Source organism: Panthera uncia, chromosome C2 (genome assembly GCF_023721935.1).
Source record: "Panthera uncia isolate 11264 chromosome C2, Puncia_PCG_1.0, whole genome shotgun sequence".
NCBI lineage: Eukaryota > Metazoa > Chordata > Mammalia > Carnivora > Felidae > Panthera > Panthera uncia.
Genome location: NC_064810.1, coordinates 118771347 through 119059704, shown reverse-complemented (window position 1 = coordinate 119059704; position 288358 = coordinate 118771347). Strand labels below are relative to the sequence as shown.

General features: G+C 38.6%; 3 protein-coding genes, 1 non-coding gene and 1 pseudogene across 15 annotated transcripts; 2 read left to right on the top strand and 3 right to left on the bottom strand.

Moving 5' to 3' along the window:
- Positions 1 to 190: 190 nt before the first annotated feature.
- On the bottom strand, positions 191 to 4408 carry LOC125921978 (heterogeneous nuclear ribonucleoprotein A1-like; annotated as a pseudogene).
- Positions 4409 to 8407: 3999 nt separating this feature from the next.
- On the top strand, positions 8408 to 53842 carry ATP1B3 (ATPase Na+/K+ transporting subunit beta 3). Its single transcript, XM_049629777.1, has 7 exons — positions 8408 to 8754; positions 35574 to 35702; positions 40780 to 40887; positions 45255 to 45439; positions 47596 to 47646; positions 51335 to 51421; positions 53169 to 53842. The coding sequence occupies exons 1-7, from the start codon at positions 8646 to 8648 to the stop codon at positions 53340 to 53342; spliced, it is 843 nt and encodes a 280-aa protein (XP_049485734.1). The 5' UTR covers positions 8408 to 8645; the 3' UTR covers positions 53343 to 53842.
- A 43303-nt stretch (positions 53843 to 97145) lies between these two features.
- TFDP2 (transcription factor Dp-2) lies at positions 97146 to 286565 on the bottom strand. Of its 12 annotated transcripts, XM_049629776.1 has the most exons (17): positions 286255 to 286565; positions 229142 to 229257; positions 225943 to 226014; positions 221465 to 221531; positions 176355 to 176435; positions 175780 to 175860; positions 164531 to 164565; positions 159721 to 159824; positions 152617 to 152738; positions 151160 to 151207; positions 133061 to 133223; positions 129025 to 129168; positions 125684 to 125752; positions 113210 to 113361; positions 109718 to 109884; positions 105054 to 105159; positions 97982 to 104842 (listed from the first exon to the last, which is right to left on the bottom strand). In XM_049629776.1, exons 3-17 carry the CDS (start codon positions 225971 to 225973, stop codon positions 104659 to 104661), a joined length of 1554 nt encoding a protein of 517 aa, XP_049485733.1. In that variant the 5' UTR covers positions 225974 to 226014; positions 229142 to 229257; positions 286255 to 286565; the 3' UTR covers positions 97982 to 104658. The 12 variants fall into 12 exon arrangements, with proteins under 12 accessions (XP_049485727.1, XP_049485733.1, XP_049485726.1 ...); XM_049629769.1 differs by lacking the exons at positions 164531 to 164565; positions 175780 to 175860 and having other exon boundaries at positions 129025 to 129171; positions 176351 to 176435; XM_049629767.1 differs by lacking the exons at positions 164531 to 164565; positions 175780 to 175860; positions 225943 to 226014 and adding an exon at positions 223736 to 223812 and having other exon boundaries at positions 129025 to 129171; positions 176351 to 176435.
- LOC125921975 (ATP synthase subunit s, mitochondrial-like) lies at positions 114699 to 115507 on the top strand. The gene has a single exon (XM_049629780.1). The coding sequence runs from the start codon at positions 114886 to 114888 to the stop codon at positions 115408 to 115410; it is 525 nt and encodes a 174-aa protein (XP_049485737.1). The 5' UTR covers positions 114699 to 114885; the 3' UTR covers positions 115411 to 115507.
- Positions 215816 to 215888, bottom strand: TRNAN-GUU (transfer RNA asparagine (anticodon GUU)). The gene has a single exon. It is a non-coding gene; the product is annotated as a tRNA-Asn (tRNA).
- Positions 286566 to 288358: the final 1793 nt, after the last annotated feature.

Below are 288358 nucleotides of genomic sequence, written 5' to 3'. Positions count from 1 at the left end.
AGCCCACATGAATGGGGTTAGTGCCCTCATAAAAGAGGCCCCAGCTCCCTCCCTGCTTGACCATGTGAGGATACAACTAGAAGTTTACAACCCGGAAGAGAACTTTCACTCAATACTGGCATTCTGATCTTGGACTTCCAACATCCAGAACTATGAGAAATAAATTTCTGTTGTTTATAAACCACCCAGTCTATGGTATCTTGTTATAGCAGCCCAAATGGTTAAGAGAGCCACTGTCTCCTTAGCTCTAAATTACATGCTTATATACCTATTCTTTTTGGTCAGTTTTAAACACTGTTAACTCCCTGGAGAGGAAGATGATAAATGAGCTATTTATGTATTAAATCCTACTTCATCCTCCATCTCATATTTTGTTAGTTGAAGCATTATTTTAGTATTGAAAATACACAGCATTTACTTTTTTACTTCTAATTTTTGAAAAATTTACTATTGGGGCACCTGGGTGGCTCAGTCGGTTAAGCGTCCAACTTCAGCTCAGGTCAGGATCTCACGGTTCATGAGTTTTAGCCCAGTGCTGGCTCTGTGCTGACAGCTCGGAGCCTGGAGCCTGCTTTGGATTCTGTGTCTCCCTCTCTCTCTGTCCCTTCCCCGCTCATGCTCTGCCTGTCTCTCAAAAAAAATAAACACTAAAAAAATTTTTTTTAATTTAGTATTTATTTTTTCTACTGGTTATATATTTACAACTTTAAAGAATATATTTATATTTTCACTTTCAGCTCTACCATCTTTAAACTCTTAACATCTCTCTCTCTCTCTCAATCTCTCTTTTTTAAAAAGACACATTTATTCAGTGTCATGACCAGACTATTACATTTAGCAATCAACAGCAAGTGTTCCAAAAGAGAAAGGAAGAAAGAAAAAAAGAAAGAAAGAAAGGGAGGAAAGAAAGAAAATCTACATTAAAACTTTGTTGGAAAAGCGACATTAAAGGTTTGTTGGAAAGCTTTACGCTTTCCGTAGAATAGAAACTAAAATAACCTGTTATACAATTAGTCACAAATACAGTCGTTGAGTTTTTTGCCCATACACATGAGTAGTGCCTAAAACATGTCTTCTTTGTTGCAGCAAGGCCCTGCCACCACTTGGCTGTTGTGGCCTGTAGCTTTCCTTGTCACTTTTCTGGCTTTTCTCTCCTGCTAAATTAAGTAGAAATGTTTCCTGGCAGTAATTAAAACCTTCTGCCACTGCCATAGCTGCTGCTGCTGCTGCTGCTGCTGCTGCTGCTGGAACCACCATAGCCACCTTGGTTTCATGGTTTGGCAAAGTATTGGCCTCCACCACCACAGGGGCCAGAGCTTCTGCCTCCAAAATTTTCTCCTTTCATAGGTCCAAAATGTGAAGATTGATTGTTGTAATTGCCAAAGTCATTATAGCTTCTGTCATCTCCAAAATTGCTTCAACCATTACCAAATCTGTTATAGCTGTCCCCATCGCCACTATATCCACCACCACCTTGACTTCCACCAAAGCCACCTCATCAGTGAACTTTCCTTCACGATCAAAGTCGTAGTTCCCACTAAAACCACTTCCATGACCACCACCAGAGTTTCCAGAATCACTTCGACATCTTTAGCTGGATGAAGCACTAGCCGTCTCTTGCTTAGATAGGGCTTTCCTTACTTCACAGTTGTGGTCATTCACAGCATGGTATTTTTTTAAATTTGTTTATTATTTTGAGAGAGAGTACATGCAGGGAAGGGGCAGAGAGAGAGAGAGAGGGCTGGGGGGAGAGAGAGAGAATCCCAAGAAGGCTCTCACAAACAATGAGATCATGACCTGAGCCAAAATCAGAGTCAAACGCTCAACTGACTGAGCCACCCAAGAGCCCCCAGTATGGTATTTTTGAATGACAATCTTGTCCACAGAGTCATGGTCATCAAATGTTACAAAAGTAAAGCCTCTCTTCCTGCCACTGCCTCAGTCAGTCATGATTTCAATTACTTCCATTTTCCCATAATGTTCAAAATAATCTCTTAGATGATGTTCTTTAGTGTCTAATGCCACCAACAAAAACCTTTTTCACAGCTAAGTGGGCACCAGGTCTTTGAGAATCTCCTCTTGAGACAGCCCTCTTTGGTACCACAACTCTTCCATCCACCTTGTGTGGCCTTGCACTCATGGCTGCATCCACCTCTTCCACAGTGGCATACGTGACAAACCCAAAGCCTCTGGAGTGCTTGGTGTTTGGATCTCTCATTAACACACAGTCTGTGAGTGTTGCCCATTGCTCAAAATGGCTCCTCAGACTCTCATTGGTTGTTTCAAAGCTCAAACCTCCCATGAAGATCTACCTCAGCTGTTCAGGCTCTTTGAGAGATTCTGACTTAGACATGTTGGTAGTGGCAGGGGAGACTTTAATAATACTTGTTAGCATCCACGGGCAGAAAGCAACTCTTAACATCTCTTACCTTATTATTTATTATGTAAGAGAAAGAACACATCTACATTTCCCTTCAACTTTCTTCCTTCAACTCTCTCTCCATAGAAATCTCTTTTTACAATTTTTCTAAAGTTTATTTATTTTGAGAGAGAGAGAGCGAGCGAGCTTGGAGGAGGGGCAGAGAGAGAGAGAGAGAGAGAGAGAATCCAAGGCAGGCTCTGTGATGTCAGCATAGAACTGTAAGATCATGACCTGAACGGAAACCAAGAGTTGGACATTTAACTGACTGAACCACCCAGGCACTGCCCCCTCCATAGAACTCTTGACTTCTGTCAACTCCACCATTACTTTCATATTGTTAGAATTTATAACATTTACATCTTGTTCTGTGAATGGCCATTCAATTGACACTAATTATTGAAAGTCAATAAACTGTAATTATACTATTTTGCTTATGTAAATAGCATTCGCTGTAGAACAAAAGGCATTAGTTAGGATAGAAAAGGCAAATCTATATCGCTAGCCCGTGACACTAGGAGGGATTCTTCAAACATCAGGATTATATAATTAGATTTTCAAATACTCCATGAGAAGGACCAAATAATAGCACATTTTAGTTTGCTTTATATTTGTTCATATTTCTGCTAGTTTTAATTGCTTTCCATTTTTCCTCTTAACAAAGGAAGCACGTGCCTTCACCATATGATTAAATTTGTCTAGGATCTTAATCCCAGTCTTTGTAGCATGGAATCCACTTTCTGCCTGAGGACAGACATTCTTCTCCAGTTCAGTATCAGTTGCTCTGTTAGCCTGCTGTACAGCTATCCTTCTAGGCCTTCCTTTCATTGGGTTAGGGATTAGTGTTTCTTGGGTCTCAAGTTTTTCTTATTTGTGAATTCCTTTCTCTTTGTACTGATTGATCCTTAATTGATTTTTTCAGAAAGAATTTTTGAAAGGTGAGCTTTCTGAGTTCTTCATGTCTTCATTTTATCCTTTCAGCTGAATGATAGCTTAGCTGGTTATGATATTCAGATCCTCACAACTCTGAAAGCCATGCTCCACTGTCTTCTGGCACTGAGTGTTTTTGATGGGAAAACTATGAGTACCGATTGTCTTTATTCGTTATAATTGACCTGTTGCTTGTTCTCTGGAAGCTTTTAGAATCTTCTCTTGGTATTTAATGTACTATAAACTCACAAGTTTATAGTGAAGTATGGGTTTATTTTCATTTATTTTGCTTGGCACTCAGTAAGCCCTTTTACTCTGAAGACTCCTATCTTAACTCTAAGAAATAGTCTTCTAATATTGCTCTCGTTATTTTTTCCCCTGCATTTTCTTGTCTCCTTCTGAAACTATTAGTTGGCTATTACCCTCCTGGATTTGACCCTGTATAGTCTTCGGGCTTTTAAAAATATTTCTTCCCCTCTGTATTTTTGCTTTACACTTTGGGAGATTCCACCAACCTTTTCTTTCAGCCCTTATGTTGATTTTTTTTAATTGAAGGACTTTGGGATGTCTGGGTAGCTCAGTCGGTTAAGCATCCGACTTCAGCTCAGGTCATGATCTTATGGCTTGTGAGTTTGAGCCCCGTGTAAGGCAGCTCAGAGCCTAGAGCCTGCTGTGGATTCTGTGTCTCCCTCTCTCTGCTCCTCCCCTGCTCGCGGTCTCTCAAAAACAAATATTAAAGAATTTTTTAAAAGGAATTAATTATATTTTAAATTTCCAACAATTCTTTTCTTTTCTTTTCTTTTCTTTTCTTTTCTTTTTTGTCTCTGATTGCTCCATATACATAAACTTGTTTTATGGATACACAGGCTTCTCAAATTTTCCTGAGGTCACTAATGAGAATACAAAAAAAATAAAGTAATTATCTATTTCCTCTGAAGTCAGCTTCTTTTTAAATAGTTCTTTTGAAAATATTAAAATTATACCTCCTTGTGGTTATTTTTCAATTAAGCGAACCAGAAAAATGTATATCAGGAAAATTGCCTAAACTTTTCTCGGTTAAAAAAAACAAGTTCTAGGGGCGCCTGGGTGGCGCAGTCGGTTAAGCGTCCGACTTCAGCCAGGTCACGATCTCGCGGTCCGTGAGTTCGAGCCCCGCGTCGGGCTCTGGGCTGATGGCTCGGAGCCTGGAGCCTGTTTCCGATTCTGTGTCTCCCTCTCTCTCTCTGCCCCTCCCCCGTTCATGCTCTGTCTCTCTCTGTCCCAAAAATAAAAATAAAAAACGTTGAAAAAAAAATTAAAAAAAAAAAAAACAAAAAAAAAACAAGTTCTATTTTGGAAAATTTCAATCATATACAAAGTAGACAAAATATAATGAACTCCAGTACTCATCACCCAGCTTCAATAAATATAAACATTCTGCCATTCTTGTTTCACCTGTACCTTCCCCTTCTCCTATATATTTTTATAACCAAATTATTAATTGATCTTCCACATTGAGTTAGTCATTTGAATTTATTTTTCATTTAGTAAACTATCCTGTTATATCGTATCATACATTTTTTCATAAGTCACCTAATATAGTGAATGACAGTATTAAAAATTATAACAAAACTCCCTCCCATTTAACAGAGCACTTTCTATGCTATATACTGTGCTCACGCTTTAAAAAAAACACTGGTTCATTTAATTTAAGATGATTAATAATGTAGGTGTTGCCCTTTAATCTGCAAAGGATGTAGAGATGTTGTTTGTTAAAGGATTAATCAAAAATTAAAATTGAAACTGATGTTTCCATAAAGAGAATTGTGTGTTCATGACTGTGTTTCTCAGGTATAATAAAATGCCAACACAATTGGAGATGCTGTTTGTAAGGAAGGACTAATTCTAAAGAAATCTTTTTTTAAATGTTTTATTTATTTATTTTTGAGAGAGAGAGAGCGCACATGTGAGTGCAAGCAGGGAAGGGCAGAGAGAGAGAGGGAGGCAGAGAATCCAAAGCAGGTTCCAGCCATCAGCACAGAGCTAGACGCGGGGCTCGAACCCATGAACTGTGAGATCATGCCCTGAGCTGAAATCAAAACTCAGACACTTAACTGACTGAGTCATCCAGGTGCCCCTCTAAGAAAATCGTAATATCTATTGTCTAAGGAACAAATAATGGCCTTTCAGTGATTTAGTACCATATTAGCATCAGTTATAATACCAAATTATAAATAAGATGCTATAAGAACTGAAATACTTTTTTACTGTGTACATACTTCTAAAATTCAAGAATAAACCAAGAGTTTTAGCAAATTAAGAGCCAAAATATCTTGTTTATGCCCATAGAAGGCAGAAAATGGATTCTGCTGAGGGGGGAAAATATTTAACTAAGTGCCTCACAACCGTTTCTCTCATTCTCTCTCATTCTGTCTCGTTTAGCTTTATGAAGTTTCCCCAGAGCTCTGCCATCATTCACTGGTGAACCAGTACTGGGTAGTTGAGGGAAGATGGGGATTTGAATCAATATACTGTTTTTTGATAGCTTTTTGACTATGGGCAAGTTACTTAATTTCTCTAAACCTCAGTTTCCTCATTTACAAAATTAGGAAAACAATACCTCCCTTAGAGTGTTTGTAAAGATTAAGAAATACACCACACTAAGCAAGTAGTACAGGGCCTAAGACTTAAATATGTATAAATGATCATTATTATTCCTGTGGGATTCATAGGATGCTCTATGCTACAGGCAGGGTAGCCAGATTTGGCAAATAAAAATACAGGATATCCAGGTAAATTTGAATTCCAGGTAGATAATAATTTTTTATTATATCTAAATATATCGCAAATATTGCATGGAATATACTTATACTAAAAACATTATCCATTGTCTATCTGAAATTCAAATTTGAGTGGGCATCCTGGCAAAATAGCTTCTCTTTTAAAAGGGCAACTTTTAAAACAAACTTATAGGAATAAAGCTGTGATTAAATTTGATATTTCATCTGCTCATACTTGGTACCGTCTCCTTCCTCCAATACACTCAGTATTTTCTCTTCCGGGTAATGCTCAAGCATCATATATCAGAGAAACAAACAGTGCCCGTATTTTGGAGCAGAATGTCGACTTTTCCCCCAAATTGAAATCTGTTGGATCGGTTACTATCCTAAACTAGGCATGGGTTTTAAAACTACTTACTGAATTATATTTGTATTTAAATCTTTATTTGGAAAACCATAAAGCACTACATAGGAAAGTCATATTGAGGACCACTAAAAAATATACAAACTACAAATCCCTGACAGCGCTCAATATCTCTGAAACACTATTTCAAATGTTCTCGTTTTCTTTGTGTGCACCATGTTTTCTTTGTGTGCACGAGGTTAATTATTTTTCAAACTGTGCTTGTGACTAGCACGGAGACACACAAGATAAAGCAGATGGGTTTTACATTTTATTCCAACCAGACCGTACAGCTTAACCTCTTAGCTAGACTAAAAAGCCTGTTATCCTACCGGTATTTTGGCTAATTTGTAGTTAGATTTTTTAATGAGATAAAATATGGCTTTCCTAAACGCAGGGGTTGGGAATTACTTTGTGGTAATATATTCTTCTATCTCTTTTCCACTTGTGGGACATGTAATCCATAATTCCTTGCTTCAACAAGCAACGTGAGGAAATGAGAGACGCCGGAATGTCTTCATCCATTTACTCCTTAAAAGCATTTGCAGGGGCGCCTGGGTGGCTCAGTCGGTTAACCGTCTGACTTCGGCTCAGGTCATGATCTAGCGGTCCGTGAGTTCCAGCCCCGGGTCCGTGAGTTCGAGCCCCGCGACCGTGAGTTCGAGCCCCGCGTCGGGCTCTGTGCTGACAGCTCAGAGCCTGGAGCCTGTTTCAGATTCTGTGTCTCCCTCTCTCTGACACTCCCTCATTCATGCTCGGTCTCTCTCTGTCTCAAAAATAAATAAATGTTAAAAAAAATTAAAAAAAAAAAGCATTTGCAGGCTGTGTTTAAACTTCAGGTAGATTATAATGCAATTATTCCAAACGGTACTATATGTGCCACATTTATTTCCTCATTCATAATTTATTTGCCAGTACACTAGAAGCAGTGCTCCATTTGTTTTTCCTTAAAAACACGCACCTTCTGCTCAAACTCCCTATTTCTTTTCCTCCTGTCGCCAACAGTCGCAGGGCGCTGTACTCTTCAGCTCCATCTCGTGTAGAAAAATGTCGACTGCACCCTCAGCCCGGACCAAGGGGCGCATCCACTAGTGGAAAAGATGGAAAAGCCGGGAACTTTACTTAGGCGTCACCACTAAACGAAGAAATGATTTCCTTTTAGATGCTGTCTCAGAAAAAAGCAGGTCTTTAGAGCTGACAGGAACCTCAGGAAAGCATATATATTGATTTCCTTGATAAATTCAACCGAATCTGGAGAAAAGCATACTCCGTTTCGTTAGTACTGAAGTAGTTAGAGTGAAATTTCCATCGAGCTGCGGTTCCTGGCGAAATCCTTCCGAAGAGCCAAGTAAGGGCATTCTCTGAGCGGCAGTACGTACTACGCTGGATGCCTCACGGGATCCTACAGCAGAGTTTACGCACGTCAGAGAGCCCAAAGGAGAACGCCTCGAGGCGGTTTGGGAGGCCGGTCGGCGAGAGGGTGGTGAAGTCCTCTGCTCGGTGAAGACGACTCGAGCAGACAGGAGTCGTTTCCGCGTTTTGGCCCCACGCTGCCGCAGGCAAGGAGCCGAGGGGCCGCCGGGCCCCGGTTGCCCACAGCATCTCCCCAGAGTTCTCCTCCTGAGAAACCTGCGGGTCACGGACGCCCACCTTTTGCTTGTTAATGTAAATGTGCTTATGAAGCCCTCGTGATTTTTAAAGTTGCCATGTGTGGTTTTTGCTTCCTCGGACCAGGGCAGAGGGAGCCCCGAGCGTCCCTAAGCCTGGCGGGGAGGCGCGGGGCGAGGGGGGCGGGGCGAGGCGGGGCCGGGGCCTGGGGCGGGGCGTCCTCTCCGAAACCGGCCGCTCCGGGCGGCGGCGGCGGCGGCGGCGGCGGCGGCGGCGGCGGCGCGGATCGAGCGGCGCGCGGATTGGTTGCGGCGGGCGGAGACGTCAGGCTCCCGCGGCCCGAGCGGCCGCCGGGCTAGCGCGGCGCAGTAGGTTCGAGTGCGTACCGCAGCGCGGAGGTGTCCTTTGCCGTCCCGCTTTCCGCCGCCGTCGCCGGGCTGTGCCGCTTGAAGCGGGACGCGCCTCCGCGCTCCTCGCCGCCTCCACCCGCGCGGCCGCCGCTCCCCTCGTCGTAGGCACACGCACCATGACGAAGAAAGAGAAGAAGTCCTTCAACCAGAGCCTAGCCGAGTGGAAGCTCTTCATCTACAACCCCACCACCGGAGAGTTCCTGGGGCGCACCGCCAAGAGCTGGGGTGAGCGGGCGGCGGTTGGGCGCCGGGACCGGCAGCGGTCCGGGGGACGCCGGGCGGGGTGGGGTGGGAAAGGAAAGGCGGGAGGCGGCTCCCCGCGCGGGGGCCCCCAGAGCAGCCACAGCCTCCGCCGCCCACAGCGGTGTTCGTCCCGGGCCGCCAGACTGTCGTACGGGCGGTGGCGGAGGAGGGGCAGCGCGGCCCCATTCATTTCTAGCGTGGCGGGCGGGCCGCCGCTCGCTCCCGAGGCAGCCGGGCCCGCGGGCAGCCCCGGCCGGGCCGCGCCGCGCCGCGCCGGTTTCTTCCTCCCAGTCGGGAGCGGGGCGCACGTGCTGTGCTGCCCAGGCCTCCGGCCCCGAGCGGCGCCGGAGGCTGGGGACCCCTGCCCGGAGCCGAGTCCCGAGCGTGCGGCAGCCGAGAGCCCGGGCCTCCTTTGTACGGAGCGCGCGGTCCGGGAGAGGCCCTGGCTGAGGCGGCCGGTGGCGCCGAGCGGTTCGGGGAAGCCAGACCCTGCCCCACGCCCGGGGAGAGGAAATTTCCACTCTCGCCGCTATCTTGTGACTCGTCCACGCTGCCACCCCGGTCGGAAGAGTGTGAGTGAGTGTTAAGTGTGTGGGTTGCATCTTTGTGCCGCGGTTAGTTAATCACACAAGTACTTGGTACACGAAAATGCACTTGAATTCGGACAGTGAGAAGACCATTAAAAGGGTTGGTTCCTGCCTAATTCCTTTTTAATTAGAGACGTTTTCTTCCTGGCAGAGAGGCTTCTTTTGGGGAAAGTAAATCCCAGGGGGAACAGTTTTTGTGCCTTCAAAACATGTGATGGTTGTGTATGTTAGCAGTTTTTCTGTGTATGAGTTCTTTGTTTTAAAAGACCTATTTAAGCCATCCACCAGTGGAGTGCTGCTTTAGGGTGCGTTTTTGCTTTCCGAAAATTTATATTAATTTATAATTTATATTGAATAAGGACTAGTGTTTTGTTTTGTTTTTGCCTTTTAAAGAACACCTTGTTAGTAGGTCTTGACCTTTTTTTTCCGAGTGAGAATAAATTTCTAGAGTTGAGAACTATTTGGGCACGACATTTTTAAGAGAAACAGGGAGAGGGTAAATTAGCTATGACTCAAAAAATAAACTGTTGCTTTTGACTGAAATTGGCTCCTCCAGAGTGGAAAGGAGGCTTAAAGTCCTATCACAAGCTGAAAGAGGCCTTGGAGGTTTTTTAGCCCAACCCCCAGTTTAGAGATGAGAAAAATGAGATCTAGAGAGGTTGTGATTTTGCTTTGTGTAAAATTACATATTCCACAGAGCCAAGAAAAGAACCCAGTTGTCCTTTAATCCTAGTCCAGCAGTTTTATTATTTTACAGATGCCTTGCCTAACTAACACTCACGATTTTTATTTAGATAGCTGTCTTTTGGGAACCCACTAATGTGAAGAGGAAATAAATCTTGCATCCGGAGTTAAATGGGGGGAAAGTGGTGAACAATTATTGCTTCTAGAATGTGCTACCATTTTGCTGAAGGAATTTTTGAGTGGTGGAGAGGGATTAACTTTGTAGACTACTTCCCTCAGTGCCTTATTTCCAGTAATAAGTACCTTCATTTTATGTTAGAATGACATTTCTTAATGCAGGTAGTACTTCTTACCTAACCTTTGTATTTATATGATGTTGAAGTTGAAATTTTATTGAGTATATGCATTTAAGTAAATAATAGGCACAAACTGTCAAAGTGTAAAGGCATATAAGAGTTCTAGTACTACAGGTAAAGTTGGGATTAGTTTTAGAAGGATTAAAGGAGACTTATTCAAAATTGAAAATAAGGGTTATTCTTTTTTTTTTTTTTAACATTTATTTATTATTGAGAGACAGAGAGACACACAGCATGAGCAGGGGAGGGGAAGAGAGAGGGGGAGACACAGAATCTGAAGCAGCTCCAGGCTCTGAGCTGTCAGCACAGAGCCCGACGCGGGGCTCGAACTCACCAACTGTGAGATCATGACCTGAGCCGAAGTCAGTCACCCAACCAATTGAGCCACTCAGACGCTCCAAAATAAGTGTTATTCTTATCAACAAATAATACATTTCCGCGTTTATTGGAGTAATAGTAAACCAGTGCAAAATGGCATAAATTGCCATCCATAATCCTATCCCAACATAAGGGCATCTCTCTAAGGATATATGTAGATGTGGTGTGTAGAGGCTGAAGTCCATACTCCACTCTCCAGGCTGTGTACCCTTGAGCGTGGGGAGTCTGCCTAGAGAAAAGAGTATCTTGTTCCAGTTCTAATTCTTAGAAAGGCACTGTATGGGCTAGCTGCCTGATCTCATCACCACAGAGATACCCACTGTTAATATTTTTGATACATATCTGGGCAGACTTAAATGGGTATAATGTCAATTTTTTTTTTTTTTTTTAACAAAAAGAGATCCTACAACAAGTGTTGCTTTATAGTGTTTGGAATATATTGTGGGCACCTTCCCATGTTAATAAAAATCTGTATCATTTTTAATAGCTCACTAATGTTCTATTATATAGGTCCGTGTACTACCATGATTTTTTAAAACAAACATGTTGATTAACATGTATATCTTATGTATGCATGGGAGATACCCAGGGAAATATGAATAACTCCTGATTTTTTTTTAACCAGTACTTTATCGTATGTACTGGTCTCTCCTCTGCCCATTCCCTCCAGCCTTGCATGTACATTTCTGCAAATTTATTTCTTGATATATGTTTCTACTAGTGCAATTTCTAGGTTATATTTAATATGTGTACCCTTTACGTTTTGGAAATAAGTTACTTTTTTTTTTTTTTAAAGAAACTCATTTGCAAATTTTTTCTAGTTGCTTTTGAATTTCAGTGTAGGTGTAGCGGGGAGATGGTTATGTGTTTGTTTTTTGGGTTGACTTTGGTAAAGTTGCAGTGTCTGCTGGCCTATAGAAAAAAGCCTTCTCTACCTCAAAGATTTTTTTTTTTTAATGTTTATTTATTTGTGAGAGAGACAGAGACAGAATGCAAGTGGGTTGGGGCAGAGAGAGGGAGGCACAGAATCTGAAGCAGGCTCCAGGCTCCGAGCTGTCAGCACAGAGCCTGAAGCGGGGCTTGAACTCACGAGTTATGAGATCATGACCTGAGCCGAAGTTGGACGCTCAACCGACTGAGCCACCCAGGCGCCCCTACCTCAAAGATTTTATAAAGACATTCATTTAACATATTTCCTAATTTTATTTTTTACATTGAAGTCTTTAGTACATTTATCCCGTCTAATTTGAGGTTCTTCAATGCGTGGGATATATTAAAAGCACGCATTTAAAGAGCAATTTTAGCATTTATACTTGGGATAGAGAAAATAGTGGAGGTTATACCATATTGTCTTACTTTATAGTATTTTTAAAAATTTTATTCATTTGTGAGAGAGACACAGCGTGAGTGGGAGAGGGGCAGAGAGACCAGGAGAGAGAATCTCAAGCAGGCTCTGTACTGTCAGCACAGAGCCCGATGTGGGGCTCAAACTCACAAAACTGTGAGATCATGACCTGAACCAAAACTAAGAGTTGGACGCTTAACTGACTGAGATACCCATGCACCCCACATTGTCTTATTTTAAATGACCATATAAAAGATTTTTTTTTAAGATTTTATTTTTTTTAAGTAATCTCTATACCCAATGTGGGGCTCAAACCCATGACCCCAAGATCAAGAGTTGTGTATGCTGTACTGACTGAGCCAGCCAGGTGCTCCTATATGAAAGATTTTGAGTTGCTTCTTGTATGTTTGGCAGTTTCAAAATACTCGCAGATATAAAATCACTTCAGTTGATTTTCACAACAACCTTCTAAAATAAAGTGCACTATGTAGATGATCAAAGTATACCTAGAGCTGGTTTCTTATGCTGAACAGTAATGACACATCAGGAATTAGTAGTTGCCATGTATGAAAATAGGACAAAAAAATAGCATCTTGTGGCTTATGTTGCAAATACTAAAACTAAATGCATTAAATACAATTAGAGTGAAAGATAGCTTAGAAATCATCTATTATTTAAACTGTAACAGACCATGTGTTGCAATTAACATTTTTAAGAATAATGAAATAGAGGGGCACCTGGGTGGCTCAGTTGGTTGTGCATCCAACTTCCACTCAGGTCATGATCTCGTGGTTTGTGAGTTCGAGCCCCGTGTCGGTCTCTGTGCTGATAGCTGGGAGCCTGGAGCCTGCTTCAGATTCTGTGTCTCCCTCTCTCTCTGCCCCTACCTTGCTTGTGCTCTGTCTGCCTCTCTCTCTCAAAAATGAATAAACGTAAAAAAAAAAATTTAAGAATAGTGAAATAGAATAGTAAAAATACCAGTTTATTCTGCCTGATAAGTTTATTCTAAGGAAACATGTTCCATGAAACTTTTCTGTACTTTATATATACAGGTACCTTGAGTAAAATGTATTTCTTATTGTGGCTCACAGTCAAAAAAGCTTGAAAGCCACTAATGTAGCCCTATGTCCTCATTTCATAGGTGAGAAAGTTGAACTCGTAGATCTGATTTGTCAAAATTTACTCAGCGATAGAATCCTTGGCCTTTAAACTACCTCCAAGGCCAGAGGCTTTTTTTTTTTTTTTTTTCTTAAAACTATGCTGTGACTTGATGTCATTTAATGACATCTGCTGTGGGCTTCTTTGGAGTTCATTATCTGAGGGCTGTCAGTAGATGCTCTATATTAATATTAACTTAAAACTTGAGTTACTGATTTCCAAGCATACTCGGGATTCTGGACCAAAACTATTAACATCTACATTTTGTTCATGTACCTTTTCTTTTATTATAGATCCACGAAGTGCCATTTTCTCAGTCACCTGCTCCCATTCTGGGTCATGCCTCAGTAAATGCTCTGCTTTGGAGATCAGACTCCATCCCATCTTGGGTGTCTGACTGTAGGGGAGAAGGCAAGTGTGTTTATTTTCCCAGTATCACATAGTTTTGTAAGATGTTGTTCTTTGTCCTGTGGAGTGTGACATACTAAAGAAACTTTACAAAAATGTGCACTGTTGGGAAAGTAACAGGACTTGCCTTACCCTGTGTGCAGGCTATAAATGAAGGTCAGTGGTGGGTGTGGCAGCGGCAGCAGCAGAGGCATAATGAGCCATCACCCAGCAGGAGACAGCACTTCCTGGACTGGTAGTGGAAGGGAGGGGACGGGGTAAGTTTGTGTGTTATGTTCTAGATGTTGTAATTACAGTAGTATGTGCTTTACTATTGTTAAAGACCAACCTTCCTCTACCCCCAAAATTTGATTCTTTGAAATTGACTTTTGAATTTATATCTGTAGAATTAAATTAATTATATTAAAAGAAGTTTAAAAATCTTTCTATCTTTAGTCACAATATTTCCATGATTTGTCGTGTTTAAGGACCAATCGTGTAATGGAAAGAGAAACATTTAACGTTGAAAGATAAGTTTATTATTTTCTAATTATGCATTTATTGCATTAATTTTGAAGTAAAATTAATCTGTAATCTTTAACCACTTAGAATAAGCACTATTAACATTTTAATAGTCTGTTTCTTTTTTGTAAATAATTTTTTTTATGTATAAGTAAAAATTTAAGTATACACTTAGATAGCTAGTTTTATCTTAATTTTTGATGTTTGAGGGGATGGTTTTTACTCCTCTGCCACCTTGGGGGCATAACCTTGGGGTTATGTGTTGGGGATAACCTTGCCCCACTCCATCACCTCTGTGGGAAATGTTCACACTTCCTCTTAGAATTTATGTATTCTGGTGTCTTCAGTTATTCTATGTTGAGACTTCCAAATCTACATCTCTAGTTTGTATGGTTTTTTTTATATTAATATAACCAACTGCCTGTCGGAAATCTTCAATTGGATGTTTCATAGGACTGTGGAATGTTCAGTACACTTCTTGTAAATAAATCTCCATTGTCCTCAGGGGCTCCTTAGTATGACACACACACTATAATCTTGCTGACTTATTTCTCTGTCTGCCATTCTCTACCCCTTCTGGGCCTGTTTCCTAGCTTCTGAATCTCTCTCTTTGACCTTGGCTTGGGTATTCAGATGTCAGCTTTGATAGCCTGATCTCTGGTACACATCTTTGAATGCCTATTTGCCTTAAGACTGCATCAAGTGCCTGTGTATCCCACAATATTTTTTTCTGTTATAGCATTTATGACTTTATGTAGTAGTGTTGCCTGTTTACTAGACTATACATTCTTACTTACTCGTCTTTGATTCCCTAACATTGAGCCTTTTGCCCAGCACTTAGTAGGAAGGTAATAAAAATAAGTTGAATGAGTGAGCTCTATTATGAAGTGTTCCCATGTAATTAGTCTTTTACAACATTTTAAAAACTGTTTTGGTATTGGTGTATCATAGTATAAAGGTTCCCGCATGTTTGGGCATCCCACTACCCCCCCCCCCCCGTTTTGTTTATTTGTTTGTTTGTGTGTTTTAACATAGGCTTCATGCCTAGTGTGGGGCCCGAACCCATGGCCCTGGGATCAAGACCTGAGCTTAGATCAAGAGTTGAATGGGGTGCCTGGGTGGCTCAGTCAGTTAAGCGGCCGACTTCGGCTCAGGTCACGATCTCATGGTCCGTGAGTTTGAGCCCCGCATTGGGCTCTGTGCTGACAGCTCAGAGCCTGGAGCCTGTTTCGGATTCTGTGTCTCCCTCTCTCTGACCCTCCCCTGTTCATGCTCTGTCTCTCTCTCTCTCAAAAATAAATAAACGTTAAAAAAAATTTTTTTTTAAATAAATAAATAAAGAGTTGAATGCCCAACTGACTGAGCCAGCCAGGTGCCCCTACCACCCCCACCTTTTTAATAGCATTGTGAGTTTTCATAGAAGTTCAGAGGAAGCATCCACTTAACTTTCTTGTTGAAGATTCAGCTGAGTTTGTGACTGCCTGAGTGGTGCATCTGATTAGGATAACAGAAACGAGGTGATTATCCAGGTCTCCTGCTTCCTGCTTTATTGCTCTATTTAGCTTTTTATACTGCTCTTATGAGACCTGCATAAAGGACCTGTGTGTGTGTGTGTGTGTGTGTGTGTGTGTGTGTGTGTGTGTGTGTTTTAACTTTTCTCAGATTTAATGGGCATTTATTTAACAGTAATGTCCTGCGTCCTGCAGGGTGCTTTACAAATAATATTTCTGAAAATAATCCTTTAACTTAGCAGCCTCCCACGTATCTGTTTAAACTTTGTTACTGATTGTGGACTGGCTCTTATTTGTGACTTCTTAGTATTTTGCTGATGTCATAGTAAGGTATGACTCACCCTCATCCAAAGGTACTTTTCTTTAAAAAAAAAATTTTTTTTAAGTTAATTTATTTTGAGAGAGACAGAGAGCTAGTGGGGGAAGGGCAGAGGGAGAGAGAATCCCAAGCAGTCTCTGGGCTGCCAGTGCTGAGCTCGATGTTGGGCTCGAACCCACAAAACCGTGAGATCATGACCTGTGCAAGAGTCTGACGCTTAATGGGGCACCACCCAGGTGCCCCAGCATAAGGTACATTTCTGTTGGTAGATTCTGGCCCATAAATAGTTGCCCTTTGTGTGCCCTTACCACCCCCCTCCCCCAGTATCTCTCATAATCATTTTCCTGATTCGCTCCAGTCTGTTCTACCTTGTTTCCTAAACGTGTATTTCTCAGGTGCTGTCTTTGGCCTTGTTTTTTCTTCATCTTCTTCCCTGGCAGTCTCATAAAACAACTGCAAAGATCACTCACACATTTTACTTACTGGTTAACATCTCTCTCAGATTCAGTTGCATCCTGCATATCCCATAAACCTTGAGAGAGAGAGGCTTAGATATCTTGACTAACTCTGTAACTAAATTACCTTATATGTCACCTTGCAAACAGAGCTCTTTTTTCCTTCCTCTACTGAAGTTCTGAGTTGCTCCTGTATTTGCAATTTTTGAAAAGAAGGTCACTATCTTTTTTGTCATTTGGGCTCTAAACCTGTCCAAGTCATGCCAGTTCTATAATGTCTCTTAAATCTGTGACCCACATCCTCATTGCCACTACTACAGTTAATTCAGGAATTAATTTACTCTACCCTATTCCTCTCCCATGCCCATATCTTACGAAAACCCACATTCAGAGGGGGTGCAGGGTGCTCGTTTTTCATAGCTTCATAATACTAACCACCTGTTTCAAATTTTGTAGTCCTTAACACTTGCATCAACCCTGTCTCCCCTGTATCAGGGTCTGGTAGTGCCTTTTCTTATAAATTCCCTGATGAAGGCACCTGGGTAGCTCAGTCGGTTAAGTATCTGGCTCTTGTGATTTCGGTTAGGTTATGATCTTGTGGTGGGATTGAGCTCCGCATTGGGATTCTCTCTCTTTACCTCTGTCTCTCTCTCTCTCTCTCTCTCTCTCTCAAATAAACATTAAAAAAACTATTAAAAAAATAAAACTTAAAGCACCAGATGAAGAGCTTTCATAACTTTTCCAAAGTTGTTCCAAGTTCAAATAGACCATTGGCTTTCCAGCTTCTACCTGCTTCTTAAAACAAAAAAAGCTATAGTGTTATTGACTTTGGGGAAGCTCATAACTTCTGATGCATCTCCAGAAAAACCCAAGGAATCATTTGGAATCATTGTGACCTAAACCACTGCAACTTCACTGCTGTCAGGTTATTTTTAAGGCTACAGCTTTGATCATGCTACTTCCCATACCCTAAAATTGTATTTGGATCCCCACTGTTTTCAGAAAGTTTAAATAATTTCCAGACAGCCTGGCATTCCGGGCTTATTACATACTGGGTTAGAACTAAGTTTCCAACCTTATAACCTGTCATTTCCCACCGTACTCTACATATACCACATGTCATAGCCCAAATGGGTGGATCTGAGGGCCCTTGGTCTGGAATGCTCTGCTCATTCCCTCCCCCATGCCCTTTCATCTCTGCATCGAAAATTCTTTCCTACTTCACAGATCTAGCTTGAGTATCAGCTGTCATAAGCTTTCTCTGATGTGCCCAGATGAAAGTAATACCACATTTATCTCCTGTAACACCTAAAACTTTGTATCCTGGATTATAGTTGTTTATGTACATTGCTCTTACTAACTAGATGTTCTCACACATCAGGATTTCATTTGCACATCCCTGTAGCATCTGGCACATAGTAATAGTAAGCACTTACCTTTTTTTTTTTTTTATGCACAAATTGTCATTTAATCAGTTTCATCTTGAGATTCATCTATTCCTTGGGCTAAAGTTGAAAGTATTGTTGGGCTAGTATGGCTACACACTGTGAAAGTCTTATTCGTGGAGATACTTGTACATAAAGGCATAATTCCCCATAACTTACCATGATTCTGCCCCACTAAAGTAATTCATTTTGAAGTTTCCACATAGGGCACTGTAGTAAAAGTGAGCCTGTGGGCATGTATATTTTTTTACTTCATGAACCTTAGAAGTATATCAGTATTCTGAGGTGACCAAACTAGGACTCAGAATATAGACCTAATTTTTGGTTCCACACATCCAGCTAAGCTTAGATAACCCATTTAAAATCTCTTGCTTTTAATTCTGTAGGAGAAAAGTTGAATGAGAGAGTTTCAAATGTCACTTTGAAATGAAAAAAAAAAAATGTAAATGCTTTAGAACAAGAGGTGGCCAATTTTTCCTTTAAGGGACCAGGTAGTACTTTAGCCTTTGCCAGCCCACTGGTGTCTGTTGCAACTACTCAACTCTATTGTAGCTTGAAAGTAGCTATAGACAATGTATAAACTAATGGACCTAGCTATGTTTCAATATTTGATTTATAAAAACAGCACCTGTGGTTTGCTGACCTCTTTAGAAGTTAGTGTCAGTGTAGGCTAACTCAAGAAGTCTGGACTAGTATTAGATGTAGACTCTTGGCTTTGTTCTTTTTATATAATGAAAGTAACCCTATTGGTTGAATTTTTACAATACAGATGTGAATAATCAGTAAGTCCACTGTCTTCTTCAGCTTCTTTCTTGGGTAACCACTGTTAACAGCAATGATTTTTAAAATGTAATACATGGTATATCCACTTTGGATAAAGGTCTGGTAGTTTTTTATAAAAGTAAATACACATCTACTCCATGACCCAGCAGTTCTACTCCTAGGTGTTTACCCAAGAGAAATGAAAACATAAGTTCACAAAAATACTTGTACAAGAGTATTCATAGTAGCTCCAAACTGGAAACACTCCAGGCGTCCATCAGCAGGAGAGTAGGTAAACAAACTGGTATGTCCAAACAGCAGAATACTATCCAACGATAAAAAGGAACCAACTATGGATACACAAAACATGGATGAGTTTCACAGTCAGGCTGAGCAGGAAAGAAGCTTTGCCTAAGAGAACACATATTATATGATTTCATTTATGTGAATTCTAAAACAAGCAACACTTATCAATTGCTGGAAAAAAGCCCAGAATGGTGTTTACCTCTAAGGTGGTGGTTGTGGGGATTGGGAGGGGGCACAAGAGAACTTGATAGTATGGTGGTAATGTTCTGTATCTTACTAGGGACTTGGATCATACAGAATGTAGTTGTCAAACAACCCCCCCCTTTTTTAAATTTTTTAAAAATTTAGTTAACATACAGTATATTAGTTGTAGGTGTACAATATAGTGATTCATCAGTTCCATACAACACCAAGTGCTCATAACAAGTGCATTCCTTAATCCCCATCACTTGTTTCACCAGTCCCTCTACCCACCTCACTTCTGGTAACCATCAGTTTGTTCCCTGTAGTTAAGAGTCTTTTGTCTGTCTCTCTGTCTCTGTCTGTCTCTCTTTTTCCTTTGCTCATTTGTTTCTTAAATTCCACACATGAGTGAGATCATATGGTATTTGTCTTTCTCTGACTGCCTTATTTAACTTAGCATTGTATTCTCTAGCTCCATCCATGTTGCAAATAGCAAGACTTCATTCTTTTTTATGGCTGAGTAATATTCTGGTGTGTGTGTGTGTGTGTGTGTGTGTACACACGCGCACACACACACACACACTACTTTATCCATTCATCAATTGGAGGACACTTGGGCTATTTCCATAACTTGGCTATTGTGTATAATACTGTAAGCATTCTGGTGCATGTATCCCTTTGAATTAGTATTTTTGTATTCTTTGGGTGAATACCTAGTAGCGCAATTCTGGATTGTACGGTAGTTCTTCTTTTTCTTTTTCTTTCTTTTTTTTTTTTTTTTTTAAGATTTTACTTTTAAGTGATCTCTACACCCAGTGTGGGGCTTGAACTCACAACCCCGAGATCAAGAGTTGCATGCTCTACCGACTGAGCCAGCCAAGCACCCCAGTAGTTCTATTTTCAACTTTTTGTGGAACCTTCATACTGTTTTCAGAGTGGCTGCACCAGTTTACATTCCCACCAACAGTGCAAGAGGGTGGTTCTTTCTCCACATCCTTGCCAACACCTGTTGTTTCTTGTGTTGTTGATTTTAGCCATTCTGGTAGGTGTGAGGTGATATATCACTGTAGTTTTGATTTGCATTTCCCGGGTAAGTGATGTTGAGCATCTTTTCATGTCTTTTGGCCATCTGTATGTCTTCTTTAGAAAAAATGTCTATTCATGTCTTCTGCCCCTTTTTGGATTATTTGTTCTTTGGCTGTGATGGTCAAAACCTGTGTAATGGCACATTAGAGACTTGTGTATTTCATTAAGTGTAATTTTTCCCCTCTGTTTTAGTTATTATGCATGATGAAGTGTTTAGGAGTGAAGTGTACATACTGACATCTAGAACTTGAAATGCGTTTAAAAAATAAGTGGTGAATAGATACAAGATATAGTAGAATGTTAACGGTAGAATCTAGGTGAATTTCTGGATGTTCATTGACATTTGACCTTACTGTGTATGTATAAACAATGCTAATAAATACTAAAGAAAAAAATATATGCATACATTTATGTGTTTCTCCTGACTGCTTTCCACCAGTTGTGGAGTCTCTCCTATAGAGAATGATTAGTGATTGTTTTATCAGTTTTCCTACTAGTCCTGTTTCAGTGCATTTAGATATATGTTTATAACTATTTGTGTATGTGTATATATATGGAATATGTAGGAATAAGTAATTTTCCACTTTTACATGAGTAATAGGAAGAATGTATGTTTTTAAACTTGCTTTCTCCCTTCCCCTGTCACTTAATGTGATTTGACTGTGTTTCCATGTCAGTATTTATTTCATTCCTTTGAATCATTGTATAATCCATAGTGGAGAGATATATATCCAAGACATATATTTTTTGTTATGAATATTGAGATTGTTTCCAGTATTTCTCTTAAAAATTGCTGCTCTGCATGTGTGCCACAATTTATCTAGGCTAGATACTGAATATGGCACTTTATGGTAGTGGAATTACCACTTTATAGTATATGCTTTTTTTTCTTTTTTAACTCGAGAGAGCACAAGTGTGGGAGAGGGGCAGAGGGAGATAATGAGAGAGCATCTTAAGCAGGCTCCTTGCTGAGCCTGGTGTGGGGCTTGATCCCACAACTCTGGGATTATGACCTGAGCCGAAATGGAGTTGGACACTCAACTGACTGAGCCACCCAGGTGCCCTAGTATATGCTTATTTTTATATTAACATTTACTGTCCTCCAAAAAAGCTGTACCAATTTATACTTCCACCAGCAGTGGATGAATGGACCAGTTTCCCTTCAACTTTCTGAGCACTGGATATTATTACTCTTTAAAAAAATTTTTTTGCCAGTTTGATGGGAAGGTAACATCTGGTTGGTTTATTTTGCAATCTCTCTGATAACTACACCTGAGCATATTTTTGTTTGCCCAGTTTCCTTTTTTTTTTTTTTTTTTTTTACAGTCCCTCATCTCTTTGCTCCCTTTTGTCTAATTAAATAATTAATTTTGATGCAGAGACAGTGCAGGTGGGGAAGGGGCAGAGACAGAATCATAAGCAGGCTCCCAGCTGCCAGCCCAGAGCCCAGGGGAGGACTTGAACTTGGGAAACTGTGAGATCATGACCTGAGCCCAAACCAAGAATCAGAGGCCTAACCAACTGAGCCACCAGGTGCCTCTCTTAATTTGTTTATTTAAAAATACTTGTTTTTCATTAACATTATCACAGATTTAACATTTTTTTATAATTTATTTAGTTTATTCACTTTGGGAGAGAGCACCTACGCAAGTTTGGGGAGGGGCAGAGGGAGAGAGAATGAATACCAAGCAGGCTCTGCACCATCAGCGCAAAGCCTGGTGTGGGGCTTGAACTCACAAACTGCAAGATCGTGATCTGAGCCAAAGTCGGTCGCTTAACTGACTGAGCCACCAGAAGTTTAATAGTCTTAATGGGCTCTTCCTAATCACTTACCCAAAATATGTTGAATAATCCATCATTTCCTCACTGATCTGAATTGCCAACTTTCTTACATACAAAACTTCGTCTTACGGATCGTTTCTTGGATTTTGTTGATTTGTGTCTCTGTTCCTGTGTCCTTATCACACTGTAGTATGTAAGCTGTATGTGAGCGTTTGTAAAGTAAAATACATGTGTGAGGCATGCCTCCTCGGTGGCGCAATCAGTTGAGCATCCGACTCTTGATTCTTGAGATTCTCTCACTTCCTGTCCCTCTGCCTCTCTCCTCATGCACATGCATTCTCTGTCTCTAAAATAAAAAATAAAGTGGTGAAATTTGTGTGGATACTGAGTGTCCAGTTTTGGTATCACATAGGCTGGCCTTAAAGTAGGGGTGCCTGGGTGGCTCAGTCGCTTAAGTATCTGACTCTTGATCTCAGCTCAGGTCTTGATCTCAGGGTGGTGAGTTCAAGCTGTGTGTTGGGCTCCACGCTGGGCATGAAGCCTAGTTTAAAAAACAACAACAAAACACTTAGGTAACTTACAGGGCATACTAAAAATATAGTTTATCTGTAGAAAGATCCTATTCTCTGAAAATTGGGAGAACAGTTAAAGCCATTTGGATGTGTATGTGTTTTAGGGGTAGAGCTCTGTTTATTTTTCTTAAAAACTTCTGATTTGGAAATGTTTATTTCCTAAAAAAATCATATTTCATTTATTCTCAAGTTTGCTAATTAAAACTGGTTTTACTGATCAAGTTAAATATTTTTGCATTTCTATTTTCATCTTTATTCTTCCCTTTCCTTGAATTTATTTTAGTCTTGAATTAAAAACCTGGCTTGTTGTTGTTGTTAATCTTGTGTTTTAGTGAATGAACATAAGGATTTTTGTTTGCTTTCTGCTCTGAATATATTATTGTTTTGAATTTTGAATATTTCAGGTTTCATTGTCTTTTTTCTTAATTTTTTAAATGTTTTATTTATTTTTGAGACAGAGAAAGAGAGACGGAGTACTAGCAGGGGAAGGGCAGAGAGAGAGAGAGAGAGAGAGAGAGAGAGAGAGAGAGAGAGAGAATGAATCCAAAGCAGGCTCCAGGCTCTGAGCTGTCAGTGCAGAGCCTGACGCGGAGCTAGAACTCATGAACCATGAGATCATGCCCTGAGCCATAGTTGGAAGGTTTAACTGACTGAGCCACCCAGGCATTCTTTTTCTTTTTTTTTCTTTTAACGTTTATTCATCTTTGATGATGGAGAGAGACAGAGCGTGTCAGGGGGAGGGGCAGAGATAGAGGGAGACACAGAATCCGAAGCAGGCTCCAGGCTCCGAGCTGTCGGGACAGAGCCTGATGCAGGGTTGGAACCCCCAGACGGTGAGATCATGACATGAGCTTAAGTCAGATGCTTAACTGACTGAGCCACCCAGGCATCCCAGATTTGTCTTTTTAATCCAAGGACTAAATAGAAATCCATTTTCTAAATTTTTGTTTTAATTTCTAATATATTTACTTAAATTTTAAAGAATGTGGCTTTGATTTTTTTTTTAAGTTTATAAATTTGGGTTTTTTTGTGTTTTGTAACTTGTCATGATCCCTTTTAGGGACAGTGTTGCAAGTTTGTAAAGAGTTTATTTTCTGGTGGCTACAAAAGTTCTGCATATATTAGGTAACTATTAGTTGTGTTTTAAAAATAGTTACTGTCCTTTTTGTTATTACTTACTTCATGTGTGGATTTTTGGGAGAGCTATGTTAATAGGATTGAGGTAATTTTGTAATTTTGCCTTTGCTTTACGTATTTTAAGCGATTTAGCATCACAAAGGCTCATGGTTGTTATGCTGCATCTTCTTGATGTGTTTGTATTTTTATTAATAAGAAACATGTTTGTACTGTTCATGCTTTTTGACTTGAATTCTAGTTTGCTTAGAGTCATAATGTTACATCTAGATTTCTTTTTGTTAGGCAAGACCTACTTTGTTTTCAACCATTAGGTGGTATAATTTTAGGTTTTCTTCCATAATAGCATTCAGTGGATTTTTTTAACTCACTTTAAGAATGTTTTTTAGGGGCGCCTGGGTGGCTCAGTTGGTTAAGCGGCCCGGGTCATGATCTCGTGGTTTGTGAGTTTGAGCCCCGGGTCGGGCTCTGTGCTGACAGCTCAGAGCCTGGAGCCTGCTTCCCACTCTGTGTCTCCTTCTCTCTCTGCCCCTCCCCCACTTGTGCTCTGTCTCTCTCTATCAAAAATAAATAAAATGTAAAAAAAAAAAAAAAAATTAAAGAATTTTTATTATTTGACTTAATTTTTTTGTCATATTATTTTTGGATTTTGTTATTAAATTTAAACAAATTAAAATTTTTAACTTTATATAAAATATTAATGAATATAGTGACAAAAGGAGATCATTGCTTACCTGGCAAATGATGTGTGGATTGCAGAGGGGCACAAGGGCTCTTTGGAAGTGATAGAAATGTTCTGTATCTTTCGTGGTAGTTTCACAGATTATGCAACTGTCAAAACTCATTGGGATTATACAGTTAAAATTGATAAAAGTTATTCTATCTAAATTATTCCTCAAACCTGAAAAGGAAAAGAAATTAAAATCAACACTTAGATTTTGCCAGTAAGTCTTACTGGTTGCTTTGCTCACCATTGTTTTATGTATTCTTCCTCTTAGATTTTTAAAGAAAACTTTAAAAAATGGAAATACGCAATTATATTAACTTATTTTGGAATTCAGTCTATGATCTTTGTCCTCTTTTTGTGAAGTTAGATATTATGTAAATAAATTGTTTTTCAAAAAAAGAAAAGAATGATGGTGTGCTAGAACTCAAATCCTCCTTGGCTACATCCCCAGTCCCAATCCTGAACCCTTCTTCCCTTATTCAGAGGTCATTGCTGTTTATGAATTTGATTTGCAAGTTTCTGTTCCATTAACAAAGACTCTATTTTATGTATATTTATAGAAATATAATTCTTCTGAGTGTTTTAAATTTAAGTATGTGGTATATATCATCTTGAGATTTTTTTCCACTTGGAGTTTTTGAAATCTGTTTCATTCCTTTTTTAATAACTGTTTATAGTTCTCCATTGTGTATTATGTTTTATTTCTTTGCTTTGTTTGAGGACACTTGCATTGCTAGCAGTTTTTTTGCTATTGCCCTTCAGTTTTTTGTATTGCATAACCAATTCTTACAGTTAGGATATGAGGTTAGTAAATTTTCTGAGTCTTTGTATGTCTGGAGATGTCCTTTTGTTTATTTAGTTGGTTGATCTTTTAGTTTACAATCATTCTTCCTCAGTTTGGAATATATCTCATTTTTGGCCAAGAAGATTCAATTACAGTTCTCTGTCTTAGGTACAGCCTGTTTTATTTTTTTAGAAGCATTAAGAAATTTCCTCTTGTTGGTATTCTGAAATGTTTCTAGGTATTGGATGTTTTCCAGCATTTTTCAGTCTTTTCCAGTCTAGACTCAAAATTTGTTACTTCTTTGAGCATTCTTTCACTTCTCTTTTCTGATGGAATTCCTATTAGATTTGTTGATGATATTCTGGTTCTGTCCCCCATATCTCAACAATTTCCATACATTCCCTCCCTCCTTTTGGGGATTGTTGTAGAAAATCTTGGCTTGATCTTTTAGCTCATTGAATTTTTCCTTAGCTGGCCAATTCACTAGGTTAGTCTTCTGTTTTTGTTATTTATTTATTTATTTGTTTTTGGGAATAATTTTTGTTAAGTTTTTATTTATTTATTTTGAGAGAGAATGAATGCAATTGAGAGTGGGAGAGGGGCAGAGAGAAAGAGAATCCCAGGTAAGCTCCACACTGTCAGAGCAGAGCCTGATGCTGGGCTTGAATCCATGAACTGTGGGATCATGACCTGAGCTGAAACCAAGAGTCGGATGCTTAACTAACTGAGCCACCCAGGGCCCCCTCCTGTATTTGTTTTTTTAAACAGCTTTATTGAAGTATAATTGACATATAGTAAGCTGTACATATTTAAAGTGTACAACTTGAGTTTTGACATACACTGGCATATATGTGTATATAATAGTGTACTCATGAAACTATGACTAAACAAGATAACAACCATAATCATTACCCCCAAATTTCCTATTGCCCATTTGTAATTGATCCTCTCTCCCTACCTCCCAAGTCTCCAGGCAAAAATAGATCTGCTTTTGACACTTCAGTTTGTCTTTTCTGAAAAATTTTTTTAAATTAATTTGTTTTTTTTTAATTTTTTTTAACGTTTATTTATTTTTGAGACAGAGAGAGACAGAGCATGAACGGGGGAGGGTCAGAGAGAGGGAGACACAGAATCTGAAACAGGCTCCAGGCTCTGAGCTGTCAGCACAGAGCCCGACGCGGGGCTCGAACTCACGGACCGTGAGATCATGACCTGAGCCGAAGTCCGACGCTTAACCGACCGAGCCACCCAGGCGCCCCTGTATTTTCTGAAATTTTAAAAACATGGAATGTAGTTTATACTCTGTGTGTGCAAGAAGGGGATGACTTCTTTCATTTAGTATGATTATTTTGAGAAATAGTTTAAGAATAGTATTCCATTGTATGGATATACCAGAATTTACTTATTAATTTATTCGTTGATGTGCATATGGATTGCTTGTACTTTTTAATAATTACAAATAAAGCATCTATGAATATCCTTATACCTTACTTTCCGAACATGTGCTTTTTATTTTTCTTGGTTAAATATCTAGGAACGGATTAGCTGGATCCTATCATAGATGTATGTTGCTAATTTCAAAAAATTGTCAAACTGTTTTTCCAAAATAGGGCTTTTATTTCTTGTATACTCCTACTAGCAGTGTGCAAGAGTTCAGTTGCTCCACTCCTGAGCCACCACTTGGTACTGTCAGTCTTAAAGTTTCCAGCATTTTTGGTGGGCATGAGCTAGTGGTGTTGGTTTGCCCTTCCTTGATGACTAGTGATGTTGAGCACCTTTTCTTGAGCTTATTTTTTGCAATCCTTACATCTTTGATGAAGTTTTGTTTCAAAACTCTTGTGCATTAAAAAAAAATTTGTTGTAAGAGTTCTTTGCTAATTCTAGGGGCAAGGAAGTCCTTTGTTGGTTACATGTTTTGTAAAAGTTTTCTCCCAGTCTCTGGTTTGCTGTTTTATTTTCTTAGGTGTCTGGATTTTTCTTTAGAGTTTAACTCTTCTCCAGGTCAGCTTATCTAATGAGCTTTTTATTTTAATAATCAGAATATGAAATCTGATTTTTAAAAATTGTCCTTTCACCTTCTGTATTTTAAATTCACTATTTTTTCCCTTTTGTTTTATTTGCACCCACTTCTTCTGGGTATTACTTTTCTTTGTTGAGCTTGGTACTTTATCAGATTAGCTTTTTCTGAAATCTTTGGTACTTATTGGGTGTGTACTCCTGCTCTTTGTATTTAGACTTTCCTCTCTCGAGAAACGGAACTGTAGGTAGCAAATGTTAGCCGAGAGCTGGTCTAGATATGGGAACTCTCTACTCCGTTAGGTTTTCACCAATCCTTCCAGACATTGCCAAGTTTTTCAGCCCAAGCATCCATACTCCCTGCTCCCACTCTGGAGTAGATGTTATTGCTACTATTAGTAGTTGCTTGACACTGGGAGCAAGTGTGTATTGGGGGGTAGGAGCAAAGTTGCACCCAATCTGGCTGTGCCTCCTATGGAGTCCGCTAGTCCTCTGGTCTTTGACTCAGAGCTCACTCCTCTTCTTCATCTTTGGTGAGCCAACTCACTTATTCCTGGAGGCCTTCTCTGATGAAATCCTTTTCTTTCCTCTCCCTGCTAGAGACAGTTCTTTCTTTCTTTCTTTCTCTCTCTCTCTCTCTCTCTCCCTCTCCCTCTTTCTCTTTTTTCTTCTAGCCCTTGATGTCTATAATTTTTTGCTTATAGGTCTGTCACTTGTGATAACTGAACTCTTGGAGAGAAGGAACAGATCTTACTCTTTGTAAATTTCTATCACCTGGAGCAACACAGAATGCTTGAAAGATAGATTTTTCAGACATTGGGAGTTGTGATTATGAAAGGTAACAACTTGGAGCATGTGGCTGGCTCAGTCAGTAGAGCTTGTGCCTTTTGATCTCACGGTTGTAAGTTCACGCTCCACGTTGGGTGTAGAGATTACTTAAAAATAAAATCTTGGGGTACCTGGATAGTTCAGTCATTTAGGTGTCTGACTCTTGACTGGTTCAGGTCATGATCTCATGGTTGTGAGATCTAGTCCCGCATTGGGCTCTGTGCCGAGTGCTGAGCCTGCTTGGGATTCTCTCTCCCCTTCTCTGTCTGCTCCTTCCCCACTCACGCTCTGTCTCTTTCTGTCTCTCTCTCAAATATGAGTAAACGTTAAAAACATTTTTTTAAATTAAAATCTTAAAAAAGTTAACAACTTGAGGCCCGCCAGGAAGAGCAGACCAGGTAAAGGTACCACATGGAGAGGTACTGCTCTGAATGTTTCTCTTATGGTAGGTTAATCTTCAGCAGGTTATTTAATCTTATTTAGTTATTTTATGCTACCATGATTTTAATAAATTATAAAATATGAGTGCAAGTGTACATATACATTTTTTTATTATAAAGATAGTATATGCCCATTGGTTTAAGAAAACTTTTTTAGTGGGAACAAATGTTTTGTGTGTGTGTTTTTTTTTAAGATTTTTAAGTAATCTCCACACCCAATGTCGGGCTCAGATTTAACAGCCCTGAGATCAAGAGTCACATGCTCCACCGACTGAGCCAGCCAGGCACCCTGGAACAAATAATTTTTTGAACAAGTGGTACTGGGAAAACTGGATATCCACATGCAAAACAATGAAATTGAACCCCTTCGTTATACCTTATACAAAAATGAACTGAAAATAGATCAAAGACCCAAACCTAAGAGCTAAAAAATCTTAGAAGAAAACATAGATGCGTGTCTTCATAACTTTGGATTAGGCAGTGGTATCTTTTTTTTTTTCTTCATTCTTTTTTTTTTTTTTAACGTTTATTTATTTTTGAGACAGAGACAGAGCATGAACAGGGGAGGGTCAGAGAGAGAGGGAGACACAGAATCGGAAATAGGCTCCAGGCTCTGAGCTGTCAGCACAGAGCCTGACGCAGGGCTCGAACTCATGGACTGTGAGATCATGACCTGAGCCGAAGTCGGACGCTTAACCGACTGAGCCACCCAGGCGCCCGTAGGCAGTGGTGTCTTAAATATGACACCAAAAACACAAACAACCAAGAAAAAAATAGATGAATTAGACTAGTCAAGATTAAGAACTTTTCCAGGGTGCATGGGTGGTTCAGTCGGTTAAGCATCTAACTCTTGATTTTGGCTCAGGTCATCATGATTTCACCAACATTGAGCAGTGGAGAGCCTGCTTGGGATTCTCTCTGCACTCCCCCCCCCCCACCTCCAACTTCACTTGCTTGCGATAATACATAAATATATGTATTTATATACATATAAATAACATTTCTAAGTTTTAAAAAATTTAAGAACTTTTCTGCTGTTTTTTTTTTTTTTTTAATATTTATTTATTTGTGAGAGAGAAAGACACAGTGCAAGTTGGGGAGGGGCAGAGAGAGGGAGACACAGAACATGAAGCAGGCTCCAGGCTCTGAGCTGTCAGCACAGGGCCAGTTGCGGGGCTCAAACCCACGAGACGTAGGATCATGACCCGAGCCGAAGTCGGACGCTTAACTGACTGAGCCACCCAGGCACCCCTAGAACTTTTCTGCTTTTTAAAAAAAGTTTCTAAAATGTTTATTTTTGAGAGAGAGAGAGACAGAGCACAAGTGGGGGAGGGGCGGAGAGAAGGGGAGACAGAGAGTCTGAAGCAGGCTCCAGCCTCCAAGCTGTCAGCACAGAGCTGGTCATGGGGCTCAAACCCATGAATTGTGAGATCATGACCTGAGCCAAAGTCAGACGCTTAACCAACTGAGGCACCCCAACAATTTTTCTGCTTTAAAGGACACTATCGTGAAAGCGAGAAGCAACCCATAGAATTGGAGTCAACAGATATCTGATTAGAGGCTTGTATCTGTACTATATATAAAGAACCTTAGAACTCAAATAAAAAGATAACCCAATTTAAAAATGGGTGTAATACAGGATGTAAATACACAGTTCTCCAAAGAACATACCAATGGCTGATAAGCTCATGAAAAGATACTCAACATCATTAGCCATTAGAGAAATGCCAGTTAAGCCCACAATGAGATACCACTTCACACCTACTAGTATGGCTGTATAAAAAGACAAGAAGTGCTGAGGAGAATGAGGACAAATTGGAACCCTGCTGGTGAGAATGTAGAATGGTACAGCTGCCTTGGAAAACAGTCTGGTACTTAATCTAAGTTACTATAAAACCTAACAATTCCAGTCACAGGTGAATGGACTGTGAATTATACCTCAATAAAAAGCCACTTTTAAAAATTCAAATATACAGGGGCGCCTGGGTGGCTCAGTCGGTTAAGCGTCCAACTTCGGCTCAGGTCATGATCTCGCAGTTCATGAGTTCAAGCCCCGCATCAGGCCCCTGTGCTGACAGCTCAGAGCCTGGAGCCTGTTTCAGATTCTGTGTCTCCCTCTCTCTGACCCTCCCCCATTCATGCTCTATCTCTCTCTGTCTCAAAAATAAATAAACGTTAAAAAAAATAATAAAAAAATTCAAATATACAAAAGATTTTGAACTTGCACTTTTCTATGCCATTGTGTTTTTTTATTATTATTATACTTGCCTCTCTTTAAAAAAATTTTAACTGTGAACAGAATGCTAATTTATTTACAAAGAGGAAGTAGTTTCTAGCCATCAGAACTCTGAGGAGAGGAGTCTTTGTAGTACCTAGGTACCATCAGGTAACTAGGAAGTTTGCAGAAGTTAGGGAATCAGATCACATGGTCTTAAAGTGTGTTGAGAGGATATGTATGTTCGGGCCTTGATAAAGCCTAGTAACTCCATTGTGCCCAGGTTATGTGTGCTGGTATTGTGGAATAAAGAATTTTTATGGTCTTTTCCCAGGTGCCTCAAGTTTTGAAAAACCCTTGGAATTTCCAGACTGGAGTGTCTGTGTTATGCTAGCAGAGTGACTCCTGGTGGGCCCCTTAGTAGCTTCCCTGGAGGCTGGTCCTTTGAAAGACCAACCCTATGATTAGAGGGCTGGGACTTTGAGCTAACCTGACTGAAGGGAGGGAAGAAGAGGGGGCTGGAGATTGGGTTTAATTACATGGCCAGTGATTTAATCACACTCACATAATAAAACCCCGGTAAAAACTCTAGACCCTGAAGCTTAGTGGAGCTTCCAGGTTTGGGAGCAGATTAATGTGTTGGGAGGGTGATTCCCAGAACATTCCTGGAAGACTGGGTGTCAGAGACTGCATTCCATCCCAGACCCCTCTCTGTTTGTGTGGGTGTCCTTTATAACTATTCTTAAGTAGAGCCCTTTCTGGGTTCTGAGTCATTGTAGCCAATTCTGAAATCTGAGGGAGCATTGCGGATCTCCTAGATTGGTAGCCAGTTGGTTAGAAGTTCAGGTGGCATCTGAAGTAAGGGCATTCTTGTGGAGGGCCATGCCCTAAGCTAGTGGAGTCTGTGCTACCCTGGGTGGTTAGTGCTGGAACTGGATTGTTGAACACCCGTCAGGGTTGAAACAAAGTGGCCGGTCAGGACCTATTTCTCCTTCCCTTGGGTGATACAGAATAAACCTTGGCCAGATTTTTTGCTGTTTAGTTTTCTTTTATAGAATCCACATTAATCTCATTTATGAAAACATTTTTTTAGAGTAAAATGCAATTGATTAAGTTAAGACTTAAACCTTAAATTTAGCCTTAAAGCCTAGTTGCAGTATCATTCCAAAAATATTTCTAGTTTTGTTGTTGGCCTTTTTCCCCCGTGAAGTTTGCTTTTGTCAAATATCTGGACTTTTACTTGCCTTTCTATAATGTGAATAATTAGATAGGTACAACCGTCACCCCTTTTTTTCGTATGGGAGTAGATACTTGCCCAGGGTCACAGCAGAAAAGTGGTCAGGCCAGGATTTGAGCCTAAGTCTGACTCTAGCATAGCCTGTGCATATACCCACCCTGCTCCATAACCTCCTGCTGCATCTGTCCTGTCACCCTTCCCCTAAACAAAATTAAAATGAGAGAGAAGAAAGGGATTTAAAAGTTGGGGCTTCTCAAGGAACAGAAATGAGAGCAGAGGAAAGTCGGTTCCTGTGTTAGAGAAGGGTAGAAGTTTAGTCATTGACAGTTCTGTAATGTGCCCTTAGATCTAAGAGTGTAAGTACAGAAGTAGCATTTGTTGTGCTTCTATATATGCCGTTAGAACAATGTGATAATATAAAAATACCAATTACAACATGAAGCTTTTTGGTATTTGATATTTATTTAAAATTTTTTTTAACATTTATTCAGTTTTGAGAGACAGACATAGACCGTGAGCAGGAGAGGAGAAGAGAGAGAGAGGGAGACACAGAACCTCTGTGCTGACAGCTCAGAGCCTGACACAGGGCTCGAACTCAAACTGTGAGATGATGACCTAAGCTGAAGTCGGAGGTTTAACTGACTGAGCCACCCAGGTGCCCTGATATTTATTTGGAATAAACCTCTTTGATTATAATTCTGTTGACCTCAGACTATTTAAAATGCTGATGTTTCTTCAGAATTTAGTGCATGCCAATTTCTTTTGTTCCTTAATGACTTAAGGAAATTCTTGAAGGATTTTAAGCTGGGAAATATCAGTAGTATAATAAGCACTATTTAGGCTTCATTTGCTGTTTCCTACTTACATTAAGTAAAACTGAGGCAGACGTGGCACACTGAACAGATTATGTCAGCACCATCCATTACTGACTAGGGTGCCTCCAATTTGATCCCCATCAGTATGTTTGCTAAGCCTATCAGCAAACTGCCTCTAAGGAACTATATATAAGAGCGGTAATTGACAACTTGTGTTTTTCTGGTATTTTTCTTAGTAGGAGAAAAGAGGTTAAAAGTTGATAAAGGTAGGGGTACCTGGGTGGTTCAGTTGGTTAAGTGTCAGACTTGGTTTCGGCTAAGGTCACGATCTCACAGTTCGGGAGACCAAGCCCCATGTCAGGCTCTGTGCTGACAGTGTGGATCCTGCTTCGGATTCTCTCTTTCCCTGTCTCTCTGCCCCTCTGCCACTCATACTCTCTCTCAAAATAAATAAATAAACATTAAAAAAAAAAGTTGATGAAGTATTGCTACCCTTGGGAGTGATCCTTCATATATGATATTCGTAAGAGATTAATTTTAAATATTAGGTGTGGGTCTTGGCAAAAGGAATAGATTCAAGTAGAGAAAACTCATTTTAGTGCTGGAAATCACGTCTATATTCTTGTTTCTACACTCCCTACATTCAAAATTGACTTAATAGCCACTAGTATATGGCATCAGATTTGGGACATGGTTATTAATTTGTGTATTTTAAGAACATAACTCTTAATAGGAACTTTCAACACTCTTTTTCATTGTGTAGTGGTTCTTTCGAAAGCCTGTTTGGGTATAGCTTGTTCATGTCTGTTTTATGTTTATTTGCTTTGTAACTTTTTATAAATTTCATTTACATTATTTTTCCTGGAAATTGAAAATCAGATTTTGAAAATGGTATAATATTTTGGGATGACTTAAAAACACAGCTAAATAATTAAACTCTTACCACTTTTGTTTTAAACTTCTCCAGTTTCATACTTACTGCATCAGTCAACATACTAGTATGGCCTCATTCCACCTGTTTTTGTAGTTTTATTGAGTGTGGAACAGTCTACACTTGTTACCTTTTATATATTTTTAAAATATTTTTATATAGTATTTTATATATTATTTTATAATGTATAAATATGTATATGTAAATATATATATTTATATAAATATAAATAACATAACCCTGGTCTGTTGAATGCAGGATTTTATCTGTTCCTATAAACATCGAGATCTGAAAGAATCCTTTCTCCTATATCTCATTAAATTAGCTTTTGGACTCTGCATGTGTTTCATTTCCCTGTATAGTAAATTGAGCACTACTTTGATATTGGTCTTCCTTTTCTTTTTCTGCAACAGGATTGCTGTATGTGGTAGGATAGTGATGCTATCTGAAGGTCCTCCTGCTGTCCTATCTTCCTTCTGTTCTCTCGCTCCCTATTTTGGCCTGCTGGTAATTGGGGCAAGGGAGGATGGGTGGATTAAGATGAAATTGCTTTATTTCCCCTTTACTTGAAGGGAGGGGGGCAGTCTCCTGCCCACATTTAAGAAATAAAAATTATCTAGTTTTTGGCACAATCTGTTTTGGGGTTGTGGAGTCTTTTAAAAATCAGAAAAACATTGTAGAGCATTTTTCCGGGAGGAGGAAAATGGATATATTAAGAAATATATTATTATAAGAATCTCAAACTCTGAAGGTAATCCTTGCCTGGGGGTGGTGGGAGTCCATAAATTATAGGTCAGGAACCTCTGCTGTAGCCCCTTTGCTGGTGATAGAGTCAGGCAAACAAACAAGTAGATTATTAAGACTGGGAAGTAAAGCTGATGTTAATTCAACTCTGGGGAATTAGTGTTTCTCACTATTGCTGTATCTGGGGATTTATTATCCTTTGATCAATTTTTAAACACTTAAATGTAAATGTGTGGCTTTAACAACATATCCTAATATGTAATCTTCATGGTGAACTCTTCTGATGTTGGAACTTTGAATGTGGACATTTGAGAAAAGTAATTGATTTTAGATGTTCCTAAAATAAATCACTGGCTTAGGATAGATCTGTTTTAGTGTTTCCAGATTTTGAAGTAACAAAAGACTAAGCCCTTGATGTTGAAACTTGGGTATGCCAACTCTTGCTTTGTGCTTAGCAGTAGAAGTGTGAAGTCCCATTGGTTGGGTCACTTGTCCTATCATTGCTTTTGCATGAGCCTTCCACTTGACTAGTGTTTCCTAAACATCATTTATTGAATACCATCTTCATGATTTGCTTTCTGTGCACATTTCCTGGCTGTTAAGTCCATTCACTTTAAAAAACCTTAAACTTATGCAAATAATTATTGTGAAATATGGGATTGAAGTGCTAATTCCTTTCTGTTTGCCACTTAAAGGAATATGTGCATATAGGGGTTTTATTCCACCTGAAATCATCTTTTATCTTCCTAGAGGACAGCAAGTCCATCTTGGGAGACATTCCTCATGTGCTAGAATTTTAAAGCTCTGACCTTGAACCAGAGTATGATCTGTAGAAGCTATCTGTACTTGAAAGTATCAGTGGAGATGAGGGGTCATGGGATGGGTGGGTCCTGCCTGCTGAAATATCCTTTGCTTGGGCAAATGTGTATTGTTCTGAATATGGAGATATTTGGCTGTGTGCATGGCAAAGCTTGGAATCCTAGCTTTACAACAGTTGGTTTGTTTCTTTAACGTGTCTGCCCTCCCATTACCCCCACACATATGCACTGTGTGTGTGTATCTAAATTTCCTAAGTTTTATTTTCTTTTGCAGGTTTGATCTTGCTCTTCTACCTAGTCTTTTATGGGTTCCTGGCTGCACTCTTCTCATTTACAATGTGGGCTATGCTTCAGACTCTGAATGATGAGGTTCCAAAATACCGTGACCAGATTCCTAGTCCAGGTAATTATATTGCAGTTATTGTGGCTTTTAACAAAATTTGGTTATATTTTTTCTTGACTGTAAATTTTTTACATAGGTAAAAAGTTAAGCCTTAGGGTTAGGTAATGTGAAAATTTTGATTTTTGTTGTTAAGTATTTACATACTGATAAAAAGACCTTTTATATTTACATACTGATTTGAAAACCTATTCTATTTACGTAGTGATATAAAGACCTGAGCTGATAAATCTTGAGTCCTTTGCCAGGAATAAGCAGAAATGAATATTGACAATTATAGTGAAGCCAAATTTGATCAGTATGGTCAATGGATGGCTTTTGCGAATATTGTATAGCATTTTCACTTGGCCTTGAGTAATTTACTTACAAAGTAAACATTTTAGCTCTAGCTTGGGCTAGAGCATCAGTCTTACAAAGCTTCATAGTTTTAATTGCTTAATATGGAAGTGGTAAGAAATATTAAATAATGATACATCAGAGAATAAAATGAGTATACTGTTACTGTGTTCAATTCTTCTCTGTTGTCTTAAGGAAAAAATATTCTCCAGGGTTGTCCACTACAGAAGAAAATCTCAACTGAAACACTAATTTGAATGCCAGCTTTACCTTCGTTATTGGACGTGGCCGTTCAAGGTGCTGGCACTTTCTATAGAGGAAGATAACAGTGTGCAGAACTCCAGTATAAATAATTCCCAAAAATATGAACAACCTTTAGAGATGCTAGAGAAGGGCAGGCTTCTCATGGAGGACTGGGATTTGGACAGCAGGCAGGGTGGGCAGGCAGGCCAGTGAAGGGACGAGTGTAGTAGAATGTTTCCTTTTGGAGCAGTGGTTCTCATCCATCAGTGATTTGCTCCCCAAGGGCCTTGTGGTTGTATCTGAAGACAGTTTGTATTGTTACACCTCAAGAGATGCTGCTAATGAGCAGAGGTCAGGGATGTTGCTTAACATCCTACAAGGCACAGGACAGCCCCCTGCAACAAAGAGTTGTCCAGCCCAAAAGGTCAGTAGTGCTAAGGTTGACGAACCCTGAACTAGATCTTGGCTCATTGTATGGATTTATGAGCCATATCAACAGCCAGACTACACCACTTTCCCCAGCCATCTTTTCTTAAACATTTTGTTCTAATGACTTTTCCTTGGTTTGCTGTTAACATTTGTGTAAACACCAGGAATCACTCTTTTCTCTTTTTTAGTTTATTTGACCAAGTATCAGAGACTAACTCCATACTCATTTTTCCCTAACCTCTCATTGTAGCGTTTTCTTCTACCTAGACTAATTCTAAGATAACTATTTTTCTTGCTAAGTTATGTGACTTTATTACCAGTGAACATGATCTGATCTATTTCAGAAATAAACTGTTTACAATTGCATGAATAATATAAGCAATAAGATGTGTTCCATATATTCAAGTTTCAAACCAAGTTCCTTAAAATTATTTACAAGTATATTATAGTACTTAAAGTCTTATCATTACCTTAAATAAATATATATGTACACACATACATATGTATATATAACACTGGATGAATATACATTAGTTTGTTAAAATATTCTCTTTACAAAGGGATTAAGGATAATATTTTTTCTTCCTACTTGTACGTTCTGCATTATATGCAGTATTTAATATACTGGTTTTTTTGCATTGACCATATTTTATTTTTATTTAAAAAAATTTTTTTTAACGTTTATTTATTATTGAGAGACAGACAGAGACAGAGTGTGAGCATGGGAGGGGCAGAGAGAGGAGGAGACACAGAATCGGAAGCAGGCTCCAGGCTCTGAGCTGTCAACACAGAGCCCAACGCAGGGCTCGAACTCAAAAACCGCAAGACCACGACCTGAGCCGAAGTCGGATGCCCAACTGACTGAGCCACCCAGGCGCTCCTTAATTTTATTTTTAAATAACATTATTTCCATAATATTGTTTCTACCTGGTAAAATAAATGCTGGTTTGAAATTGGTACATAAAATATACATACATATAACATAAACCCTGCCCATCACACCCCAACAAACATGCACATTGTATGCACACATTCTCATATTCCAGTGGTTTAAATTGTAAGGTGATAGAGGAGTTATTATAGTTTTTGCATTCCATTGATGATCTTCATTTTGAGTAAGATAAGACTTTATTTGGAGGACTTTAGCATACCGTGTAGAAAATCCACCTGTACTGTACATGCCTGCTTTGGTTTTTTACTTAAGAGTTTCAAACACGTTGTTAAATAGCAAGTTACTAGGGCTCCAAGAGCATTGTTAGGCAAGGTCTAAGAAGTAATGGGTATCAGAAGTTCAGTTTTAGGGGCACCTAGCTGGCTCAGTTGGTAGAATATGTGAGTCTTCATTTTGGGGTTGTAAGGTCAAGCCCCACTTTGGGTGTAGAAATTACTTAAAAAAAATAAAATCTTGGGGCACCTGGGTGGCTCAGTCCGTTGAGCATCCGACTTCGGCTCAGGTCATGATCTCACAGTTCATGAGTTCGAGCCCCACATCAGGCTTTGTGCTGACAGCTCACAGCCTGGAGCCTGCTTTGGATTCTGTCTCCCTCTCTCTCTGCCCCTTCCTGGCTCATGCTCTGTGTCTCTCTCTCTCCTTCAAAAATAAACATTAAAAAAAAATTTGCTGGAGAGAGTGTTTAAAAAAATAATAAAATAAAAATATTTTTTAAAAATTCAGTTTTAGACTTTCATGTCTTAAAGTTTTTGCAAACTGAATCATTGAAAAATCCCTTAGGAGCACCTGGGTGGCTTAGCCATTAAGCGTTTGACTCTTGATTTTCGACTTAGGTTATGATCTCATGGTTCATGAGATCAAGCCCAAACATTGGGCTCCCTGCTGAACAGCACAGGGCCTGCTTGGGATTTTCTCTCTCCCCTCTCTCAAAATAAATACAATCAGTCAGGTAGGGCTGCCTGGTTGGCTCAGTCAGTGGAGCATCCAGGCTCTTGATTTTGGCTCAGGTCATGATCCCAGGGTGGTGGGATCGAGCTCTGTTGGGCTCTGCACCAAGTGTGGCACCTACTTAAGATTCCCTCTTTCTCTCTTTTCCTCTGCGCCTCTTCCTTGCTCATGTGCGTGCTCTCTCTCACTATCAAAAAAAAACCATTAGTCATGTAAAGGAATGTAATCTTTTGTATAAAACACAGATATCTTCATGTGTTTCTTTAAAATTTCTTTAGTTTAGGGACATCTGGGTGGCTTCAGTCAGTTAAGCATCCAACTCTTGATTTTGGCTCAGGCCATGATCTCACGGTTTGTGAGTTCGAGCTCCATGTGGGGCTCTGCCCTGACTGTGGAGCCTGCTTGGGATTCTCTCTCTCTCCCTTTCTACCCCTTTCTCACTTGTGCTCTCTGTCTCTCCAAATAAACTTTAAAATAAATACTTAAAAAATTAAAGTAAAATTTCTTTAGCAATCTGAATATTTTATGTTGGGTTTTTCTTAAAATTAGGGGTTTTTAATACATTTATTTGCAAGCTGCCTTGATTCTCTTGCTTTTTTACTTGCAGGATATTATATCCTATTCCTGCTATAAAACCTTAAAAATAAAAGCAAACAATTTCAGACATATACAGATGGTCATTTAATATACTGGACTGTAAGATGTATTATTCATTAAATACTTTTATAAGAAGTCATAAAGTTTTTGCCCAGAGATTTTGCAGTGGATGGAAAATCAGGCATAGGGGATTATCTAAATCCAAGTGATCTCTGGTTTGTTTATGTAAGTGAATAGGGAGTTTAATTGGGAGGTCTTTTGTGTTGAATATATTAAGATTTGCTCTGCTATTTAGGAACATTGTTTCATCATATTTGGGTAGCATTGCATCTAGTTTAACTCAAGATCAATGCAAACCAATACAGGCAAGGATTTAAAAGAAACTGGATCTGGGGCACCTGGGTGGCTTAGTCGGTTAAGCGTCTGACTTCGGCTCAGGTCACAATCTCACAGTTCGTGAGTTTGAGCCCCGCGTCGGGCTCTGTGCTGACCGCTCAGAGCCTGGAGCCTGCTTCACATTCTGTGTCTCCCTCTCTCTCTGCCCCTTCCCTGCTCATGCTGTGTCCCTCTCTGTCTCAAAAATAAAAATAAAACATTAAAAAAAAATTTTTTTTAATTAAAAAAATAAAAAAAAAAGAAACGATCTGATCTAAAATGTTAACACTATTTAAAAAAAACAAAAAATAACAAAAAAAGAACTAGATCTGTGAGCAGCAGTTTTAATGGAAATTAAAACAACCCTTGTCATTTGTATATTTTCAGATTCAGTGAAAGGCATAGCATCTCTAATAACTTTGATATGAGAAATGTTTAGAGACCAGTGAAAATGTTAGGATTGTTCTTAAGCCTGGGTGCAAGGCTGAATTAATCTAGATTGGATGCTTTTAAAACAAAGAAAGCGTACATTAAAGTTGGAAGCCTGATTATGTTTCCTTAAATATAAATATGCTTACATTTTCTTTTCATAAACTCATGCAACATGTTCTGTATACATGGGTGTTGACTTAATATGAAATTGTTGGTTATATGCCAAATTCAATATGTGAAAACCACATCTGAATTATAGAGCAGTGTTTATTATTGAAGGAAGCATATTCAACCATAGAGTTAAAATTTTATAGGCCTCTTCCATTGAAAAAGTTTTATGTATGTTTCCATACAGTTGTAATTTGAATGACTAAAGTGCTGAGACTGATTTGCTAAAACTTTTCTAATTAATAGCAAATTGACAAAACCTAAAAATATTTGATAGAAAAATGAGTGTAGGAAGTAAAAAGTAAAATTTGCATCTTTTAAAATCAGGAACAGAGCAATTATAATTTAACTGTAGATTATCAGATTTCGGGGAGGTTTTTAATTGGTAATGCCTGAGATGATTTTGCAGATTTCCAATTCTCTTCATTTTAGATGTCTGTACCTTCATAATCAACTGAGAAGTTCTTGATAATTTCAGCATACCTGTGAACACATTTTTCCATGTAATTTACTGAGATCTGCCCCTCAGGTATAAGAATAAGCAGAAAGAAGGGAATTTGCTGCAGTTAATCTTCCCCCTTTTCTTTTATCTCTGTATAGGACTTATGGTTTTTCCAAAACCAGTAACTGCATTGGAATATTCATTCAGTGCGTCTGATCCAGAGTCCTATCAAAGGTACACTGAAGACCTTAGGAACTTTCTAAAACGTAAGTATATTTTCTTAGAGTGAGGTAAAAGATTTTAGGTACTGAGAAACTGGTACCAAATAATGATTACTTTTAGAAACCTCTTTCTTAGAGTCTGTTTTACCTTTTGTTTTTCTCTTAAACTCAGTCAACTGAGAGGACTGGCAAGTACATTTTATAATTAGTCATGAGAATATTCTAACTTATGGAAAGACATAGGGGTCTAAGCTCAATGGGCAGTTGAATTTGACTTTTCTGTATTAAGTATATGAATAAATCTATTGAGACATGACATTTATATCTGCATTAAAAAGCATTTGACTAATAAAGCAAACTGAATTATACAAAATAATGCCTCTAAGCATTTGGATGTTTTGAATCCAATGTAGTACTTACTTGTGGAGGGAACAAGGAATGATGTTTGTTATTTAAAAACAAAACAAAACCAGGGGTGCCTGCATCGCTTAATTGGTTAAGCATCCAATTCTTGATTTTGGCTAAGGTCATGATCTCCCGGTTTGTGGGTTCAAGTCCTGTGCTAACTGCACTGAGCCTGCTTAGGATTCTCTGTCTCTCTCTCACACACACAAAAATAAATAAGTAAACGTAAAAACAGAACAAAACCAGGGGTGCCTGGGTGGCTCAGTCGGTTGAGCATCCAAATCATTATTTTGTCTCAGGTCATGATCCCAGGGTTCTGGGATTGAGCCCCAGGGCACTGTGGAGCCTACTAGGATTCTCTCTCTCTCTTCTCTTGCCTCTCTCCCCAACTCATGTTCTAATTTAAAATAAATAAATAAATAGGCGTGCCTGGGTGGTTCAGTCGCTTGAGCATCCGACTTCAGCTCAGGTCATGATGCCACAGCTGGTGGATTCGAGCCCCGCGTCGGGCTCTGTGCTGACAGCTCAGAGCCCGGAGCCTGCTTCAGATTCTTTGCTTCCCTCTCTCTCTCTGTCCCTAACCCACTCACATTCTGTCTCTGTCTCTCTCAAAAATAAACATTTTTTTAAAAAATGAAAATAAATAACCCATCCAAATACATATCTGCTGTGGGTTTTGGAGTTGCCAGTCTGTAATGCTTTCTAATAGTTGTCGTAGCCCAGTTTTCCTCCTGTTTGGTTTAGCCTACCTCATGTGGTGTTACCATTCACATGAATAATCATCACATGCCCTGGCCTGTTGGTTCATGATCACCTCACCTCTTCCAGATCTACATTCATTCCTTAGAACACGTAGGACCCTATTGCCAAAATCACTGAGGCTTTCCTGACACAACCGTGTAGTTTAATTGTTTAACTTTCCCTCACTATTCTACCTCATTGGGACTTCCACTTCACTGACCCTTTTATTTTGTCCCATCCTCTTCTCCCTAACTTCCCTTTTTACTAAGCTTACTAATTCCATGGTTTTTCATTTCACTTTCAGTTTTGCCAGTACTCTAAAATCCTTTGCCTGTCATTCTGTCATAAAATGCACATGGATGAAGCCACATAGTTCTCCTAGATGAAACCATATAATTCCTGAATGAAGGCCCTTCCTTTGAGCCTGCCCCGAGCAGGCTGCTGAAGGCTTTCCATGGGACTATTTAGCACTGTGAATACTTGACCACCTCCCTCAAATAGAACTGCTCTATTTCCTGGCAATCCTGCTGAATTTCTCTGGATAATTCTTAGAGGATTATTTCCAATTTCTATTCAAACCTCTAACCCTTTTCCTCTATATAGAACTCACTTCATATAACTTGCTTCCCTACTTCAAAAAGTAATGGAAGGACTCAGATGGGAACTCCTGCAGTTTCCTCATTACTAGAAAAGCCAACCTACAGTTACAGCCATTTTGTGTGTGATATTTCTCCTGCTCTGAGGCCCTTCCTTGCATAGGCCACCTGTACCAGTCCTGCTTTGGATCTCTTCCTCTTCCATGGTCTTGGAAGCATTGTTTACTCTCCTTTTCCTGTATATTTAGCCTCTCTCTATTGGATCCTTCTTGTCAGCATGCAGAATTCCTCAACTTCCTCTTATCTTAAAAACCTCAATCCTACACCATGCACTTGACTTTCTAAATCTTTCCTTGATAGTTCTTTAAGGATGTTTTTGTGAGCGTATAATCCATGGCTTAAAAATCAAATAGTAAAGAAAGTTCTGTAATGAAAACAGTTTCCTGCCCTACTCTTTTCTAGCTGCAGTCCTTTTAATTTCCTCGACAAATATTTTTTCAAGGCTGTCTTTATGTCACGCACTCTTTGAAGTTTAATCAGTGAACACAGGAAAAAAATGTGTGTTCATGGAGCTTGTAGTCCAGTGGTGCACAGGAAGGTGATGAGTGCTGGGGAGAAACATGAGGCAGAGAACGGAGATGGGAAGGGTTGTAGTTTTGAACAGGGAGGTCCAGGAGGCCTCATGGAAGGGGGCCCTTAAGGAGGATATCAAGATGAGGGAACTGACCTGAAGCTTATTTATAATGCCCAGCACATTCAGGGTTTATCAGGAAAGCTGGAGGAGCTGGATGGAGTAAGCCAGGGCAAGAGTTTTAGGAGGTTAGGGAAGTAAAGGATGGGTTGTGTGGGTCCTTAGAGGCCATCACTAAGTTCTTTGGTTTTTACACTGACCAAGTGGGAGGTTTTTAAGCAGGGAATAACATCATCTCACTCCCAACTTTTAAAGGATCACTCAGGCTGCTTTTTTGAGACTGTGGGTTGAAGGGTACAGGGAAGCTAGTCAGGAGGCCATTACACTAACCAGATGAGTAGAATGGTGGCTTGGCAAGAAAGGAAGCAATGGAGGCTGTAAATGTTTTTTTTAACCTTTATTTATTTTTAAGACACAGAGAGCATGAGCAGGAGAGGGGCAGAGAGAGAGACAGACAGAATTGGAAGTAGGCTTCAGGCTCTGAGCTGTCACCACAGAGCCCAACTCAGGGCTCGAACTCACCAATTGTGAGATCATGACCTGAGCTGAAGTCGGACTCTCAACCGACTGAGCCACCCAGGCCCCCCTCCCCCCCTTTTTTTTTTAAACCTTTATAGGTTGTGAGTAATTTGATTCTGGATACATGTTCAACAGGAAAGAACTTCATGCTCTTGAAATTTCTCTTATGGTATTTTTTTCTGTATTTCTGTTATACTTTCCTTCTAGCTGTTGATTTATCACTTTTATATATTGTCTTTACTTCCTGCCATGACAGATGAGCATTTACTTCACATGCCTCAGACACTCCACCCTACAACCCAGTTTAGTAATTATTATTTTTAGTTTTGCTATTGGTTGCCTTTCTATACTTAATCTTTATGTCTTATTCCATCATCTGTAGACACTCTTCTGGCTCCCTTATTTGCACACTGATTTGAGGTATCCTCTTAAGTCCTTTTTTTTTTTTCCTGGAAAACTCTTTAGAGCTTTTCCCTTCCTGCCATAGTCTGTACTAATAACTGTTTAGAACTTTACTATCCAGCTGTCATTTTGGGACTCTTTTTTTTTTTTTTTTTTTTAATCACTTTAGCTGGATCCACTGTTTCTTGGCTCCTGCCTTTTTTCTTAATTTACTGCCTAGTTTTGGTGGAGTATATTTATTCTCAAATAACTTCATAAGAAAAGATACATGAAATGTAAATTTTGAGTCCTTTCATTTCTGAAAATGACCTCAATCTGCATTTATAGGTGGTAGTTTAGCTGCATCTAGAATTTTAGTTACTTTGTATTGCCTTTTTCTCCTCCACAAGGCTGGATTTTTACTTTGTTTTTATATGTGTTTCCTTGGGGTTCTAAAATTTACTTTAGTTTCAGTCTTTAAAATACCACTTTACTGGGGGGCACCTGGGGTGGCTCAGTGTTAAACATCTGACTCTGGATTTCACTATCTCACAGTTCATGGGTTTGAGCCCTACATCTGGCTGTGTGCTGACAGTGTGGAGCCTGCTTGGGATTCTCTGTCTCCCTCTCTCTAAACTTAAAAAATAAAATAGAACTTTACTGGGAACTTGATGGAGATCTTTCAGGATGAAGGCTTAGGTTAATAAATTATTACCTTTCAATAATAATTTCACAGAAATTACCTTCTATTAATTACTTTGATCATTTCCACAACTCAGTTTTCTGGTTCTTTCTAGAACTGTTCTCTTAGTTGGCTCTTAGATCTCTTGTTTTTCTCTCATTTTCTACTTTTTCAGTTGTCATTGCTGAGTTTTAGGAAAGCCTTTCTCCTGTTAAAGTGTACCATCTCTGGTTAAAAGATACATTGTCTTCTCTTTGTTCTAATAGATACTGCTTACACAGTAATTAGCATGTTCTTTTTGTTTTTGAAGAGTGTTGTCCAAAGGATGATGTGTTCCTAGTTGTATTTAAGATCTATTTCTAGCTGATCGATATACGCATATATGTTTTCTTTTTAGCATATGATTTAGAAGAACAGAAGAATCTCACAGCTTGTCCTGACCGAACGCTTTTTGTACAGAAGGGTCCAATTTATCATGCATGTCAGTTTCCTGTTGCCTTACTTGAAGCATGCAGTGGTGTGGATGATCCAGAGTTTGGCTACTCCAGAGGAAATCCTTGTATTCTTGTGAAAATGAACAGAGTATGTACCTATATTGCCGCTGCTGCTTTTTTTCTAATATCCTCTTATTGAGTAGCTTGGAACTGTTTTTTTCTCATTTAGGGGTAACTTGCATAAAAGGTTAGCAGTGATATTAATTGACCTTTAGAAAGTGAATACAGCAAAAACCAAGACTGGTTTATTAAATCAATCATGGATTAGGGAAGTAAAACAACTTACGCTTTTCCCTTTTTAGTTACATGCATTTAGGCATAGGTTAATGCTTCAAGGGGCAGGTATTCTGGTTGTCATACATAAAGCATGGTTTTATTAACGTGCAGTGCTCATCTTTGAATCATCTTTGAATTCGGTTATAAATTTAAAATTCCATTGAGAATCTATTAGGCTTTAGTTTAAACTTTGAATATTTAGTAGCAAAGCATAGTTTTATAGTGTATGTACATATAATTAAAAAGTAGAGATACAAATAAAATTGCATTATAATGAACTCAGTGGGGTGTTACAGTTGTAACCAAAGTGGTAGCATTTTGCTTTGGTGTCCAGAAGATGTTCCTGAATTATTTTGAAGCTCATTAGCTTCTCTGTGTGTTAGTAAGTATGACCTGGGAGTCATTGTGCAAAAGAAGATGCTTTTCTTATGTAATAAGTGATCTCTAACCCCTGTACCTTTCTGCTCTATAAATATTGTATTGCAGAGCTGTGTTCTGACACAGTTACCCTATTGAGGCCTGCAAGGTCTCCTTTGAAGAATGAGGTTATTCCTGATCATTTACTCCAAGAAAAGGCAGTTTCTTAAACAGGTGGAGACCTCTCAAGATCATGAGTTTATCACTAAAGTTACCCTTGATAAGCAAATTGCTACCATCTCTTGGCACTGCTAAATAAAGAGTTTCCCTATAGGAAGAGCCAGCTAGACCCCGACGTACCCAGACTGACACCCCTCCAGTCTCTCCTCCTTTCCCCACATGGACAATGAGAAGTTCCTAATTATCCCATCGTACTCTAGAGATCGTTCTGAAACATTGCCTGACACATAGTAGGTACTCAAGAATAATTATAGTCGGATGTTTCAGCAAGACTTCATTAAATTAAAGTTAACCAAATAAGCCAAGAGTAATGGGAAACTTGACAGTCTAGCTTGTAAGATGAAGTAAATGTATTTACCTTAACAGAAATGCCTTTTAGAATCCCAGCCTTCCAGAAGCGAATATCTTCATAAAGTCTAGATTTCTGGAAAATCTATTCCCAGTATAAAGCCAAGAGAAGTTCCAGTTCCTTCTCCTACAGGACCAACCTTCGAAGCTTGTTTTTCTCTTTCAGTATGTCCTCTTTGAATGCAGAGGGTCTGAGATTATATTCGGCTGATGGGACATGGCTTTACAGGGCATGACAAGATGACAACATCAAGCTCAAGTATGGATCATTCATGAGCTATGCATGCTGAGTGTAGCAGGGGATTTAATCCCAGTAGAGTTTGTTCCAAAGTCCTCACATAGGCAACGATAGTTAAAGATGTTGATATTATTTAGGTTCCATAATACTTACCTCTTGGGAGGAATATTTACATTTACAGGCATTCGCATGTAAAATGAGTATAAATTCAAAACATAAAAAGATCCTCCCACAAAATAAATATCTATTGCCATTCAGAGTTAGTTATGTCAGCTACATACATGGAAGTAGCTTTATTACGTAGAACTGAATGGTACTGTGTCTTAAAATGGGATTCATCCCAGTGTATGCATTTTTGTGGAATAGATCGATGGGAAATACGGTAAGGCTCCATGCAGGCTTTATGGAAACAAATGTTGAGGGTTTGACCTAATACAGTTTCGTGAAAAACAGTTTTATTGTGCTTCTGCAATTCTTAACGTTTGCCTTAAAAGTTTCTGTTTGCTTCTTGGTTTAAGGGTAGCAAAGTGCAATACTGTATTTTATTCAGGAACGGATTTATTTTCTGCACTGCCCCAATACAATAAGATAGCAAATTGGTAAGATTATTATATTAAAAAGTCCATTGTAATCCTCTACACAAGAGTAAAAGGCAGATGTAATAGGGTTTTAATACCTAGAGTCGATATGCATCTCAACCCTTCCATCTCTGGGTCCCTAGCAACAACGCAGGAGGTTCTTTCATATACATTTGTGATGTTTCAATTAGTTTTTCTTTTCCTTAGATAATTGGATTAAAGCCTCAAGGAGAACCAAGGATAGAATGTATTTCAAAGGTTAGTATTCAAAAAGCTTTAGTATATCTGAATATTTTAAAAGTCTGTGAGTCTTAGTCATTGTTTTTTCTTCCTGTCCCTTTTTGAAAGTCCTCTGTAGTGCCAATCTTAGAAGAATAAAATTCCACCGAACTTTGGGTGTAGAGCCCTTCTCTACTTGCAAATGATAATTCCTAAAGACGTGCTTTCCATGAGCATTGATTTCACAGACACTGCCTTTGCATATACCATCTTTCATTGATTCTGAGATCACTTTTTTCTAGCTTATTAACACTGAAATTGGGGATGGCCTTATAGTTAATGGCATCTTAATACTGTATCATAAGAGTTTTTTCTATCTTAATAGTACATAAATTGGTGTACATCAATGGCATCTGAGATTTCAGGAAACAGGATACATTTTCCTTAAGCTGGAGGCAGTATTTTTCTCTCCTACCCCTACTTTATTTTCTTCCAGAGTGCTGTGAAGTTTTCATCTCATAACTTCTTTTGTTTTCTCTCCATGCTGCAAGTGCAACTAAGACAAATATGTAAATTGATGGGTAAGAGTTCTAAGGAGAAAGTAAAGTTCTACATTTAATTTTATTGTTGTGCAAAATATTAGCATTCCAGCTCTAAATCTATGTCAAAGGTATTTTACTTGAAATGTTACTTTGAAATCACTTCTCAAGTTGTTTGTGAAGAAAATTATATTCCTTTTCGCCTTGAATGGATTTCTTATGTGGGCAGAAATCTCTTGCTCCGTGGTTCTCAAATTCATTCATGCATCAGAATCACTTGGAGGACATTTTGGGTCCCATTCCCAAAGTTTCTGACTCCCTAGTTTTGGGGTGAGGCCCAAACTTGGCATTTCTAACTCAAGTTTCCAGGTGATGGTGAGGCCGATGGTCTGGGGCTCATGCTTTGAGAATTTCTGCTTTAGAGTATCCTTACTTCTTTTGAGTATTCACTATTTAGAATAAAAAGCCAGAAAGTTTGTGGGTTCTCATCTGGGTTGAAGTATAAGTGTGTGAATCCTCGGCAGTTCCCTTTACCTCCTTATACTAACATAGCTCAGTCAGTATGCTGCTTACAACCAGGTGCTACATCTAAGCTGAGCTTTTCTTGATAAATCCTGCTGAAAATGAAGTAAGCATATGCTAGTATCTCTTAAGATGAAAAGGAAGCATTATGGCTATGAGATACATTTAGAGAAAGCAACTATTCTGTTCTTGCTTGCAAGCTTTCCAAGTAGGAAGTTTCTGAGGCTCAGGTGCTAGGCTCCGGCCAGGTTAGATGTGCTACTTTCGTGACCACATAGGACTGTGTATCTGGACGCAGGAGCTTTTGCCTTTGTGTGTGAGTGGACCACACTGATAAGCTTGGAGTAGGGGCTCTACGGGGCCAACGCTACTAAGAAAGGAAAGCGCATTTTGGCCAGAAGGCCAAAAGCTTTAGTAAACTTCTTTCCTAAGATTTCAATTTTGTGAACCTTTGGGCAGTATAAACAACTCCGTGTAACTGTTCCCTTAGGGTTTAAACTGGACTTCTATCTATTGGATATCCTTTGCTTCTAGAATAGTTGGTGGAAATGTTAATGAAAAATCCTGGTCTAATGACTCAGATTTCAGTTTGGTGTCCCTTTTGCTTTCAAGAGTTATGTGTAAAGTACATAAACTAGATGGGGATTTTGTTAATTGAGTTGTGGAATATTTTTGTTTTTAGAAAGTTTGTAAAATTTTGCCTAGTACTCCTAGGTTAGTCACAAAGGAATAATAGGTGGGGTGCGTACATTTTAGAGGTGGTTCTGTAGGGCAGATGGCCGCATTTATTGCACATCATCATAGTTGCTGTTTTCCATTACATTTGTCTTGTATCTTGTACTCTTAAATTTGATCTGCTTTAATTGCGTTTATGTAAGAGTTCTGAAAATACTGAAATATTGAGGACAACATGCTCTTGAGCATTTAAAAGATGGTTCCTACAAAAGATGGAATATTCATTTTGTCATTTTTTCATTTTTTTCTATAAAAATAAATCCTATTAATATAGAAAAATGCAGAAGAAAAAGGTAAATGCCTACCCATTTCCAATTTGTGTTCTTCAAGTCTTTTAAGGGTGGTGACTGTATAAAAAAATGTGATTTTAAAACTTTGTTTTCAGTGGAACTTAGTGACTGTCAGTTGCTCCTAGTTTCCAATATGATGTTGTCATTCATATACTTAGAAAACTGTGACATGTATGCTTCACCCTAAAGTATCTCAGTATTCAGATATGCATAATTTCGAAATGTTTATTTTAACAGAAGGTATAAAAAGTACAAGTTTAAGTAAAAGCCTGCCAATGTTACGTTTTTGGTACAAACCAAGAGAACAATGAAGAGTTACCCTGGGTGATCTTGGGCATGTCCTCTTAACTGAGCCTCAGTTCCCCTCTTTGTAACTGATCCTGCCCACTTAAGGGTGTTGGACCTAAATGAGGTCAGTGTAAGTTAAGTGTGGTGTCTGGCTGGAATTTCCAGCTCAGTAAACTATAACCCAAAGAAAACCTCCTTTATGTGTTGGGGAACATCTCTGTTTCTGTGAAATAGGCTCATGTATTAAGAGATAGGTTAAACAAAAGCAATTAGTACAGAAGGGCACTCATCACAGTGATTATTTTTTAATTATAGAGTACAAATGTAGGGTGGTGACTGAACATGGTTTTTACTGTTTCTCTTAGCCTTGTCAGCTTCTGTGGGGTAGCATCACTCTGTGCTTTGTGCCGTCTTGCTTTGTCACTTGTTCCTCACACGTGCTACTCGTGATAGAGAAGCAGAGTAGGACTTCTCCTTAGAGGAGATTCTTAGTTTTGCTATAGTGTTTCCTGTGTGCTTTACAAAATAGAAATTAGGATGCAAGCATTTTCTAATATTTTAATTAGTGCTTAGTAAACTTCCACTGATTTTAGTCCATGTAATCTACTCATTGTGTGTTAAAGTTACTCATTAAAATTAGTCCTATTCAGAATGTGTTACTTGAGAATTCTCTGTCAAGAAGAGATGATAATAGAGATATCATCATGATTTGGATTGTGAAGGATTAACTTGTATATTTGTCATGTTTATTAGTTTAAGTACATGGAATATAATTCCAGTAATTTCAGTACTTTGATTTACACGTGCTCATAAATTCAAAGGTATTTAAATTGGTTGAGAAGACTTTTGCTTGGAGTACCTTAATTTTTCCTAATAGCTTTTGTCACTTGCATCATAGTTTACCCTTCTGGTTACCATTACTAAGCACAGAAAACTTTCGGACCTGCTGCCTCCTAGGCCAGCCACACATTCTACAGTGTGGAAGCACAGTATCTTAAGTCATTTCAGGAATACATTGGTCCATACAGACTGGTGCATTCCTGCTGTCAGTAGTTAGAGGCAGATAAGATTTTAAGACAGTGTATGAATAGATGTTGGGCTATGAGTTAGAAGGGACTCTCATGGAACAGCATGTAGGGTCTATCAGGAAATGTAAAAAGAATCAGGATAGTTTATGTCCAAGGATTTAAATCAAGATTAGCACATCTGTTCTCAAAAATACACTTGTAATTAATGCAGTTGGGATAGCATTGTAACATCATCATACTGTTTATAATTGATAATTGATATTGCCTTAATATACATTTTGTTTTTTATGACCTAAAAAGGGGTTTCTTTTGTTTTCTGCTTTAGAGTGAAAACACAGCAGCTCTATCAACTTATCCTCCCAATGGAGCTATAGATTTAAAATATTTTCCATATTATGGGAAAAAACTGCATGTAAGTACTTAGAAGTTCATAAGTGGTTGTGACTCTTGGGAAATTGGTACATCTGTACTAAAATATCACTTGTCGGCAGACACATGTTCTGTGTAATTTGTGTATCTTCTATTCTGGTCTTCAAATGGTGATGACAAGTAGAGGTTCCCCACTGCCCACCCAATCTACAGTTCAAAACATAAGACTTACGATAAATTTTCAAAATACCATTTTCTCTTTCGTTAAGAATTTGCTTAGAGAGTATACAGAGGTGAAAAAACAAAATGGATAGAATAGTACAAAGAATTTCTGTAGACCGTTTACCTAGATTTCCCAGGTGTTAGTATTTTACCTCATTTGTCTTTCCAGTCTCTGTAATTTTTTTCCTAAACCATTTGGGACTAATGAAACATGTGCCCCTTGCCCTAAATGCTTAAGTTTTATTTTCCTAAAGACATTTTATATAACCATAATATAGTTATAAAAGGAAATTAGCGTTGATAAGAGGACTGTCATCCAATCTACAGACCTAGTCAATATTTTACTAGTTGTTCCAGTAGTGTCCTTTATTGCAAAAGAAAAAATGTTTTCCCAGTGCAGGATATCTCACTGTTACATTTTTGGTCACCTGTAACCTGGAACAGTTCCTCAGTCTGTTTCATGCCCTTGTACTCTTAAATGAACACAGGCCTTTTGGGGCCTGTTTTGTTTACATTCCTCAACTTGAGTTTATCTGATGTTTTTCATGATTAAATGTCAGTTTACATCAAAATGTAAAATGTACATTTTTTTTGCAAGAATGCCTCAGAAGAAATGTTTTTGGAATTAGCATATCAGGAGGGATGTGGTATTGATTGGTCACATTAGTGGTGATGGTACTCTTAAACACTAACTTGATTAAGGTGTTATCAGCCAGGTGTTTTTTTGCTTTTTTTTTTTTGTAATCAGTAAATATTATGTGGAGAGAATAATTGGAGAGTCTACACAGTTCTGTTTCTCCCTTCACTTGAAGCATGTATTGATTCTTCCTGGGTTGTTCCCAGATGTTTTCTAATTCCATCTTTTCCTTTCTCCATTTACAGGGTGGCATTCTGTTCTGAGAAAGAGCTTTGCCTTCTTGCCACCATTTATTTCCATCTGTATATTGTCATGGACTCATTATCTGTTCTATTTATTTTGATGCTAAAATTGTCCCAGATTTGGCCGATGAGAGACCTTCAGGCTGGTTCCTATGTCCTTTAGACATGCTTCCATGATTCTTTCTAGCACTGTAAGACATTCCAGATTCATCTTGTAGTTTCTCTGCCCCAGTCCTGAAATCAGCCCCCTAGTTCCTTTTAGTGAAGAAATGTATCTAGAAACCACAGTGATGGTAATATAGTTAGGAATATATTTGCATCAGATTATACAGCAACCATAGTAAGGATATAGGAGATCTAAGTAAGGATATAGGAGATCTAAGTAATCAGTAGAGTAGTCCTTGGGTGAAAGAGGAAACTCAAACCAAGATTATAGAGAATGTCTAAAAAATGATCATGGTTGACACAACCAAATTACAACCTATGGGATACATCTAAAGCAGTGCTTGCAGGAACACTCATGGCCATATGAACACTTTTATCCATAAAAATTAAAGTGAAAATAAATGAATATCCAGTTTAAAAGAAAGAAATAATTTTACAGAGTAAACCAACTCCTGATAAAAGGCACAGAAGGTACGTGAAGTTACTGTAGCATTTGAATTAATGTGTTTTCCTTTATTTGCCAGGTGAGTTATCTGCAGCCATTAGTTGCTGTCCAGGTGTCCTTTAATGCTAGCAGCAGTGCTGTAAAAGAAGTAACAGTCGAATGCAAGATTGATGGATCACCCAACCTAAAAAACCAGGATGATCGTGACAAGTTTTTAGGACGAGTTGTGTTCAAAATCACAGCACGTGCATAGTAGGAGTTAGGATCTCCACAGAGTAAATGTTGTGTTGTCTGTCTTCGTTTTGTATCAGCTGGACCTGCCATTCTAGAATTATGAGACCACCTTGGAGAAAGGTGGGGTGGTGCATGACACTGGGGTAACATCATAACATGCTTCCAGATCATAGTGTTCGGTGTCCTCTGAAGTAACTGCCTGTTGCCTCTGCTGCCTCTTGAACCAGTGTACAGTCGCCAGATAGGGACCATGAACACCGATTCTGAACATGTAGTACAGGGGGCTTATTTTTATGTGGTTTAATTGCCAAGTGTCTAAAGCTTAATGTGCTGTGCTATGTAAATATTTTATAGATTTAACACTGGTTAACTTCCTATTTTGATGCCAGCAAAGTTGTAGGGATAAAATGGTACCTGAACAACATCAAGTGACTTTCATAGCTGCAAGAAATGTGGTGTGAGGAGAACTTCTGTATGTGAGGAGGAAAAAAGAAAATAAAAGTGGATTTGAAAGGTTGACTTGGATGTTTTGTAAAATTATTTTTTACATGCTGAATTAGTCTGTGGATCTTTTTGATTAAGAGCACAAACTTTCTGTTGTAAAACATGTAAAAAAATATATATACTGATGGGTTTATTTTTAGTGCTGGAACTAAAATCTCTTATCAAGTATTGTAGACCATAGATGAAACAGCATTTTTAAGTTAGCCACTATGAATATGCACCTAATTTTTTATGGAGTTAAATTCATATGATTTAAATTGTACAATAGTTTGTGAAATATATTGTGACTGCTTTTATTTAGCAGACTGTGGACTCTAATAAAAAATATAAATTGTGAATTTAAAAACTTGGAACTTATTCAAAGCTTCAAACCAGCTTTATTTCAGCATGCTTTAGTGTCGTGAAGTATCTTCTCCTTCAGTCAATGTTTGTAATGGTATGATTGTCATAATGTGAGCTATTTTCTCCTCTGTTGAAAGGTATGCTTCCTGTATAATCTCTGGGTTTTGTTGTTTTTTTTTTTTTTAAGCCAGTTTTGATTTTTATCCTTAATGCTAAAGCTGATAATCTTGAGGTTTTCTTTGTGTTGGTACAAGCCAGAATGACACTGGTTTGTGACACAACCCAGCTGGTTCAGGAACAGCTATCTGGAGAAAACATCAATGCTCCAAGTGGTCTTGGCTAGCCAAATGGGCATTGGTGACCCAGTGGCAGCCTCTCTGCCACTAAGATCTTCGTGATAACAGATTTTTGTTTTAGAAGTCTTCTTTGCAACTAAAGAAAATGATTCTTGGAGCTGTTAATGACGGAAACAACTTCTGGGCTTTGATTTTCCATTCTGCCCTCTTTTAAGAGTGGAAAACAATTTCAAAAACGCTACAGTGCTAAAGCAATGTCATGGGCTACAGCTAGAGCATCACTTTAGCTGGTCCAGTGTGAACAGGTCTTCAGTTGTTGGTTGTGGAATTTGTATTATTATGTATTCAGTTAAATTTGTATTTTTGTGTCTTTGGAGTATAACACAGATTGAAGTTGTGTTCTAATGAGCTTAGATAAAAACAAACTAGTTCTCAGAACATGAAACAAGAATGGAGATAACCAAAATGGGGAAGTGGGTTTTGTAGAGAATACAAATAGGATATTCACAGAAGTGACTAAATCATATTTGTGCCTCCCTGGTTCAGGAGTTTGGGCATGGCTCAGCCCCTGATTGCTGCATGAGTTCAGCTGACCTCCCCAACTCTTCCTAGCTCTCTTCTACTGAAATTAGGGGTTTTTAACAATGATCACAGGCCTGCTCTGTGCCAGGTTACTGATGTGCCAGACTGAGGATATAGAGATGAAGACATGGTCTGGAAAATGAGAGGGAAATAGAACAGGCCCTGGGACAAGATGTGGCATAATTACAGTAATGGCAATTATGTGCAAGGGTCCAAGGAGGTGGGGTATGACTCCTCTACAAAGGTCCCTCTAGAGATGTGTTTTGTGGAGGGGAGGGTTGGAAGGAGCTGGGCCTATATGATGAAGATGAAGAGTTTGGGAATGAAAGGGACTCTGGACACCATCTGAGTCTGCATTTCTGCTTCATTTCACGTTTTCCTCAGAACTTCACCAGACCTCTTACATGCAGATTGATTCCATAAGAGACTCTATATGCAACAATTTCTTAAGTCATGGCTATTCTGCTTATTCATAGATCACAGTTTGAATAACAAGGGACCAAAGGAATAAAGACAACCAGATTTACATCCTTGGTGATTGGATCCAGCACTGGTTTGACTAGTGGATGGAGAAAAATTCAACTGTCAGCTGACTTTAGCTAATACTTAAAAATCCAGCAGGTTAGGGGCTCAGGGTCCAAGATGGCAAGGTAAAAAGACCCTGAACTCCCCTCCATGGACACAACCAAATTTATACCTATTTATAGAGCAATTTCTCCTGAAGACAGCTAACTGAATAGCTGTAGAACAAGACAGACCACATAGAGAATGGTAAGAGGGACAAGACTGTAACAAAGGGAAACCCCAACCCTGATGCTTGCCATGGGGTGGAATAGTACTACAAGACTGAACACGTATGTCTGAGGGCACAGAAAAAAAAAAAAAAAAACAAAACAAAACAGAAAGCTGTGATTTAAAAGGGCTATGAGAGTATAAAAATTAACAGCACTAGAACTCTACCAAATGGATGGGACCTGTTGGAACTCTCAGGGTTGGAGGGACTGGTGATTGCTACCATCTGCATTCACCCTTCACCTTGATATCAGATGGGAGCAGGGTCCAGGCACTGTAATCAGCCTACTGTCAGCCCGACTACTTGGCACCTCTTAGCCCAAGGCAGCCCGATGTGGTGCACACCAGAACACTCCTGATCAATGCTCACTACAGCACCTGTCTGAACAAGGTGACCAGTCTGAAGCATCCTCGAACACTCTAGACCCACACCACTTAGGCTCCAGACAGCTTGCTAGGACACTCCAGTGGAGAGTCCCAGGACCTCCATGCTCCTGCTCATTTTGGTCCCTGCCACCCCATAAATGTGCCCCTAGCCCATGGCACACAATGGCTCCAAGCTCCCCACCAGGACACCCTGGTGTGCACTCACTTTAGCTCTAGCTGTCCTGCCAGGGTGCCTTCTAGAGAGTCTCAGGACTGCCATGGCCTGTGCCAACATCAGCTGTCAGGACACTCTGGATGGAAACTCACAGGACCACCCCACCCTGTGCCCACTTCAGCTTCAACATCCCAAGGGCAACCCCATCATGGAATACCCCCAAGAACCCAGCCCATGCCACCACAATTCTAGACAAACAACCAAAGTTGCCAGAAATTCAGCCTGCACAAGGGGACAAGTATACACGAGACCAGTCCTTCAGTCCTTCAAATTTAGGAGAAGTAGCTATTCTAATTCAGAGAAAAACAAAGTCAACCAAAATGATAGGAATATGCTCCATATTAAAGAGCAAGACAAAACCAGAGGGAGAAAATGAAATCAAAAGGAGATAACCAGTCTACCTAATACAGTGTTCAAAGTAATGGCCATAAAGATGCTCACTGGACTGGAGAGAAGAATGGACATGACATATTCACAATTTCAAAAAGAGTATTAAAAAGAGCCAATCACGGTTGAAGAAGAAAATGAGAAATGCACTAGAAGGAATCAACAGATTAGAGGATACAGAAGAATGGACTAGTGATCTGGAGAACAATCAAAAGTAAACACCCCTCAAAATAAGAAAAAGGGGGAGGAGTTAAGATGATAGAGTAGTAGAGGGACCCTATACTTGCCTCATTCCTCAAACACAGCTAGAGAAGTACCAAATTCTTATCCAAGAAATCGATCTGAGGACTAAAAGACAAACTGCATAACCAGAGAGAAAAAATAGGCCACATCATGTAAGATAGGAGATGTGGAGACAGGACTTGGGAGAGAAAAGAATTTCAAGTACTGTGGGCAGGAAGGAGCCCTGACCATGGAGAGCAGAGAGCAAGCGAGCCCAGCATGCAGGGCACTGCACGCAAAAGACAATTCCCCAAAACCATTGACAGGGAAAATTAGAGGGGCTGATTATCAAATTTTTACAAGCAGCAGAAAAGTCTGAAGTTATAGAAGTCTGCACCATTGCTGGGGTATAGCCTGATTGGCATAGCACTGCTCCTGTAGAGAAGGAGGGCAGAGGCCCAAGAGCAGACAGTGTGGTCTGAGGATCCCCTGGGTCACACTTGGAGAGACCATTCCCCTTGGAGTGCTTTTGGAAGAGATAGCACTGGTTCTTGGGACAAAAGAGGTGGTGGATGCCACTGAGCTGCCCTGTTCATTCATGTATGAGTAGAGGTACCTACTGAGGGCAGTGAACCTGGGCACCTGCTTTTTGCTGCACTTTACCATAAACTCTAAGCCCCTGTGCATTCCTGCAACTACCTTTCTAAGACAAACCAGCACCAGCCACAGCATAGCAAGACCCTTTCCCAGAGGATCAATGCTGGTGTGCACCATGCCAGGTCCTAAATTTGACTTTTGAAACCCAGCCAGTGTGCCTAAGATGAAACACAGGAGCACTGTGCTGCTGGGTGGGCAGATGGCTCAGATGCAGACAGGGTGAAGGCAGCGATCTGAGGGATGCCTGGGACACATGAGGGAAGATTGTTCACTCTTCTGTGAGCACTTCCTGAATAGTAGAGAGCACAAAATCCCCTCTAGGGCGCCAGAGAGCCAGCTGACACCATTTTTACCCCTGCCCATCAACATGGACTGACTTTAGTGAGCAGCACAGCATCTACAGTGGAAGCTTGAGTCACTTACACAAACGTTCCCCTGAACTCTACTGGTTCTTCTGGACTAGGGCAAGTGTACCTGAGAATCTGAGCAGCAGCAGGCCTCTCCCCCAAGAAGACCAGCACAAACTGCCCCCCAAACCCTCACATGCACCAAGTCCACTGACCACAGAGTGCTCAGCTCTAGGGGATATAGGATCTAGTTTCTTGTAACAAACAGACCAAAATACACCTAGCTAAAACTTCCTACACAGTGGACAACCTTCAAACAGTCCCCACTGCAGGCAAGAAGCTCTGCAGAAGACTGATCTGAGAGAAAGAGTAGTGAAAACCTAACAGCCAAGTGCACACAGCATACACCAGAGACACTTCTGATGCGTCAGCCCCTGGACAGTATATGACTTTTTTTTTTTTTTAATGTATTTTAGTGTTTATTTTTGAGAGAGAGAAAGAGAAAGGGAAAGCAGGGCATAGAGAGAGGGAGATAGAGATCCAAAGCAGGCTCCAGGTTCTGGGCTGTCAGCACAGAGCCGAACACGGGGCTCAAACTCACAAACCATGAGATCATGACCTGAGCCGAAGTCAGATGCTTAACTGACTGAGCCACCGAGGCGCCCTGACTTTTTCTTAATGTATTTTTGTATTTCATTATTCTCAGGAGCAGGAAACATAACTGGCATTCCTAACACACAAGAGACAGAGACCTAGATAAAATGCCAAGATGGAGGAATTCATTCCAAAAGAAAGAACAAGAGGTCTTGGCCAGGGCTCTAATCAAAACAGATATAATATGCCTGAACCAAAATTTAAAATGACAATCATACGGATACTAGCTGGGTTTGAGAAAAGCATAGAAGACACCAGGGAGTCCCTTACCACAGAGATAAAAGACCTAAAAACTAGTCAAGCCAAAATAAGAAAATGTTGTAACTGAGATGCAAAACCAACTGGATATACTAACCACAAGGATGGAAGAAGCAGACGAACAGACAAGTGATAGACAAGATAAAATTATGGAAAATAATAAACTGAAAACAAGAGGGAAAGAAAAATAATTGGATCACAAATGTAGACTGGGAACCCAGCAACTCCATAAAGCATAGTAACATTCCTATCATAGGAGTCCTAGAAGAAGAGAGGAGAAAAAGGGACAGAAGGTTTCTTTTAGCAAATTACAGCTGAAAACTTCCCTAATCTGGGGAAGGAAACAGACATCCAAATCCAGGAGGCACAGAGAACACCCATGAAAATCAACAAAAGCAGGCCAACACCAAGACGTATCATAGTAAAATTTGAAAAATACAGAAATAATGAAAGAATGCTGAAAGCATCAAGGGAAAAGAAATCCCTAACTTACAAAGGAAGAAAAGGTTAGCAGCCAATCTCTCCACAGAAACTTGGCAGGCCAGAAGGGAGTGGCATGGTATTTTCAACATGCTGAAGTGGAAAAATATGCAGCCAAGAATACTGTATCTAGAAAGGCTGTAATTCACAATAGAAAGAGAGATAAAGAATTTCCCAAACAAAAACTAAAGGAGTTTGTGACCATTAAACCAGCCCTGAAAGATATATTAAAGGGGACTCTTTAAATGGGAAAGAAAGAACAAAAGCAACCAAGATTAGATGGGAACAAAGAAAATCTATGGAAACACTGACTTTACAGGTACTACAATGGCACTAAATGTGTATCTATCAATAATTTTTCTGAATGCAAATAGACTAAATGCTCCAATCAAAAGACATAGGGTATAGAATGGTTAAAAAAAAAAATCTATATGCTGCTGCCTACAAGAGATTCATTTTAGACCTAAAAACACCTCCAGATTGAAAGTGAGGGGATGGAGAACCATTTATTATGCTAATGGACATCAAAAGAAAGCCAGAGTAACCACACTAATGTCAGACAACTAGATTTTAAAACAAAGACTGTAACAAGAGATGAAGAAGGGGCACTATATCATAATAAAGGGATCTATTCAATAAAAAGATCTAACAAGTGTAAATATTTATGTCCCTACCTGCAGGGAACCCAAATATATAAATCAATAACAAATATAAACTCATAGATAACAATACAGTAATAGCAGGGGACTTTAACACACCACTTACAACAATGGACAGATCATCTAAGCAGAAAATCAACAAGGAAACAATGGCTTTGAATGACACACTGGACCAGATGGACTTAACAGATCTATTCAGACAATTTCATCCTAAAACAGAATACACATTCTTTTTTGGGTGCACATGCAACATTCTCCAGAACAGATCACATACTGGGTCACACATCAGGCCTCAACAAGTACAAAAAGATTGGTATCATACCACGTATATTTTCAGACCACAACACTATGAAACTTGAAGACAACTACAAGAAAAAATTAGCAAAGGCTGCAAATATATGGAGGTTAAAGAACATCTGACTAAAGAATGAATAGGTTAACCAGGAAATTAAAGAAGAAATAAAAAATATACAAGGAAGCAAATGAAAATGAAAACATGACAATTCAAAACCTTCGGGAGACAGCAAAAGTGCTAAGAGGGAAATATGGAGCAATACAAGCCTACCTCAAAACCAAGAAAATTCTCAAATACACAACCTAACTTTACACCTAAAAGAGCTAGAAAAGGAACAGCAAATAAAGCCAAGAGCCAGCAGCAGAAAAGAAATAAAGATTAGAGCAAAAATAAATGATATAGAAACAACAACAAAACCAGTAAAACAGATCAATGAAACTAGGAGCTGGTTCTTTGAAGAATTAATAAAATTGATAAACCTCTAGCCAGGCTTATCAAAAAGAAAAAAGAAAGGACCAAATTAAATCACAAACGAAAGAGGAGAGATCACAACCAACAGCTCAGAAATACAATTATAAGAGATTATGAAAAATATGCCAACAAATTGGGCAATCTGCAATTAATCAATTCCTAGAAACATATAACTACCAAAACTGAAACAGGAAAAAAACAGAACATTTGAACAGATCCATAGCCAGCAAAGAAATTGAATCAGTCATCAAAAATCTCCCAAGAAACAAAAGTCCAGGGCCAGATGCTTCCCAGAGAAATTCTCCCAAACACTTAAAGCAGAGTTAATACCTGCTCTTCTTAAACTGTTCCAAAAATAGAAATGTAAAGAAAACTTCAAAACTCATTATACGAGGCCAGCATTACCTTAATTCCAAAACCAAAGACCCCACTAAAAAGGAGAATTATAGGTCAATGTCCCTGATGAATATGGATGCAAAAATTATCCACAAAGTACAAGCAAATCAAATCCAACAGTACATTAGAAGAGTTATTCACCATAATCAAATTGGATTTATTCCTGGGTTGCAAGAGTGGTTCAATATCTGCAAATCAATGTGATACACCAAATTAAAAAAAAAAAAAAAAAGGAAGAAACACATGATCCTAATAGATGCAGAAAAAGCATTTGTATTTGACAAAATACAGCATCTATTCTTGATAAAAGCCCTCAAGAAAGTAGGGATAGAGGGAATATACTTCCACATCATAGAGGCTATATATGAAAGATCCACAGCTAATACCAACCTCAGTGGGGAAAAACTGAGAGCTTTTCCTCTATGGTCAGGAACAAAACAGGGATGTCCACTCTCACCACTGTTATTTAACATAGTACTTGAAGTCCTAGCCGCAGAAATCAGACAAGAAAGAAATAAAAGGTATCCAAATTGGCAAGGAAGAAGTCAAACTTTCACTATTCTCAGGTGACATGATACTCTATGTTAAAAAACAAAACAAAACAAAACAAAACAAAGACTCCACCAAAAAATTGCTAGAACTGATACGCAAATTCAGCAAAGCCACAGGATACAAAAATCAATGTACAGAAATCTTGCATTTCTATACACCAATAATGAAGCAGAAGAAAGAGAAATCAAGGAGTCAATCCCATTTACAATTGCACCAAAACCATGCAAGATACCTAGGAATAAACCTAATCGAAGAGGTAAAAGATCTGTACTCTGAAAACTATAGAACACTTATGAAAGAAACTGAAGATGACACAGAAATGGAAAACCATTCCATGCTCATGGATTGGAAGAATAAATATTGTTAAAATGTCTCTACTACCCAAAGCAATCTACACATTTAATGCCATCCCTATCAAAATACCAACAGTATTTTTCACAGAGCTAAAACAAATAATCCTAACATTTGTATGGAACCACAAAAGACCCTGAATAGGCAAAGCAATCCTGAAAAAGAAAAGCAAAGCTGGAGGCTTAATTCCAGATTTCAAGCTGTATTATACAAAGTTGTAGTCATCAAGACAGTATGGTAGTGGCACAAAAACAAGACACATAGATCAATGGAACAGAATAGAAAACCCAGAAATGGACCCACAACTTTGTGGTCAACTAATCTTTGACAAAGCAGGAAAGAACATCCAATGGAAAGTCTCTTCAGCAAATGGCGCTGGGAAAACTTGACAGTAAAATGCAGAATGAAACTTGACCACTTTCTTACACCATACACAAAAATAACTTCAAAATGTATGAAAGACCTAAATGTGAGACAGGAAACCATCAAAATCTTAGAACTAACATAGGCAGCCACCTCTTCAAAAAATTTTTTAATGTTTATTTTTGAGATATAGAGAGACAGAGCATGAGTGGTAGAGGGGCAGAGAGGGAGACACAGAATCTGAAGCAGGCTCCAGGCTCTGAGCTTCAGCACAGAGCCCTGTGCAGGGCTCCAACTCATGAGCTATGAGATCATGACCTGAGCTGAAGTCAGACGCTTAACCAACTGAGCCACCCAGGCACCCCATGGCAGCAACCTCTTTGACCTTGGTCATAGCAACTTCTTACCAGACACATCTTTGGAGACAAGGAAAACTAAAACAAAAATGAACTATTGGGATTTCACTACGATAAAAAGCTTCTGAACAGCAAAGGAAACAATGAAAAAAACTAAAAGGCAACCTACAGAATGGGAGAAGATATTGGCAAATGATATAGCTGATAAAGGGTTAGTATCCAAAATCTATAAAGAACTTATCAATCTCAACACCCAAAAAACCAAATAATCCAGTGAAGAAACGGGCAAGACATGAATAGACATTTTTCCGAAGAAGACATACAGATGGCTAACAGATACATGAAAAGATGCTCAATATTACTTATCATCAGGGAAATATAAAAACCATGATGAGATACTACCTCACATCTGTCAGAATGGCTAAAATGAACAACACAAGAAACAACAGATGGGGAGGAGCTTGAAAAGTCAGCTGACTCAGCACTGGGCTAGCCAGGAAGTCCAGTGATAGCTTGACTGCTGCCCTTAAAGAGATAGCAACCTGCACAGAGGGGCAACATAAAAACAGCAGTTTACCCAATGTCAGGCGCAAATGAGAGGTCTGTTCATTCTGATTTTGGAGTGTGTTGGGGGACTGCTTTGAAAACAGGGGAGCTGGCATCCACCATTTCCTCCCCTGCCTCTCAGCTTCAATACAACCACCTGTGGGAGGTGGGGCTGCACAGACACTTGTAGCCTAGGCCCAGGGCTCAGGGAAAATTTCGTTAAAGCTGCACATGCACCATGTCAAGACACTGGCTGCACAGCCATTTCTGCACAACAGGTCCAGCTGCACCCAGCCAGTGCATCGCATCCAGCCATGTGCCCGCAGCCACCATGGTGCACTGGGTCTAGCTACACCCAGCCTCATAGACCCCAGAAACTGCTCTACTTTGCGGGATTCAGCATACGACTAGTGGCCCAATGCAGATTTTGCTAACACTGCTGCACAGCTCCCAAATTATCCGACAGGCACACACCCTCAGCACTGGCCTAAGTCCCACTACCACCAAAGAGAGGAAGCACAACCCAAAACAGGCAGAAAGGAAAAGTGACTCAGACTCAACAGCAGGGTAAAAGCAACACACATAGAATATTCTCCTAAAGCACCAGGTTCTGGTGTGAACAGAGGATACTTCACTGCAGGGCACTCCAGGACTTCCTCTTCATACAGTCACTACTTTCTAGAATGAAGACACAGCTAACTTTCTTAACAAATGGAAACAGACACAGAGAGGCAGAGACAGATTTATCCCAAGTGAAAGTACAGGACGAGGTCACATCCAGAGATCTAAGCAAAACAGATCGAAGTAACATGCCTGATAGAGAATTTAAAGCAATGAGCATAAGCATATTCACTGCACTTGAGAAAGGAGTGGAAGACACAAGTGAGATCCTTAACACAGAGATAAGGAATAATACAGCAGACATAAAGGGATCAATAAACAAAATAAGAAACACACCTGATGGAATGAATAGCAGATGGAAGAATCAGAGAAATGAATGAGTGACCTAGAAGACAGAGTAAAAGAAAGTAAGCTGAGCAAAAAAAGAATTGCAGAAAACGAGAAGAGACTTAGGCAACTCAGTGACTCCGTCAAATATAATAACAAACATATTATAGGAGGAGGAGAAGAAGAAGAAAGAAGGAAGAAGGAAGGAAGAAGAAGAAAGAAGAAGAAAGAAGGAAGGAAGAAGAAATCAGGAAGAAGAAGAAGAAATCAGGAAGAAGAAGAAGAAATCAGGAAGAAGCAGGAAGAAGGAAGGAGGAGGAAGGAGGAGGAAGGAGGAAGAAGAAAGAAGGAGGAGGAGGAAGAAAGAAGAAGCAAAAAGAAAGAAGAAAGGAAGAAGAAAGAAGAAGGACCAAGGAAGGAGGAAGAAAGAAAAAGAAAGAAAAGAAAGAAGGAAGAAAGAAGAAGGAAGAAAGAAGAATAAAGAAGGAAGAAGAAAAAAGAAAGAAGGAACAAGGAAGAAGAAGGAAGAAGAAGAAAGAAGAAGAAGAAGAAAGAAGAAGAAAAAACTAGAAAGAAGAAGAAAAAACTAGAAAGAAGAAGAGAGAAGGAAGAAGAAAAAGAGAGAAAGGGGGGAAGAAAATTTACTTGAAGAAATAATAGCTCAAAACTTCCCTAATCTGGGGAAGGAAACAGACATCCAGATGCAGGAGGCACAGAGAACTCTCATCAAAATCAACAAAGCAGACCCCCACACCAAGACATACTGTAATTAAACTTACAAAATATAGTGATAATAAAAAAATCTTAAAACACAAGAAGAAGTCATTAACTTACAAGGGAAAACCCTTAAGGCTAGGAGATTTGTTGACAGAAACTTTGAATATATCATGCTACTCCCTTCTGGCTTGCAAAGTGCTGAAAGGGGAAAATCTGTAGCTAAGAATCCTTTATCCAGCAAGGTTGTTATTCAGAATAGAAGAGATAAACAGTTTCCCAGGCAAAAACTAAAGGAGTTTGTGACCACTAAACCAGCCCTGCAAGAAATGTTATTAAAGGGTCCCCTTTGACTGGAAAGGAGAGACCCAAAGTGACAGTATACAGGTAGAAAACACAAAAGCAGTAAAAATTAATATTTCTGAAAAAAAAATCGGTCAAGGAATTCACCAAAAAAGAATATAAAATAACATACCAAAAATGTGAAGAAACAAAGGATTCAAACTTAAATGCTCATCAACTTATTATAGACTGCTACATGTACAAGGGGTTATAAACAAACCTAAAGGCAACCATATGTCAACAACTAATCAAAATGCAAAGAATAAAGAGAAAGAAATCCAAATATATCACTAAAGAAAATCAGCAAAACATGAAAAAGAGAGAGACAAACCAAGAAACAGGCGCTTAACTATAGAGAACTGATGGTTACCATAGGGGAGGTGGTAGGGAGATGGGTGAAATAGGTGATGGGGGTTAAGGAGTGCATGCACTTAGTGATGAGCACTAGATGATGTACAGAAATGTTGAATCATTATATTATACACTTGAAACAAACACTAAAAAAATAAAATTAAAAAAAAAAAGAATTTTTAAAATTAGGATATGGTAGGTTAAGCCATCACTTTGACAACATTCAGGTTATATAGGACCCAAAAGGAGAAGACCAAGAGAACGGTAAGAGTATTTATTTGAAGAAATGACAACTGAAAATGTCCTTAACCTGGGGAAGGAAACACACATCAAGTTTCAAAAAGCACAAAGAGTTCCAAAAAAGATAAACCCAAGGACATCCACACATGACACATAATAAAATGTTAAAGATTGAAGATAAGAGAATTTTTAATGCAGCAAAAGAGAAGGAACTTGTGATGTAATTTAAAAAAAAACAAAAAACAAAATGGCTAAGGTGGTGGAGGGGCAGCCAGCCCACCTAGCAAGACAGAGCCCCTGAATCTGGCTTGCAAAAGCAGAGGGGCCGGTCGGAGTGTGTTCCAACAGCCAGCGGGACTTAACATCTGGAATGTTATAAGTCAACAGTTCTGCTAGGAGAGCAGGAAGGAGAGTTGTTGAGCCCCAGAGGACAGAGCTCAGCTTGGCAGGGAACAAAGGTGCTGGGAAGCGCCATCTCCCTTGCCCATCCCTCCAGCCAAAATCCCAAAGGGAATTAGTTGCTGTCCTGGAACTTGCTTGCACAGCACAAACACCCAACGTTGTGCTTCTGAGGATCCATCCCTCTGACGAGTCTGCCTCCCTCCTGGCACCACAGGGCCCCTCCCGAAGCAGACCACCGAAGGCAAAGCGAGCTGAGTCTGCCCCTCCCGCCCCCGTGCACTTTGCGGATCCACCCCAGCTAATACGCCAGATCCCATTGAAGCAGCAACACAAGCCTGGCAGTGTGCAAGTAGCCCAGACAGGGGCCACACCACTGCACAGTGAGTCCTGCCCCTGGGAGAGGGGAAGATAAGGTACACACCAGTCTGACTGTGGCCCCAGCGGTGGACTGGGGGCAGACATTTGGTCTGACCGCGCCCTGCCCACCAACACAAGTTACTCAGGACAGCACAGGAGAAGTGCCCTGTAGTTTGGAGCCACCACAGGGACTACCCAAAATGACAAAACGGAAGAACTCTCCTCAAAAGAAACTCCAGGAAGTAGCGACAGCTAACGAACTGATCAAAAACGATTTAAACAATATAGCAGAGAATGAATTTAAAATAATAGTCATAAAATTAATTGCTGGGCTTGAAAAAAGTATAGAGGACAGCAGAGAATCTATTGCTACAGAGATCAAGGGTCTAAGAAACAGTCAGGAGGAGCTAAAAAATGCTATAAATGAGCTGCAAAATAAAATGGAGGTGACCACAGCTCAGATTGAAGAGGCAGAGGAGAGAATAGGTGAACTAGAAGATAAAATTATGGAAAAAGAGGAAGCTGAGAAAAAGAGATATAAAAAAATCCAGGAGTATGAGGGGAGACTTAAGGAACTGACATAATTAAATGAGATAATATATGCATAATTGGGATTCCAGAGGAGGAAGAGAGAGGGAAAGGTGCAAAAGGTGTACTTGAAGAAATCATAGCTGAAAACTTCCCTGAAATGGGGAAGGAAAAAGGCATTGCAATCCAAGAGGCACAAAGAACTCCCTTTGGACGTAACTTGAATCGATCTTCTGCACAACATATCATAGTGAAACTGGCAAAATACAAGGATAAAGAGAGAATTCTGAAAGCAGCTAGGGATAAACATGCTCTAACATATAAAGGGAGACCAATAAGACTCGTGACGGATCTGTCTACTGAAACTTGGCAGGCTAGAAAGGAATGGCAGGAAATCTTCCATGTGATGAACAGAAAAAAATGCAGCCAAGAATCCTTCATCCAGCAAGTCTGTCATTTAGAGTAGGACAGATAAAGGTCTTCCCAAACAAAAACTAAAGGAATTCATCACCAATAAACCAGCCCTACAAGAGATCCTAAGGGGGATCCTGTGAGACCAAGTACCAGAGACATCACTGCAACCATGAAACCTACAGACATCACAATGACTCTAAACCCATATCTTTCTATAATAACACTGAATGTAAATGGACTAAATGCTCCAACCAAAAGACATAGGGTATCAGAATGGATAAAAAAAACAAGACCCATCTATTTGCTGTCTATAAGAGACTCATTTTAGACCCAAGGACACCTTCAGATTGAAAGTGAGGGGATGGAGAACTATCTATCATGCTACTGGAAGTCAAAAGAAATCTGGGGTAGCCATACTTATATGAGACAAACTAGACTTTAAATTAAAGGCTGTAACAAGAGATGAATAAGGTCATTGTATAATAATTACAGGGTCTATCCATCAGGAAGAGCTCACAATTATAAATGTCTATGCGCTGAATACGTGAGCCCCCAAATATATAAAACAATTACTCACAAACATAAGCAACCTTATTGATAAAAATGTGGTAATTGCAGGGGACTTTAATGCTCCACTTCTAGCATTGGATAGATCATCTAGACACAGGATCAATAAAGAAACAAGGGCCCTGAATGATACACTGGATCAGATGGACTTGACAGATATATTTAGAACTCTGCATCCCAAAGCAACAGAATATACTTTCTTCTAGAGTGCACATGGAACATTCTCCAAGATAGATCACATACAGGGTCACAAAAGAGACCTTCATAAGTATACAAGAATTGAAATCATACCATGCATACTTTCAGACCACCATGCGATGAAGCTTGAAATCAACCACAAGAAAAAGTCTGGAAAACCTCCAAAAGCATGGAGGTTAAAGAACACCCTACTAAAGAATTAATGGGTCAACCAGGCAATTAGAGAATAAATTAAGAAATATATGGAAACAAATGAAAATGAAAATACAACAATCCAAACGCTTTGGGATGCAGCAAAGGCAGTCCTGAGAGGAAAATACATTGCAATCCAGGCCTATCTCAAGAAACAAGAAAAATCCCAAATACAAAATCTAACAGCACACCTAAAGGAACTAGAAGCAGAACAGCAAAGACACCCCAAACCCAGCAGAAGAAGACAAATAATAAAGATCAGAGAAGAAATAAGCAATATAGAATCTAAAAAAACTGTAGAGCAGATCAACGAGACCAAAAGTTGGTTTTTTGAAAAAATAAACAAAATTGATAAACCTCTAGCCAGGCTTCTCAAAAAGAAAAGGGAGATGACCCAAATAGATAAAATCATGAATGAAAATGGAATTATTACAACCAGTCCCTCAGAAATACAAGCAATTATTAGGGAATACTATGAAAAATTATATGCCAACAAACTGGACAACCTGGAAGAAATGGACAAATTCCTAAACACCCACACTCTTCCAAAACTCAATCAGGAGGAAATAGAAAGCTTGAACAGACCCATAACCAGCAAAGCAATTCAATCAGTTATCAAAAATCTCCCAACAAATAAGAGCCCAGGACCAGATGGCTTCCCAGGGGAGTTCTACCAGACGTTTAAAGCAGAGATAATACCTATCCTTCTCAAGCTATTCCAAAAAAATAGAAAGGGCAGGAAAACTTCCAGACTCATTCTATGAAGCCAGCATTACTTTGATTTCTAAACCAGACAGAGGCTCAGTAAAAAAAGAGAACTACAGGCCAATATCCCCGATGAATATGGATGCAAAAATTCTCAATAAGATACTAGCAAATCGAATTCAACAGCATATAAAAAGAATTATTCACCATGATCAAGTGGGATTCATTCCTGGGCTGCAGGGCTGGTTCGACATTCGCAAATCAATCAACATGATACATCACATTAATAAAAGAAAAGATAAGAACCATACGATCCTGTCAATCGATACAGAAAAAGCATTTGACAAAATTCAGCATCCTTTCTTAATAAAAATCCTCAAGAAAGTTGGGATAGAAGAAACATACTTAAACATCATAAAAGCCATTTATGAAAAGCCCACAGCTAATATCATCCTCAATGGGGAAAAACTGAGAGCTCTCTCCCTGAGATCAGGAACATGACAGGGAGGTCCACTCTCACTGCTGTTGTTTAACATAGTGTTGAAGGTTCTAGCACCAGCAATCAGACAAGAAAAGGAAATCAAAGGCATCAAAATTGGCAAATATGAAGTTAAGCTTTCACTTTTTGCAGATGACACAATATTATACATGGAAAACCTGATAGACTCCACCAAAAGTCTGCTAGAACTGATACATGAATTCAGCAAAGTCGCAGGATACAAAATCAATGTACACAAATCAATTGCATTCTTATACACTAATAATGAAGCAAAAGAAAGACAAAGAAGCTGATCCCATTCACAATTGCACCAAGAAGCATAAAATACCTAGGGATAAATCTAACCAAAGATGTAAAAGATCTGTATGCTGAAAACTATAGAAAGCTTATGAAGGAAACTGAAGAAGATATAAAGAAATGGAAAAACATTCCGTGCTCATGGATTGGAAGAAGAAATATTGTCAAAATGTCAATACTACCCAAAGCTATCTACACATTCAATGCAATCCCAGTCAAAATGGCACCAGCATTCTTCTCGAAGCTACAACAAGCAATCCTAAAATTCATATGGAACCACAAAAGGCCCGAATAGCCAAAGTAATTTTGAAGAAGAAGACCAAAGCAGGAGGCATCACAATCCCAGATTTTAGTCTCTACTACAAAGCTGTAATCATCAAGACAGTATGGTATTGGCACAAAAACAGACACATAGACCAATGGAATAGAATAGAAACCCCAGAACTAGATCCACAAACATATGGCCAACTCATCTTTCACAAAGCAGGAAAGAATATCCAATGGAAAAAAGACAGTCTCTTTAACAAATGGTGCCGGGAGAACTGGACAGCAACACGCAGAAGAATGAAACTAGACCACTTTCTTATACCATTCACAAAAACAAACTCAAAATGGAAAAAGGACTGAATGTGAGACAGGAAACCATCAAAACCCTAGAGGAGAAAGCAGGAAAAAAACCTCTCTGACCTCAGCTGCAGCAATTTCTTACTTGACACATCCCCAAAGGCAAGGGAATTAAAAGCAAAAATGAACTACTGGGACCTCATGAAGATAAAAAGCTTATGCACAGCAAAGGAAACAATCAACAAAACTAAAAGACAACCAACGGAATGGGAAAAGATATTTGTAGATCACATATCGGACAAAGGGCTAGTATCCAAAATCTATAAAGAGCTCACCAAACTCCACACCCGAAAAACAAATAACCCAGTGAAGAAATGGGCAGAAAACAGGAATCGACACTTCTCTAAAGAAGACATCCAGATGGCCAGCAGGCACATGAAAAGATGCTCAACATCGCTCCTCATCAGGGAAATACAAATCAAAACCACACTCAGATATCACCTCATGTCAGTCCGAGTGGCTAAAATGAACAAAACGAGACTATAGATGCTGGAGAGGATGTGGAGAAATGGGAACTCCCTTGCACTGTTGGTGGCAATGCAAACTGGTGCAGCCACTCTGGAAAACAGTGTGGAAGTTCCTCAAAAAATTAAGAATAGACCTACCCTATGACCCAGCAGTAGCACTGCTAGGAATTTACCCAAGGGATACGGGAGTACTGATGCACAGGGGCACTTGTACCCCAATGTTTATAGCAGCACTCTCAACAATAGCTAAATTATGGAAAGAGCCTAAAAGTCCATCAACTGACGACGGATAAAGAAATTGTGGTTTATATACACAATGGAGTACTACGTGGCGATGAGAAAGAACGATATATGGCCTTTGTAGCAACATGGATGGAACTGGAGAGTGTTATGCTAAGTGAAATAAGTCATACAGAGAAGGACAGATTCCATATGTTTTCACTCTTATGTGGACCCTGAGAAACTTAACAGAAGACCATGGGGGAGGGGAAGGAAAAAAAAAAGTTAGGGAGGGAGCCAAAACATAAAAGACTCCTAAAAACTGAGAACAAACTGAGGGTTTATGGGGTGTGGGAGGGAGGGGAGGGTGGGTGATGGTATTGAGGAGGGCACCTTTTGGGATGAGCACTGGGTTTTGTATGGAAACCAATTTGACGATAAATTTCATAAAAAACAAAACAAAACAAAAAACCCAATACGGTCAGGGGTGCACCCAGGTGGTTCAGTTGGTTGAGTGTCCAACTTCATCTCAGGTCATGATCTTGCAGTTCGTGGGTTTGAGCCCCACGTCGGGCTTTGTACTGATAGCACAGAGCCTGCTTTAGATTCTCTGTCTCCCTCTCTCCCTCAAAAATAAACAAACATTAAAAAAAATTTTTTTAGACAACAAGGCTGACAACAGATTTTTTAAAAAAGAAACACTGCATACCAGCGGGAGTGCCATGGTGTATTCAAAGTGAAGAAAGGAAAAAAACTAAAACTAAGAATACCCACTCAGAAGGGTAATTGTTCAGAATTGAAAAAGAGTTTCTCAGAAAAACACAAGTTAAAAAAATATATCATTACTAAAAGAGCCTTACAACAAGTTTTCAAGAAACAAAAAGTAAAAGATAAAGGGACATAACCATAAGTAAGAAAATTAGAAAAAGACAAAATTTTGTGAGTAAAAGCATATAGCAAAGTTACTAGATAAATAACATAAAAGCATTTACAAAGGTTTAAAAAAAGTACCAAAATCAATTATATCTTAAAAATTAGCTATGGATCTCAAGATATAAGAAATATAAAATAGGACATGTAAATAAATTGAGTATGGGGGAGTGAAAATGAAGTTGACTGAAAATATATTCAAACTTAAGTGACCATCAACTTAGTATGTATGGCAAATATGCTTAGGATGATATATATAAACCTCACATTATTCACAAAATAAAAAGCTATTATACACACACACTATATGTATATATATATATACATATATGTATTATATATACATATATGTATATATATACATATATATATGTATATATATACATATATATGTATATGTATATATATATACACACACACACACACACGTGTGTGTGCATGCAAGCATGACATGAGTCACTAATAACAATCAGAGGAAGAAATGAACTATAAAAATAATTTTTTACCAAATTAGCAAAAAGCAATCGAGTATCAATAATTACATAGAGTGTAAATGGTCTAAATATTCCTGTCAAAACCATAAAATAATTCAACAGATTTAAAAAAAATCTGTATGAAGCCAACAAGAAATTCACTTCATACCTAAAATCATATACACATTAAAAGTAAAGAAATGGAAAATATCCTATGGCATGGATGGAAAAAAAAAAGAAAAACCAATACTTATACTAGATAGTGAGGGTTTTAAAAGAAAACAAATATAAAAAGAGACACTGATGAACAATACATAATCATAAACCCAAAAAAAAGCCCTTAAAATATTACAGAGACACACTGAAAAATGTTCAAAAGTAGGAGGAACGCTTATAGCAAAAAAGAGTTAACCCATAAAGCAACAACAACAACAACAAAAATTCAACCCATCCAACATTATGCTGAAAATTACAAAGAGAAGAATGAACAAAGCCCCAAGTCAGCAGAAAGAAGGAAATCATAAAGATCTGAGCAGAAATAAAGAAAACAGACAGAAAAAAAAAAGAAGAACAGAAAAGATCAGTGAAACCAAGAGCTGGTTCTTTGTAGAGATAAACTAAAAAGATAAATTCTTTGGCCAGACTCATCAAGAAAACAAGAGGGAGGACCCAAATAAAATCTGAAATGCAACAGAAGTGACAACTGACACCACAGAAATAGAAAGGATTAGAAGAAATTACTATGAAAAATTATATGCCAACAAACTGGAAAAGCTAAAAGAAATGGGTCAATTCCTAGAAGTATACAGTTTCAACTGAATCAAGAAGAAACTGAATCAACATACAGAATCAACTGAATCATACAGTTATCAACTGAATCAACAGACCATTTGGTAACAAAACTGATTCAGCAATCAAAAAACTACCAACAAACCAAAGTCCAGGACCAGATGGATTCACAGCTGAATTCTACCATATACTAAAAGAAGAGTCCGTGCCCTTTCCCCTCAAACTATTCCAAAAAATACAAGAGGAAGGAAAGCTCCCAGATATATTCTAATGAGACCAGCATTAACCTGATACCAAAACCAAAGACACTTCAAAAGAAAAAAAAAAACAAAAACAGGACTAAGAAGAAGAGGAAGAAGAGAATGAAAAGGAGGAACAAAGGTAGGAAGGAAGGGAGGAAGGCAGCAAGAAGGAAGAAAGAAAACTACAGGCCAATATCACTGATGAACGTAGATGCAGAACCCCTCCACAAAATATCAGCAACCCTCATTCAACAATACACTTAAAGGATCATTCACCACCATCAGGTGGAATTTATTCCAGGGATGCATGGATAGTTCAGTACCCACAAATCAGTCAATGTGATACAGCACTTAACGAAAAGGAAGGATAAAAATCGTATGATCATCTCAACAGACAGAAAAGACATTTCACAAAACATCTGTTCATGACAGAAAACCTCAGCGAAGTGGATTTAGAAGGAACACACCTCAACACAATAAGGGCCACCCAAAACAAAACCCACAGCTAACATCGTACTTAGTGGTGAGAAAACTGAGAGGTTTTCCTCTAACATCAGAATGGGAGAAGAATGTCTAATCTCACCACTTGTATTCAACACAATGCTGGAAGTCCTAGCCATAGCAATGTGACAAGGTAAAGAATTGAAAGGCATCCAAACTGGTAATGAAGGAGTAAAACTATTTGTACATGCCATGATACTATACATAAAAAATCCTGAAGATGCCACCAAACAGCTAAGGAAACTCATACATGATATCAGTTACGTTGCAGTACACAAAATTAGCATACAGAAACCTACTGCCTTTCCACACACTAAGAATAAAGCAGCAGAAAGAGAAATTAAGGAAACATTTGTGATTACACAAAAAGAATAAAATACCTGGGGACAAACCAAGCCAAGGAGGTGAAAGACCTGTGCTTTGTAAACTTCAAACATTGATGAAGGAAATCGAAGATAACACAAAACAGCAAGATGTAGAATGCATGCCCATGCTTTGGAAGAATATTATGAACATGCCCATACTACCCAAGGAAATCTACAGATTCATCACACTCCCTGTCAAAATACCAAAAGCATTTTTCATGAACTAGCGCAAATAATCCTAAAATGTATATGGAACCACAAAAGACCCTGGCTAGCCAAAGCAGTCTTGAGAAGGAAGAACAAAGCTGGAGGTATCACAACCCGAGATTTCAAGGTATACTACAAAGAATCAAATAGTAGGGCATGGATGCAGAGGTAGACACACAGGTCAATGGGACAGAACAGAGAGCCCAGAAACAAACCCAGGCAGATATGATCAATGAGGTGAGAATAAACAATGGGGGGGGGGGGAAAGACAGTGTCTTCCACAAATGGTGCTGGGAAACCTGGACAGCTTCATGCAAAAGAATGAAACTGGACCACTTTCTTACACACTATACACAAAAATAAACCCCAAATAGTTTAAGGACCTAACTGTGAGGCCAGAAACCATAAAACTCCCAAGCACAAAGGTCTTTGACAATGGCCTTAGCAACATTTCTCTAGAGATGTCTACTCAGGCAAGGCAAACAAAAGCAGCAATGAAACTATCAGAACTGCACAAAAATAAGGACTTTTTGTGCAGACTAAACGAAGAGGCAACCTACCAAAAGGGAGACAATGTTTGCAAATGATATATCCAAGAAGGGGTTAATATCCAAAATATATAAAGAACTTATTCAACTCAACACTATAGAAACAAATAGTCTGATTAACAAATGAGCAAGGGAACTGAATAAACATTTTTCCAAAGACATGCAGAGAGCCAGCAGACACAAGAGGGAATGCTCAACATCACTAATGGTCAGGGAAATGCAAATCAAAACCATCATGAAATATCACCTCACACCTGTCTGACTAGCTTGAATCAAAAAGACAAGAAGTGACAAGTGTTTGCTAGGACATGGATAAAAAGGAGCCCTTGTGCACTGTTGGTAGGGATGTAAATTGATGCAGCCATTGTGGAAAACAGTATGGAGATGATTCTTCAAAAAATTATAAAGCACACCTATGCTTACTACAGCATTATTTACAATAGCCAAGACGTGGAAGCAACCTAAATGCCCATCGAGAGAGGAAGAGACAAAGTAGAAGTTTATACACTCCAATGCATACGCACACGCACACACACAATGGAATATCACTGAGCCATATAAAGAATGGATTCTTACATTAGCAACAACACGGATGGACTTACTGGGTATTATGCCTAACAAAATAAGAGAAAAAGACAAATACCGTACGACTTCACTCATATATGGAATCTAAAGTATAAAACACACAAACCATAGAATTAGGTCCATAAATACAGAAAACCAACTGAGAATTTTCAGAGGGGAGGGGCATGAGGAATTAGGCAAAGTAGATGAGAGGTGCAGGCTTACAGTTATGGAATGAATAATTCATGACGATGAAAGGTACAACACAGGCAACACAGTCAATGGCACTATAATAGTGTTCGATGGTGACAGATGGCAGCTACCCTTGGGGCTGAGGTTAGCATAACTAACAGAGTTGTGGCATCATTATGTTGTAGACTTGAATCTAATGTAACGATGTTTCTCAATTATACCTCAATAAAAAATAGAAATTGTTTAATAAAATTCATTAAGTATATTTTATTTCTAGTTCAAGGATAATTGTGCATTAATTGCTTTAGATATCCATGCTGGTTTATACTTGGAAGTTTTTTATACTCTCTTTAATTTTGATCACTTTCGTGGGTGACAAATAACAAATACAGTATGGTTTATTTGGTCCCATTTTGTATATATAGGCATTCACTCTTACACCGTGTTTAGTGCCTCTTTTAGGTTTTTCTGTAAAAGATATTCTTTAAGTAGGTTTTCTGTAGTTTGTCCTGTACCTTAAGCTCTGTTGTCCTTTCTCAGTGTGAATTTTCCCCATGTGTGCAGTGGTGAGAGGAGAAAAGCTTGTTTGCCCTCTTTGCATAATTCAAATAGAATAGGACTGCCTGTCACTGCAGTCTGTGCAGAAGGTACAGTCTGTGAGGAGGTGTTCCCAGGTTCCCTACAGAGTCTGCTGGAAGAGATCACTTCAGCTTGAATCCATGATCACTCATCTTGGAGAAAGAGGAAAGTAGTCTTGGTTTTAATTCACATTTACAGGGGCGCCTGGGTGGCTGTTGGCTAAACATCCAACTCTTGATTTTGGCTCAGGTCATGATTTCACAGTTGGTGAGATCGAGTCCCACACCAGGCTGTGTGTTGACATTACAGAGCCTGCTTGGGATCTCTCGCTCTCTCGCTCTCGCTCTCACTGTCTCTGTCCCTCCCGTGCTTGTGCACACTCTCTTAAAATAAACAAACTTAAAAAAATTCACATTTACATTAGATCACTTAGAAATGTGAGGCAGATTATTTAACTTCTGCTCTGCAGTTCTTTAATGGTAAAATGAGTGTAATGCCATCTTTCAGGGCTGAGCAGATTAAATGAGGAAATATATACATGGTGCTATCGTGTAGAAGTTTACAATTGTTAGTTTCCAAGGGCTCACCCTCCTTGAGTTTACAGATTTGTCAGGAGTGTTTCTTTTCTGATAACTGGAAACAGTGTGCACCACTGCACTGTTGATGTGGAGTGATTGTTTATCATGCACACAAAGTGGTGAAAACGGAGTTGGAAGTCTTCTCTGCCTGCCTACAGCTTTGTGCAGAAGATATGTAAGACAGGAGGGGGTCACAAATATGGGAACCTGAAAGTTACTCCATATGGAATGTTTAATTTCACTTGCTTTTCTTGCTTTAGTAAAGTTGTCAGTTTGGAATTTAAAGAAGACTTAAAGAGAGTTTGCTAAATGGTTTTCCAGATCCATTAGTTCCCACACGGAAGGAGCTGTGTTTTGAGCAGTGTATCTGCATGTGATCCTCAATGAGATTAGCCTGAGTATGTGCTAGTGCTTCAGGAAGGGAGAATCTGCCCACTGGATGCCTCTGTTCATGCTGTTGGTTGCAAAGGTAGATCAGAAATGACTAGAAAGCAGTGTGTTTGCTCTCTGAACAATTTCCTCAAATCCCAGTGACTACTGTCCTTCAAATAAGCTTCTTTAGACCAATTACGCTATCATGTTTCAAACTTAAAAACATTTTAGGAATGGAGGCGCCTGGCTGGCTCAGTCAGTGGAGTGTGTGACTCTCGATCTCAGGGTTGTGAGTTTGACCCCCATGCGGTATGTAGAGACTAGTTAAAACATTTTAAATCCTTTAAAAAAATCATTTTAGGAATGATATTTGGATTTCCTTTCAGGAGCCTGGAGCACAGTCTTTGACCATTGTCAGAGGTGGCAGGATTTGATGGGCTTGCTTTTTAGAAACAATCAAAAATATGGGGTGCCCAGGTGCCTCAGTTGGTTAAGCATCAGACTCTTGATTTCAGCTCAGATCATGATCACACAGTTCATGAGATGGAGCCCCATGTCAGGCTCTGTGTTCAAAGTATGTAGCCTGCTTGACATTCTCTCTCTCCCTCGCTCTCTGCCCCTCCCGAACCCACGCATGTGCTCTCTCAAAATAAATATTAAAAAATAAAGAAACAATCAAAAATCACTTGGGAGTCAAGACTGGTAAGGGTTGGTATTTAAGCATGAAAAACAGAAAACAAAGTAATTGATAAGAAAGTGTCCCCTAAATCAGTCTTTTCAAATTATTTGTGTGGTCTTGAGGTAACTCTTAAGGGCCTTCATGAGAACAAATTGGATGTGACTGGTGACCAACCAGCTAGTGATAGACTATTAGCTTTGGATTTGTTTGAAGACATGACCAGTCTATCCATTCAAACATGTGTCTCTCTGGAATTTGAAGAATTTACAATCCTGTTAATGGCAAGAGACCTCAAGAAAACCAGGAGGCTAGGCTGCCTGTTCAGGTGAACTGGGGTGGTGCAGAGCTCCTGGAGGCCTCCTGATGACCCTTATGCTTCCAGTCTCCTTCTGTCCTTCTGTCACATCACAGTCCCAGGTCTCTAATGCAGGGGACCAACGGTGAGTGAAATGGCAGGCATGGGTTGCCACATTTTTTGAGACTTTTTCCTTGTGATTCTTCCTCTGGGTGGCTGAGAACAGCTAGGAGTGGTGTGGCAGGGGATGGACTATGCAGAATTATGTGTACCCTCAAATAAGAGCTCTCCTGGGGTGGAAGAGAATCGAGATATGTTGAAAGACACTATATGGCAGAGTGGAGGGTGGGCAATGGCTAACTGGAGTGAAACTGAGAGCCAAGGAAGAAGAAACAAATGGGGTATGGCAGGTAGAGAAGTGGACAGAGACGACCAAAGACTCAGAGCCTTTGGGAGTACCTTTTGAGATGATTAATCTCAACTGGACGTATTGCTGATGATCATTGTGCTAGGCAGAATTTTGGCCCACATGACCTTCATCTTCGGATGTCATGCCTGTGGTTATGTTATATCACCTAGCAAGAGGGAAATTAAAGTTATAATCAGCTGATCTTACAGAGATTATCCTGGATTATCCAGGGAAACCAATGTAATCATGGGAGCCTGAAGCAGAAGTCATATCCAAAGCATGAGAAGTTGCTGTCTTGAAGATGAAGGGGGCCACACACAAAACAGGATAGGGAAATCAATCCCAGAAGCTTAATACTCCTCAAGCCTTCAGAGGAGAGCCCAGCCCATCCAACACTGTGCCAACAGCCTTTTGACACCGAGCATAGAACCCAGAAGAGGTACACTGGGCCCAGAATGCTAAACACACAAATGGGAGAGATAATAAGTGAGTACTGTCTGAAGCCACTAAATTTGTCGTCATTTGTCGTGGCAGCGAATAGAAAGCTAGTACAATCATTTTCTCAACGAAGATTATATACTCCATCCTAGTACTTCTCAAACCTAGTGTGCATGTGATTCATCAAGAGATCCTGTTTAGGGCTGAACAGCATGGAAGTGTTTTTTGCATCTCTTGTCCCCAAAATGCAGCCAGATCAACAGTAAACCATCTTGCACACCCAGAAAACTGATTTGAGGATTAACACAACAATCTGCACAACCTGAACCACAGAACTCAGCAGGTACGTGGCATAGAGAAGTGAACTGGGGGAGAGAGAAGCCACCCAGGGCAGGGAGCTGTTTTTGCTTGTGGAGAGAGGACGGAGACAGGGTGAGAGTACAGGAAAGCACCACCCCTTGCCCGAAAGCAGCTGGAGAGAGAAGGTAGTACACAAGGGACTGAACAAAAAAAGGGAGAAAGGAGAGGGTTTAAATTCCATTAAGACTCTATACACAGGAGGAATGCAGAGTCTGAAACTCTGCAGCTTGATAGCTGGTGGTGCTCTGGCAGGAAGGGTGAATCCCCAAAAGCAGAGAGTGTGGTCCTCAGGCCACACAGGGAGAGGCAGTTCCCCTGCTAGGGGGACATTTGGTAAAGGTTGTGCGGTCTCTCCAGAGACCAAAGTCCCAGTGAACCCTGGAGAACAACCACATTAACTGGTGTTGGAACAAGGACATTAAGGGAGAAGCCTGGTGCCAGAGGCATGTTGCAATTTACCATAATTGAAACACTGCTGCTACACCATTGCGTGAACTTCTTCTGGGGCAGGCTGGCACCCAGCGTCAGCCTCCAGGTATCAACAGCAGTGTGGTCTCACAAATGTCACCGGCAGTGGGTACCCAGTCAGTGCTCAATGAGAGCCTCCCCCAGAGAGTCAGAACGGGTCAAAGCTGCAGTCCCTCAGAAGTGAGGGGTTAGGAAACACAGTCGCATCTGAGATAAAATTCAGGAGGGAGGTGCTGCCTAGCAGCCTGATGGCTTAGTCATGAACAGTGTAGAAGCAGGGAGTGGACAGAAGCTGGAGACAGAGGAGGGGTGCTAGATTGCCTGTCGGGGAGAACAGATTTCCCAGACTAGAGACTGGGTAGTTGGGTGATGCCATTTTCACCCCTCCCATGCATGCGCATACATGCGCCACAACAATCCACCCCAGTAAGCTGAGCAGTGCCATCTAGTGGAGAATGGAGCCATTAAACTAAGCCCCACCCTACTGGGCCAACAGAACTCTTGACAAGCCTCTCTGTCTGCTTAGTTTATGGACTATTAAGTGCTTCATAGTTTGACTTCTAGGGGAAACTGATGTAATTTCAATCGTATTTCAGTCTGTTCGCTGATATATCTATTCAATGAATACAGAAAGAAAATATTTTTATTTTTATTTTCCATTTTTATTAAAAAGATTTTTAATTTTTTCTACTGTATTTTTTTACTTTTTGGTAAATTTTTAAAATTCTATTTTACTTCCATCATTGCATTTTATTGTATTAATTTTTTCAAATTTTCAAATGTTTTCCCTCTTTTTGCTTATCTTTATTTTTTTTCTCTCATCTACCAAGCTCCTTTCAACAACCAGACCAAAACACACCTAGACTCTAGCATCCTTTGCTTTTTTGTCTGTTGTTTTAAAATTTTTAATATTTTTTACTTTATTAATTCCTTTTATTCCTTCATAATGACAAAACAAAGGAATTAACACCCCCCCACCCCAAAAAAAAAAGGAACAGGAAGAAATGACAGCCAGGGACTTAACACAGATACAAGCAAGATGTCTGAACCAGAATTTAGACACACAATAATAAGAATACTAGCTGGGGTTGAAAATAGATTAGAATCCTTTTCTGCAGAGATAAAAGAAGTAAAATCTAGTCAGGATGAAATTAAAAATCCTGTAACTGAGCTGCAATCTCGAATGGATGCCATGGTGGCAAGAATGAATGAAGCAGAGCAGCGAATTGGTGACATGGAGGACAAACTTATGGAGAACAATGAAGCAGAAAAAAAAGAGGGAGACTAAGGCAAAAGAGCACAATTTAAGAATTAGAGAACTCAGTGACTCATTAAAAGGAATCATAGGGGTCACAGAAATGAAGACAGAGAAAAAGGGGTAGAAGGTTTATGTGAGCAAATCATAGCAGAAAACTTTCCTAACCTGGGGAAAGACACAGACATCAAAATCCAGGAAGCACAGAGGACCCCCATTATTCAACAAAAATGGACCATCAACAAGGCATATCATAGTCAAATTCACAAAATACTCAGGCAAGGAAAGAATCATGAAAGCAGCAAAAGAAAAAAGTCCTTAACCTACAAGGGAAGACAGATCAGATTTGCAGCAGACCTATCCACAGAAACTTGGCAGGCCAGAAAGAAGTGGCAGGATATATTCAATGTGCTGAATCAGAAAAATATGCAGTCAAGAATTCTTTATCCAGCAAGGCTGTCATTCAAAATAGGAGAGCTAAACAGTTTCCCAAACAAAAACTAAAGGACTTTGTGACCACTAAACCAGCCCTGCAAGAAGTTTTAAGGGGGACTCTCTGAGGGGAGAAAAGATGGGGGGGAAAAAAGAAACAAAAGCAACAAATACTAGAAAGGACCAGAGAACACCACCAGAAACTCCAACTCCACAGGCAACATAATGGCAATAAATTCATATCTTTCAGTCTTCACTCTAAATGTCAATGGACTAAATGCTCCAATCAAAAGACATAGGCTAACAGAATGAATAAGAAAACAAGAACCATATATATGCTGTTTACAAAAGATCCACTTTAGACACCTTCAGATTGAAAGTAAGGGGATGGAGAACCATCTATCGTTCTAATGGTCACCAAAAGAAAGCCAGGGTAGCCATACTTATATCAGACAATCTAGACTTTAAAATAAAGACTGTAACAAGAGATGAAGAAGGGCATTATATCATAATTAAGGGGTCTATCCATCAAGAAGATCTAACAATTGTAAACATTTATGCTCCAAACTTGGCCACCAAGAAGATGTAACAGTTGTAAACATTTATGCTCCAAACTTGGCCACCAAGAAGATGTAACAGTTGTAAACATTTATGCTCCAAACATGAAACAACCAAATATATCAATTATTCATAAACATAAAGAATCTCATTGATAATAATACCACAATAGCAGGGGACTTAAACACCCCACTTGACAGCAATGAACAGATCATCTAAAGAGAAAATCAACATGGAAACAATGGCTTTGAATGACACATTGGACCGGATGGATTTAACAGACATAGTCACAACATTTCATCTTAAAGCAGCAGAATACACATTTTTCTCCAGTGCACATTCAACATTCTCCAGAATAGATCACATATTGGGACACAAATCAGCCCTCAACAAGTACAAAAAGATCAAGATCATACCGTGCATATTATCAGACCACAATGCTATGAAACTTGAAATCAACCACAAGAAAAAATTTGGAAAGGTAACAAATACTTGGAGACTAAAGAACATCCTACTAAAGAATGAATGGGGTAACCAAAAGTTAAAGAGGAAATTACAAAGTTCATGGAAGCCAATGAAAATGGTAACACCACAACCCAAAACCTCTGGGATGCAGGAAAGGTGATCATAAGAGGAAAGTATATAGCAATCCAGGCCTTCCTAAAGAAGGAAGACAGGTCTCAGATACACAACCTAACCTTACACTTTAAAGAGCCGGAAAAAGAACAGCAAATAAAACCCAAAACAAGCAAAGGACAGCAAACAAAAAGTCAAGCAGAAATTAGTGCTATCAAAACCAAAAAACAAACAAACAAAAAAACAAACAAACAAAAAACAGTTGAACAGATCAATGAAACAAGAAGCTGGTTCTTTGAAAGAATTAACAAAATTGACAAATCCCTAGCCAGTTTGATCAAAAACAATAAGGATCCAAATAAATAAAATCAAGAATGAAAGAAGAGAGATCACAACCAACACAGCAGAAATACAAACAACAATAAGAGAGTATTATGAGCAATTATATGCCAAAATGGGCAATCTGGAAGAAACAGACAAATTTCTAGAAAGATACGAACTACCAAAACTGAAACAGGAAGAAATAGAAAATTTAAACAGACCCATAACCAGTACAGAAGTTGAATTAGTAATCAAAAATCTCCCAAAAAACAAGAGTCCAGGGCCAGATGGCTTTCCAGGGGAATTCTACCAAACACTTAAACAAGATTTAACACCTATTCTTTTGAAGCTGTTCCAAAAAATAGAAATGGAAGGAAAACTTCCAAATTCATTTTATGAAGCCAGCATTACCTTAATTCCAAAACCAAAGATGCCACTAAAAAGGAGAACTACAGACCAATTTCCGTGATTAACATGGATGCAAAAATCCTCAACAAGATACTAGTCAACCAGATCCAACAATACATTAAAAGAATTATTCACCATGACCAAGGGGGATTTATACCTGGGATGGTTCAATATCTGCAAAACAACCAATGTGATATCACATCAATAAAAAAAAGGACAAGAACCACATGATCCTCTCAATAGATTCAGAGATAGCACTTGACAAAATACAACATCCTTTCTTGTTAAAAACGCTCAAGTAGGGATAGAAGGATCATACCTCAAGATCATAAAAGCCATATATGAAAGACCGACCGCTAATATCCTCAACGGGGAAAAATTGAGAGCCTTCCCCCTAAGGTCAGGAACAAGACAGGGATGTCCACTCTCACCACTGTTATTCAAGATAGTATTAGAAGCCTTAGCCTCTGCAATCAGACCACACAAAGGAATAAAAGGCATCCAAATTGACCAGGAGGAAGTCAAAGTTTCACTCTTCACAGATGACATGATTCTCTATACAGAAAACCCAAAAGATTCCACGAAAAACTGCTAGAACTGATCAATGAATTCAGCAAAGTTGCAGGATATAAAATCAACACACAGAAATCGGTTGCATTCCTATACACCAATAATAAAGCAACAGAAAGAGAAATCAAGTAATCAACCCCATTTACAATTGCACCAACAACCATAAAATACCTAGTAGTAAATCTAACCAAAGAGGTGAAAAATCTATACACTGAAAACTATAGAAAGCTTATGAAAGAAAATGAAGAAGACACACACACAAAAAAAAAAAAAAAAGGAAAAAGATTCCGTGCTCCTGGATAGGAAGAAGAAATATTGTTAAAATGTCGATACTGCCCAAAGCAATCTACATATTTGATGCAATCCCTATCAAAGTAACACCAGCATTCTTCACAGAGCTAGAAGAAATAATCCTAAAAGTTGTATGGGCCAGAAGAGACCCCAAATAGCCAAAGCAATCTTGAAAAAGAAAACCAAAGCAGGAGGCATCACCATCCTGGACTTCAAGGTATACTACAAAGCTGTAATCATCAAGACAGTATGGTACTGGCACAAGAACAGACACTCAGATCAATGGAATAGAATAGAGAACCCAGAAATGGACCCACAAACGTATGGCCAACTAATCTTTGACAAAGCAGGAAAGAATATCCAATGGAATAAAGACAGTCTCTTCAGCAAGTGGTGCTGGGAAAACTGGACAGCGACATGCCGAAGAATGAACCTGGACCACTTTCTTACACCATACACAAAAATAAACTCAAAATGGATGAAAGACCTCAATGTAAGACAGGAAGCCATCAAAATCCTTGAGGAGAAAGCAGGCAAAAACCTCTTTAATTTCAGCCACAGCAACTTCTTACTCAACATGTCTCTAGAGGCAAGGGAAACAAAGCAAAAATGAACTATTGGGACCTCATCAAAATAAAAAGTCTTCTGCACAGCAAAGGAAACGATCAGCAAAACTAAAAGCCAACAGAATGGGAGAAGATATTCTCAAACAACGTATCAGATAATGGGTTAGTATCCAAAATCTATAAAGAACTTATCAAACTCAACACCCAAAAAACAACCCAGTGAAGAAATGAGCAAAAGACATGAATAGACACTTCTCCAAAGAAGACATCCAGATGGCCAACCGACCCATGAAAAAATGCTCAGCATCACTCATCAGGAAAATACAAATCAAAACCACAGTGAGCTACCATCTCACACCTGTCAGAATGGCTAGCATGAGCAACTCAGGTAACAACAGATGTTGGCAAGGATGCAGAAAAAGAGCATCTCTTTTGCGCTGCTGGTGGGAATGCAAGCTGGTGCAGCCACTCTGGGAAACAGTATGGAGGTTCCTCAAAAAATTAAAAATAGAACTACACTCTGAGCCAGCAATTGTACTACTAGGTATTCATCCAAGGGATACAGGTGTGCTATTTCAAAGGGGCACATGCACCCTAATGTTTATAGCAGTGCTATCAACAATAGCCAAAGTATAAGAAAGAGCCCAAATGTCCATCGATGGATGAACAGGTAAAGAGATGTGGTATATATATATACAACAGAGTATTACACGGCAATCAAAAGGATTGAAATCTTGCCATTTGCCACTATGTGGATGGAACTAGAGGGTATTATGCTAAGTGAAATTAGTCAGAGAAAGACAAAAATCATATGACTTCACTCATATGAGGACTTTAAGATACAAAACATGAACATAAGGGAAGGAAAGCAAAAATATAAAAGGGGGGGGAGGACAAAACATAAGAGACTTGTAAATATAGAGAACAAACAGAGGGTTACTGGAGGAGTTGTGGGAGGGGGGATGGACTAAACGGGTAAGAGGCATTAACAAATTTACTCCTGAAGTCATTATTGCACTATATGCTAACTTGGATGTAAATTAAAAAATAAATTAATTTTTTAAAAGAGAGAGAGAGAGATTGGTCCTGTTTAAAATGCACATGCTGAGGCGCCTGGGTGGCTCAGTTGGTTGGGCATCTGACTTTGGCTCAGGTCATGATCTCACAGTTCGTGAGTTTGAGCCCCGCATCAGGCTCTGTGCTGACAGCTCGGAGCCTGGAGCCTGCTTCAGATTCTGTGCCTCCCTCTCTCTATGTTCCTCCCCTGCTCTGTCTCTCTCTCTCTTTCAAAAATAAATAAAAACATTTAGAAAATTAAAAAAATAATAAAATGCACATGCTGATTCTGCACAATCTGGAGTGAAGCCTGAGATCTGCACTCTGCTGTTGCTCTGAGGAGCGCATTTGAGCACAAGGCTCCTGTGTACCGCCATGGCCAGTGCAGTGCCTGGAAATTCAGAGCCAGGAAAATGAGAGAGAAAATGGGAATCGAGGGAAGAAATGCCTGGGATAGCAAGTGTTAAGCTGTGAAATAACATTCACGAGGGGTGAGAAGGAGAGGTGCCCTGGGTTGGTGGGCCCCTGGCTTTTGCATCTTTAGGTCCTTGGCCTACAGCACTGTTACCCTGGTCTGTTCAGCCTAGCAGACAGGGCTTGGCTGTGGATGGGGCATTTTCATGTCCTTCACTCTTTTCTGTGTCCCTTTGTAGGGACAAGGGCCTGTAGGTATGGGGCCAACTTCCTAAGGATAGCATGATGTATACTTCACCGTTAACAAGGTCTTTGCCAGCACCCCTTTTCTCCCAACTGAATAGGAGGTAAGCTTCTGGAGGCTACCAACTGGGAGATGAAGAGAACTCCCCTCACTGACCAAGAAAACTGTGTGAAGTTGCAATCAGTCTTGCAATCAGAGAAGGAATAGACACACTCATGAGCAACAACTAAGTTTAGGGAGCACCCAGTGTCTGTCAGTACCATACCATGAGCTTGGGACATGCCGGGGATTAAAACAAGATTCCCACCTTCATGGAGCTGACAGTCTAGCAATTACAGCCCGGTGACACTACTTCTGGTAAGCTGAGTAGGGTCCTCTCCGCTCTTACAGGAGGGTGATGGTCTCTGGAAGCTACAAGCTGAGGCCAGAGTAAGCTTGAGATGCTTGCCCTCATGCTGTGCTCACCTCCTGTCACCAGGTAGGCTGATCTGGCCCTCAGCCAGCACTGAGTAGGTCTGTGGAGCCTCTTACTGAAAAAAATGTGTTGAAATGGATTTTAAATGCCTTTAAGGTTCATTTATTTTTGAGAGAGCAAGCATGAGGTGGGGAGGGGCAGAGAGAGAGGGAAACACAGAATCCAAAGCACAGAGCCCAACACTGGGCTTGAACTCACAAACCGTGAGATCATGACCTGAGTTAGACACTTAACCAGCTGAGCCACCCAGGCTCCCCTAAATGCCTTTAAATCCAGGACCACCCAGAGGGATGGCAATAACCATACCAACATACCCATGATCTCCGGGATGCCTGACTTTTACTTTAAAGGTAAGTTTTACTCTAAAACAATAAAAGACTATAGAAGATTCTATCAGATCCTTAACAAATAACTGCAACGGACAAAGTTAGCCTATGCAGCAAGCAGAATTTTAAGCTCCTATGAATTAGAAAAGAATATGCTGTGTTGTTGGTTCATAGTCTCAGGAGCTTCCTGGGTGAAATCTGAAATCGGTCCCCGTATGCAGAGGGCAAGGAGAGGCGGGAGAAAGAAGCAGCTCACTCCAGGTTGGTAGGTGGCAGTTTTGGTAAGCAAAGGGAGCTTAAATTTAAGGCTCATCCTGGGTGGTGGCAAGATGAGTGAATCCCCACACCTGTGTGCCAAATCTTGAAGTATGGAAAGGCCTTAACTAGGATCAGCCGTGTATACCGTGCAGGTGTTCTCGACAGCACATCATTATCTTAAGGCTATGCCCTGCAGCAGCCTCTGGGAGCAGAAAAGGCAAATGGAACCCTTACATTTCAGGGACAGGGGAGGGGGCGAGGAGCCCAGGCCCAGCTCATGGGCCAACTGGTGGTCATGTCTTTTCAGTGAGCTTCCCCAACATGTTTACAGGTATGTTGCAAATATACGAAACCAAGACGTTATGGTTTAAAAGGAGCGCAAGGGCTCTTTGAAAACCTCATATATGATACTTCGACTATCATCAAAGGACTAGCATTCTTCAGAGAAATAGCTACTTTAAAGAGGGGCTGTCCCAGAATCTATCCAAGGGAGTTTGTTAATAAGCTATCTGAAGTAAGGTGGTCCCATAACATAGAACCCCCCAAGCATCAGCCAGATTCCGGGAGCCTTGGGCTTCTGTGGCAGCCTCACTAGAGGAACCCCAAATGGTGGTTTCCTCCTGTGGTGAAGAAACTGCAGATGCAAACAGTAGCCACTGGCTCATGTTCTCTTCATCTGAATGAGTTTTCTTGGATGTCTTTTCCTCAGTGAACCTTCTGATTAGGGGTGGCCGGGTGGTGGAGGAGATGGTCACAGTCTGTGCTCTGAGCTCTCACAGGGGCCGAGTGCAGACACACCCAATCCAGTCTTTTAGATGATGTCTTGGCACCCTTTTAACTTCTCCAAGTACTAACTTGCCATCTTTTGTGGATCTCTCATAGTTACAGGGTCCCAGAAATGAGCGGTCTTTTCTGACGGAGCGCCCCATGTCCACCATGTCTGCTGGGGCTGCGGCCCGGACTGCCCCCTGCCTTCTAGCAACGTGGCTCTCTCTCCACCGTGCTGCCCTGCCCCGGGGACGTGGCTCAAAGCTCATCCACGCTGTTCCAAGGCCTGCCTAGTGCAGGTGGTGGCCCTTTGCTGATAGGTGTTTCTTTGTTGAGTTCAGACTTGACCATTCCTGCTACTTTGTGACGTCAAATCCTAAGTCTTCAAAGTATTTTTCCTTTCCTGTGACTGTCAAACCCCTCAAGGGCAGAAACCTGCACTCTAGTGGTCTTTGTTCTCCCCTCACAGAGGATGCCAACTATAACATCCAGCATCTAACGCACTCCAGGCACATGCACTTGTCACCTGTTGTACTGACTTCCGGCCATATTAGCTTGGCCCTAGTTCTTAGGGATTTTCCTCAGAATTCAACATTGCACTATAGCACCAACTACTTTCACCTGAAATGCATGTGAGGCAAGGAGGCAGAGTCGAGGCTGCCCTTCTACAAGGGTGGAAACTGAAGCCAGCAAAATGATGTAACAGCCCAGGGCCCTCTCTGGCTTTTTACTGGAGCCCACACTGGAAATTCTGGTCTTAGCTCCAGACCTACTGTCCCATGAATTCCAGCATTTCGATTTGATATTAGAAAGTATGCATATCTTTATAAGCACCTCCCTGCCCCTGTGCACTCCACTGTTTAACTTCCTGTTTTTTTTATCCTGTGCAACTGTCCAAACCGCACAGATCTTTGGATTGGACTTGACTCCTTCAAGACCCAGAGAACTGACCACCTCCCACCACTACCACCAACTCTTTGCCAAATGACAGACAACCCGTTTGACCTGGATTTTTTTTTTTTTTTTTTTTTTTTTTTTTGTATAAAACATAAGCAGTACACTTACCATATTTGAAGACTGCCTTGGAGGTGCTTGGAGTACAATCCTTAAGAGCACAATTTGGAGTGGGGCGCCTGGGTGGCTCGGTTGGTTGAGCATCCAACTTCCGCTCAGGTCATGAGCTCTCAGTCCCTGAGTTCCAGCCCCACATAGGGCTCTGGGCTAACAGCATAGACCTTGGAGCCTGCTTCAGATTCTGTCTCTCTCTCTTGCTGCTCCTCCCCCACTCATGCTCCATCTCTGTCTCTCTCTCTCAAAAATAAATATTAAAAATTAAAAAAAAAAGCGCACAACCTAGAGCTAGATGGAATTAACCTTAAACATAAAACTGCCAGTTACTTTATTAGCAAAAACGGGTTTATTCCGGGGCACCTGGGTGGCTCAGTTGGTTAAGCATCTGACTCTGGATTTCAGCTCAGGTCATGATCTTGAAGTTAGTGGGTTTGAGCCCCATGTCAGGCTCTGTGCTGCTAACATGCAGCTTGCTTGGGATTCTCTCTCTCTCTCTCTCTCTGCCTCTCCCCTGCTCCTGCTCTCCCTCAAAATAAATAAACATTAAAAAGGGGGGACTTATTTGGAAATAGCAAAGAATTGCAACCCAGAACAGGCAAGGGCAAAACCACAGAGAAGTTCAGAGGACAACACAGAGGAAAGCTCTTTTACAGAGGAAAGAGGGCAGCTGGGAGAGGCTGTTATAAAACAAAGTCAAATGGAGTAAAATGGGAGCTCACAGTATCGTGGCTTTTCATTGGCTGAATTGTGACAGTCTCTCATTGGCTGTTGCCAGGGGGAGGAGGAAACCTTTCTTTAAAGGTTTTTAAAGGATAGTAAAGTGGTATCCCCTTGCAAGGAGCTTCTCTTCCTGTTGGGGCTGCAATACCCGGCAGTGGTAGGGCATGAGAACTGCCTCTCCTGGTCTCCCAACTCCATTCTAAATGAGTTGCCTTTTTATTAATTTTCATAACTGCTTAGGTTTAAATCCTTTCTCAGCCCCTTGCTCAAGCTGTTTCTCAGAGTTTGGGTTTGTAAAATAAAGCTAAGTGCTCGGAACAGTGCCTGGCAATTAATGCTATAGGTGTTAGCTATCTATTATTGTTGTTAAAGTTTCGTTATTTGGGAAACTGTTTCTCCCCTCCTGTGCTTCGTGCTCTGGCCACAGGAGCCTTCAGTTTGGCTAGGCACATTCCCTACACTCATCACCATCAGCCATTTGGCTCCAGTGCCAGCTCTTCAGCTTAGGAGACTTGCTCGGGGTGTGTGGGAGTTCCCTGGGGAGTGGAGAAGCACTCAACCAGTCAGATTAGTCACTAATTCAATTTACAAACTAGTGGCTACAAGAGTTTCTCCCTAAGAGAAGTATATCTCTGGCCTATTTTTTTGTTTATTTATTTTGAAAGAGTCCAAAGGATGGAGAGAGAGAGAGAGAGAGAGAGAGAGAGAGAATCCCAGGCAGGCTCTGCACCATCAGCTCAGAGGCTCGAACTCACGAAACATGAGATCATGGCCTGAGCTGAAACGAAGAGTCCGATGCTTAACTGAGCCACCCAGGTACTCCTATCTCTGGCCTATTAAGACACCCATGGGTGCAGAGGATAGGAGGAAAACAGGCTGTATGTGACTCAGGAGGCCTTTTAAAATGGGCATCTGACTGATATCTCTGGATTCAGTTGAAATTTTAAGCCGGGGATCTAAACGGGACTGCCTTTGAACTTAAGGATGGAAGTGGGGTGAATGTTTGACAAACCTCTCAGAACTCAGGCTTGGAGCAGTAGCCTGATGCCTTGTGTTGGCCATTCTAGTGTAAGGCTTTTCCCCCTCCCTGGATGCAAAGATTGGGTGTGGAGACCTCTCTACCTGCAACTCCAGGGTTGAGATCCTCTCTCTCCAAGTGATTTGGTCTCTTCATGAACCTTGGGATGGTCATACACCTTTTCTACTACTAGAACTTCTCTTGGGAAGCTATTACAGATAAGCTCACATGGAAACCAGCTGGGAGGTATTACGGACTTTTGGATGTAGTTCTTAGTCATCTGTTTTGAATATATAAGAAGCTCATTCCCTCCCATGCGCTCTTCTGTAGGCAAGTGTTCTCTTGTTAGCAGCTGCCCACACTTAGGCATGGAAAAATCCAGTGGCTGCCGGTTAGAACAAGTGTGTTAATGGCAGCAAGCGGACAACTAGCTGGTAAAGGACTGGGGGAGGGGAATGAAGCAGCTGTTTCAGTTTTGAAACGTGGACCATACTGGCTTGGGACTTATCGAAGATCTGCAGCCCTCATACTTCCATAGTTTTTTCTTGGCTCATAGCAAATAAACGACTGACCTTTCCAGGCAGGAGAGAAAAAGAGTACAGTGTGTAGGGGCCTGGGTCAGTCGGAAAAGCAGCTGGGTTGGTAGGCTAGTGCTAGAAAAGATGAGGCAGTCTCTTAGGAAGCAGAAGCGGGGTGACCGAGGTCCTGTGCCTCCTCACATTTCCTCCCTAGGAGTCAGGGTATTTTTTCTGCTTAGATCAGCTTATTTGCTACTGCTACCCACTTGCTTCCAGAGCCAGGCAAATGCCTCACCTTTGCAACTTTTCACTCTTTTCTCTGTCCTCTCTCGACTCAATCCAGCAGAAGTAAGAACACAGGGTGGTAAGGGGCCAATTGTTCAAACCTACCCAGGTTTTGGCCAGACCATCTGTGCTGAAGGGGAGATATTTGTTTATTCAAAACTAACCAAAAGGTGAACATACTTTGAAAGAGTGTATAGGTCACTTTTTTCTTCATTCATGCATTCAGTAAAGACCAAGAACCTATCGTTATATATCAGCTGCTGGACCAGACCCTGAATTTACAAAGATGAAAGTCCATGTATAACAAACAACTTCATGATTATAGGTTACTGTTAGAGAATTTCTAACTTCCAAGGAAAAAGATTTTCACTGGTTTCCCTCACGTTGACAAGTGAAGCTTGAGTATTCCCGAGTGGGATGGGCACTGGCTTATGATTCCTGAGCTTATGAGCAGCAGTGACCTTTCCCCACTCCTCTTCCAAGCAAGTGTTCCTGCCATGGAGGACCTTCACACATCCCCAACCACCCACAATGTGTGCATGTGGAGAGAGGGCCACATGCACGCAGATATGCACAGTACCTCGTAGGAAGGAGGAAGGCCGGCTAGGGTGTGTAAAGTGTACTCCCTACTTTCCCCTACTGAAGGGTGTCTCTGCACTTAAAACTATACCAAGAAAGTTAACAGACTGTCAATCGCAGGGTGTGTTCTAACACCCCTTACTGAACATGACAAAATCCTATAGAAAATTCGGAATTTGGTTATAGGATTATGCATTATTTTATGGGATTTGGAATTTATGTACATCTATGCAAAGAAATGTCACCAAAATTTCTAAAATGGCAGCCCATGCAAGAGCATCAAATGAGTAGATTGTGTTAATGGCTGGTCTTGTCAATTCATTAATTTACACTCAGCAGGACTTTAATTCAATCAGGGACTCCTAGTGCAGCAACTGGTGTCATTGAGTCTTGCAACAACCTAAAGAAAACACAACAACACAAAGGGGATTGTGCTCCTGTTTACCAACCGCTGCAGCTGGTGATGGTTGTCATCACCTGCCCACCTGAAGAAAGAAAGAGCTGCTGGTTGTTGATGGGCCATTGCCCTCCAGCACCTCTCTATCTGCATGGCTGGCGATATATGGGTGTTGCAACCTTTAATTCCTATGCTTATTCTGCTATGGTGGTCAGCTGAGGAAGGTCATCGAAAAGACATGGCCACCAGTTGAGCCATGAGTTGGACCCTGGCATTCAGAGGCTCCTTACTCCCTCCCCTGTCCTTGGAATGGGGGTTCCACTTGCCTTTTCCACTCCCAGAGGCTGCTCCAAGGACACAGCCTCGATCTAGTTGGGAACACCTGCACAGTGTGCGTGACTAAACCCAGTTAAGCCCCTTTATATGACCTTCTAAGATTTGGTGAGTGGCCGTGTGATCCATTCATCTTGCTGCCACCCAAGACAAGCCTTAAATGTAGGTCCCCTTTGCTTATTAAAACTGCCACCTACCAACCTGGAGTGGGCTGCCTCTTTCTTCAGCCTCTCCCGGCCCTCCAGCTATGAGAGCCAGTTTCTGATTCCATCTGGGAAGCCCCAGGGGTTGTGAACCAACAATATCTCCCCAAACTTTTTCTCCCATCAGTCTGTGTCTGTCCTTTGTCATGATGACGGGGAGCGGTCACAGCCTGCTGTAGCAGGCACCTACATCCCTGGCCAAACCCCAACTCAGCAACTTGCTTATGTTTTTGCCCTCCCGGCTCTGAGAAATCTTTCAGAAGGGATTCAGGATGGGGAAGAGATGGGAGGGAGGAACTCTCCTTAGCAGGAGAGTTTGGCCAGGCCTGTCTTTAACCTGTACAATCAATGTATAGACAAGTTTTCTGGCACAGGCCCAACAGGGAGGTAATGGCTGCCCTTGGGATAGTGATCCTTAACCAAGAGGTTTTAGAAATGTTTTCTTGAGAAACCGTCTCTGGAAGCCCTGGGATGGGTGTTGTCCGTTAACACGCACTGTCTGTCTCTGAAGACTCCTCAATAGGGGTTTGCATCCTTGAATCCAAGGTGAGGAAGCCAGAGGCCTGGGACCTTTCAAGCTGCCTGCCTTCCCCACCCTGCTGCCAGGGTCTGAGTCAACACCACAGTGAAAGTAGCAGGCAGTGTCTCACACTCTGCCCTGGCTTGTCCGCCTGAAGAAGGTAGAAGAATGACAGGAACATGGAGACCCCAGTAGGAAAAGTGGTTTGATGACCTGCGTCTTTTTACATGCCTTTAATCTGACTTTCAAGAGGGCCTACTGTGCTCATGTTTGGTTCTTGTTCTTAAAAATAATCTTCAAAAGTATTCGTTAAAATAACAATCTGTCAGGGGCACCTGGGTGGCTCAGTGGGTTGGGCATCCGACTTCAGCTCAAGTCATGATCTCGTGGTTTGTGAGTTCAAGCCCCGCGTCAGGCTCTGTGCTGACAGCTTGGAGCCTGGAGCCTGCTTCGGATTCTGTGTCTCCCTCTCTCTATGCTCCTCCCCCACTCACTCTCTCTCAAAAATAAACATTAAAAAAATTAAAAAAAATAATCTTGTCATTCTCATTCACATCTTTAACTGTGAATAGTGATTTATAAACTGAATTTTGATAAAACTTGAGCAACCTGTCCATCTTTTAGATGATGACAGGCAGGCTAGAGCCCTTCATGAAGGACAGCTGGCCACTGCTCTGTGGGGAAAGGCCTTGGCTCTATTTTAGGGACACACTACAAAAAGCAGACATTACCTAGATGTTTTAAAAACACATCCTGATGGGGTATCTGGGTGGCTCAGTCAGTTGAGCATCCAACTTGGTTTTGGCTCAGGTCATGGCCCCAAGGTCATGGGATTGAGCCCCACAACAGGCTGAGCACGGAGCCTGCTTAAGATTCTTTCTCCTTCCTTCTACCCCTTCAGCCAGCTCAAACTTTCCCTCTGTAAACAAAAACAAAAACCATCCTATAAAGTCACTTTTTGTTGTGTCCAAATTGAAGATCCATTACAAATCTGCATCTACTGGAGGCTTAAAAATAAGTCTATTTATTAGCAGAACTTGAGAATGATTCCCCAAAAGATTGCATCTTTCAGGATCCTCATTTTCTTTCTTTCTTTCTTTTCTTTTCTTTTTCTTTCTTTCCTTTTCTTTCTTTGTTTTTTTTTTAATGTTAATTTATTTATTTTGAGAGAGAGAAAGGGAGGGGCAAAGAGAGAGGGAGGGAGAATCTCAAAGCAGGCTCACAGCTGTCAGTGCAGAGCCCAATGTGGGGCTCAATCTCATGAATCATGAGATCATGACCTGAGTAGAGATCAAGAGTCAGACACTTAACTGGCTGAGCCACCCAGGTGGCCTAGAGAGCATGATCTCATTTTCAAACCTGAGTGCAATTCTTCTCAAAATTTCTAATTGAGTCCTGGCTTTTAGGAGCCATGGCCAAGTGCTAGGGCATGAGAGAAGAAAACAAATCTCCTGGACTTAGTGTGGTTGGCCTCTTGAGCAAGGCAGGAGATAAGCAAGCGAGAAGGAAATGATTGGGAGATAGTCACTGTACCTGGTGGCAAAAATGTCATAACATGATTTGCATGAAAGTGAGAAAGTGGTTATGACTAATTCTACTTTGCATTAAGTGGGATTGGTTTCACCCCCCTCTGATACAGTTCTTCACCACGGTACATTATATACTCTGAGAAGATTTCCTGAAACAAGTTTAAGCAAGGAGCTGGAAAGGTCTCTCAGCAGGAAGGTGGAGTTGGCAGTATTCACGAAGCTCCTGGGCATTTGGCAATTGTCCACAGCAAGAACAACAGATGAAGACCTCCTGACAGGCAAGAAAGCTGGGAATGTTGGTGGTGTCTTTGGGCGTAAGCATTAGTAAGCAGAGCTAGTGCTCAAATAAAGGTGCAGAAATGGAAGAGGTATGGAGCTACAGAAGTAGTTCATCTGTCAGAAGGAATGGAGAAAAAACAGCTTCTATGAACAGGAATCTAAAAAGACCCATTGATTGTCAGATGGGTTCGGACTCTGGAAGGAGACTCTCTCAGTTGAGGCTGTCTTCACTCTGATGATTGCCTGATGATTGCAGGCAAGCCCACCTCATCAAAAGCTGGTTTTGAAGGGAACCAACTCCTGGGCTCTGCAGACATCTTCCCTGGTCAGCGCTGTGTCTGGCGGCTGTGTTGATGGCTACCAACAACACTCCCAGCAGTCCTTCTCAACATCCCCCACATGGCCACAACAGCTAAAGCACTTTCTCATGGTCAAAGAATCCAGTAGTTACTCCCATAGGTCCTTGGACACATTAACCAAATGGCTCCAAGAAGTGGCTACTAGGGGATGGATAGAAGGAGCAGAGGGCATACCAGCTCTGGTTTACCACTCCAGGAAATCCCTGGGACAGGAAGTGGGCATTGGCTCCCCATTTCAACACTAGGTGTTCCACACCATCACTTACTTGGTCTACTGAACTCAGGTGAGTCTTTACAGGAAGATACCTTCCTTTCTGGGCATTAACATTCAAGTGAGTGCTTCCTCAGCCATTTCCTAATGTCTCAAGACCTGGCCCCATTGTATGGTCCCCAAATTGCTCTGAACCCTTCTGTACCTTCTTCCTATCCATGTGCCGACCATGTACTCTGCTTAGCCTGTTGGAATAAAGGAGATAGACATTACTGAGAGCTCCTGCCTCTCCCTGAAGCAAGCAGACTGCTTGAACAGGTGCCGAGGGGCTATTATGGTTCCTGAGGCCCGGAACCTTGACATTCCGTTTGAGGCCTGGGAGCATCGCATTTTGTACTCATCACTGCAGTTCTCACTGATCCTGGTTTGGTGTAAAGAGAAGTTAAGAAAGCATCTTCCCCCTCTGCCCCCCCCCCCCCCCCAATGTATTCAGGCCAATAATTTTTTGCACTTTGAAGACATTATTCTTTGTGCTACAATCTTCTCAAATGACCTTAAAAAGATGTACAATCATAGAAAAACCTTTAAAATATCTGACACATTTCCATCACAGGTGGGACAGGTGGTGTCCATGTACCGAAGAGTGCTCCTGGGAACACCACCTGCAGAGTGGGGAAGCAGGAAGCTGAACCATGATGCAGTTGTTGGAGGAACTGCCCAGCTCCATGAGGAATTCTGTAGTTGGGAGGGTGCTTCAGATACCCCAAACTGGGGCAAGGAGGCTAGGCTTTAATACCCTCACTGGCTGCATGTGGGCATAGCTTTGGGAAGGGTAGCTCTCTCCTGAGGGCACTTCCTGGGGGACTGAAAGGGAGTGTCGTGGTCTAAAGGGAGCTGGGCAGCAAACAATATCCACTAACCCCCCATGGGCCCACTAATAACAAGAGACCAACATCATTTAAATGATTTATTTTTTCTATAGTACATCTCATTCAAATCATAGGATAGTCTGACCCATCTTTTTTTTTTTTCTCAAGCACAACTTACACTCATCTCAGATGTTTTTTCTTTCTTTCCTTTTTTAAATCTTACAGGATGGATAAAGATACACTTTAATGGACAAAAACCATCACTCAGAGTTTTTAAAAATACAGTTTCCCAGGGTCCACTCCCAGAGCTTCAGTGTCCGGGGTGGGTCCTAGGGAGGCAAAATCTTAAAACTCTCCCCATTAATTCTGCTGCAGGTGGTCCTTGAACCATCCTTAGAGGAAAACTGCCTAGGACCTGTCTGTTATCTGTTGGAAGCAATTTCAGGAAAAGGAATAATTAAGTATACAGAAATAGCTCTTCTATAAAATTTCCATATAAAAATAATAGTATTTATTTACAAAGTTTGAGATGCTATAAAATAATACATCATATTAGGTTAGGTACTTCAATCTAATAAAGTCTACATTAGACAAGTCAGATGTGGTGTCTGCATTTTCCCCTTACTTCTCTTGTTTAAACTGCTTAAAGCATGTGGCACCACAGTGTTTCCTTCATGCAGAAAAAAAAGCAGACCAATACTTTCTGGAAATAAAACCCAACAGCACATGATCAGAGTAAAGCATCTCCAAACGAAAAGTTGAACCAACTTGTGATTTGGGCTCACAGCCTCTTTTTTTTGTGTGTAAGTCAGGTGTGGTGGTGATAAACCAGATACCTCAGGGAACTCAGTGCTGAATCATGGTCCTCAGAGCTCAGGCCTACCTACCAAGCAGCCAGCACAGCTGGCTGGTTGCGAGTTCTGCTTTCAGGACACTGAAAGGCTGAACCTGCCATGGTACTATGAGGAGAAAGAGAACTACAGTGTGCTCAGAGAAGTCTTTTAGCAGAAAAGTATCTGGGTCCTCTACATTTTAGTACAAAAAAAAAAAAAAAAAAACCTTTGAACTCAGTCATGAACGAGCAAAATAAAGAATCAGGCCATTTGTTATTAGGTGGTGCCTGGAACGCTGAAGATGATGCATGGTAAGTGCCAACATGGTGAGTTTGAAGCGATAAGGGGTTTTAAAACCCAAACATGATCTGGGGAAGTTTCCTGGTCATGCTGAGACACATAGACAGAAACAAGCTAACGTGGTACAGAAGGGTCCACTGATAACCCAACCTCTCAAGCCTCCTACCAATGACCATCATGCAGGATGGTCTTTGCTCGTGAGGAATGAATTTCTTCCCAGGTGTGAGGTCTAAGCCTGGGGTCTTCCAAGTTGAGAGAGGCCCAAAGCTGACACCATTGCCTCATGCTGGGGACTTGTGGGTGGAGTCCCACTTCTCCTCAGCTGTTTAGCACTTGGTGTGACAGAGGACTGGTGCTAATCCAAAGGCTGTTTGGAAGGACCGTGGTGAGGGTGTGGTTTTCAGGAGGCCGTGTGGCCCTCAGCGGAGGAAGACATTCTGGGTTGTGGTACAGACTCTGCCAGATAAGCTGAGGGATGTTAGGCAAGTCAAGCTCTCAGATTGTTTCTATGAGTGGGGTGGAAGAGATGTTCTCTTCCATTCTGAGACCCTTAGTGGAGAATGGGGGAGTCCGGGTCCTCTGTTTCATCTACACTGGCTTCCAATGCAGCTATAAGCTGGGAGGCCCAAAGTCCAATCTGCTGCATTAGCAAGGGGTGAAGACAGCATGGACTTCTACAGCCCTTTATGTAAAGCAAAGGCTGCGTGAGAATGATACAAGATTTCACCTTGACTGAGAGAACAGCTGCACAGAATGCACATAAGAAACGAAGATACTTTCTGCTGTCTTAGTCCTATCACGAATGGACACCTGCTGCCATCTAAGTTTCCGTACTTGTCAGAGGTCCCCAAGGCATAATGGGAGGGTCAAAGTTTTGTGCCCCCCACCTTTTCTTCTTTAGCATGGAGTGAATGTAGATGTGTGGGGGGAAATCTCAAAGGTTATGGGAGTGTAACTTTTCAGAGATACCTTGGAGGGGCTAGTTCCTGAGAAAGATTATAATGTATGTGGGTATTCAGTTTGAAGTTTTCTTAAAAAGGTAAGATCTTAATCAAACATCAGACTTTCCCCTTTGGAGTAATAGCGTGGCTTGAATGAAGTTAAACTAACTGAACGCTGTATCGACTGTGATTTAGAAGGCAGGGAGGCACGTTTCTGAGGGTCAGACATCATGGTGCAGGCCCCTGACACACACTCCGTGGGTCTTTGATAAATACACATTTATGGCCATCAGTGCCTGGGACCAGTGCCTTGGGTCATGAAAATGGGGAACCTATTTGTGAAAACATCCTCAGGGAGTCTGTGGCTCCACTAAAGCCAATCCACATGCAGAGTAAAAGATTACCTTTTGCGTATCTAATATAAAAAGAAGACCTTTACGTATCCAACAGCTTGAAAAACTAGAAGAAAACACCTAGAGAAATGATTGCTTTTTTACGGTATAGGTTCCATTGCCAGCTATGGAGCTAATAATGAAAACGTCCTGGATTAGTTAGAATCTTCTCTTGGTCTATGGATACTGTTGGTAGCTAAGTTTGGTTTTCTTTTAAATCTTAAAAATTCCTTAACAAACTCCAAAACGTATGCTTCAACCTGGAATGGTGTGACTTTGGAATTCGGTAGGGATTCCAAGTACATGTATGGGACAGAGTGGTGTGGTAAGAACATACAGAGACGTCAGTCTTTTCAATTGTCTGACTCAGGACAAACGTCACTTTCTCAGGGGGGCCTTCCCTGGCCACCCCCAGGCAAAGTGGCCTTTCCCCCACTGTCTCATTACCCGGTCATATTTTCCCTTAGCACTAATCATTCTCAAATGTTTTCTGTTCTGTCTTCACTCAAATACCTACTGGAGGATTCAATCTTGCCACTCACTGTCCCAACTCCCACCCAGTACTCCCAGCTAAGGAGGCACAATCTTAACGTTCACATCAGATTTGTTGGGTAGAGACCCTTCTTCCATAGGCCTGTGGATAGGGAGCCGGAGAGGTATTTAAAGGGCCCTTCCAGTGAATCCCTGATAAAGTTAAACAGGCTTCTCTCTGAGTGTGGTTATGAGAGAAACAGCTCTGGCAGCTCCCTTCCTTTGTAACTGCCCCCAGGAACAGGCACTGCTGCTGCGTTCTGACTCCCCGGGGCCGAAGTGATACCTGTACTTGCAGCAACACTGTTGTCTTTTAAAAAGAGTCATGGCAGGGGCGCCTGGGGGGCTCAGTCGGTTAAGCGCTGAATTCCGCCCAGGTCATGATCCTGCACTTTGCGCGTTCAAGCCCCACGTCGGGCTCTGTGCTGACAGCTCGGAGCCTGGAGCCTGCTTCAGATTCTGTGTCTCCCTCTCTCTCTGCCCCTCCCCTGCTTGCACTCTGTCTCTGTCTTCCCAAAATAAATAAACATTAAAACATAAATAAAAAAGTAAAAAAGTCGTGGCTTAGCAAACAGCCGAGTGATAGATGGCTAAAGTGGGCCACGTCTTTGTGAAATACCTCCATTTTAATTTTCTGATAGGAGCTCGTTTGCATTTGAGGACTGACCGTGGCTTTATTTTTCAAGTATGGCAGGGTTATGATTACAACTGTTAAATTTTGCGAATGAGCGGAGTTATCCTCTTTCATCCTGGTAAGATAGCAGACATGTCGTACATCTATAAAGAATTAAACTGAAGGAAACAAAAACTGTGGACATGATCTGTGAAGTCTTCCAGGGACAGTGCACATCACTGAGGTGAGGAATCACTGTGTTAGCACCTCCATTCCTGCCCCCTCCCTGACACCCGCTCTGATCATAAGGCACAATTCACATCAGCACTTACTAAAGCTGTTTTCATCACATGCAAAGATTAAGTGGATGAGACAAATTCTTAGTGGGTAGGGTGAAGGGAGGCTTGGGCAGGTACCCGGGTGCCTTCAGCACTGCCGTGGACTCTGGCAGCGTGGCCTTCCCACACAAGGGTCAGATGTGGCAGGTCTGGTGACCCCTGTACAAGTGCTGAAGGAAACAGGAATTTACTGACTGAATGCTACTATGCACTTGAAAGGGTTAATAGCTGAACTGACCCTTGAGGAGGAAAAGGCCTCTTAAACTCCCCAAAGAGTAGAGTATGACCAGCACCTTCGGGAGGGGTGTGTGAGTGCGTGTGTGTGTGTGTGTGTGTGTGCGCGTGCAACCCCCAAGTGCTACTCCTATAGAGAATCCTGGATATGGTAACAATCATTTCCTAACATTTTGTTACTTTGCTTTCTAAATGGAATTGTGATTAAGTGCTGACTTTTTCAAAAATCTGTTTGTGGGAGACACAGAAGAATAACAGAAGTTATCTTTCTAAACATGTCAACCTACTTTTCTGCTCAGGCAAGGCTTTACGCCAACATGTACTGGAGACCACGGTGCGGTGCCAACAGATGTCCTCCGTGGTAACCGAAACACATTATCGAGGGACGGAGATCACCTCCCACCAAAGAGCACACACTTATGGCCAGCGATGGGACACTAATAATGTTAAGAGTCTTTGGTTGCTTAAAAAAAACAAACAAACCTGTATTTTATCAGTTTAAAACACTACTGCAGCAGAGACAGAGAAAGAGAATAGAGAAGGGGGTGGTACCCCAAGAACTCCAGCAAGGACTTTGCTATTTGGTGGAGGAATGATTAGTGTACCTATCACAAACACTGATGTACAGGCCTTGGGACCTGTACACCATATTTTGAAGACTGAAGAGCTGGCTGTGGCCCTTTGCTCAGGGCTCCCTCAAGTATAGGGATGCGGGTACTAAAGGGTCAGTAAAGGAGGCGGCAGTTTGGAAGGAAACTTGGCTTTACCCGCCCGTGTAGCTGATGGTCTTCAAGTCAGAAGTATCTTGGAGGCCCTCGGGGACCTGCTGCAGCCTCTGCAGTATTTCGGACCCCTCCCATCCACCCAGACTGAGATGCCCCAGAACTCAGACTGAGACACAATTCTCTAAAAGCTGCCTCAATCTCTCTGCGCCCTTGACCCCTCTTGAGTTTGCACTATGGCTTATTTCTGACAGAATGAGTGCTGTCTCAAAGAACTTCAGTTAAAGCTGCAGGTCCTTGTGTATTAATTTTCATGGCCTTAGTAACAAAATTTTAGGTCAGCCAAATCTTTCACCGCTGGCTCACTCTAAGCAGAGTGGCAGAACTTTAAGAAGGCATCTGTACTTCCCCCATGGATTTAGAAAAGAACTGATTTGGGATGGGCTTGGTGCTGGGCCCAAAGGTGTTAGATGCATAATCCAGAGGCATATCCAAATGAGTTGAGTCGAAGTTATTTTCCATTATTATTTGCTCTTCTCAAGGCCTTAGTGTGAAATTAAATCGAGGTTAGGCCATGCTGGCGGAATATTCACTCCCCTGAATATTCAGAGGGGCAGGAACTGTGAACACACCAGTGCAGTATGCCCAGCGGCATCTTTGGCTATGAAATAACAAACTGTATACCGCACTGCTATAAATCCAATCGTTTGGAGTGATCAACATTTGTCGGTGTCCCTGTGAAACGGTGAATTATCGGGTTAATGTGAAATGCAATTTACCCAGGAATAAACCCGATAAGGTAATTTTGATGAATGAAAATGTACAAACGGTGACATGTACAGGAGAACGTTGCTGTTCATATTCTTGAAACAGACTTTAAAGACAAGTAATGACGTTTGGTTCATGTTCACAAACTGCACATCGAGTGGAATCATACAAGTACTGCAGGGAACTAGAAGCAAGCAATTCGGTCACAGGAATCCGTCTGTTTTGTTTTAAATGAAAAAGCTATATGAAATGCACAGCTTTGATTAAAACTATAGGTACAATTTCCTTCTCTGTAAAACTCCAGATTTAGAATGCTGGCAAAGGCAGTGCTGGCAAAGTATTTAATGCACGTGGAAATGCTATTCTATTTTGGCTTCCAGAAGTAGCCCTAAAAAATTCTATGCACCAATGCATTGGCTAATAATGATCATTTCCGTTTTACTATAAATTATTCTACATGTCACTTAAGTACTTAAGAATCAGCGCTTGCTCCTTTCTAGAAGCCGTCTAAGGCAGCTGATGCGTAAAGCACATCAACCAGACTTTCAGCTGGCTCAGCGGTTCAACCTGTGCTCCTCACACCACGAGGACTGCCACCTCCGCCCTGCGCTGTCCCGCTCACCCACACTGGGATCTTCTCACGTTCATTTCTGCTTGTAAAAGGCAGCCCAGGCAAGGAAGAGAAACACGACAAACATGATGTCAAGGACTGTTCATTACAGCAATCCTGATTCTAAGGAGGGTTACGTGGGTGTGGGGGGAACACAAAGACCCCACCTCGTGGAAGATAAACGAGCTTCATTCATGCTGCCAATTCCTTAGGGACTGTCCCCTCTATCACCTCAGAAAACCGCTTTGTCTGCGGTGTGATCTATTGCTCTGTTGCTTAAAGTTCTCGTTCACGCTATGTTAGCTTTTTTCATCTCAATCCTCTCAGCCTTCACAGAATTTGCTTATTGTGTTTCCCTAGTTTTCACTGAACACACAGTGCAAACAAAGGCAAAGACTGAAGCAATCATTTCAAAAACAAGAGCTCACACTAAAAACACACATGAGCATCAACTAGTAAAACGTGGGTTTTCTCCTGGCTTTATTCTGGGGAGGAGGAATCCTCCTCGTCATCTTCCTCGTCTTCGTCATTGAAGGAACAGGGGGTCTCGCCTCGGGACTCAGAGCAGTGAGAGGCCGCACTGCTGGACTGGTGACTGTTTGGGGCAAGGAACTGCCCGGTTGCTAAGGCCACTTCAGCATCCAAGCACAACCCTTGGTTTACGCTAGCAAATGATTAAAAACACAGAAGCTCATTAATGTGGCAAATGTTTTAAGCACTGTAAAATGTAGGAATCAAAACATGGGAAAGGAGGTGCCACTGGGGAGTTCTGCCAAAAGCTGCTCGAGACCTGGGACGGCAGTGACACCTGCTCTCCCCCACGGGGAGGGTCAGGGCCGCGTGGCTTCTCTTCCTAACCCTGAAAAAATACGTACCTTGATTGGGACAAGGTGGCACCAGTGGTCAGGTCTAAATTTGAAACTGATTGGGTAGAGTTCAAAAGTAGTCCCTGATTTAACCAAGAAGGTCCTGTGGAGATATCTACAGGAAAAAACAAAAACAGAAGATGTAGGCACGCTGAGAGCTCTGTGGCTGCTGCTGTTACAGTCTTTTTTTTTTTTTTTCAACGTTTTTTATTTATTTTTGGGACAGAGAGAGACAGAGCATGAACGGGGGAGGGGCAGAGAGAGAGGGAGACACAGAATCGGAAACAGGCTCCAGGCTCTGAGCCATCAGCCCAGAGCCTGACGCGGGGCTCGAACTCACGGACCGCGAGATCGTGACCTGGCTGAAGTCGGACGCTTAACCGACTGCGCCACCCAGGCGCCCCTGTTACAGTCTTAAAGAAGCACAGACAAGTAAGGAGACGAGCCTGATTTAAATCACAGCTAGGTAAGTCTCCTGCCCCGGGGAGAACCTAGGTTTCTTCAGAGTGGAAAAAAAGAAATTTCTAGGACATAAGAACAGGAAGAAAATACAGGAAGGCAGACTACAGTGAGGAAGAATTCAAATTAAACCAATCACAGACACCCATTCTTTTTTCTTAAATAACACCTGGAGAGGGTAGCTCAGAGTACAGTGATTGCTGAACTATTCCTGGACACCTACTGGCCTCACCACCAAAGACTCTGGTGTTAAAAGTCAAGCCAGGAGCGGGTAAAAAGGAAGTCAAATCAGAAACAGGTAAAGAAGGACACACACACACATGTTTGCTAAAACCCCACTGTACCATCTTTTCACATGTCCCTGAGTGAACTCAGGGCTATTACTCATCAATGATCCATTCTTTATCCTGGTATCCTTGGCTTTATAACTCAAACAAGCCTTTATTTTATTTTTTTAACATTTATTTATTTATTTTGAGAGAGAGCGAGAGAGTGTGCGAGCAAGCAGGGGAGGGGCAAAGAGAGAGAGAAGCCCAAGTAGGCTCCAGGCTCAGTGTGGAGCCTGACACGTGGCTCAGTCTCATCAACCACGAGATGATGACCTGAGATGAAATCAAGAGTCGGACACTCAACTGACTGAGCAACCCAGGTGGCCCAAACCAGCCCTGCGTTAAAAGCCCTTATGTTACGCAGTCACATTTTTAACGAGGGTGAGACAGGCAATACTGTTTTAGTCTGCAGAAAAGTATATCCTTGCAATCTTATTTTCTGTGCATATACCATATTTCTCCAATCACAACCGTGATAAATTCTTATTGTAATTTTATTTAATACTTGTCACATTATCCAGAACATTAGCTCAAAGAAGGCAGTGACTGGAACATGTAAGATCTAAATGTTACTGAAGGCATGACATGAGTATAGTCTCTTCCAACAGTAAGTTTACAAAAGAGGTGGAAGAAATAATAAAAAATGTATTCCTAAAAAGAAATTCTTTGACTTACATGACATTACAAAATAAGACTGAATGTATACTCAGAAAGTATAACTTAGTAATGAACGTTTATTAGAGTTAATTGAAATTGTTTGGTAATTAATTATTGTGCAAAAACAACAACAAAGCAAAACAAAAAAGCCCCCCACCACTCTGTGGACTGGGATTAGGAACCCTGCTATCCTTGTACTGTCTGACCAAGTGAGAGGCTTCCTATGTAGGAAAAAAGGATACTGAATGATTAATTTTAGAATGGCTGTGTGAACCTTTTCTTTAGAGGCTAAGGCAGCTGTGGAAAAAAAAAAATTCAATTCTAAGAGGAATAGCAGACTTTAAATATATTAAATAAGAACAAGCCTGTGCAAGATGAAATTAAAGCCAGAATCCTGTGGTGAATATTAATTAGTATATATGGAAACTTTGTGTCAGAAGACAGCTATTTACTTGTTTCCAAGTGCATACCACATTAAATTTTTCTTTTTCACAATGGCTTTGAAAAGCCTACATTTCTTTCACATTATCATAAGATCCACACAATAGTTCTCACAATCTTACTCAAGAGCCATTCTGTCCCTTTGCACACTAAAGGCACACATTTCTTCTTTTAAAGTAACCAGAAAGTCTACATCCCGGTCTGCAAATGAGGTCACAAAGAGATCAAAACCACAGAGCCCGCCTAATTGCCCTGTGCCTTTTCACTGAGAATAAGTTAAAATAAAGTTCTGGTGATTTATTGAGTAAGCTCTTTCTTCAGACCCTGCTGGACTGCCAGTATGACTGGGCTGCTAATAAAACAGCAGGGCCTACTCTGGGGTTGGGGGGGGAGGAGAAAGGAGCATGGGGGGGGGGGTGAAGATATGGAGCAAGTTGACTGAGGGGCAAAAGAAGGGGTCACACTTGCAGCAGGTGGATGGTGCCAGTTTTAAGAACCAAATCCAACAGAAGCCAAATCTCAATCAACAAACTCTTGTGTTTTGACCAAAGGGCCAAAACCATAAAACAAAATAAGAATGATGGGCACCTGGCTGGCTCAGGTGGTAGATCATGCAATTCTCGATCTCGGAGTTGTGAGTTTGAGTCCCACACTGGGTATAGAGATTACTTAAAAATAAACTCTTTAAAAAAAATAAGAACTACCTCTTTGCTTATATTTGATTTAATATACCTTAGAGCTAATATTACAATGCCTTCAGAAAATGATGTGACATTCTAGGTGGTAATACTGAAGGAAACTAGCAAAAAGCAAAGGCAGAAAGCATTGTTTATGCATCCAAATTATATGTGCAGAATATACCACAGTCTTAAGAATTACAACAATCATAAAGATTTCTGAATCAGTGAAAAAAAATATGAATTATAGAACACGCAAAACATACCGTTTTTGTTTTCTAGTACACTCGGTACACTCTTTTTATTATTATTTTTTTAATGTTGATTTATTTTTTGTTTTTTTTTTTTTAAATTTTTTTTTTTTAGCATCTTTTTTTTTTTTTTGTGGGAGAGAGAGACGGAGCATGAGCACGGGAGGGGCAGAGAGAGATGGAGACATAGAATCCGAAGCAGGCTCCAGGCTCCGAGCTGTCAGCACAGAGACCGACGCAGAGCTCAAACACATGAACCATGAGATCATGACCTGAGTCGAAGTCGGATGCTCAACTGACTGAGCCACCTAGGTGCCCTTACTCAGTACACTCTTAAAGCTCATAATAATAATAATAATAAAAAAAACCTGATGCAAAAATGGGCAAAAGATCTGAATAGACACTTCTGCAAGGAAGATACACAAAGGGCCAATAAGCACACAAAAAAGGTGCTCGACACCATTAGTAATCAGGAAAATGCAAAATAAACCCACAGTAAAATACTACCTTTTGTCTACAAGGACAGCCATAATAAAAAAGATGGACGATAACATCTAAATGAAAAGTATGTGGGCAACATGGAACCCTCATACACTGCTGGTAGGCTTATAAAATGGTACAACTGCTTTTGGAAAATAGTTTGGCAGTAACTCAAAATGTTAAATATAGAGTTACCATATGACCCAGCAATTCCACTCCTAGGTATACAACCAACAGAAGTGAAAATTTATGATCACACAAAAACTTGTACAAGAATGTTTATAGCAGCATCATTCATAACAGCCCCAAGGTGGGAACAATCCAAATGAATACCAATTAGTGAATGGATAAACGAAACACGCTCTTATTCATAGAATGGCAATAAAAGGGGGGTGAAGTACTAACACATGCTACAGCATGGATGAACTTTCAAAACATAATACTATGTCAAAGAAGTCCATCACAAAGCCTACATATTTATGAGCCCATCTATATGAAATATCCAGAATGGACAAATCCGTAGTGACAAAGTAGATTAGTGGTTGCTAGGGCTGGGAGGAGTGGGGAGTGTGCTAATGTGTGTGGGGTTTCCTTCTGAAGTGACAAAAATGTTTCAGAATTAGTGATGACTACACAACCTTGTGAATATACGAAATACCACTGAACTGCACGTACCATTGAATGGTGAATTTTATGGTAGGTGAACTAAGCCTCAATTAAAAAAAATTAGGATACCATTTCACATCCACCTGATTGGGAAATCAGAACACTTCCATTCTGTAGGTGAGAATGTAACTTGTGAAATCAAGCTAATAAGGCTCTGGCATCATCTGGTACAGCTGAAGCTGCAGGTGCCTCTGACCCAGCAATCGGACGCTACACGCGGGCATGCGTGCACTAGGTTATCGCTAGAGGAAGGTTCAAAGCAGCACTGCTTCGGAACACCAACAAATTGGAAACAAAACTAAAGGCTTATCACCAGTAAAATGAACAAATCAATCATGGTATAGTCATAGAATAGAATTCTACAGACCAGTAAAAATCTATGAATTACAGCTACATGAAATCATGTGGACGGATGAAAAGAACATGATGTGGAGTGGAAAAAACCCCTATCTCTAAAGAATGCATCACTATGATCCCATTTACATAAAGGGGAGAAATAGGTAAAACTGAACAATAAATGGTTTCCAATTTATTATATGTTTGTATCTCTAAAAAAAGCAAGTGATGATAAAAAAGAAATTTAAGAGAATGGTTACATTTAAAGGGGCAGGGAAGGACACAGAATGGGCTTTAATTTTCTATGAGGAAGGTTTTAACAGGTCGGGGTTTGGCATTTAATCAGGGACAACATGTGAAAGTGTTAATTAACATACCTGTGATATAACCTTCTAACGCCTTCGGCACCAGTGATTTAGCAAGTTTCAGATCCTCTAGAGAGCATTTGCCTGACTCCAGGCCAAAGGACATTCCCATCCGCTTCAGTACTTCTATGTCATCATGGATCTCAAAGGTGTTGTCAAAATTAAAAAGATATTCAAACCTGCATCAGAAAACAAAGTTAGAATGTGTTTCAGTGGCATAGAGGACATCTGCACAGTGCTGTACTCTGTACATTATATAAAAGAATGAGGGCCTAAATTCATCCTCAGTACTCGAAACTTATCGTTCAGAGCAGTAAGAGTCATTCTGCTGTGTTCAGGGGAATGACATCTCAAATACACCACTTGCCCAATTAAAACAACTTTCTTATGATAGACAATAGGAGTCCATAACCTTCAGCTCTCATTAAGCTGCTGCAAACAGGGGTCAGAAACTTTGGTCTAAATCTAGCACTATTCAAAGTTGCCTTCAGCTTTTTCAAAAAGGTAAAATAGTAAGAAAGCCTTTCCAGTTTAATATAAGACATCCCTACTATGAATTGGCCTATATTCGGTTTGAGAAAGAAAACCATTTTGAATGCTTACTTCATGTTCACGAATCAAGTGTTAGCTGTACCATACTTTAGACAAGTAATAAATGGAAGACTTTTAACAAACGAACCCAAACTCAAATCCTGTCTTAAGAGCCTAAGAAGTGAAATATCTTAAGGAAAAAGTACCACATAAATATATAGCACATTTCCCCAAATGTTCTTGAAAATTACCAAATCAGGAGGCCCGGCTACCTGATACATGCTTAAAAAAAAAAAAAAAAAGGTTAATGTAGGAGAACACAGTCCTTTTGACTCCTGGGCTTGGCCCAAGGGCACCTTCACCTACAGGCCTCAACCCTACAGGGACAGAGTGCAGATGAAATGTTTTGGGACAATGGTGGGTTTATGCTGTCATAAAATTCTTAATTAAAATCATATGAAGGTAAAAATTATTTATGCTAGATTTTAGATCAGGGCAAAAATTACAATTGAAAGTAAAATGCCATGTTTAAATAATCTGAAGTATATAAAGCTGAATAAAGGACATTAACAAATTTTCATAAAAAAACCACAAAACACAGAAAGTCTTAAGTGTGTGCCTGTCATAGGGATGACCCTTGGCATAGGTTAAAAACAAATGGCTTTGTAAATTTAATCCCCTACATGAAAAAGCCTCCAGGCTAATTAAGGGGGAAAGACTGCATCATCAAAGTAACTGAAAGACAAGGCTTTAGGGACCTACCTTGAATAACAAGTTTCTACAAGCAGCTCAGAGCCTCTTCCCCTTACTCAGGGAAGGGCTGGGCAAAGGCAGGAGTCAGTAACCACCCACGGATGGAAATCTTACCAGGCCCTAGCCTGGGGTGAACAGAATCTATAATTCCCTGAGACCAATGGTTCCCAGATATTCCTGCTACCCTTTTTAGACTTAGAAGACTAAATGATGAAGAGAATTTAATAATCCCTCACAAAACAAGAGGTAACTGGAGAGAGGAAGTAGAATTCTAAGTTTGTTTCTCCTAAAAATATGTTAAACATTCTTTAGGAATCTCAGTTTTATGAGAATATGTTAACACAGTCCCTTTAGATGTAGGTTTTTGTGAAGATTTACAAGTGTGTGAATAACACCATCATGCACCATTTACTGAGCAGTGGGCTAGGTCCTTTAAGACTTTATCTACAACTTTTGAAAATCAGCAAGTTAAATACTGTAATTCTTACTTTTGTGGAAGAAGCACCAGATCTCAGAGAGTTTAAAAAACTGTAGCTAGAGGAAAGACTGAAAAATGGAGATTCTGACTTCATAGCCTACTGGGTGCCTATTTCTAATGGGGTCTAGGGTCTTAACTATCAAATACTTTTGAAATCCCTGCTCACTGTTTTTCTTCTTTTTCTTTTTGGTACCTTCTTATTTAAGTGACCTAGAATCTCTGTACACCATCAAGATAAACAGGGAAGCAACACTGCCCTAGAAAAGAGTGGTAAAGACAAGGCCAAGCCCAAGGGCAATGCTGTAGCTCAGAAGAGACCAGAGGTCCCAGTCTCCGCGGACAGTTTTGGGCCATGCCCCTGGTACTGATGTAATTACTGAGCCCTCTTTCGCTTTCAGATGAATCCCAATTTGGTCAATAAGTTACATACTGACTCCTTGTAACAGCAGCTAATATTTATAAAGGGCTTGCCTTGGGTCAGATCCTTTATAGACAACAAGGCCATCATGTGATAGAGGCCTTGGAATCATCCCCTTTAGTTCTTCAGAAAACTGCTCGGAAGCAGCTAAGTGGGGGGAGCCACAATCCACACTTGGATCTATCGCCCTCTACACCCTATTCCCTTCACTATCTCAGGACCCCGGTTGCAGCCTAAAGTCCACTACTTTTTCATGAAGGGTAAAATAAATTACAAACTAATTCTTAGCAGTACTTTCTAAAACTGCTACTTCTCACTTGCTATGGTAAGTATCATCAATCTTAGTTAAAATGTAAAAACATTACAAATAGAACTACCATACGATCCAGCAATTCCACTTCTGGGTATATATCTGAAGGAAATAAAATCACTTTTTCACAAAGACATCTGCACCCCCATGTTCACTGCAGAATTATTTACAATAGCCAAGAGACACAAACAACCTGACTGTCCACTGACATACGAATAGATAGAGAAAATGTGGTGCATGCGGTGTGGCGGTGTATACATGGAATATTTGGCCATAAAAAAGAAGGAAATTCTACCATTTGCAACAATGTGGATGGACCTTGAGGCATTATGCTGACTGAAATAAGTCAGACAAAGAAAGACTGATACTGTATGATTTCACTTATGTATGGAATCTAAAAAACAAAAATGAACTCATAGATGCAGAGAACAGATTGGTGGTTGCCAGAGGCGGGGGTGGGAAGTGTGTGAAATAGCTGAAGGTGGTCAAAAGGTATAAACTTCTAGTTATAAAATAAATAAGAAAAAAAGAAAGCAGAGAATGCATCTAGCATTTTCATGTCCATTAATTAATAAACAGAAGCACACTCAACTACGATACAGCAAAACAAAGAAACAATTGCTTTAATGCCGCACGCTCATGTACAGTATTTCTACAATAAACGAGGAAAGTGAATCACCAGTGACCTTACCTTGTCCCAGGCCCTCACGCATGGTCTACTTTCAGGCAGTTACTTGCCCAGAGTTAGCACATAAGCGTACATATGTGCACATCTTGCCTGGGCTCCAGGCTCTATTATGTATCTAGCATGGGCAGAACGGTGCCAGGCACATGAAAGGGCTGCAGAGAGTGAGTGAGGAAGAATGCTCCATGTCTGCAAAGGTGTTTCTCGTGCCCCAGGAAGTCAGCCTTGGAGGCCTCACATTAGGAAGTACACCCTTCTTTATGTTGCAAATGATGGGAATACATTACCAGGAGGCCGGCCCTACTCTCTTCCCCTAGTTCTCCACTCACTTGTCACTGGAGATGCTGCAATCTATGACTGTTTTCCTGCTTGTATTGATGATTATAAATGGCAGCTGAATGGTGGAGTTCAGAGCTGGAGGGCCCTGGTTCTGCTGTTCATTTTGCCGATTTCTCTGAACCAGGTTTTTGAAAGCGATTTGCTGTAATGATCAATAAAAAGAATATGGTCATTTGATGTGGATAAATGAGTTAGAACTAAGTGAATTAAAATAAATGCATTTAAGAAATAGTTTAAAATTAGAGTATTTAATAAGGCCTTCCACCTATGAGTTCATTAAAATTAAATATTTAGGAAAGAAGATTAGAATGATCTAACTCAGATACATTTCAAGGGAAAATTACGTTTAAATGATGGTGAACATCATCCTAATGTAAATAATGGGGCCCATGGTTTCCACCATCCACAGAAACAGGATCTTACAAATCTGGGAGAGCCCCATAGCGCCTCCAACTCAGAGTGACGCAGAGAGAATGACGCTAAGTTGAACTTACATCTTCCATTTATCTAACACAGACTCTTGGGAGTTTAGGGTTCAATACAGCTTTTAGACAGTCTAGCTCAGGGATAAAGCCAACTATATAAAGCCACAGCATCCTTTCTTCACACGAAATCTATGGGACACCCACTATATAAAACCCACTATATAAAAGTAGCATTGCTCTGGCTGGTGCAGTGGGGCAGGGAGTCCAGAACTCAGCTGATCTCTGCCCCCGCTCACCCTTTAGGTTCCTAGGGTACCTCCACAGACTCCACATCCTCAGGGCACAGCTGGAATCTGGGTCAACCAGCTCCCCACCTGACATCTTCCAGATGAGAAACTGAGGCTTAGCACTTATAAGATATATCAAGGCCTGAACCTTTATACTGAATCTTACTGCCACTTTTAATATAAGCATTACTTGCAAGTCAAAGAAATGAATGTCCATCCCACTCCCTTTTAATAAGGCAAATGTATCATAGAATTCCACAGCTAGAAAGACCACGCAATTCAACTTTTCCGTCTGATTGTGAAACAGAGTGGTTTTAAATGCTCCTAAAGTCAGATCCATTCATTCCATCAGTGTGTCCCATCTTCTCACCCAGTAGGGATGAATTTAAGGTACTTTCTATGTTTCAGCAATCTTATCCTAGGATTGTTGATCTTAGGTTTAGAGCCTTAACAAAAGTTTGATTAAGATTATTTTTATCTTAGGGGTGCCTGGGTGGCTCAGTCGGTTAAGCCTCTGACTTCGGCTCAGGCCACAATCTCATGGTTCCTGAGTTCGAGCCCCACGTCAGGCTCTGTGCGGACAGCTCAGAGCCTGGAGCCCGCTTCAGATTCTGTGTCTCCCTCTCTCTCTCTGCCCCTCCCCTGCTCATGCTCTGTCTCTCTCTCCCTCAAAAATAAATACACATTAAAATATTAAAAAAAAAGAAAGGGAACATTTACTCTTAAAATGCACAAAACAGATGGGACACCAATTTATTCTAGCCCCAACAGTGTGTCCAAAAATCACTATCAATATCAACCACTATCAAAAAACTATCACTGTCAATACTATCAAATGTTACTTCGGTCATACCCCATTATTTTCTGCTGAAGAATGAGGGCTGTTTTGTATTTATTGCTTAATTTACTTAATGTTGAAAAGAATATGCTATTACTGTAAACCTGAGAAAAAGAATGAAATGTCTGCCCTTCCTCCAATGCCATCAAATGATGCTGTTTGGAAAAATTTCCCAGCAGTTGTGTGGCTTAAAGAAACTCCCATGGTCATGTGACTGCAGATACTTCTGGGGCTGGTTGAATGCAGTGTTTCATAAAGTGGATTATGAACGCATCAGGGATGTGGGACCCGATAGGGCAGCATCGGAGTGGCTGCTGCGCTGTGGGGCCATGGTGCGCTACCACAACCAGGAGAGGTGGCAGAAGGACTACAACCACCTCCCCACAGGACCTCTGGACAAGTACAAGGTTCAGGCAATTGATGCCACCGACTCTTGTATCATGAGCATTGGATTTGATTACATGGAGGGCCTACACCATGTTGAAAGAATAAGGCTACGCAAGTGTCATTATATCAAGGATGACTATTTGGAGAAACTTGGTAAACTTGAAAATTTACAAAAGAGCGTATTGGAAATGGAAATAATTTCATGTGTGAATGTCACAAAGGCATCATTGCTTTATATCACTCAAGAAACCTGAAATATTTACTGTTAAGTGATCTTCCTGGAGTAAGAAAAAAAGAAAACCTTATCCGAGCCTTTAAGACAGCACTGCCTTCTCTGGAACTAAAATTAGACTTGAAGTAAAATAATCATATTCAAGAAGTATCGTATTTCAATATAAAGTATCATTTGAAATTGTTGATCCTAAACATCATAAATACTCTATAATCATCAACAGACCCTAAGGATATCCAATCATGACATTTCAGAAGCAGAGTCCATCATGTAGAAAATAAATATTCAGACATGACTCACTGAAGTTACTAAGTCGGAAGTAAAAATATATGTACATTAAATCCTTTTAGGAAAAATGGAAACAAGGTAGCAGTTTAATTCTAATATGTTCCTCATTTTATATAGAAATCAGTACAGTATGTAGATACTGACAGAGTTCTTTAAAGTGATTTAAATGTGCAACACAGATATTCTTTATTGTATTTTATCAGTAATTTATGTTAATGTTACATTTTACTTTAAAGCTATTGAAGCATGTTACTATAAATGTATATTTATGAAAAACTGAAAGCTAAGTTTCAGATTCATTGATGGATTATGAAAGGCAGTCATTGGTTGCTGAGGCATCCATATTGCTTCCCAGGATTTGCATTCATTTCTCATGATCCTACATTCCTTTGTTCTTTATAACCTACACCTTTCTCTGAACGAATAGTTTCTAATTTGTCTATTTTGTAAGCTTAGTCGGGTGTTTTATTAAAACTAGACATAAATATCTGGCTGAATTCAAATAGTTTTGCCAACTGCAGTAGAACAAAGGAAATAGTCATGAAGACCATACTTTTTGCTTAAATTAAAATATTGATTTAAACCAAAAATTTTGACATGCCAATTAGAAACTAATTTAAATTTCCCCATATATGTTGGGTACTGTTTCCTATGACTTCAAGGGACATCAAAAAGAAGTATAAACACAAAATTCAATTTATATCTAGAAAGCAGTGATAAAGAATATCACAAATAGGTAAAAACAGATCTTTATTTTCACCTGTCTGAAATGGCCCTGGTTCTATTATTGTTAATTATAGGCCAACTTGTCTGTAGATTTCTGTATGTCTGGTTCTTGAATATAAACTATAAGGTCTTGAATAGAACCTTAGCTGGAAACAATTTTAAAATAAACACTGTATGATGCAGAAAAAAAACAAAGAATGAAATGTTTGAATACTTCTGCCTAGATTTTCTTCCCTTCTACTAGAAAAAGCATCTCAGGAGATTCTCTCATACTTTGCCTAGCTTTGTGGCCCTAGTGCCACGGGAGGATCTCAGTATAGGAGAGAATACAAACAGTAAGAAATAAGAGTTATTATGTATTTATCACTCACTGTTCATTGTTATGTACACTGAACAGCATCAGAGATTTTTCAGGTGAAGAGAGCAGTAATAACATACACAATGTTACTTTGATAGAAAAAAGAAGAATCAACTCCCATTTGTTTTGGACTGATTTCCTTATTTGTTGCCCTTTGATTGATTTCCTTCAGCCTTTTGTTCTTTTCCAGGCTCATTAACAGCAATTTCAGAGGCTGAACAGTTTCAGGTGTGTTCAGACATTCATTTTGTTGTGCACTATTACCAGGTCCTGGAAAAGGTTTCAGGGCTGGTAAGGACAATTGTATGGATGAGAGCAGGATATCTGGATTACTTATAGGTGTAATTTACTCAGGCCATTCCTCTCCTACACTTCCAAGGATAAATGAGAGGTGGTGGCAGGTAAGTAGAACTTACCTGTGTCACGTGAGGTCAGTGAAGTGTGACATTAACTTCTTAAAAATCAAGCTAGCTTTGCCATGGCAAATTATTAATGTTCAGGCATGTGTTTAATTTACTTTCTATGACAACTTCATGAATGTTATTTGATGAAGGAGAGAAAAACAAAACACTAGCAGGAAATAAGCTGTATGTCTGTCTACCAGAAGACCAGATAGTACTTTTTCACTTGGGCACCTGGGTGGCTCAGTTGGTTAAGCGTCCGACTTCAGCTCAGGTCATGATCTCGTGGTCCGTGAGTTCAAGCCCCGCATCGGGCTCTGTGCTGACAGCTCAGAGCCTGGAGCCTGTTTCTGATTCTGTGACTCCCTCTCTCTCTGCTCCTTCCCCCACTCACATTCTGTCTCTCTCTCAAAAATAAATAAACATTAAAAATAATAGTGTTCACTGTACAAAGATAGGCAGACGAAAAAATATTCAATTTGATTCTTTTTATTTTTTTTTAAGTTTATTTATTTATTTTGAGAGAGAGACAACAAGCAGGGGAGGGCCAGAGAGAGAGTTCGGGGCTCAAACTCACAAACTGTGAGATCATGACCTGAGAGTAAGTCAGATTCCTAACCAACTGAGCCACCGAGGCACCCCTCAACTTCATTCTTTATGAAGGCTATCTAGGGATGTAAACGTCCCACATACCTGAGGGTGATTGTGCCTAGTACCATTCTTACTGATAAATAGATAATTACAGGCATACTAAAAAAAAAGGTTTTTTTAGTAACATTATGTCAAAAAGCAAGCTCCAAAATGTTCCATGAAGGTTTTGAGGAAATCTAAAGAAGACATGGCACAGAGGTGAGAGACTGTGAGCTAGTGGGAAACAGTGCAGCGACAGGGACAGCACAGGCAGTTGGGGAGAGAAAGTGACAGTGTGGGTTAGAAGCCAGTGCCTGGCAGGCCAGATCTCAGAAGGCAGAATGCCACAAGGAGGAGCACAGGAATAAACCGTCAGCTTTCAAGTTTGTTTTTTATTTTCTTTTAAGCTGTAGAACACTCTCTTCAAATTTTTTTTTCAATATATGAAATTTATTGTCAAATTGGTTTCCATACAACACCCAGTGCTCATCCCAAAAGGTGCCCTCCTCAATACCCATCACCCACCCTCCCCTCCCTCTCACCCCCCCCATCAACCCTCAGTTTGTTCTCAGTTTTTAAGAGTCTCTTATGCTTTGGCTCTCTCCCACTCTAACCTCTTTTTTTTTTTTTTCCTTCCCCTCCCCCATGAGTTTCTGTTAAGTTTCTCAGGATCCACATAAGAGTGAAAACATGGTATCTGTCTTTCTCTGTATGGCTTATTTCACTTAGCGTAACACTCTCCAGTTCCATCCACGTTGCTACAAAGGCCATATTTCATTCTTTCTCATGGCCACGTAGTACTCCATTGTGTATATAAACCACAATTTCTTTATCCATTCATCAGTGGATGGACATTTAGGCTCTTTCCATAATTTAGCTATTGTTGAGAGTGCTGCTATAAACATCGGGGTACAAGTGACCCTATGCATCAGTACTCCTGTATCCCTTGGGTAAATTCCTAGCAGTGCTATTGCTGGGTCATAGGGTAGGTCTATTTTAATTTTTTGAGGAATCTCCACACTGTTTTCCAGAGCGGCTGCACCAGTTTGCATTCCCACCAACTGTGCAAGAGGGTTCCCGTTTCTCCACATCCTCTCCAGCATCTATAGTCTCCTGATTTGTTCTTTTTGGCCACTCTGACTGGCGTGAGGTGATATCTGAGTGTGGTTTTGATTTGTATTTCCCTGATGAGGAGCGACGTTGAGCATCTTTTCATGTGCCTGTTGGCCATCCGGATGTCTTCTTTAGAGAAGTGTCGATTCCTGTTTTCTGCCCATTTCTTCACTGGGTTATTTGTTTTTCGGGTGTGGAGTTTGGTGAGCTCTTTATAGATTTTGGATATTAGCCCTTTGTCCGATATGTCATCTGCAAATATCTTTTCCCATTCCGTTGGTTGCCTTTTAGTTTTGTTGGTTGTTTCCTTTGCAGTGCAGAAGCTTTTTATCTTCATAAGGTCCAAGTAGTTCATTTTTGCCGTTAATTCCCTTGCCTTTGGGGATGTGTCGAGTAAGAAATTGCTACGGCTGAGGTCAGAGAGGTCTTTTCCTGCTTTCTCCTCTAGGGTTTTGATCGTTTCCTGCCTCATATTCAGGTCCTTTATCCATGTTGAGTTTATTTTTGTGAATGGTATAAGAAAGTGGTCTAGTTTCAATCTTCTGCATGTTGCTGTTCAGTTCTCCCAGCACCATTTGTTAAAGAGACTGTCTTTTTTCCATTGGGTGTTCTTTCCTGCTTTGTCAAAGATTAGTTGGCCATATGTTTGTTGGTCTAGTTCTAGGGTTTCTATTCTATTCTATTGGTCTATGTGTCTGTTTTTGTGCCAATACCATGCTGTCTTGATGATTACAGCTTTGTAGCAGAGGCTAAAATCTGGGATTGTGATGCCTCCTGCTTTGGTCTTCTTCTTCAAAATTACTTTGGCTATTCGGGGCCTTTTGTGGTTCCATATGAATTTTAGGATTGCTTGTTGTAGCTTCAAGAAGAATGCTGGTGCCATTTTGATTGGGATTGCATTGAATGTGTAGATAGCTTTGGGTAGTATTGACATTTTGACAATATTTCTTCTTCCAATCCATGAGCACGGAATGTTTTTCCATTTCTTTATATCTTCTTCAATTTCCTTCATAAGCTTTCTATAGTTTTCAGCATACAGATCTTTTACATCTTTGGTTAGATTTATCCCTAGGTATTTTATACTTCTTGGTGCAACTGTGAATGGGATCAGTTTCTTTATTTGTCTTTCTGTTGCTTCATTATTAGTGTATAAGAATGCAACTGATTTCTGTACATTGATTTTGTATCCTGCAACTTTGCAAAATTCATGTATCAGTTCTAGCAGACTTTTGGTGGAGTCTATTGGATTTTCCATGTATAATATCGTGTCATCTGCAAAAAGTGAAAGCTTGACTTCATCTTTGCCAATTTTGATGCCTTTGATTTCCTTTTGTTGTCTGATTGCTAATGCTAGAACTTCCAACACTATGTTAAACAACAGCGATGAGAGTGGACCTCCCTGTCGTGTTCCTGATCTCAGGGAAAAAGCTCTCAGTTTTTCCCCATTGAGGATGATGTTAGCTGTGGGCTTTTCATAAATGGCTTTTATGATGTTTAAGTATGTTCCTTCTATCCCGAACTTCTCGAGGGTTTTTATTAAGAAACGTTGCTGAATTTTGTCAAATGCCTTTTCTGCATCGATTGCCAGGATCATATGGTTCTTATCTTTTCTTTTATTAATGTGATGTATCATGTTGATTGATTTGCGAATGTTGAACTAGCCCTGCAGCCCAGGAATGAATCCCACTTGATCATGGTGAATAATTCTTTTTATATGCTGTTGAATTCGATTTGCTAGTATCTTATTGAGAATTTTTGCATCCATATTCATCAGGGATATTGGCCTGTAGTTCTCTTTTTTTAATGGGTCTCTGTCTGATTTAGGAATCAAAGTAATACTGGCTTCATAGAATGAGTCTGGAAGTTTTTCTTCCCTTTCTATTTTTTGGAATAGCTTGAGAAGGATAGGTATTATCTCTGCTTTAAACGTCTGGTAGAACTCCCCTGGGAAGCCATCTGGTCCTGGATTCTTATTTGTTGGGAGATTTTTGATGACTGATTCAATTTCTTCGCTGGTTATGGGTCTGTTCAAGCTTTCTATTTCCTCCTGATTGAGTTTTGGAAGTGTGTGGGTGTTTAGGAATTTGTCCATTTCTTCCAGGTTGTCCAGTTTGTTGGCATATAATTTTTCATAGTATTCCCTAATAATTGCTTGTATTTCTGAGGGACTGGTTGTAATAATTCCATTTTCATTCATGATTTTATCTATTTGGGTCATCTCCCTTTTCTTTTTGAGAAGCCTGGCTAGAGGTTTGTCAATTTTATTTTTTCAAAAAACCAACTGTTGGTCTCGTTGATCTGCTCTACGGTTTTTTTAGATTCTATATTGTTTATTTCTTCTCTGATCTTTATTATTTCTCTTCTTCTGCTGGGTTTGGAGTGTCTTTGCTGTTCTGCTTCTAGTTCCTTTAGGTGTGCTGTTAGATTTTGTATTTGGGATTTTTCTTGTTTCTTGAGATAGGCCTGGATTGCAATGTATTTTCCTCTCAGGACTGCCTTCGCTGCATCCCAAAGCGTTTGGATTGTTGTATTTTCATTTTCATTTGTTTCCATATATTTCTTAATTTATTCTCTAATTGCCTGGTTGACCCACTCATTCTTTAGTAGGGTGTTCTTTAACCTCCATGCTTTTGGAGGTTTTCCAGACTTTTTCCTGTGGTTGATTTCAAGCTTCATAGCATTGTGGTCTGAAAGTATGCATGGTATAATTTCAATTCTTGTATACTTATGAAGGGCTGTTTTGTGACCCAGTATGTGATCTATCTTGGAGAAGGTTCCATGTGCACTCTAGAAGAAAGTATATTCTGTTGCTTTGGGATGCAGAGTTCTAAATGTATCTGTCAAGTCCATGTGATCCAATATATCATTCAGGGCCCTTGTTTCTTTATTGACTGTGTGTCTAGATGATCTATCCATTTCTGTAAGTGGAGTGTTAAAGTCCCCTGCAATTACCAAATTCTTATCAATAAGGTTGCTTATGTTTGTGAGTAATTGTTTATATTTGGGGGCTCCTGTATTTGGTGCATAGACATTTATAATTGTTAGCTCTTCCTGATGGATAGACCTTGTGATTATTATATAATGCCCTTCTTCATCTCTTGTTACAGCCTTTAATTTAAAGTCTAGTTTCTCTGATATAAGTATGGCTACTCCAGCTTTCTTTTGACTTCCAGTGGCATGATAAATAGTTCTCCATCCCCTCACTCTCAATCTGAAGGTGTCCTCAGGTCTAAAATGAGTCTCTTGTAGACAGCAAATAGATGGGTCTTGTTTTTTTATCCATTCTGATACCCTATGTCTTTTGGTTGGCGCATTCAGTCCATTTACATTCAGTGTTATTATAGAAAGATATGGGTTTAGAGCCATTGTGATGTCCGTAGGTTTCATGCTTGTAGCAATGTCTCTGGTACTTTGTCTCACAGGGTCCCCCTTAGGATCTCTTGTAGGGCTGGTTTAGTGGTGACGAGTTCCTTCAGTTTTTGTTTGTTTGGGAAGACCTTTATCTCTCCTTCTATTCTAAATGACAGACTTGTTGGATAAAGGATTCTCGGCTGCATATTTTTTCTGTTCATCACATGGAAGATTTCCTGCCATTCCTTTCTGGCCTGCCAAGTGTCAGCAGAGAGATCGGTCACGAGTCTTATAGATCTCCCTTTATATGTTAGAGCACGTTTATCCCTAGCTGCTCTCAGAATTTTCTCTTTATCCTTGTATTTTGCCAGTTTCACTATGATATTGTCGTGCAGAAGATAGATTCAAGTTACGTCTGAAGGGATTTCTTTGTGCCTCTTGGATTTCAATGCCTTTTTCCTTCCCCAGATCAGGGAAGTTCTCAGCTATTATTTCTTCAAGTACACCTTCAGCACCTTTCCCTCTCTCTTCCTTCTCTGGAATCCCAATTATGCATAGATTATTTCTCTTTAGTGCATCACTTAGTTCTCTAATTTTCCCCTCATACTCCTGGATTTTTTTATCTTTTTCTCAGCTTCTTCTTTTTCCATAATTTTATCTTCTAGTTCACCTATTCTCTCCTCTGCCTCTTCAATCCGAGCCGTGGTTGTCTCCATTTTATTTTGCAGATCATTAATAGCATTTTTTTAGCTCCTCCTGGCTGTTCCTTAGTCCCTTAATCTCTGTAGCAATAGAATCTCTGCTGTCCTTTATACTGTTTTCAAGCCCAGTGATTAATTTTATGACTATTATTCTAAATTCACTTTCTGTTATATTGTTTAAATCCTTTTTGATCAGTTCATTAGCTGTCGTTATTTCCAGGATTTTTTTTGAGGAGAATTCTTCTGTTTTGTCATTTTGGATAGTCCCTGGAGTGGTGCAGGACTGTGGGGCACTTCCCCTGTGCTGTCTTGAATAACTTCCATTGGTGGGCGGGGCCACAGTCAGACCTAATGTCTGCCCACAGCCCACCGCTGGGGCCACAGTCAGACTGGTGTGTGCCTTCTCTTCCCCTCTCCTAGGGGCGGGATTCACTGTGGGGTAGCGTGGCCCATCTGGGCTACTTGCACACTGCCAGGTTTGTGGTGCTGGGGATCTGGCATATTAGCTGGGGTGGATCGGCAAGGTGCACAGGGGTGGGAGGGGCAGGCTCAGCTGGCTTTTCCTTAGGTGATCCGCTTTGGGAGGGGCCCTGCGGCACAGGGAGGGAGTCAGACCCGCCGCTGGAGGGATGGATCCGCAGAAGCACAGCTTCTGTGTTCGGTGTTTGTGCAGTGCAAGCAAGTTCCCTGGCAGGAACTGGTTCCCTTGGGATTTTGGCTGGGGGATGGGCGAGGGAGGTGGCGCTGGCGAACGCCTTTGTTCCCCACCAAGCTGCACTTTGTCATCCGGGGCTCAACAACTCTCCCTCCCATTGTCCTCCAGCCCTCCTGTTCTCTGAGCAGAGCTGTTAACTTATAACCTTCCAGATGTTAAGTCCCACTTGTCAGAACACACTCCATCCGGCCCCTCCGCCTTTGCAGGCCAGACTCGGGGGCTCTGCTTGGCTGGCGGGCTGCCCCTCCGTCCCGGCTCCCTCCTGCCAGTCCGTGGAGCGCACACCGCCTCTCGGCCCTTCCTACCCTCTTCCGTGGACTCTCGTCTACGCTTGCCTCCAGAGAATCCGTTCTGCTAGTCTTCTGGCAATTTTCTGGGTTATTTAGGCAGGTGTGGGTGGAATCTAAGTGATCCGCAGGACGCAGTGAGCTCAGCGTCCTCCTATGCTGCCATCTTCCCAGAAGCCTCAAATTTTTTTTTAATGTTTGTTTATTTTTGAGAGAAAGAGAGAGAGTGTGAGCGGGGGAGGGGCGGAGAGAGAGGGAGACAGAATCTGAAGCAGGCTCCAGGCTGTGAGCTGTCAGCACAGAGCCTGATGCAGGGCTCAAACTCACGAACTGTGAGATCCTGACCTGAGTGAAATCGGGCACTTAACCGACTGAGCCACCCAGGCGCTCCCAGAATACACTCTTCAAATACAACCTTATTTGGAAATCCCGTACGAAAAATACATAAAATGCTTGCTCCAGCACTAGCTCCTCAGGTAGGTCCAATGGGGTTCGGTGTGAAAAGCAGACAAGGAACAATAAGGAAGAAAGAAATGGCCTAATCAGGGTGGAAACATCACCTCCGGGGCTTGCTGTGTTTGGGCAATCTCTGCTCTGTCTGGGGCTATTCCTCTCCCGGACCTACTTCCTTTCCTATTTCCTTCTCAGATTACACATAGGCCCCTGCAAGGGCTCAACGGTCTTCTCTTGCTGCTCTCGTGTATCATGAACGTGAAACAAATGAACAAATATTAGCATCTAGAAAGTGAAAAACAAAAATGTGGAGTATTTAAAAATACCTAACCATATTCTGTCCATTAGACAAAGGGAGTGCTTTAGAAAAAAAACCTGCTACGATATTTGGTAACTTGTTACCTTTATTTCTGAAAAGTGGATTACATCAAAAATTAAATAGGATCTAACCGTTGTCAAATCAAAGTGGATTTTATGAGTGGTTGAAAACTCTTCATATACAGACAATTTGCTGATAAAAAAAAAAAAGCATAAAGACCCTCTGGGTCATTTTAAAAAGGGTTTCTGATTGCACTGAAAATGACCCCAGTGTACTACTCAAAGTGAATTTTCATAGCAACTGCAATTACCAAAAATAAAATTAAAAAAAATTACATGTGATTCTACTTCACATGACTTTATACATTGGCTCTATTATATTGAAAAAAATTTCAAATTCCAGGCAATTATCCAAAACAGTATAAATATAGGGATCCTTATTACACTATAAAAGTTAACTTTCTTAAAAGAAAGGCATTTTAGCTTTTGGTATTTCTACGAAGCTTACTGAATCATTACATGTTATTCTATTATTTACAGATAATAAGTATGACAGGTGGATTTGATTATTTTACTCAAAGTGCCTGAAGTGTAAGCAGTCTTACTTCTTGACATTCCAAATCAGGGCTAACATGATAAACACACAGGAAAGGACTCCTGATACGGTTTCTGTTCAGAGTAAGAATAAGTATCAAAAGTAAACTGTTGCATATATAAGTCACACACAGGGCAGGTGAGCTGCCAGGGAGCCATGATGATGGTGAGAGGTGGAACCTTCATAAAGCTAGACCATGGAGATGGTGGTGAGCTCAGATGTGGAGGGGTTGCCCTAATGTGGTACCATCAGACACTACTCAAGGCACCCAAAGTATTAAACACTGACTCTAAAAGCAAGTAAGCAGAGCAGCAGAATACAGGCAGGGAAGAGAATGAAAACTATCCCGACATTTTTACCTGCAGCAGAAGTTCTTGCAGCTGGGCCCGCTTCTGCTTTATCCGTTCTATCCGCCTCTGCTTCTCGATCTTTAAAACATGGGTTATGAAAGAACATGAGCATACGTGGAGTATAAAGTACTGCCTACCTTTCAGTTATCTGAGTTATCAAGAATTTTCCTTCAACCTCCATCCATTTTAACTAGCAATATCATTACTGAGGAGCAGGGTTAGGGTTAGGGTAAGCAAGTAGGCATGATAGCAGAATTGTGGCAACTATTATCTATAATGACATCCATCCACTTAACGAATACTTGGCATGCAGTACTTGTCGCTATTTGTTACTCAAGTTCTAATCAGAGTAATAGCTAACATTTAGTGAATACTTACTCTAGGTGCCAGCAACTCAACCAAGCACTTTACACACATTATCTTAATTCATCTTCACAAAACCCTATGAAGTAAGAAGTACTGCGTTTTGCATGTAAAGAAACGGAGGTGTCGAGGGTTAAGGAACTGCCAAAGGTCACGTAATTATTAAGTGGAAAGAGGCAGGATTTGAACCTAAGCCACCTGGTTCCAGAGACTCTATTAATTACTTTGCTACATTAGCCCCCAACCTAAAGAATCAGGGAAGATCTCATTTAAGATCACAGTTTAACTGACTTTTAAGTGGGCATAGCTTCTAATACAGTTAGCCTGCATATTCAATACACAATTCCAACCTGTAGTAAGGAACATGCTTATGGGGCAAATTTCCCAGCTTCACACAACCATTATTTTCCTCACTCTTTCTGAATTTTCTCTCAGATGACTTCCTCACTGTGTCTTTGGGCAAAAGTCAATGACATCAAATATAACATTTTTCTTGTCTATTCCAACCATGTTTCCTTTTAAAAAAAAATTTATTTTTGAGAGAGAGAGAATGAATGAATGGGGGAGGGGCAGAGAGAGAGAGAGAGAGAGAGAGAGAGAAAGGATCTGAAGTGGGCTCTGAGCTGACAGCAGAGAGCCCGACACAGGGCTCAAACTCCCAAAATGTGAGGTCATGTCCTGAGCCAAAGTTGGGTGCTCAATTGACTGAGCCACCCAGGTGCTCCCCACCTCCTCTTTTTTTTAATGACAAGCTTGTTTCTTATTTGCTCTGTATCTACTCTAGTATGCACCGGGAGCATCCTCTCATCTAACCACTATACCACTTTCATCCTAAATTACTTAACATTCACTCGAAAATCTGTGTGGCTTTCCATATCTGAAAAGATGTTGTAGGACTTTGTATCTGTATCTACAGCTGGGACAGGCCAGGCCAAGCCACTACCTGCCTCTCATGCCCCCCATCTAACACCAGGCCAAGATGTATCGATTCTACCTCTAAAACATTTCTCCAACTTCAGGCCACTGACTTGACTCAAAACATCTCCAATCCACCCCCTCAGTTTCCCTCCTCATCTTCCATCAGTTCAACTTCCATCAGTTCAACCCACCAGCAGGGTGATGCCTTAGAATGTGTCCTATCAGCCTTCTTTATAATTCTTCCCACTGCTTACAGGATCAAGTCCCAAAGCCTCACACTTAGAAAGCTATCTCCTTTAGCCCTGCCTGCACTCTGCTCACACCCAGCTGTGAACAGCCCATGCGGGGCCTCTGGAAGGCCCTCCCTGCCCTAAGCCTCTGGGCAAACACCTACATCTCCCTCATAACTGAGCCCGGCGATTTTCTTCTTTCCTTGAAAAGCCCTCCATTATCTCCCTTTCCAGAGCATCTGTACATATATGTCTTTCACAGGAGTAATCAATCAGTTTTGGTAACTCCTTTTGACTATTATTCCTTTTATCAGAATGAAAGCTCCTGGGGTCAGAGATTTTGTCTCATATAATCTTTGGGTAAACATGCAAGAACTGCTAAAAGATTTTTGCTTATTGAGTCTTTGTTATCAGCTTAATATTACTGGTAATAAAAATGATCCTCAGATTCCACTGCATGAGAAAGAGAAAGAGAGGTCATTTCCACTGTAGTGTATGTATAACATCCCATAACTTTTGATGAATGTCTAATTTCTCCATCTACAAGTATAATAATACCAAATAAGTTGATTTGCTGAGGGGAAAAAGGGATGGAGAAAAACATGAAACTGACCATATTTATTTCCAGAAACTATAGGTAACCTCAATTTATGGCCATGATAGTACAATTATGTCAAACCAATTTAAAATCAGTAGGTTGGGGCACATGCTCATATAGGACAGATTTTCTATAATGATTAAAGTTAATGGAATAAAAATGTTTCTGCAAACATCATCCCAAAATTCATGCAAGCTGAACATTGTATCCTTTGTGATAAAGATACCAATGAAATACCATCTGGTTGTTACTGATTCTAGGGTCAAAGATAAAAGTTTATTTATTTATTTATTTTTCTTACTTTTTTTTTTTTTTTTAATATATGAAATTTATTGTCAAATTGGTTTCCATACAACACCCAGTGCTCATCCCAAAAGGTGCCCTCTTCAATACTCATCACCCCCCCTCCCCTCCCTCCCACCCCCCATCAGCCCTCAGTTTGCTCTCATTTTTTAAGAGTCTCTTATGCTTTGGCTCTCTCCCACTCTAACCTCTCTCTTTTTTTTTTTCCTTCCCCTCCCCCATGGGTTCCTGTTAAGTTTCTCAGGATCCACATAAGAGCGAAACCATATGGTATCTGTCTTTCTCTGTATGGCTTATTTCACTTAGTGTAACACTCTCCAGTTCCATATACGTTGCTACAAAGGGCCATATTTCATTCTTTCTCATTGCCACATAGTACTCCATTGGGTATATAAACCACAATTTCTTTATCCATTCATCAGTTGATGGACATTTAGGCTCTTTCCATCATTTGGCTATTGTTGAGAGTGCTGCTATAAACATTGAGGTACAAGTGCCCCTATGCATCAAAGATAAAAGTTTAAACACAAGAAGTAAACAGCCAGTTTGATCCTATTTATTTTGGGGAGGGGGATCTATATAGCAAGCATTTCATCAAATATTATCTCTATTCATGAATTATCAAAAATCTATTGTATAGAGTGCTCAGAATTAAACTATAATAAAGTAAGTATCTTCTCTAAGAAACAGTAAAAATCAAGTCATTTAATTTCTATGTCCCTCAGTTTTATCAGGAATTCAGTCAAACTATACATCTTTCTAAATCTCCTTCTAGTTCTAAAATCCTGCACAGAAGAGTCTGCTTAAAAAGAAAAGGAAAAAAAAGGCATAGTATACATGTACAATTAGAAATATTTTAATATTATATGTATTTCTAAATTAAAATGCCTTGTAAAATAAAGCAAACTACTATCTATAAACAGATTTTGCTCACTTACCTCAAGATTTTGACATTCCTGAGCAGAATTGGTAGGCAGACCAATCCACTTGATTTCTTTCTTTTCCTTTGAAATTATGTTCATTGCCATTAGCACATTTAAAGCATCATAAACTCTTCTCCTAATATTCTTCTGGTCATAGGCCTGCTAAAAAATAATTTTTAATGAGTGATAAACTCCAAGGGTTAAGATATAGTCACAGGATATTAAGATATTTAACTAATATTATTATTATTATTGTATCTTTAGAGTGCTTAAAGAATTCCATAGCCAGTAAAATACCCTTCAAAAGTAGAGATAAAGATACTTCCTAACAATCTAAAACATAAAACAATCTAAAAAATAAAGATTATGACACCTACAGATCTAAATTAAGAAACACTAAAGGGCCTTCTTTAAGCAGAATAAAGATGGATGGGATCTAAGATGGGAGTTTGGAGACACAGTATGGAATGAAGACCACTTGAAAGGTAAATCTGTGGGTATATCTCAATTAACCTCATTGTATAAAACAATACATCTTGTGGAATCAAGAATATATATAGAACTAACATACATGACAACAGTATGTATATCAGAGGGGTAATGTTAAAGTGGGCTGAAACCCTGCATTGTCTGGGAGGATATTAGACTCTGAAAAGAATGCATGTTTCAAGCTCTAGGTGAACAGTGCTTTCAAGTATGTGGTCCAAGGACTAGTACCGATCTGCAAACTGTTACTAGTCTACAATGAAAATAGGGAACTTGCACAAAACATCATTACGTAGAGCACTAAAACACACTGTTTACTTCAGCTGATTTTTTGTTTTGTTTTTAATGGCAGCAAGATTTTCTCAGTGAAAGAGACTTTTTCAACTTAGATTGTGGAAAAAGTCCATTTTATTGTGGACAAGCAGTTCCTAAGAACAAAATCCAATCAAATGCCATGATAATAAAGGATGCTGGAGTATACTGAATCCGTTTAAGTACAGAACTAAACTTATATAAATAGGAGATTTAAGTTATAGAACTGAGTGTAAATATTAGAATTCCTGACACTGTAGGGGCACCTGGGTGGCTCAGTCACTTAAGCATTTGACTCTCGATTTCAGCTCAGGTCATGATCTCATGGACTGTGAGTTTGAGTCCCATGTTGGGCTCTGTGCTGACAGCGTATAGCCAGCTCGGAATTCTGTCTCTCTTTCTGCCCCTTCCCAGCTTGTGCGCGCACTCTCTCTCTCTCTCTCTCAAAATAAATAAATAAACTTAAAAAAACCCTGAAATTCTGACACTTTAGAAATAACAATAATATTGGGGCGCCCGGGTGGCTCAGTCGGTTAGGCATCCGGCTTCAGCTCAGGTCATGATCTCGCGGTCCGTGAGTTCAAGCCCTGCGTCAGGCTCTGTGCTGACAACTCAGAGCCTGGGGCCTGTTTCAGATTCTGTGTCTCCCTCTCTCTCTGACCCTCCCCCGTTCATGCTCTGTCTCTCTCTGTCTCAAAAATAAATAAACATTAAAAAAAAAATTAAAAAAAAAATAACAATAATATAGTTAAAAATATGAGGAAGAGGCAACAAATTAAGTCTGCTTATGTTCTCCTTGATATTTTAAAGGGTTTGGGATTCAACACAGATGAACTATTCAGACAGATGAACTAACTAATAATAGAGGTTTGGCACAATATATTCATTTAAAGTCATAATAACAACCATAATAATATTATTCTTTTAACAATTATCACGAATATAGTCAATCTGAATCCTGTGGTAGAGAGGAAAAATAGGAGATATAAGTACATATAAATATATTAACTTTTTCCTCTCTATAATCAACATACTGGTACAGGTGATAACAAACAAAAGAAATCAAATATTGAAGTTACTTAAAGTTATAAAGATAATCAACTAAAGAACTAAAGACTACAAATCTTCCAAATTATCAAAAAAAATAATGCAGAAGGGAATAGAAAAAAACCCAACCCTTGCTTCTATTCAGGGGTGAGGATAGGGATGGTTAGTAAAAATGTATGTTGGATGATGAAACATGTTAAGAAAAAATGCCTCCGGACAGTGACATCTGAGTGAAAACTGGAGGAGAAAAACCATATGGCTCCTTAGCAAAGAGACTCAGACAAAGGAAATAGCTAGTGTAATAGTCTCATAAGGAGCATATCTGGCATAGTCACCCCAAAACAAAAAAATAAAAAACCCACCAATCTCATTCATGACCAGTGTAAAACTCCTAAATTTTCAGGAAATTATACAGAATTTGATTGAATTCAATATCCATTTCTGATTTTTTTTAATTAAGAAAAATGAAAGAGGGGCGCCTGGGTGGCTCAGTCGGTTAAGACTTTGACTTCAGCTCAGGTCATGATCTCGCAGTCCGTGAGTTCAAGCCTCACGTCGGGCCCTGTGCTGACAGCTCAGAGCCTAGAGCCTGCTTCAGATTCTGTGTCTCCCTCTCTCTCTGTTCCTTCCCCGCTCATGATCTGTCTGTCTGTCTCTCTCTCTCTCTCAAAAATGAATAAATGTTAAAAAAAAAAGTTTGGAGAAAAATGAAAGAAATGTTATGTATGCTATTGTGTAGTAACTGAGATAGTGCATAGTAGCAGATGAGATCAGAGAGGTAATGGGCCAGGTCACATAGGGTCTTGTAGAACATTTTGAGAACTTTCACTTTCACTCAGAATCAGAATGCCATATATCTTCTCTACAGATGCCAGAGAAAAGAAACATCTAATGGCTCACAAGAAAAATCTCAAAGTGATCCAAAAAATATAAATAGTTCCACTCACAGTCTCTGAACACAGGTAATAAAAGTGAAAATTCAGACAAACAAACAAAATTCCCTATCACCTGGAACTATAAAAATTCTAATGCCATTCTTAGGTCAGAGAGGAAATTAAAACCAAAGTTGCAGAATATCTAAAGTAGAACATTATATCAGAATCAATGGGATATGGCTAAAGCAGCGCACAAGAGGAAAAGTCACAGCCATAAAGATTTTCATTACTAAACAAAAATAATAAAAGTAAATAAAGTATACATCAGAGTCTATAGGGTAGAAAAGTAACAAAAGTAACTTCAGGAAAGACAAGAGAATATTAAATGAAGATTAAAAAAAGAAATTAACTGCAAAAGAGGAGGGTCAGTACAAATTCAAGAGATGGTTTGTTGGGAAAAATAACTGCAAATAATTTTTGAAAATTTTTTAAAAAATTAATGTTTATTTACTTTTGAGAGAGTGAGACACAGCATGAACCAGGGAGGGGGAGAGAGAGAGGGAGATACAACTGAACTCACAAACCTCAAGATCATGACCTGAGGTGAAGTCGGAAGCTTAAGTGACTGAGCCACCCAGGTGCCCCTGCAAATAATTTTGAGAACACGAATGAAATGGAAGATTTCCTAAGAATATATAAAACACCAAACTGAATCTAAGAGAGAAAGAAATTTTTTTAATGCTTATTTCTTTTTGAGAGAGACAAAGTGTGAGTGGGGGAGTGTAGGAAGAGAGGGAGACAGAGAATCTGAATCAGGCACCAGGCTCTGAGCTGTCAGCACAGATCCCGATGTGGAGCTGGAACTCACAAACTGTGAGATCATGACCTGAGCCGAAGTTGGAAGCTTAACTTACTGAGCCACCCAGGCGCCCACAACTGAGTTTTTAATAGACATGTTCATCTATTATTTTTTCAATGAAAAACAAGACAAAATTTTCTAATTGACTTGGACATAGAAGAAACACTAAAGGACTCAGAAACATCTCCAAAGTCATTCAAATATAAATATTCCTTTTGTAACCCCCAAAACTATGTTTTAAAAATACATGTTCATCTTTATGTTTAAATATATAATAAAAGAATCCTTTCTAAAACAAAACAAACAAAAAGTCAACAACAAAAGAACTCCCCAGAAGACAATATGAAACCTTCAAGTAAAGGAGTTGGGGATTCCCTAGCTTGTCTGAGTCCTTAAATCAAGGACACAGTCACCCCAGAGATACACTGTTCCATCACTCATCACATCAACATCAAGGGAATGATCTACCTACCGAATCAGCTGCCAAATGGTTATTTGAATTGGTGAACTCTGATACCAGCTCATCAGCCACTTCATTATATGATGTTGTACCTTTCCGCTGAACTTTCTCACACACTTTCATGGAAAAATGTCTCAAGCCTTTTCCATTTTTATCTCCTTTTTTGCTTCGTTTACTAAAAGAAAAAAATATATTTATACACGAGACTTCCTTTACAAAAAAATAATGTGAGAATATAATTTGATTTTTGTTTCAAGTGGTAAATTTTAAAGAATTAAAAAAAAATTTTTTTTTGTTTATTTATTTTTGAGAAAGAAAGACACAACGTGAATTGGGGAGGGGCAGGGACAGAAAGAGACACAGAATCCAAAGCAGGCTCCAGGCTCTGAACTGTCAGCGTAGAGCCCGATGTGAGGCTTGAACTTGTGAACTGCGAGGTCATGACCTGAGACGAAGTCGGACGTTTAACCAACTGAGCCACTCAGGTGCCCCTCAAGTGGTAAATTTTAAACTGAATTAGAAATGAAGAAACGTTTTTGAACTTACAATGTTATATATAAACTTATAATGCTTTTGCCTTACAAGCTTAATAAAGTATGAAGTTAGAGTGCTTTTCTACACACATCATTCATTTATTCAACAAGTATTTACTGACCAGTAACTTACTATTATGTGCCAGGTACTGTTCTACACACTAGGAATAAATCCATGAAAGGAACCGACAAAAACACTGCCTAGCCTAGTAGAGTTTACATGCTTACCTTTTGGTATTCTATGTATGCTACAGTTCTATTTCACCTAAAATTAAAAGTACCACTTTCATCAGTTTCATTTATCTACTAAATTTTCAAACAGAGGTCATACTATTAATAACGGATCTAAGTCTTCAATTATTTTAAGTTTGGTTAATGCCTAGGCCCAAACTTTGATAACTTACTAACATTTTCAGGGGTTCAATTTAATTCTACTAATTTCTGAGTGCCAACTATATGCCAAGAACTGGAACAAGGACTAGAGCACACAAACGACAATTGAGGCAAAATCCTTTCTCTCAGTACTGAGTCTTGGCAGACGGGAGAAAGACAAAACAGACCTAAAAGGACAGAGAATTCCAATATAGTAAGGTAAGTGCCACGTCAGTTATTTACAATATTCATGGGAATTAGGAAGAGGGACATCTCATTTAACCTAGAGGAGGAAGACTTGCTGGGGTAAAAGCCAAATGAAAGCAATAAACAAAATGAAAAGGCAACGTATGGAATGGGAGAAAATATTTACAAACCCTTTATCTGATAGGGGGTCAATATCCAAAATATCTAAAAAATTCCAACAATTCGTTAACAAAAAAACCCACACATCCAAATTAAAAAATGGGCAAAAGACATGAATAGAAACTTCTCTGAAGAAAACACACAAATGGCCAACAGCTATATGAAAAGGTGCTCAACATTGCTAATCATCAGAGAGCTGTAAATCAAAACCACAATGAAGTATTACCTCACACCTGTTAGGATGGCTATGTTTAAAAATTGACAGAAACAAAAGGTAGGTGTTGGTGAAAATATGGAGAAATTAGAACCCTTTTACAAATGGAAAATGGTACAGTTGCTATGAAAAAAGTATGAAGGTTCCTCAAAATATTTAAAATAGAATTTCCATATGATCCAGAAATCCCACTTCTGGGTATATATCCAAAAGAATTGAAATCAGGATCTCAAGGAGGCATTTGCTCTCTCCTATTCACTGCAGCATGATTCACAATAGCCAAGATATGGAACCAACCTCAATGTCCATAGGTAGATAAATGGACTAAAAAATATGGTTTATACATACAGTGGAATATTATTTGGCCTCAAAAGAGAATGAAAGCCTGCCATATGCAGTAAACAAGGATGAACCTGGAGGACATTATGCTAAGCCAGTCACAGAAGGACAAATAATGCATGATTCCACTTGTATAAGGTGTCCCACACAGTCAAACACATAGAGGCAAAGAGCAGAATGGTGCTTGCTGGAAGGAAAGGGGAAATAGGGAATTGCTCAACAGGTATAAAGTTTCATTTACGCAAAATGAGCAAGTTCTAGAGATCTGCTGATACAACCTAGTGTCGGTAGTCAATGATAATGTACACTTAAAAATTTGTTAGTGGTAAATCTCATGTTAAGTGTTCTTAACACCAGCACCAGCACCAGCACCAGCAGCATCACCACAAAGATAAACATGCACTTGATCACGTTCCACCAGTATAATTATATTCATTTATAAATTATTTACATGTTCTGTGTTACATACCTTAAGAAATAGACTAAATGTATTTTTTAAAAGAATGAAGTAAGGATATCTACTTTCTTTTTCCCAAATTCCCAAAGAATCACGTGGCCATTCACTGTGGTCAGACTACTGCTGAAATACTGGGAAGACATTAAAGGTGTTAAGTGGGGGAGTGACACAGTGAGATTTTTAGTTAGGCAGAGATTCTGGCTGCAAAGTAGAAGATGTACTTACGAGGGGCAAGAGCAGAGACAGGAAGAACAGCTGAGAGGCAAGCCAGGCAAGAAATATCAAGTCCTGAAACTGGGGCAACTGGTAGGGTTGGATAAGAAGAGACGGCTTTGCATAAATTTTAAAGATAAAAATCAGTAGAAGGAAGTGACTGATGTGAACGGTGAGAAAGAGGGAAATAAGAGAATGACCCTCAGGAAGAGGCATCATTTACTGAGATCAAGGAGACATGAACAAGTTCATGAGTTCCATTTTAAACCTGCTCATCTGCACAGTCCAATACCTAGGTATACTCACACGCAGCTACTGAGCACTTGAAATCTGGGAAGTCTGAATTGAGATATGTTTTAAGTATCAAATACACACTGAGTTTCAAAGCTTGTATGAGAAATCAATGTAAAATATCTGAGTAACCTTTACATTAATTACATGTTGAAATATAATATTTTATTTGTTTTTTAAGGTTTATTTTGAGGGAGAGAGAGATTGTGGGTGAGTGGGGGAGGGAGGGAGGGAGAGGGAGGGAGGGAGGGAGGGAGGGAGGGAGAGAGAGAGAGAGAAGAGAGAGAGAGAGAGAGAGAATATGCCAAGTAGGCTCTTCACGGTCAGCACGGAGCCTGACATGGGGCTCAAACTCATGAACCATGAGATCATAGCCTGCGCCAAAATCAAGAATCAGACACTTAACTGACTGAGCCATCCAGGTGCCCCTGAAATATAATATTTTAGATACACTGGATTAAATAAGAGATATAAAAATTAACTTCAGGGGTGCCTGGCTGGCTCAGTTGGTAGAGCACACAACTTTTGATCTTGGGTTTGTGAATTCAAGCCCCATGTTGGGTGTAGAGATTAAAAATAAAATCTTACCCTGAGATCATTATTACCCTATATATTAACTAACTTGGATTAAAAAAAAAGAAATATCCAGACACTAAAAATAAATAAATAAAATCTTTAAAAAATTAATTTCATATTTTTTATTTTTTTAATTATTATAAAATTAAAAGTCACATGTGGCTCCTATTACATTTCTATTGTGGGGCACCTGAGTGGCTCAGCTGGTTAAGCGTCCGACTTTCACTAAGGTCATGATCTCACAGTTCATGAGTTCGAGTCCTGCATCAGGCTCTTCTGTGCTAGCAGCTCAGAGCCTGGGACATGCTGCGGATTCTGTGTGTGTTTCTCTCTGTCCCTCCCCTGCTAGTGCTCTGTCTCTCTCTCAAAAATAGTAAACATTAAAAAAAAATCACATTTCTATTGGTCAGCAATGATACAGAGTCTGACATGTCAATAGAATTTCCCAATCAATATATTCAATAGATAATTAAATATGTAAGTCTCACTTTGTAAGTGAGCTTATAGGTCACTTACAAACTTATCAGCATGTGTACCATGCCAACCTTCTTCCTATCAGTCTCAAAGGATTAGGTATTCCTCTTTGTTTTTAAATCTAACCTCCTTTTTTTTTTTTTTTTTTTTTATTTTTATTTTTTCAATGTTTTTTTATTTATTTTTGGGACAGAGAGAGACAAAGCATGAACGGGGGAGGGGCAGAGAGAGAGGGAGACACAGAATCGGAAACAGGCTCCAGGCTCCGAGCCATCAGCCCAGAGCCCGACGCGGGGCTCGAACTCACGGATCGCGAGATCGTGACCTGGCTGAAGTCGGACGCTTAACCGACTGCGCCACCCAGACGCCCCCTAACCTCCTTTTTTAAAGATAACAGCTTTATTGAAATATAATTCACATACCATAAATTCCATTTTTTAAAGTATACAATTCAGTGGTTTTTAAGAATTATGCAACCATCACCACAATCTAATTTCTTCACCCTAAAAAGAAATGCTGTACCCACTGACAGTCATACCTCACTCCCTAGCCCCTACTATTCTACTCTCTGTTGCTATGGATTTGCCTATTTGCCAAAGTCAACTTTTCAACTTGAGTTTTTCACTCCAGTGCTTCTGTTTCTGTATTTGCTCTCCTTTCAGCTGTTCTATCCAGTGTTTGTTCTTAATATATAACTTTATTGTGAAACTGGAATCTGATAAAGACTTCAGATCCAACTGCCACTTTAAAGGTAATACCAAGGACAGAAGAACATGTTAAATTACACTACAGGAATGCAATAAGCAAACTTTTTTTTAAAGTGTATTTATTTTGAGAGAGAGAGAGAGAGAGAGTACACATGAGTGTGAGCAGGAAATAGGGCAGAGAAGGAGGGAGAGAGAATCCCAATCTGTTTAGCATGGAGTCTGACGTGAGGGGCTCATCTCAGGAACTGTGAGATAATGACCTCAACCGAAACCAAGAGTCAGATGTTTAACCAACTGAGCCACCCAGGTGCCCCAGTAAGCAAACTCTTTAGGCTTTCTCTTTAGGATACATAAAGTGGTTTCTTCAATTAAAAATCTGTAAGGGAAAAAAAGAGGGAGGGAGGGAGAGAGAAGGGGAGTTAGGGGGGAGGATAGATACAGAAGGGGAATCTACAGATTTTATAAGACATATAAATTTATTTCAAATAGACTATAACACACACACACACACACCAGTTATAGGGGACTCTGGGAAAACAGCAATAGCAGTATAGTTTTCAAACTCTCCAAATCCCCATATAAAAAGAGAACAACTAGACAGCAAAACCAAAACTCCATGATAACACTTACAACAAAAGGAAAGGGGTCAAGCAGTTATCCTGCTTTCTTATAGTAACTGTACCTGCAGGTAAATAAATAGTAAAAGAGGGAAAGTGTCTTTATATAAAAATAGTGCCAGTAGTTAGAATAACACTAACTGCAACTCACAAGAAATTAAGAGTTATAACCATTAAACACTGGTTGTGTTACCATAATTAAAAAAAAAGAGACAATGGAAGAACACACATTATCTATAGTCTTGCCAAGGATCAAACACCAGTCTACAAAGCCACTGAATCCTATTGCCAAACTACACGAAACACCGAAAACAGGAAGATACTGAGATGCACATGAGTATGAAATCAAGAAGATCTAGACTGTGGGAAACTGCAGAGGACAAATAGCCTAGTTGCAACAACTAAAGTATAAGGAAAATAAGGGGACAGAAGGGAAATCTATATATAAAAGACAACTTTTTTTTTAAGATAACTGTTTTTTTAAACTTTATTTATTTTTGAGAGACAGAGAGACAGAGCATGAGCAGGGGAAGGGCAGACAGAGAGGGAGACAAAGAATCCGAAGCAGGCTCCAGGCTCTGAGCTGTCAGCACAGAACCCGACACAGGGCTCGAACCCACGAACTGTGAGATCACGACCTCAGCCAAAGTCGGGCACCCAACTGACTGAGCCACCCAGGCATCCCTCAACTTTTTAAAAAAATGGACAAGACTAAAATGTGCCAAAGGATGCACATTTAGGTAATAAAACTATTTAAAAATGCAAGGAAGTGATTACTATAAAAATAGGGATAATGGTTAATTATAGAGGAGAGAGGGTATAGTTATTTGCATGGGACATGGCTTCTGGGTTATACTTCTTGATCTGGCGATGGTTATAAGACTGTTTGCCTTAAAGTAATTCATTAGTCATACATTTGCTTTTTCTGTAACTGGTATTTATTTATTTTTTAATTTATTTATTGTTTAATTTACATCCAAGTTAGTTAGCATATGGTGGTGCCACAATGATTTCAGGAGTAGATTCCTTAATGCCCCTTACCCATTTACACCATCCCCTCTCCCACAACCCCTCCAGCAACCCTCTGTTTGTTCTCTATATTTAAGAGACTTTCATGTTTTGTTCCCCTCCCCATTTTCATATTATTTTTGCTTCCTTTCCCTTATATTCTTCTGTTTTGTATCTTAAATTCTTCATGAGTGAAGTCGTATGGTATTTGTCTTTCTCTGATTTCACTTAGCATAATACCTTGTAGTTCCATCCACGCAGTTGCAAATGGCAAGATTTCATTCTGATTACTGAGTAATACTCCATTGTATGTATGTATGTATGTGTGTATATATATATATATGTATGTATATACATATACATATATCACATATATGTATATACATATACATATATCACACACCACATCTTCTTTATCCATTTATCCACTGATGGACATTTGGGCTCTTTCCATACTCTGGTTATTGTCGATAGCACTGCTATAAATACTGGGGTGCTCATAGGCCTCTTCAAAACAGTATACCAGGTATCCCTTGGATAAATACCTAGTAATGCAATCGCTAGGTCAGAGGATAGTTCTATTTGTAATTTTTTGAGGAACCTCCATACTGTTTTCCAGAGTGGTTGCACCAGTTTGCATTCCCACCAGCAGTGCAAGAGATCCTCTTTCTCTGCATCCTCGCCAATATCTGTTGTTGCCTGAGTTGTTAATATTGGCATTCTGACAGGTGTGAGGTGGTAACTCACTGTGGTTTTGATTTATATTTCCCTGATGATGAGGGATGCTGTGCATTTTTTCATGTGTCAGGTGGCCATCTGGATGTCTTCTTTGGAGAAGTGTCTATTCATGTCTTTTGCCCATTTCTTCACTGGATTATTTGTTTTCTGGGTGTTGAGTTTGGTAAGTTCTTTATAGATTTTGGATACTAACCCTTTATTTGATATGTCGTTTGCAAATATCTTCTCCCATTCCGTCAGTTGCCTTTTAGTTTTGCTGATCGTTTCCTTCGCTGTGCAGCTTTTTATTTTGCTGAGGTCCCAATAGTTCATTTTTGCTTTGTTTCTCTTGCCTCCAGAGACATGTTGAGTAAGAAGTTGCTGCGGCCAAGATCAAAGAAGTTTTTGCCTGCTTTCTCGAGGATTTTGATGGCTTCCTGTCTTACATTGAGGTCTTTCATCCATTTTGAGTTTATTTTTGTGTATGGTGTAAGAAAGTGGTCCAGGTTCATTCTTCTGCACGTCACTGTCCAGTTTTCCCAGCACTACTTGCTGAAGAGACTGTCTTTATTCCACTGGATAGTCTTTCCTGCTCTGTCAAAGATTAGTTGGCCATAGGTTTCTGGGTCCATTTCTGTGTTCTCTATTCTGTTCCACTGATCTGAGCATCTGTTTTTGTGCCAGTATGTAACTGAATTATATTTTACAAAAAAAACCCCAGCAAACAAAACATGACATTTGAAACAGATAGAAATTTGAATACTACATATTTGATATTAAGGAATTATCATTAATTTTCCTAGGTATAACAATGATATTGTAGATATATTTAAAAAGGAGTTAAGATACCAATACAGAGATTTATGATGAAAATGATAGGATGCCAGGGATTTGCTTTACAATACAGGAGGGAGTATATACAAAATGAGATATGCCATGAATTGATTGTTGTTGAAGTTCAGAGATGTGCACACACAGGAGGTTCATGATACCAGTCATCTACTTCTGCATTTTAAATTCTCTAAATTAAATAGTCTTTTAAAGAGAGAGAAAAAAGAATGGTTTGAGCATATCTTTGATTATTTATAATGGTTTAGTCCTATCCTCAGTTTCCTATACTCAGCTCAGCTTTCTCAGGAAGGGGTGTTTAAACATCACAATACCCTATTAATATAAAGGACAACTCAACATACACAATATGTAACTCTGGATCCTACTGCAGTTCTCATCTAGATGAGTGACAGAACCATCCACCCAATCACCCTAACCAAAAACCAGATTCATCCTACGTTCTTCTAATTCCTTTTCTAATGAATCAATCTAATTGTATCAAATCTAATCTACTTCAAGGCCTAACTAGCTTTTGAATTTCACTTCTCTAAGTTCTCACTGCCCTAGGTTCAGGCCCTCATCATCTCTCTAAGAATATCACTAGAGCCTTATAAGGGTTCTCCTTTGTGCTGTCTAGAGGCATTCCAATCCCTCCTCCATAAGGCCATTATGGTGATCTTTCTACGTAAACTGGATCACGGCCTATTCAGTTTAAAATCAGTGGTAATGGCAAATAGTAAATACTTACTGAATGCTACGTATGTGCTAGTTACTGTTCTAAGTAATTTCATTTTTGAAAAAGAATCTACCAATTCCCATTTGCTACATATATTTTCACACAAAGCCCCTCTCTATGCTGATTTGCCCTCAGTGTTTGGGGTATTTAGGATACAAATGGCTAGCCATATGTAAATATGTATAATTAGTACAAGGTAGGCAAAAAAAGTAAATAAGAACTGTTAAAAATAGTGCATGAGTTATTTCTGAAAGAAATATGTTGTGTATGGGGTTTTATATTTATGCTAAGAAGTGGATAATGGTTTAAGTAAATAAAATTCTCAACTCCATGTTTATAAACTTTTTAAAAGCCAGGGATGGAGCAGGTTGTTGTTTTTCATGTAATTCTAGGTCTTTTTTAAAAAGGGAGCAATAAGAGGCGCCTGGGTGGCTCAGTTGGTTAAGCGTCCGACTTTGGCTTAGGTCATGATCTCACAGTTCATGGGTTCAAGCCCTGCATTGGGCTCTGTGCCAACAGCTCAGAACCTGGAGCCTGACACAGATTCTGTGTGTGTGTGTGTCTCTCTCTGCCCCTCCCCGACTTGTGCTCTCTCAAAAACAAATAAACATTTTTAAAAAAAATAAAAAGGGAGCAATAAGATAATCATAGCATAGTGTAGGGCGATCACCTGACAAATTTGCCTTCTATTGTCAGACATGGATAATATTTAAAGGAAGAAACTAAACACAGTCCTTAAATAGGAAAAACTAGAAACTAGACTTTCAATAGCTGATGAACATGACCTTGAAACAAATACAAGACCATATATAAGAATTTTATAAGATTAGTTCAGTTAATGAAATAAGATTTAATTATAAAATATAAATAGAAAATAAAATAATTTTATAAGATTTTTTAGGATTTTATAAAAATATATTTTTATATATTTTATAAAAATATAAAGGTAAAATAATTTTATACAATCAGTTCATGAACTTGAAGAAAACTGGTTAAATACCAACATTGGTAAACTATTTATTAGCTATGTATTTTGAACAGTTTACTTCATTTAGCTCTGACCCATGATACTCCTCTGCCTGAAAAACAGAAATACAAGTGCCTGTCTCACAAGGCTGCTATGAGGAAGGATTAAACTCTTCATGAGTTACCAGAATTTTCATGAGCAATACAAAACTGAAGGATACTACTCAGCCCTGGCTGAATCAAGAAATTAAACTTGGCCAATAAACACATAAAAAGACGCTTAACATCAATAACCATTAGGGAAATGCAAACAAAACCCCAATGAGATTAGGATGGCTATTATCAAAAACAAAAAGAAGTGTTGTGAGAATGTGGAGGAACTGGAACCTTTGTACATTGCTGGTGACAATGTAAATGGTGCAGTAGCTATAAAAAATACTACAATGGTTCCTCAAACACTTAAACATAGAATTACCATCTGATCCAGTAATTTTACTTTGTGTTATTACAGCTAAAGAAATTAAAAATAGGGACTCCAACAGATACTTATTATACCCACCTTCACAGCAACAATATTCACAACAGTCAAAAGGTGAAAACAACCCAAATGTCCATCAACATATAAATAAACAAAATGTAGTACATGCATATAATGGAACATTATTTAGCTGTAACAAAGAATGAAATCCTGATACATGCTCTAACATTAATAAACCTTAAAGACATGGTAAGTAAAATAAGTCAGAGATGAAAGAGTAAATACTATATGATTCCTCCCACATGAAATAGAAATAGTCAAGTTCATAGAGACAGAGTAAAACTATGGTTACTGGAGCTGGGGGAGGGGGAAGTGGGGAGTTATTGTTTACTGGGTACAGGATTTCAGTATGGGATGGTGAAAAAGTTCTGGAGATGGATAGTGGTGATAGGTGAATAATAGTTTATTATTTATTTACTCAGTGGTTCTTTTGGTTTTAAACTTCTTTATGTTTTGTTGTCTTTTATGCTTAAGTGTTGATGGTGTGTCATGGCTTCATTAGCCAGTATATTTTTGTAAAATAAGATGCCATGGTTTTAGCATTTCATCATTAGTTATGGCTAAAAACCCAAATTCAATATACAAAGGATCATGCCTCTCAGTAAAACATTTACAAATTCTATTGTTCTTCATTCTTTAAATCACTCCCACTTCAAATCTGGTTTACTACTATCATGGTCACATTCAGAAAAGGTCTGCCTTTTCTTGAGAAAATAGTTCAGGAATGCTCATTTCACCATCATAAAATGAGAGTTAAAGACAAAATAGTATAAAGTTTGCTTTCTAATGTAGTTAGTAATTTTATTTTATTTTATTTTTTTTAAGTATATTTTTGACAGAGAGAGAGCGTGCGCGCGTGCGCATGAGTGGGGGCGGCGCAGAGAGAGGGAGACACAGAATCTGAAGCAGGCTCCAGGCTCTGAGCTGTCAGCATAGAGCCGGATGTAGAGCCGGGGCTCGAACTCACGGACCGTGAGATCATGACCTGAGCCGAAGTGCGATGCTCAACCGACTGAGCCACCCAGGCGCCCCTGTGGTTAATAATTTTAAATAATAAACTTAAAACTAAGCCTATTTAAAAATTTTACATAATTGTGAAATGCTATAAAAATAAATGCCAAAAAAGTATATATTTCACATGTATTCTGTGTGATTTTCAGTTATATTACACAAATTAACCTTAAAGAGTAACTCAAATTAGGTCAAACACCTAAATGTAGGAGCAAAAACTATAAAACTCTTAGAAGAAAACACAGGCTAAGGCTTCATGATTTTGGCTTTTTCAACTGTTTTTTAAAGATGACACCAAAAGCATAAGCAATACAAGAATCAAAAAACATATATTAAACCCAACCAAAATTAAAAACTTTGTATTTCAAAGGACACCATCAAGTAGGTGAAAAGATAACTGAGACAGAATAAGACATTTTTTTTGCAAATCATATATCTGATAAGGATCTTGCCTCTATAATACATATAGAACTCTTACAACTCAATAATTAAAGACCAAAGGATTTAGAAAGACTTTTTCAAAGACGATATATAAAGGTCCTATAAGCACATGAAAAGATGCTCAACAGCATTAGCCATTAGGGAAATGCAAATCAAAACCATGATGAAATATCATTTCACATCCACAAGGATGGCTCTATAAAAAAGACAAATAATAAGTGTTGGATAGATGTGGAGAAATTGGAAGCTGTTGCTGGTGGGAATGTAAAATGGTACAGCTACTCCAGAAGACAGCCTGTCAGTTACTCAAAAGGCTAAAGAATTACCATATGACCTTGCAATTCCATTCCCAGGTATATATATAAAAAGAAAAATGAAAACTTGTTCACAAATGTTCAAAGCAGCATCATTCATAATAGCCAAAAAGCAGAAACGACTCAAATATCCAACTTTAATGAACAAATACACAAAATGTGGTATATCCACACCATGGAATAAAAAGGAATAACATACTAATATATGCCACAACATGGATGAATCTTGAAAATATGCTAAATAAGGGGAGCCTGGGTGGCTCAATCGGTTAAGCATCTGACTTCAGCTCAGGTCATGATCTTACAACTCGTGGGCTCAAGCCCCATGTCAGGCTCTGTGCTGACAACTCAGAGCCTGGAGCCTGCTTCAGATTTTGTGCCTCCCTCTCTCTGCCCATCTTCTGCTCATGCTTTCTTTCTCTCTCAAAAATAAATAAACATTAAAAAAAAAAAAAAAGAAAATATGCTAAATGAAAGAAGTCAATTACAAGCTTAACCAAGGCAAAGAGTCCTATTTCCTTGATATCAATTCTGTTAAGTTTCAGCCCTGGGGAAGAAATGTCTTTGGTGTAATATCTATGTGTATGGAGATGAAATGGGAGGTACAAAGGGATCTGGAAGATTGGCAAGCTTCAACTTGCTAGGTGCTCCTTGGATAATCTTCATTTCAGTGCCCTCATTACCTCCCTAATTCATTCTCGCTTTTTTAAAATTAAAAAAAAATTTTTTAATGTTTATTTTTGAAAGAGACAAGTGCGAGTAGGGGAGGGGCAGAGAGAGAGGGAGACACAGAATACAAAGCAGGCTCTGCACTGCCAGCACAGAGCCCGATGTGGGCCAGAACCCAGGAATCGTGAGATCATGACCCAAGCCGAAGTCAGATGATCAACTGACTGAGCCACCCAGCTGCCCTATTCTTGCTTTTTATACTTGTTACCTCTAAGCCTAGAGCCTCTCCATTTCAGTCAGTATAGGGAATAATGGTTTCCATTTCCAATTCTGACTTCTCCAATGCATATTTTGGGATGTGAATTTCTCTACTACCACTTGTCCTTTATTGTAATCACAATGGCTTTCATCTAATTGGAAAATCTATATCTTTACCACTTTTTATAGCACTTTTAGAGATATACTTCCTTTTATTATTTTTTACATGAAAATTTCGATAGGATTTTAGGGTTTGGGGTATAAACATGATGTTCAGTCTATCATCTTAAATTGGAAGCTCACTATCTTTTTTTTTTTTTTTTTTTAAGTAGGCTTCACGCCCAGTGCAGGACTCAACGCAAGGCTTGAACTCTCAACCCTGAGATCAAGACCTAAGCTGAGATCAAGAGTCCGATGCTTAGGGGTGCTTGGGTGGCTCAGCTGGTTGAACATCCAACTTCAGCTCAGGTCATGATCTCATAGTTCATGGGTTTGAGCTCTGCATCAGGCTCTGTGCTAACAGCTCAGAGCCTGGGGCCTGCATCAGATTCTGTGTCTCCCTTTCTCTCTGCCCCTCCCCTGCTTGCGCTCTGTCTCCCTCAAAAATAAATAAACCTTAAAAAAAATTAAAAAAAAAAAAGAGTCTGACATTTAACCAACTGAGCCACCCAGGTGTCCAACTCACTATCTGAATCTTAGAGTTTACTTTACTTAAGTTTTCTCAGAATCGAGCTATTTGGAACACCAGGACCCTCTTTCCAAATAACACCAAAATATGGCTACAGGGTATAAACACTATGATCTCTATTAGTTTATTAATATAATAAAGAAACCAGTAGGAAGTGTTCTTTACCAAATAAAGCCAAATTGAGAAAAAAAAAAGGAAAATAAATAGAAAACAAAACTACTAATATGGTATAGTTTGAAATGCATGTTAACTTTTATAACTTCGTTTGAAGTATTCAGATGAATTATATCCAAAGAATATTATCTTTCCAGGTGCTTAACTAGAACCTATAACCACTGTCTTTTTATATTTTCCCAATAATGATTTATTTTTATTTACAAAAGTAATAAAAACTTCATTTCCCACTTAAATGAGCCAACAAGAATACGTAAATCAGCAAAATAATTTCATGTGGTAATTTAGTAAAACAATTTAGAAAAAACTCTTTACTTTCCTGGAAGTATGTATCCATTGTGTTGGGTATGGGTGGAAGAGGAGGTGTGATAATGGGAAATAAATATTTATTCCTTATGGATCTTCATTCTCTCCCTCCTTGGGTTATATCATTTAGGCTTGCGACCACTTATGTGCTAATGATACTACTTATATACTAATGATATCATCACTTAGATAACTAATAAACTTATTGAACTTCATTATGTCTAAAACAAAATTCTTCCCAAACCTACTCCTAAATACACTAAATGTAAATGGCATCAATATTCACCTAGCTGTTCATGTAAAACAACCAAAGCTATCCTTTATTTCTCCTCTTCCTTCCTTTAATCTATCAATAAATTTTGTTGGTTCTATGTCTATCATTTATCCATTTTTTTTTCCCATCTCCACTGCCAGGCCACTGTCCTCTGCAATAGTCTTCTGATTTTCCTGCTTTTGTCCTTGTCTCCTTAGAATCCATTTACCCCTCAGTAGCCAGTGACTTAAATCATGCCATTTCCCTGCTGAAAATCCTCCTTAGAACAGAAACCAAACTCCCTACCAGGACCTGCAAAGGTCTTTCATCATGATCTGAACCCTGCCTACCTCTCCACCCTCATGTCATATCACTCTGCTTTTCAAACTATCTCCAGGCCACTGTGCTTCCCCAAATACATCAACCTGGTTCCTCAGTTGGGAGCTTTACATTTGCCACTCCCTCTGCCCAGAATCCCTGTCTCCCCCACCTCACCTAATCTATTTAGCAGCCTGACTCCTTTGCATTCAAATATCACCTCCCTTGTGAGGCTTTCTCCAAGGTAGCCACAATCACTTTTCTTATTTTTTTTGTATACCACTTACTGTAATCTAAAAATAATCTGGGGTGCCTGGGTGGCTCAGTTGGTTAAGCATCTGACTTTGGCTCAGGTTATGATCTCACGGCTGTGAGTCTGACCCCACGTCGGGCTCTGTGCTGACAGCTCAGAGCCTGGAGCCTGCTTCAGATTCTGTGTCCCTCTCTTTCTCTCTACACCTGCCCTGCTCACATTCTGTCTCTCTCAAAAATAAACATTAAACAAAATTAAAAAAAAAATAAAAATAAAAATAATCGTATTTGCTTATTATACTCCCTCCCCCCCCATATAAGCTCTCTAAGGGCAGACTTACCTGTCTTGTTTATTATTCTCTCCAATGCTTAGAACATAAGCTAGTAGATATTAAAAATGTTTGCTAAATGAACAATTTCATAAACATCATTGAAGCTGTACACATATTAACTATACTGATTTTGATTACTATTAGCTTATTACAGTTTACATTAGTTAATTATAAATTATTAGTTTATTATAAATAAGTGGAATTCTAACTTTTCCACCAACAAAAAGATATTGAGATTACATGAGCCTACAGGAAGAATACAACACTAGCGTGCCAAATCTTCATTTAAGACAAGAACAAAAAAAAACACCCACAAGCTGCCATTGCCACCTGTGGGGCACCCAGGACCTTCTGAATCCCTCAGCAGAGGTCCAAATGGAAAATTAGATCTGGAAGAGATGCATGTAGAAGACACCATCAGATTCTGTCCAAAGGAAGAAAGAGAGAGTGAACAAACATCTTTCAGGATTAAACCCCCAGACAAGAACAGAAAGGGGATTTTCACATCTTCTTCTACGAGCTCTCTGAAAAGAAGTCCAGTGGATCAGAATACAGGGAAAAAACTAATGAGAATCCCTCAAAGGATCCTTTACCTACCAAACAAGATTTCTTCAGAAACTGACTTGCTCTCACAAATGACCTTGACAAAGGAACAGCTGTGTAAGACATACTTAAAGTTGCACTGTCAAGTGGTAAGATGAGGATAAAAACATTGAACGTATCTCTATATACTGATATATAAATCCCTGAAGAAAACAAATACAAATACTTACAGATATAATACTAAATCAACATACAAAACATTGAAGAGATAAAGACTAGTCTATGGTTGAGAGCTGGCTTTTTGAACCTCAACTCTGGGAGAAGGGAAACAAAGATGTTTCACAGCGTTACAGAAGAACACAATGCATTTGGAGGAAAATAAACATTTGTAAGAAAAACAATAGGGGTGCCTGGGTGGCTCAGTCAGTTAAGTGTCTGACTCTTGATTTCAGCTCAGGTCATGATCTCATGGTTCCTGATGAAGCCCTTGTTGGGCTCTGCACAGACAGCATGGAGCCTACTTGGAATTCTTTCTCTCCTCTCTCTCTGCCCCTCCCTTGCTTGCATTCTCTCTTTCTCCCTCTCTATAAATATAAATAAATAAACATTAAAAAAAATCACATGCAGTAATCTTCGTGACTTGATTGTGGGGGTGGGGGGGGGATTCATTGTAGAAAAGTTACATTAAAAAATAAAAAGAATAAAAATCACTAGAAAAAAAGGTCACTGAATCATATGCAAAAAGGAAAAGTTGAATCAGTGTTTATACCAACAAACTCAATCTGGCACTTTTATATGTGATCTTTAGAGGTCTTTCTTATGAAGGAGTGTAAATAGAATCATGTTTTTTATATTGTTGGCAGTACATAAGGGCCACCAATCATAACTAATGAAAAGTACTATAAAAGGCCTTATGCATTGCTGAATACATCATAAGAACTTGTACTGCTGCCCTTTCTAGGGATAAACACAAAGACCAGCAGGAGCTAGAAAGAGGAATTTCCATTAGGTAGGAAGAAAAGAATATATTTCCCCATATATTTCTATATGATATAGCAGTTCCTCAGACATTATTTTATCTGTTCAAAACAATTAAGAACCAAGAAGCAAGCAACAAATGCCACAAAGGAACAGAAGTACAGCCAGTCCCAATGCAAGAAAACACACATTTTAAAAAATACATATCGCCTCAAGGTCCTCACTCAGAGTCTTCTCATTTTTATTTTAGACTGAATGTTAACGCATTTGGCTACCTAGTTTCTCAGGGCACAGCAAATCAGAGGTGGCAAACTAGAAAAGAGATAAGACAGAAAACTATTTATTATCCTGAGAGCAAATGACCTAACTAAAGAACAGAGATTAAAACACCACTGGAAAAAGGAGTTAAAAGATCTTAGAATCAAAAATCAAAAATTAAATTTAGAAAGCATAGCTGGGGAAGTTTTATTTAAGATAGTAAGTAACAACCTTAGAGAACTCCTGCCTCGAAGACAACAGGTCTTATTTTAATATAGTGCCACACTGGGGCACTATAGAGCCCCTCGTGGCTCTTATATAGAGCCACCTGGGTGGCTCAGTTGGTTAAGCATTCAACTCTTGATTTTGGCTCAGGTCATGATCTCAGGGTTAGTGAGATTGAGCCCCACACTGGGCTCTGTGTTTACAGTGCAGAGCCTGCTTGGGATTCTCTCTCTCCCTCTCTCTCTGCCCTTCCCTGCCTTGTGTTCTCTCTCTCTCTCTCAAAAATAAATAAACTTAAAAAAAAAAACCAGCACAACATTAATATGGTACCTCATGTAGTGGCTTTCATGGCATACTGAACTTTAATGACCCTACATGATCGTTTTTATTCTTGGAGTTTCTCACTTGGTGGACATTCATACTGCATTCAATACTCCACAGGTGATTCTTTTTTTTTTCTAATTTTTTTTTAACGTTTTATTTATTTTTGAGACAAAGAGAGACAGAGCATGAACAGGGGAGGGGCAGAGAGAGAGGGAGACACAGAATCGGAAGCAGGCTCCAGGCTCTGAGCCATCAGCCCAGAGCCCGATGTGGGGCTCGAACTCACGGACCGCGAGATCGTGACCTGAGCTGAAGTCAGACGCTTAACCGACTGAGCCACCCAGGCGCCCCTCCACAGGTGATTCTGATGCACACTGAGAAACACTGTCCTAATAGTCTAAGGAAATGTTATATTGTACTCGACTTATTAGTTAAGAAAGAAGTGAGAATTTACTACAATCTTTAAATGTGTTCAATAAAACTTCTTTTTAAAAAATCTGGGCATGTTGAGGTAACGTCGAATATTCACTTTGGTAGGACACTTCATCCTCCAAAAGGAGGGAGAGGGCTAAATAATACACTACCAACAGCCAATCTACTAACAGGATGATTTCTTTTGAACCTATGTAAATATAATGAATTTATGTAATGACAAATGAAATACAACACTCACTGAGGTATAAAATAATGGCAGAAACTCAATTAAGTCCTGTGAAGAAAAACATCTCTAATTAAACTAGAATCGTCCAGACATCAAACTCCTCTCTACACAGTAGCATCTCTCAAACAAAACACTTAACGCTTATACTCACCTTTCTGAAAAATCAGAATCTATAAATTCTCTAGCTCGTTTTCTATCACTAAAAAGAAAAAAAAAAAAGATAGCATAAAAAGAACAGGTATTTAAACACAACTTTATTTTATGAATAATTTACTGTAACTTGTCTAGTTTCACAGCAAATATATCAAAACACAAAACCTAACAAACATGAAAGATATGTCCATAAAATAAAAACTATAATTTTATCATAGGAGTAAGAGATCACAACATAATAAAATTTATCATAGGATCAAAAAGACCACAATATAATACTGTAGGCTGAAATGAGCTCGAGGAATATGGGAAGAAATGTTGCAGACTTAGAAAGGCACAGAAAGTATGACTCATTCCAGAACAACAGAGCAATCATTCCACCCCTAATATGAAACACAGCTGGGCTGAAAATACCCAAACCCTGGCCATCTCCAAAGCAGGCCAACACGACTGGCACAGGCATGGCTTTCATGTTATAATCTCTCAAGGCTGTGCAGAAATCCAAGGTAACTTCTAGGTCCTCATGTATTAAGGACTGAATAGAGGCCATGGGATTACAGGTGATGGTGTCGTTTCATCTCATTTGATAGTGGAAAAGGATGTACTCATATGAAACTATTCTGTCTCTAATGTGTGTTTGTATGTGTATACACATGAAGATGTATATGGCTTAAAACACTTTGCCAGAATTATTTAACATCCTGGGAACAAGCAAGCTCTTACACAACCAAAATTTACTGTCTGCTAACTCACAATTGTAAGTCAAACAGAACTACGAGTACAGTATGTCACCATGAAAATAACTTCTAAAGTGACAAAATGAAGTTTTGAGTCCTTTATCTTAAGATTTTTTTCTTTTACAGGACGATTAAATGGTAAAATGATAAGGAGCAGAGAAAGGCTGGGTAAGGGTATCTACAGGCAGAGATGAAACATGTAAAAGTTTAATACTAAAAGTGGTAAATGAATAACGCAAGGGATATTGATTTAACTGTCCAGTGTTTTAAAAGGATCAAGAAAAAACTCAATAAAAATTTTAATGTATTTGGCTTCTTTTCCCTAGTTCCTTTTCTGGTTTTTAAGGAAATAAAAAGTTACAGGAAATTCGGAGGATAGCCAACACTTAATATAAAACTCTTTTCTTATGTTTATTAAAACAATATAGTTCGTGCATCTCCAAAGCAGCTAAATGTGATAATCATAAAAACAGTACTTTTTGAGAGGTGAAAAAGTCAGAAGACACAGGTACAAATTATTGTATTTAAAAATGATTGCTCCATAAATGATTCATATCTGAGATATAAAGTGAAATAAAACAGGTGATTTTAAAGGCCACACATTAGTTTTTAAGGACTAGACTAACATGAAACAAGAACAGAACACAAGAGAGTGAGAGGAAAAGATCACAGCTTAAAAAAAGTTTTAAAAATGGTTAACTTGCAACAACAGTCTTACCCTGGGACCCAGCCAGTAGCTTCTGCTATGTGTGTCTGAGTAACCATTGCTGGTGCAGGGGTATATGGACTCCCAATCAGAACACTTCCTGAACTGGTTAGTCTCTGTGGTGTGCTTATAATCTATAAGGTTAGGACACAGAAAATAATATTCTTAATTATAAAGAAAAGCATACATGTAGAAAATCATGTTGATTGCTAAGCTACATATAAGGAGGAAATCTCACTGCCTAAAATGTACTTAATATCCATCATCTAAATCATAAACTTTGATTTGCTTATATTCTAGGAACTTAAAGCACAAGTATCTTGAATAGTGATATGGTTTCAGGTTTCAGCAAGTGAACAGCAATTTGGAAGGATTAAGTTGGTAACTAACAATGTTTTAAAAATGAGAAAAGCAAGAAGCTTTCTTTGAAATTACAGAACCTAACTGCAGTTGAACTTGATGTATTCAAACTAGGGCAACAGTAAATTGGATCTTCATGTCCAAATATACACAAAGGCATTATGCAACTTAGCTTGTTATTATTATATTTATTTAAAAAAAATTTTTAAATTTATTCATTTTTGAGACACAGACAGAGTGTGAGTGGGAGAAGGGCAGAGAGAGAGGGAGACAGAATCTGAAGCAGGCTCCAGGCTCTGAGCTGTTAGTACAGAGCCCAATGTAGGGCTCCAACTCATGGACTGCAGGATCATGACCTGAACTGAAGTTGGACTCTTAACTGACTGAGCCACCCAAGTGCCCCATGTTTTAAATGTTTTTTATTTTTGAGAGAGAGCATGTATGTGCACATGGGAGAGTGGGGCAGGGTGGGGGGAAAGAGAGGGAGACAGAGGATCTGAAGGGGCTCTGCGTTGACAGCAGAGAGCCCCATGTGGGGCCTGAACTCACAAACCAGGAGATCCTGATCTGAGCTGAAGTTAGAAGCTTAACTGAGCCACCCAGGCTCCCCACAATTTGGATTATTATACAGACGCAATTTTATCTTCTTTTTCAAGAGCGTTTCCTCATGTCATTAAATATTCTTTGAAGACATTGTATTTGTTACTAATTTTTTTTTTAATTTGAGAGGGAGTGTGAGGGAGAGCCTGAGTTGGGGAGAGAGAGAGAGAGAGAGAGAGAGAGAGAGAGAGAGACACACAGAGAGAGAGAGAATTCTAAACAGGCTCCACACTCAGCTTGGAGCCCGAGGCAGGGCTCAATCCCACGACCCGGTGATCACAACCCGAGTCGAAATCAAGAGTCAAACACTCAACTGACAGAGCCACCCAGATGCTCCTCTTCAAACACATTTTAATGGTAAAACATTTGAAATACTGTTCCCTACTGTTAGATACATATGGATGTTCAATTATCCAATAGTATAAACAATACTGTGATGAACATTTTTGTACAATGATCTTAGTCTTAATTTCTATTTCCTAAGGACAGACTCCAGAAAGGTAACTAATGGAACTAAGGATACAGACATTTAAAAAAAGTTCTTTGATATATGTTACCAAAACGCTTCTTAGACTTCACTGGTAAATAGACCATGTTTCTTTCCAAAAATGTTTATAATAATTAATACAAAACACAATTTAGTATTTTAGTAATATCTTTAAAAGTATTTTTGTCAAAAAATTAAGGGCATGCTCCAGTGAATGGGGATGTTAATGAAACAATATTGGCCCCATGTGAATAACCGTCAAAGAATGAGCTGCTGGGCACAAAGGGATGCTCTTTTTTTTTTTCATTCCAACCCAGAGGCACGGGACTGTCCCTACCTGGGCAACCCCAGATCTTTGGATTTTCTAAGGGAAGAGATTCTATTTTTGTATACTTTTGAAAATTTCCACAATAGTAAGGTTCTGTTTAAGTCCCAATTAAGAGAGAAAAGCATCTATGTAACACATAATTTTTAAATGACAGATCTTAAAAGAAATAATTCTACTTCTACTGCCTTATGTAGGTCAAAATATTAATTAATTTTTGTCTCCCTGATCAAATGACACCTGTTTCTGCAAGCTGGGTGTAAGTCTAGTCATTAAGTTAGTTGCTAATGTGCTCCGTAAAGAACAAAGAGAAGGATCCATTTGTATTTCAAGTTCAGTTCAGACTTGGTTTTTAAATGTTTATTTATTTTTGAGATAGAGTACACGCAGGGGCATAAGCAGTGGAGAGGCAAAGTGAGAGGGAGAGAGAGAATCCCAAGAAGGCTCTGCACTGTTAGCACAGAGCCGACCTGGGGCTCAGGCCCATCAACCACAAAATCATGAGCTGAGCAGAAATCAAGAGTGTGGGGTTTAACCAACTGAGCCACCCAGAGGCCTGCAGACTTGGTTTTTAAAGTCTCGTCAGGGTGCCTGGGTGGCTCAGTTGGTTGAGGGTCTGACTCTGGCTCAGGTCATGATCTCACGGTTTGTGGGCTGGAGCCCTGTATCAGGCTCTCTGTGGTCAGTGTGGAGCCTGCTTTGGATCCTTTCTCTCTCTCTGCCCCTGTCCTCGTTTGCTCACACATGCACGCGCTCTCTCTCCCTCAAAAACATTAAAAAAAAGAAGAACTTATTAAAAAAAATAAAGTCTTGCCAACATTTATTCATTTGCTAAATATTTAAGAACTTTAGTTACCTCTGTTTGTGTGTATTTTGTGAATTTGGGGCTAGGGAGATATTACTATATACAAATGTCTAGGAAATAATTTTAGTAAGTTAATTCTATAGATAAGAAAATAAAAACAAAAGACAAGAAACACTGATAGGTATCTGGGGAATTCTGATTCTCTACTATATTCCAAGGACTATTAAATGAGGAATGCAGAAGTTTACCTCATAAAAAAATATGAATACTGGACAATGTGTTTGTACCTCCTACCCCCTCTACACATTCCACCTCACCTCCGCACCTCCATTTCAGTGTACCATCTTTAAGGGTAGAGTGAATGTTTGCAGAGCCTCATACACTGCTAGGAGATATTCACAGAAAAGGCACAGCAAATACTTAATGAACTAAAACCGAAGACTTAGCTCTTAAAATGAAAATAAAGGAGCTTCTTTATTCACTGGTATGCCAAAGGTCCACATAAAATCCAGTAAGGAAATACTCTACAATATAAAGGATATCATTCTCAACAATCACTACATCACACGTTCAAATGTCCTATATCATGCCGACCTTGAGTGTGAAGCTTAAGAAGGAAAATTTGAGTATTTGATGAGTCTTTGTCTACTCTATTTCTAGAACAGGAGACAAAACGAATCTAAGCATTCCAATTTACCCTTGAAATAGACTGCATAATTTGTGCAGTATTATTTTTTTTATTTCAGAGAACGTGCAAGTGGGGGGAGGGGGCAGGGGGAGGGGGGGGGAGAGAGAGAAAGAGCATCTTTTTTTTTTTTAATGTTTATTTATTTTTGAGAGAGACAGAGAGACAGAGCTCGAGCATGGGAGGGGCAGAGAGAGAGGGAACCCGAAGCAGGCTCCAGGCTCCGAGCTGTCAACACAGAACCCAACGTGGGGCTTGAACTCACGAACTGCAAGATCATGACCTGAGCCAAAGTCAGACGCTTAACCAATTGAGCCACCCAGGAGCTTAGACTTTTAAGAAGACTCTACGCTCACCATGGAACCTGATGCGGGGCTTGATCCCACGACTCTGGGATCATGACCTGAGCTAAAATCAAGAGTTGGATGTTCAACTGACTGAGCCAACCAGGGGCCCCTGTGCAATATTATTACTAAATTCTTTTTCTATATCTGTTATCGGTAGCCTACAGGCTCAGTTTACCCAATTTAAAGGGCTTTGTAGAAAAGTAAAGATGAAGAGAGGATGAAGGAAAATAGGACATAGAAAAAAACTACTTATCATTACTGAGAAGGGCTTTGTAAATGAATTGCTATGTTCTGGCTTATTCTTTTCTTCCTCAATGTTAAACTGTCAGCTGATATTCTTTGCTGATCTGAGAGTGATTAACAATACTCTATTCCTTTCTCTCAGCACAGTGCCTGGTGTGTCCTTAATAATAGAAATCCTTAGGGGCGCCTGGGTGGCTTGGTGGGTTAAGCGTCCGACTTCAGCCAGGTCACGATCTCGCGGTCCGTGGGTTCGAGCCCCGCGTCAGGCTCTGGGCTGATGGCTTGGAGCCTGGAGCCTGTTTCCGATTCTGTGTCTCCCTCTCTCTCTGCCCCTCTCCCGTTCATGCTCTGTCTCTCTCTGTCCCAAAAATAAATAAAAAACGTTGAAAAAAAAAATAATAGAAATCCTTAGTAAACATTTCCTGAATGAACAAATTGGAGGAATGATGGACTTGAACTAAAATGACAATTTAGAAGTTCGTGTGAGATGCAATGAGTTCCTAAATTAGGACAATGACAGTGAAACTTAAGAAACAAAATCAAAGAAAAGTCAACAGAACTTGATCAACCACTGAACGCAGGAAAATTACATAGGTGATGGTCCAGATATGCTTTATTAAAACTGAACCATAATTGTGAAATCCCAAGTTGAAATTAGAGGTAATTACTTCCTATATTCTGTTGATCTAATAAGGAAAATGAACACTTATTTTAAATTTAAGTGCCCACCTCTCCCCATGCCCAAAGACATCCTTAATTTAAATGTAATTATGTGGTTTTTTTGACAATAGATTACAGTTGGGTTATGAAAATCATACAGCAACTGAACCTCATTCGGAAGATTTTCTGCCTTTAATCAATATATCTTACGTACTACTGCCATCTACAGTAAGAGCCAAGAGACTGTAGTAGCCTTGTACTGTAGCTACACTGGTGGGGAACAGCATAAAGTATGGACTTGTCCAATCACTACATTGTACACCTGAAATTAATGTAATATTGTGTGTCAATGATACTTCAATTTAAAAAAAGAAAAACAGACTAAGGGAATATCTGTATTCTGAAGGGAAAAAATCTATATAATTATAAGGGATTATAATAAAGGATTTCATTATTTCACAAAACTTTAGTTTTCACTATAAGAAACATGTACTTAAAAATTTTTTTTTAATGTTTATTTATTTTTGAGAGAGAGACAGAGCACAAGTGGGGGAGGGGCGAGAGAGAGGAAGACACAGAATCTGAAACAGGCTCCACGCTCTGAGCGGTAAGCACAGAGCCTGACGCGGGGCTCGAACCCACGGACTGAGAGATCATGACCTGAGCCAAAGTCGTATGCTTAACTGACTGAGCCACCCAGGCTCCCCAAGAAACATGTACTTTTTAACCATGTTAAAATACAGTTATGAGATTATCATACATATGCTGTGTGTGTGTGTGTGTGTGTGTGTGTGTGTGTATAAAACAGGATACCTTTAAGTAGAGGGCAAGTATCCCAAACTAACACAGTTATTGCTAAACTAGTTTCTATTAACACAGAAAACTACTCTCTTCTTGGGGCTATTTGAAATTTCTATCTACCATTAAGACTTGGCTTGCAAGGAGACATGTGAAATTTAAAGGGCAAGTGGAGAAAGACAACTGTAAGAAGCAAATGGGTGAGGTTTAGTCAAGAATTTTTCAACTTAAAAAAATGCTTTTTTAATCACAGATGAGAGATTGAGGGTGAAGGGACAATATTCGGAAGAGACAAGCAACAGAAGAGAGAAATGGCACTAAGTGGGATTCTACAACAATTAGGAGGTCAAAAAGAAAGCTCTCATTCCTGTCTAAGAACTAAGAACTGTAAAAAGCACCTCAGAATTAAGGAGACAAATTAAGGCCTGGCTTAAAGAGCCCCAATCTCCTTCCCTTCTTCTGACCTTTGTTTTGCTGACTCTCAGGTTTGTAGTAATGGAGTAAGACCACCTATCATCGTCAAAACTGAAGTATAAAGTTAGTTCCATACACATTAGTTCAAATGGACAATGGAAAGAAAAACTGTCACCAAAAGAGGAATTCAAATTTGAGCCATGGCAGTATCACTAAAATACTGACAGGAAACAGTTTCTCAAAACAGAGGAGTACTGTAAGGATGAAACTCGTAAGAGTTTGGGCATGTTTATTTAATTTTCGTGTTTATATAAAAGCCTTTCAAAATACAGACTTTAAAGTCAGGTGCCTTATCTCATTTGCACCCACTGCAGGGGCTGGTGAGAAGCAAAAGCTCAGTAATGTCTGAAACATACCCTGAACTACCTACAAATGGGGACACTTACCTGAGCTTAAGTCTCCATGTGGTTTGGAGCTAGATAACATTCTTCACATACTTAGAGTAAATTGTGTAAGATCTTTGGCTTGAATTTTTTAGATAATTAACAGTCCTCAAGTGATCAAGAAAAATGTCATTTCTAGAATGTCTTAAAATCTCAAAGATTTGCTGAAGTCACTAAGTATGTTAAAATATATTTTTGCCTGAATAATGTTGCACTCAACAGAGTCCACAATAGTGAGTATTATGGGCAAAATGTATCCTTATTGCTCTGTAGATGAGAACATATGCAAGCGCTGACAATGAAGGTTTACTATTCAAGTGTTTACATGCTTTTGCTAAAGGTGGGTGAGACCATTACAGTAAGTAGTTTTTAGAGAAATTGCATGCAACTTTGTTTATAAATAAAGCTTTCTAAAAGTGCTGTATAGTTCAAGCTCTTGCATAATTAAATAATTAATGGAATACCTTCAGAGTAACAGTTAAACATTTTTCATTTTTCATTCATTATTTCTACTGCCGAAGATTAATAGCTCTCAATATAGATGAACTGCTGGGTCATATTCAATTTATAGGAGAGTACGCAGTTTAGGGCAATAAAAGTTATTTTATAAGAAAAAAGAGAACATAAAACATAACAGATTTGAACCAATTTAATCAAACAATTTAAAAACAAGAGAATCCTCACACAGGGAGCCAAAAAACCTTGATATTACACATCCAGAAATCACATATTCAAATACATGAAAATTAAACACTGAAGAGCACAGTGGCTTTCTTTTTCTCAAGATTTAACCAGTTATATTCAGATGAAAACAAAATTTTTTCAAAAAGTGACTGAGTTAAGAAATGAACGGGAATTTTTTACCTACAGCTTTAAATTTTAAACTTTAATTTTAAATTAGTCTTGCCCACGCAAAATTTCCAATTCTAAGATTTGATGATTTTCTTACCATTTGGGGTCCAACATTCACATTTATTGGTCCTAAGGTTTTTGGTAAAATCTTTGTTGGTGAGTTGGTGCTGGAAACTGGAAACGCAACAAATGAAATGTTACCTGAAATGATACCAAATATGAGGTTAATGTCTGCAATATCAAGGCCACCTTCTATCTATACATTCATGCTCCTAACCCCAGTTTTGCTTTAGTAATTATAATTATCTTAATAATTTAAGTTATATATAAGAAGCCTTACTGAAAAGCCATACTAATGATTGCTTTCTTGTAGTGAATACAATTACTTCTGAATAGGAAAACTATAAAATAAATAGTTCAGTCTGCCTGACAGACTTTTAGTGGGTTTTTTGAGGAAAAAACATAATGCAATACATAATGCAAATCACAGTTTGTATCACAGTTGAGAAATCCAGTTAGGTCTTTATTAGGTATCATAGAATAAAAAGAAGTATGAAGTAGAATATGAAGTAAAATATCCATTAGAATTTATTTATATTTATAGTATAATAGAAAATAGTTATACTAAAAATTAACATGTTTTCAAAATGAGACGGTAGTTTTTTGAGGTTTTATACTAGAGAAAAAAAAATATGATGCTACCTAGTTAGTGATATCAGAAACTATGGGATGTGCACAGTGTTTTCAAGTGATTTCAACACTTTAAATCAAAAAAAATTTTTTTAATGTATGTTTATTTTTGAGAAAAAGAGAAGGAGCATGAGCAGGGTTGGGCCAGAGACAGAAGGAGACACAGAATCCAAAGCAGGCTCCAGGCTCTGAGCTATCAGCACAGAGCCCAAAGCAGGACTCAAACTCACAGATGGAGAGATCATGATCGGAGCCGAAGTCAGATGCTTAACAGACTGAGCCACCCAGGCGCCCCTCTTTGAATTTCAAATTAAGGCAGCCAAGTGCTACTCCTGAGATGAAAAACTAACCTATAATTTTCTGAACTGTATCAATTATTAACTCCTCTGGACAAACTTCAGTTTATCAATGTTTTTCTTAGTAACCTAATATAACAAAAGAGATTACCCAAGAAAGTATCTGAAAGAGGTTCAATATTGAAACTCTGGGGGAAAAAAATGACAATTAAGGAAACCAGGCCATCAGGCTATATTATAGCTTCTCTTCCTGGACCTGTGAACCTATCTGCACCCTCACATATTTTTACTTCTTTCTGAGTGGAAATTCTCAAATTACTTTAGTGTCTCTGCACGTCCTGTCTTCTCAGGGGTCTCACTCATCAGTTATTTACTCTGTCTCCTGAGTTTTTGACTGCACCATTGGCTTCTCCCCTTCAGTTTCTTTCTCTGTCCATTTATCCTCTATCATTTTCCCTCAATACCCACATTTAAAAATAAAATTCCTTATCTTCTTCACGCCCACTCAGCAAGGTCTAATACACAAACCTGCTTTGCCTTCATGTCCTCAGTCTTGGTGTATGACTGAGTCTTGGTAATACGATCAAAATCATCCCAGTGACCCAATCCAGAAATAACCAACCCCACCTCATTCAACTGACCACTGTATCCTACTTGTTATCTTCTTACTCTGGTTCCTTTATGCTGCTAGCACTTGTTTAATTTGCAACTTTATTAAATCTGATTCGAATTACATATACCCGCTAACTCAGTGATTCACCACGGTGCCTGTGTAATGGAATTATCTGGGACTCAATAAAAAATACCAAGGCCTCAGTCCCACCCCCAGAGCTGCTGATAAAACTGACTGGGAGTGAACCTGGGCATCAGACTGTTGAAAGTTCTCCAGATGGCTTCAGCATTGCAGCCAGGGCTGAGCACTACCACTCCACCTGGAAATGCTACTTCAGACAGCTTTCCTAGCCCCTCCACACATCTGTAACAAACCCGTTTTTCAACTGGGGAAACTGCTCTGGACACTCTCCTACTTTAGGCCTTTAAAGATTCCAAACATGTCCAATGCCTCTCAGACTCCTCAACATGGCACAACAGCTCTTATCTGGAGATCTCACCCCTGCCTCCCTTCGCAGCTTCATCTTCGGCTACTTCCTCCACTCTAATCAGGTTAAATATTTTGCAGTTCCAGAAAGGCTCCAGCTCAACCACTCCAGCTTTGGCACAATCCTTTCCTTCTGCTTGAAGTCTCTCTCTGCTGGGACAACTTCTACCTCCCAGCACTTCAAAATGGCATGCCATACTATTTTCTAAGTCATTATTGTGTGCCAGAGTCTGCTCCAGAGGCTTCCTATACATATGTGTGTGTGTGTGTGTGTGTGTGTGTGTGTATATCATTATATGTTATATACATATATACGTATATATATTATATACGTATATATGTATATATGTTATATACATATATACGTATATATATAAATATAATAAATTATATAATATATTATATACGTATATATGTATATATTATATATATTACGTACATACATATACGTATATATGTATGTATGTATATATATGTATATGTATATATGTACACACATATATATGTATATGTGTATATTATATACATATATACGTATATATATATTATATACATATATATATCATTAACACTTAGGACAACAGTGTAAAATGTATTATTAGAGACTCCGTTTTACACATGAAGTAATGGAGACAGAGTGAGGACAAATAATTTCTACAAGGTGGCTATAGCTCCACCTCCCAAGCCTCTGCTCTGTGTGTCACCTCCTCCTTAAAAGCTGTCCCCAGCCTCTGTGGTCTAGTTCCTGGATGCCCTTCTGACTTTTCACAAAACCTATGATAGTTGCTTGTTCTAGCTACCATTTATATAGTTCTAAGTGGGCTATGTCTCTAAGCTTTGTAATCCTAGCACCTGGTTTAGTCCCTGGCACAAAACAGATGCACAAAGCTATATAACCACTTGATTAGCATAGACTGGAGCTATCTATCACCTTTTCTAATCTGGATACCATATTTCCTATAATATAGCCTAAGCTGCATTTTTTTTGTGACTTTTAGTAGGTGCCATTACTTATACTGGGTTTGAAATAAGTTAAAATGCTAGGTCCTTTGTTTATTATTTTGAACTGGTATATCAAATAAAGTTTCCTTGCTCTGTAACCATGAAACTGATTTTTGTTTTTTATATAAGATGCATATCTTACCAATTGCTAAAGATTAAGGTTATATCAAACATCCTAAATATAGTTGTTCACCACTTTAGAATTCACCCTAACTGGATAATAATAACCTATGATTCTATGGGGAGGAACAGCTATGGAATTGATAGACCTGTGCCATAAACTCAGTCCCAGGTAGGACAGGCATATGAGGAAGAGCACAACACTGAAAAGTCTGATTCTCAGATTTATTATTATTATTTTTTAATGTTTACTTATTTTTGAGAGAGAGAGAGAAAGAGTGAGGGAGGGAGGGAGGGGCAGAGAGAGAGGCAAACAACAGAATTCAGAATTTGAAGCAGGCTCCAGGCTCTGAGCTGTCAGCAGAGAGCCTGACGTGGGGCTCAAACTCACAAAGTGAGATGAACTGAACCGATGTCAGACGCTTAACCAACTAAGCCACCCAGGTGCCCCTCACATTTATTTTTTTAATTAAAGTATGGCTGACACACAATATTACACAGTTTTAGGTGTACAACATAATGATTTGACAATTACACATATTACAAAATGCTTACCATGATGGGTGCAGTTACCATCTGTCACCATACAACATTACTACAATACTATTGACTACATTCCCCACTTTACAACCCTGTGGACTTACTTATTTTATAACTGGAAGTTTGTACTTCTTTTGTTTTTTTAATGTTTATTCATTTTTGAAAGACAGAAAAAGTGTGAGCAGGGGTGGGGCAGAGAAAGAGGGAGACACAGAATCCGAAGCAGGCTGCAGACTCTGAGCTGTCATAACAGAGCCTGACGCAGGGCCCGAACCCACAAAGTGCAAGATCATGACCTGAGCCAAAGTTGGACGCTTCACTGACTGAGCCACCCAGGTGTCCCTGGAAGTTTGCACCTCTTAATCCTTTTCACCTGCTTCATCTATCCCCCACCCTGTTCCCCTCTGGCAACTATCAGTTTTGTTCTCTGTATTTATGAGTCTGTTTCTGCTTTTGTTTGTTCGTTTATTTTTTAGATTCCACATGTAAGTTAAATCATGTGGTATTTGTCTTCTCAGATGATTTTAAAAATTGACCTCAGTGCTGTTGAATGTTTAAAATGAGATCATCACTGACATACTGGTAGAAACAAAAGTCAAAAACTTGCAAAAACCAGTGGAACAAGAAACACAAAAAGACAATTAAGGTTAGGGAACAAATTGACTCCAATTTTAAACCTAACACTAAAGAAGAATTAAGAGTATAGAACTTTGGTCAAAACAAAATGAAAAACATCACTAAAGCCAGATCTGTTATGTCAGTTAATACCAAAAGAATTTAGAGGGAACTTCATAAATTTGACAAATTGATTCTAAAGTGCATCTGGAAGACAAAGAGAACAGCCAAGAAAACTAAAAAAAGGAATAACAGGGAAGAGGGGAACTTCAGCCTACCAGATTTCAAAATTATTACACAGTTGAAGTGATTGAAATGTGCTATTGCTAAGAAGCAGATAGAAAAACCTTGACAAAACAGAAATTAAAGTCCAGAAATTATTGCATGTATACATGAAAATTTTATATATGGCAAAGGTAGCATTTTCAAATCAGTGGGGAAAGGGTGGATTACTTAAAAAATGTTTTTGCTTGCACATCCTTGAAAACTAATGTAACATTGTATGCCAACTATACTTCAATTTAAAACAAAATAAAGACACACACCTGAAAGAAATATTTCTGAGACAAGAAGTGTCCACCTGGATAAAAGAAACCTTAGATTTCAATTTCTTATCTTGTACAAAAATCAATTCCAGAAAGATCAAATACTTAAACATAAAAATTAAAGCCACAAAAGTATTTAAAGAAATATAATAATAGTTTTTTATAATTTGGGAATGAAGAAGGTCCTTCTGATCATGTTACAGAATTTAGAAATCTGTAAGTTTATTTACTTTTGAGAGAGAGAGAGAGAGAGAGACAGAGCATGAGCAGGGGAGGGGCAGATAGAGAGGGACACGCACAGAATCCGAAGCCGGCTCCAGGCTCTGAGCTGTCAGCACAGAGCCCAAAGCCGGGCTCAAACTCACAAACTGTGAGATCATGACCTAAGCTGAAATCAAGACACTTAAGTGACTGAGCCACTTAGGTGCCCCAGAATTTAGAAATCTTAACTGAAAACAGACTGACAGACATGACTACCTAAAAATAAATATTTTTCTAAATAGCAAAAGACCTAATATACTTAAAAGACAAATCTCAGACTTGGTAAACAAATTTGCAACACATAGGTCATCCTTAAAAACTATCCTTAAAAACTTTTATTTACTTAACTTCCCACTTATATGTCTACAACAATAAAACAGTACCTCAATACAAAAATAAGCTGAGTACATAAAGAAACCCAAATTATCTAGGATATGAAAAGATTCTTGATTTTAATGAAAAATTTAACACTTTTTAAAAAAAGAAACCTTTTCAGGGCGCCTGGGTGGCTCAGTTGGTAAGCGTCCAACTTTGGCTCAGGTCATGATCTCGTGGTTTGAGTTCGAGCCCCGCGTCAGGTTCTGTGCTGACAGCTCAGAGCCTGGAGCCTGCTTCGGATTCTGTGTCTCTCTCTCTCTCTGCTCCTCCCTGACTTACACTCTGTCTCTCTCTCACAAATAAATAAACATTAAAAAAAAAAAAAAAAAAAGAAACCTTTCACCTGCCAGATTGATAAAGATGAGTAAGTTTGATAATGCCCTGAGTTGGTAAAAATGTGGCAAAATGGGTGCATTTAAAAAATATTTACTTGGCACCTACTATATGTTAAGTACTTATGCCAAGCATTATGGATATTCAGTGCAAATGACACCATCCCCTGTGCTCAAGGGGCTAACACCCTAGTGGTGGAGGGGGTATTAAAGAGTCTTTCTGGAGGACACTAATTAGAGAGGAATAATGAGTCTGTGAATTAGAGTACAAAATTTTAAATAAGCCCTTTAAAAACAATTATATACATTTTAAAGCTTCTTTCCACTTCAACAAATGTCCTTTCAACTGCCCTCCATTGCCTAAGTGGCAAGCTGACCCTTGGCCTCTTCATCCACATCACAATTAATAATGGGAACATCCTGTGACCAGCAATTCCTCTGCTGGGTATATATCCTAATAAACTAAGCCGATAAAAACAATTATACATGTCCTAGGATTGCGGCATTATAGATACAGGCAAAAACCTAAAAACAATTTAAATGTATAAACATCTTTTGGTACATGTATATGATGGAATATTATACAGTCCCTAAAACAAAATTACAAGTATATGTTTGCCATGGAAAACGTTCTCATTATAAGAGATTATGATTAGTAGGATTCCATTTACCTAACTACATATACACCTAAGTTTATATAAGCATATAAGGTATGGCAAGGTAAACAACAAATGTAAGAGAGGTTATGGTGAGGAGAAAGGTTTTACTTGGTTTACACTTTTTTATTACTTGAAAAAACATTTTATGAACATGCATGTACTTGTTTTATAATTTAAAAAGCCACTGCCATTCTGGAGGGAAAAGATAGAGGGGAGGGAGGAAGGGAAAGCACGTGAGAATCAGTCATAGATGTTGAAACAACATAAAGATCTAGAAATGAGGTATCTGTGTTTTATAATTAGTTAAAATGAAATCTGCTTTGGAAGTAGTTAAAGGCGCCCCACTGAGATTTCAGTAATTGTAATATTCAGAAATAAAAGCCATGTATTCAGACGTTGTTCACTTTCATCAAATCAATTAGGTTCAGCAGCAGAACGAAAATGTTTAAAATTCTGACTCAAGGGGTGCCTGAGTGGCTGAGTCGGTTAAGTGTCCGACTTCAGTTCAGGTCATGATCTCACAGTCTGTGAGTTCGAGCCCCGCATCAGGCTCTGTGCTGACAGCTCAGAGGCTGCAACCTCCTTCAGATTCTGTCTCTGTCTCTCTCTGCCCCTCCCCCACTCACACTCTGTCTCTGTCTCTCTCTCTCCAAATATAAATAAACATTAAACAAATTTTTCTTGAAGATTAAAAAATTGTGTGACTCAAAAGGGTGTATTTAAATAGGATATAAACATCCAATATCCCCAAATTTCAGTCAGGTCAAGAGAAGTAAACCAAAGCAGGTCTAAAGAATTTTTCCTAAGTACCTGGCCTTAATTCACAGCTCCTTGGCAACAGGGGCCTGACACTGTCCAGAAGCCAATTTCTGGCAGTTGGTGTATTTATTAAAAACAAAAATTTAAAGGCCTTCCTGGATTTTGGTTCTGGCAATTCCCTGAATTAACTAAATAAGATCAATCACCTAGGGAAGTGGCTTGGAAAAACAGCTGAAAACTTATGCCAAATCTTGGCACAGGCACACAATTTTGGCTCAAAATTTTATTTCAATTTTCTAAGTAATTACAGTCTTTCTGTTTTCCATTAGAATTGTCTAGACACCAAAGATTTCTTTCACTCATAATTCTTTACAGGGTTCCAGTTACAGTTAGTCACCTTCAATATTCAATTAGAATGAAAAATTCAGTGAAATAACTGTGGTTTGTCTACATGATGCCAGTATAAGTTATTTTTTCACAGTACTGACTCTCTGGGGAAAAAATTTTTTTTGGCTTGAATTGATTTTTGGAAAAACCTTCACCTAAGCCTATATCACATCCTTTCTAGAAGAACCAAATTAGAAAGTTACCATAAAAAAGAATATGGCTATTTTATGGGTTTATAAATACCTCAAATCAGAAGTAGTGGTATATCCCATACACATACACAGGGTCCAACTTCAGCTCTAAATAGTTAGAAAATGACCTAGCTTGTGGTGGTGTAGGTGTTCATCCAAGTTGTACAACTCCAGGCTAAAAGGACTAGGATTTGTTCCATGCAAATTATACCTTACTAATAAAAATGATGGGAAAAAAGTGACTTAGGCAATTTCATATTCATTAGTAAGAGGCTAATTATAGATTATGCAATCCTTTTGCTTTCTTCCCTCAGATAATTACTTGCCTTATTCCCTAGCTTTATTCTAGTCTCTGGTTGGTCATCATTTCAGAGATGCCTGACCACTCTATACAAGTACTTCCTAATTTACTATGGTTTTTCACTGGAGTACTTATCTCTATATGATATATTGCTTATTAATATTTACTTGCTGTGGTGGTTATTATCTGCCTGCCCACTCCCAGAATTTAAGTTCCATAAGGACAGGGGCTTCATTATCTCATCCACTGCTCTATCTCCAGCACCTAGCACATGGTGCCTGACAACATAGTAGAGTTCAACAGATATTGCTACATGAATGAATGAATACATGAATGTTTGGATGGAAGCATAGGATACAGATTCAGGAGACGCGTAAGTCTCGTCCCATCCCCAACCACCACCTAACCATTCCCTTTCCCAGTGATAGCTACTGGTGCCAAGTTGTATATAACCTTCCAGAAGGATTCTAAGCATATACAAACATATATGCACAACATTCTTTTTTCCTTCCCATATAGTTGTTCCCATATATCAGTTTGCATGTGCTTTCTTCCCCACTTAATAACTGTATCTTAGATGTCCTTCCAAACCCATATATATATTTTTGCCTCAATATTTACTTTGCTAGCTACACAGTATTACTTTTTATGGTTCTAGAAGTTTATTGATCAATCCCTTAGTAATGGAAAATATTTTAGTATTACAAACATTATTAACAAAATCTTTTATTACTGCAAATAATAATGCAATGACTATATGTGTCTTTACACACACTGGTTGTATGACTGCAGCAATTCACCCTCCATACAGAAATATATAAAAATGTTCATTTCCACATATCCTTACCATCTCAGTGTGTTAAACTTTGTCAACTTTTAAATTGAAAACAGCCTCTCATTTTATTTTGATTTTAATTTATTATTATGAGTAAGGCTGACATGTTTTAAGTCATCTAAATTTTCCTTCCTGAAGATTTCCATCTTTCTATTGGCTGTTGGTGATTTCTTTTATCGGCAGACCCTCTTTAAATATTAAAAAAGAAAAAGTATACTTTGTTATATCTGATGCAAATATTTTTCCCAATTTGACATTTGCCTTTTGCTTTTACGTATGATTTTCTAAGCACATTTTTAAAGAAGGTGGTCAATTTTATAGTAATTCTTTCCTTTTGTGACTTTTGTGTCATACGTAAAAAGGCCTGTAAGTATGTTTAAATATAATAATGAAGGTCAGAGCAAAGTTTATTTATCTTTATTCTCCTCCTTGGAGGTGCACATTATACATAGACATACTACATTCTACTTATCTTACAGGCTTGGTATTTCCAGTTGGCTATGCTGTTCTTTGAAATTAGCTATCATTAAGATTGTATTAAACACACCCCATGTTTTCTTATACTTTAATGCCTTCATTTAAAATTTTACATCCTTGCCTCATCTGGAGTTTATTCAATGTGAGAAGTAAAAGATCCACTCCCCCCCCCCCCAGATGGTTACTTTTAATAATCTACTTTCCCTCCCTTATGCTGATATGAAACGTTACTTTGATTGTTTACTCATTTGGGTCAATTTATTAGCTTTCTATTCTGCTCCACAGATCTGCCTATTTATGTGACAGTATCACATGCTTTTATTTCATTCATGATTAACATTTCCACCAGAGAGTAAGCAGAGTCAGAAATGGAAAGTGTCAAGCATTTCTTTCTTTCCTGCACTAACCTTTTAGCTATTTGTTAATAAGTGTTATAAAGAACTATCAATTGGTTTCAAATACAGTACTAATGAGGTCAAGTCACAGGTTGATTCTAGAATAGGCCAATTCATTTTGCAAACAGAAAAGATTCCACACCTTAAGACTGTAGCTCTAATTTCAGCCAGCCATCTAGAAAGCCATATACATCACTGAAGAGTGGACTAGAGAGAAACAATACGGATGGCTTAGAGGATATCTATCACTTTTATTTGACAAGTAACTCAGGCTCAATAGTTCCACACACTATCTTCATAAATAAAACACATTAATAACTCATAGTTATTTGAAAAGACAGCATATCCAACTGGAAACACCAAAACTGTAAGATAAGTAAAATAGAGCATATCTACACAACCATAACCACAACATTGCTGCAAATGGGAGGTATGAGAAACAGAAGATAAATTTCCTAGTATCTCCAAAGTTTAATAGTTAAAGTGGCCTCTAGAATCTCCCCCTCTGTACTTGGTTCTAAAATGGAATTCGTATTCTATAGTGCAGAGATAAGGACAGAAGATCTGAAATGCACATTCCTACAGACCATAGGCAGGGAAGAAAAGCCTCAATGTTTTTGCAGCTGTTAGAACACAGAACTTGTAGGATTCCCCCAAATGGACCATCTAACCAAAATCTTTCCTGGATCCAAAGAAAGAACCCTTGAAATGGCCCTAACAAGAAACAGGCTCTTGGCCCTAAGGGCATGCTCCTAAATGGGTCAATAAATCTTTCTGTCAGTCTTTCCTACATACTTTGCCTAAAGGATCAAATCTGTTCTCTTGGCTTTGATAAGCATTTTTACATGGAGGACACCTTTGAAAATGATTTGCTGTTTCTCTGGTATCTAAAACCATAAATGCCCTGGATTCTTCACTTTCAAAGGAGAAAAGAATTTCTTCCTTCACCTTCCCATATGCCAGGATTTAAACAATGCCTCTTCATTTCTTGAATGAACTTAATTCAAGCTCTGATATCTGGAATATTATAGTTGTTTTCATTTAGTTCTTCAAACCTAAAACATCTTCGAACTCATTTAATCCATTCTCACTAGGTTTTCTTTGTAGGACCTTTTCCTTTCCTAAAATATACATATTTTCCTTTCCTTTCCTTAAATATATATTTCCTTAAAATATATATTTTTTTCTTTTCCTTTCCTTAAAATATATATATTTTAAGTTTACTTATTTATGTGGAGGGAGAGGCAGAGAGACAGGACCCCAAGCAGGCTCCACAGTTAATAGAGCCTGACGTGGAGCTTGTACTCATGAACCATGAGATCATGACCTGAGCCAAAATCAAGAGTTGGACACTTAACTGACTGAGCCACCCAGGTGCTCCCTTTTCAACATATTTTAAATGTCTATTTGAAAATATTGGTCTCAGGGCGCCTGGGTGGCTCGGTCGGTTAAGCGTCCGACTTCGGCTCAGGTCATGATCTCACGGTCCGTGGGTTCGAGCCCTGCGTCGGGCTCTGGGCTGACAGCTCAGAGCCTGGAGCCTGTTTCAGATTCTGTGTCTCCCTCTCTCTGTGACCCTCTCCCATTCATGCTCTGTCTCTCTCTGTCTCAAAAATAAATAAACGTTAAAAAAAAAAATTAAAAAAAAAAAAAAGAAAATATTGGTCTCATCTATAGGTTTGATCCTATTGCTTTTTTCACTGGCTTCTTTATCTTTAGTTAAAACATGTCATTTTGTCCTTTTTCTATGATCTTGCTCACTAAAGGAAACCTTTAAGTCTTAATTTTCTCATTTCTTTTTACATGCTTAATTAGAATTTTCCATTTTTTGGACAATATATCTTCTGATTAATACTTGAATAAGTTTACCATATGGCCTCAGACAGCTTGGCTCTTCCAATCTTTCATAGCAATTCTTCCCAAATGTGCCTGGTCATAAGATGCAAAGGGGGTGGAGGGGGCTAGTGTGCTTCTTATTCAAAATGCACATTCCTGGGCTCCACTCAACATCTAAAGAATCAGAAACTGGGTGGGAATGCATATTTCTAACAAATATGGGAAAGACTGCTTCAAGGTTCCTTTTTCTCTTTGTTCAAATTAAGGAAGTAATAGAGTATAAATAGACTCTCTATTACACTTATCTCTGTTTAAACTTAAAAAAAAAGAAAGGTGAATGACCCTTTCTTTAGTCTCTCCTTCTTAAATGTTACAACTTTTCAATGTTTAGCATACATTTAACCACTACTTCCAGCACCATCACCACAGCCAATACACCCACCAGATGGCACACGGGCACTGCGTGCATGCCTAGTAAAAGAGTGAGAGGAAGAGAGCACATTTTATCTTACACCAACAGCCACTGAATGGCTAGAGTAGATCAAGGCAGCTGTGTGCAACCACAAGGATCAGAATTTACAAGGATTAGAATATACAAGCACTCTTAATCATCCTCATGAAGAAGCTCACAACCCCTTTAAGATGGTAACCTGCCCCAGACCATGTTAACAAATGAAATCATTTAAAATTCACAGTCAAGAGAGATATTATCCTGATTTTATAAAAGATGGCAATGACTACAGATGGACCTACAACTTAAAAGTTGCATTCTTAAATTTAAAACTTTAGGACACTTAAACTCAAAAAGACCAAAGACCACCCACGAATTAGAGTTTTTCAAAGCAGTTCTGTTCCCTAGCAAATTAAAAAGGGCATCAATGTATTCCATAATACAATACTGAAAATTGCAATGATCAATATTACTTTACCGATACGTTCCATTTGAGAGCTATTATCGAAGCTACATCTAAATCGTATTTTGAAGAGCAAAAACATCTTAAAGTCAGACATCAATATCAACAATAATCCTTTAATCAAAATCTTATTCATTAAAACATTAAAAAAAAAAAGATTTTGCAAATTTTTATAAATAAGTTCCCTGGGTCTACTTGACACACAGTAAGCGCTCGGTTAGCAGTCTCTTCATTTTTCTGCCAGACAAACTGCCAAAAGAGTGACAAACTTTGCACCATAAGTGAGCAAAATGTCCAAAACAAAGGCCCCTACTGATGGTCTTTAGCTTCAGAGTCAAGATCCAAAAGTTTATTTGCAAACTACTTGCTTGAAACTTGGTAGAAAGAAGCAATGCTACCATTACAGGATAGGTTCCTGGATCCATCCACAAGAGTTAACTTGTAATATACTTGAAGCACAATATCCATACTATTTTATCTGCTCCTAAACAACGATGTAAAAGATTTTCTTTTTCGAAAAATGCAGGGATCAGGCAAATCTTCCCTCTGCCCTCCACCTCAGAAAAAAGGAGATTTCCAGGTTGCTGTTGTTTCTAATTGCACACATATATGTAAGGCAGAAAGAATGTCTACACCAGTCACTCTCTGGGTATTCCAACTTGGAAAACAATGCAATAGGTAAGGCTCAGAATCCCCCAGGCCTCAGGTTTGTCCTAAAGAGTTCAAATATACAAGGCAAGAACCACAGATAACTCACTCTAGAAGTCTGCTTTCAGTGTATTGCTCTTTTTTTTTTTTTTTAATTTTTTTTTTCAACATTTTTTATTTATTTTTGGGACAGAGAGAGACAGAGCATGAACGGGGGAGGGGCAGAGAGAGAGGGAGACACAGAATCAGAAACAGGCTCCAGGCTCCGAGCCATCAGCCCAGAGCCTGACGCGGGGCTCGAACTCACGGACCGCGAGATCGTGACCTGGCTGAAGTCGGACGCCTAACCGACTGCGCCACCCAGGCGCCCCTCAGTGTATTGCTCTTAATTTGAAGGGTTAACAGTCTCAGAGATTTGTGTTGTTGTTGCTAATGCTGCTAAGTAATCTACTGCCATGCCTACACTTATAAGCACAAGTGATGCACATTTTTGATAACTACAGTCTACAAATTTTGATAACTGTATCACATGTGGGGCCGTCAATATTTTTTTAGGGCTATTTCATCAAACTTACCTATTACTTTGGTCACAATTGTAAAAGTTCTTACTTTAGTCATACTGTATAGTTTGTAAATCCATTTTAAACTCCTTAAGTTATTTTACTTACCCTACAGAGAAAAACACGCCTCAACTGCTACCTACTGCTATTCCTTACAAAAGCAAAATATATGAAGATCAATTTGAGAATTGATATAAGTATAATCTTAATTAAAACAATGATGTGAAAAGCTTCAAAATCTCTACATTCTGTCATCATTTGAAACAAAGAAAACCTTCAGGGACACCAACAGATCCCAGCTAAGAGCAAGGGAAATTTTTAATAATCTCCTTGAATGTTGATATCTTTTCCTGTCTTCTCTTTATACCAATTAAACATTCAGAACACCACTCAATATTTGCTCCTTACACAAATTCTGAACTGTGGTTCACAGAATTTTTTGGCTATTATCTATTCTTATACTGTAATTTTACAGTGTAGGGCATGGCAAAGTTTTACTAAGTGCCTAATTTGTGAAAGATCTGGTGCTCAGTCCTGGTTTTTCAAGAGCTAACTTTAAGAAATGCATCAAGTTGTAATGTGTATAAATGCACACTACACAATAGCACAGAACTTCTCTTTGTTACTTGCAAAGGGAAAGGTTTTTACTCATTATGAATTCCACAAATTCAAAAACTTTTTTTTTTATTTTGACTGCTTTCATTACATGCATATTGCTTCCAAGCTCTTCCTTTGCTGCTTTTTTTTTTTTAAGCAAATAAACATTCTTCTCTGTCCATTAACAACCAATCTAAGCTTATCTTTCTTTTTAGAGGCTGATTTTAATTAAACTTAAAATGTTTCTCCCGCATTTCTTATTCAAAGATCTTTTTTGGAATAAGTCTCATGCTTCTCACTGAAGATAAAAGTCTCTCTCACTGTATGTAAATAATGTTTCATAATGAAATTTCATTTTGAGCCTCAGTACCTATTGTGCAATTACAAACTTTTGCAACCTAAGTATTCCTTATATATTTTATAATACTAAGTTTTTTTCCAAATATTCTTTAGCATTTAATGATGAATTTTTTCCATAACTTAAGTGCACTAAAGTTAACTTTCTCATATTTCCATTAATTACACATTAATTTTTTTAAGATTAAAAAAAGCCTCTCCAAAAGGTATGCTACTCAGAATAAGTTACTCTACTGATTCTCAAATTCTAAGTATAAAAGAATAAATTTTAAATGACTAAGTTCTATTTATCCCCTGATTAAGTCAGATTTATGATCTCCCCTCCCCATTCCAGCTACTGTGAATTTTGAATAAAATAACCTCAATTGTAACAGAAGAAACATCTGTTGCTTTTTTCTTCATAAGGGCTTTCCTAACTGAAAGAAAGGCTCTCTGCCTGACCTCCTCTTCCACTCCCCCTTCCCACCCACACTAAGTTCCTTAAAACTCTTTAAGTAAATGTATTATTTAAAATTTTACTGTATCTACTTAAAATGTCATCATTTATCCAGAAACATTCACTTCCTTATTAAAATTCAAAAAATGAGTATGTTATATACATCAAAAAATAAGAGATGTGACTGGTAGAATATTAATTGTAACTGAAACGCAGACTTTCGAGAGGATACTTGAAGTGATCAACTCAATCAAGTTGTCACACATTCCGGGCTCACTCAGTATTGTTTAGGGTTAAGATTTTCTTCATATGGGATCTTGCATGCTATATTTTCTTTGCCAATCTAACGCTAACATAATGGCAGTCACTACCCCAAGAGGCAGACACCAAATGGTGCCACCCACACTCTCACACTGTGCCTCATAATAAACCATAAAGCAGTGGAATGCACCGGCCCCTTTATGAGCAAACAATGCCTGAGCTTCATTAGAATACAGCTGACATTTTCAAAGCACAAATACTTTTAAGAAAAAAGTACTAGGAAAGAAAGGAATGAAACAGCTATAAAAGCTGAAATATTTTTTTTTAAGTGTCAGGTTTATTTCAAAGATCCCGAGGAAGCATATTTTGCTGTTGACAATGTAAAAGTTTTCATAAATAAAAAAATGTAGAGTTAAGGTCAAAGCTTATTTTATTAACTACTGGAAAGAAATGAAAGTAAAAACTATCATTTGAATTGCAGTCACAAGTAATAACTATAAAGTACCTTCAGAATTATTCATTTCCTCAAATGCTTTCTTAGTTCTTGAACGAGGAAAAGTGAGCTCCAAAATTATTTTCACATTTTAATTGATTTATATAAGTAACTGAGTGATAAACTAAGCTTAATCTACCCCTCCCCCCCCCACCCAACCCAACCCCCATACCCTGTAGTTTTCCTGTCTGCAACAAGCAAGGACGTCTTGAATTCAGCGTGCTCCTGGCTGTTTATCAACTTAATATTGCTGCTGTTGGAAGAATATAAAATAAACGCGGTAAAAACTCACCCAGCACTAAGAAACAAAATGATCTCTCTTACCTGGTCTAAAGAAGCATGCCTCTCACTGCAGTACCAACAACACTCTACAGTCTTTGTTACCATTCAGTGGAAACTTGAGACTGTGTCAGACATAAGCAATCGAGCGCAGAAAAGCTCAATTTAAAATACTCAATAAAACTAAAAAGATGCTCAAGAAAACTGTTTAGGTAACTGACTTTCAAAAGACATATGAGAACTGTCTAATGCAACAAAGATCATTCAAAAGAAACTGGAAGTGTAAGTCTAAAGACACAAAGGGGCTTTTTATGTGCAGAATCTTACTTTCTCATTAATTAAAGGTTGTTTTAAAAATATGCTTAAAATAAAAGTGGTAAAACGATAAAATGGCTAACTTCAAGCTAACATATTTTAAAATATCATTTGAACTTTAACTAGCTAAAAAATAAGATTAAACTTACTCACGAAATCTGCATAATTCGAACTGTGCATGTCAGGGTATTTGCTGGCTCCAAAGCAGTCACAAAGCAGGAGACCTTAATGCATCTTGAAAGCAGAGCAAAACCACCATAAGTATGGGGGGGGGGGGGGGGGGGGGGGGGGGGGGGGGGGGGGGGGAAACCCTGGAAAAAAGGGGGGGGGGTTTTCAACCTGTAACAACTGTCTGCCTCCTCTGGGAGGGAAAAAAAAAAAAAAAAAGTCCTGGTCCTGCCCCCTGAGATAGGAGGCTATGTTTCAATGCCAAAATGAATGACAGGCCCATTTCTGATATCAACAAAGAGCAGCTTAGTTGTGCTCCATTTTTTTTCACTTTCCCACACAGTTAGAAGTTCCAAATTTTTCAGGTTAGTATCTTTATATCTAGGGTTAAGTACCTTTGTCCATTTTCTCAAGAGAACCCAATTATGTTGTCCTAGTTTTAAAAATGATTAATTAAAAATATATACCTAATCATCTTAACTCGGTTTTTCCTAGGCAGGAAGCTAAACAAAAGATGACCTCTGAAGTTCCTTTCTAAATCTACCCTTTGCAATATAAGATCATCGTATGACTATTAATATTAATAAGCTTTTTCTGCATCCTGACATGTGGGCACAAGGGGAAACTAAAAGTAGATAACAAACATAGAAATAAAGTAACTGAGATAAAATTTTCAGTTAGCTAGATGTAAAAATCATTTACTAAAGTACATGTGTATGATTATACAAATTGAAATCAATAAACACTTTGAACAATGACATATATTTACTTAATGCCTATTATGAGCCAAGTACTACTTGGGGCTCTGAGGATATAGCAGTGAACACAACAGACAAAAGCCAAACAAAAATCCTTATCTTCAGTGAGCTTATTAGTTTATATTTCAGTTCCCTGAATGTACAACTCTCCTAGATAGACTAAGATAGCTCTCTGCTTCTTTGATTAGTTCCCATCTAATCTGAAATAGTCCCCTCTGAAAGTATGTCTTGACAACAGCTTCAGGAAGGGCAAGGATTCTGTGCTTTCTTCAGTGTTACATCCTTAGTGTCTGAAACACTGCCTATTAGACCTTCAAACAGATATACAGTAAATGAAATAGATCAAAAAGAGCTTTTCCTTAGTCCATCTCTGCAGACTATGCACCATGTATTATTACACTTACATGCACGAGGGTATTAACTTGGGTTGCAATTACATAATAGCTTAAAACTGAAAACACAACCTATATGGCCCTGTACCTTTTCAGAGTCTAAAATCTGTTTTTGCGGGGCACCTGGGTGGCTCAGTTGGTTAAGCGTCAGACTTCGGCTCAGGTCATGATCTCGTGGTTCATGGGTTGGAGCCCTGCGTCAGGCTCTGAGCTGACAGCTCAGTGCCGGGACCCTGCTTCAGATTCTGTGTCGCCCTCTCTCTCTCTGCCTCTCCCCCACTTGCTCGCTCTCTCTCTCTCTCTCTCTCAAAAAGTTTAAAAGATAAATAAATAAAAATAATAATAAAATAAAACCTGTTTTTGCTATCAAATGTGAGGTCACTGTATTTGAGTAAAAGAATCATTCAAAAAATTCTATACACTAACTTTTTGTGGATTACCAGATTTTAGAGCAGTCTGAATAAAAAAAGAATCTTGGAAATTACAATAGCATCCCATCAGTTTTGTGTGTGTGGAATAACTTTAAACTCTCCTTCTCATCATTCTTGATTGTCTTACTGTAAACCAGTGAGACACAGAAAATAAGTGTACACGTCTACCCTGTCAAATCAGCCAGAAGTCTTGTACATGTCACTCAAGGCCAGGATATTCAAGGGCTACATACCGTCACACCTATTCTGGTATAGTCTTAAAACAAAAGGAAATTAAACTTCTCAGCACTCAGATACGCTCATCATACTTCCAAATAGAGTATTCCTCCCTCCCTCTATCCCACCTCTAGAGATGGACGATGATTTAAAGTTCAAATATAAACTACCTGGAATATTCACATACTTAGCATGTGTTCTAACAATAAATCTAACAGCACCCCAAGGTCAGGAAGACATGCGATGACAGAGGTCAAGTCATGGGTGAGATAAGGTGGAGCCAAAGCAGGATTTCGTCCGGAATGGCTCCTGCAGAAGCGATTTTTCTTTTCCCTAACCATCACTCATTCTTTCCTTCAAGAAGTACTTATTAAGTACCTATTATATATCAGGCACTGAGCTAGGCAACAAACTGATCTGCTCCCTAGAACCCCCATATCTACTTCATAGATGTGACCTTAAGCCTATTCCTATTCCTCCATGTTTCTTCTCCCTATTTGCCTTCATTGCCAGTGCCCCTTCTTTATCCAGTCCCCAGAACTTCACTTACACTGCCCTTTGATCTACTCCCAAGCCTTTAGGCAGGCAGCACGATTAGTAGCTTCTGTGTTCCCTTATGACTGTATCACACACTGGGGGGGAATAAGGAGTCTTCCTACCAGCATAAGAAAATGCATCTTGTGTGGGTCGTCTCAAACAATTTCTCCTTAATCTTACTTAGAAAATCCACTTAAGCATTGTATTATTTATAACTACTAAATATCTAGAAAACACCAAATGGGGGTAGGGATTCCTTCCCTCACGTTTATAAGCTAATTTATTCAGACTAGAGTTTGCTATGCTTATTGGTAACTTGACGAAATATCAACCACATTTTACAGATCCCTTTCTGATTCTATAAGCAGAAATGATACTATGATAGCACAATAATAGTTTTTATTTGCCTATTCCTGCTAAAATAACTACCTATCAGATCCATACTGTGAGGGAATGGAAATCACCTATGCTAATTTCTTATACTCAATCACCTTTTGAAATAAAATGTCTAATCTTCCTGATGAGAACTACATCTAATGCAAAGGGTTCCTGCTACCTCTTGCAGAGATAAGTGATAGTTGCTTAAAAACACCTTGCGGTAAAGTAACTTCACCTTCACTTGGTCCTCTTCCTCTTCCCACCTTTTAAATACAGATTTTTTTCAAGGACCTATTCTTGATGCTTGTTTCTTTAAGATTTACATTCCCTCTTTAAAGGGTATTAGCTATTTCTCTGGCTTTATCACCATTCTGTAGATGACAATGAAAATTTATACTTCTACCTCTAGGCTTTCCTATTCTGCTCTGCTCTAAACTCTTATTTATAACTGCCTACTGGACATCTCTGTCTCTATGTCCCACACTCTCAAGTCAATTTCTGCAGTAATGAACGCCATGTCTACCTTCCCAAATCAGCTCATCCTCCTGTGTTCCCCATTCTCATTAAAGGCATATTCATCCAAAATAGAAAGTGATTTTCTATTCTTGTCTCTTCCTCACCATTCAAATGCCCACATTGTTTCCAGTGTTTTTCCTAAACCACACATCATTTTCCTGGTTTAAAAATGAAAAGAAATAAGAAATACAACTGATGACCTCCTGATTACTCTATCAAAAATAGTGGTAGCCTTAAGCCACATGTGGCTATTTAAATTTAAATTGATTAAAGTTAAATAAAATGCAAAACTCAATTTGTCAGTTGCACTATACACATGTTGGGTCCTCAACAGCCACATGTGGCTAACGGCTTGCAGATACAGAACATTTCCATCATCATGGAAAGTTCTATTAAACATCTCTGGTCTAGACAATAACAGCAAACTACTTAAGACAGTAATCTAAATTTCCCTTGATTTGGCCCATTATCTTCTATCTTAGAAGGTATCAAACCTTATCTTCTACCTAAAACTTAACCACAACAAAAAACCAAACAACCTGATTCAAAAATGGACAAAGGACTTAAATAACCATTTTTCCAAAGAAAATATACAAATAGCCAATATGCACATGAAAAGATTTCAGTATCTCTAATCTTTAGGGAAATGCAAATTAAAATTATAATGAGGTATCACCTCATAAGCATTAGGATGGCTACTATCAAAACAACAGAAAATAAGTGTTGATGAGGATGTGCGGAAATTGGATTCTTTGAGCACTGTTGATGCAATGTAAAATGTACAGCTACTATGGAAATCAGAATGTTGACACCTCAAGAAATTAAAAACAGGATTACCATATGATTCCACTGGGTCAACTCCACCTCCCGGTATATAGTCAAAAGAATTGAAAGCAGGGCCTAATAGAGACATTTGTACTTCCATGTTCTTAGCAGCATTATTCATAATGGCTAAAACACAGAAGAACCCCATGTGTCCACTGATGCACGAACGATAAGCATAATGTAGTAAATACATACAATAGAATATTACTCAGCCTTAAAAAGGAAGAAAATTCGGGGTGCCTGGGTGGCTCAGTCTGTTAAGTATCCATCCTACTTCAGCTCAGGTCATGATCTTGCACTTCGCGAGTTCGAGCCCATTGGGCTCTCTGCTATCAGCATGGAGCCCACTTTGGGATTCTCTGACCCCCTCTCTCTCTCTGCCCCTCCCCACTTGTGCTCTTTGTCCCAAAATTAAATAAACATTAAAAAAAAAGGAAGAAAATTCTGAGACATGCTACAACACAGATGAACCTTAAGGACAGTACACTATGTCACATAGAGACATATTGTAGGATTCTACTTACATGACTACTTAGCGTTGTCAAAATCATAGAGACATAAAGCAGAATTGTGGCTGTCAGGGGCTTAGGGAGGGGAGAATGGAGAGTTACTATTTAATGGGTAAAGAGTTCAGTTTTGCAAGATGAAAAATTATGGAAACGGATGGTATGATGGTGGCACAACACTATGAATGCATTCGGTACCACTGAATGGAATCTTTAAAAATGGCTAAGAGGATAAGTTTTATATTATGTCTATTTTACTCTAATAAAAACATTAAAAAAAAAACAAGGGGCGCTGGGTGGCTCAGTTGGTCAAGTGACTCTTGATTTTGGCTTAAGTCATGATTTCACAGTTTGTGAGACTGAGCTCTGTGTTGGGCTTTGGCTCCACACTGTCAGCACGGAGGCTGCTTGGGATTCTCTCTCTCCCTCTCTCCCCCCACCCTCGACTTGTGTGCACACTCTCTCAAAATAAATAAGTATTTTTTAAAAATTAAAAAAAAAATGTAGGAACAGGAGCAGAGGGCATATGGGAAATCTGCACCTTCCCCTTAATTTTACTATGAACCTAAAACTTTGCTGATAAAATAAAGTCTACTTTTTAAAAAACACATACAACAGTCTTGTGAAAATGTCTTTTCTCCTCTGCTTTACTTCTTCAGTCCACCCACTCCTCTGCATCCATTAGTAGTTCCACCTCTATTATAAGAGCATCTTTTACTTCTTGAGTCTAACCCAACCTCCTACCTCTATATTCAACATTAAATACATTAAAATATCAAGACCAGGACAGCTAAGATCAATGTGTTATAAAAATAATTTTGGTACAATCTACCTTATAATAACAAATTACATGACGATTCTGGGTTTTTTTTAATTTATTTATTTTGAGAGAGAAAGAGAGAGAGTGAGCTGGGGAGGGGCAGAGAGAGAGAGAGAGAGAGAAAGAGAGAGAAAGAAAGAGAGAGGGAGAGAGGGAATCCTAAGCAGGCTCTACACTGTCAGTGCAGAGGCTGATGCGAGGTTCAAACATGATCATGACCTGAGCCTAAATTAAGTGTTAGACGCTGAATGAACTGAGCCACCCAGGTGCCCCAAATTACGTGATAAATTCTTGATGAGATGTAAAATTAAGTCAGTTCATTCAATCTATGCATATTTACTAACTGTTCACTAACTGTTACGCCAGCCTTAAACAGGGGATCTAAAAATACACCGGAGAAGGAAAAAAATATAATCCTTAGCCTCAGGAAGTTACAGTTTAATGGAGGAAACACTATACACAAGCAAGCAAATATAAAAATGCCAACTACATCCATTACTAGGAAAGAAACTAGTGGTATCAGAGAGCTGGGAAGTGATATTCCACGTGTGTTCTTTAGACAAAGTGTTCTAGGAAGGTCTCTCTGAAGGAGGTGATATTTAAGCTGCAACCTGGAGGATGAGGAGGTGTCAACATGGTAAAATCAGGGAGAGGAGCATTTCAGGCAGCACAGAACCGTGAAAAGGCTCACATAACACTTATAATCTTAAAAGTAAACCAAATAAACTGAGGAAACCAAATAAAATCCACATGAGGGATTGGCTCTAGGAGAAAAGTAACTGACTAATTTTTATCTTTTGCACAAAATAGTAGAAGGAAACTATTTCTTATTTTCTTGTCTGAGGCTACAGCAAAGAACATGGGGAATGAATCAGGATTATGGATGCCATTCTGAGAAGTCTAAAAAGGAACACAAGGATTATCAGACCTCAACAAATATTCTCTAAACACATCATGAATGTACAATATTCCACTGTGCAGATGTGTCATATTTTATTTCCCTATAAGTGGATATTTACACAGTCCCTATATTTTGCCATTATACATAATTATGTAGTAAACACTTCTACACTCAAATCTCTTACTTTTTATTTTATTTTTTTGTATTATTTTATTTTTATTTGAGAGAGAGAGACAGAGAGAGAGAGACAGAGAGACTGTGTGTGTGAGCAAGGGAGAGAGGCAGAAGAATAGAGGGAGAGAATCTTCAGCAGACTCCACACCCAGCATGGAGCCTGACATGGGGCTCGATCCCATGACCGTGAGATCACAACCTGAGCCAAGATTAAGAGTCAGACGCTCAACTGGCTGAGTCACCCAGGTGCCCCTCAAATCTTTAATTTTTTTCTAATGACAAACTCCCAGAAGGGTTTTTACTAGGTGAAAGCATATCAACTGTTTTCAGGAGTTTGATGTGTATTACCAATTTGCTTCTCGGAGGACTTATACTGACTGACACTCCTAACAGAAGTAGATATGAAGAATAAGAAACAGATAAGAAGATGAGAATAAATACAAGTAGACTAAGAAGTGGATAAGAAGAGGTGTCTGGGTGGCTCAGTCAATTAAACATCCAATTTTGGCTCAGGTCATGATATTGCAGTTCGTGACTTCAAGTCCCATGTCGGGCTCTGTGCTCACATCTTAGAGCCTGGAGCCTGCTTTGGATTCTGTGTCTCCCTCTCTCTCTCTCTCTCTCTGCCCCTCCCCTGCTTGTGCTCTGTCTCTCTCTCAAAAATAAATAAACATTAAAAAAAAAAAAGAAGTGGATATGATATGAAGATACCAATTTCCCACACTTTTGCCAACAAGGTCAAAATTTTAAAGAAACTTTTGTTAATTTCACAGAGGAAAAAAGATTTTTTTGAAATAACTTTTTACATGATGTTCAAAATATTGCACATGCACATTGCAGAAAAACATAAAATACGTAATTAAAACACCCAGAAATAATTATAATTAATGTTTTACATACATATATCAAGTCTTTTCCTATGCTACATATTTTTCTTTTTCTAAAAAAAGCAGGGGGAGTGATCATGCTATATCCATGCTGGTTTAAATTTTTTAATACAATAAATTATTTAGTTTGTAACATCTATAGAATACCATCATACAACAGTGTCACAATGCTCAACTAATTATCTAACTGCTTCCAATTTTTCATTCTCATCAGCAATGCTGTGGTAAATATTCTTTGCCAAAATCTTCCCACAGATCTTCTTTAATCAGGATAAATCCACAGAAGAGAAAATCTGAGCCAGACTTTGCCTATTTTGAAGATTTTTGATAGGCACTGAGCAAATTATCCTCCAGAGAGGTTGTATCACTCTGAGTCCCTAGACCATCCTCTACTACCCCAAGGTGGGTATTAACAACAACAAAACAGCAAAATCTTTGCTGAACTGACTGGCAAACATTGGCTTTTTAATTTAAATTTGCATTTTGGGGCGCCTGGGTAGCTCAGTCGGTTAAAGCCTCAGACTTTGGCTCAGGTCATGATCTCACAGTTCATGGGTTCGAGCCCCGCATCGGGCTCTGTGCTGACAGCTTGGAGACTGGAGCCTGCTTCTGATTCTGTGTCTCTTCCTCTCTCTGCCCCTCCCCTGCTCATGCTGTCTCTCTCTGTCTCTCAAAAATAAATAAATGTAAAAAAAAAATTAAAAATAAAATAAAATAAATTTTCATTTTGATTACTGGTCCAGTTGAATACATGTTTATATTTTTATTATCCATTTACATTTCTTTTGTGAATTTTTCACACTGCTACTCTGTTTTTTTCTTATAATGCCAATATTTAATGTATTTATTTGTTTTATATGTAGTTATGTTTACTAAGCCTCTGCTGGTTTGTGAAGTTTCTCAAATCTGCCTTGGTTTTGATGGCCTTGACAGTTTTGAGAAGTTAGCCAGGTATTTTGTACAATGCCACTCAATATGGGTTTGTCTGATTTTTCTCATTGTTAGACTAGGGTTATGAGTTATAGGGAAGAAGATGTCATCACATCACATCAAGGGCACCTGCTATCAACATGACTTATGGCTGAGAAAGTGAACTTTGAGGATCAACTGGCTAGGGCTATTTTTCTAGGTGTCTCCACCATAAAGTTACTCTCCCACCTCCACCCTTTGTTCCCATAAACTACAATTTGGAAACACCACACTAAGTGCAGCCCATATTCAAGGCAGGGTTGGAGAGTTTAAGCTCTACCTCCTTGAGGGAGAAGTGTCTCAATCAGTGTCTAAGTAAATTATTTGGAATTCTGTATAGAGACTTGTCTCTTCTCCCTCACTTATTTATTCAATCACTATTTATATGAGTATGTACTCATGTATTTTTATTTTTTTAATGTTTATTTATTTTTTGGACGGGGGAGGAACAGAGAGAGAGAGAGACAGAGACAGAGACAGAGACAGAGGATCTGAAGCAGGCTCTGTGCTGACAGCAGAGAGCCCAGTGTGGGGCTCAAACTCATGAACCATGAGATCATGACCTGAGTGGAAGTTGGACACTTAACTGATGGAGCCACCCAGGCGCCCCTCACGTATTTTTATTTCATACCTCAGGTTAAAATCCAACATCGCCCTATTTATTTTGCTGCTCAAATTGCTCCAGTTTTTGGCCCCTGGGAACTTTTTCAAGTTGGCTCCTGTGTCGCTCTGCAGGATCCACTTTTTTTGGTAGCACTTCCTTACTTTCTGGTATGATAAGGCACTCCAGCTTCATCTTGTGTATTTCCTGCCCCAAACCTACATTAGCTATTTTTCTATTTTATTTTTATTTTTTAAAATTTTATTTTAGAGAGAGAGTGAGAGAGTGCGAGTGGGGGAGAAGCAGAGCAAGAGGGAGAGAATCTCAAGCAGGCTCCAGGTAGCACAGAGCCCAACTCGGGGCTTGATCCCATGAGACTTGAGATAATGACCTGAGCTGATATCAAGAGCTGGACACTTAACTGATTGAGCCACCCAGGTGCCCCTACATTAGCTATTTTTCTAAGGAGTCTTAGAGAATAGTATTAGAAACCAAAATCTGGGGGTCCCTAGGTGGCTCAGTCGGTTAAGTGTCTGACTTTGGCTCAGGTCATGATCTCACGGATCGTGAGTTCGAGCCCCGTGTTGGGCCCTGTGCTGACAGCTCAGAGCCTGGAGCCTGCTTCAGATTCTGTGTCTCCCTCTGTCTCTGACCCTCCCCTGTTCATGCTCTGTCTCTGTCTCAAAAATAAATAAATGTTAAAAAAAAAAAAAAAGAAAAACAATTGCTTTTTCTGTATATCACAGCAATAATAATAACTTAAATATCACTTGGTATTTCCTTCATCTGCTAATACAAATATTCCAGACCTTACAAAGTCTCCAACAGCCCACACGGATTTCTGTGAGCCTCTAGAGCAGTGATCCCCAGGCCTGGCTGCATATTAGAATCGATTAGGAAACTTACATCCAAGTCACACCTCAAAGCAACTCCATCTGAATCACTGAGGGCAGGACTAAGGCATAAATATGGCTCTAAAGGAATCAGATGATTTTAGTGTGTACCGAAGCTAAGAAACACCACTTTAGTCTTTTACGTGGCTTCATTAAAAGCTCATTCCTAGTAAGTATTGCTGAGTAATGCTGCCTCCACTAGGAACAGATCACCTCCCCCTTCCTCTGTGGAAACACTGGTAGTCTATGAGATGCCAAAGTTTCAAGTTTTGCCTTTTCTGAAATAAGGAAGAATATTTTGCTCCCTTACTATATTATGTTACCCTATAAGGGATACACATAGACAGTACTGCTAGTGAGTTAATAAGATCACTCTCATTAAATTATATTTTAAAAGCTAATTGTTTTGTTGTTTCATAAAAATTTACACCTACCCTATTCTCTTAAGAGTCACACATGACTTGAATAGGTCTGGCCATAAGACAAACTCTACTACCATTATGCAGTATTAAGAATTATTTCTTGGGCACCTGGGTGGCTCAGTTAGTTAAGCATCTGTCTCTTGATTTCAGCTCAGGTCATGATCTCACAGTCCATGAGTTCGAGCCCCGCATCGGGCTCTTGTGATGACAGTGTAGAACCTGCTTGGCATTTTGTCTCCCTCTCTCTCTGTACCTCCCCACCTTCTCTCTCTCAAGAATTAATTAATTAATTAACTAGTTAATTAAAAAAAGAATTATTTTCCCTTTCTAAAGACCAACATTTTTCTTGAAGGTTCAACCTCTTTCTTCCCTTGACGCACACTGAACATAATCATAGCAATACTAGAACCTAAACCTAGCTCAACTTCTGACTGACTGCCTCAATCCCATAAACAAATGGCCTAACAAAAGAAGTGTGCCCATTTCCAGGCATAGGTACTATTCACTTCAATCTCCACTGTTCTTTTATATGAAATGTCTGGCATTAAAACTGTAACACACCTACAATAGGGGGAGGAAAAACAATTGCAAGAGATCAATCAATCAATTGAAACAGACTTATATATGACCCAGATTTTAGAAACATAAGACAAGGGCTTTAAAATAACTATTTCAACTTTCTCATTATTAGACTGGACAAAAATTTCTTCCTCTCTTTAATCTTTAATCACTTTAAGAGATAACTGAGAATATAAACCAAAACATTGACAATGTATTATAGGATTGTAATAATGTAAAAACAAAATGTATGCTAACAATGCACAAAAGATAAGAGAGTAGAAAAGGAAGTATACATGGTATGGTAACATTCTTTGAAAGTAGACTGTGACAGGGGCGCCTGGGTGGCTTAACTGGATGGTTAAGCATCCAATTTTTGACTTGAGCTCAGGTCATGATCTCACAATTTGTGGGTTCAAGCCCTGCATCGGGCTCCACACTGACAGCAGAGAGCCCACTTCGGATCCTCTGTCTCCCTCTCTCTCTGCCCCTCCCTTGCTTATTCTCTCTTGCTCTCAAAATAAATAAATAAAACTTAAAAAAATTTTTTTAAAAGAAAGAGACTGTGATAACTTAAAGATGTACTCTGTAAACCTTAGTGCAAACACTAAAAAAAAAAATTAAAACGAGATATAACAAATTAGCAAAGTAGAAAGTAGAAATAAAATGGAATCACAATAAAAATACCTAATTTATCCAAAATAAATAAAGGGGGGAAAAAAGGAAAGGAATAGAGAACAGAAAGGACGTACAGGAAGAAAAAAAAAAACTAGCAATATGGCAGATTTATTTATTTTTTTTTTAATATGAAATTTATTGTTAGCAATATGGCAGATTTAAATCCAACTTCTCAATAATTACATTGAATATAACTTATCTAGAGACCCTAATTAAAATTCATAGATTCCCAGAACAAGCACTGTTACCAGCGATAAACACGGGTATTACATAATGATATGAGAAAACAGCACAAAAAACCCAAAATAACATATAACAATCCTGACTGTGCATGTACCCAACAACAGAGTTTCAAAATATATGTAAGAAAGTGACAACTCAAGGAAGAAATAGAAAAGGCACCATTAAAACTGGAGACCAACATTGCTCTCTCAGTAATCAACAGAACAAGTGAACACAAAATAAAGATATAGAGATTCTGGGGGCACCTAGGCAGTTCAGTCAGTTAGGTGTCTGCTTTGGCTCAGGTCATGACCTTGGAGTTCATGGGTTCGAGCCCCATGCTTGGCTCTGTGCTGGCAGCTCGGAACCTGGAGCTTGCTTTCAGATGCTGTGTCTCCCTCTCTCTCTGCCCCTCTCCTGCTTGCACTCTGTCTCTCTCAAAAAATAAACATTTTTTTTAATTTTAAAAAAAGATATGGAAAATCTGAGAAACACTAGCAATCAAGCTGGCATCATTAATATTTATAGAACACTCCATTCAACATCTGCAAAATCCACAATCTTTTCAGTACACTTGGAGCATTAACTGAGATACGCCATATGACAGATCTTGAAGCAAACTTCAAAACTGTAAAACAAAGGATGGTCTCTGATCACAAAAGAATTAAATTAGAAATCAATAACAAAGATTTCTGGAAAATTCACAATTAAACAACACATTTCCAAATTCATTGAAGGATACCAACTACCAGAGCTCACTCAAAAAGAAAAAACAAACAAACAAACAAACGAAACCCCCAAAACCCAAAAAACAGACAACCTGAATAGCCCCATACCTATTACAGAAATTTAATTCCCAGTTTAAAACTTCACCACAAAGAAAACTCTAGGCCCAAAGGTCTTCAATGGCAATTTCTACCAAACATTTATGGAAAAACTAATCTAATATTATACAAACTCTTCCAGAAAACAGAGGGGTAGAAAACATTTTCCAACTCATTTGATAAGGCCAGCACTAACCAGATACAAAACCAAACAAATAAATTACAAGAAATTCCAAACCAATATCCTTCTTGAACACAGTTGCAAAAAACCAGTTAATTAAGCCTTAAAAAGGAAGGAAATTCTGATACATGCTATAATTAGATGAACCTTGAAAATATTATGCTAAGTACAATAAGCCAAAGAACAAATAATATATATCTCCACTTACATAAGTTACCTAGAATAATCAAATTCATAAAGACAAAAAATGAGACCCAATGGTTACTAGCGGCCAGAAAAGGGGGAATAGGGAATTATTATTTCATTGGTATGGAGTTTCTGTTTGGGATGATGAGAAAAATGGTGATAGATAGCAGTGATAGTTGTACAACAATGTGAACGTACTTAAAGCCACCAAATTATAAACGTGAAGATGGGGGCACCTGGGTGGCTCAGTCCGTTAAACGTTTGACTCTTGATTTCAACTCAGGTCATGATGTCACAGTTTGTGAGACTGAACCCTGCATCAAGATGCTATTCAGCATTGAGCCTGCTTGGGATTCTCTCTCTCCCTCTCTCTTGGCCTCTCCCCCACTCACATATTCCCACATATGTGCTCTCTCTCCCTCTTTCAAAATAAATAAATAAAGTTCAAAAAGAAAATGGTTGAAATAGTAAATTTTATGTTATGTATATTTGACCACTATAAAAAAGATCCTTAACAAATTGTTAGCAAATGATACAGCAATAGATAAAAAAGGATATTACATTATGAGCACATGGTGCCTATCCAAGGAATGCTGGCTGGCACAGACACTCCAAATCTATTTTAAAAAGCTAGCAAAAGTAATAAATTTTAGTAAACTAGTGAGTTTAGCAAGGTTGCAGGGCTCATTATATACAACATACAAAAAAACAGAAACGAGTAAACTTTACTGCATGTAGTTACCTCAATAAACCTGACTTAAAAAAAACAAAGCAACAGAGGGGTGCCTGGGTGGCTCAGATGGTTAAGCATCAACAGTGTAAATGTACTTAAAGCCACCAAATGACACATTTGAAAATGACTGAAATATGGGTGCCTGGGTGGCTGAGTTGGTTAAGCATCAGACTCTTGATTGTGGCCCAGGTCAATAGCTTGAGGTTGTGAGATCAAGCCCCACGCCAGGCTGGGTGTGGAGCCTGCTTAAGATTCTGTCCCTCCTCCTTCCTCTGTCCCTCCCCGCTACTTGTGCATGAATGCGCAGGCAATCTCTCAAAAAACCAAAAACCAAAACAGAAAACCAAATAAATAATAATGGTGCCGGTGAACCTTCTTATCTTGTTTCTATTTTAAATGGGAATTCTTTTTCTAATGGAAATGTTTTTAACATGATATTGGCTAATTAACTTGAAGATGGACTTTTAGGTGACTCAGTTGGCTAGGTGTCCCAGTCTTGATTTCAGCTCAGGTCATGATCTCACAGTTTGTGAGTTAGTGCCCCGAGCTGGGCTCTGCCCTGCCGATGTGGAGCCTGCTTGGGATTCTCTCTCTCTGCCCCTCCACTGCTCTCTCTCAAAATAAATAAACTTAAAAAAAAAAAAAAAAGATGGACTTTTAGAAAATATATAGTTTAATCTTTTAATTCCTACTTCATCGAGATTTTTTAAAAAGTGACCCAATTTTTAAAACTGTAGCCCGTAAAGTATTTCAGACAAAAATATGGCTCCCATTTATCTACTTATATAAATGTATTATTGGTAATTTCTTATCATACTTTCTTGAAACAAATTCTATCTGGTTCATGCTACATAGTTCTCTTATGATAATGTCAATTTTATTTGCTAATAATTTGGTTGTTTGCTTTAATAGTTGTGTGATTGGTTTGTTACTTTCTGTACTGTTACATTTTATTATGTGAGTTAAATTAGTTTTTCATGCAATGGAAGCCTTTGGTTTTATAGTCTGCACGTTTTATCACCTGAATTATATATTCACAGCAACAGGAAAAAAGCTTACCCATTAACACTGTGAGAAGAGTCTTTTTAAAAGTGATTTTGAGGCAGGGGGGCGGGGAACCTGGGTGGCTCAGTCGGTTGGGCGTCTAACTCTTGATTTTGGTTCAGGTTGTGATCCCAGGTCTGTGAGATCAAGCCCTGTGTCAGGGTCCTTGCTGAGCATACAGCCTGCTTAAGACTCTCTCTCTCTCTCTCTCTCTCTCTCCCCCTCTCTCCCCTGCTTGCATGCTCTTTCTCTCTCTCTAAAAAAAATGAGTTTTGGGGATAATAATATTTATTATTTCTTCCAACATATTAGAATTCAATTTTTCTACTTTTTAAAATAATCAATTTTGGGGGCGCCTGGCTGGCTGAGTCAATACAACATGTGACTCTTGATCTTGGGTTCAAGCCCCATGTTGATGGTGTAGAGTTTACTGAAAAACAATAATAAAACAGACTTTTTAAAAAGTCTATTTATTTATTTTGAGAGAGAGAGAGAGAGAGAGAGAGAGAGAGAGAATGAGTGGGGGGAGGGGCAGAGAGAGAGAGAATCTCAAGCAGGCTCTGTTGCTGTCAGTGCAGAGTCCAATGCAGGGCTCAAACTAATGAACTATGAGATCATGACCTGGGCGGAAATCAGGAGTCGGACACTTAACTGACCATCCAGGCTCCCCAAACAGACTTTAAAAAAATAGATTAGAGGTATGTAAATGGCTCAGTCAGCTAAATGTCCGACTCTTAGCTTCAGCTCAGGTCATGACACCAGTTTGTGGCTTTGAGTCCTGTGTCAGGCTCCAGGCTGACAGTGCAGAGCCTGCTTGGGATTCTCTCTCCCCCTCTCTCTCTGCCCCTCACCCTTCCTTTCAAAATAAACAAACTTTAATGTTAACATATTCAATTTTGATCATTTATATTTCCCCCAAATAATTTCTTTCATCAGTATTTTCAAATTTTTAACATAATTGCTATATGGTAATTTGACAATTTTTAAAAATTCTATATAAAGATTCCTCTAATATTCTAACATTACGCTAAATGACTTCCTAGAGTTTGTTTATTACCAGGCCAATTTACCTGGATTTTTGTTTTACCACTTTTCTATCTTCTGATTTTGCTCAATTTTGTCTTTACATTTATATATTCCTCCTCTTGCTAACCTTTGTTTAACTTTGGGAGGTGAATTCATTGTTTCATTCCATTTTATTATTTTTTTTGAAGTTTATTTTTCTAGTAATCCCTACACCAATGGGAGGCTTGAATTTGCCACCCTGAGATCAAGAGTTGCATGCTCTTCCAACTGAGCCAGCCAGGTGCCCCTCATTCCATCTAAAATTTTTTAAATTTTATTTTGAAGAGAGAGAGAGAAAGCATGAGTGGGGGAGAGGGACAGCGGGGGAGAGAGAGAGGGAGAGAGAGAATCTTAAGCAGGCTCCACGTTCAACATGGAGCCCTACATGGGGGTGGATTTCATGACCCTGGGATCATGACCTGAGCTAAAATCAAAGAGTTACATGCTCAACCAACTGGGCTACCGAGGCAGCCCTCCCTTTATTCCATTTTAAAATAATAAAAGCACATAAACAGCTTTGGCTGCATCCCATATATATGTGTATAGGTATGTATAAATAAAATTATAATTTCCTCTTATTTTTATTTTTTTTTATTTATTTTTTTTTAAATTTTTTTTTCAACGTTTTTAATTTATTTTTGGGACAGAGAGAGACAGAGCATGAACGGGGGAGGGGCAGAGAGAGAGGGAGACACAGAATCGGAAACAGGCTCCAGGCTCCGAGCCATCAGCCCAGAGCCTGACGCGGGGCTCGAACTCACGGACCGCGAGATCGTGACCTGGCTGAAGTCAGACGCTTAACCGACTGCGCCACCCAGGCGCCCCAAATTTCCTCTTATTTTTAATAGTTGTTGCAGTTTAGGTTTCTGCTTTGATTTGATAGCTTTTTGGAGAAAGAACTGACAAGTGGGCTTCATTCATTAATTTCAAGTTTATTGCACTGTGGCCAGATACAATGGTCTATCACACTTCTGCTCAATAAGCTACATTGATATTTTTGTTTTCTAGTATGACAACTGTCTGTAAATACTCTATGAATGCTTGAGGAGAGGGGTTATTCTCTGTTTCTAATGTACTCAGTTTCAGAGTTGAATTAATGTCAGGAAGGTTTTCATTTAGGGCAGTGGCAGAGATGGGAAATTGGTTATATATGGGAAATTAATCACATAAGTAAACACCTAAAGGATAATGGAAGACAGGACTTCTCGAAGACTGTTTAGCTTGAAAGCAACTACCAAACTGCCTTCCAAAGTGCCTGCATCATTTTGCATTTTCTGTAACAATAAATGAGAGTCCCTTTTGCTCCACATACTTATCAACAATTTGGCATTGTCATCTTGTTGGATTTTAGCCATTCTAAAAGGAGTATAGTGCTATTTCACTGTTGTTTTAACTTGCAATTCCTTATCGACAAATAATACTGAGTATCTTTTCATATTCTTCTGTATACATCCTTTGGTGAGGTGTCTCCCCACTTTTCAATTCAGTTGTTTGTTTTCTTATTGTTGTTGAATACAATTCTTGTTATTATTCTTTTCATATTTTGGATACCTATTTAGGTAGTCAAGAATTTCTTACCCAAAGAGAAGTCTGGCTTTTGTCCTTAGTTCCTGGGAGGTAATCTCTAAACTCTTAAAACGTCTTGCCTGATAAAAGTGTTAAAAATATGATAAAGGGTGGAGGCTTTGAGTCATATCAACAATGAGACTTAGACTGGGGGTGTTTGAGTCACATCAACTAACCTACTGAGGGACTGGAGACAAATGAGTCACATGAACTGCTAGTCAGGTTTAGGTGATTGAACCCCAAAAAAGACTCCAGACACCAAAGCTCATGTGAGTTTTTCTGGTTGGCAATACTCTGTGCAAAGCTGTCAAGCATCAATATTGGTAAAGTAACATTGTCCATGTCTCCATGGGAAGAAGACAACTGGAGGCTCCACATTGGTACTTTTCTGGACTTTGGCCTATGTGCCTTTTCACTTGACTGGTTATTTTTTCCATTTGGGAGAGAGAGAGAGAGAGAGAGAGAGAGAGAGAGAGAGAGAGAGAAGAGGGGCAGAAGGAGAGAGAGAGAATCTCCAAGCTGAGCATGGCACCTGACACAGGACTCAATCTCATGATCCTGTGATCACGACCTGAACCAAAATCAAGAGTTGGACACTCAACAAACTAAGCCACCCAGGTGCCCCATTCACTTGAATGATTTTAATTTGCATCCTTTAGCTGTAATAAGCCATAACCATGAGTAAAATATCTTTCAATGAATTCTGTGAGTCCTTCTGAACCTACCAAACCTGAAGGTAATTTACAAGACCCTTGAACTTGCAACTGATGTCAGAAGTAAGGGTAGCCTTTTGTGCACTGCTCCCTAACTTTGCAACTGGCTGACTTTGTAAAGTCCTTCATCAGATATGTTTTGCTGTTGTATCTAAAAAGGTGTTGCCAAACCCAAAGTCACCTAGATTTTCTACTTTTCTTCTAGAAGCTTTATCTTTTTAGGTTTTACATTTAAGTCTATTAATCATGTCCAGTTAATTTTTGTGAAAGGTGTAAGATCTATTTATAGGTTCATTTTTTTTGCATGTAAACTTCAATTGCTCCTGCCTCATTTACTGAAAAGACTCTCCTTTCTCCACTGAATTGCCCTTCCTCCTTTGTCAAAGATCAGTCAACTATATTTCTGGGCTCTATATTCTGCTTCATTGATCTAAATATCTTACTTTCACTTATACTACACTGTCTTGATTACTGTAGCTTTATAGTAAGCATCAAAATCAGGTCATGTAAATCTTGGATATTGTTTTTTTGACCCAACTTGAGTCTCTGTCTTCTAAATGTATATGTTAATGTATTCATTTTTATTCTCATTGATGATAAGGTGGTCTTACATTCTATCACTCTATTATTCTTGAACCTCTTTAATATTATCTCCTTTATTTTCTGCCCTTTGCTAATAGGCAAATGTGTAGACATTTTCCTTTTCCTAATAACACCATAAATATTGTTCCATTGTCTTTTGCTATTTAATAGTGAACAGAAACTCTTTGATTAGTTTTATTTAGAGCTTTTGGAGCAGTCTCCTTTTCACCTTTTGCCTGGATGCTTACAGCGTATCTTTTAATCCTCAAAATTTTCAACCTGATATATCTCGTATTCATATATCAGTGAAATCCTTCAAATTATAAACTTGGGCTTTTTTAAGTTCAAGGATGTTGTCGTCTATTTCACCTTTGATTATTGCTTCTCTTCTATTTATTATTCTTTTATTCAGGAATACTATTCATCTACACATTGAGTCTTTATTCTTTGTACCTGTCATTTTCATCTTTTTTTTTAATGTTTATTTATTTTTGAGAGAGAGGGAGAGAGAGCATGAGTAGGGGAGGAGCAGAGAGGGAGACAGAGGATCTGAAGCAGGCTCTGAGCTGCCAGCAGAGAGCCTGATGAGGGGCTTGAACTCACAAGCCATAAGATCAATACCTGAACCAAAGTTGAATGCTCAACCAAGCCACCCAGGCTCCCCTTTGCCATTTTCAACTTTTTGATCCTTTTCTACTGCTGCATTTGAGAAGACATCCTCCAACTTCTCTTCCACATCACTGACTTGATTTTCACACTATCTTTTGACCCCTTCATTGTGAATTTTAAAAGTATACTGAATTTCAGTATTTTTATGAGTTTTGTTGAGTCTTGAAGAAATTTTAAAACACAGAAAAATACCAAGAATGATTCAAGAACCTTTGTCATCATCCTTATTTCCTCTAGCTCAAGAGCCCTGGAGTCAGTCTATATGGAATCAAATATGAGACCTCCCTCTTACTAGTTGTAGGATCTTGGGGAAGTAATTTAAACTATTTATTTAAATTTTCTTGAGAATACTCATTTAATTAGATTTAATTAACTAATTCATGAGCAGTTTTAATACAGTATTTTATACTCAATAAATATTTAGGTATTATTACTATAATCTTTGCTGATATCTTGACTGGTTCCCTTCTATGTCAATCTGTTGTCTTTAACATTCCATTTCAGATTCATTAAATAACTTTGAGAAGAAAACAAATACCACCTAATATCTTGTTTTTTCCAAGTACAATTTTGCTCTGTGTGTCAAGTATAAGATTTATTTATTTTGCAGTTTCTTAATAAGCCCATGATGGCTTAAAAAAAAAAATCAATTATTTGAAGGTTGGGCAAACTATCCAGGTTTGGTGTTTGCTAAGAAAAAAGTTAGATAAATTCTAGTTAGTTTCTCCCCTTTACTATCCACTTCAGTATTATTTGACTTTTAACTCTCAGTTCTTTATCTGGAGAAAAGATTGATTCATACAACTCAGTCAACTATCTGGTGATATGCAGTCATATACTATTGTGGCTCTCATCTATTTTGGAAATTAAGGATTCTTTGAGGATCCATCAGAATCATATATTTTCTCTCCAGCACAAAGAATTTTGTTTACCAGTTTAGTCTGTCATGCCTTGAAGTCAATATGTGGATCCTAGGTTAAGGATCCCTTGACTTACCATTTGCTCTGATGAACTAAGGAAGGCTCTCCTGATCCTGTTGCCTGGTTATGTGGTGTATACAATTAGCAGTTTAATCCCAGATACTTTGAAACAGGACATAGTTCTTCCCTAATCAAAAGCAGAGCTTGGAGGGGCGCCTGGGTGGCTCAGCCGGTTGAGCAACTGACTTCGGCTCAGGTCATGATCTTATGGTTCATGAGTTTGAGCCCATCATGGGGTTCTGTGCTGACAGCTCAGCGCCTGGAGCCTGCTTCAGATTCTGTGTTTCCCTCTCTCTCTGCCCCTCCCCTACTTGCACTCAGTCTCTGTCTCTAAAAAATGAATAAACGTTAAAAAAAAAAGTTAAAAAAAAAAAAAGCAGGGGTTGGGGTACTTGGGTTAAGCACCCAACTTTTGATTTTGGCTCAGGTCATGATCTCACAGGTTCATGGGATCGAGCCCCGCACCAAGCCCCGCATCCAACTCTGCACAGACAGTGCGGAGCCTGCTTGGCATCCTCTCTCTCCCTCTCCCTCTTTGCCCCTCCCTCTCTCAAAATAAATAAACGTTTTTTTAAAAAAGGCAGGGCCTAACTAAGTAAGAGTTGTTTAAGCTGGTGGCTGGTACAAGAGAGTTCATAAACTATCCTCTTTACTCTTACACATACTTGAAATTTTCCAAAAGAAACACTTCATTTGTGTTTATTGGAAGTAGGGCCTGAAAAAATGCATACCAGCCCCATGGATCTTCTCCTCTCTGTCCCTTCCTACTACTATTCCCTTTACATCTGAAAAATGTGCCCAAACAAGTTCACTTCTGCCTTTACAGAACTGCGGTCACCAAGGGAAGTAGAGAGGTAATGATAAGAGAGATGGGAGGGGAGAAAGAACCCTGGATGCTGCAGATAACAGTTGCAACACACAGTGGGTAGTTGCCAAGTTTCTGGTTGGCAAAGACCCTACTTCCTTAAGTTGTAGGTATGCAACAAAGATGGGTAGAAAAATCTACCTTTTTCCTGTCTGTCCTTGCTACTGGCACAGGAATCTGTCTTCTACTGACAGAAAATCCTCCTAATGCCTGATATGTTCTAATTTGTACTTCTAGTTGTTCATTCTATTTATAACTCTGCTTCTCTATATTTTCACCTATTTGACCATGGGATAACAGAGGAGATTAAGTTGGGTACTTTGGTTAAGCATCTGACTAGCTGATTGTCTGCTAAGCCCAGCTTCCCACAGTTGAATTTTTGAGGTTAAAAGGTCCTACACTAATCTGGCACATAGGCAACCTGGGAACAACAGATAGGTGGAAGAGATAGCTTCTGATCTACTCTTGCTTCCTTTAACTCTCACACATACTACAATTTCACATATATAGAAATGTTTATTGATATTATTGAGCATACAGAATAGAGCATAGGAAAAAAAAGAAAAGTATTATTTTCTCTCAAGGAAGCTCTAGCCCAGATTAACAACAGCTAGAAACTGCCAATAGACGTAAGGTTTAAACAGAAGCATTATAGCAACCAATTAGAAATATTCAAACTCCAGGGCATCTGGGTGGTTCAGTTGGTTAAGCGTCTGACTCTTGATTTCAGTGTAGGTCATGATCTCATAGTTTGTGGGTTCGAGCCCCACGTTGGGCTCCATGCTGAGCATGGAGCCTGCTTGGGATTCTCTCTCTTCTCTCTCTCTTCCCCTCCCCTGTTCGTGCTCTCTCTCTCTCTCTCTCTCTCTAAATAAACATTAAATATATATATATATATATATATATATATATATATATATATATTTAAGTTCCTCCACAATACAGTACACAAGATAAAACTTAGAAATTGGTGAGCTAGTATGCCAATTATCAGAGACACTCTCAAAATAAACTAAAAAACAAGTTAGCATACAAATAATATTAAAACCAATTAATATAGTGAGGTAGACTGAGATTACTTTGAATTCCCTTTGCTCTCATCAATAATGTTCTGTGTTCATAGTCAAAGATTTCTTGAGAAAGACATGAACATAGAGCAATGTGTTTAAAAAGTCTGCCCACCAATCTGAAACATGTGATTTGTTTATTTTGAGAGAAAGAGAGAGAGAGAGAGAGAAAGAGAGAGAGACAGAGAGAAGGACAGCATGAGTAGGAGAGAGAGAGAATCCCAAGCAGACTCCATGCTCAGCACGGAGCCAGATGAGGGGCTCAATCCCATGATCCGGGGATCACGATTTGAGCTGAAACCAAGAGTTGGACGCTCAACTGACTGAGCCACCCAGGCACCCCTGAAAGATATGATTTGAACTGTCTCTACCACTTAGGAAATAAGTTAGTGGCTCTGAGTTTCAGTTTTCTCATCTCTAAAATGGATATAATAATAGTACTATCCTTGTAAGGAAGTTGTGAGGATTATATGAAATATCGAACATAAAGAGCTTAGCACAAGGGTGCCTGGCTGGCTCAGTCTGTAGAGCATGCCACTCTTGATCTGGGAGTTGTGGGTTTGAGACCCACATTGGGTGCAGAGATTATGTAAAAAAAAAAAAAAAAAAAAAAAAGAGCTTAGCACAACTTCTGGCAAATAGCACTTCAACACACAGCAGACTTTTTGTAGTAAGTAAATTGGCTTCCTCCTTCAGGGTGTTAATCCCTTGAAAGTGCTGAGATAAAACAAGGTAGTAATTAAGGTCAAATGGTACTTCGGGCAAAAAGTAAAATCAAATGGAAAAAAACCCAAAAACATAAGTAAATAGAGACCAGAATATATAAAGAGAAAATATATCATGCCTAACTGGAGTTTACATCAGGAATCCAATGTTGATTTAATATCAGAAAAATTTTTTAAAAAGAAAATCAATCTGTGTAATTCACTGTGTATCAAAAGAATAAAAAAGAAAAACTACACTATCATCTTGATAAATACAGAGAAGGTACTCGACAAAATTCAATAACCATTTGTGATAACAACTTTTAGTAGTCAAGGAATAGACATGAATCTCTTCAATGTGCTAAAAAGGGAACTACTGAAAACCTATAGCTAAAAATCACATTAAATGGTAAAAAAAAAAAATTGTTGCTTTCTCCTTATGATTAGGAACAAGACAATGATGCCTATTTTCATTAATTCAACACTGAAATATTCTTCGTGCAGTAAGTCAAGAAAAAGGAAAAGAGACATAAATATAAGAAAGGAATAAGTAAAACAGACAAAATGTTGGTCTATGTGGAAAATTCTATGGAACCTATAACAATTTACTTACACTGAGTTTATTAGCAAGGTCACAGGCAACAAGATCAATATATAAAAATCAATTATAGTGGTGCCTAAGTGGTTCATTCAGTTAAGCACCCATCTCTTGGTTTTGGCTCAGGTCATGATCTCATGGTTCATGGGATGGGGCCCCACGTTGGGCTCTGGGCTGACAGTGTGGAGCCTGCTTGGGATTCTCTCTCTCTCCCTTTCTGCCCCTCCCCAGCTCACATTCTCTCTCTCTCAAAATAAATAAATTTAAAAAATCAATTGTGGGAGCCTGGGTGGCTCAGTCGGTTGAGTGACCGATTTCGGCTCAAGTCATGATCTTGCAGTCTGTGGGTTCAAGCCCCACATCAGGCTCGCACTGGAGCCTGCTTCATATTCTCTCTCTCTCTCTCTCTCTCTCTCTGCCCCTCCCCCGCTCATGCTCTCTCTCAAAAATGAAAAAAACATTTAAAAAAATCAATTGTATGTCTGTATTCCAGCAATTAAAAAATCAGATACTGAAATAAAAAGATATAATTTATAATAACATGAAAAATATAAAATACTTAGCAATAAATGTAACAAATATGTGCAAGGCCTATATAATGAAAACTACATTTTGCCAAGACAAACTACAGAAGAAATAATGGACAGATAAACCATGCTTATAAATTGGAAGATTCAGTATTAAGATGTCATGTGTTTCCAAGTTTATCTACAGATTCACCTCGATTCCAATCAAAATCTCAACAGGCACTTTTGTAGAAATTTACAAACTGATTTAAAAAGGTATACAAAAATGCAGAACACCTAGTACAGCCAAAACAACTTTGAAATAGAACAACGTTGGAGGACTTACACTGCCTGATTTCAGGACTTTAATATACAGGTAAAGGAGAGTTTCTCCATGTTGGTGCTACTGACATTATGCACTGGCTAATTCTTTGTGATGGGGAACTGGCCAGTACACTGTAGGATGTTTAGCACCATCCTGACCTCTACCCCTATCAAAGGCAACCCGTTCCCCTGCCAGAGTTGTAACAGTCTAAAATGTCTCCAGACACTGCCAAATGTCTCACGGGGGGCAAATTTGCCCTTTGTTGAACTACGGAGCTACATGAAGAAGCGTGTTATTGACATAAAGATAGACATTTAAATCAGTGAAACAGGCAGACAGTCTCTCCTCTGCTGTCCTTCCCACCACTCCCTCGTGGCATATTCAATAAACTTCTTTCTCCTTAAAGCACACGAGCAGGGGAGGGACAGAAAAAGAGGGAGACAGGATCTGAAGCAGGCTCTGCACTGACAGCAGAGCCCCGGATTTGGGGCTCAAACTCACAAACCCATGACCTGAGCCCAAGTCAGATGCTCAACCAACTGAGCCACCCAGGCGCCCCCAAACTATTTTTTAAAAATTTTTTTAATGTTTATTTTTGAGCAAGACAGAGAAAGAATGCAAATGGGTTAGGGACAGAGAGAGCGAGGGAGACACAGAATCAGAAGCAGGCTCCAGGCTCCAAGTTCCAAGCTATCAGCACAGAGCCTGATGTGGGGCTCAAACTCACGAACTGTGAGATCATGACCTGAGCTGAAGTCGGATGCTTAATTGACTGAGCCACCCAGGCGCCCCCCCAAACTATTTTTTTTAATTGATAAATTACACATTAAAATGTAAACCATGTTTGTGCCCTAAAACTTACTGTTAAGAACATAAAAAGGCAAGCTACAGGCTGGGAGAAAATATTTGTAAAATACATACATCTGATAAAGAACTTGTATCCAGAATAAGACAACAATCTGACAAAAAAACCCAATAAAGAAAAATGGGCAAACAATTTAAACAGCTGCTTCACCAAAGAAGATATGCTGATGGCAGGGCACCTGGGTGGCCCAGTTGGTTAAGCATCTGACTTCAGCTCAGGTCATGATCTCAGTTTGTGAGTTTGAGCCCCACATTGGGCTGTCTGCTGTCAACATAGAGCCCACTTTAGATCCTTTGTCCCCTTCTCTCTGCCCCTCCCCTGCTCATGTTCTCTCTCTCTCAAAAATAAAATAAACATTAAAAAAAAAAAAAAAAGAAGATATGCTATGGCAAATAAGCATGTGAAATAGTCATTAAGGAAATGCCAATTAAAACCACACTGAGATACTATATAAACCCACTTAAATAGCTAAAATTTAAAAAAAGGCCAACCATACCAAGTGCTGACAAGAACACAGGGCAACTAGGACTCTTGTACATTGCTGATGGGAATGCCAATTTGTATAGACACTTTAAGAAACATGTTTGGCAATTTCTTATAAACATACACTTACCAGATGACCCAAAAATTCCACTCCTAGGTATTTACCTTAGAAAAACAAAAACTTGGGGCACCTGGGTGCCTCGCTTGATGAAGAGTCTGACTCTTGGTTTCAGTTCAGGTCATGATCTCACAGTTTGTGAGAGTCCCACGTCAGGTTCTGTGCAGACAGCATGGAGCCTGCTTGGGATTCTCTCCCTCTCTCTCTGCCCCTTCTCTACTCACTCGCACTCTCTTTCTCAAAGTAAGTAATTAAACATTTTTTTAAAAATAAAGAAAAATAAAAATTTATGTCAACACATAAGCTTGTATTCGAATGTTCATAGCAGGTTTATTCACAGTAGTCCACAAGTGGAAACAATACCAATATTCATCAACTTGTGAATGGATAAACAAATTGTGATACATCCACACAATGGAATACTAATCAGTAATAAAAAAGAGCTACTAACACACACAACATTAATAAATCTCAAAAGCATTAACCTCAGTATAGGAATCCAGATACAAATGGTATTAATAAAATATCCAAAATTATTCTATATAGCTAAAAATAATTCTGATTTTCAGTAGCTTTTTGTAGTTATAGTAATCACTGGCATTTAACTACTTTTTATTAACTTATGTGTTTAGCCTCAAATCAACTATAAACCTTCTGCCATAGGGGTTATTGTGTATGTGTGTGTTTTTAATGTTTATTTATTTCTGAAAGAGAGAGAGACAGAGTGTGAGTGGGGGAAGGGCAGAGAGAGAGGGAGACACAGAATCAGAAGCAGGCTCCAGGCTCTGAGCTGTCAGCACAGAGCCCAATGTGAGGCTTGAACCCACGAACCATGAGATCACGACCTGAGCCAAAGTCGAATGCTTAACCGACTAAGTCATCCAGGCACCCCCATAAGGGTTATTGTGTATCTCCGCACAGCACTTCACAATACTACTACACATATGTGTATCAATGCACAGGCTCCATAATTCTCATTCAATAAAACAGTGGAATGTAGTACACATATTACAATAGAGTCAGAACACCTGGGTTCAGATCATAGCTGACTACATGGAGTAACCTGGGGTAAGTCATTTAATCTACATGAGATTCACTTTCCTCATTCATTAAACCGAAAAGCATTGGGATGAAGTGCAGAAAGAGTGTTGGGAACCCTGGAGTGGTACAATCAGTAATCCCAATGTATGTGAGGCCACAGTAAGGACAGAAATCTCCTGAAGAGCAAAGGGCCAAAAGTCACACTCAAGCTTGATTTTTCAGAAGAACCACAGACTGAGAAAGTGGGGGCTCATGACCCTTTTGGATGTTAAGCAGAAGATATCAGAAAAGTTACTACAGGGATAACTGGTTTGTGGCAGACAATCAAAGAAGCATCCATTTTCGAGCCAATATAATTTTTTTCTATCATTGGGAATAAGATTCAACAGACCCTACACATAGGGAAAATTAGCTGTTTTAGACTGATATAAAACAGGTTAGTTTACTCTACTGACGTATTATTCCCACAGTAACCTATTTCAGTAAAAGAGAAGTCACAGGTTCTGATATTTGGTATATGAAATTGGCTGAGAATCTACAATTGGTGGAATTATGAAAGCTTGTAAAATCAAAAGCCAGAATCACTCGAGGAATTACAATATGGCGGGACTGAGAAGCTTCATAGGGACTTCCTATATACCTACCATGTGTCAAAAACATGTGCAAGGTTACATATTTTATCATTTAATCTTTACACTAGCCCTTACAAAGTAGTTATTTTAGAGATGAGATTATTATTCCTGTTTTAGAGATGCAAAAGTTGACATTCTGAAACACAATTTAGTAATCTAAGCAGTCACCATTAGTGACACCATTAGTATGTGGCAAGGCTAAGATTCAAACTCAGCGTTTGATTACATGTCCTTACCATTACTTAAAACCTATTACCATTATATAAAAAGTCTAGCTCCCAACTATTGAAGCTAGCACAATTCCTAGAAAATAGCAGGCATAATAATCTTTGCTTTTTTTCCAAGGTAGATAGGAGGCAGATATTATCTTAAGGCAGGTAGGAAACAGGTATTACCTCCAGCTATCAGAAGGGGAAACTAAAACTTAGATACAAAGTGATACAGCACGTTTCTAAATCATGGCACTCTAAATCATGGCCTTTCTCTGTATTAGCATTCTCTGACCTTCATCCTGATAATGATGATGAAGGAGAAAAAATGGAGGAGGAGAGAAGTACATGCAATTACAAGACCAAGTGATTTCATTCTTTGAATGCCCACAGATATTTATTGAGTACCTATAAACGTCATCAAGCCAGTGCTTGGCACTGGGGATACAACAGTGAATAAAATCAACAAGACACAGTTCTTACCCATAGGGAAGTTTTACCCTAGTGGGAAGATACTGACAACTAAATGGAAAATTTAAATATAGTGCAGTAATGCAGAAACAGGATAGCACAGGGTGCCAAAGGGGCAGAAACAAGACAACTAAACACAGAAATTTAGTAGGGTTGCAGGACATTCAGTTAAATTTGAATTTCAAATAAACAATGAATACTTTTTCAGTAGAAGTATGTCCCAAATACTGTCCTGTATTTTTATTTGCTACATCTGGCAACCCTAGGTAGCGATGGTATTTAGAAAAGTATCTCACAGGAAATGATACTTAAGATGAAAACTGAATTGTTACTTGTCTCGAATGAGTTTGGACGCTGAAAATGTTTATCAGTTGCTGGTCATGTGGCAAGGATCTGAAACCTCCTGCCAACAGCCAGTGAGGAACTGAGGGCTCTTACCAAGATCCACGTAGTAAGCCATCTTAGAAGTAGGTCTTCCAGATGTAGCCCAGCCCTCAGACTATAGCCCTGGTCAACAGCTTGATTACAATACATGAGACACCCTGAGGCAGAATCACCTCATTAAGCCATACTGACCCTCAGAAACTGTGTGAGATATGAAATGTTTGGTGTTTTAAACTGTCAAGTTTTAGGATATCTTGTTATGTGGCAGTAAGTAAGTAATGCTGTGCCCACTAGAGGAGTTCTGCATCCCAAAATAATGGGCCTACACTAGGACCCCATCATGCTCATTCATTGCTGAAAACAGCCACAATTAGTGTGGGTGGCCTCAGCAAGAATGAGGTGGTGGATCCAGAAGGGCCACAGCTGTGACTGTCACTCAATTACACCTCCCATCAGGAGATCCGAATGGTGTATTTCCATGGTCGCTACAGCATCATAAAAGCTAATGAAGGAGAGCATATCCTTCTAAAACACAAGAAAATCTTTCTAAAAGAACAAAACAGAAATATTTCTCTGAGTGCAGCTCAGTCACCTGAGAGAACTGTGTAAGAACAGAAGGAAAAGCAAAATAACAGAGTAAAGTAATAGAGCAAAGAAAAATCCAGGTCTTGGATTAGCTGTGGTTCTCAGCTTGATTTCATGTGTGCTAAGAATTAATACTGCTCTCACAACCAGGAAAATAGTTCGTTCCTGGGTACGTTGTGTTGACTCTCCCATCCAGAAGGGAATTTCTGAAACTTAAGGATAATATACAACTGAAGAGCTGGGAGCTGTGGTTAATTAACTAATCCAGAATTTCTAAGAGTACTTTGATGAAACAATTTGAGTGTTATAAATTCCATAAATTATTCTATTCCAACAGATCAAGTTTAAGTGATTTCATTCCAACTATCTAATGTAAACAGAAAAATTTCAGAGAAAATCATTTCTCTTTTTTCCCCCTAACACAGGATGAGTTGAAAGGGAGTGGGTAATAAGTGTAGAACCTAATATGACTATAGGCAGATGCCAGAAGTTTTCTTTGACCACAGCCCCCAGACTCAGCCCTTGGCTTTATAATAAAGTTTTCTATCCAAATTATCTCAGAGTTCATGCTATTATGACATATTTTTCCCCAGGCCAGTTCAATACCAACGAGCCTAGTATGTTAGAATCCTTTAAGGTCTGTGTTCCAGATATATCAGATGTCACTTTTTTCTTTATGGCCTGCAAAACAGTCACAATTGTTTTACAAGATCCCCAATTCAATATTCATAGAAACTGAGACAAGGACATTGTCTTAATGGACTTACATCTCCAGGATAGTTAATTCACCAATCTACGTAAAGCCTTATCTAACCTGTTTTCTAGAAATTTTATGTCAGTTAACATTTTTCAGTATTCTATTTTAAACATACCCAATTCATTTAAAATTTACCTTGGTATACTAATCTTAGATATGAAAAGAGAGAACACAGCAATCAAAGCAAATAAAATCTAGAGTATCTTTGAATTCGAGTAGCTGATACTATAAAGCAATAGTTATTCAGTTATTTTTCTCCAGAATTAGGTAGCAATTTTATATATTTGCTTTGATTAAATATATAAAATTGATACACATATTAAACAAAGCCCTGAAGTTTCAGGCCTAAGACCCATGCATTTTCTCTATGGCTATGCTAACACATATGGTTAAGATTTTCCAATGACTTGTATCCAATGTTTCTTAACAATTGTTGGTTCATAGTGAGGTCTAAAGATCTGGAACCAAAAACCAAGGAAAGCTTTAAAAATTAGCCAGCAAAACTATCAAAAATTTCTCAAGGATTAGCTGTCTTTTCTAACTAAACAATACACTATACAATATTTTGTGATCCAGAGTAGAAAAAAGTTGAGGAAAAAAAAAACATTCAACACAAAATTCATTAATATCATCTAGGATAACAGATGCTACTTAGACACGGTTTCATTGTTCCTACTCTCTCTGCCTCCAGCTTTCTTTCCACATATTTGGAACTTCTTTAATTTTCCTCTTCATAAAACATCATTTTTTTCTAGTTCTCTTCATTCATAAATAATTACTATATAATGCAGAATTTCTTATTTCACTGATTATCTTGAGAGAAAGTGCCACTTTGAAAAACTTCATTAACAACAACTTTCTCTTATTCACCTCAAATACTCCTTTGTAAACTAGAGAGCCAAAATTGGAGGGGAGGAGACAACAAGTGGAAACACCAACAAAATGTGAAAAGAGAAGAACTTCACAGAATTTCGTCACTGTTTCATCTACTCAATAAACAGATATTAAGCTCCTGTGAGCCAGGTATTGTTTTAGATACAAGTCCTACTTTATCTCAAAAGCCTACCATTATAATTTAATCTTAAAATACCAACAAGGCTAATAAAATTACATGTATATCAAATTATTTTAAATATAGTAAATACATTCAAATTTTTATGTATTTTAAATACATTAAAATTAGTTAAATATATTAAGTAAAATTATACACACACACACACACATAGTTGTTTTGGTGGAGAAGTTTAGAATTGTTTTGTGCTTTCCACCTTGTTCTAAAGGTTCTGACAACAGAAGAAAGGAATCAATTCTGAGAATTATACATGTAGAGTTAGGAAGAAGGTATTGGTCGATAAAATGAAAAGAAAACCAAGATGTTAAGAACATTTCAAAGTTATCAAAGCTCTAAAAGTAATATAAGAATCTGTGTAATGCTTTATAAATATTTTATTTGAGTCTAGCAATGTTCCTCATTACAACAGCCAACAAAGTCTATCAATCTACTCATTTGTTTTTGCCAAAAAACCTTAAAACTCATTCTGCTGAAAGGTTTTCATATGAGAACATATCTTCAATTTTATAACTGAAGTCACAATGAAATAAAATTCAATTATAAATATACACTTAACAGATTCAAGCCAAATTTCAGTAGATGTCATATTACAGGTCATTATATTATTACTTCAGTCTTACTTCTAGTATTAAATGTATGCTATTTTAAAAATCCACATCCATGGCCTTGACTCATTATAGTATCCTTTAAATGCACATAACGCTTGTAATATAATTCTTGAAATTCAGCTCCCTGGAATGAAACGAAATATATCTGGTACAGAACTGTACACTACAACAATGTTTTATCATAATTTATAGCCAAACTATGGGAAAGATTCTTTACCTCATTAATCGTCAGGGAAATGTGCACAGTGCATTACCACTAAGCACCCACCAGAATGAGTATAAGGAAAAAGATGAAAAATACTAAGATTAACAACAATATGAGCAATTGAGAATCTTCATATATTGCTACCTAACAGGGTAAATTGGTAGTATCACTTTGGAAAAAGTCATCTGGAAATATCTACTAAAGCTGAAGACGTATATTCTAACCAAACAATTCCAATCCTAGGTATATGCTCTAGAGAAATTCATGCACGTGTTCATCAAAGGACAAAGATTAGAATGTTCATAAGCTCATTAACTGTAATATCCAAAAACTGAAAACTCCCTAAATGCCTAATGACATTAGAATAAATAAATAAATTATGGTTTATTCACACAATGGAATATTATATAGCAATGAGAAAGCATTAACTACAACTACATACAAAATGGATGAATCTCAAAAACATAATGTTGAGCAAGAGAAGCTAGTCACAAAAGAATACCATATGATTCCATATATAAAGCACAAAAACAGTAAATAATAAATCTATGCTATTAAAAGCCAAGACAGATACAACTTTAAAAAAAGAACATTTTTATTTACCATATAATTTATAAAGAAGAGGAGGAGAAACCAGGTTAAACGTCAGATTAGGCAAATTGCTAGATGTAATTTTAAAAACACTGTGTTGGCAACAAAGTTGTTTAATACCGTTAAAGCATGTTTCTTGATATTTTGCCTTTGGATTTGGCAACTCATGCACATTTATGTTGGTCACAAACAAGACAAATTCAAAAATAAAAACATTTAAGATGCGAGTTTCAGAACTAAATTCAAACTGGCAATCAAAATGATCTTCCCTTAGTGTTGTGGGTTTGAACTAACCAAAACAGCTGTTACCAATGGTAAGCAAGATGGCTAGCTCAAGTTAAAGCCTTTATAGAAAAGGTTTTCTTCCATGAGAATACAATGGGCCATATGGGAATAGTAAACAGAACAATCAGATCAACTCCATTTTAAAAATACTAAGTAAATAATAAATCACATAAAGAAAGACCTTTTAATTTCAACACCACTCTACTCTGCCAACTGAGTTGTAAGGTAATTTACTGGAAGTGAATATTAAAATAATATAGAAACAAGCTTGCAGATATCCTTTCCTCCCAAAAGAAGAATATCAGTTTATCACCTTTTCATAAGAAACAATGATTTCAAGAACTATAAAAAAAATAGGCATCATCATATCATACTCTTTATAACAAAGCAATTTATATGAACTACCAGAATAGAGAATAAAGTTGTTTTTATTCATTTGATTGTGACTCACATATAACATACTGCATTATCAAACCTATTTATAAATCTACAACATGCAATCAAAACACAAAGCAAAGTTATGTAATTCTACCTAACCACAATATACATTGTGAAAGCAGTTAACAGGAAGGTAAAAGATGTGGTAACCACAGCCCATTTTAAAACACTTTAATTTTTTTTTTTTAAATCAGGAACACTTTTATTTTATTTCCAAAAGGTAATTCTTATTTAATTCTAGTGTTTAATTACTTAATATGGCAACCTAACACTATTATTTAAATGAAGCTTTCTTGTAGACAAATATAGGAAAAATACAAGAGAGAAAAAAGATCAGATGATACAGGTTCTTCAGGAAAAGCAAGCTACTGGAATGAGCAGGTCAATAAAACTATTTGTAGAATGGGATAGTTGTCTATTTTCAGATCATTAAGATATTTTTAAATATCCTGAAACCAAACCCAGATTCAAAAGGCAAAGCCAGAACCATTCACTGTGTTTATTAAAACACAATCTCTTACTAAGTCTTGCACAGTAAGAGAGGCCAAACTCACCCTAACATGACCTTAGATTTAGAACCCTGCCAAAGAATCTTTATAGAAATAGCAACCAAATGTTGCTTATACCTACTGTTTAGAGTAATTAAAATAAAATAAAATAAAATAAAATAAAATAAAATAAAATAAAAGCTTACTAGATATTTCAGGACTTAAATCATTAAGTAAACTCCGAGAAAGAGCCTATGGGCAAACGTTAGTAGCCTTTTACATTAAACATACAAATCTAAAATATGTAAGCTAATTTACTTTTAAGAATTTGAACAGTGTTGGGGCGCCTGGGTGGCGCAGTCGGTTAAGCGTCCGACTTCAGCCAGGTCACGATCTCGCAGTCCGTGAGTTCGGGCCCCGCGTCAGGCTCTGGGCTGATGGCTCGGAGCCTGGAGCCTGTTTCCGATTCTGTGTCTCCCTCTCTCTCTGCCCCTCCCCCGTTCATGCTCTGTCTCTCTCTGTCCCAAAAATAAATAAAAAACGTTTAAAAAAAAAAAAAAAAAAAAGAATTTGAACAGTGAAATGATCTTTAACACCAATTCCCTACCTTTTTCACCTTTCCAACTCCTTTAAAATTTTTTCTTATCAAGAAATAAAGTGCTCACATTCCTTTCTTGGCAGAAATGCACTATTAAGGTCCCTATAGGGAGCCATTCCAGCAACACTTTTTGTGAAACTGTGAATTCCTTCTGTTCCTACTGCTTTGCCCACAAATTCCTTTATTCCTGTTCCCAGGCTATGAAGATCTGTTCAAAAATGTTACAAAACCTGAAACAATTAGTTTCACTACAGATATATGTACTCTGACCCTAGCTGGTTCCCTGTTGCTACTCAGGGATCCTACAATCATCTCTTGACTGGAAAGGATTAAAAATAGCACAGAACAGGTTCTAAGCAATAATACTCTCCAAATGGAGAATTTAAAAGATTCTCTCATAACTAAGTGGTATTTGTCCAGGGAATTCAAAGTTTTTGTGACATGTAAACATCAATCAATGTAATTCACCATATTCATGGGCTACAGATACCCCCCATATAATCATTGTAATAAATTAGTACAGAAAAAAACAACAAAATCCAACAACCATTCATGATCAAAATACTCAGAAAACTAAGAATAGAAGGAAACTTACTCAACCAGATGGAAGGCAGCTATGGGAAAGCTCTACAGCTAACATCATACCTAATAACACAGACTAGATGCTTTCTTTCCTCCTAAGATCAGGAACACAGCAAGGATTTCTGCTCTCACCATTTCTATTCAACTTTGAACTGGAAGTCCTAATCAGTGATATCAAGAAAGAAAAAAGAAATACAAATTGGAAAGGAAAAGTGAAATTGTCTTTAATCACAGATGACAGTATATGTAGAAGATTCTAGGGAATTTATCCAGACTTCAAGTTATATTACAAAGCTGAAGTAATCAAAACAGTATGATACTGTCACAAAAACAGACACATAGATCAATGGAACAGAATAGAAAACCCAGAAATGAACCCACAGTTATATGGCCAATTAATCTTTGACAAAGCAGGAAAGAATATCCAATGGGAAAAAGGATGTCTCTTCAACAAATGGTGTTGGGAAAATTGGACAACAACATACTCAATAATGAAACTGGACCACTTTCTTACAGCATACACAAAAATAAACCCAAAATGGATTAAAAACCTTAATGGGAGACCTGAAACATAAAAATCCTAGAAGAGAGCACAGGCAATAACTTCTTTGACATTGGCTGTATCAACTTCTTTCTAGATATGTCTCCTGAGGCAAGGGAAGCACTAGAAAAAATAAACTACTAGGACTTCATCAAAATAAAAAGCTTCTGCACAGCAAAGGAAACAATCAACAAAAGGCAAACTATGGAATGGGAGAAGATAATTGCAAGTGACATACCTGATAACAGGTTAGTATCCAAAATATATAAAGAACTTATACAATTCAACACCCCCAAAAGGGAGAGATGTTCCATCATGGATAGGAAGAATCAATATTGTTAAGATGTCAGTTATTCCCAATTTGATGTACAGATTCAATACAAACTCAGTCAAAATCCCAGTAAGTTATTTTGTGGATATCAACAAACTAATTCTAAAATTTACGTGAAAAGGCAAAAGACTCAGAATAGCTAACATTGCCACTATTCAACTTTAAGACTACTATCAATCCACAGTAATGAAGACAATTTGGTATCAGCAAGAGAACAGGAAAATAGATTAATAGAATAGAAAAAAGAGCCTAGAAATAGAACCCCATAAATATATTCAACTCATCTTTGACAAAGGTCAAAGGAGATTCAGTGGAGAAAGGAGTCTTTTCAACAAATGAAGCTGGAAACACTAGACATCTACATGCAAAAAAAGAAAAAAAAAATTAGAAATAAATCTTACACCTCTAACAAAATAAACTCAAAACGGATCACTGACCTAAATGTAAACAGCAAAATTCCTAGAAGAAAAACAGGGGCGCCTGGGTGGCTTAGTTGGTTGAGTGTCCGACTTTGGCTCAGGTCATGATCTTGAGGTTCGTGAGTTCAAGCCCTGCATCAGGCTCTGTGCTGATAGCTCGGAGCCTGGAGCCTGCTTCAGATGCCGTGTCTCCCTCTCTCTTTGTCCCTCCCCTACTCGTGCTCTGTCTCTTTCTCAAAAATAAACATTAAAAAAAATTTTTTTAAAGCCCCAGGAGACTATGAAAGTGCTTTCAAATTTAGTAATGACTTTTTTTTTTTTTTTTAAGAAGTCTCTGCACCCAATGTGGGGCTTGAAATCATGACCACAATATCAAGAATCACATGCTGTACTGAATGAGCCAGCCAGGTGCTTGTGGCAATGACTTTTTAGATACAACCAAAAAGCATGATCCATGAAAGAAAAAACTGCCAGGTTGGACTTTATTAAAATTAAAAACTTCTTTGTGAAAGACACTGTTTCTCTACCACCAGATAATGAATGTCAAGCCTTTGTGTTTTCTTACAAGAAACATTATGTGTTTGTATTACACCTCTATTTAAACAAATGGTTATATATATAGTACATTGTTCTGCACTTAATAATGTATCTTTGTAGATCATTCTATATTAAACAAAAAAAATTTTTTAAGTAGGCTTCACACCCAGCCCAATGTGGTGCTTGAACTCACAACCACAGATCAAGACCTGAGCTGAGACTGAGTAGGATGCTTAACTGAAGGAGCCACCCAGGTGCCCCCATTCCATACTTGTACATAGCATTCTCATTCCCAAATTTATATCTGCATAGTATTCCTTTGTACATATTGAACACTATTTAATCAAATCTTACCAATGAGCTTAAGAGTTTCCAATATTTTGCTATTACATGTAATACTGCAAACATTAAGCTTCACTTTCCCTATTTGCTAGCACATCAGTAGAATCAATTCTTAAAACTGGGATTGATGGGTTATAGGAAATGTGAATGATAAATCAATTACAGTACTGTGAAATTGCTTCCCATAAAGGCTGTACTAATTTATGCTCCTACCAGCAGTGTAAGAGAACATGTTACCCTATACTCTTCACAACAGTGTTTTATCAAACTTCTTAATATTCACCAATCTTATAGAGTGGAAAGTGGTATTCAGTGTACTTTCAAATTACACGTTTTATGAATGAGGTACAGTACCTTTTTATCTGTGTAAGAACCATTAATATTTCTTTTTCTGTAACTGTTTATTCATAACTTTCTTTTTAATGTTTATTATTTTGAGACAGAGACAGAGCGTGAGAGGGGGAGAGGCAAATAGAGGGAGACACAGAATCCAAAGCAGGCTCCGGGCTCTGAGCTGTCAGCACAGAGCCAGACGTGGGGCTCGAACTCACGGACCATGGACCACGAGATGATGACCTGAGCTGAAGTTGGATGCTTAACCAACTGAGCCACCCAGGCACCCCTTATTCACAAGGTTTGCCCATTTTCTAAAAATTTGGTTGTTGGTTGGATTTTTTTCCCTTGTTTCACTATACAATATTCCTTTCTTCCCTTTAATGCCTTGAGACTTTTAGTGTATTTTATTTGATATCAATATTGTTTTGCTCATTGTACATCTTTGGCCATTTCTTATTTTCAATCTTTCTTAGATTTAAGAATTCTGAATATATTTTTAGTTCCAAAACAACTTTTTCTATGTTGCAACTGTATCCTCTTGAGAGTTTTCATTCCCTTTTCTATCACGGCTTTCTCTCATCTTTTCCATTAGCTCTGTTTCCACAGGAGGAATCTGTTTGATTATTCAGTGATTCCCTCTTTCAAGTTGCTGAATTCATTTTAATAGGCTGAACTTTTAATAGCCATAGTGTATTGCAATCTCTTGGATAGTGGAGAACTGGCAGTCAGTATAAGATATGCATATTTTAAATTTGATGTGCAAGCAATGAAGGAGCTGGCAAAGTGGAATTGCTCTGCTGAGGTTATAAAGGAACAAGCGGGGAATATATGGCAGACCTCACTTGCCTGCAAAGACATGAGCAATTCATCCCACAAGTGCAACCCTCCTAGCAGCTGCTGATCAGGCAGCTTCCCAGAGGACTGTGTATAGCTTGCAGGCAAGTATGGCCTCTTTCCACATGCAGAAATATCCAAACGTACAGACCACCCAACAGCATCCACCTCCCAGATAACTGAGAGATCCTTGGTCTTCACCAAAGACACTGATGGACTTTCGACACCACACAAAGTGAAGTTGTATGTCACAGGATTTTTACCTTTCGTTTTCCTCAATAATGCACAGTTACATGATTCATAACCAGGACATACAAATACTCTATTGCTTTTAAATCCTCTACTACTCGCCTGGTTATGACTGAATATAATTATCTTCAGGCTTGTTCTTATTTTAATTAATTAGTAATTTTTAAGCTCCAACTCTTAGTTATGTGTCCTAAGACAAAAAGTTCAGAAACCTTCCTCACTCTAAATTCCTTAACACTTTGTTCAGAAAGTTTTAAGGTAAGTTCCTTCTACGCTTACTTCTCAACGTTTAGATAAATAAACATTTTTATTACAAGTCTGGAAACATAGCAAAACAAACTCTTGCAATTCAGTATTTACTGAACATAACTGTGCTAGACACCAAGCGAGATTCTGAAGACAAAAATAGGAAAAAGGACCCTGCTCTCAAGGAGCTCAGAGTTTAGCAAAAGAAAAGGACAATCTATAAAGAAATACAATATAATGTGATAAGGACAATAATATAGTATGTACAGGGTCCAAAGGTTAACTAACAGAAAGGAACTGTAGTAACAAGGAGCTACAAAGGAATTCGTGGTCAGCTAGATTTTAAAGAGTAAATAGGAATTTGCCCAGTGGTCAAAGAAATTATAGACAGAAGGTAAGGACATAACATTCTTTCAACGATGTTCCTAGTTTGAGACAGATACTGTGGGATAGATACTTTGAAATACTTGTCCTAGAGATACAATGATGAATTAAGAAAAAGTTTTTGACTTACAGAGTCCGGGGAGGGGGACAAATAAGTAAATGAGTCATTAAAGTACAGTGTGATAAATACTACAAAAGGGATAAGGAGAGAGTATTAGAGGCTTATGGGCCAAGTGGAAATAAGACGTAAACTTAGATGTGAATAATGAACTGAAATTAGCCAGGTGTAATATGTGTCAGGAGTGGAGTAGAAGACCATGTCAGGGATCAGAGTTCCAGGCACAGAGAGGTATGTACAGATGGACGGAGACAGACAGAGACAGAAAGTGAAAGAGAGAACGTAGTGCAAAGTGGCAGAAGAAGAGGTATCTGAGATAAGGCTCTGGATAAAAGCAAGAACTCTAACATGAAGGATTTTTTATTTGATTTATTTTTTTAAGATTTTATTTTTAAGTAATCTCTACACCCAACATGGGGCTCAAACTCACAACCCTGAGATCAACAGTCACATGCTCTACCAACTGAGCCAGCCAGGCGCCCCACAGATCTTTCAAATCAGAGTTTAGACTTTATCTTGAGGGCAATAAGGAACTACTAAACTAATTTTTTTAACATGGAAAGACTGTTGAGGTTTGTGTTTGAGAGCTATACTACAGTAATGAAACAGAAAGAAAGAAATCTGGAAGTAAGTACAACAGTCACAGTAATCCAGGAAACGATTTATCGTAGTCTGAACTAAGATATTAGCAACAAAGATAGAGAAAACGGTTGGGGAGGACTGAGAGACTGAGGACGCAGAACCAACAAGCCTTATAAATGATTTGACTAGAAGCAGAGAGAAAGAAAAGGAATCAAATATGAGACCTCAATCTCTGGTTTAGGCAAAGGGTAGATGGTACTACTATTCAGTAAGATAAGGAAAAGGGGAAAGCAGGTTTTGAGAGGTGAAATAATTACTTTAATTCTGGAGTTTGAGCCTGAGATGCTTTAAGTTACTCAGTGAAGGCATCCAATAAGCAACTGGCTATACAAAATCTCAAGACAAATTTGGGTCAGAGATATAGATTTGACAATAGTCCATATACAAAGTAAATGATAACTACAGCAATGATGAATAGATGAAATTGCCTGTGGAGAATTTACAAAACGAGAAAAAAAACCTAAGACAAAACCCCATGGAAAACTAACATTTAAAAAATTTGTTAATGTTTTTATTTATTTTTAAGAGAGAAACAGAGCACAAGCAGGGGAGGGGCAGAGAGAGAGGGAGACACAGAATCCGAAGCAGGCTCCAGGCTCTGAGCTGTCAGCACACAGCCTGACGCAGGGCTCGAACCCATGAACCACGAGATCATGACTTGAGCCAAAGTTGGACACTTAACTGACTGAGCCACCCAAGTTGCCCCTGGAACATTAACATTTAGGAGACAGAGAGAGAGCCAGCAGAGTAGACTGAAAGAGAGCAGACAAAAAGGAAGATGAAAATATTAATATGAGGAAAAGGAGCAAGCACTTAATGAATGCTTACTATGTGCTAGGTGTTGTACTAAGTGATTTATGTGCACTACCTCATTTAATCCTTAGACACTCTCTAAGCAACTTATTGCTACCTGCTTCATTATAGATGTGGATACTTTGGTTTAGGGAGATCAACTTGCTCAGGTTTACACACTTGGTTGGGTGTAAGAAGTACAACCAAGATCAGATCACACTGAGTCCTCTAGAGCCCTTGTTCTTAACTGCTACACTATACTGCTTTCTTATGAAAGTCTTAAAAAGTGTGGTATCACAGACACATAAAAACGAGTGATTCAAAAAGAAAGACACCATCCCAGGAGCAATGAGTTCATCCAGCACCGAGATCTTGGTTTCTAATAACATTCTCCATTAAAAGGAATCAGGAATCTTTGGGAAAATGGCTGATCTGAGAAGTAGGCAAGAAATAATGTAAAATGAGCCTGGAACATCTCGGAGTGCTAAAGAAATAAGCGCTCAAAACAAAAACAAACACAAAACCACACCCGCAACAAGGGACATATGCCAAAGGAACACAGAAAACCAACTGTGGCCACAGCTGTATCAACTCAAGCAGAAAATTAAGTAAGTATTGGACTATAACCCAGAGTATAAACGAAATATCAGGTACAAACTAAATAATATAAATCAAGCATTAAATAAATAAGTGAAGAAACAAGAGAGAAGAGACAAATCTAGGGTGGAAAAGAATTCCAAATAAATTATGTAGATACTCCCCCTCCCAGAAGTAGAGCAACCTCTCCACTTCTCAAATATGGGTTCCACATAATGACTTCCTTCCAAAGACTACAGTATGGAAAGGGGGAGAGGTTAAAAAGTCACTTTATAGTACAGAAGCAGGACAAACATTACCTCAGCCAAGTGATCAAAGTTCACATCGACAATGATAAGTCATGTTGATAGTATGGACCTTTGATATGCTGTGATGAGAATGGCACTTTATCTCTGTGGTTCTTCTCAAAAACTCATAACTCCAATCTAATCATGAGAAACACATCAGAAAAATCCCAATGGAGGGACATTCTACAAAATACCTGAACACTCCTCAAAACTGTCATTAAAAACACAGAAAGTCTGAGATACTGTCATAGCCAAAAGGAGGCTAAGGATGATGGTCATGAAATGTAATGTGGTATCCTGGATGCTCTCCTGGAACAGAAAGAGAACATTAGCTAAAAATTAAGGAAATCTGAAGAAGTTGGACTTCTGTTAATTAACATACGTTGATTTTGGCTCATTAATTGAAAAAACTGTACTAAACCACTGTATGATGTTAGCAGTAGGAGAAACTGACTAAGGGGTTTAAGAGAACTCTCTTGAACTCTCTCTATAATTTCTCTGCATATCTAAAACTATTCTAAAAGTAGAATATTATTTAAAAAACAAGAGGGGAAATTAACTGCATGAAAAGCTGATAAACAACAAAGAAAAAAAACAAAGACCAAGAGCAGTTTCAGTGGATTATTGGAGTCAAAGCCAGATTACATTGGGCAGAGGAGTAAATTAAAGCTGAGAATGGGATTATAAGTGTATAGCTTCTTCCAGAAGTTTGACAATGAGGGGAAGAACAAATCAGAGCTGGAAACAGACATCAAGTTAAAGAAAGTGGTTGGTGTTTTTTTTTTTTTTTTTTAAATAAAGGTATAATTCACATACCAAAAATTTACCTTTTAAAGTACAATTCAGTGGTTTCCAGTATGTTCACAAAGTTGTATAACCATCACCACCATTATCTATTTCCAGAACATATTTCTTACTTCAAAAAGAAATGATACAATCAAACAGGCCCTGAATATATGAAATATTTTGATGAATAGGAAGACTTCACATTGTTAAGGTGTCAATAAAACTAAAGCGATTTACAGATTCAATGCAATCTCGATCAAAATTCTAACAGCCTTTTTTTTTTTTACAGAAATGGAAAAGCTGATCCTCAAATTCATGTGGAATTACAAGGAATCCTAAATAGCAGAATAATCTTAAAAAATAATAATGTTAAAGGGCTCACACTTCTCAACTTTGAAACTTATTACAAAACTACAATAATTTAAAACATAATGGTACTGGGGGTGCCTGGGTGGCTCAGTCAGTTAAGTGTCCAACTCTTGGTTTTGGCTCAGGTCATGATCTCACCATTCTGTGAGTTTGAGCCCCACACTGGGCTCTGTGCTGACAGCACAGAGCTTGCTTGGGATTCCGTCTCCCTCTCTCTCTGCCACTCCCGCCTGCTTTCTCTCTCTCAAAAATAAATTAATTAATTTAAAAAACCCCATTATGGTACTGACATATGGACAGACATATATACTAAAGGAAAATAATAAAAAGCCCAGAAATAAACCTTCACATATATGGCCAACTTATTTTTGACAAGGGTGCTAAGACCTTGACCTCTATTATAAACAGTAATGGAAAAACTGGTTATCCATATGCCAATTTGATCCTTACCTTATATAAAAATTAACTCAAAATGGATCAAAGACCTAAACTAAAGAACCAAGACTATACAATTCTCAGAAGGAAGCATTGAGGAAAATCTTCATGACACTGGATTTGGCAACCATGTGATGGACGTGACAAGAAAAGCACAGACAACAAAAGAAAAAAACAGATGAACTAGACTTCCACTAAATAAAGAACTTTTGCACATCCAAAGAGATGATCAAGAAAGAGAAAAGACAACCTACTGAACAGAAGAAAATATCTGCAAATCATTTATCTCGTAAGGGATCAATATCCAGCATACATAAAGAATCCCTAAAACACAACTCCAAAAACTGGAGTAGACCTTTCAAAGAAGATATATAAATGGCCAGTAAGCACATAAAAAGATGCTCAACACGACTAGTTACTAAAGAAATGCAAATCAAAATTACAGTGAGATATCACTTCATATCTACCAGGATGGCTATAATAAAACAAAAAACAAATGTTGACAAGGATGTGGAGAAACTGGAACCTTTGTGCACTGTTGGTAGGGATGTAAAATGGTACAGCTACTGTGGAAATCAGAATGGTAATTCCTCCAAAAAATTAAAAATAGAATTACCATATGACACAGAAATTCCACTTCTAGGTATATACCAAAAGAATTAAAAGAAGGGTCCCAAAGAGATATTTGTACTCCCTTATTCATAAAAGCATTATCCACAACAGCTAAAACACTGAAGCAACCCAGGTGTCCAGTGATGGATGAATGATAAGCAAAAGTGGTATACATACACAATAGAATAGTATTCAGCCTTAAAAAGGAAGGAAATTTTGACATATACTACAATATAGATGAACCTTGAGGACATTATGTTAACTGAAATAAGCCAGTCACAAAATGACAATTACTATTAGGATTCCACTTACATGTGGTACCTAGAGTAGTCAAAATCATAGAGACAGGAAGAACAGTGGTTGCCAGAGACAACAGGGAAAAGGAGAGTGGGGGGTTATTGTTTAAAGAGTATAGAATTTGAATTTCACAAGGTGAAAAGAGTTATGGATATGGATGGTGGTGATGGCCACACAACATGAATGTACTTAATACCACTGAGCTGTACACGTAAAAATGGTTAAAGTTGTAAATTTTATGTTCTGTGTATTTTACTACAATGAAAAAATTGGGGGAAAATGAAAAGCATTAAGGCTTGTGGTGTCTCTTTCACTGTTTCATACACATAATTAAATTCTCACAGACATTCTCATTATTAAACTAGATTTTTTTAATACTGAAATACAGACTTCTCTACTCTTCTCTCCAGAGCATATAGCCTACCTTGGACATAAACCCTTTGAGGAAGCTGATGTTTCTCTCATAGCTATGTGTATATAATGACATCTATTTTGTTCCTACCTTTATAATGAAAAATTTCAAACATATACAAAGGAAGAGAGAAAGGAATAATGAAACCCCTTACAGCTATCCACCCAGCTTAAAATACTTAATCAACTCATAGACAGTTTATCTATAATTCCACTCACTTTACTCTTCTTCCCCCAGTGGATTATTGTGAAGCAATCCCAAACATCGTATCATTTCAACCATAAATATTTCAGTATATTATCTTTACATACTAAAAGATACTGATGAAAGATACATACTGAAAGATACAGACAGTGTCCTGCATAAATTCCTGTACTGGTGGGTCAGATTTCTGATATAAGCATTTCTCCAGTAAACCATATATTAGATACAGAAATGTTATGTATATTCATTCATTCTACTGTACTTCCTTACAAGTTAAACTACTAGGATGTAGGACTATCCAACAAGAAAATCAAGAAAAAAAGTAGCTTGAACAGTTAGTTTCAACAGCAGGAGGATCATTTATCAAGGGTGGTCTTAGAGACCTCTTAGGAAAGAGATGGAGAAAAGTAACACAAATATCACACACACTCAACCTCACTCTCTCCCCACCTCTCAGAACTGAGTTTCATATGATATAAGTTATTTGGCATATTATAACACAACCCAGTGATATTATATAACAATCATTATACGTAAAGTAATACTCATAGCTGCATATTTTATAAAACAAATGCAATCAAACTGGCTCAATGCAGAAAATTTCTATTCAACTGTCCTTACCTTTTGTTGGACTGAGATTCTGATCTATAAATCCTCTTAGTTCTGCATTTGTGGAAGGCAAACCAACCTGAATAAAATAGTTTTAAAAATTAAAAATAGAATCTTAAGTATTATGTGATCATTTAATAAGTTATTTTATACCTTCCACTGAAGATTCCATGTAAAATAATAAACACAGCCACATAAAAATGAATTAATTATATCAACAATAGGAGTAGAAATTAAAAGAAAATGTTGCTTGCAATGGGAAAAGCAGGAATTGTACAGATTAAGATAAAAATCAATGAAATAATGTTACTTGTGAGCAGAACTGAGACCTACGGATTTTACTGATGGTTTTTTTGAAAGCAAGTTGTGGCAGCCATGAAGCTGCCAACAGATTTACCAAAATTCCATTTTCATGTTGCCCTTAATTTTTACTGTTCACAATCACTGCCTATTATGCGTTTTTCAACATTGTGATACGTAATGGATCAGATAAAGACCATTAATACTATACCACAGAGGTGAGATCTACTGGTCTCAAATACAACTGCTTGGGCTCATATTCTGGTTCAGTAAGACACAAGGTCATGTTCAAATCACACAAGCTCTCTATACCTCAGTCTTCTGAACTGGTGCTAGAAGTGCTTATCATCAGTTTAGGTTATTAGAAAGATTAAGATAATTCATATAAAGCATCTAGCCCAGTGTAAGGCACAAAGTGCTCAATTCATGTTAACCTTCATTACTTTAATATGATACCTGGGGGCTATCTATAACAAGTGTAACTATAAATTCACCTTGAGGCAATTTATTTCATTTAATGTGATGGCCACTGGGCTTCTTGGAATCATAGAGCTAAATACAGTAGTATCATCAAACAGAGTTTAAAAAATTTATTATAGAGCCAGGAATGAAAAGACTCTACATTTTTGAAAACTTGACATAAAGCAAGATTCTAATAAGTTGTTCTACTATTACTATTATGCTATTGTTTTAATCCTTGTAGATTTGTAATCTACCAAATGCTAACTTGGTACCTCAAACATCCTTTCAAAGTACTACCACACTGAAAAGATTTTAAAGCACACAAAGGTTTATAACTTTATGTCTGTGCACTTGTGTTGTTTTTAAACTACACACTGTATTAGCATTATATATTCTTCATGAGAACTCATTTGATACTTCACAATTTCATAATGTAAGAGCTAATTATTTCATTATTTAATAATTCAAATGCACTACTAATAGCTGTTTCTTTTTGTCAAGAGATATGTTACCAGAAATATTTCTACATATCATTCACATCATGGAAAAGTAATTCTGATGCAAACCTATTTCTCTCATTGAATACCAAATTTTTATGACAGCAGCTGAGCAGAAGACATCTAAAATGCAGCTTCTTAATCCTATGTATATAATGGTGTAGATACTTAATTCTATCTAGCTTCTTATAAGTATGCTATTAGAAGTAAACCCTTTGCAACAAAATTTGCAACAAATTACCACTACATGGATCTCCAGAGTTGTTCACAAATATTAATGGCGAGCTTTACTTGTAAATGCCAAGAGTTTACTGTGGCATCACTAACATGCCGCCCTTTTATAACAAAATTTTTTGCTGTAAAAAGAGAAAGACAAAACTTTCATTGGTGTTCTACTGTAAAAAGAAAGCAAAGAAGGCGAAGACAGACTTTAATATTCCAAGGTTAATACAATGTGATCATTTAATACATGTGTTACAATTATTTCAAAAGCATTAGTTTATACCTTTTTGTTACTAAACAAAGATAACGGCAAAAACCTCAACTGAAACCACATATTCACAGTGGAGAGAGTTCACAGTTACTGAGTTACTGTTATGCTTAAACACCTGCTCTTAATGGCCAACTTCTGCAGAGTGAAGCAGTGAATCAATTTGGAAACTTTTAAACAGAAGTACATTTGCATCTTAATAACCAACAAATTACACACTAAAAAGACAAAGGTCAGTTGTGGGTCAATACTATATGCTGATTTGGGTCCAGTAGATGGAGAAGTGTTTGTATCTAGACTTTAAATAAACACTAAAATTAATTTAATTAAAATTTCAAAAATGCAATAATTTCTGCTTTCATAAACACTTTACAGTTTAAAGACAAAGAAAAGGATTATTTGAGAATAGAAAAAGTTGGCTAGGAAGGGCATTTAAAAACAGCCTTTTTCCTTATTCTACTTAAAAAGGATATAATAATAATGGTTCACAGAGCAAAAGAAAAAGGTGAACTCATTTTATGTAAAATTTTTTACCTAACAAGGTCCTGAGAAAAGGCTTCTACTGGGTTATTCAAACACTGTGCTGCACACTGTAAACAGTCACTAAATGTCTGTAGAATAAAAAATATCCAAGCCTAGTTTTTAAGAATAAAACCATATTTCCCACTAACAGCATTATAATTTCATTGACATTAACATATTTAGATTGACAACTGAAAGACAAGATTCAGAATGAGATGATTTGTATTCCAAGTTCAGCTCTGACATTTACAAGCAAGGTGATCTTGGAACAATCACTGCAAAATGGAGCTGACAAAACACGTGCACAACAAACTCAGAGAGCTCCTTAGATCAAATTAAATAATTATGTGAATATGATTATTAATGAAAGCAATGTTCAAGTGTGGATTGTTATTCAAATGGTAATGGTAATGGCTTTTAACTTTTCAACACTGACAGTCAATTCATAGGAGATGCAAGGGACCAATGAATGAATGAACATACAACATACCAGTTTGACTTAGTTAGTAATGAGGGAAATGAATAAATTACATACCATTTTTTGCTGATTATACTGACAAAGATTAAAAAGAAAATAACGGCGGGGGGGGGGGCGCCTGAGTGGCCCAGTCAGTTGAGCTACTCAGGTCATGATCTCACAGTTCATGTTGGAGCCTAGAGCTCACTGCTGACAGCACAGAGCCTGCTTCAGATCCTCTGTCCCCTTCTCTCTGCTCCCTCCCCTGCTCTCATGCATTCGCTTTTTCTTTCTCTCAAAAATAAACATTTAAAAAAAAAAAAAAAAAGAAAGGGGAATGGCACTCTCATATACCACTGATGAATATATAAATTGGTGCAACCTTTCTGAAATGCAATTTAGCAATATGAAACAAAAGCCCCCAAAAGCACACACCCTTTCGGCCAGTAATTTCATTAAGACTTTGCCTTATGAGAATAATCCAATGAGTAAGAAAAAAAAAAAAAAAAAGAAAAAAGAAAGAAAGAAAGAAAGAAAGAAAGAAAGAAAGAAAGAAAGTTTAAAAAAAAATGGAAATAACTTGGGGTGCCTCAGTGGTTCAGTCAGTTAAGCATCCGACTTCAGCTTAGGTCACGATCTCACAGTTTGTGAGTTTGAGCCCCACATCAGGCTCTCTTCTTTCAGTGCAGAGCCCGCTTCAGTTTGTCTGTCCCCCTGTCTCTTCCCCTCCTCCACTGCCCCTCACTCTCCCTCTAGAAATATAAATAAACTTAAAAAATATAAAAATAGAGGGGCACCTGGGTGGCTCAGTCGGTTAAGCGTCTGACTTCGGCTCAGGTCATGATCTCAAGGCTTGTGAGTTTGAGCCCCGAGTCAGGCTCTGTGCTGACAGCTCAGAGCCTGGAGCCTCTTCAGATTCTGTGTCTTTCTCTCTCTCTGCCCCTCCCCGCTCACTTTCTCTCAAAAATAAATAAACATTAAAAAAAATTTTTAAAATATATAAAAATAGAAATAACTTAATGGCCAATATTAAGAAAGTATAATGCCTATTTAGTAGATAACATAAAACAGTCATTTAAAATGGTTGCAGAGATATTAAGATAAGAAAAGACATTCATCACAGAGATTAAGCTAAACAGTAGGTTACAAAACAGCATGACATTTTTATTAGAAATATATACATATATTTTTTACATACACACACACTTGTATATATACCAGATGTCTTCCTAGGCAAAATTCTGCTGCTAATCTCTATGCCGTTTCCTTATCTGTATTTTCTAATTTTTCTATAATGAGTATCATGGCTTACATTTTTAAAAATGTTTTTTATTTATTTTTGAGAGAGAGACAGAGGGTGAGTGGGGGAGGTGCACAGAGAGACACAGAGAGAGAGAGAGAGAGAGAGAGAGAGAGAGGCATTGAATCTGAAGCAGATTCTAGGCTGTGAGCCATCAACACATAGCTCAATGCGGGGCTCAACCCCACAAAGCATGAGATCATGACCTGTGCCAAAGTCAGACGCTTAACCAACTGAGCCACCCAGGCACCCCAAGGCTTACATATTTTTTAAAAGATTATTTGACAAGGCTCAAAATACACATCAAATTACCTTCCAAATTCTTGATTGTATATTGAGGGAGCTTAAGTTAGAACACACCTGCATTTGTGGTCATGAAGCGTATCAGTGGCTACTAGATACCATTTGACAACAATTTTATCTCAGAAACAATGAATATATTGCCAGCTTTACAGAACTTACTTTTTGCAAAATGACCCATCCCACAATCCATGTAGTTTCAGTATGGCTGTTAATCCTTGAGCTTCAATTGTGCTATTTCAACAAAAGTGGACCCATGACCCAGACCTGGCCCACTTCTTTCTCCACTTGTCTAACTGAACATGTGGGCCAAGCAGGGTCAACCAAAGCTCCTCCAGGGAATCTGAAATATACACGCTAAAAAAGAAAAGTTCCCTCTCTTCTTCTGATATAAGAATTATAAGGCCAATGTAGGGTATTCTGCTACCATATAGAGCCAAGAGATGGAAAAAGGGAGACTAGATCCCTGACACCATCATGTGATCCCCTGAATCCAGATATGTTTGAAGCCACACTACTCCAAACTTTTCAGTTATGTGAATCAACACATTCCATTTTTTGCCTTAAGCTATTTTGAATAGGGTCGCTATCATTTGTAATCATGAGGCCTACTATGGCATGGATAAGGCAAAAACAACTCTTCACAAAAAACCTGCTCTCGTAAGAGAAATGTAACATGAGAAACAGAAAATAAGGATGTAAATATTTGAGTATGTGTTTACTAATGCCTCTCTAAGACCTGTGCGTGTGTCTGAACTACTGAGTTAAGTGCCAAATGAGTCTCCTGCTTCTACTATGCCCCTCTTCAATCTATTGACTCAGCAGTCAGGACAAACTTTCTAAGATGGTAAGTCAGGTCATGCAATTATCCACCAAATCTCTAATGGCTCCTTACTGACATTTCAAATACACACCCAAGGCCCCAGTCCTTGAGGGTCCACATGATCCAGCCCCTGTTTCCCTTCTGACTTCATCCCCTACCACTATCCCTTGCTTAGTCTGTTCCACTTATAAAACTGGTCACCTTGCTGTTTCTTAAACAACCACACCTTTTCCTGCCTCTACCTGGAATGATCTTTTCCCATATATTCATATGATTGGCTTCTTCTTGGATTGAGACTCAAGAGCATTGTCTGAATGTCATGCCCTTAAAGAGAACTCTCTGAACACCTGAGTTGAAAGAGCTCTCCCTTGTTACCATCACCCTCTTTCTTCTTACCCTATTTTATTTTTCTTCGTGACATTTATCATTACCTGACAGTATATATGTATTCACTGTCTTCTCTCACTAGACTATAAGCCCAAAGAAGGCAGGAGCCTAGAACAGGATCAGGTACATATATTTGGTGGGTGGGGGAAGAAGGAGAATGAATTGTTTGTGGCACTGTGAACTAGTATAATCCTTTCACTAAGTATCTTGACAAAACATATTAAAAGCCACAAAAATGTTCGTATCTATTGCAGAATAGGTAGTAAACTTGATTGGTTATTTTCAGACAGTCTATTCCAATTCTTTTCCACATACATTAGCCTAATCTGAGGTTTGACTTCTCCATGTCCCTAACTCAAAGGTATCAAAAGACCATCAGCTCATCACTTATCCCTCTCCCCCTACGATGCCATAGCAGAAAGAGAAATATATTGCTCACTGTTTGATTTCTTCCAAATATACAAACAAAATAATGGGAGTATAATCATCACTGGTTCAAATGTTTTATGCTACTTTAGGGAAACAACTTTTAATATAGTGAATTGTACATATGACTAAGAAGATGATATTTGATTCAAGGCACATTTTAAGCCAAAATATGCTTGCTATTTGAATGTTAACCATCTTGTGGTTCAGGATAACTTTTACCTCCCCTTTTTCCTAAAGGAGAAAAAAAAAAATCAGGATAATATCCTATAAGAAAATTCCCTATACACAGACTAAAACTTTGTTTCTTCTTTCCCCCCAACAGCACTTTAACAAATATGTAAGTCTTAGATTAAAGCCTACTACTCCTGATAATTTATCCTAATGAAATTAATTAAATTATAATGAAACAAAATCTATATCTGCTTACAGCTACTTACAGCATGTCAAAAGCAAAGTTAATAATAGGAAAATAGAGATAAATAATTAAGGTGGTTTTTTTTTTTTTTTTTTTTAATGTTATTCTTTAGATGTATAACAGGCAGTATTTGGAACTGCCTGGCTTACAAAAGACCTTTCCACACAATAGAATGCTGGCTCTTCCTGGTCGCAATTAACTAAACCATTAGTAGACATCACACTTGAGCAGTGTCAGAGGTCCACCCCAAGGACTTTGGAATTGGAGCTCACGTGGGCAGACAGGATCTGCCAAGCTGCCTCCTTCCTTTCCTTCACACCTCTCTTTCTCTGAACAGGCTGGCTCTGTAACACATATATTGAGATGCTGCCTGGAAAACTAAGGAGCATGATTTGCAGAGAGAGAGAGAGAGAGAGAGAGAGAGAGAGAGAGAGAGAGTATGAAGCAGATGCACACAGACAAGCAGAGTTAATAAATGGAAACTAAACACTGCTTCAGTTCCTGGTAGATTTCAAGTTCCTGTACTCAGATCTTTCTGAGGGCCCACTAAATTCCTACTCATAAATTGTTTGAGACATTCCAGTATCTTTATAATAAATTCCCTTTTTAAGGTAGCCTAAGCTGGCTTCTGTTACATGCAATCAAAGATTCCAACATGACAATCTGGGAACAGTAAAGCAATTGTAAGTTATTTCCCTAAATGTTGTAGTATTTATTTTCTAGCATAATCCTCACATAACTGGAAACAAATCCATTGATACAGCCTGACAATAAGAAAATAACTTGAAAGGAAGTAGATTCAGAAATGATAGCCTCAAGCAGAGGAAACAAACTGAATAAGTTCTCCAAAAAATCCAAAATCTAATGTCCCCTCAGGAATCATCTCATGGAAGATAGCAAGCTTCTTTTGAACAATATCCAGTATACATATTCCCTTATGTCCACAAGAAAAAAACTGGGCCAAAGAAAACAGTGATCTTCTAAGTAAAAATCTCCAGCAAGCACGAAAACAAATTTATTACAGTACCAAAAAAGGAGAGGGGTGGGAAACTTTCTACAGATGGAAATTTTGCAGCTGTTGAGACGACACAACTTGGCAGCAATTTATAAGAATGCTACCGTGTCCAGTAGAATGCTATATTCAACAGCACTAAAGTTTACTATCTTGCTCTATGCATAAACAAAAACAATTATAAATTAATGCCAGTAAAATGAACTTGGTTAATTAGAATAGTGAAGAAAATGTGCATAGGGAAAAGTACAACTCACATTAAGAATATCACGTTTAAAAATTTACAAATACTTACATTTTTTGCCGTCATGTCAAACTGTATTCGATTTAAAATTCTGTAAAGCCATTAAAAAACAAACAAAAAACAAAAACAAAAAAACTTCGTCTTCAATAACTCCTTAAAAGAACATCCTGTCAAAAGGGGAAAAGAGAGGGAACAGTAATATAATAACAATAATAATAGGCAATGTTCATATCATATTTACCAAGTGACATGCATTGTTCTTTAAGGAGATCATTTAATCTTCACAACACTATGAGACATATACCATTTTAACCCTCATTTTCCAGATAGAAATTTGGGCTTACAGAAGTTAAAAAATTTGACCAATCAACTCAGCTAACAAGTGATAAAACCTGGGCTTTGAAATATCATACTATGTTACTTTAGATAATGCAATGAAAGAAACACCAAGGCTTATTGGAGAAATAGCCAATTCCAGAGCTGGGGCAGGAGATGTACAAGATATGACTAGAACATTTTATTGTACAGTAAGGAAGAGCTCAAGAAATGATGGAGATATATCAAAAGTATACAGGAGCCAGCCTAAAGGGCCTACAACTGGACAATCTGGAACAACTGAGCGCCAAAGTATACAGTGACAGTAACAGATTATGACTATAAACTCTTTGAATAAAGTAACGATCCAGGACTGCATACTGATAAAAAGCAGATTAAACGAAATAATGAGGAAGAAGGGAAAGCTCTTCTTTGCAATTCAATACCAACTAGTAAATAGAAAGGAATAATGACGTAAGAAAACCACCAATTTGTAAACATCATAATAACTGATTAGACAAGGATCATTATTGGATACTACAACTAGTGGGTGAAAGTGGGTGAGAAAAAGGATATTTACACAGTCTTGAAATATCACCCCACAAAATACCTACTAATTCAAATTTCACAGTGAAGAAACCTGACACACACCACATAGCCAAAGTAATCAAACCTATCAAATAACCACCAACAGTGGCACAAACCAACATCACGCGTCTCCACAAGTGCACTGAGATGGATATAATATCACTTCTGAGGTATTTCCATCCAAATGCATAACCTAAATCTAATCATGAGGAAATATCAGAGAAATTTAAATGGAGGGTCATTCTATAAAATAACAGGTGAATTTTTCAAAAACGTTACTGTCATGAAAGAAAAAATAAAAAAACTTGACTAACAGTCCCGATTTAAAAAGACAAAAATCACATAAAAATTAAATTCCAAGTATGATCCTGAAGTGGACTCTGGACCAGAAAAAAATACTTACTATGAACACCATTATTAGGGCTACTGGAAAAATTGAAATAGAGTCCACAGACTGGATAATAGTATTGTTTCAGTGTTCCATTTCCTGCTTTTGATCAGAGGACCATGGGGTTTTTTTAGGTGGATGTGCTTGTTTTTAGAAAACATACACCAAAATATTTAGAAGTGGAGAGGTATGATAGCAGCAACTAGCTTTCAAATGATGAAAAAATATATATAATCTGTATATAGAGATAAAGTGGGAATGATAAAACAAATGTGGCAAATGTTGGCAACTGGTTAATCTGAGAAAAGGGTATTTAGAAGTTATTTGCCCTACTTTTGCAACTTTCCTCTTATTTTACCATCATTTCAAAATTAAAGCTTTAATAAAGAAATTTAAGGGGAAGGAAAAAATAAAATTTAATTTGGAAAAGACCATAAGCAATAGGAGCTTGAAGAAACAGGAACTCCAAAATGTCCATCTCATACACTAGAATTGGAATCTATAAGTAAAACTTTGTGGGCAAAAAAAAAAAAAAAAAAGTATTCTTACTTTTCTTATTTTTTAACTTTTTAAAAATGTTATTTATTTTAGAGAGAGTCCACGCACACAAGAGCAGAGGAGAGAGACAGAGAGAGAGAGAGAATCCTAAGTAGGCTTCACGCTCAGCACAGAGCCCGACATGGGGCTCCATCCCACAAACTGGTGAGATCGTGACCTGAGTGGGAAACATGAGTTGGACACTCAACCAACTGAGCCACCCAGACACCCTGAGCATGGATTTTTTTTAATTTAGGCTCAATCTCAGCTCTGACACTTAGCTGTGTGACCTTGAACAAAGTGACTTAACCACTTTGAGCTTCAGTGTCCTCATTTGAAAAACAGGTATACTGAGTTTTTCAGGGTTATGTTAAGCAGTAAATTAGGTACAATCTGTCCAAATGAAAATCATCAGATCCACCAAGTTAATACACCAAATTTTATTCATAAACACTGAACATTCCTAATCACAAAGAGTCAATTTTATTTATTTTATTTTTAAAACATTTTTTAATGTTTAGTTATTTTTGAGAGAGAGGGAGACAGAGTGCGAGCAGGGGAGGCGCAGAAATAAGTTCTGGGAGACACAGAATCTGAAACAGGCTCCAGGCTCTAAGGTGTCAGCACAGAGCCCGACATGGGGCTTGAACTCATGAACCACGAGACCATGACCTGAGCTGAAGTCGGACACTTAACCAACTGAGCCACCCAGGCATCCCACGAAAAGTCAATTCTAAATATTTCTAAGATTACCTTCTGACCTATTGAAATGTATCTTTTTATTCTTTTTTTTTTTTAACATTTATTTATTTTTGAGATAGAGAGAGACAGAGCATGAATGAGGGAGGGTCAGAGAGAGAGGGAGACACAGAATCGGAAACAGGCTCCAGGCTCTGAGCTGTCAGCACAGAGCCCGACGCGGGGCTCGAACTCACGGACCGCGAGATCATGACCTGAGCTGAAGTCAGACGTTTTAACCGACTGAGCCACCCAGGCGCCCCTGAAATGTATTTTTTTAATGTTTATTTATTTTTGAAAAAGAGAGAGACAGAGTGTAAGCGGGGGAGGGGTAGAGACAGAGAGGGAGACCCAGAACCCAAAGCAGGCTCCGGGCTCCAAGCTGTAAGCACAGAGGCCCACACAAGGCAAGGCTCGAACCCACGAACCGCAAGATCATGACCTGAGCCGAAGTCAGAGGCTTAACCGACTGAGCCACCCAGGTGCCCCTAAATGTACAACAAAAAATAAGGAAGGGTTTTCCATTCAAAGTTCCTGTTAAATTTTAGAAACCTGCTAGATCTAAGGCAGATATTGTTGCCTATCCAGTATCTTTCCCTCTTCTTCCTTAGGAGAAGTTGAAGGTGGCAATATGCCCAACTAAAGAAAAGCACTACATTCTCACTCTCCCTTTCAGATGTGCTGACTGTATGACATAATCCTGGTCAGTGAAATATAAGCAGACATCATTGGGTTGAGCTACCAGATTCAACTAGTAAATGTCCTTTTTCCCTTCTCCCATTTCTTCATTCCAGAATATGGTTGTAATGGTCAGGATTGCTTCTAGCTTCATTACAATATTCAGTATTCAGTATGGTACTATATTTCCTAATGGCTGGGCTATTGAGCAACACTGTGATATTCACCCAACTAAAAGAAAAAATCTAACAGAGCGTTATTATTTCAGCACACAATAACAAGTGGCTACCAATAAAATACTTCTTAACCACATTAATTAACTTTAACTTAATTTTGTTTAGTATTCCCTTTGTATCCTCTCACCAGAACTAAGTACAAATTAAAACCTCTAAATGTTACCTAAATGATAAATGTTTGAAACAGAGCCAAAGCACATGGATTTCTTGAGTAAATTTACATTAACATCTCTGTGCCTCAATTTCTTCATCTTCAAAATAGTAATAAATAGCACTTACTTCAACAAGTCAAGATAACACATGGCCTAGCACAGTGTAAGCCCTCAACGTTAGAGAAAAAAGTAGTTTGCTGTTTTCTCATGACAAATTAAGGTTTCTTCTTCCAAAGTAAATAATACATAATTCACATGTAGTAGAAGTAAAAAATACCACACCATAAATCTAGTTTAAAAAGGAAACAATGTGTCTAATTGTGGTTGAGAAAAAACTCTCCTAAAATTAACAAAAGTAGGCAATAACTTTATTCATTGATTTATTTATTCATTCAGTAAGCACTGAACATTATGTGCAAGGCACTAATCTAGGCACTGAAGACATCGAAGTAGATGAAAGAGCAAGCATAAACCTTCAAATGTAATTTAAATTATGTAAAATTACATTAAGAAAAATGTTATAAAAAGAAATGGGATTATGATAGAGATCTGCCTCATTCAATTAAAAATGAAGAAGTATGCTATACTGCCTTTGAAGAAGTATGCTATACTGCCTTTGAGAGCGTACAGACTTTGATTTAAAAATACACATTTCTAATAAAAAAAAATTTTAATACTAGATAAATAAATAAACAAACAAACCAACCAACCAACCACATTTCTAGGGCACCTGGGTGGCTTAGTAGGTTAAGCGCTGACTCTTGGTTTAGGCTCAGGTTATGATCTCACAGTTTTGTGGGTTCGAGCTCTGCATCAGGCTCCACGCTGACAGTGCAGAGCCTGCTAGGGATTCTGTCTCCCTCTCTCTCTCTGCCCCTCCCCCACTCGCACTGTCTCTGTCTCTCTCAAAATAAACTTTTTTTAAAAAGTAAATAAATAATAAATAAAAATGCACATTTCTAAGTATTTTTAAAGCTTTTGCTTTTAAACATTGTCTTCAATCTAAAATTTATTTGCAACATATGATTAAAACCAAGTATCTAGAAAGTAAATACACATGGCACTGAATATTTCAAGAACCTGCCATCTTTGGTGGCACTGGTGATTTTCAAAGATAAACCAGTCATGTGCACTAATGCATTATGTTTTATCCTAGCTCAACAACTGTATACTTTTTCCTGTCACTAAACTCTTCAGTTGGTTAAAAAATAAGTTGGATTTCTTCTTCCAGCTTCATGAACACATTATGTCAAGCTCAAAAAGTCAATCTTTGTGACCTCACCATCTGCCATGATCTCTTGTCAGTTTCAAACAATGCAACTCCCACAGATGGTCTCAAAATGCAAATCCTTTTCCTTCCCAATCACAATTAGCAGCTCTGGCCACAAAGCCTTTTAAAATTGTACAGCACTAATCAAAATAAGGAGAGGGAATAATTATGGATAAGTCTGTAGGATTAACATCACCTAAATCTGGGTATGTAGACTTTCTAACACTGCTGAAAAAGAGGCTATGAAACAATTACATTTCAGCAAAGGCAGCATATTTAAATGAAGACATTACTAATTTTAAAAACATGCCCATGTTTCAAAGTCTGGAGAACATACAAAACAATAATCAAATATCTAAAGAAACAAATAATCAGCCATGATCCCACCTCTCAGAGGCAACTACAATAAGCTTTGGATATAACATCCTTCGGTGTTCTCTTTCTGTACTCTGACTCCCATAAGTGGTATTAATGAGAAGATATTTTCATACAAATTGGTAGTGTGTAACTCTTTCTTAGGTGATGAGCATTTCCAAACATTCTCCTAAATGCTTCACAGGCATGATTTCATACCATTCATACCACAACTCTATCAGATAAATATTATTACATGTTTAAGATGACAAAACTGAGCTTTAGAGAGTTGAAGTAACTTGCCTGGTTAACCAACTGTGTAAATGGCAATGCCGGTATATCAACCTGGGATCTCAGACCAGTAGACATGTTCTTAATTATTATGCTAATTTCCATGATATATCTGACTTGAGATATAACAGATTCTCAAAATATAACAAAATATGCAATTACTATTACAATACATGTATACAAAAGGATAATTTACTACACCAACAACATCCTTGAAAGTTTCATATGGCACAGGTCACATATCTTTGGGTCAGGTTTTAACCTTTTTTAGTTCTTTCTCTTTTTTAATTTCAATATTAAATTGAAATTTTCTTTATTTTTGAGTACATAGGTAAACTTCATTTTTTTTATAGCTACATAGTATTCCTTTACATCATTGTACCATAATTTATGATATAGTCCCCTAGCGATGGACATTTAGATTTCTTAAGGCTACAAACTGGTGTCAGTAATCACATTTTAATGACTCAATCCTTAATGTTTGATCTGGTCTCCGACTACCTCTCCATCTCTGTGTTGAGTCACTTCCTCTCTGTGATCTAATTCTACTGGTCTTCTGTCAGTTCCTCAAAAACATGCTCCTCCTGCCTCAGGGCCTCCACACACGCTGTTTCCTCAGCCTGAAATATTCACCAAAGTTAATCCCTATCCTTTAGATTTCTTCTCAATGTCACTTCCACAGGGAAAACTGTCCCTCTCCTGCTACCAGACTAGGTCAGGGTCTCCCTCTATTTACCCTCTCGTACTTTCTTCTTTCACAGTACACACCAGCTTCTCATTATCTATTTATTTGTGCGATTATCAGAATGTGGCCTATCTCTGACAACTAAAGTGTAAGTTTCATGAGGACAGTGACCCTATCTGTTCACTATTATATATACCCAGTGTCTGGTACATGGTTGGAACTCAAGTGATATTTGTTTTTTGTTTGTTTTAAAGAAAATATTTATTTGATGAATTACATACTCAATATTTTATTTTTTTCATCCTTTAATAGCATGATAATCTCGGAGCACCTGGCTGCCTCAGTCAGAAGAGCATGCAACTCCTGATCTTGGGGTCGGTCGTGTTGGGTGTGGAGACTACTTAAATAAATAAATAAATAAATAGAATGATAATCTCATTTAACAATGACTTGAAAGCAGAAAATGAAAAGATTTTTAACCATATACCACATTTACACCTCTGAAATGTCATTAAGCTATATAGGATAATTTTGAGTGACAATTTTCTACCATGAACAGAAAGGTTTTTTTGGATCCAGCAGTATATTTGTGTTTCATTAATTTAAGTTATAAGAAAAATATTTATAAAAGGGCACATTTAATTTCACTAATTTTTAAGGTGAAAACAACAGTACACAAGAGTAAAATCTGAAAAACACTTTTACCAAAAGCTACTCTTCCAAAGAACCGTCAACATTTTACAAAGGAAAAGAGGGGCACCTGGGTGGCTCAGTCGGCTGAGGGTCTCACTTTGGTTCAGGTCATGATCTCCCGGTTCATGGGTTCAAGCCCTGTATCATGCATGCTCTATGCTGACAACTCAGAGCCTGGAGCCTGCTTCAGATTCTGTGTCTCCCTCTCTCTCTGCCCTTCCCCTGCTTGCAGTCTGTCTCTCTCTCATGAATAAATAAACATTAAAAAAAAATCTTTAATTAAAAAAAAGGAAAAGAAAATTGGTTTTATGTTCATTGCTTATTTTTTAAGTTGAAAAAAATTTTCCAGTGCTACATAAGCTTTTATTCAGGATCCTGAGCAACAATAAAACCTGATTAATACTATAAGCAATCAATAACAACTTTTAACAGTCTTCTACAGACATGCAGTGAAATGATGAATAATGTTGTCTCAGCGCTACTCATTCATTTACTTATTCAATAAATACTTACTGAATGTCTGCTGCATGTCAAACACTAGGCTGAGCATTAAAGATACTACGAGAAACTATAACAGTCCCTGCCTTTGTGGAACCTACATTTAGGCATTAAACATGCATTTTATAATTAACTACTTTATGACAATTACTGTAGGTGCTACTACAGTAGGCAAAAAAGATGCAAAGGAAATATGTACACTAAAGGACTGAGCCTCCAGTGGTTTTAGAGATTTCTTTCAGGAAGTGAAGTCTGAGCCAAACTCAACAAACAAGCAAACTTTGTAAACCAGAGGCAAAGACAGAGGGTACAACACAGCCAGAGGGAACAACCAGCAGCACAGGGAAATGAATGCTCATGGGAAGAAAAGCCTATGGGAAGTTGCAGAAACTGAAGGAAGATCTAGGTACCTGAAAACATAGGGCAAATGGGAGGGCTGCTAAGAGATGACACAAAAGCCAGAAAGAACAAAAAGGTGCACAGTGAAACGTCATCTGATTAGTGGGAAGCCTCAAAAAGATTTTAAGCAGGTAGCCAAACATCTGAACCAGAGAGATACTAAATTATGTTCACCAAAGCTTATGTAGAAATTACTTGCATCTTAATTATTTAAAAACTAGCAATATCAGCTATATTCTGGAATTCTTTAGTAACTGAAATGCTCGCTCACTTCTTGTGTACATCAGATAAGTTTATAATTACCATCCATAATCCATTTATCTAACAAACTTAACTCAAAGAAACAAAACTCAAAGCAAATCCCAGAAATGAGAGGAAAAAAAAAAAAAGGGTCTCCAGCCTTCAAGTTAGCTTTCACAAAACCCATGCATTAGTCAGTAACTCAAGTCCTCAGGCTTTCCTTCATGTTATTAATTTTAATTAACATAAAATTCTTACTAAATTTGCTTATCTTGATTTTCAGGCGTCAAGCCAATTATATCCAGTAGAAAAGATGTAGTAATAGGGGAACAAATGGTTAGCTAGTGTTAGGGATGAGTACATTAGCAAAGTAATTCACAACTGATAGCTTAATACTAAAGAAAGATTAGACATAGAATTACATTTCACCAAGTAAATTCACTGAAGTAGAATTCCTTCCTTATTCCCTGACAAAATTGGGACTTATGACATGTTCCTTATATGTGCTTCTATATTGAAACCTAAGTGATATTTTTGTTTCAAACATTTCCATAGATTATAACATTTATTACCAGTTCTCACTCACTGAAAACAAGTCTACCCTGACCAAAGAAGCAATGTTAGAAGATATCACCCAAATTTAAAACAAAATCACATTTCAAAATCATGCCAAGACCTAACAGAAAGGTTCTTTAGTGCAAGCCAAATTTTTTTTTTTTTTCAAGCAGTGCAAGCCAAATTTTAAACCATTATTCACTTATGTACAATGACAACACGGATTCAATCACTGGCTGCACATACGCTCTTCAGCAAAGTCACATTTCCAGATCAACACAGCTTTAGATTAGTAATACAAATGTTAAGACTTATCCCAACTTGATCCATCACAACAGGACAGGTGAGTTTTTAAAATATCATTTGGGTAGTAATAAATTTAGACAAAGTACTGTACAAAGAACTATGCAAGCATCAAACGTTCAATTTACCCAAAAGTGCACAAAGGCAAAATTGCAGGCAATCAAAAAGGAGTAATCTGTGAGGAAAATAGTACAATTTCCAATTGTCATTTGGAATACCACCATACTTATATAGGTACCTAATCTATATTCAAATGAAAATGAAACAATTTTAAAATCAGCATCATCATAAGAGCTATTTACTATATAAGTCCTCAAAATAACTGTGCAGAACAGTTATTCCATTTTAGGGGGTGGTGGGGGGGAGAGGCTACTGAGTCAGAAAGCTTAAATAACTTCCCCAAGGTCACAGAGAACCAAAATTTACAATAAAGTTTACAGAAATGAGATGTTACTATATATATGTTCGATGATATCATGAAAAGATGAGTTCCAAGCAGTTTTCATTTTACATTTAAGATTTTTAGGAGATTGAAGGTTTGTGTTATTTACAAATGTTGAAGAATATAAACTAAATACTACACAGTTTAAAATGATCTAAAAGCGACTTCTGGAAAAATGGCAGGTCATTAGAACATTTGTCTCACGTGCATGAGCTCCCATCCTTAAAGATAATTATTGCATAATTTTTAATTTGATTTATTTAGTATTTACTAAATATTTAATAATAAACCAAAATTAACATTGATTAAAAAAAAAAAAAGAGGGCAGGGGAGAGAGGGAAGATGGCGGCGTAGGAGGACGCTGGGCTCACCACGCCCTGCTGATTACTTAGATTCCACCTACACCTGCCTAAATAACCCAGAAAACCACCAGAGGATTAGCAGAACGGAGTCTCCGGAGCCAAGCGCAGACAAGAGGCCCACGGAAGAGGGTAGGAAGGGGGGCGAGGCGGTGCGCGCTCCACGGACTGGCGGGAGGGGGCCGGGGCGGAGGGGCGGCTCGCCGGCCAAGCAGAGCCCCCGAGTCTGGCTGGCAAAAGCAGAGGGGCCGGACAGACTGTGTTCCGACAGCAAGCGCGACTTAGCGTCTGGGAGGTCATAAGTTAACGGCTCTGCTCGGAAAGCGGGAAGGCTGGAGGACAAAGGGAGGGAGAGCTGCTGAGCCCCCGGACGGCAGAGCTCAGCTTGGCGGGGAACAAAGGCGCCAGCGCCATCTCCCCCGCCCATCCCCCAGCCAAAATCCCAAAGGGAACCAGTTCCTGCCAGGGAACTTGCTCGCTCCGCGCAAACACCCAACTCTGTGCTTCTGCGGAACCAAACCTCCGGCAGCAGATCTGACTCCCTCCCGCTGCCACAGGGCCCCTCCTGAAGTGGATCACCTAAGGAGAAGTGAGCTAAGCCTGCCCCTCCTGCCCCCGTGCACCTTGCCTACCCACCCCAGCTAATACGCCAGATCCCCAGCACCACAAGCCTGGCAGTGTGCAAGTAGCCCAGACAGCCACGCCACCCCACAGTGAATCCCACCCCTAGGAGAGGGGAAGAGAAGGCACACACCAGTCTGACTGTGGCCCCAGCGGTGGCCTGGGGGCAGACATCAGGTCTGACTGCGGCCCCGCCCACCAACTCCAGTTATATACCACAGCACAGGGGAAGTGCCCTGCAGGCCCTCACCACTCCAGGGACTATCCAAAATGACCAAACGGAAGAATTCCCCTCAGAAGAATCTCCAGGAAATAACAACAGCTAATGAACTGATCAAAAAGGATTTAAATAATATAACAGAAAGTGAATTTAGAATAATAGTCATAAAATTAATCGCTGGGCTTGAAAACAGTATAGAGGACAGCAGAGAATCTCTTGCTACAGAGATCAAGGGACTAAGGAACAGTCACGAGGAGCTGAAAAGCGCTTTAAACGAAATGCAAAACAAAATGGAAACGACGACGGCTCAGACTGAAGAGGCAGAGGAGAGAATAGGTGAACTAGAAGATAAAGTTATGGAAAAAGAGGAAGCTGAGAGAAAGAGAGATAAAAAAATCCAGGAGTATGAGGGGAAAATTAGAGAACTAAGTGATAAACTAAAAAGAAATAATATACACATAATTGGTATCCCAGAGGAGGAAGAGAGAGGGAAAGGTGCTGAAGGGGTACTTGAAGAAATTATAGCTGAGAACTTCCCTGAACTGGGGAAGGAAAAAGGCATTGAAATCCAAGAGGCACAGAGAACTCCCTTCAGACCCAACTTGAATCGATCTTCTGCACGACATATCATAGTGTAACTGGCAAAATACAAGGATAAAGAGAAAATTCTGAAAGCAGCAAGGGATAAACGTGCCCTCACATATAAAGGGAGACCTATAAGACTCGTGACTGATCTCTCTTTTGAAACTTGGCAGGCCAGAAAGGATCGGCACGGTATCTTCAGTGTGCTAAACAGAAAAAATATGCAGCCGAGAATCCTTTATCCAGCAAGTCTGTCATTTAGTATAGAAGGAGAGATAAAGGTCTTCCCAAACAAACAAAAACTGAAGGAATTTGTCACCACTAAACCAGCCCTACAAGAGATCCTAAGGGGGATCCTGTGAGACAAAGTACCAGAGACATCACTACAAGCATAAAACATACAGATATCACAATGACTCTAAACCCGTATCTTTCTATAATAACACTGAATGTAAATGGATTAAATGCGCCAACCAAAGGACATAGGGTATCAGAATGGATAAAAAAACAAGACCCATCTGTTTGCTGTCTACAAGAGACTCATTTTAGATCTGAGGACACCTTTAGATTGAGAGTGAGGGGATGGAGAACTATTTATCATGCTACTGGAAGCCAAAAGAAAGCTGGAGTAGCCATACTTATATCAGACAAACTAGACTTTATTTTTTTTAATTTATTTATTTTTAATTTTTTTTAATGTTTATTTATTTTTGAGAGACAGAGAGAGACAGAGCATGAGTTGGGGAGGGGCAGAGAGAGAGGGGGACACAGAATCGAAGCAGGCTCCAGGCTCCAAGCTGTCAGCACAGAGCCTGATGCGGGGCTCGAACTCACAAACTGCGAGATCATGACCTGAACCGAAGTCAGACGCTCAACCGACTGAGCCACCCAGGCGCCCCTAACTAGACTTTAAATTAAAGGCTGTAACAAGAGATGAAGAAGGGCATTATATAATAATTACAGGGTCTATCCATCAGGAAGAGCTAACAATTATAAATGTATGCGCCGAATACAGGAGCCCCCAAATATATAAAACAATTACTCATAAACATAAGCAACCTTATTGATAAGAATGTGGTAATTGCAGGGGACTTTAACACTCCACTTACAGAAATGGATAGATCATCTAGACACACGGTCAATAAAGAAACAAGGGCCCTGAATGATACATTGGATCAGATGGACTTGACAGATATATTTAGAACTCTGCATCCCAAAGCAACAGAATATACTTTCTTCTCGAGTGCACATGGAACATTCTCCAAGATAGATCATATACTGGGTCACAAAACAGCCCTTCATAAGTTTACAAGAATTGAAATTATACCATGCATACTTTCAGACCACAATGCTATGAAGCTTGAAATCAACCACAGGAAAAAGTCTGGAAAACCTCCAAAAGCATGGAGGTTAAAGAACACCCTACTAACGAATGAGTGGGTCAACCAGGCAATTAGAGAAGAAATTAAAAAATATATGGAAACAAACGAAAATCAACATACAACAATCCAAACGCTTTGGGACGCAGCGAAGGCAGTCCTGAGAGGAAAATACATTGCAATCCAGGCCTATCTCAAGAAACAAGAAAAATCCCAAATACAAAATCTAACAGCACACCTAAAGGAAATAGAAGCACAACAGCAAAGGCAGCCTAAACCCAACAGAAGAAGAGAAATAATAAAGATCAGAGAAGAAATAAACAATATAGAATCTAAAAAAACGGTAGAGCAGATCAACGAAACCAAGAGTTGGTTTTTTGAAAAAATAAACAAAATTGACAAACCTCTAGCCAGGCTTCTCAAAAAGAAAAGGGAGATGACCCAAATAGATAAAATCATGAATGAAAATGGAATTATTACAACCAATCCCTCAGAGATACAAACAATTATTAGGGAATACTATGAAAAATTATATGCCAACAAATTGGACAACCTGGAAGAAATGGACAAATTCCTAAACACCCACACTCTTCCAAAACTCAATCAGGAGGAAATAGAAAGCTTGAACAGACCCATAACCAGTGAAGAAATTGAATCGGTTATCAAAAATCTCCCAACAAATAAGAGTCCAGGACCAGACGGCTTCCCAGGGGAGTTCTACCAGACGTTTAAAGCAGAGATAATACCTATCCTTCTCAAGCTATTCCAAGAAATAGAAAGGGAAGGAAAACTTCCAGACTCATTCTATGAAGCCAGTATTACTTTGATTCCTAAACCAGACAGAGACCCAGTAAAAAAAGAGAACTACAGGCCAATATCCCTGATGAATATGGATGCAAAAATTCTCAATAAGATACTAGCAAATCGAATTCAACGGCATATAAAAAGAATTATTCACCATGATCAAGTGGGATTCATTCCTGGGATGCAGGGCTGGTTCAACATTCGCAAATCAATCAACGTGATACATCACATTAACAAAAAAAAAGAGAACCATATGATCCTGTCAATCGATGCAGAAAAGGCCTTTGACAAAATCCAGCACCCTTTCTTAATAAAAACCCTTGAGAAAGTCGGATAGAAGGAACATACTTAAAGATCATAAAAGCCATTTATGAAAAGCCCACAGCTAACATCATCCTCAATGGGGAAAAACTGAGAGCTTTTTCCCTGAGATCAGGAACACGACAGGGATGCCCACTGTCACCGCTGTTGTTTAACATAGTGCTGGAAGTTCTAGCATCAGCAATCAGACAACAAAAGGAAATCAAAGGCATCCAAATTGGCAAAGATGAAGTCAAGCTTTCACTTTTTGCAGATGACATGATATTATACATGGAAAATCCGATAGACTCCACCAAAAGTCTGCTAGAACTGATACATGAATTCAGCAAAGTTGCAGGATACAAAATCAATGTACAGAAATCAGTTGCATTCTTATACACTAAACAATGAAGCAACAGAAAGACAAATAAAGAAACTGATCCCATGCACAATTGCACCAAGAAGCATAAAATACCTAGGAATAAATCTAACCAAAGATGTAAAAGATCTGTATGCTGAAAACTATAGAAAGCTTATGAAGGTAATTGAAGAACATATAAAGAAATGGAAAGACATTCCCTGCTCATGGATTGGAAGAAGAAATATTGTCAAAATGTCAATACTACCCAAAGCTATCTACACATTCAATGCAATCCCAATCAAAATTGCACCAGCATTCTTCTCGAAACTAGAACAAGCAATCCTAAAATTCATATGGAACCACAAAAGGCCCCGAATAGCCAAAGTAATTTTGAAGAAGAAGACCAAAGCAGGAGGCATCACAATCCCAGACTTTAGCGTCTACTACAAAGCTGTCATCATCAAGACAGCATGGTATTGGCACAAAAACAGACACATAGACCAATGGAATAGAATAGAAACCCCAGAACTAGACCCACAAACGTATGGCCAACTCATCTTTGACAAAGCAGGAAAGAACATCCAATGGAAAAAAGACAGTCTCTTTAACAAATGGTGCTGGGAGAACTGGACAGCAACATGCAGAAGGTTGAAACTAGACCACTTTCTCACACCATTCACAAAAATAAACTCAAAATGGATAAAGGACCTGAATGTGAGACAGGAAACCATCAAAACCTTAGAGGAGAAAGCAGGAAAAGACCTCTCTGACCTCAGCCGTAGCAATCTCTTACTTGACACATCCCCAAAGGCAAGGGAATTAACGGCAAAAATGAACTACTTGGACCTTATGAAGATAAAAAGCTTCTGCACAGCAAAGGAAACAACCAACAAAACTAAAAGGCAACCAACGGAATGGGAAAAGATATTTGCAAATGACATATCAGACAAAGGGCTAGTATCCAAAATCTATAAAGAGCTCACCAAACTCCACACCCGAAAAACAAATAACCCAGTGAAGAAATGGGCAGAAAACATGAATAGACACTTCTCTAAAGAAGACATCCGGATGGCCAACAGGCACATGAAAAGATGTTCAACGTCGCTCCTTATCAGGGAAATACAAATCAAAACCACACTCAGATATCACCTCACGCCAGTCAGAGTGGCCAAAATGAACAAATCAGGAGACTATAGATGCTGGAGAGGATGTGGAGAAACGGGAACCCTCTTGCACTGTTGGTGGGAATGCAAATTGGTGCAGCCGCTCTGGAAAGCGGTGTGGAAGTTCCTCAGAAAATTAAAAATAGACCTACCCTATGACCCAGCAATAGCACTGCTAGGATTTTACCCAAGGGATACAGGAGTACTGATGTATAGGGGCACTTGTACCGCAATGTTTATAGCAGCACTCTCAACAATAGCCAAATGATGGAAAGAGCCTAAATGTCCATCAACTGATGAATGGATAAAGAAATTGTGGTTTATATACACAATGGAATACTACGTGGCAATGAGAAAGAATGAAATATGGCCTTTTGTAGCAACGTGGATGGAACTGGAGAGTGTGATGCTAAGTGAAATAAGCCATACAGAGAAAGACAGATACCATATGGTTTCACTCTTATGTGGATCCTGAGAAACTTAACAGAAACCCATGGGGGGGGGGAAGGAAAAAAAAAAAAAAAAGAGGTTAGAGTGGGAGAGACCCAAAGCATAAGAGACTGTTAAAAACTGAGAACGAACTGGGGGTTGATGGGGGGTGGGAGGGAGGGATGGGTGGGTGATGGGTATTGAGCAGGGTACTTTTTGGGATGAGCATTGGGTGTTGTATGGAAACCAATTTGACAATAAATTTCATATATTAAAAAAAAAAAAAGAGGACAGGAAAGGTAGAAAGTACAGAAAGGTACAGAGTGAAACATCATTCTCCCAATGTTATTCCTCCATTTGCCTATTTCCTACCTATCTCATTTATACCTCTGTATGGACAAGTCTCAATACTTAAGTTTCTGATGTATCTGCCCCAGGTTTTTTTAAGTATATACAGGTAAAATAAAAATGGTCTAGTTTTCCTATTTTTTAAAAAAGCTAAACATTTAGTTCTGTATCTTGGTTTTTTTACACTTAACAATACAGCATTGAGATCTTGCCAAATCAGTACAAAGAGAATATCCTTATTCCCTTTTACAACTGCTTGTAATATAACATTTAACCAGTTCCCTCTTGTTGGAATTTGGGTCTCCAATCTTTTCTATTATAAGCAATGGCTCAATGAATAACCTTATACACACATAATTTTGTATGTGGAATTCTTTGATCTAATGATATATATACACTTATAGAAATGTTGCTAAATTGTCCCCGACAGGTGTGAAAATTTGCACCCCAACCAGCAGTATATAAAAGTACTTGTTTCGCCATAGCTTCACCAGTACAGAATGTTTATTAGTGTTTATTAAAAGATTTTTTAGATGACATTTACTTGCAATTTTTTTGTTCTTTTTCAGTTCATTTAATGATCATTACTAGTCTACTTTTTTTTTTATGTTTATTTTGAAAGGGGGAGGGTAGAGGGAGAGGGTAAGAAAATCTCAAGCAGGCTCCCTGCTCAGCATGGAGCCCAACATGGGTCTCAGATCTCGTAACTGTGAGATCCCAACCTGAGCCAAAATCGAGTCGATCACTTAACCAACTGAGCCACCCAGGCACCCCTACTTGTCTACTTCTTGATTTAGCCTTTGCAATATGCATCTCCAATTCCAAGAAAAAAACAAAAACCAAAAACTTGTCAGTGTTTTTACTGGATGTCAATCCTGCCTAAATTAACTTAATTTAGAAGTTTCACATCTTAAAAATGTTGAGTCCTCTTACCTAAGAACAGAGTATATATTTCCATTTATTTAAATCTGCTTTATGCCCTTCAGGGATATTTACAATTTTTCCTCACGTAGGTGTTATGGGTGGAACTGTGTCCTGCAAAAAGATATGTCCAATTCCTAATTCCTAATCCCTGATACCTATGATTGTGACCTTATTTGGAAATTAGGGTTTTTGTAGATGGAATCAAGATAGGGTGAGGGCACACTGGAATTAGGGTGACTCCTAATCCAATATGACTAGTGTTCTTTAGAACAGGAGAAGAGAGGGGCACCTGGGTGGCTCAGTCGGTTAAGTGTGTGACTTCAGCTCAGGTCATGATCTCAGGGTTCATGAGCTCAAGCTCCACTTAAGGCTCTATGCTGACAGTTTGGAGCGTGGAGCCTGCTTCAGATTCCGCGACTCCCTCTCTCTGCCCCTCTCCTGCTCATACTCGGTCTCTCCTCTCTCAAAAAATAAATAAACCTTAAAAAAAGTAAAAAAAGTAAAAAAGAACAGAAGAGATAAAGACAAAGACACAAAGAGAAGTCAGCCATGTAGAGATGGAGGCAGAGACGGGAGTTATACTGCCACTAATCAAGAAATGCCTGGAGCTACCAAAAACTGGAAGAGACAAGGAAGGATCCTCTCCTAAAGGCACCAGAGCAAGGATGGTCCTGCCAACAGTTTGATTTTGACTTCTAGCCTATAAAACAGTGAGAGAATAAATTTCTATTGTTTTAATCCACCTAGTGTGTGGCACTTTGTTATGGCAGCCCTAGGAAACCAACACACTAGGTTTTATACATTTCTTTTTATAGCTATCCCCAGGTTTTGTTGTTGTTGTTTTAGCTGGCTGTTGTCCTTTTACACATGGAATTCTCCATCATAGCCTCCAAGCTGTTTGTATGTAATAAAGTTACAGATTTCTAGTTGCTAATTTTATAGCTCACTACAAAACTGAATTTTTTACTATCTGTAGTAGTTTTTCACTTGACTCTTGGGTTTTTCAGGTATAAAATTATATGAAACTAGGGATTACTGGATCTTTTGAGCTTATAGAACAATGGAGGTAGCCTGATTACTAATCTCTCTCAGCTTCCCCAAACAGATAGAAAATAAACAAGGAGAATAAATAAAACCACACAGGACTCACGCCTTCAACATTATCATTAAAAAGAGGCAGAGATTACAGCAACCTTCAAGTTAGGTATAAGTAAAGGAAAACAAACAAATTCTCTACCTTCTAGTCTGTGGATACAGAAAGTGAAAGGAGGCTATGAAGATTCAATGAAAAAGAGCACAGGGGTACAAAAAATTCAGAGGAAACACATACAGAATTACCCCAAAGAGTAAAATAATTAAGGTGAAAATACTGAACACAAGGTTAGGACTTAATAGTTCATAGCTCTAGTGATGTGAAAGTATCTAGAAACCACTGAACCAGCAGTGGTAGCCCCCCAGAAACAGTGCTTCTGGCGGGAAATTGCGTATACAGATAGAGAGAGGAGATTGGTAACTCTTGCAGATAAGGCATTTAATGGAAAAAAGGCAATAAGAGGGAGAAATTAATTACACATACTACGGAAACAAAATGGGAACACGACACACCAACCCTTCTTCTACCCTTTTCCTGCACCACCAAAGCCACAAATTCATAAAAAAAAAACAAAACAAAAAAAAACTGAACAGAATAGGGAAGAGTAGCAGAAGAACCTTAAAACTAGACACACTTTGTTCACAGAAGGAAGAGACACAAAAGTAAGTATATGCCTACTAAAGTATTGCAACAATCAGAAAAATACAAACAAAAGGTTTTCTGTTGATAGTTTTCTCTCCCAGAACCAATCATGGAGTTGGGAAAACCAGCACTCACTTCAAACTGAATTAAATATCTCCAAACAAGAATTTGAAGATCTGAAAAAAACCTTGAGTCAGAAATACAAAAACAAAGAATCAAAACAGACAAAAACAGAAAGAAATTAGAGTTGAACTCCATCAATAGAAGAAAAGACAAAATCATGTAAGAAATGAAAAATTAAATTCCTGGTATGCCCAGGCGGCTCAGTTGGTTGAGCATCCACCTTCGGCTGAGGTCATGATCTCAAGGTTTATGAGTTCGGGGCCCACATCAGGCTCACTCCTGTCAGCGCGGAGCCTGCTTCAGATCCTCTGTCCCCTTCTCTCTGCCCCTCCCTGCTCATGCTCTCTCTCTCAAAAATAAAATAAACACATTAAATTTTTAAAAAGAAATGAAAAATAAATTATAAGGCACACATGAGAGAGAACAGATTTTAATGAAAACTCAATAAATGTTGTTGAAGAAAAGGAAGAAAATGATAAAGAGAATGAAAATGACATAAAGAAAGAAGGAAAAGCGTCAGAGAGAAACTGTCTGAAATGGGTAACAGGAAAAGAACATTAGTATTATTGGTGTCCCTATTGAAGAAAATGAAATTAATGGGACAGCACAAACATTGAAACTATAACACAAGAAAACTTTCCAGAAATAAAAGGCCTGAATCTACATATGGAAAAGGCCTATCAGATACTTGAGAAAACTGACCCAGAACGATCAACTTGGACACATATCCTTGTAAACTGTTTAAAGAAAAAAAAAAGCAAAACAAAATTTTATGGCATCCAGGCAAAATGATAAAACAATTCACAAAGATAAAGGCAAGGGAATTAGACTAGCATGAGATTTCTCAAAAATAACATATAAAGCAAGACAACAGTAGGTCTTTTTAAGAAACTTAAGGAAAGAAAATGGAAACCAAGGATATTATACCCTGCTAAGCTGTACTTCAAGTTTCAAGGACATCAAAAAGCAGTTTTGGGGGTATGCTCCTTGACATTGGTCTTGGCAATGATTTTTTTTGGGGGGGTTTGACACCAAAAGCAAAGGCACCAAAAGCAAACATGAACAGGTGGGACTACATCAAACTAAAAAGCTTCTGCACAGCAAAGGGCACCATCAACAAAATGAAAAGGCAACCTACTAAATGGGAGAAAATATTTGAAAATTATATATGTCATAAGGGGTTAATATCCAAAATATATTTTAAAAAGCATAGAGTTCAAAAGCAAAAAACAATCTGATTTTAAAATGGGCAGAGGAACTAAACAGACATTTTTCCTAAGAAGACATACAAATGGCAAAAGGGTACATGAAAAGGTGCTTATCACTAATCATCAGAGAAATGCACATCGAAACCACAATGAGATACCATCTCACACCTGTCAGAATGACTGCCATCAAACAGAAGAGATAAGTGTTAGTGAGGATGTGGAGAAAAGGGAAGCCTCGTGCACTGTTGGTGGGGATGTAAATTGGTGTAGTCACTATGGAAAACAGCACAGAGTTTCCTCAAAAAATTAAATTAAATTAAATTTTAAAAAATTAAAATTGCCATATGATCCAGCAATCTCACTTCTGGGCATATATCCAAAGGAAATGAAATCACTAAACCCACTATCTCAAAGAGATATCTTCACCCCCATGTTCATCCAGCATTTACGAAAACCAACACATGGAAACAACCGAACTATTCATCAACAGATAAATGGATAAAGAAAATGAGATGTGTATATAGAGAGAGTGGAATGTTATTCATCCTTTTTTTAAAAAATTATTTTAGGGGCACCTGGGTGGCTTGGTCGGTTGAGCGTCCGACTTCGGCTCAGGTCATGATCTCACAGTCCGTGAGTTCGAGCCCCACGACGGGCTCTGTGCTGACAGCTCAGAGCCTGGAGCCTGTTTCGGATTCTGTGTCTCCCTCTCTCTCTGCCCCTCCCCTGTTCATGCTCTGTCTCTCTCTGTCTCAAAAATAAATAAACGTTAAAAAAAAAAATTTTTTTTTTTCAAAAATTATTTTAATGTTTATTTATTTTTGAGAGAGAGAAAAACAGAGTGTGAACAGGAGAAGGGCAGAGAAAGAAAGAGACAGAGAATCCAAAGCAGGCTCCAGGCTCTGAGCTGTCAGCACACAGCCCAACTCAGGGCTCAAACTCACAGACCACGAGACCATGACCCTAGCTGAAGTCGGACACTCAACCGACTGAACCGCCCAGGCGCCCCGAATGTTATTCATCCTTAAAAGAGAAGGAAATCCTGCCATTTGTAACAACATGAATGACCTTGAGGGTGTTATGCTAACTGAAATAAATCCGAGAATAACAAATACTGTATAGTCTCACTTTTATGTGGAATCTAAAAAAACTGAACTCATAAAGACAGAATAGATTGGTGGTTGCCAGAGGCAGGGGGTGGAAGTTGGTGGTGAATTAGGTGAAGGCAGTCAAAATGTACAAACTTCCAGTTATATATTCTGAGGATATAATGTACAGCATGGTGACTACAGTTAACAATACTATATTGTATATTTGAAAGCTGCTAAGAGAATAAATCTTAAAAACACTAATGGCAAGAAAAGAATTTGTATTAACTACATGAGATGATAAACGTTAACTAAAGTTACTGTGGTCATTACTTTGCAATATATATACATATTAAATCATATGTTGTACACCTTATGCTCAATGTTACATGTCAATTATATCACTAAAACTGGGGAAAAACCCAGTTTGAATATGATGTAACCTAACAAATACTATGCACGTGTGCCCTTTCTGAGCAATCTATTAAAGGATTAGCTTTATCTAACCAAATTATGTCTGGAAAAATTTTTCAAGAGGACTTCCAGTGAGCATTTTATATACTCAATTGTAGACGTAAAACTAAAACACGACTGGGATCATGGAGGGAAGGACAATATGTAAACAGTACAGGCTTTGACAAAGTATAAAAAATGCAACTAAAAACTGTTAGGAGAGAGCAAAGAAAAGGAGGAAAGTAAAGTAACATCATTGATTGTTACATATTTAATGGGTGAGAGTCAAAGAATACCATTTAAAACTGATAGTAAAAAGTTAAGTTTAAAAAAAGGAGATGAGGATGTGGACAAAGTGGAGCCTGGTGCACTATTGGTAAGAATATAAAATGATGCAGCCACAGGGACACTGGGGTAGCTCAGTCGGTTGAGCACCCAACTTTGGCTCAGGACACGATCTCATGACTCCTAAGTTTGAGCCCCATGCTGGGCTCTCTGCTGTCAGCACGGAACCCACTTCAGATCCTCTGTCCCCCTCTCTCTCCGCACCTCCCTCACTTGCATTCTCTCTCTCAGAAATAAGTAATAAACATTTAAAAAAATGGAGCAGCCACTGTAAAAAACAGTATGGAAGCTCCTCAAAAAGTTAAAAATTAAAAATAGAGGGGCGCCTGGGTGGCTCAGTCGGTTGAGTGTCCGACTTCAGCTCAGGTCACGATCTCACGGTCCGTGAGTTCGAGCCCTGCGTCGGGCTCTAGGCTGATGGCTCAGAGCCTGGAGCCTGCTTTCAATTCTGTGTCTCCCTCTCTCTCTGCCCCCCCCCCCCAATCATGCTCTGTCTCTCTCTGTCTCAAAAATAAATAAACGTTAAAAAAAAATTTAAAAAAAAAATAGAATTGACACATGATCCAGCAATTCCACTTGTGGGTATACACCAAAAGAACTGACAGGAGGGTCTTGAAGACATATTTGTACACCCATGTTCAGAGCAGCATTATCCACAACAGCTAAAACATGGAAGCAATCTGTGTCCATCAATGGATGAATGGATAAGGAAAATGTGATATATACAGAAAAACTAATAGTATCCAGACTTTAAAAGGAAAGAAATTATGACATGTGCTACAACATGGATGAATCTTGAGGATATTAGGCTAAGTAAAATAAGCCAGTCAAAAAAAGACTAGCACCAGAGGCTGGGAAGATAGTAGAGTAGGAGGACCAGAAAGCTCACCTCATCCCACAGATACAACTAGATAATGCTCACATCAGCCAAAATAACCCAGAAAATGACCCGAAAACTGGCACAACAAACTCTGCAACCAAAGATAGAGAAGAAGCCACATCAAAGAAGGTAGGAAGGACAAAGACTCAATTTGGAAGAACAGACCATGGCTATCTGCAGTAGGGAGGGAGCTGTGGTACAAGGAAGGGGGAAAAACAGACTAGCACACCAGGGAGACTGCACATAAAAGATGAATCCTCATAGCATTTGGCTTTGAAGGTGAGAGGGGCTGGGGCACCTGGGTGGTTCACTTCGGCTCAAGTCATGATCTCAAGGTTTGTGAGTTCGAGCTCCTCACTGCACTGACAGCAGAGAGCCCACTTCGGATCCTCTGTCTCCCTCTCTCTCTGCCCCTCCCCCGCTCATTCTCATTCCCTCTCTCAAAATAAGTAAATAAACTTAAAAAAAAATTTTTAATGAAGTTAAATATTTTTTCATGGTTCATGAGTTCGAGCCCTACGTCGGTCTCTCTACTGTCAGCACAGAGCCCACTTTGGATTCTCTGTCTGCCTCTCTCTCTGCCCCCTACCCTACCCATGCATGTGCATTCACTCTCTCTCTCTCTCAAAAATAAATAAACATTAAAAAAAGAAGAAGAAAAAAAATCTTAAAAAAAAAAAAAGTGAGAGGGGCTGAATTTCATGCGTTCTTAAAGCCAGTGGGACTTAAAGGCTGGAATTTGAAAACTCAGCAGGCTCAGCTCTGGGAGAGCCCTAAGAACTAAGGAAGTTGATGTCCCATGCTAAAAGAGACAATGACAGGGGTACCTGGGTGGCTCAGTTAGCTAAGCATCCGACTTGGGCTTAGGCCATGATCTTATGGTTTGTGAGTTCCAGCCCCGCACTGGGCTCTGCACAGACAGTGCTGAGCCTGCCTAGGATTCAATCTCTCCCTCTCCCTGCCCCTCCCCTGCTTGCTCCCTCTCTCAAAAAAAAAAAAAAAGACCAGTGACAAACAGCCTCCAGAGATACAGCATAGAAGCTACAGTTTGAAAAACTCCTGGGGCAGACAGGAGGTAGTTATTTACTCATCTCAGAGCAGGTCCTAGAGACGCAGTGATGCAGGGAGAGAGACCTCTCCAGGAACAAAGGTGCTGGCAGGTGCCATTTCCCTCCCCTGCCTCCCAGCACAAAGCACATGGCTACCTGTAAGAACCAGCTCAGCACCAACACTCACCAACTAACTTGCTCACAACAAGCCTCGCTCCTCCATGCTTGGGCAATCTGCCCTTCCCAGTCACACTGCCTGAGTCCCGGCCCTGCAGGTCCCCTCCTCTCAGAAGACCAGTGCAAACCTTGCCAACACCATGTATCCAACATGAGCGTTCTGCAAGGCCTAAGTACTGGTGACAGCAGCAGCAGGTCTCATTTCACAAGCAGAAGTTTTGGCTGGGACCAAACACTGCCCACAACAGGTAAAAGGAGGGCTGCAGATGACAGGACTGAAGAAAAACGCACACAAGACACAAGAGCAAGGCACAGGCAATATACACAGGAGACACTCCCTGAAGCACCAGGTCCTGAGGAATGGGACACTGCACAGCAGGGCATTACAGAATCTCTTCTTTACATGGATATTATCTTCAAGATCAAGAGATGCAGCTCACTTTCCTAACACATAGAAACAGACACACAGAGTTAGACAAAATGAGGTGACAGAGGAATATATCTCAACTGAAAGAACAGGACAAAAACCATAGCAAGAGACCTAAGCAAAACAGATACAAGTAATATGCCTGAAAGAGAACTGAAAGCAATGATTATATAGATACTCACTGACTTGAGAAGAGAGGAAGACATCAGTGAGACCCTTAACAAAGAGATAAAAAAGAACCAATGAATGATGAAGAACACAATAAATCAAATTAAAAATACTTGATGGAATTAATAGCAGGCTACAGGAGCAGAAGAAAGAATTAATGACCTAGAAGACAGAGTAATGGAAAGCAATCAAGCTGAGTGAGAGAAAAAAGAATATGCAAATTGAGAATAGTCTTGGAACTCAGTGATGCCATCAAGTGCGATCACATTCACATTAGAGGGATCCCAGAACAAGAAGAGACAAAAGAGAGAAGAAAATTTATTTGAAGAAATAATAGCTGAAAACTTCTCTAATCCAGGGAAGGAAACAGATACCTAGACCCAGGAGACACAGAGATCCCCCAACAAAATCAACCCTAGGAGGTCGACACCAAGACACATAGTAATTAAAACGGCAAAAAGTAGTGATAAAGACAAAATTTTTAAAGCAGCAAGTGAAAAGAACACAGTTGCATACAAAGAAAACCCCATAATGCAAGTAGGGGATTCGTAGGCGGAAACTTTGCACACCAGAAGGGAGTGGCATGACACAGACAAGGTGCTGAAAAGGAAAAATCTGCAGCCAAGAATACTCTGCCAGCAAGGCTATCATTCAGAATAGAAGCAAAGATAAAGAGTCACTCAGACAAACAAAAACTAAAGGAATTCATGACCACTAAACCAGCCCTACAAGAAATATTAAAGGGGTTCTTTGAGTACAAAGGAAAGACTATTAGTGACAGTATGAAAAGCTGGAAACACAAAAACAGTAAATATAAATATATCTGTAAAAATCAATCAAGGAGTCCACAAAACAAAAGGGTGTATAATATGACACCAGATACCTAAAATGTGGCAGGGAGAGAAGTAAAGAATGGGCTCAAACTTAAGTAACAATTAACTTAATACAGACTACTATATGCAGATGATATCATATATAAAAACCTAATGGTAAAGAGAAGTCAAAAACTATTAATAGATACACAAAAAATAAAGGGAAAGGAATCCAAGTATATCACTAAAGAAAGCCAGCAAAGCATTAAAGGATCAGAGAAAAAACTACAAAAACAACCACAAACAAGTTACAAAATGGCAATAAATACATATCTATCAATAATTATTTTGAATGTAAATGGACTAAATACTCCAATCAAGAGAGATAGGGTGACAGAGTATATTTAAAAAAAAAAAAGACTAATTTAAATGCTACCTTCAAGAGACTCATTTCAGACCTAAAGACACCTACAAATTGAAAGTGAGGGGATGGAAAAACATTTATTTTGGAAATAGACACCAAAAGAAAGCTGGAGTAGCAATACTTTTATTGGACAAAACAAACTTTAAAGCAAAGATCATAATAAGATATAAAGAAGGACACTATATAATAATCAAGGAGACAATCCAACAGCAAGATATAACAATTATTTACGTACCTAAAATGAGAGTACCAAAATACATAAAACCATTAACGACAAACATAAAGGAACTAATCAATAATAATAATAAAATAATAGCAGGGGATGTGAACACTCCACTTGTATCATTAGACCAATCATTCACACAGAAAACCAACAAGGAAACAATGGCTTTGAATGACACACCAACCAGATGGATTTAACAGATAGATTCAGAACACTCCATCCTAACACTGCAGAATATGCATTCTTTTCTAGTGCGCATGGAGTATTCTCCAGAATAGATCACATATTAGGCCACTAAACAAGTCTCAACAAATTTAAAAAGACTGAAATGATACATGCATCTTTTCTGACCTCAACACTTTGAAAGTAGAAATCAATCACAAGAAAAAATCTGGAAGGAGCACAAATAATGGAGGTTAAATAACATGATACTACGGTGCTTTGCTGGCTCAGCTGGTAGAGCCTACAATTTTTGATCTCAGGGTTATGGGTTCAAGCCCCACACTGGGTATAGAGCTTACTTAAAAACAAACAGGGGAGGGGCGCCTGGGTGGCTCGAACGTCAGGCTGTAGGCTCAGGTCATGATCTCACAGCTCTGTGAGTTTGAGCCCCGCATCAGGCTCTGTGCTGACAGATCAGAGCCTGGAGCCTGTTTCAGATTCTGTGTCTCCCTCTCTCTCTGCCCCTAACCCACTCGCATTCTGTCTCCGTCTCTTTCATAAACCTTAAAAAAAATAAAAAAAACGATGGTGCCTGGGTGGCTCCATCGGTTGAGTGTCCAACTTCGGCTCAGGTCATGATCTCACAGGCTCATGAGTTCGAGCCCCATACTGGGCTCTGTGCTGACAGCTCAAAGCCTGGAGCCTACTTTGGATTCTGTGTCTCCCTCTCCCTCTACCCCTCCCCAACTCACGCTCTTTCTCTGCCTCTCAAAAATAAAAGAAATGTAAAAAAAAAAAATTAAAAAACAAAACAGGGGCACCTGGGTGGCTCAGTTGGTTAAGCATCTGAATTCAGCTCAGGTCATGATCTCCCAGTTCATGAGTTCAAGTCCCACACTGGGCTCACCGCTATCAGAGCAGGGCCCACTTCAGATCCCCTGTCTCCCTCTTTCTGCCCCTCCCCTGCTTGCACGCTATCAAAAATAAATAAAACATTTAAAAACAAACAAACAAAACATGCTACTAAACAATAAATGGGTCATATGAGAAACCAAAGAAAGCAAAAATTACATCTAAACAAACAAATGAAAATGGAAACATAATGGTCCAAAATCTGTGGGATACAGCAAAAGCAGTTCTAAGAGGGACGTTTATATAGCAATATAGGCCTACCTCAGAAAGCAAGAAAAATCCCAAATAAACAACCTAACCTTACACCTAAAAAAGCTAGAAAAAGAACAAAAAAAAACCCAGAACCAGTAGAAGGAAGGAAACAATAAAGATTAGAGCAGAAATATAGAAACTAAAAAAACAATAGAAAAGATCAACAAAACCAGGATTAGTTCTTTGAAAAGATAAAAAAAATTGATTAAGCTCTACCAGTCATAAAAAAAGGGGGGGGGGGGGGGGGAAGGGGCCTCAAAGAAACAAAACCACAAATGAAAGAGGAGAAAAAAATCAACACCTCAGAAATGCAAACAGTTGTAAGAGAATATTGAGAAAATTATATGCCAACAAACTCTACAACTTAGAAGAAACAGATAAATTCCTAAAAACATACAACCTACCAAAACTGAAGCAGGAGAAATAGAAAATTTGAACAGATTGGTTACCTGTGATGAAATTGAATCAGTAATCAAAAAACACCAAACAAACAAAAGTCCAGGACCAGATGGCTTCACAGGAGAATTCTACCAAACATTTAAAGATGAGTTAATACTTATTCTTCTTAAACTATTCCAAAAAATAGAAGAGGAAGGAAAGCTTCCAAATTCATTGTATGGGGCCAGCATAACCCTGATACCAAAATAGATTAAAAACACCACAAAAAAAAAAAAAAAAAAAAAGAAAGAAAGAAAGAGAGAGAGAGAAAGAGGGAACTACAGGCCAATATCTCTGATGAACATAAATGCAAAAATCCTCAACAAAATTCTAACAAACTTAATCCAACAATACATTAAAAATCATTTGCTGGGCACCTGGTTGCTCAATCGGTCAAGTGTCTGACTCTTGATTTTGGTTCAGGTCATGACCTCATGATTCTCTGTGCACTGACAGCAACAGAGCCTGCTTGGGATTCTCTGTCTCCCTCTCTCTCTGCCCCAACCCTGGCTCACATGTGCACACATAAACGCTCACTCTCTCTTAAAAATAAATAAACAAGTGTACCTGGGTGGCTCAGTCAGTTAAGCATCTGACTACTGATTTCTGCTCAAGTCATAATCTGGCAAGTTCGCGAGTTAGAGCCCCGCATTAGGCTCCTCGCACTGCGAGTGTGGAGCCTGCTTGGGATTCTCTCTCTCTGCCCCTCCAGCACATGCTCTCTCTCTCTCAAAATAAATAAACTTAAAAAAAAAAAGAAATTTAAAATACATAAATAAATAAACATTAAAAAAAATCATTCACCACAATCAAGTGGGATTTATTCCCAGGATACAAGGGTGGTTCAATACCTGCAAATCAATCAGTGTGATACATACCATCAATAATAGAAAACACAAAAATCATATGGTCATTTCATTAGATGCAGAAAAAGCATTTGATAAAGTACAATATCCATGCATGATAACAAAGCCAGTTTGGAGGGAAGGTACCTCAACATAATAAAAGCCTTACATGAAAAATTCACAGCAATCATCATACTCAATGGAGAAAATCTGAGAGCTTTTCTCCTAAAGTCAGAAACAAGGCAATGATGTCCACTCTCACTACTGTTATTTAACATAGCACTGGAAGTCCTCGTCACAGCAATCAGACAACAAAAAGAAATAAAAGGCATCTAAATTGGTAGGAAGAAGTAAAATTTTCACTATTTGCAGATGACATGATAGTATATATAGAAAATCCTACAGACTCCACCAAAAAACTAGTAGAACTGATCAATGGATTCAATAAAGTCTCAGGATACAAAATCAATGTACAAAAATCTGTAGCATTTCTAGGGGCATCTGGGTGGCTCAGTCAGGTAAGCATCGGTTCGAGCCTTGCATTTGGTTCTGTGCTGACAGCTCAGAGCCTGGAGCCTGCTTTGGATTCTGTGTCTCCCTCTCTCTCTGTCCCTCGCCCACTTGCACTTTGTGTGTGTGTCTCTCAGAAATAAATAAACATAAAAAAAAAAGAAATCTGTAGCATTTCTATACACTAATAATGAGGCAGTAGAAAAAGAAATTAAGAAAACAAACCTAGTTACAATTGCACCAAAAATAATTAAAAAACCTAGGAATAAACTTAACCAAAGAAGTGAAAAAACTGTACTCTGAGAACTATAAAATATAGATGAAAAAAATGAAGACAACACTAAGAAATGGAAAGACATTCCATGCTCATGGACTAGAAGAACAAGTAATGTTGAATAACAAATAAAAAATATTTTAAAAATGTCTTTACCACCCAAAGCAATCTACAGATTTAATGTAATCCCTATTCAAAATATCAACAGCATTTTTCACAGAAGTAGAATGGACAATCCTAAAACTTGTATGGAACAAGTAATGACTCCAAATAGCCAAAGCAGTCTTGAAAAAGAAAAACAAAACTGGAGGTATCACAATTCCAGACTTCAAGTTATATTACAAAGCTGTAGTAATGAAGACAGTATGGAACTGGCACAAAAACAGAAATCTAGATCAATAGAACAGAATAGAAACTCAGAAATAAACCCACAATTACATGGTCAATTAATCTTTGACAAAGGATGAAGGAATATGCAATGGGGAAAGAGTCTCTTCAACAAATGGTTTTGGGAAAACTAGAGAGCTACATGCAAAAGAATGAAACTGGAACCACCACAAAAAAGAATTAAAACGGACCACTTTCTCAAACCATACACAAAAATCAATTCAAAATGGATTAAAGACCTAAAGGGAGGCCTAAAACTATAAAAATCCTAGAAGAGAGCACAGGCACTAATTTCTTTGACACTGGCCATAGCAACATTTTTCTAGGTATGTCTCCTGAGACAAGGGAAATAAAAGCAAAAATAAGCTATTGGAACTACATCGAAATAAAAAACTTTTGCACAGCAAAGGAAACAATCAACAAAACTAAAAGGCAACCTACTGAATGGGAGAAGATATTTGCAAATGACACATCTGATAAAGAATGGGTTAGTATCCAAGATATATAAAGAACGGATACAACTCAACACCCCAAAAACAAATAATCCAATTAAAAAATGGGTAGAAGACATGACTAGACATGTCTCCAAAAAGATATACAGATGCCCAACAGACATATGAAAAGATACTCAATATCATTCATCACCAGGGAGATGCAAATCAAAACTACAATGAGATATCACCTCATTTAGAATGGCTAAAATCAAAAACACAATAAACAACAAATGTTGGTGAGGATGTGGAAAAAAACAAACTCTAAGTGCACTGTTGGTGGAAATGCAAACTGGTGCAACCACTGTGGAAAACAGTATGGAGGCTCCTCAAAAAGTTAAAAATACAACTACTCTACTATCCAGCAATTGCACTACCGGGTATTTACCCAAAGAATACAAAAACACTAATTCAAAGGGATACATGCACCTCTATGTTTATTGCAGTATTATTTTCAAAAGCAAAATTATGGAAGCAGCCCAAGTGTCCATCAATAGATAAATGGATAAAGGTGTAGGGTGTGTGTGTGTGTGTGTGTGTGTGTTTGTGTAGATAGACAGACAGATAATTATTCAGCCATAAAAAAGAATGAAATCTTCCCATTTGCAACAAAATGGATAGAACTAGAGTATAATGCTAAGCAAAATAATTCAGAAAAAAACAAATACCACATGATTTCACTTATATCTGGAATTTAAGAAACAAAATTAACAAAACAAACAAAAAAAGGAGAGACAAATCAAGAGACAGACTGTTAACTATAGAGAAAAAACTGATAGTCACCAGAGGGGAAGTGGGGAGGGATGGGTGAAATGGGTGATGGGGATTAAAGACTACGCTTAATGAGATGAGCACTGAATAATGTACAGAATTGTTGAATCACTATATTGTACACCTGAAACTAATATAACACTGTATGTTAACAATACTGGAATTAAAACAAAAGACTTAATTTTAAAAAATCAATACATATTATATATTATAATATGTTAAAAAATCCAATATACATTATAACATATAATATGTACTGAATATTATAACATGTAATATATTGATTCTACTTACATGAGGTACTTAGAGTAGTCAAAATCACAGAGACAGAAAAGAGAATAGTTGTTGCCAGGGGCTGGGGGATAAGGGGTGCGAATGAGGAATTACCAATAGGTATAGAACTTCAGTTTTAAAAGATGAAAGGAGTTATGGATATGGGGGTGGTGGTCGCAAACATTACAGATACACTTAATACCACTGAAGTGTATATTTAAAAATGGCTAAAATGGCAAATTTTATGTTATGGGTATTTTAACACAATACAATTTTTTTTTTAATGGACAGAAAACGAAGTCGATCCCAAGCCAAAAAAAAAAAAAAAGAAAGAAAGAAAGCATATAAAAAAATGAGCAAGAATAGCCAAATTTTGAAAATACAGAGTAAGGTCTAGCCCCACCCAATTATTAAAACAAGTTATAAAATTACAATAATTAAAATATTATACACTGTAAATGAAAAGGCATATAGTTTGATGGAGAAAAAGTCTGATAATAAACCCAAATCCTTATGGATTTCTTTATCGAAATTGAGAGTGTATCAAAGTTGACTCTTCAAATCAGTGGGGTTTAAGTGGCTTAAGTGTATTATTAAATAAATAGTGTTGAGATAAGAGATAATTGAGTAACCATCTGACAAAAAATTAATTGGAACTATAATTTTCACCTCATTAAAATAATTCCAGGTGGATCAAGAAATTTAATGCAATTTGGGGGGGTACTAGAAGAAAACATGGGAATTAGAGTTCTTAATCTCCATGTGTGCAAAACTTTCTAACTACAAACCCAAACCCAGAGTTTATAAAAGAAAAAAACCTGATATAAATACAAAATATGTGTATATATCTTTTTTTGCCTTTTAAAGAAAACACCACAATGCAAGCCATAGGAAAAGTCAACTGGAAAAAAAGCGTTTGTAATTCACATTACAGAAAAAGAGTTAATTTCTATACTATAAAAGCTATAAATAAATAGAACATGAAGAGCCTTAAAAAAATGGCCAAGGCTTTATAATAGAAAATACAAATGGCTTTAAACAATTTTTTTAAGTTTGTTTCTTTTTTTAAATTAAAAAAAGTTGTAATCTTATTTTAGAGAGAGTGGGAGCAGGGGAAGGGGTCAGGGGGGAGACGGAGGGAGGGAGAGAGAGAGAAAGAGAGAGAGAGAGGGAGAGAACCTTAAGGAGGCTTCACACTCAGCACAGAGTCTGACACGGGACTTGATCCCGTGACCCTGGGATCATGACCTGAACCGAAACCAAGAGTCAGATGCTCAACCAACCTTTAATGTTTAAAGGCCCCACAAATGGCCTTTAAACATAAAAAAAAAAAAAAAGTTCAACCTCTCTCATAAGAGAAATGCAAAATAAAGTTGTAATATACAATATCAAAAATATTGATACTGGTATACTATACTGAGAAGGATGGAGAAAAACAGACTTTTTCATACTTTGCTGGTGGTAGAATAAATAGGTACCATCTTTTCAGCGGGTAATTTCACCATGTCACTGAAAATCATAAATATGTATATCCTGAGTTTTTTTCTATGGAGTCACATGATACCATACACACACACCCACACACGTATATACACATACACATACATAAATACACATACACACAAGGATAATCACAATGGTGTCATTTTTAGAGCAAAAGATCTTTTGGTTAGGTGACAGATAAACCCTAACTGTTTACCAATAGTAGACTAGTTAAACAAATCAAGGCCTAAAAAAAGGAATAAGGGAGCACACTGTGTACTGATTGAATGACCTCCAGTTTATTCAGTGAAAAAGACTAAGTAATAGAGAAGTATGTGTGGCATACCGGCATTTGTATAAAAAGACCATCTCTGAGACCACAGTACTGGCTGGATATATGGCAAAGAGTAGAAAGAATACATTTTTTTTTCTTTTATTTGATTAATATTAATGAAATAGTAAGATGAGCTACTGATGCCCTTTCTACATTTTGTATTTTATACCATGAACAAAAACTACCTATATAATAAACTTAATTCTTAAAATTCTCAATTTTCCTTCATATAGAAACAATGCTTGTTTTCATGATATAAGAAGAAATAATTGTCTGAGCTTTAGAGAAACAGGGTATGGTTTTTGTAATATTTTAGATAGAATCCTCTCTTGGGAAACTTGAGAAGACATAGTTATTATATTGTAATCAAATCCTGTGTAAAGAAAAGTCTTTGTCTACAATAGCACAGAGAACAACTAAACAAGACCAAATTCACTAAAGCTGACACACACAGATAAAATTACAGAACACAGTTTTTAAAAAGTCAGAAGATGGCGGTATTACCTCATTAAAGTCCCACTGGTACCAGTCTTCTAAGCTTCTGATCCTTTGTTATTAACAAACCTGATTTTCTTCTTATGTCTCTCTCCTTGCCTTCCTGCATTCCCTCCTATATTTACCTATCCTTCTACTCTTCACCCATGATATGAAACTGAAATAAACATAAATGGAAAAGGAAGATAGAAGAAATTCCTCAATTTATAACAATACTATTTTTAAGCAACTATAACTAACTAAAATGTATTATAAGGTTGTTTTGGTTAATTATGAACACACAGGTTTATATCCATTCTCTCCTGAAACTACACTAAAATGATATGAAACGACTGAAAAAGGATATAGCTATCAAAAAACCTTTCTGTACATCTCTATAATGAAAGGGAACCACAGCCGATGAGACATAAATAAAGCTTTTTGAAGCTAGATAGAAGACTGGTGAATAATAATTGACTTGGTAAAACACACAAGCCAAACCTGAGCATATGACAGTCGGTGAAGGTATGAAACCACTAAAAAGCACAACAGAAATGCTCAAGAATTGGAGACATTGGAAGGTAGGAGTGTGGCTTGGGGCTGAAAATAAGAATATCAAGTTAAAAGTTTGAATAAGGGATAGTTTTTACCCAGATGCCTTACCATGTAACCAAGAAACTACCTCTTGTGCACCCTAGCAAGACACAAGTGTTTATGTTCTTAAGGTACTAAACCAGACAAGATGTAGAAATCAAGTACACATAAGGTTGTGTGTCACATGATACCACAAAGAGATTAAATGGAGATTTACATGCTGAATGGTGGACCAAGCCTTATCTTCCAAATCAGCTTCAGAACACAGCCCAATCAAGCAGATTCCTCCATGGGGAATCTGACCCAAGAGAAAAGACCTGCAATCATTCAATCACGCTGTGTTAAGACTCGCAGTTCACAGCTCCCCATACACAGAAATTTTACTCAGCTTTTTTAACTCCCTCATTCTTTAATCTGAACAGATGGCTAAACTTTACTGAACAATTGAGAAAACGCCTTGAATGTGAAATGAAGAGATCAAATAAACAAAACAATGGTAGACCAAATTAATAAACAAAATACAAAAGAAAGAAAAAAGAAAAGAAGGACAGAGAGGGAGAAAGAAAAAAAGCAAAAGAAAGGGTAAGAAACACAAAGTAGAACAAAATGTTAAAAAAAAAAATTAGAATACCAATTCAGAATGTCCAATTACAAAAGAATTACAGAAAAGGAAAAGAGGGAAAAAGGAAAGAAATTATACAAAAAATATGAGATTGCTGTTTCTGGCAACACAGTGAAATAAATGATCTGTAAACTTCACCTTAACAAAACATCTAGAAATGGAGAAATCAAATAAATACTCCCTCAAACACTGAGCTCACAAAAAAACAAAGCATTAAGCTGCCACGGAGGAATTTGTCAACGTAAATAACCAAAACTTCTGTTTTTAATGGCTTTAAAGTGACAAGGGACAAGGCCTTGGGAACCACATGAAGTTAAGAGTTAGAATTGAGGCTCCTCACCCCCTTAAACACATTCTCAGTGAAAGAATGGACTAGGGAGGGGAGAAAAAAATCAACCAACATTAAAGAAAAGACAAGAAAATGTCTCCCTCTAGCTCTAGACTCTGGGAACCAGGGGAATAAAAAAATCTAAAAATCCACAGATTCAGATTTCACAATGGCCTCCAATTAAAAACAAAACAAAACAAAAGCAATTCATCCAGACACAGCAAAACATTAAAAGAGATCTTAAGAGCAGGCAGAAGATGATACCAAAAGTATAAGCAAAAAAAAGAGAAACAGGATTTCTCGAAAACTTCAAAATTTTGTGCATTAAAAAACACTATCCATGGGCATTTGGGTGGCTCAGTTGGTTAAGTGTCAGACTTAGGCTCAGGTCTTGAGCTCGCGATCTGTGAGTTCAAGCCCTGCGTTAGGCTCTGTGCTGACAGCTCAGAGCCTGGAGCCTGCTTCAGATTCTTTGTCTCCCTCTTTCTCTGACCCTTCCCCACTCACACTCTGTCTCTATCTCTATCAAAAATAAATAAACATTAAAAACATTTTAAAAAATATTTAAAAAAAAAACACTATCCACAAAGGAAAAAGGCCACCCCCAGAATGGGAGAACACATTTGCAAATCATATATCTGATAAGGGATCAATATCCAAAATATAGAGAGAGTACCTCAAACTCAAAAAAAAAAAAAAAAACCACCTGAGTCAAAAACGGACAAAAGACTTGAAAAGACCTCCAAAGAAGATATATAAAGATATATAAATTGTCAACAAACTCATGAAAAGACACTCAACATAACTAATCATTAAAGAAATGCAAAATAAAACCACAGTGAGGTACCACCTCATACCCATTAGGATGACTACTATCAAAAAAATAAAAGACAGAAAGAAACCAAAAAGTGTTGTGAGGATCCAGAAAAACTGGAATTCTTATGCATAATTGGTGGGAATATAAAATGGTACAGTCTCTGTGGAAAACAGTATGGAAGTTCCTCAAAAAATTAAGAATAGAATTATATGATCCAGCAATTCCACTTTTGAGAATACACTCAAAAGAACTGAAAGCAGGGTCTCAAAGAGATACTTGTACACCCATGTTCAAAGCAACATTATTTACAGTAGCTAAAAAGTGGAAGTAACCAAAGTGTCCATCAACGGATAAACAGACAAGCAAAAAATGCCATATATCCGTACAGAAGAATATTATTATTCAGCCTTAACAAGGAAGGAAATTCTGATATGTGCTAAAACATGGATGAATCTTGAGGACACTATAACAAGTGAAATAAGCCAGTCAGAAAAAGACAAATACTGTATGATTTTACTTATTTAACTTATATAACCACTTAGAGTAGTCAAAATCATAGAAACTGGAATGGTGGTTGTCAGGGGCTAAGGGGAGGGGAGAAGGGGGGATTACTGTTTAATGAAGACAGACTTTCAGTTTTTCAAGATGAACAGAGTTCTGGAGATGGTGGTGATGGTAACACAACAATGTAAGTGCACTTAACACTGAACTATACACTTAGGAATGGTTAAGATAGTGCGGCACCTGGGTGGCTCGGTTGTTTACCTGTCTAACTTCAGCTCAGGTTGTGATCTCATACTTCCTGGGTTTCAGCCCCACACTCTGATAGTGCAGAGCCTGCCTTGGGATTCTCCCTCTCTCCCCCTCTCTCTGCCCCTCTCCCACTTGCTCTCTCTCAAAATAAATAAATAAACTTAAAAATAATGGTTAAGATAGTAAACTTTATGTTTGTGTATTTAACTATAATAATAAAAATAAATAAATAAAAAAACTCTGGGGAAAAATCAGGCAGAGAGAAAAACAGTTAGAAATGTCTGTTAGACTGCAGAAGAAATGACAGACTGCAGAAGACTTCTCAACATTAAAAGCAAAAACACTGTGAAGTAAATCCTCAAGGTGCCAACTAAAAGAAAATAATAGCAAACTAAAATTTTAAACTATTTTTTAAAAATAAGGGTGAAATAAAGGCATTTTCAGTGAGTTTATCATCAGTAGACATTCAATAAAGAGATATCCAAAAAATATACTTCAGGAAAATGGAAACTAAACTGAAACCACAGTAGAAATTCAAGAAACAGGAACAAAAGAATTAAAAAACAAAGGAGTATATATAAACAAACATCATCTGTACAATAGCTACACTGAATAATTTTAAAAGATGAAAAAGGGGCAGGGGGGAACAGGAGGAAATACAGCTTGGACAACAATAACATAAGAAGGGAGAAGTCTGATCCGAATGAAAGAATTCTAAGGGCCTGGTATTGTTTAGGAAATACCATGGTAAATTAAATGTGCTCACTAAAAATGTAAAGGCAACCAATGAAAGTATAAAAGAATAATCAAATGCATGCAGAAAAGGAGAATAGAAGCAGCACAGAAAAAGCAGTATAAATAGATGGTAGAGAAACACAAATACATAAGTACACTCATTAGTTAAAAGATTGTCACACTGGGTTTAAAATAAACAACAAAAAGCAAAACAAAATCCAACTGCTCTTTGCAAGGCATGCCAAAAGCATACCTTCAGAGAAAGTAATAGAATGAAAACAGAAAGACAATGTGACTCTATAAATAGACAAATGGTCTTTATATTAAGAGCATTACAGAGGATAGAGAGGATATAATGATTAAAGGTTCTTTACAGCAGGAAGACACAAATACTCTAAATTTCAAAGTATTTTATAACATAGTTTACAAATGTTAAGGCAAAAAATGAGAAACGTACAAGGAGAACTGGAGAAATCTACAATTATATAGGAAAATTTTAACGTATCTCTTAGAAATGATGAGCCAAATAGATACAAAAATTCATCAACACACTTAGTTTGATCTAAGTAAGAGGCATATGTAGAAACCAGCCCCCCTCCAAATGAAAGAATACACATTGTCTTCCAAAGAATTCTCTTCCAAACAGTGCCTCATTTGATGAGGTCAGCATAACCTTTACACCAAAACCAGGTAAGAATAGAACCAATAGGGGCACCTGAGTGGTGCAGTCAATTAGGTGTCTGACTTTTGATCTTGGCTCAGGTCATGATCTCACAGTTCATAAGTTTGAGCCCAGCATCGGGCTTTGCGCTGATGGTGTGGAGCCTGCTTGGGATTCTATTTCTCCTCTCTGCCCCTCCCTGCTTGTGCTCTGTCTCTCTCTTACTAAAAATAAATAAATAAACTTAAAAAAAATAGAACCAATAATGTTAAGTTACAGTTGAATTTAACTAATGTATAGCAACAAAATAAATACAGAAAAACAAACAAATCAATGAATACTAGGAGGATTATAATGGTAAAGACAACCCAATAGCAAAGATGAAATACTTAAGAACAGATTATTAGAAATATATAAACCTTGCATGAGTTTTATGTATGAATTGAAAACATAGATCTACACAAAGCCTGTACATGAACGGTCATAGCAGCATTATTATAATAACCAAAAAGTATAAACAAACCCAAATGTCCGCCAACTGATGAACAGAGAAACATAATGTAGAATATCCACACAATGGAGTATTATTTGGCAATAAAAAGGGGATGGAGTACTGATACATGTTACAGCATGTAAAAACCTAGAAAATATTATGTTAGGTGAAAGAAGCCAGTCACAAAAGGCTGTATGACACCATTTACAGTAAAACCTTGGGTTGCAAGTAACTTGTTCTGAGAGTGTTCCACAAGACAAGCAAACATTTCTAATAAATTTTAACTTGACAAACAAGCGATGACTTGCAATACGAGTAGTACACAATACCAGATGTCACATGATCACAATCAAGCCAATGGTTCTTCTCTCTCTCTCTCACTGCAGGATTATGGGTGATCATCTCCCATGTTTGGATGCTCAGTCTCAGGCCATGGTGTTTGGCAGAAATCAGTGATTTTTTTAGAATATTGGAAGGTGCCCATAACTGGTACAATACATAAGTGTATTTTTTGTCACTTCAAAGCACCTGTGGACAGTCCTCTGCTTTTCCATACAAGAGTAAGCTTAGGAATGATTTGCTCCATTCTAGGTCAGGCTGCCAGCAGATATAGACCCATGCCTCTGCTGCCTTATTGCCAGTTACTTTAAATACAGTATATGACAAGAGTTTAATACTATACAGTAGTCAACATCTGTGTGAATGTATACAATGACCCCTATCCAGAAAAAGGTTGAAAATAAAGACAGTAAGAAGGTGAAGATGATTATAAGGTGAAGATTATGGTGGAAGTTAAGAAGGAAATCATTGAGAAGTACCAACGAGGTATGTGAGTGGCCAAAATTGCAAGATTTTATAAGAAGTCTACATTGACCATTTGCACAATATTAAAGAAGAAAAAAGAAATAAGGGGGCTAGATGCAGCAAAAGGAGTCACGCAAGTATCAAAGCCACGGCCATGTGTTCTGGAAGATAGAGAAAAGTTGCTTCTGGTTTGGATAAACGAGAAGCAACTAGCAAGTGATACTGTGACCAAGAACTTTATCTGTGGGAAGGCAAAGGCTTCCTACATGGACCTCGTAAGTAAACTGCCAGGTATGTCAACAGAAAACAAAGAAGGCTTCAAGGCAGGCAGGGGATGGTTTGATAACTTTAAGAGAAGAAGTGGTATCCATAGTGTTGTGAGGCATGGAGAGGCTGCGAGTTCAGATGCTAAGGCAGCTGAGGCGTTTGCTACCAAGTTCCAGAAGGCCATGGTTTCCGAATGTTACCTGCTGAAGCAAGTTTGTAACTGCGATGAAACAGGGCTTTTTTGGGAAAAGGTGCCAAAGAGGACCTACATTACAGAAGAAGAGAATGTAATGCCCAGTCACAAGCCCACGAAAGACCATCTCACCCCCTTGTTTTGTACTAATGCAACCAGGGATTTCAAAGTCAAGCCCTTGCTCGTGTATCACTCCGAGATCCACAAGCATTCAAGAAAGGCAAGGTGCAGAAGAGACAGTTAAAGGTTATGTGGAGGTTCAACAGCAAGGCTTGGGTCACTCATATCTTGTTTGTTGAGTGGATCAACAAGGTCTTTGGTCCTGCACTGAAGAAATACCTTTTAGAAAAGAATCTGCCACTCAAAGCCTTGCCGGTTATGGATAATGCTCCTGCTCATCCTCCAGGCTTTGAGGACAATGTACTGGAGGAATCTGAGTTCATTAAGGTCAAGTTTCCTCCCCCCAACACCACTCCAATCCTCCAGCCCATGGATGAGCAGGTCATTTCGAACTCTAAAAAGCTTTACACCAAAGCACTATTTCAGCAATGCTTTGAGGTGACCAAAGGAACAAACCTTACCCTGTGAGAGTTTTGGAAAAATAATTTCCACATTGTGAACTGCCTCAAGATCATCAATAAAGCCTGGGATGGGGTCACCAAGAGAACCCTCAATTCTGCTTGGAGAAAACTGTGGCCTGATTGCATTCTTGGACATGACTTAGAGGGCCTTGCAATGAACAAACAGGAGCCACCAGCTGTCGATAAAACTGTGTCCTTGGGGAAGAGCATGTGACTGGAGGTGAATGAGGATGACTCTCAAGAGCTGGTGGAGGAACATGGCCAGGAGCTGACCACCGACGAACTAATGGATCTGCATCATTAGCAATAGCAAGAGGTTATGGAGGAGATCTCGTCTGCAGAGGAAGAGAAGAAAAAGGAGGAGGAATCCCTCACTTCAATGAGATTAGGGAGATGTATAAAATGTGGGAAACAGTGCAAAATTTTGTAGAAAAGCACCACCCGAAAAAGGCTGTAGCAGTGCAAGCAATAAATCTGTTTAATGACAATGCAACGTCACATTTCGGCAAAATTCTCAAAAGGAGGCAAAAATAAGTATCATTGGATAGGTTCCTTGTTAAAGCCGCACAAAAAGAAAAAGATTCTGGGAGTACCTGGGTGGCTCAGTCAGTTAAGCGTCTCACTTCGGTTCAGGTCATGATGTCACAGCTCATGAGTTCGAGCCCCATGTTGGGCTCTGTGTGGACAGCTCAGAGCCTGGGGCCTGCTTCTGTGTCTGCCTCTCTCTCTACCCCTCCCCCACTCACACTGTCTCTCTCTCTCTCTCAAAAATGAATCAACATTAAAAATTTTTTTAAGAAAAAGATTCCAGTGAGCCAAAAGATAGCAGTGATTCCATAGTGATAGTGAAAGTCGTCCTACACAATAACCCTCCTCTCTCTTGTCTCTGTCACACCAGCCACAAAGGTTTTCAAAGGTAAGGGCAGGTTAATTTGTTTTCTTTATATTTTATATTTTCTTTATTATTTTGTATTATATTACAGTGTTGTAATCATTTCTATATGAATTTTTTGGGGGTGCAGAACAAATCATCTGAGTTTCCATTATTTCTTATGGGGAAATTTGCTTTAATATCCAAGTGCTTTGGATTACAAGCATGTTTCCAGGATGAATTATGCTCGCACACCTAGGTTTTACTGTATATGAAATATTCAAAATAGGCAAATCCACAGAAACATAAAGTAGATTAGCTGCCAGAGGCAGGAGGGAAAAGGGGCCTGGAGAGTGACTGCTAATGGGTACATCATTTCTTCTTGGGGTGATGAAAATGTTTTGGAAGTGGGTAGTGGGGATCATTTCACATAACTGTGAATATAAGAAGAATGACTGAATTATACACTTTAAAAGGTGAATTTTATGTGAATTATATCTCAATGAAGCTCTTTTTTTTTTTTTAATGTTTTTATTTACTTTTGAGACAGAGAGAGACAGAACATGAACAGGGGAAGGGCAGAGAGAGAGGGAGACACAGAATCTGAAGCAGGCTCCAGGCTCTGAGCTGTCAGCACAGAGCCCGACGCAGGGCTTGAACTCACGGACTGTGAGATCATGACCTGAGCTGAAGTTGGACGCTTAACCGACTGAGCCACCCAGGCGCCCCTCAATAAAGCTCTTTAAAAAAAAAAACAAAAAACCTATTTAAGGAAATTTTTTAAAACTCCTAAAATAAGAAGACATAAACAATGGGAAGTCCCATCCTGTTCTTGGCTAAGATAACTGAACCTTATAAAGATATAAATTCTCCCCAACTTCATTTATACATATAATATAATCCCTGTCAAAATACTAACGAGCCATTTTATGAGGTTAGACAAGTTGATATGGGGGGGTGGGTACCTGGCTCGCTCAGGCTGTACAGCATGCCACTCTTAGATCTCAGGGTCTTGAGTTCAAGCCCCACATTGGCTGTGGAGCCTACTTAAACAAAACAAAACAAAACAAAATAAAGTTGATGAAAAAACAAACATGCAAGAATAACCAAGAAAGTAATGAAAAACTACGAAGAGAAAACAGCCTTACCAGACATTAAAAATACTATGTATAGCCTCTATAGTTAAATATAATCTGTGGTACAGATGCATGAACTCACTAGCAGATCACTGAAACAGGATAGAAAGTCCAGAATTAGACCCAAATATACATGAAAATTTAGTATATGACAAAAGTGGCAGCTCCAATCACTGAGTAAAGGTGGACTTTTTTTCTTCAGGTGACTTTTGAAACTGTGGTAAAATACACACAAAATAAAATTTACCTTTTTGGGGGAAGGGTTGTTTTACTTTAAGTTGTTTTATTTAAGCCCGACATGGGGCTTGAACTCATGACCCCGAGATCAAGAATTGCATGCTCTACCAACTGAGCTAGCCAGGCACCCCTAAAATTTACTATCTTAACCATTTTTTAGTACGGAGTCCAGCACATCAAGTACATTCACACTGCGTGTAACCAATCTCCAGAACTCTTTTCGTCTTGAAAAACTGAAACCCTATAACCATTAAACAATAACTCCACACATACTCCTTTCTCCCCAGCCCCTGACAACCATCATTCTACTGTCTCTATATTCTGACTACTCTAAGTAGAATATAAGTAGAATCATACAGTATTTGTCTGTTCTATAATTGGCTTATTTCACTGAGCGTACTGGCCTCAGGGTTCATCCACGTTATAGCATGTGGCAGAACTTTTTTCCTTCTTTAAGTCTGAATAATATTTCATTTTATGTATATGCCACACTTTGCTTACCCAAATTCATCTGTTAATGGACACACAGGTTGCTTCTACCCTTTGTAAACATGGGTGCACAAATATCTCAAGACTCTGCTTTCAGTTCTTTTGAGTATACATCCAGAAGTGAATTGCTAAAGCATATGGTAATTCCATTTTTAATTTTCTGAGGAACTTCCATACTATTTTCCATGGTAGCTGTCCCATTTTATGTTCCCATCAACAACAGTGTACAAGGGTTCCAATTTTTCCACATCCTCACCAACACTTGTTATTTTCTCTTTTTTTTTTTTTTTTTGGATAGATGCCTTCCTAAAAAATGTGAAGTGGTATCTCATTGTGATTGTCATTTTCATTTCCCTAATAATAATGTTGAGCATCTTTTCATATGCTTGTTGGCCATTTGCATATCTTCTTTGGAGAAATGTCTATTGAAGTCCTTTATCCATTGTTAAATCAGGTTGTTTGTTTTTTGGTAGGAGTTCTTTATAGAGTCTAGATACTAACCCCTTAAGAGATATATAACTTATAAATATTTTCTCCCATTCCACAGGTTGTCTTTTCACTCTGTTGTTGGTGTCTTTTATAAGTTTTAAATTCTGATGCAGTCCAATTTACCTATTTTTATTTTTGGTACTTGTGCTTTTGGTATCAGATCCAAGAAATCTTTGCCAAATCCAATGTCATGAAGTGTCTTCCCTATTTTTTCTTCTAAGAGTTTTGTAGTTTTAGCCCTTAAATTTAGGTCTTTGATTCATTTGGGGTTAATTTTTGTATATGGTATCAAGTAAGGTCCAAGCTCATGCTTTTTCAAGTAGAAATCCAGTTTCCCCAAAATCATTTGTTGAAAAGGCTGCCAAGGGTCTTAGTACCCTTGTTGAAAATCATTTGCCTATACATACAAGGGTTTACTCTGGGCTATTTATTGTATTCCACTGATTTACATGGCTGTCCTTATGCTAGTACCATATTGTTTGATTACTGAAGCTTTATAATAAGTATTGAAATTGAGAAGTGTGAGACCTCCAAGCCTTGCTTTCTTTCAAAATTCTTTTGGCTATTCAGGGTTCCTAGAGATTCTATATGAATTTTAGGATGGATTTTTCTGTTTCCATAAAAAACATCATTGGGATTTTGATAAGGATTGCATTGAATCTACATCTCACTTTGTGTATTTTAACAATGTTAAGTCTTCCAACCACGAACACAGGTTGTCCATCTATTTGTGTCTTCTTTAACTTCTTTCGGCAATGTTTTGTAGTTTTCAGCATACTATGTTTTGCCTCTCTGGTTAAGTTTATGCCTAAATATTTCATTCTTTTTCATGCTATCTTAAATGGAATCTTGTTAATTTCCTTTTAGAATTGTTCACTGTGTTAGTGTACAGAAATGCAACTGATTTTTGTGTGTTGTCTTTTTATCCTATAACTCTGCTGAATTTATCAGTTCTAACAGGTTTTTGTCTGCAAAATCTTTAGGATTTTCTACATATAAGATCTTACTGTCTATAAACAGAGATAATTTTGCTTCTTTTTCACAATTTAGATGCCTTTCATTTCTTTTTCTTGCCAAATTGCTCTAGCTAGGAATTCCAATACTATATTAAATCGAAGGAGTAAATGCAGACATCCCTGTCTTATTCCTGAACTTAGAAGAAAAGCTTTTAGTCGATCACCACTAAGTGCTGATATTAGCTGTGGGCTTTCCCTATATGGCCTTTATTTTGTTGAGGAGCTCTCTTCTGTTCTTAGTTTGTTGAATGTTTTTATTATGAAAGACTGTTGGATTCCCTCAAATGTTTTTCTGTACCAGTTAAAAAGATGAATTTTTAAAATTTTCTTTTAATGTTTATTTATTTTTGAGAGAGACAGAGACAGAATGCGAGTGGGTTAGGGGCAGACAGAGAGGGAGACACAGAATCCGAAGCAGGCTCCAGGCTCTGAGCTGTCAGCACAGAGCCCGATGCAGGGCTTGAACTCACAGACTGTGAGATCATGACCTGAGCTGACGTTGGACGCTTAACCGACTGAGCCACCCAGGCACCCCAAAAAGATGAATTTTTAAATAAAGAGTGCTAGGTAGTCATTTTGGAAAAGAAAATTAGAGCCATATCTCACTCCATACACAAGAATAAACTCCAAAGGATTAGAGAACTAGACGTAAAAAATGAAACAGGTATCCATCGATTTAACCAAGTGGCCAAGGTAAATATCACTAATGATAAAACACATTGACATGAACCCCTTGAAATGATGCTCTATGAAAGAATGACACATCATGTCAAAGTCATGCAACAAAGAAAAACTGAAGACTACTGGAGAATAGAGAAAGCTAAATAGAAATAACAACTAAATGCAATGTGGGAACCTGGATAGGATCCTGGACCAGAAAATGTTAGTGAAAAAAAAACTGATGAAATTCAAATATGGTCTGTAGTTTAGCTAACAATATTGTACCAATGTTAGTTTCTTGCTCTTAATAATTATACTATAATTACATAAAATGCTAACATTAGGGGAAATGGGCTGAGGGATACAATTAAACTCTCTATACAACTTTTACAACTTTCCTGTAAGTCTAAAATTAGTTCAAAATAAAAAGTTTTTTTTTTTAAAGAAACATAGCAATAATTACACCATTAAGAGTGGTAACCATCAAAAGAACTAAATGTAGATGTGGTTAAAGGTAGTTTTACCAATCCATGCTGTTAGAAGTTAGGATAGTTCCCTGGGGGCTGAGGGGCTCATGAGTGCAAAGGGATACTAGGGTGCCAATAATAGTCTGTTTCTGAATCTAGGGTGCTGGTTACGCAGCTGTTGCTTAGTTAGTGAAAAATGGTGGAATTTTAAAAATCAACCACCTTTCAATTAAAAGAATAGTTTTTTAAAAACATGATTTTAACTCTAGAGAATGGGACTAAAAATATGAAGAAAGCCTTTCTTTTAAAAAACTTTAAAATTGGTAACAGTTAAATATTAATATAAGAAGTCAAAAGGTAAACCTGAGACCCTAAGCCCAGAAGAATCCAGAAAGCACAGTTGGCTGACTTTATTTCCTCACCCTTAGCCACCAGATCTCCTAGAACACACTCTTAAAACTAACAGTGGAGCGGGGGGGGGCCTCGGTGGCTGCGTTGGTTAAGGGTCCAACTCTTGGTTTTAGATCAGGTCATGATCTCACAATTTGTGAGTTTGAGCCCCACACTGGTCTCTGCACTGACAGTGTGGAGCCTGCTTGGGATTCTCTCTGTCCCTCTCATGCACTTGCTCGCTCTCTCTTTCTCTCTCTCTCAATAAATAAACTTAAAAAAAAAAAACACTAACAGTAAATAAAATAGGCAGTGTCGTAATGAGGACTATCAGACACATAATATTCACACACAGTAAGCACCAGAAAATGTAAACTATAAAAACTTCCAATACTGGACAGACAAATATTACCAACCACAGACTGGTTAATTAAAATAGATGTAACTATTTAACTGCATAAAATTCATCGAAACAGCTTTAGCACAACATGAAAAATTGCTTCATATTCTGCCTATTGTTCTAGCAACCCTAGTAAATAATTACATGGTAGGCTGAAAATTATTCTAGAATCCCTTGAGGTAATTAAGATGATAAAAAATAATGAGGAAAAGTTTTACATAAAAGTAAGTTAAATTAATGTAATAGCTGTCTATTTTCACTCAAAGCCAATCTGAATCAAACTGTTTCTTTCCAGAGTGAAACTCTGGAGTGAATTTTACAGAAACAGGAATAAGTATTAGTAAGTCAGAGACTTTTCATACTAAGACAGTAGATAAGACAGCCAATCTGAGCTCCATTCAGCAGTTTGTCAGAAGGCTTCGATATATGCGTAAAGTCAAAAAGAAAAAAATATTTTTGTGCTATATTTTCTACTTTGATGAAAAGATATGTACTATCATTCTTATTTTCGAATACATTTATTTTCTTGTTGCATATTCAATTTACCAGACACAAAATGAATTAGCCACCACATCTGTGATTATGAACTACATGGTGCTCCTGTTCTGTGACTAACAATGAACACTGTCACTATTATTTGCTATTATATTTTTATTCTTCTTACTTTCTGAAAACACTTTTAGCCTTTTTCTCTTCTTTCATCACAAGTTCAAGATTTTGCATCGTTTCATTATACCCATTTTATCTTTTAGACTACATAATTTAATTTTTGAATAATTCAAAAGGACAGGTGACACAATATAGAACTCACAATAAAAGAAAAATTTTTATATTAAAAGAAGTTAGGTTCATGTCTTATCTAAGTGTGTAAATTTTTTTAATTTTTTAAATGTTTATTTATTTTTTTGAGAGAGAGACAGAGTGTGAGGGGAGGGGCAGAGAGAGAGGGAGACACAGAACCTGAAGCAGGCTCCAGGCTCCAAGCTGTCAGCACAGAGCCTGACGTGGGGCTCAAACCCACAAACTGTAAGATCATAACCTGAACTGAAGTCGAAGGCTTAACCGCCTGAGCCACCCAGGCGCCCCAGAAGTATGTACTTATTTTTATTCACAGCAAACAAGTCAGTATAATAGATTCCCATAGCTCATAATCATGATTTAACCAATTAACTGAAATACGGCTGAATTTAAGATATCTATCACATACATTACACGTAAAGAGAAACAAAACGTCTCTTTCTTAAAATATAGTAAAAGACCCCAAATAGCCAAAGCAATCTTGAAAAAGAAAACCAAAGCAGAAGGCATCACAATCCCAGACTTCAAGCTATACTACAAAGCTGTAATCATCAAGACAGTATGGTACTGACACAAGAACAGACACTCAGATCAATGGAACAGAATAGAGAACCCAGAAATGGACCCACAAACATATGGCCAACTAATCTTTGACAGAGCAGGAAAGAATATCCAATGGAATAAAGACAGTCTCTTCAGCAAGTGGTGCTGGGAAAACTGGACAGTGACATGCCAAAGAATGAACCTGGACCACTTTCTTCCAAAAATAAACTCAAAGTGGATGAAAGACCTCAATGTAAGACAGGAAGTCATTAAAATCCTCAAGGAGAAAGCAGGCAAAAACCTCTTTGATCTTGGCCACAGCAACTTCTTACTCAGCACGTCTCCAGAGGCAAGGGAAACAAAAGCAAAAATGAACTACTGGGACCTCATCAAAATAAAAAGCTTCTGCACAGTGAAGGAAACAATCAGCAAAACTAAAAGGCAACTGACAGAATGGGAGAAGATATTTGCAAACAACATGTCAGATAAAGGGTTAGTACCCAAAATCTATAAAGAACTTATCAAACTCAACACCCAAAAAACAAATGATCCAGTGAAGAAATGGACAAAAGACAGGAATAGACACTTCTCTAAAGAAGACATCCAAATGGCCAACCGACACATGAAAAAAATGCTCCACATCACTCATCATCAGGGAAATACAAATCAAAACCACAGTGGGATACCACCTTACAGGTATCAGAATGGCTAACATTAACAACTCAGGCAATAACAGATGTTGGCGAGGATGCAGAGAAAGAGGATCTCTTTTGCATTGTTGGTGGGAATGCAAGCTGGTGCAGCCACTCTGGAAAACAGTATGGAGGTTCCTCAAAAAACTAAAACTAGAACTGCCCTATAACCCAGCAACTACACTACTAGGCATTTATCCGTGGGATACAGGTGTGCTGTTTCAAAGGGACACATGCACCCCCATGTTTATAGCAGCACTATCAACAATAGCCAAAGTATGGAAAGAGCCCAAATGTCCATCGATGGATGAATGGAGAAAGAACATGTGGTATATATATACCATGGAGTATTACTCAGCAATCAAAAAGAATGAAATCTTGCCATTTGCAACTACGTGGATGGAACTGGAAGGTATTATGCTAAGTGAAATTAGTCAGTCAGAGAAAGACAAAACAGATGACCATAAGGGAAGGGAAACAAAAATAACATAAAACAGGGAGGGGGACAAAACAGAAGAGACTCATAAATATGGAGGACAAACTGAGGGTTACCAGAGGGGTTGTGGGAGGGGGGATGGGCTAAATGGGTAAGGGGCACTAAGGAATCTACTCCTGAAATCATTGTTGCACTATATGCTAACTAATTTGGATGTAAATTTTAAAAAATAAAAAATAAAACTACAAAAAAATAAAATAAAATAAAACATAGTAAAAGAAAAAAAATATATAGTAAAAGAGTGACACAGTGAAAGGACAATCAAAAACAATGGCTAATTTTGAAGTCACTCACTTATATGTGGATGAATTCATAACACTCTAGAAAAAACAGAAACTATACTGGAAAGGCCCAACTGAGAAGCTATAAAGATTCTGGACTCGGGGCGCCTGGGTGGCTCAGTCGGTTGAGCCGCCGGCTTCAGCTCAGGTCATGATCTCACAGCTTGTGAGTTTGAGCCCTACATCGGGCTCTGTGCTGACAGTTCAGAGCCTGGAGCCTGCTTTAGATTCTGTGTCTCCCTCTCTCTCTGCCCCTCCTCCACTCATGCTCTATCTCTCTCTGTCTCAAAAATAAATAAAAACATATAAAAAATTTTAAAAAAAAGATTCTGGGCTCTTGAATGTTACAGGCGTAAAACAGTATGTTACCAAAGCAATACAGTGAAGCGGCTAGCATTACAGTCCTACAGATTCATGTTTCAGCCCCAGCTCTGCCATTACTGCTTTTCTGATCCCAGTAAAGCAACTTATGTCCTTATCTGTAAAATGAAAGACAATAAAATCTATCTCATACACTTTGGGGGAAGTTTAAATGAGATCCTTATCACATAGTAGGTATTGGGTAAAGTAAGCCATTAGGAATTCATAATGAACACAAAGTTCCCAGAATATGGATCTTTATCTTCCTACTTAATCCTAAAAAAATATATCATGGTCTTTTATATTTTTCAGATTACGAGGAATGGCCTTGTAAACAAGATTTAATTTTTCTCAATGAGCTGCTTATATTAACAGAATCTCTTATTTTCTTTACTTACTATGATCTCTCTCACATCTCTCTTGGAATCTCCTTGTTATAAGGAAGAAGTTTTGCATGTAGAGATCCCTTTCTAAAAATTCACTTCCTTAACATTATTTCACATGCTTTTTGCTTAGCATTTCAGTTTCTTGAAATTTATTCTTATTTTTTGTCACTTGTGTCGAGAAGAAACTCAATTGTTTTGAACTCTTTCCCTAGAGCATAACTTCAACTAATTTACAAAACTAGTAACTCAGAAGAGATCTTTCTCAGAGTTGTAGTATCTGATATTCCAGATTACCTCGAGAATAGCAATAACAGTAAAAGATACAATAACAATAAAAGAAAATAATTTGATTTGGGAAGAGAGAATAGTAGCTATGTTTACAACAACCAAGATACAGTATGTCTGGGACAATATGAACTTAAAAGCAAAATTTCAGGCAGAATGTTAGTATCAGTAAAAATTTTATTGCTTTTCATACTTAATGATGGAACTTTTCACACAGAGTTTCAGTTTATGTTTCTTGGAATGCCTGCACAAATTACCTGTTTTTCTATTATTCTGTTACCTACAAACACTGATTTATTCAACTTAAAAATACATAATCATTAGGCTTACAAAATTTTTCTACTTGTATAGATTTTATAGCTAAAAATGTATCAATTAGTGCAGAATTACCTACCTGGCAGGTTTTTCAAACACTTATTAACCTAGAAATCACTTTATTGACCATCATTTGTTACTTGTATATGTTATTACAGCAACTGCTTACCATCACCTTTCTTTCCTTTGAAGAGCATTTAATAAATCCTTCTTTTTTATACTTAGTTTTATATTACCACGACAATTTCAAGGATGCTGTGAAGAAAAACTTAATAAATTGATTTTTTAAGTGTCCACTCTGAAGTGGACTATAAAAGAGAAGTTAGTGCTACCAGTTTTTTGGTTGTCTTTTTTTTTTTTTTTTTTTTGAGGGGGGTCCTTCATTGTGTACTTCAGAGGATGGAGCCTCTGAGAAGTAGGAATAGGTTTATATAACCACTTTTCTGCTTTTATTTATTTATTTTTATTTCCTTACCTTTTTATTGAAGTATAGTTGACACACAAGGTTACATTAGTTTCAGGTAGATAACATAGTGACTCAACATCTCTATATGTTATGCTGTTCTCACCACAAGTAAAACTACCATCTGTCACCATAATTATAGTTCCACTGACCATATTGCCTATGCTTACTCATATACCTGTACCTCCCACTCACCTTCACCCCCTTTTGCCCATCCCCCATTCCCCTTCTCCTTCTAGTTTTGATTAAATATTTTATTTTGGCAGTTCTGAAATACATACTATTTTCCCACATTTATAGGTTTGCCATTTTACAATCTGATTTAACTCAACTAGAATTGAATTGGCCACTTTAACAAACTCATCCTTAAGTAACAACATACTTGGCTCTTTTTAAAGTAAAATGGAGTCTGTTAAAAACTTATTATGCTTATTATGCTTATGAGTATTTAAAAAAAAAAAAGATTTCTGGTTCTTCAAATACTTTCCTCTATTCTATCTTTCCCTGCATTTAGAATTCTTGAAGGGCTGAGTTTGTATCATGTTCCTTTGTCAACTCAGTGCCTACAGTGTCCATAACATAGTAATCACTCCATTATCTGTCTACTAAGTGACTCACACAAAGACCAGCCGGTAGAGACCCACCATCTCTCCATGCCTATCTGCCTGATGGTTCATATTATCCCTAAGAATAAGAAAAGTTAAAAAGGTGGAGGGGGGTTGAACTTAAAAGGACAATAAACAGAACAAGCTAAGGAAGTTGGGAATTACTCAAAGTCAGAAACTGAATTATTCCAATGAAGAAGAGAACACTTTAAAGACATCCATGCATTTAATTTTTTTCAAATGTTTATTTATTTTGAGAGAGAAAGAAAGAGAGAGAGAGAGAGACAGCACCAGTGGGGGAGGGGAAGAGAGAGGGAGACACACAATCCCAAGCAGGCTCCAGGCTCTGAGCTGTCAGCACAAAGCCCAACGTAGGGCACGAACCCAAGAACTGCGAGATCATGACCTGAGCTGAAGTCCGACGCTTAACTGACCGAGCCACCCAGGCGCCCCTGACATCCATGCATTTTGTTTTATTATTTTTTTTAATGTTTGTTTACTTTTGAGAAAGAGACTGAGCACAAGTCAGGGAGGGGCAGAGAGGGAGGGAGACAGAATGGGAAGCAGGCTCCAGGCCCTGAGCTGTCAGCACAGGGCCCGACGTGGGGCTCAAACTCACGAACCACTAAGATCATGATCTGAGCCGAAGTTGGGTGCTTAACTGACTGAGCCACCCAGGCACCCTGAGATCCATGCATTTTTAAAAATAAGGATGCCAAGGGCTATAATGCTTAAGCATTAGAAACAAAAAAAAGATTAGAATAAAGAAGGTCAATAGGAAGCTACTGCTGCTGTCCAGAGAAGAAGGCCCAGGCTATGATAACAACAGTAGTAACAGAGAGAAATGGATGTGGATTATTCCTTTGCTTCAGCCATCTCTATTAAGAAACATTCTCTCAGATTGGATGGGGTGAAACAAACACTGGTATTCTGTGTAAAAGGGGCATCTAATAAATTTAATCAATGAGTTAATGAAAACCAAAGCTCAATATGAATGAGAAGATTAGAGAGAGTTCCTAACTGCTCCAAGTAAACTTTCAATAAGGTATATCGCTCCAGATGAAATTTCCACACAGCTGCTGGCAACTGTTCAGAAACTATGGAAAGCAGGAGAGGTTACCATAAGACTAAAGACAGGATATGTAGTACTGCTCTTCAAAAAAGGAGAAAGGTGACCTTGCCAACTATCGATCATTGAAGTTAAATGTACCTCTAGACGAGATTCTAGAATCATTACCAAGAGAAGTTTGAACACAGAAAAAGATAGTAGCCAACATACACTACTGGAAACCAGTATAGTGGTTACAGACAAATAATCACAGATTAGTGCTCTTTTCCTGACAGTTACTGAACTGATAGGATTTTTTTTAATAAAGTATATAAAATTATTTGGGTTTTAGGAAGGCAATTATTAAAGTTTCTTATATATTCCTTATGAAAACTTGGAAATATCTGAGGTGAATAATGTTAAATTAGCTGGATTTCTAACTGTCTGAACAACTTGAACCAAAGAATTAGTTTTTTTATCACCCTTAAGAGAGGTCACTAGCAGAGCAAGAGCTCTGTTCTTGGCCCTGCCTACTCAACATTTTAATAAGATCTGCAGGAAGGCAATGTCAGCATTATCACACTTACAGTTTATCAAATCCATTGATAAATAAATAAGCCCATACATATCATATGACCAAATCAGTTTTTAAAAAAAAAATTTTAACTATTTATTTATTTTTGAGAGAGAGAGAAGGAGAGAGAGAGCATGCAAGAGAGTGCACGTGCACGCACAAGCAAGGGAAGAGCAGAGAGAGAGAGAATCCCAAGCAGCCTCCATACTGTCTGCACAGAGCCCAATGCAAGGTTTGATCTCAGAAACAGTGAGATCAAGAGTCAGACACTTAACAGATTGAGCTGCCCAGGTGCCCCCAAATCAGTTTTTTTTTTTAAGTCAACAGAATATAACCAGTCTGACAAGATAAAGTTTAATATGGATAAATATAAAGCCCTACCAAAAAAAACACTCTATTAAAGAATTGGAAGAACATAAAGAAAACAACTCAAGAATTTTAGTTGACTACAAAATCAGTAATAATGGGTAATGTATACAGCATTTAAATGTCAGGGACCATTCTAAATATTTTACGTAATATCTTTCATCCATTCCTTGTAACAATCCTATGAGATAGGCACTATTATAAATCCCATTTTACAGATGAGAAAACTGTGGCCTAAAAAATGTTTACATAATTTACTCAAGGTCAACCAGCTGATAAACTGTAGAGCTAGGATTTAAACCCAGGCAGGCTAGCTCCAGAGTCTGTCTTTGCCAGGACATTATTTTGAATTAACAGTGCAATATGGTTGTCAAAGAAACAAATCTACTCTTAATCTTAAAGTATACGATTTAAAATCAGAGACGTAACTTACGGTCTTCTCTACAGATTAATATCTAGGAATATCACACTTTTAACAAGGATACGGACGAACTCAAACAAATCCACAAATAAGGCATCAGTATTGTGAGAAGACTCAAACCAAACCAACAAAATGATTAGAAGAGGTTAAAGACAGAATATTTTGTCTAGAGAAGAAAAGAATTAATGAGACTATAATAAGTATCTTCAAATATTTGAAAACCCACTAATGGAAGAGAGAACTAGAACCAGTGAGAATGTAATTTCTGATTCAGCAAAGGAAATCATATTATAAAAACTGGAGTTGTCCAAATACTTTTGCCTCAGAAACTAGATAACTATGAATCTTCTCTCCAGAAAAATACACAAGTACATATAATTTTGCATAAAATTACAAGAGTTCACAAATCTACTTTTAAATCCCCACCCCTAGAGTAATATATCCCAGATCAAAATGGAAAGGATTCAAGAAAAGGCAAGTATATTTAATAATCTTTAAAATTCATTACAACTTACAATTCCATTATCTAAAAAACTCTCAACTCTATGCTTTCCAGTTTCTTCTGAGATCCATCATAATGCACGTTGCAATAAGAGTTTAAACTATGATGACAAGGTCAGAAAAAAAGTGAAATCAAATTTGCCAAGTGACAATATAAACTTGACTGTAAGTAAATTCATACATATATGGCTTATAATTTAACCTTTAAAAAAATACCTAAGTTTAAAGATTAAAAAAAAAAATATGCTAATGTACTACTCCCTATCTAATATTTAAGGCCCAAATTAGCAATTTCCCCCCTCTGCTTTTAAAATTTCATTTTAAACTCTCCCTTTCTATCCTTTGCTCTGGGTTAACTGGTAAGATTGACAGACAAAGAAACAATAAACTAGAAGTCAGAATACTTAGGTTCTAATTTACTACCTTTGCCATGAATTTGATTTTTGCTTAGTTTGTTTCCTGTGTTCCAAAAACTTTCAAATATCTAAAAAGGGCTTTAAATATACTGTTTTGCAATGTAAATATAAATAAGTCATCCATTTTTTACAAAACATAAATTATCAACAGCCAGAAAACAAAGCCAGTCTTCCTATCATGTTTAAGGGAAAAAAAAAAAAAAAAAAAGAAAATGTACATTCACATTTCAATTCCTAATTATAAAAAACAATCTTTGAATCCTTTAGGGTATCTTTTAGTGTATAATTTTCATCCACAAATGCTTCTCACATTAAGGATAAACATCTGTACATCCAATTTCAAGCTGTACTGAGAGCACATAACTCAGTTAAGATTTTTGGCTGCCAGGGAAAAACTTGAAGGTGCCAGTTGGACTACATATTTAAAAGAGTTGGGGAGAAAGTTACATGGTCACAGAATGGTAATATGAAGCATTACACACTTGAAAATTCTGTTTTCCCTCTTAAACAACTAGAAATAACGAGAACCCAAAAGTAAGTTTAATAAGTGTTTGGCCTTTATTAAATACAGGTGCCACATTGCTGCAACTATACCGCCAAAACAGTGCTACAGACACCATGTCTGCCAGTAGACTAGACTCTAGTTCCAGGCACAAGATGTTCCAAGAAATAACAAAAGCATCCAGAGCCAGTACATAGGGTGGGTCTAGGCATTTGATTTTTTTCTCCTGGTGCTACTTGAGAATGGACACTACTATTAAAGATTTATTACAGTAACAGGACAGTGATAAAGCTTTAGCTAAATTATAGGCTCACCAAGGAAATGGAAAAGCAACATGGGATGTCAGATCAACTAAGTTCCTTTTACATTTAACTTTCAACACAGACTGGGTCATGATTACACTGTACAGAGGACAGATGAATAACTGTAACTATATTTATTAGGTGAAGATAATTTCAGACCATTAAGAGAAAAGGAGAGTGGCCCAGAAAAAATTAGGCTATAGAAGTCAAATGAAAAGACAAAAAACTAAGATTTAGGGGAGAAAGGGGAAGGAAGAGAATGAGCTAACTAACTTACTAAAAAGAGAGCAAATAAGTGGGACAGGGAGCCTTAGCCCTAGGAGACTGAATGAGGAAGAGAAACGTATCAAAGGCTCAAAGGGAGCTTCAGCAGTAAATATGGAAAGGGATGAGCCTGTTAACTGTTTCAACAGAAAAAGAGAAACAACGCGGGGCACTTTTCTGAACGGGCATTCATGGAAGGCCATTATAAAAATGCCTAACTCATGCAGGGCACTTAATATGTGGTGCGCCGTTCCAAATGCATTCCACAGATTAGTCCATTTACTCCTCAAAACACCCGTAATAGGCAGTGACTACTATTTTACAGATGAAGAAACTGAGACCACACAATGCAAGATAACACAAGCTGGTACCAGTGACTGAGCGCTCATCCACTAAGCTGAACCGTCTCTCTGAGAGATCCTACAAAACCTTTATACTTTTCTGTGGAGAGGATTTGGCTCTCTGGAATTTCTCAAAGGAGTCTGGGCCCCAAAAGCGATCCTCTACTTTAAAGAAAAGTTCCCTTCTGCGGGATAGGAGGTTCTTTCAAGTTCAAAGCTTTGGAACTCTGAAATACACCTGGTAGAAACAGATGGAGGCGTGTGACTCATGAAAGGCTGAAAAGTCAGAAAACCAGACTTAGAAGCCATCGTTCTGCCCTGAAGACCTGCAGAGACCGAGAAAGTAGAAAGCAGCCCTTCCTCTCTTCCACGAGGCATGACACGGGGACGTTGCCTCCTCCCAATCTGCTGTGTGTGTATGGGGCGGGGGAGGGGGGCTCGCCGGTTTCCGACTCCCCCCAGACACTCAGGGGTTACTCGGCCAGGCCTGGGAGAACGCGTGGGAATAAACAGATGGAACTCGCGGTAACAAGGGGGCCCCGAGGCGAAGGGAGGGAAACCTGCCCAGGAACACGCCGGGCCGGGTCCAGAGGCCCTCGGCACGCGGCCCCGCGCCCTCGCCCTGGACCTTACCGCCGCTCGGCTGCAGAGGACGAGGCGGCCTCTCAGGGTTGTTCTTCCGAGCCTGGGGCGCGGCTTCGGCGCCGCCGCTCCTGTGCCGCCCGCGCGAGGCGGCGGCTGGGTCCCGGCAGATACACACTCGGGGCAGGGATGGGCGATCCGCGGCCTGCCCAGGGAAGGCCCTGGAGTTCGAGGCCGTGGGACGCCGACCGTGCTTGCGCCTGCGAGCCTGCCCAAAAAGGAAGGGTCAGAGCGCGGCCGCGTGCCGAGCAGCAGTGGTTGCTGCAGCCTAGATCACAGGCTGCTTCGTCCGCCCTCACCCAACCCTGCCACTGCCCCGCTTCCCCCGCGCAAGCTTTGGCGGCGGAGCAGCACGGTGGGTGCCGATTGGCTCCCGGGTGTGTGACGTAAGGCGCCGGTCCCTACGGATTGGCCAGGTCGGCGGTGCGTGCAAGGAGTAAACAAACCCCGCCCCCAGGCTTCCCAAAGAGGGGAGGGGGCCGCTAGGTGAAGGGGCGGGACCTCAAGCAACCCAGTCCCAGCCTTGGGTGCTCACAGGAGCTTCCCAGTGGGAGCCCCGCGCTGACACCAACACTCAGTTCCCAGGCCGCCTGCGAGGCGGGCTGCAGGCCTGAGGCCTAAAATTTATAGACACGCCCTTTTCCCCTTCCTTTACCTCGGGCTTGGGTCAGAATCTTGACTTTTCCATCCAACCCCATCCCCCAGGCTCGAAGCAGGAAAACCCCATCTGTCTTGGAAAAGGGGGAACTAAGGTGGTAACATCTGGGTCCCCAGGCTTTTGCTGGCTCACCCCTGGGGAGCAGCGAGGAGGGGGGTGGGGAGGAATAACTCTGAGGCACGTGTGGGGCACCCTGAAATTAATTATTCAGACAATGGGTTAGCGACCACTGGGGACGTGAGTTCTTCAATATCCGGGCAAGCAAGATCCACACCAGGCCAGGTCACCATGTCACTTAGAAGCTAAAGAGAAAATTGCGGCCCACACTCCCAAACACCCATACATTTTGTTCAAAAATGAGAACACTCTGCCTATTAATTCAGCGCCTGTGTGAAAAATCACCTATGAGCTTACGTTCTAGTGAGTTGGGAAAGAAAATACGCAAAAGAAATAAGCAAAATGTAAACTATTACATGCTGATAGGTGCTATGGGGCAGGGGGAATAAGCAGAAAAAGTGTTTGAGGGATGACTTTTAAATAGGGTGCTCAGGGAAGGGCAGAAAAGATGCCATTTAAGGAAATACCTAAAGGAGGTGAGGGAGGTGAGAGAGTACCTTTGGACTTTTCTCTGGGGTGGGGTGGAGACAATTTCTGCATAATTGTACATAGATAAACTCCTAGGAGTTCAAGAATGCCAAATGCAGTACTCCTCCTCAGACTGATTCTAAAATGCAAAAGCCCCAGTGGAGTGATTACCGAGCATTTTCCAGTAAAAAATCAATAGGATTAGTCTAGTTTTGACAGAAATGTTATTAAAGTTTCAAGTTAACGAATACTTTTCAAACATTCTATGCATGATACAAAAATGAGCAAGACAGAAAAAAAAAAAACAACCCTCCACCCTCAAGGAACTCAAGTCTATCAGGGGAAATGGATTGTAAACCACTTCACTACAATGTGTAAACCACGATAGACACATGTACTAATGCGAATAAGATGGGTGGATGTTATTAAGGAGCTGTAACTCTCGCAGGATTTATCTATTGTGAAAATTCAGTGCTTAATTTTGGAGGAGGGCTATGGCTATTAGGGATTCTCTAATCTCTTTATAAGTTTCTAAAATGAGAGTCTGAAAACAATATTAAGTTGAACCATATGAATTGCTAGTATTTGGCAGTTTTCATATGGCTCAACTTACCCTCTTACAGAGTTAATATAAGGATTTTGCTCTGTAATATATACATGTAGTAAGTGTTCAATAAATGATGGCAATTATGATCAATAGATAATACTGCTTTTGAAAAAAATTATTTAAAAGTCAATGTTTCTTCCAGCACTATGAAATAAAATGGGCAGTGAAAGTTTCAAATTTTCCATATACTGGTTTGATCTAGCTGTGAATTTCCATGACCTAATCAGGGTATGCTGTAAAAGACA

Bases quoted from the DNA above. Each gene is read 5' to 3' on its own strand.
- ATP1B3 (XM_049629777.1), top strand. From the start codon at position 8,646: ATGACGAAGAAAGAGAAGAAGTCCTTCAACCAGAGCCTAGCCGAGTGG. The intron at 47,647-51,334 runs GTTAGTATTCAA...TTTCTGCTTTAG, and splicing joins GGATAGAATGTATTTCAAAG to AGTGAAAACACAGCAGCTCT. The intron at 51,422-53,168 runs GTAAGTACTTAG...TTTATTTGCCAG, and splicing joins ATTATGGGAAAAAACTGCAT to GTGAGTTATCTGCAGCCATT.
- LOC125921975 (XM_049629780.1), top strand. From the start codon at position 114,886: ATGAAATGTCTGCCCTTCCTCCAATGCCATCAAATGATGCTGTTTGGA.
- TFDP2 (XM_049629776.1), bottom strand. From the start codon at position 225,973: ATGGATTGTGGGATGGGTCATTTTGCAAAAA. The intron at 133,224-151,159 runs GTGAGTATAAGC...TTTTTCTTTTAG, and splicing joins GATTCTGATTTTTCAGAAAG to TAAACGAAGCAAAAAAGGAG. The intron at 129,169-133,060 runs GTAGGTAGATCA...ATTTTTTAGCAG, and splicing joins ACCATTTGGCAGCTGATTCG to GCCTATGACCAGAAGAATAT.